Source organism: Lactuca virosa, chromosome 3 (assembly GCF_052849685.1).
Source record: "Lactuca virosa cultivar CGN04683 chromosome 3, Lactuca_virosa_CGN04683_v6, whole genome shotgun sequence".
NCBI lineage: Eukaryota > Viridiplantae > Streptophyta > Magnoliopsida > Asterales > Asteraceae > Lactuca > Lactuca virosa.
Genome location: NC_136428.1, coordinates 352,684,524 through 352,972,881, shown reverse-complemented (window position 1 = coordinate 352,972,881; position 288,358 = coordinate 352,684,524). Strand labels below are relative to the sequence as shown.

The following is a 288,358-nucleotide window of genomic DNA, read 5'->3' as shown; positions in this document are numbered from 1 at the left end:
CTTCTGTGATGCATCCAATCAGGGCCTAGGTTGTATGCTCATGAAGCGAGGAAAGGTTATTGCCTATTCCTCGAGACAGCTGAAAATACACGAAGTCAATTATACAACTCACGATCTAGAGTTGGGAGCAGTGGTCTTTGCGTTAAAGATTTGGAGACATTATCTCTACGGAACCAAGTGCACTGTCTTTACCAACCATAAGAGCCTGCAACATATCTTCGATCAAAAAGAGTTGAACATGAGATAGCGGCGATGGGTAGAGCTACTCAGTGATTACGAGTGTGAAATACGCTACCATCCCGGCAAGGCCAATGTGGTAGCGGATGCCTCAGCTGAAAAGAGTATTCAGGTCATAGAGTAAAGGCACTGACAATGACCATCCATTCCCATCTATCCGCTCGAATCAGAGAGGCTCAGTTGGAAGCCTTAAAACCAGAAAACATGTCGGATGAAGCCTTGAGGGGAATGGAAAAGAACTTAGAGGTCAAGGGAGACGAAGTTTACTATTTCATGAACCGGATCTAGACCCCGAAGTATGTCGGTTACAGGGAGGTTGTCATGAACGAAGTTCACAAGACTAGATACTCCGTTCACCCAGGTTCAGATAAGATGTATCTGGATCTCAAACAACTATATTGGTGGCCGAACATGAAAGCAGAGATCGCTACCTTCGTGAGCAAGTGCCTGACTTGCGCCAAGGTGAAGGTGGAATATCAAAAGCCCTCAGGTCTACTCCAGCAACCAGAAATACCTTAGTGGAAGTGGGAAAGGATTACAATGGATATCATCACTAAGTTGCCCAAGTTTCCGAGTGGGCATGACGCCATATGGGTAATTGTCGATCGACTAACTAAATCCGCCCACTTCCTGCCAATCAAAGAAAACTTTAAAATGGAGAGACTGACACGAATCTACATTCGAGAGATAGTCCGCCTTCATGGTGTGCCTGTATCCATTATCTCCGATCGAGATAGCAGGTTTACCTCGAGATTTTGGCAGTCACTACAGAAGGCTCTTGGAACTAAGCTGGATATGAGCACAACTTACGATCCACAGACAGATGGGCAGAGTGAGAGAACCATTCAAACATTGGAAGATATGTTGAGATCCTGCGTCATCGACTTTTGCATGTCGTGGGACACTCATTTTCCCTTGGTCGAATTTTCCTACAACAACAGCTACCATACCAGCATCAAGGTTGCGCCGTTCGAATCCCTCTATGGCCGTAAGTGCAGATCCCCTCTGTGTTGGGCTGAGGTGGGTGACACATAGTTAGTCAAAGGTCAAGTCCCTGATAGCACTCTCACAGGCTCAGAGATCATCTGAGAGACTACTGAAAAGATCGTACAAATCCGAGAACGACTAAAGGCTTCAGCAGATAGACAAAAGAGTTACACCGATAAGAGACGAAAACCCTTGGAGTTCCAGGTTGGTGACCATGTTCTTTTGAAGGTCTCACCCTGGAAAGGCATGATACGCTTTGGAAAGCATGGAAAACTGAATACAAGATACATAGGACCATTCGATATCCTCGCCAGGATCGGTCCCGTAGCATACAAACTTCGTTTACCCCAAGAACTTAGCAACGTACATCCCGTCTTCCACGTGTCGAACCTAAAGAAGTGTCTGTCCGATGAGACACTTGTGATAGCCCTCGATGAGATAAAACTAGACGAGAGCTTACACTTCGTGGAAGAACCCCTAGAAATCATGGATCCGGAAGTCAAAGGAACGAAACAAAGTTGTATCCCGATAGTGAAGGTTTGCTGGAATACCAAGCGGGGACCTGAATTCACTTGGGAGTGCGAAGATTCAATGAAACAGAAGTACCCTCATCTATTTCCGAGTCCATGATTTGTATTCAGTGTTTGAATTTCGGGACGAAGTTCCCTCTAACGGGGGGATGATGTGACAACCCGAATCTTTTTCCATTTCCATTAACCGATTTCCGTTAATAAAATTTGTATTTTATTAAGTTTCCGTTAAATTTCTTGGTTTAGAAAATCATCTAGTTTTATATAATTAAATTTATATACGATTCAGAACCAAAAATCGCGCAAAAAACCTGAATCTTCTTGAAAAATCAAATGGTTTTCGGCCTGACTGAGTTTACGGCCGTACACTCGTTTACGGCCAACGTTGGGTGGACCCCACCAACGACCACGAAAACCCCTACAAATACAAGACCCTACCCCTCATATACACTTTTGTGGCCGAACACTCTCTCCTTCTCTCTCTAAACTCTTGACCCTACACCCCTAAAACACCCTTATTCTTCCGGAAAACATCAAGAATCACCATCGGGAGTTGCTTTGGAGCAGCTAGAACACGTTTTTCATCGATTCCAGCACCCTTGTTCTTGAGTGTACGGCCATACACCCTTCAAGTCTGCAAATCTTCATTGACCGTACACCAGTTCACGACCGTACACACTTCAAACCTTCAAAGCCCGTAAACCCTTCAAGAGGCAGTTCACGACCGTAAACCCCATTCACGGCCGTACACACATCCTAAGTGGTGCATTATACTGAAAACCCACTTTCCTCGATTCAATCAAGCCCCGGTAACATTCCTTAACCGAAAGCAAGTGTTTTTCTAATAGTTTATCTAACGAAATCGCTAATTTAGATACATATATGTATTTAATTGTTATTAGGATTCCGTTAAGTGCCACACTACAACTCGAGGGTCTTCATTTCTGTCTGTTGGATTGACGCTTGTACACAGCTAACAGTGAGTTCATACCCCTACGCTTTTAAGATTTTTAATGTTTTCAGGGGGGAATACAAGCCAAACACAAATGATTTTAACAAGTTAAAACTTATGCAATTGATACAGTCAAACGATTTCCATGTTTTACAAAATATTTAAATATTTTATCCCTTTTGTACTATGTTGAGCATAAGGGACACTTTTTGGAAACATAATTGCATAACTTTCAGAACGATTTACAAACCAAGTACATAACATTTTAAGCAAACTATAATGGGTATAGTTTGGGGAATTCAATACACAACTTTTACCGATTCAGACTACATACATGAGTAGACATATAAACTATGACAGATTTATTTTGATATACATTACTACAAGAGTACAACATTTAATAATTATTTAAGTATAATTATTACTTTATACAAACGGATTCAAATAGAAGAGAACAATACAGAATTACACGTAAACTAGATTATACAGAATTGTGAGACTCTACTTAAAATTTGTACCCTTTGGTGTACTGAATTAAATCGTATCATAGTATAACCAGAGTCTCCTAGAAGGAGAGTGTGAGATATGTGAATAGACCTATTCAGGACGGACAATCCCACACCTGCACTTCTAGCTACAGTTATGCAGGCATGCCTGGGGAGACAAATGTCATTTAACCCACACTTAAAGAACGTCGTAAAGGTCACTAGGTCATATCAAGCATTTGTTCACGGGATTTCATTCTTCATTAGTTTTATTTTAAGTAATGAAACTACTATACATACTAGCGTTAGTCAGGGTTTTCAAACAAGAACATACTATATAAAGGTTTTTGTACCAGAATACACACATATTACGATTGGTAGTAAGCAGGCATATAAACTAATGTTTTTCCTACACTACAACAGGATACAGCAACAAATATTCAAAGTTAATTCTATAATTAGTTAGTTTAGGCCTCAGGGCTACGTATGGAGAATATTCAATAGACTGTGGAATGTGTGGTTTCCGCCTCATTTCATGTTCGTTGTTTGGTTGTGGGCTTAGGGCAGATCCACATAATCAACTGTCTGTTCGATATTGGTTTATACGTGGCTACGATAAACTAAGTGGTTATTGTCACACCCCGCTAAAGCGGAAACACGAGGCGTGGCAGTATAAAGGGTTTCATAGCAAAAGATAAAAGACAACACCAACCATAGTATTAAAAATCATTACAAATTTACAATGGGTTTGAACAACTTTTAAAAGAAATTACAATGAAAATTGGAATACAACACATGCGAATGCTCCTAACAATGATGTGTCCCTAAGTGCCACTTACTCGATGATTCCTAAAAAAGCATGTAAAACGAGCGTCAACTATAAAAATAGTTGGTGAGTACTCACAGATAAACAAAATAATATTGGTTTCATGAATTGAAATCAAAGTTTTGATAAAAGTTTCCAATAATAAAAGTATATTTTTAAAATGAGTAAATAAGTTTGTAAAAAAAACAAAGTTCTTTGTCATCATGAGAGATAAAGTATGTTGCCCAAATAAGATGCAACATTCATATCCTCATGGAAGATAAAGTTCGTTACTCAAACGAGTAAACAAGTTTCATTGCTAAAATGAGCAATCAATTTCGTTGCTACAAGAAGCAAACAATTTCATTGCTAAAACATGTATATAAGTTTTCAGTAATAAAAGTTTGTTGTTGTAATGAGAAACAAAGTTCATTGCTATAATTAATAAACAAGTTTATTGCTATAATTAATAAACAAGTTTATTGCTATAACAAGTAATGAGTTTGTATGTGTATGAGCAAACAATAAGTTCCCAACCAAGCCTATGACTGAAGCCCTATCAAGATCTATTCTTATCGTTCCATAGATTATATGGTATCATGCACTCCAGCAATCGGGCGAGTAAGGAGTTGTCAATTCCTAATAGCGCTATCCATAATGACCATTGGCTCAAAGAGTTAATGGTTAGAGATAAGGGAAGGGCCTTAATACGATAAGTTCTCATGTTCCGTGTTGCATAGACATACATAGAGAGATATAGCAATAAAATAGCAATCATGTTTGATACAAATCAATTTAAATACAACATTCAAATAATAGTTTTTCGGGACATGCTTTTCCACCCAAAAACATAAAAACCGAAAATGGGGGAGTGCGTGAATACTCACAATGCATTGAGATGATGCAAATGGTGCCTTGACTACGCTCCACTCGTACCACTATCGATTCCTACAACGATGTTACACACTAATGAGTCTCTAATTGAAATCTAATACTAGTATACTTACTACTATAATAGAATTATGCCAATAATGTGTCAAAATTTAATATTGATAAGTTACAAACATTTTTCTGTGGAAATTAAGTTTCAAAGAATCAATTGTTATATAACAATTTAAGTGCAAAATTTTCATTATTGAAATGTTAATATTTAACATTTTAGAGGTGTTCCAATGATTAAATATTCAAAACTAAATCAATTTAGTTCTAAACTTTCCCAAACTTTGCATTTCAGTTTTAATTGAAGTCAAAGACCTTAAGATAAAGTTTTTTGAATTTTTGATTTGTGTAACTATTTTTTCACCATTTAATTCCATGAATAATCATAAAACCATGGAAAAATAGCAAATTATCATGAAAAATTCTTATAATTTTTGTGTAACTATTTACAGTGTACATAATCTAGGAAAAATATTAATATGTGTTTTCAAAAAGTTTAACACAATTTTTCTAATTTTTGTGTATTTATTCTATAAAAATAGAAATAAATAGATAACAGTTTCAAAAATTCAACCAACTTTTTTTTACAAGTGTTATTACACATACTTAATCTGGGAAAAATATAAAAATGGGTTTCTAAACTTTTTAAAAAAAATTTATGATTTTTGTGCATTTATTCTAATAAAAATTGAGATAAATAGAAAACAGTTTCCAAAAATTACCCAACATTTTTGTAACACTTTTATTATACATGTAGAAGCTGTGAAAAATATAAAAGATATTTTTCAATTAGTCTTTCTATTTTTCTTTGTTTTATCCTCTTAAATAATCATTAATTAGAGAATAATTATTAAACAGTTAAAGTAAATTACCAAAATTTTTGTAAAGTTCATTTACAGTGATTATAATCTGGGAAAAATCTCAAAGGTGGTTTTTATCTATTGGAATGCGATTTTGTGTATTTAAGTGTATTTAATATTAGAAAATAGGAGAAAAATACTATACAGAAGATACAAATCATCACAATTTTTATGTAGCCTCCTATTGTACTACAAGGTGTTCTGGTAAATTTTTATGAATTTTGGAGTAGCAGAACTATTTTTTCTATTTTTAGGCCATTATAAATACAAAAATAGGGGGAAAATAGGAATTCATTATGAAAACGTCTGAAAATATTTTTCTGAGTCTTACACCTCTTGTAGAAGCTGCGAAAATTGTTAGATATCATTTTCATATTCTATAAAGTGGTTTTATGATTTATTGGGACTAAACAAAAAGAAAATTCAAAACCACACTAAACAGTAACAAAAATCGATGAAACTAAATGAGGGATCATTATTTAGCGTAGGGGTCATCCACGAATTTAACTAGTATTTATAGACCCCAGAAAGTATTTTATATGATTTATTGCCCTATTTTCTTGCATTAATTATAATAATTCGAGAAAAACGAATTATTTTCTGAAAATTTACAGATCATCTTATATTGTTGGTTGGATTCTGGGAAAAATATCATTTGAATAGAAAAGAAGTTTTAGGTATTTATTTGGGAATAAATCTTTTATGAACATATTTGAAAGCTTTTAACAACAAACTTTGATCATCAAGCATCTATGCTTAAATATCATCACATGCATGCTGTTTTGAAGACCATTCATGAGTTTGAAATGTTCAAAAATCATTTTTGAAAGAAAACTTAGAGTGCATGTGGTGATTTTCCACCAAAACTTGTAGAAAAATGCATTTTCATGTTCTTGACTTAGGTTTAGGTCCTTGGATTTCACCATTTACAACATGCATGTTGTTTTTGGGTGAAATCCTACCACCATCATCATCAAAACTGTAGTGAATGAACATGCACACATATTTTCTAAGAGAAAGGTGTAGAAGAAGAAGGAAATGCAAGAAAAACCTTGAAAACATGGAGGAAAATGAAAGGAAATCGTGTTCTACCTTAATGAACACCACTAGATGATGAAGATTTTGTGTTTGAGGTGTGTTCTTGGACTTGTTTTCTGTAAATTTTCATGGTTCCTAGAGAGAGGAAGGGAGAATAGAGAGAAAATAAAGTGAGGGAGTGTGAGAGAGAAAGTGAAGTATGGAGAAATAGAGTGTGGAGGGGAATTGATTGAGTGTTTTGGGAAGAGGAAAGAGAAGAGAGAGAGAGATGAATCCGACTTTTGAATGGAGAGAGGGTCTCCCTCTTTTAAATTTTATAAAATATAACTTTATTTTATAAAAATATCAAGTTTTTATAAAATATGTGCCTTATCCTAATTTTCCTTCACAAAACCTTGATTTTTGGCTTAGAAAATAAGGTTAAATACTAATGACTTAAATTTTATTTCTCCTTGGTTATATTTTACTAAATTGAGTTATTTTAAATTGATATTATATAGTCCATACCAAATTTTATGGATTTTTAGGTGTTAAAGTTTATAAATTTGAGTTTTTAGGGTTTTTAGGGTCTTGAGATTTAATAAATATTTGGATATCAAAATAAATTGAATTATCTGAGATTTCAAATTATAATAGAGTTTCAAACTCTTTTCTAGTTAAAAATAATGTTTGTAATTTATTTTTATCAATTTATTGGCATTCTATGTAGTGGTTCCGAGATCCAAACAGAAATTGAGGAATCAAGTATACTAGTCATAGTTTTCAACTTTAACTTAAGTTCCTACGAGACTCGGACCTAATTTCTACTACTAGGTCAAGTGCATGATGTGTTTATATGATTAATGAAAAGGTGTTTGAGTCAAAGAGTGACCCGAATATGGATATTCACTATAGTTAAGTAGATGTGGAATTCACATATCAATGTGAGATCTAAGTACACTATCCATTGATTCTAATTGTTTCTAGTTTCTAGTAGGTTATAACTTAACTTCTAGTTACTAAGTCTAGTATGTGTAGTGCCTATATGTGCAACTAAGTTTAGTCAAATCTAGAACCGACTCGAATTTTGACGGTTGTCATAATTATAGATGGAACTGATATTATCACACTTTTACTAAAGAAAATATTGGATTTTCTTGGAAACATACGAACATTTTTACAGATTCATCAACAGGTTTTCAATACAAAAACATCGCTTATGAACTCACCAGCTTTATGCTGGTACTCTTTCAAAACTGCTTGTATTTTCAGGAAATCAGTAAACAGGTACCTCCTGGAGTTTTGAGAAGACGAAGCGTATAGAGTCATGTCTTTTACTTTTGTTATACTTTTGATGTATAAGAACGAGAATCAAACAAATGTAAATACCTTTTCATGTATGTATTCAATGTAATGGTTGTGTTTACTATGATTACTATGATGCAATTGTTGTGATACTACATATGATGTCATCGACCCCCGAACGTTTCCGCCGTTCCGGTTTGGGGGTGTGACAGAAAACATTTTTTCTATTCCACATTTGATGAGTGTGTTATAAACCTATATAAGACTATGCCACTCAAGGCTCAATCTTGGAGTGTGACTCTAAGACTTGATTTTTGAACGAAGTATGTCTCATCTTCTTGATTTCACCATCTCAACAATTCACGATTCCTCTTCTTAGCCATACAAGTGCACTAAGATGTCCTTAGAGGATTAATTGTGATATGGTTCCATAATCACTAAGATGATCATAAAACATGATACTAAAGTACTCTCCTTTCCATTCAGATTGGAGAAACTCTTATCTTTCTGCCTAATTGATTCTTCTTATTCGTTCTGCCATACAATGAAACTTTTTCAATGATTCAAAATTACACTTAATCTTGTAAGCATAACCATATTTACTACAATTTTAGTAAATCATAACGAATAGTCTTATCGTTCTTTGTGGTGGACTTGACTAGTGTACAACATTGTGTACCAGATCTCTTAGTCCTTTACTTGACTCACATCTATATGTGAACAAGGAATTAGTCTTAGTTTCCCAAATATGAAGGTTCTCATTCATCATACAATACAAGTCGCATGATTCCAATTTGTTTATCAAATTGAAACTTGGATGATGAGAATCTTTCCTTATTTGGTAAATTGTGACAATACCACAAACGATGTCCATTTTTAATATTGCTAACAATATATAAACACCAATTTTCACAAATGTCATTGCAAGGATAAATAGAAAATAAGACAAATTTAAAATTTTTCTTTATTTATAAAATACAGAAAACGTTGTTCTTACAATGTAATTACAAATGAAAACTATGTTACTAAATATTCCTAAGCAATATATCATAACTTCTAAGCAGCAGCTCAAAAATCTAATCATCGAACCATGCGATCGAAATCCATCTCTTCGCGACCAGACTCAGCTCACTCTTCCTTTAAGCTTCCTTTCTTTTCTTCGATCCTATAAAACATCAAAATGCAATCTCATCACATCATGTATTAAGAATATACAAATAGGAACTTAGTAGAGTTAGATAGTAGATTTACTTGAAGTAGAGTCATACATTTTGACTTTACCATCCTTGCAATCCTTCAGGTAAATAGGGCAGCTTCGCAACCAATGCCCCTTTTCTTGGCAATAGAAACAAACAGATTCTTTCGGAATGGTACATAGGACAATCTCAGACTTAGTCTTTCTCTTTACCATTTGGTCAAATGGTTTGACCTTGGCCAATCCCTTTCCATTGGGAAGAGAAGACTTTTCCGGACTTCCAATGTTGTCATTGTTAATGTCCATGGAAGTTTGGGAAGTAGATCTTCTAATCAGTTTTGCTTTACCAGTGCGCCAAATCGTTTCTGATTCAGTAGCAATTAGCAAAAAGGTAAGAACGATAAGGGTCGTGTCGAGGTCTGTCATATAGTAATCTTTTATGAACTTACTATATAACTTAGGAAGTGATTGAAGAACCAAGTAACCAGCCAACTTCCTCTAGACAATGACTCCTAACATTCCCAGCTTGTCAATATGCAACTTCATCTCCAAGACGTGAGCACATACAGACTTTCCATCTTCGTGTTTGCTTGCCAATAGGGCTTGAGTGACCTTGAACTTTTCAAGTCTTCGAACACGTGGGTCGGGGAGAACATTTGGAGGAGGTGGAGGAAGTGAAGTATGATTTCCATTTCCAAAACGTGGAACATCAACTTCATGAGGAAGGCTTTTTTCAAGAGATTCGGGAAGACCATAGTTGTCAGAACTAGACATCTCTAAAAGGGAGAAATTCAAGTTAGTTGATTGAATCCTTAATGTAGTACCCAAATGAAATATTAAGGCTAGGACCCTTCATAATAATTCACAATTCGGAAGAGGGATGTCGTAATCCAATTGCAAATTATTTGAAGGTAGGTGAATGACGACTTACCAATTCCACCACGAAAACGAAATTTAAACGAATTAGGTTTTTAAATGAAACTCCTAGATCTTTTGAGAATCATTGAAATTTTCAATGGCATGTTTAATCTCGATTATGCCCTTCAAGTTTGTAACTAGGATACCGAGGATCACAAACAAGGTGTGAATAACCATGAAAATTAGCTTGGTACTCTCAAAGACATCTATCACCTAATCAATGTGCCGGTTAACCACACACGATCCATTGATCTATGATAATCTCCGAGCTACCTATTGCCATCCTACATTAGTCCTAGATTAGTGTGCCGATTAACCACACACGCTCTACTAACGACCAATAAGGTGCAATGTGTAATTTCATGGGTTAGCATCAAATTCACATTTTACCTAAAGTAACTAAGATTGGGAATTTGTGAGACATTTAGTTACTTAAAATATTCATTATACTTTTAATGAGAATGTCCTCTCCTACTCGTTTGGCTAACGACCCTCCACTAGTCAAGAGTGTGGTGGGTAAGAGTGTATACCCAATGGCGGTCATTTTACAGGCTGCTTCGTTAAACACCCCTTATAGACTATCTTCGTGAATGAGACCTACTAATGGTAAGACTGACTTTTTACTTATACATATAATATATTAGACATTTAATTTTATATAGTATAAGGGTGTATTTTACACTTTTAAAATACTAGGTGGTTTAATCTATTAATAAATTAGACTTTTAATTTCATTAAGTTTAAACCATATTATTATTATGGATTTATTAATTTTCTCTTTTAATTAAACACTTAATTAATTTCATAAAATCCATAAGGGTGTAATTTGAACTATTCAAAATATCAAGGTTCTAAATTTAATATTTCAAAATTAAAGTTAGTTAATTAAAATTTGAAGTTACAAAGACCAAGAGGTGCACTTTTAAAAACATTCAACTACTAGACTTCTAGAATTTAATGAGACTTTTCAAATTCCAAAACTTGATGGCAAGTTTTGAAACTCTTCAAAACCCTTTGAATTCCATAACTTAAAGAGTTAATGTTGAATGAATGAGACTTTTCAAATTCCATAACTTGAGGGCAAGTTATGAAACTCTTTAAAAACATTTAGATCAAATTTAACTAATAAAATTATCATATAATTTTATCTTTTACAATTTGACCTAATACTATTTCAGATAGCAAGACAATTCAAATCAAACAATACAAATAATCAACTTATCATATAATCAAATAATTATCTCAAAATTTTTGACAACTGTCTTTTAATTTGGATGAGGCAAATCATTACCTTATGAGAAAATTCGAATTTTAACAGTCAAAACAGTTTGTGGTAATGATCCTAATCCAAAACTTGGGCAAAAACTTGAAAATATGCAAACAGACCAATCACCACGTCGTCATAACGTTGACCATGTCGTGGTCATCAGGCAGATTCCAAAAAAATGATTTCCTTGTTGTGAACAATTACCAATGCATCAATATAACAAAAAACAACCTTGATCTGATACCACTAATGAGTTTTATGTACTCTAACATTCCAATGGTGCACATAAAACCCTAATTCTTTGGATCTAAGTTTTCTCTAATTATACATGCAATCTTCATTTTCCAAAGCGTGAAGCCTAACTAGCATGCAACTTTGATATATGGATCATAAAAACTAGTTAGATGATTACCACTTGTAGTAGCTTGTAGAACTTGGCCTTATAAAAGCTTAGCACCCCAAGTGTGATGCCTCAAACAAGTCACAAACACCACAAACAATTACAGAAATATGAGAGAGGTTTAGGAGACACCAAAATCGGCTAGCTTCTTCTAGGAATACTAGTTGACCATTTTTGCATACTAGGGGTTAATTTTATAGTGTGGAATTCCTAAGGATTTCAACTTGTAACCATAATTCATTCACTTGGGCCATAAATCCAATAATCCATATGATAGGCCCTTTAGAATTACTCTTCATGGACTTTCACATAGATTTAGTCCATTCCTAATCAACATGGATCATTCGCCCAAACTATAAGTATTACTGATTTAGCTAATCAGCCCCTGTTAATTTAATCAGTCTCTTTTGATCACTATATTAATTTCAAATTAATTCTTGATAAATACCAATTAAATAATATGATTTCTCAATTAATATATTATTCTTATACTATATTAATAAATCACAAATAACCTCTTTCTCAAATATCCATCCTATCAAATTGTTCTAGTGAAGGCAACCCGAAATAGACCACGCTACTATCGGGTCAAGTACATACTAATTATAGTTATGGGCTTAGACACCTAATCTGACACCTTTGTAGCTTAGGATTCATAGTCACCACCATGATGCAAGAAACTTTTGTTGCATCATTGTAGTGCATCCTATACTCTGCTTGTTTTTCAGGGGTAGCTCCAGTTTCATCAATCTTGAGAAGTTCCTATTCAAGCACATATTCTTTGTCCTCAGACAGAAGAGCCATTTTGACGTTTCACATCCAATCATTATAATTGGTGCCATCAAAAGTAACCGTCGAGAAGATGTGCAATAGTGAGAAGTTGTTGTTGTTAGAGGAGGAGGAACCAGAAGCATCAGTTGGAGTAGACATCTATAAAAGAAAGATAGTTTTAGTTAGATAAGAATAATCATTAATATAACACCCAAAATGAAATATCAAAGCTAGGATCCAACTAAATAATTCACAACATAGAAAATGGATGTTGTAATCAAATTGCAAAGTATATAAAGGTCGGTAAATGACGATTTACCAATTTCACCACGAAAAACGAAATTTGAAGGAATTAGGTTTATATAATGAAATTCCTAGATCTTTTGAGATTCATTGAACTATTCAGTGTCATGTTTAATCTCGATGATGCTCTTCCATTTGTGACTGGGATACAGAGGATCACAAATAAGATGTGAATAACCATGTAAATTAGCTTGACACTATCGATGTCATTTATCATCTCCTCTTAATATGTCGGTTAACCACACACACTCCATTAATCAATGATAATTTAAGAGACACCCATTTCCACTCTTTATTAGTCCCTATTAGCGTGTCGGTTAACCACACACGCTCCACTAACGACCAATAAACTGCAATGTGCAATTTCATGGGTTAGCATACAATTTCACATTTTTCCTAAAGTAACTAAGATTGAGAATTTTATAAAAATAAGTTTAGTTACTTTATAATTCAATATACTTATTAATGAGGATTTAGTTTTTCCTATTAATCTCGTTCGGCTAACGACCCTCCATAAATCAAGGAAGCGGTAGGTAAGAGTGGACACCCATTCAATAGCCATTTTATAGGCAATTTCCTTATACACCCTTATAGATCGGCTTTGTGAATGAGCCGTACTAGCGGTTTGACTTACTCGATCTTTTATATATATATATATATATATATATATATATATATATATATATATATATATATATATATATATATATATATATATATATATATAGCGATATTAAACCATTAATGTTAGTATATTATAAGGGTGTATTTTTTAAAACTTTAAAAAAAATACTAGGTTAAATTTTAAATTTAAAAAAAATTAATAAATTAATTAGTTTTTAATTTTAAAATTTAAGCCAATCATGAATTCAAGATAAGGATATCAAATTACTGATTAAGATCTCCAATTTTAAACAATTAAAATGTTATTAAGGTAACTATCATAATCAATCCATGAGATAATTAATAAAACTGAATTTTTAGGATATGACAGTTCAACATGCCGGGATGAACAATCACCACGCCGTGTTGGGTCGATTTCGTAGGTCAACATGCCATGTTCGATGAACACCACGACATGTTTGATGAACCGAATGAAGATTTTTTTTTCTTCTCCTTGTTCAAGTTCAACAATTGTATCAAATCAATAGAAAACTAACTCTATGCTCTAATACCACTGATGGGTTTTGAGCATAAAAGATAATCCTATGTGTGCATGCAACCCTAAATAATTTGATCTACATTTTCTCTAATTGAACATACAACTTGAACAACAAAACATAAAACCTAGCTTGCTTTTATAATTTCGAATTTCACAATTTAGGGTTAGATTAATCATACCTTGATCACTAAATATCAATTGCAATCCAAATCCTTTGTTGTTGAAAACCTTGAAAGCAAGCGTCATAATTGTCACGCCTATGGTTGCTCACACCCAACACTTAAATAATTTGATCTACGTTTTCTCTAATTCAACATACAACTTGAACAACATAACATAAAACCCTAGCTTGCTTTTATAATTTGATCACGCCTCTACTGGCTGACACCCAACACTAGCAAGGAGGAATGATCAAGAAGGAGGAGAAGACTTGAAATTTTCGGCTGGAACTCTTTTAGAACAAGTGGCCAAAAATCATAGGGTATCAGCCTTATTAATAGTGCCGTCAGAAAACCCTAGATAAGCCCAAATTCAAGATTATCTTAAATCTGGAAATTATACACTTTCCTGATTATCCATTAAATACTATTCTACAAACCCTAAGGGATATGAAAACTGTCCATAGCCTATGAAGGGTTCTAGACTGCCTCTTGCTCAACTATCGAACAATTACAATTCAGTCCCTACACTTTTAATTAATTCATTTAATCCCAATATTAATTCAAGTTAGTTTCTAATTAAATATTAACTAAATATTACTATTTTTGATTAATATATTATTCTCATAATATATTAACAAATAGCTTTTTTCAATTTATTAATCAAATTAATATATTAACCTCCTTCTCCAAAATCATCTTGTCTAGTTGCTAGTCTTGAGGGCAACCCAAAAAGACTATGCTATGATTAATACAAGTACATAACAACTATAGTTATTGTAACATCCCAAAATTCAAGACAAAAAATTTCATTTTTAATTAAGTTATTATATAAACCATTAGTATAAAAACATTTATAATATTAACTCATGTCAAAACGAATGTGTTAATAATCAAACATGTCACCATAAAACAATATCAGAGTATAATCCCAAAGATCTCATGTGCGGAAAACATAGTGTGATGCGTTACGACCAAGCCAGCTCCTTTCCTTTGAAATGTAATACCTGAAACCAAAACTATAAACCGTAAGCACGAAGCTTAGTGTGTTTGTCACACCCCCAAACCAGAACGGCGGAAACGTTCGGGGGCGGAGGACTTCATGTAAGTATAACAACACATGAAATATAGTAATCAAAGTACAAACAACCATTGCATTAATAAGTATAAGTTTTACATAAGTGTTTAAACAATATATATTCAAACACCAAAGTAGATACAGTAGAAGACAAGAGTCGCAGTACGGTACTAGGTAGTCTTCTCAAAAGCTTCGGGAGTGTACCTGTCTACTGGATTGCTGAGAATACAAGTTATTTTGAAAGAGTAGATCATCATTTAAGCTGGTGAGTTCATAAATATTTTAGTTCTATAAAGTATACTCTAGGTTTTTTTGGAAAAGTTCGCTGGTTCCCCCAGGAAATCCTATATTTCCTGATGTGATTAAATGATAACCTTAATAGTTCCCTCTACAATTAGTTACTTTATACTAGTTATATATAACCTAATATCGAATGGACAGTTAAATGGGTGTATCTGCCCTAAGCCCACAACCAAACAAGGAACAGGAAGTAAGGCGGAAGTCACACATTTCACTGTCAATCGGATATTACTTATATATAACTCTGATGTAAAAACTAAGGAATTATAGAATTAACCACTAAAGGTCCTTTATGTTATACTAGTTTAAAGAGAGAGTGAATGAATAAGTTTCATCTGATAAGTACTTTTAAATCCCCATAAAACCGTTTCTAAATAGTAGTTTTAAATCCCCATAAAACCGTTCCATTTGTAAAAGTAGTTTAATCCCATAAACCGTTTCATTTGTAAAAGTATTCTTAGTTATATCTGTTCTACAGTATAAGATTGGTATTAATCCTAGAAAATATTATATTATCCAAAACCAAAAGTACAAGTACAAGTATATTTGCCATACTTGATTTCATGATACGTAGTTTTTACTATAAGTAAAAACTAACGGAAGGTATATTTGGTCAGTAGGATGTAATTATCTTTTATTACTGTTTTAAGAGAAGTATATTACTAACTAATTTACTCGTTGTTTTATCCATGTGAGTTTTATTAACCATATTAATATGACTGATGTGCCTGATGCGACGTTCTTCAGGCGTCGAAAACGGTATGACATTTGTCACCCTAGGCCTGCCGGCCAAACTGTAGCGAACAGCAAAGGTGCGGGATTGTCAGTCCCGTATAGATCTATACACAAATTCACGCTCTCCCTCTAGGAGATTCTGGTTAATAAGTCAGGACTTAAGGTGGTACTTAGATAAGTACACCATGAAGAGTCTCACAAATTTATTGTTTCAACGAGATTACGATGTATTATTACCCCGTGATTGCTAACCCTGGTACGTTGTATTGTACACTTGTTAATGCAAACCCGGTATGATGTATTATTACCCTGTGATTGCTAACCCTGGTACGTTGTATTGTACCCTTGTTAATGCAAACCCGGTATGATGTATTATTACCACGTGATTGCTAACCCTGGTACGTTGTATTGTACCCTATTAATGCAAACCCGGTATGATGTATTACTACCCCGTGATTTCTAACCCTGGTACGTTGTATTGTACCCTTGTTAATGCAAACCCGATATGATGTATTATTACTTCTTTAATATATTATCCATATACTAAAAGTATTATACACATCCTGGTATAGATAAATGATATGTTAGTAATTTCCTTGGAATAAAAAGTATACAATCGTGAATCATACTTGTATATTTAGTTTTGAATCATAAATTATACCTATTATAATTTATATGTTCTATCTGATTAGCATGATTTCTCATGGATGAACACCTTTGGTCAGCGTGATACAAAGGTAATGATACCGAATGAAGTAACCTTTTATATTCATATATGTATAATATATACATATAATTAAGAAGGAAACGACCTTCGGACAAATAACACCACCTTAATTCCACATCCAAACAAGGAAAAGGAAATAAGATAATTCATTAGTCCTAAGCCTTGCAAATCTTATTTATATATTTATGCATATGTAAACATGATTTTGGCAATTATAAGTTTAAAGAGTTATAAGAATATTTAAAAGCATAAGAAGAACTTTTATGCAATTGATATCACATGAATTATTAACACAATATGATTGTGTTGAACTTGTATCCCCCCCCCCCCTTATAAAGCATTTAAAACCATTTAAAAAGGTATATTATAGGGGTATGAAGTCACTTGATAAGTGGTGATTTGGGCAGCGTTTCGTTTCTATAAATGATCTTTCTCGAAGAAACCGTGATTTTTTGATTAAAAATCGGGCTTTATGCGGGCAGCACTTCGACTGGAAAGAGGTTAGCTTCTCGAGAATTCCAGGGCTTCGGGGCTTCCTTCGGGTTTTTGATACGATATTGGGGCTTCGGGGGGTTATAAGGAAGTTTACGGGGGTGAAATATGTGAAAAAGGGTGAAATTTGGGTGAAATGGGTGAAAAATCTGAGTAGTCTCGCAGGCTATTTATAGGCCGAAGCCTCGGATCCGAAGCAAGGGGAAGGAGACGTGTGTCTCGGACAGGTGGCGAGGGGGTGGCTTCGGTTCGGACACTTGGCATGGCGCATCGGATCAGGAGTGGCCGAGCCTTCGGTCTAATCAGAAGAGGACACGGGTCCGAGCTCGGTGGCTTCTCCGTGCGAAGGGTGTCGGATGCGCAGTGGACCGCAACTTTGGTGCAATCAGAAAGTGCCACGAACAACTTCAGTCCAATCAGCAAGTGACACGCATCGGACACGGGGAAGCCTCGCATGCGAGGTGACGTGGCCGAAGGGTGACCATGCGATTTTTCCCGGTTTTCAACATTTTTCGATTTTCGTGCCAAAAATTTGCAAAATTCATAACTTTCGCATATGAGCTCCGTTTTCGACGTTCTTTATATGCACACGTAGGTAAAATTATACTCTACGACTTTCGTTTAGACTTCGTCCGCTAATTTTGAATTTATTTTTAATATTATTATTTTTAACAGACCGGGACAGGAAATCCGTTAAAAATTCATAACTTCTTCATCCGATGTCCGTTTTCGTCTGTCTTTTTACTGTTGTACTACTTTTGACGAGACCTTCGATTCTTGTTTAAGTTGTGTCGGCTAAATATCGATCGATTTTTATTTTAAATTTTTAGTTGTCTACTGCTAAACCGAAACTTAGAAAAATCATAACTTCCTTATACGAAGTCAGATTTTTACGTTCTTTTTATGAAAGTTCTCGGTTTAACATATTATACAACTTTCATATACATTGTTAAGGCTAAAAAGCCTTTTATTGAAAATTCAGATTTTACACTGAACAGTGTTTTGCCGGTTTTGTGGCGGATCTTCGATTGGTTATAACTTCTTTGTTATAACTCGGATTTCAGTGTTCTTTATATTTTTGGAAACCTTGTTACAATCTCTACCACTTTGTTCATCCCAATTATGATTATTGATCAATTTATTTTTAACCTAAATTTGACTGGTGTTACAGAGTTCCCCCATCATACCACAAACCATACAACATATATACTGTCGGACAATTCTGGGGTGCCCGACCTACCCTGCCAGGCAATTCTGGGGTGCTTGACCTACCCATGTCAAGCCGTTCTGGGTTGCTTGACTTACCCAGGTCAAGCCATTCTGGGGTGCTTGACTTACCCATCGGTTTAGCTCAACCGACTACCGGGGACTATTTCACCCCCTACCACTACCACATAATAACATAACATAGCATACTGTCAGGCATATCTGGGGTGCCCGACCTACCCTTCGGTCCTTACGACCGTAATACGGGGACTATTCCCCCCTACTACCTACTATCACATCATGCTATCACATAAAACATATCAGGTAGTAGCAAACCTAGATAATTATCATAAAGACAATCATCTATCAAACAGCTCCTACTAGTGGGCTGGCATTGTGGCCTGAGACCCACTTCTACTAGAAGGTAACTCACCTCTTACTGTCGAAGTCCATTGCAGGAAATCCTTTGTTGTTGTCCTGGCAACTTCCTAGGCTATCAATACCAAACATCACCCAATTAGCAATTGGGTTCCCATCCCTGATCCATAGTCCAATTCTTGGGGTAAAATGACAATTTTACCCCTGGCCCAACAAGACCCTTAACCAAGGCCCAAAATTCTACAAATCCATAAGAGCCCACTAATGGCCAAATTTCCAAATTGGGCCCCAACCCTCACAGGGGACTATCCTCTATCATCCATTATGTACTTCATAACCCTCTAAGGGTCAACCATGGTCAAACTCAACATTCTGGTCAAAGTCAACATCTTGGTTGACTCAAATCGCCGAGTGGGTCCATCAACTCGTCGAGTTACCGGGTTTATAAAACCCTGGGGTCTCGATCATACTCGTCGAGTTCTCCCATGAACTCATCGAGTTCCCCTTTAACCAGATTCGAGACATTTCACTAATAACTCACCGAGTCCCTCCTTGAACTCATCGAGTTCCTCAATCTTCATAGTTCAAAACCATGGCCAACTCGTTGCGTCATTACCTAGACCTAACAAGTTTACTCAGTAACAGAAAAGGGTGGGGGACCATGACCCAAGTCGCCGAGTTGTATGAACAACTCGTCGAGTCTCCCATGGTCTATATCCATTAAGTCGCTTTCTGTTGGGCTCAATGCATCCAATCCATAGATCTTGTCCCCTATAGTCGATATATCACGTAAAGTTACTAACTTTACGTCCATGTTGGGTCATTAAGCTGAAAAGGCCCTCAAAAGTGATTCACAAGTTGCATGGGACTCCCATGGCTATAAAGTTGGCGCCTTGATGCCATGGAATCCCTCAAAGGCTCTGGATCTGAAGTCATAACTCTATAATGCAATCAAATCCAGAGTATGACTTCAAAATGGCCCAAATGTGACAATATGCAAGCCCTAAAGAAGATCTAAGTGATAGGAAGCCAAGGTATAAGCTTTATACCTTAATCAAGCTGGAAATAGAACCCAAGCTCTAGGTCTACTACCTTCTTCTTGAGTCTCCAAGCCTTTCCTTCCTTCTCCAAGCTTCAAATCACAAAAATGGCACACAATAGCTCAAGAACACTCAAAAGTCGATTAAGGTTTCGTGAATAGGGTTTGGAGGTGATGGAGGCTGTAAATCAGGCTAGATAAAGTGTTTAAATAGGGTGCAAACCCTAATAATTAGGGTTTCATCCTGGCAGCCCTACTCGTCGAGTCAGGCTCCCGACTCGTGGAGTAGGAGACTTAAACCCCGCGCCTCCTTTAGTCTCTACTCGACGAGTTGGAGCTACCAACTCATCGAGTTGCCTGATAAAAATGAGTGAATTATAACTTTATCTAAATTTCAGGAACCGGGTGTTACAAATCTCCCCCACTTATCTTAGACTTTGTCCTCGAAGTCAGCTACGGCGAACAATTTCTGATAATGCTCTCGCTTCCAGACCCCGGATCCCATTCCTACCCAGACTCCCTCCGATGCTCCCATTATACCTTTCCCGAAGGTATTTCCTTTCCACGTAGAATCTTCACCTTCCCTTCTACAACGGTCACTAGTATCCGTACGTAGTTCAGGCACTGTATGGCCTGAATATCACTCGGCGATACAACCTCCTTCTCATCCAATGTGCTTCCTTTCACAACGGCAATACAAGGAAAACGTTGTGAACCTTGATGTGTTCCTCCGGGAGACCTAACCCATGTGCCACCTTGCTAACCCTGGCAATAATCCTGATGATTCAAGGTATCGGGGGCACAACTTCCTATTTTCCTGCAATGAATCCTTTTTGTGCTGACATGATCATGCGTCCTTCAGCTCCCGCAACCACATACATAAACAACCAACTATCAAGCATCAACATCCATACCTGGCCCAATCATCCTTGGCTGGAATACCAGGCATGCTTATCCCTAAGATGGAATACCCTCGTATCACTAACATGTTTGGCCCAATCAACCCTCGGGCAGGAATACCAAACATGTCAGGTCCAATCAATCGTAGGGTCCGGTCATCCTCACGATGGAATACCCTAGATTGGAATAACATTATGTACATAACTCGGTTATAAATCCATAACTTGAGATCTAAATACCTACCTGTACCTTTCACCCGAAACCTTCTGAATCATCACAGTCCACTTCTACCTGTTGAAACCTGAAAACTACCATAACCTGGCTTCTCGACAGCTCACCCTTGCTGAAACAATTTTCGGTCAATCTTTCAACTGATATCCAAAACTATCATACCCATTTCCACTCTGATCACTCATCTGCCTCACCCGATCTTCCAGAACTATCCCTAGAGTAATTCTTCAACTCGGTGGAGAATGACTTCTCAATCTCTCAAGTAGAACCAATCCTACTTTTCTTGAAATCCGAACCCTAAGGTCTTAGTGGTCTGGCTCTCGGTCAGACCCCTCGGACCGAACTGTCACCCATCACGCTGCTGCCAAAAAGGGAAGAAGTCACTGTCCATAAACGGGTTCAGATCACTTACGCCCGATGGAAAGGATCAGGTCATCCTTCGAGTAGAAGATTCATCCCTGCAAGTTTAGACTCATACGAGAGCTGCGCAATAGAGTCAAATCAACTACTCTAAGATTATTTAATCCCACGACGAGTGACTTATCACTTCCCAGTCAGTTAATCCGTACGTACTCACAATCTAAAACTCCAATGCTGTCTGATACACTGGAACTGCCCGAAGCTCTAGTCTGCTTAAAACACTGAACTACATCCAGGCTGCTTTCCAAACCCCACCGATACCTTCCTGGTCTCAACTCGTCTGTCAATCATCCGAAATACCAGATTCCTACCTGGTCACTGGACCAAAGGCTCCCATACAACTGCTCTTCGCGACTTCCGGTCGAATTTGTCATTGGCCATCCGTCATCTTGCCACTATGGCTCGAATGACCTCCTAATCCAACCGATCGAATTCACATGCCGAATCCCAATGTCATCAATTCCAAGACTGAAATGATTGCTACCTAACTAAGAAGTAGCCTTATATCATAGCCTAACCTTAGGCGATTCATTGCTTCCTTGATCTCATAACTGTAGTGGCGTTCCTACAGTCTTATCACCGGCTCAACCAAGTCTAATCCCTCTGGGGAAATCCATAAACCAATCTCTGGATTTGCCACACTCTCGTTGCTGCACCCGAACTGGTGAGTACTATTGTTCCTTCCGCATCCTAACAACGCGCTCGTGCTATCTACTAATCTAGTGAATGCTACGGCTACACCCGTAGACTTACTACACTCTAGAACTATCTGCCAACCTTTTGAATGCTACAGCTATACCCGCAGACTTACAACACTCTAGCACTATCTACCAACCTCGTGAATGCTACGGCTACACCTGTAAACTTACAATACTTTCCGTACCGGTCGAACACGCACTCGACCTAACACTTAGCTGAACTTGAGTCCTAGCTGGACCCCTAACCTGGCTCCCAAAGCCTGCTGTCCGTTGCCAAGGAAAAGCGTGACCCAAATGTTGGAACGTTTTCTGAACTCTCAACTCACCCAATCCTCAATCAAGACGGCCACTCGACCGCCTTCCTCTCTGACGGGAATGCGAAACTCATCCTAGTCTCACATGTATTTCTCCTCTTGAATACCTGATCGATTCTCCCCCACTTAGATCCGACTAAGTCTTCCCGCCACGTGAGAATTGAAGGATTCCCAATCCTTCTTGCTTTCAAATAATTCTCTGATGACAAATTGTGCTTACCAATGATAGCGATCAATTATCAGTTAAACCCTATGGTTGCCTATCCTCTGAAACCTTCTTGAAGAGTACTCTTGAAATCAGGTCCAGTCCGACACTTCAATCCACCTCCTATACTGACAACTTGAGGCCTTAATCTTCACCCTGGCTGACGAGTCCTCATTCCTACTTCCAATTCCGCAGCACCACTGAACTCTATGTGACATCCCCTAATTTCTCGGCCAGAAAAGAACGATTTAATTTATGCTTTTTAAAATAAAATCAGAGAAATCATTTTTAAAAGATGTTGCAGAATTGGTCCCTAAAACAAAACATGATAAAAGTTTATCAAAACCTTTCTTTAAGAAATATATAATTTCCTTTTATATCAAAACCTCGGGATGTCATGTTCCGATACAGATCAAAAGCATAAACAAGACATTATAAGCCTTACAACAGTTATTTACAACTACTGGCATATCATCCAAAAAATTCTCGACTATGCTCGGGGTCCACTACCTGTAACAATAAAAAGTTGAGTGGGTCATGCTTGGGAGCATGGTGAGCATATAGGGTTTTTAACCCACAATAATAATAAACTTATTAAGTTCACCACTCAACAATAACCCTGATTACCCATTCCCGTTATCCTCACTTTATGTCCCTAAACACCTATCACAAGGGACCTAGCCTAAGGAATATTATCGGGAGGGACACTACTGCTAAGGGGACTCCTCAGCCATACATGTCCTAAAGGCAACCATGAGGGGGATGGAGTACGCCAATAAACATTTAGTTTATCAACACCTAGAAGTTGCGAACCTGCTAGTGTGCCACTGGACTGTCTAGAAAGGTCTGTGGTCGTCATCTATACTCCGCTAGATGACAATAACAACAACAACAACAACATCGAGGCCTCTCACCATTTTAACACACATCGACTATTTCGTCTACCCATGTTCTACCCAACATATTTGTAGATAAAATACATATACAGTTTAAAACTTGTATAAAACATCTGTTCAACAGTCACTTCAAATAAACACTTAATATAATTACACATAGCACGTATTTTATCGAAAATACTTCATATTTAGGTGTAAGATGAAATTGACTAGACACTCACATGATTTGATGATAATCGGGCAGCAATTCGTTTCCTAAAACGATCGTTTCTAATAAAACCGAGAGTTTTATTGAGAAACCGGGCTCTGTAAGGGTCAGGCTTCGAAACCGAAAAGATAAATTTCTCGGGCTTCTCGGGCACTTCGTGGCGTATTCCGGGGGTTATAATTGATACCGGGGCTTTGGGGAATATTAAAGTGAAAGAAATATGAAAAAAGGGGTGAAAATAGACAATTTCTTAGAAGTATCCGAGAAGGCTCGCAGCTTTCTATTTATAAGAGGAGGCTGCTGATCGGACGGTTGGAAAGAACCCACGCGGCAGCAGATCCGAAGGGGGCAGATGGCTCGCACGTGGGTTGCGCATGTGAGGGCCTCGCTGGCAGCTTCTAAGTGGACCGAGGTCTAGTCCGAGATAGGGGGTTCGTGGGGCCTGGTGCGAAGGTCGGATGCATCATTAGAAGGCACGCGTCGCACACCCATTGGACCGCGGCTTCGGATGCGAGAGCAGGTGACACGTCTTTGGATGACTCAGCGGATTTCAGACACGTGGCATGATTTGAGCGAGGGTGAGGTGGTCGACGTCCACGTATGCGAATTTTCTCGGCTTTGACATTTTTTCTCGATTTTCGCGCCAAAACTTCTAAAATCCATAACTTTCGCATACGAGCTCCGTTTTTGACGTTCTTTATATGAACGCGTAGGTAAAATTACGTTATACAACTTTCGTTTAGACTTCGTCGGCTACTTTTGACTTTAATTTTTATATTATTATTTTTAACAGACCGAGACAGGAAATCCGTTAAAAATTCATAACTTCTTCATCCGACGTCCGTTTTCTTCTGTCTTTTTACCGTTGTGCTACTATTGACGAGACCTTTGATTCTCGTTTAGGTCGTGTCGGCTAAAAATCACTCGATCTAAAATTCAAGTTTTTTGCTGTCTACTGCTAAGCTGATACTCTCGGTTTAACAAGCAGTACGACTTTCGTTTAGATCACTAAGGCTAAAAAGTAGTTTATCAAAAACTCACTTTTTACGATATTCGACAATGTGTCGGTAATCCTTGTCACGGCCACTACAAGTTTCTTAATAGATATCAGATTTATCTAATATTTATTTTTGACGCTTATTTTTATTCTTAATTAATTAAATCCTAATAATTAAGCATAAAACACATAATTTTCACATAATTCCTTTTCATTTCTTCAACATGAGTTACAAAGGTTAACCTAGACTATAACATCAATATTAATGCCTAGCCTAGAAACACGGGCATTACAATTCTCTCCCCCTTAGGATGATTCCATCCCCGGAATCACACATCAACAAACAACTGCGGGTAGCGACTCATCATGTCACTCTCCGTTTCCCAGGTGAGATTTGGCCCATTCGTATGTTTCCAGCGCACAAGCACTAAATCGAAAATCTTGCGTCGCAACTTCTTAGTCTTACGGTCAACGATTGCCTCCGGTTCTTCAATCAACCTCTTGTTTTCATCCAAACTTAATTCAGAAATGGGAATTATGTCGGGCACATCTCCCGTGAACTTTCTCAAATAACACACATGAAAGGTGTTATGAATACCCTCTAGTTCTTCCCGTAATTCTAGCTTGTAAGCTTGATTCCCGATCCTTTGAAGAACTTTAAATGGTCCAATAAACCTTGGAATCAGTTTTCCTCTCTTGCCAAATCTTATAAGTCCCTTCCACGGCGAGACTTTAAGTAAAACCGAATCTCCAACTTCGAAGGATATTGGTTGTCTTTTCTTGTCAGCGTAACTCTTTTGTCGATCTTGAGCAACTAACATCCTTTCTCTAATTACTTTCAACTTTTCAGCAGTCTGATGGACTATTTCAGGTCCCATAAACTGCTTTTCCCCAGCTTCCAGCCAACATGATGGCGTTCGACACTTTTCTCCATACAAAGCGTGATAAGGTGCCATCTTGATGCTTGAGTGGAAACTATTATTATAGGAAAATTCTACTAGAGGTAAGTGTTCATCCCAGTTACCTTGGAATTCTAGGGTACATGCTCTCAGCATATCCTCCAATGTTTGAATTGTTCGTTCGCTTTGACCATCAGTTTGCGGATGGTAAGCTGTACTCAAACACAACTTGGTACCCAATTCCTCTTGTAGACTCCTCCAAAACCTTGAGGTAAAACGGATGTCACGATCGGATACAATCGTTAACGGAGCACCGTGAAGCATCACAATTTCCTTCACATAAGAATTCACAAGTTTATCCATAAACCATTTCTCGTTGGCTGCTATGAAATGCGCACTCTTAGTGAAGCGATCAATGACCACCCAAATCATGTCGTGACCGTTCTCTATTCTGGGCAGTTTAGTCACAAAATCCATGGTGATGTCTTCCCATTTACGCATGGGTACAGGTAAAGGTTCTAAACTCCCATACGGTTTCTGATGTTGTGCCTTAACCCTAGCACAAGTTACACACTCGGCCACATACTTAGCAACATCGAGCTTCATCGTCGGCCACCAGTAATAGGGTTTTAGATTCCTATACATTTTCGTACTTCCGGGATGAATCGAGTACATGGTCTTGTGAGCTTCTTCCATCAGAACATCTCTTACTCCTCCCGTCTTAGGTACCCAAATCCTATCTTGGAATACATTCAACCCTTGGTTGTTTGTAACGAATACTAACGTTTTGCCCAAACGTTCTTCCTTTCGGTCAAAAGCTTCCTCTTGAGCTTTCTTTATACTTTCCACAATTTTAGAGACAACTTCAATTGTCAACGCTCTTGGCCTTTTCTTTTCAAGATTTACCTTCCGACTGGGAGCATCAGCAACAACATTTGCTTTACCAGGGTGGTAAAGTATCTCACATTCGTAGTCCTTGAGTAACTCCAGCCAGCGCCGTTGCCTCATGTTCAATTCCTTCTGATTAAAGAGATATTGAAGACTCTTATGATCAGTGAAAAGTTTACATTTAGTACCATAAAGATAGTGCCTCCATATCTTTAAGGCGAATACTACCGCTGCCAACTCCAGATAATGAGTGGGGTAGTTCTTTTCATGCTCCTTCAATTGCCTTGATGCATACGCTATCACTTTATCCCTTTGGGTCAAAACACAACCTAACCCAACTCCAGAGGCATCACTATAAACTGCAAAGTCATCAACTCCTTCAGGTAACGAAAGAATCGGTGCTTCACACAATCTCTTTTTTAATTTCTCAAAGGCTTCCTTATGCTTCTCATTCCAAGTATAAGTAGCTCCTTTGTGGGTCAAAGCTGTTAATGGAATAGCGATCGAAGAAAAGCCTTGGATAAATCTTCGATAATATCCGGCTAATCCTAAAAAGCTTAGAATCTCCATAGGACTTTTTGGTTGTTCCCACTTCATCACAACTTCAATCTTTGCTGGGTCAACCATTATTCCTTCTTGGTTAACCACATGACCTAAAAATTGGACTTCTTGAATCCAAAATTCACATTTGGAGAACTTTGCATATAGCTTCTCCTTTTTCAGAACTTCTAGCACTTCCCGTAGATGCTTTTCATGATCCTGCTTGCTTTTCGTATAAATCAAGATATCGTCTATGAATACTATCACGGATTTATCAAGGTATGGTTTACAAACCCTGTTCATCAAATCCATGAAAGCTGCTGGGGCATTGGTTAGTCCGAACGACATAACCAAAAATTCATAGTGTCCATATCTTGTTTTGAACGCAGTCTTTTCGATATCCTGCTCTCTCACCTTTAGTTGATGGCACCCTGACCTAAGGTCGATCTTCGAGAAATAGCTCGAACCTTGCAACTGGTCGAACAGGTCATCGATCCTCGGCAACGGGTACTTGTTCTTTATTGTCGCTTTATTCAGCTCTCTGTAATCGATGCACATTCTCATGCTCCCGTCTTTCTTCTTTACAAATAACACAAGCGCTCCCCAGGGTGATGAACTAGGTCGAATGAAACCTTTCTCCAATAACTCCTGAAGTTGTGTCATAAGTTCTTTCATCTCTGTTGATGCTAATCGATACGGTGCTTTTGCTATCGGCGTCGTTCCTGGTACCAAGTCGATACGAAATTCCACTTGTCGATCAGGGGGCAATCCGAGAAGATCTTCGGGAAAGACTTCCGGATAATCACACACCACCGGTATATTCTGTACCTCCTTCTTTTCCTTCTTAGCATCGATCACGAATGCTAGATATGATGTACATTCCTTGGCCAAACACTTTCTGGCTTTCATTAGGGAAATGATTCCAGAGTTTACTCTGCGTTTGTCTCCATACACCATAAACGACTCTTTCCCTGGCGGGTTTACTTTTACTATCTTCTTCCTACATAATATTTATCACTGGCACTAAGCCAATCCATTCCTAAAACTATGTCGAATCCATTTAAATCGATAGGCAATAATTCCTCGTGGAACTTATTCCCATCCAAGTCAATGAAGATGTTTTTCATACGATGGCTAACAGGTACAAACTTGCCACTAGCAATCTCGACTATTATAGCATTAACTAGTCTATCTACAGGCAAAGCTAGTTTTCTTCCAAATTCATGCGAAATAAAGGAGTAATTGGCTCCAGAATCAAACAAAATATTCCCTTCTTCATGGCACCTGAAGCGACATCGGCTTCTTCTTTCGCAGCTTCGAGTGTCATCTGAAAGGGTCTCGCCTTCGGCTTTGGTGGAAGATTGGGTTTTGCTTGCTTCCTTCTTCTTTGGGCAATCCTTCAAAATATTCCCTTCTTCATGGCACCCAAAACAGACATTCTTATCGAAGGTGCATTCGTTGGCATAATGCCCTGGCTTTCCACATTTGTAACAAGTGAGTTCCACGCTGCATTTCCCACCATGTTTCTTCTTGAACCTGTCACACCACTTGGCTTCGGCTCCTCCTCCGAATTTTCTCGAACCGGTCTTCGAGAACTTGTTCTTCTTATTGGAACCTAAAGTTCCTTCAAACTTTCTCTTTTCGCCAACTTCAACCTTGCTGGCGGTTCTCCCCTTAATCATATCTTCAACAGACTTGGCAGCCCAGATAGCTGCCTCCAAAGTAAGTGCCTGATGTACTAGCACCGCATACTCCCATGGAAGTCCCTTTCCGTATCTGTCAATTTTTGCCAGCTCATATGGGACAATACGCAAGGCAAACTCCATTTTGTCTGTGAAGTTATTCGTATATTCGTCAACGGTCATACTTCCTTTCTTCAACGTCAGAAATTGGTTTTCTAACTCAAGCACATTTTGGGCCGAGCAGTACTTGCGCTTGAAGTGCACCAAGAACTCTGCCCAGGTCAGTTGCAGTGGCTCATTAGGGCTTAGGGTTTTCCCCAGAGTGTTCCACCAACGAGCAGCACTACGCCTGAACTGACGTACTGCAAATGTGGTTTGTAACTTGCCTTGGCAACCACAAGTCATGAAAGCCAATTCCATTTCCGAGATTCAATCCATTACTCCGATGGGATCTTCTTTTCTAGTGAAGGTCGATAGCTTGCAAGTCATAAAGTCTTTATACTTGCACCCATTTCTCTCCACTCTATCTTCGTGGTTATTTCTCCCAACCACAAGCGGTTCACTATGACCAACTGATCTACTGTTGTTTCCTTCTTCAGATCGATCGTCATTCAAGTCACGTTGTTCAACAGGAACTGAAGGTTCATCCCTGTTGTTCAGCAACATTTGCCTCAATTCCTCCCTCTGTTCATCCATCATGGTCTGAATCACAGCTCGTACTCCAGCCATGGTGATGGGTTGGGGTGCAGCTCCTACTATAGGCACCTGTTCCACCACTTGAGATTGAGGTTGTTGGTTTCTGTTTGAATTTCCCGCTCCACTTCTAGTTCTTGCCATTATAATCTATATACCGAATAAGGCGAATTTAGGTCTTTATCCTTGATAGATATTTCAATTCCCTTATCACTCCGAAACGTTTACATGTTAGTTCTAATCTCGTAATCATACGCTTAGAATCCTACACACATAAGGTTTCCAGATCTGGTCGGTAACAGACCATAGATCCGAACAAATAATGACATATATGGCAAACATATAGCATTTAGCACATAAAAACATTTTAGGCATCTTTCCTAAAATAAACTAGTGCTCGTGTCTAAAATATGGTAGACACTCATCTCACAATCATAACTTAGCATTCTAAGTTTAAGTCTATAAATCCTACAATTTCTTAGTTCGCTTAAACTAATGCTCTGATACCAACTGTGACATCCCCTAATTTCTCAGCCAGAAAATACCGATTTAATTTATGCTTTTTAAAATAAAATCAGAGAAATCCTTTTTAAAAGGTGTTGCGGAATTGGTCCCAAAACAAAACATGATAAAAGTTTATCAAAACCTTTCTTTAAGAAATATATAATTTCCTTTTATATCAAAACCTCGGGATGTCATGTTCCAGTACAGATCAAAAGCATAAACAAGACATTATAAGCCTTACAACAGTTATTTACAAGTACTGACCTATAATCCAAAAATCTCTCATCATCCTCCGACTATGCTCGGGGTCCACTACCTGTAATAATAAAAAGCTGAGTGGGTCAGGCTTGGGAGCCTAGTGAGCATATAGGGTTTTCAACCCACAATAATAATAAACTTATTAAGTTCACCAATCAACAAGAACCCTGATTACCCATTCCCGTTATCCTCACTTTACGTCCCTAAAAACCTATCACAAAGGACCTAGCCTAAGGAATATCATCGGGATGGACACTACTGCTAAGGAGACTCCTCAGCCGTACATGTCCTAAAGGCAACCATGAGGGGGATGGAGTACGCCAATGAACATTTAGTTCATCAACACCTACAAGTTGCGAACCTGCTAGTGTGCCACTGGACTGTCTAGAAAGGTCTGTGGTCGTCATCTATACTCCGCTAGACGACTACAACAACAACAACAACAACATCGACGCCTCTCACCATTTTAACACACATCGACTATTTCGTCTACCCATGTTCTACCCAACATATTTGTAGATAAAATACATATACCGTTTAAAACATGTATAAAACATCTGTTCAACAGTCACTTCAAATAAACACTTAATATAATTACACATAGCACGTATTTTTATAGAAAATACTTCATATCTAGGTGTAAGATGAAAGTGACTACACATTCACATGATTTGATGATAATCGGGTAGCAATTCGTTTCCTAAAACGATCGTTTATAATAAAACCGAGAGTTTTATTGAGAAACCGGGCTCTGCAAGGGTCGGGTTTCAAAACCGAAAAGATAAATTTCTCGGGCTTCTCGGGCACTTCGTGGCGTATTTCGGGGGTTATAATTGATACCGGGGCTTTGGGGAATATTAAAATTAAAGAAATATGAAAAAGGGGTGAAAATGGATAATTTCTTAAAAGTATCCAAGAAGGCTCGCAGCCTTCTATTTATAGGAGGAGGCTCATGATCGGACGGTTGGAAAGAAGCCACGGGGCAACAGATCCGAAGGGGCAGATGGCTCGCACGTGGGTTGCGCATGCGAGGGCCTCGCTGGCAGCTTCTAAGTGGATCGAGGTCTAGTCCGAGATAGGGGGTTCGTGGCGCCTGGTGCAAAGGTCAGATGCATCATCAGAAGGCACGCGTCGGTCACCCATTGGACCGCGGCTTCGAATACGAGGGCAGGCGACACGTCATCGGATGACTCAGCGGATTTGGGACACGTGGCATGATTTGAGTGAGGGTGAGGTGGCCGAAGTCCACGTATGCGAATTTTCTCGGTTTTGACATTTTTTCTCAATTTTCGCGCCAAAACTTCTAAACTACATAACTTTCGCATACGAGCTCCGTTTTTGACGTTCTTTATATGCACGCGTAGGTAAAATTACGCTCTACAACTTTCTTTTAGACTTCGTCGGCTAATTTTGACTTTAATTTTTATATTATTATTTTTAACAGACCGGGACAAGAAATCCGTTAAAAATTCATAACTTCTTCATCCGACGTCCGCTTTCGTCTGTATTTTTACCGTTGTGCTACTATTGACGAGACCTTCGATTCTCGTTTAGGTCGTGTCGGCTAAAAATCACTCGATCTAAAATTCGAGTTTTGCTGTCTACTACTAACCTGAAACTTCGAAAAATCATAACTTTCTCATACGAAGTCAGATTTGGGCGTTCTTTTTATACATACTCTCGGTTTAACGAGCACTACGAATCTCGTTTAGATCACTAAGGCTAAAAAGTAGTTTATCAAAAACTCACTTTTTACGACATTCGGCACTGTGCCGGTTTTGTCGTGAAACTTCGACACGTCATAACTTCTTCGTTATAACTCGGATTTCGGCATTCTTTATATATCCGTAATCCTTGTCATGACCACTACAACTTTCTTAATAGATATCGGCTTTATCTAATATTTATTTTTGACGCTAATTTTTATTCTTAATTAATTAAATCCTAATAATTAAGCATAAAACACATAATTTTCACATAATTCCTTTTCATTTGTTCAAAATGAGTTACAAAGGTTAACCTAGACTGTCACATCAATATTAATTCCTAGCCTAGAAACACGGTCATTACACTCTAACCAAACACGACCCATGCAAAAACTACAATTCCCCTTAAATATTCAATGGTCAAACAACCCATGCGACTACGCTTGCATCCTCCTGCTACCACTCCTCTCCTATCGTCGACCGTTCTTGAACTCAGAAGTTCTCCATAGGCTACCGCTGGTCTTACCGAAACAGATGACGAAATCCCTAACTTCCATTGGTACGGGTGGACTAGCTTGATGAAGTTAAACACAAGCCTTCCACATAATACTCCTGGCCGATTTCTACTACGCACCTAGAGAACACTGAACATCTCGGCCAACAAGGAAATGTCCTTTTACTAACTACTTAGTAATTCACAGTACGCAATTGGCATATGACAATATTTGATAATCTAGCCCCCACAGAAGCAAAGAAGTAAACCGAGGGCACAATCACTCGTGCTGCTACAATATTCCAAGCCAAAGAAAAATTCCCACAACAATGTGTAGATAAAACTGAAAAGAGGCAAAGCTACATACCCGTAATCATCGTCTGCTGGAGTCCTGACTCCTCCTGTCTGACACTGCAGGGCCTGACTCCTAGCTGTTGGAGTTGTTGCCTTCCTCCTCGGACAGTCGGCCTTCTTGTGGCCCATCTGCTTGCAGTGAAAAGATAATGGGTTTGCCTCCTAAGAACAATCTCTGCTGACATGACTAATCTCACCACACTTGTAGCAGCCTAAACCCCTGGCACGACAAGCTCCCTTGTGCACTTTCCCGCACGTGCTGCACTGACTCTGGTCCTGCTGGCTTTCCACCCGATGGTCAGAAGTCTTGGGTTTCTTCCTGGGACCCTCTACTGTATGCACCTGACACGACCCTCTCTTCCCGATGTGCTCCCAACCGATCTCGCATCCTCAGACTCGGGAAGTCATATCCTTCAGGGTCTGACACCCTGTCATGCTTAGTAGCTCACTTGCCAACGGCTGCACTGCAACAGCTGGAACATCCACTGCCCCAAACCGGGTCACAAACTCCTCCTCGAAGCTTCTCATATTCTCCAATACTTTCACCGATTCAATTATGGATCATGTACTTTCAGTAGTACGGGCCCAATACTACCTTCCACACCTATCCATACTTTCCTCAGCAATACTCCTAGATCCTCCAAGTCACTTCCTCACCACTAACCCACTTAAACATATCCTAGGCTTTCCTAGGTTCCCGAACCCACCCAGTCCTCAGCTGCTGAAAGATTCCCAGTAATATCAACTAGCCACCTCATGAATATAGCCACACGCGACAGAGATCAGGTAATCCTTCAATTAACATACTCGATCCTAGAACCGTTAGACTCAGACGAGAGTTGCGCAATAGGCCAAGCCCATCACTCTAAGATCATCTAGTATGTGTCACATGTGACTTAGCATGTTCACTTAGTAGCTAGCTCACATTACTAAGAGTCCCACAAAGCACAAAGCAAGCAACATTCACAAAATGGAAAATCTAACCAACACATTCCAATCAAATCATTTTATCCTCTTTTCAGAAATCTATACTGGCATGAGATTCTAAGGATCATACAATCAGGCATAACCTAAACAGGCTATCCTATCTCTGACTGATCAATACTAGCATGCAGGTCTACAAGCACATACAATAGGCATATAAGGCATCCTTCATAATCATATCATATCAAAACCTAACACGTATGGGTATCTTGGGGAAAACTTAGTTGAGCTCGGCTGATTGCATGCATCACACACCTTGTTTTTTTCAAAGTTCTTTTATCTTTTCAAATTCTTTTCGAAATTCTTTCTATAAAATGAATTTATTTTGAAAACTATCATACCAAGTCCTCAGTTTGAGTCCAGACACACCCGAGAGTGTGCCTGAATCCCTCAAACCAAGGCTCTGATACCAACTTGTAACATCCCAAAATTCAAGACCAAAAGTTTCATTTTTAATTAAGTTATTATATAAACCATTAGTATAAAAACATTCATAATATTAACTCATGTCAAAACGAGTGTGTCAATAATCAAACATGTCACCATAAAACTATATCAGAGTATAATCCCAAAGATCTCATGTGCGGAAAACATAGTGTGATGCGCTGCGACCAAGCCGGCTCCTTTACTTTTAAACGTAATACTTGAAACCAAAACTATAAACCGTAAGCACGAAGCTTAGTGAGTTCCCCCATCATACCACATACCATACAACATACATACTGTCGGACAATTCAGGGTGCCCGACCTACCCTGCCATGCAATTCTGGGGTGCCTGACCTACCCATGTCAATCCGTTCTGGGGTGCTTGACTTACCCAGGTCAAGCCATTTTGGAGTGCTTGACTTGCCCATCGGTGTATATCAACCGACTATCGGGGACTATTTCACCCCCTACCACTACCACATAATAACATAACATAACATATTGTCAGGCATATCTGGGGTGCCCGACTTACCCTTCGGTCCTTACGACCGTAATATGGGGACTATTCCCCCTACTACCTACTATCACATAACATCACATCATGCTAGCACATAAAACATATCATGTAGTAGCAAACCTAGATAATTATCACAAAGACAATCATCTATCAAACAACTCTTACTAGTGGGATGGCATTGTGGCCTTAGACCCACTTCTACTGGAAGGTAACTCACCTCGCACTACCGAAGTCCATTGCAGGAAATCCTTAGCTGCTGTCCTGGCAACTGTGACATCCCCATTTTAACGGCCAGAAAAGACCGGTTTTGTTTATGCTGTATAAAAGTCAGAGTACCTCTTTTAATAAAAATGTTGCGGAATTTGTTCGCAGAAAAACATGATAAATGTGTTATCAAAGCATTTCTAAAGAAATGTATTTTAGTCCTTTTAAAACTTTGGAATGTCATCGTCAATACAAAAAAAATAAGCATAAACAGAACTTACATTCATTTACACTAGTGATCTACATCCCTTTTAAATCTCTCAGTGTAAAGTAGCTTCATATTGACACCTGTTATACAAATAAGCTTGAGTGGGTCAGGTTGGGAAACCTGGTGAGTACATGGGGTTTTCAACCCACAATAATATAATTATTATGTTTAAACATCAAACAATCAACCCAATTACCCATCCCCGTTATCTTCTTTATTTCTGAAGGATCTGCCCTAAGAATCATCTATCATTCACTGATTTGTTCCTAAGGAATAGGCACGAAGTCAATCGTTGCCAATGACACAACTGTCAATGTTATCTACTAAGCACAGCTGCCAATATTATCATTTGGGCATAGTTGCCAGAATTGTGACATTCTCTATTAGGAACAGCTGTCGATATTGTCCTTTGGGCGCAACTGCCAGTGTTTTGATGTTCTCTATTAGGCGCACCTAACGATATTATCCTTAGATTGTAGCTGCTAGGATGTTTAGAATAGATAAAAAACATCTACAGGTTGTGGCGCAGCTACCAATGCTCATCTATAGGGTACTAGGTCCATTGCTGCCAATGTTCACCTATAGGGCACTATGTCCATACTGCCAATGTTCCTCTATATCAGCTTTCAAATCTCATCATTCATCTACCCATGTTTTACCCAACATATTCTCTAGATATAAAATACATAAACAGTTTAAATCATTTAAAACATGTATAAAATCGTTCATCCAACATAGATATCAAGTATACAGATAATATGCACACGTAGCACATAATTTATATAAAATACTTCATATCTATGTGTAAGATGAAAGTAACTATGAACTCACTAGTTAAAGTGATGATTCCAAACTCAGGCAGCGCTTCGCTTTTAACGATTCTATTTTCCTTCGACGAAACCTAGCGTTATTATCACTAAAATTTAGTCTAATATTTTTTGCCACTAATTATTAGTCTAGATTCGTCATTAACTCAGAGTCTACTTCATGTTCTATCAAGTAAGGATCAGCCAGGCAGGACAGTTGGGAGGCAGGACCATTTCGGCATATAGCTTTTCTGAAATCCAACAACCAAAACCAACGTGACCATTCTAGACACCTCTCCCGTAAGTAGTTCAATCAGTATAACGACTTTGAATCACTAATAAATTTTATTTATAGGTTCATAATAACGATATTATAAGCTATATTTAAAGTAGGGTAGCATAACTTACTTAGCTAGGAGTCGGGCTCTGCAGGGGCAGAACTTCGTCGCTGAATCTTTCTAAGAAAGATTCTTGCAGCGCTTCAGCGCTCACCTTACTATACTAAAAATTACAGAAAGAGAAGTCGAATCACGAGGGACCGAAATGCACGGGGGATATGAAGAGAAAGTCTCTTGAATCAAGAGAATGGTGCAAGAAATATGAGAACGAGAGGCTCTTATTTATAGTGATTGTATTTTCAAAAACTACCCTCCATAGTTACTTAATGACCTTATAGTTATATAAATGACTAAACACCCCTTTATAATACTATTTTAAATAGATTTAATGATATTTGTACTAAATTAATGTCGAAAGTACTCAACACTAGTCTTATAACAACCGCGTCGTCGATACCTTTCTAACGATATATATATATATATATATATATATATATATATATATATATATATATATATATATATATATATATATATATATATATATATATATATACACGTATATATGATTTACACTTTATTTTAATACGTAAATGTGTTATTAAAAATTATAAATCATTCATACGAACTCCGTTTTTGGCGTTCTTTATATCCACGTGTAGCTATCGACGACATCTACAACTTTCGTTTAGACTCCGTCGGCTAATTTTTAATTTATATTTTTTTTCCATTTTATTTATAAAATTAAATGATTTTGCTAAAATCATAACTCTCTCGTACGGACTCCGTTTTTGGCATTCTTTTTCTCAAAATTCACGTTTTAAGGAGTACTACGATTTTCATTTTGGTCGAATTAGCTAAAAGTCAACCATTCTCTTCGTAGCTTTTTACGTCATACACTCGTTGTGCGCGGCTGACTTTTATATCTTATAAAAATCATATCTAATTCATACGGATTCGGATTTCGACGAAATTTATATTTTCGGGATCGGGACGACGTATACTTCCTATATATATATATATATTTATTGTCACACCCCGCTAAAGCGGAAACACAGGGTGTGGAAGATAAAGTTCGTTACTCAAACGAGTAAACAAGTTTCATTGCTAAAATGAGCAATCAATTTCGTTGCTACAAGGAGCAAACAATTTCATTGCTAAAACATGTATATAAGTTTTCAGTAATAACAGTTCGTTGTTGTAATGAGAAACAAAGTTCATTGCTATAATTAATAAACAAGTTTATTGCTATAACAAGTAATGAGTTTGTATGTGTATGAGCAAACAATGAGTCTCAACCAAACCTATGACTGAAGCCCTATCAAGATCTATGCTTATCGTTCCATAGATGAATATGGTATCATGCACTCCAGCAATAGGGCGAGTGAGGAGTTGTCAATTCCTAATAGCGCTATCCATAATGACCATTGGCTCAAAGAGTTAATGGTTAGAGATAAGGGAAGGGCCTTAGTACGATAAGTTCTCATGTTCCGTGTTGCATAGACATACATAGAGAGACATAGCAATAAAATAGCAATCATGTTTGATACAAATCAATTTAAATACAACATTCAAATAATAGTTTTTCGGGACATGCTTTTCCAGCCCAAAACATAAAAACTGAAAATAGGGGAGTGCGTGAATACTCACAATACATTTAGATGATGCAAATGGTGCCTTGAACTACGTTCCACGTGTACCACTACCGATTCCTACAATAATGGTATTCGCTAGCGAGTCTCTAATCGAAATCTAACACTAGTATACTTACTACTACAATAGAATTATGCCGATAATGTGTCAAAATTTAATATTGATAAGTTACAAACATTTTTCTGTGGAAATTAAGTTTCAAAGAATCAATTGTTATATAACAATTTAAGTGGAAAATTTCATTATTGAAATGTTAATATTTAACATTTTAGAGGTGTTCCAATGATTAAATATTCAAAACTAAATCAATTTAGTTCTAAACTTTCCCAAACTTTGCATTTAAGTTTTAATTGAAGTCAAAGACCTTAAGATAAATTTTCTTGAATTTTTGATTTGTCTGACTATTTTTCACGATTTTAGTTTCTTGAATAACCATAAAATCATGAAAAATACTAAACAGTTAATAAAAATTACCAAACTTCCGATTTTGGTTCTAAATGTACTAAAAGACTTCTAGATAAATTTTCATGGATTAAGAATATGCATAACCATTTTTCATATATTTAATTCTCTAAATATATAAAAATTCATGAAAAATAGAAATCGGTTAAGAAAATGCCCCAAACTTTTTACAGTATTGTTATTACACATACTTAACCTGGGAAAAATAGAAAAATAGATTTCTAAACTATTTATCCCAATTTTATGATTTTTGTGTATTTATTCTAATAAAAATTGAAATAAATAGAAAATAGTTTCCAAAATTGCCAAAAATTTTTGTAACGTTGTTATTAGTCATTATTAAGCTAGGAAAAATATAAAAATGAATTTCTAAACTGTTTATCCCAATTTTATGATTTTTGTGTATGTATTCTAATAAAAATTAGGTTTAAGTGTATTTAATCTTGGGAAAATAGAAGAAAAATAGTATACATAAGAGAAAAATCATCAAAATATTTATGTAGCATCCTAATGTACTACAAGGTGTTCTGGTAAATTTTCATAATTTTTGAATGAGTAAAACTATTTTTCCTGTTTTTAGTCCATTATAAATACAAAAATCGGAGAAAAATAGGGATACATTATGAAAAAATTCTGGAAATATTTTTCTAAGTCTTCCACAGAGAGTATAAGCTGCGAAAATTATTAGATACCATTTTTATATTCCCTAATATGGTTTTATGATTTATTAGAGCTAAACAAAAAGAAAATTCAAAACCATATTAAACAGTAACAAAAATCGATGAAACTTAATGGAAGATGTTTATTAACTCAAAGGATCATCCAAGAATTTTTTCAGAATTTATTTACTAGTTTAAGTATTTTATATGATTTAACACTCTATTTTCTTATTATTTTCATGTAAAAATAAAGAAAATATAAATTGAGCTGAAAATTTCTAGAACACATCTTCATACAATTTAATAACAATGAAAAATTGTTTTCTTATTTTTGATGTCGAAAAACATGCCTAAAGGCTCAATAAATTATAGAGAAAACTTGGTTCTTGTGATTGTGGTAAAGATTATTGATGTTACTTTGAGAATTTTTGCAACATGTTCCAAAGAATTTTAAATCAAGATCTTTTTGTACCTCTTAATATATGATGTTAAGAGTTCAAAATAATTTTGAATGATTTTTAGTGATGAATAAGTCATTTGAACATGCAACACAAAACAAATGTTCATAAGGAAAGTGCTGTTTGAGCAACAGTTTTGTAAAAATTGGTAAAAATCGAAATATTGGAATTTTCCAGTGAGGTCAGATGGGTTTGAAAGCTAACTCAAAATATTATATTTCAGAAAACGAATCACGAATTTTGGCTAAGAAATGAGTGAGATATGACAGTTTAAAATCAGGTAAAGAAATCTGGCAGATTGCATGCATGATGATTGGTTAGAAAAGTGGGTTTTCATCATTCCTTGAGTAAATCTTTTCAAGTATTTAAAATATATCATGATAAACTCATATTTTAGTCATGTTTCCAGAGATCAAAAGATTAAAACTTATCAAAATGTATACATGCATTTATGAACAAAATTTTGTTTCTCAAAAACTCTTAACTTGAGTTTGATGTTTTAATCCTTAAAATCGATTTTTGCACTAAGATCATGAACATGCAACCTTGTTTATCATACATGCATGGTGTTAAAACACATCCATCATGTTTTAAAAACCATTTTAACAAAAAGAAAACAAGTTTGAAGAAGATGAAGAAGGAGAAAGTGTAAGAAAAGAGCAAAAGTTGAAGGAAAAGTGGAGTAGAAATCGATTTTACCTTCAAGAATACCACAAGATGATGAAGATTTCGAGTTTGAGGAGTGTTCTTGGGTTTGTTTTCTGGAAAATTTCTTGGTTCTTAGAGGGAGTAAGAGAGAATGGAGTGGTGTTTAGAGAGAAAAAGTAGAGAGAAGGTAGAGAGAGTTTTCTAGAGAGAGAAAGAAGAGAGATGTGTGTGTGTTGGAGAATGAGAGTGTGAGAGAGATATGGGGATAGAGGGATCCGATTTTAGGGGAGGAGAGGCTCTCTCTCTCTTGTTTCTTTTATAAAAATTCAAATCTTTTATAAAAATATCCAATTTTTTATAAAATGTGCACCTTAACCTAGTTTTTATGCATAAAACTCTTGATTTTTGACTTATAAATCAAGGGTAAATGTTAATAACTAAATCTTTATTTTTCATTGAATTGTATTTCATAATAATTATTATGATAAGATAATATTATAAGGTTCATAATTGTTTTTATAGGATTTTTAAGGTTAAAGTTTATAAATATGAGTTTTTAAGGCTTTTAGGGCTTTGGAGTTTAATAAACTTTGAATATCAAAATAAATATAATATTTGTAATTTATTTTTATCGGTTTATTGGCATTCTATGTAGTGATTCCGAGATTCAAGCGAAATTGAGGAATCGAGTATACTAGTCCTAGTCTTCAACTTTGACTTAAGTTCCTACGAGACTCGGACCTAATTTATACCACTAGGTCAAGTGCATGATGTGTGTATATGATTCATAAAAAGGTGTTCGATTCAAAGAGCGACCTGAATATGGATAGTCACTACAGTTAAGTAGTTGTAGAATTCACATATCAATGTGAAATCTAAGTACACCATCCATTGTTTCTATCTGTTTCCAAGTTTCTACTAGGTTATAACTTAGCTTCTAATTACTAAGTCTAATATGTGTTGTGCCTATATGTGCAACTAATTCTAGTCAAATCTAGAACCGACTCGAATTTTGACGGTTGTCACAGTCTCCCCCGGTTGAAAGAATTTCGTCCCGAAATTCAATTTGTGACGAATTCTATTAGAACTAAACCGGATGCAATTGTATAATTGGGGAGGTGGTGACTTTGAGAACTCTTTGATTATTTTGGGTTAATTCTCCAAGGGAAGAGCCTAGTTCTTTATCTATAATCAAAGTAATGTTTCCTTAATTCGAGTTCTACAGTCTAGATTGCAAGAAATTAGGATTAGGGAAATCATGATCCGACCATGGCGACCTAGTTGAAAAGATTATCTAGTTAGATATTATCTGAATTAAGAGAGCGGTATAAGTTTCGATGATGCACCAACTGCACTGAGCGTTAAATCCGCATTGATCTTTAAGTTGCATTCTAAATTTGCACTAAGTGTAACTTCGCCGCTTAATAAAGAAGAGATTAGGAACAATTTGTTCACTTCCGGGTTGAATACTACATCTGGAAAAGCTATATTTTGAAATACGAAGGGGTAGCCCGAATGAAAATAAATGATCAAGGGTAAGTTCCTAAAGATACGTACTAAGGGTAGGCAACGAAGTTTTGGTACCTCTCTAATGTAAAGGCTTTTTAAGTGTCGTCTACAAAATAAGTTACGAAATGATTGAGGATCTCCGATGCTATAATTACTACTACGGTTACTCTTAAAATAATGGAACTATACTCGAAGAATATATATAATTAGAGAGTCATTGTTTCTAATGAAGGCGGTGAAAGCTTATGATATTTTCAATCACATTGTGTAGATAGCATTTTAAGTGTTTAGAAGTGATAGAAATCTCACTGTTATCAAAATGTGTGTTTAAAAATGATAATTAATCTCACTATTATCAAAATATGTAATAATTCCGAGATAATGAAAATACATGTGTGGCGATCAAACGAAGTAGTAAAATAATATAAAGATTAATTAAAGTTAAAAGTTTAAGTCGTCATTAAGGGATTTTTTATTTTTTTTAGAAATATTGACATTACGCTTTTTGTAAAATTGACTAATTGTCTAAGTCAAAACAAATACAAGTTTAAGAGGAGTCAGAATACTTATGAAAACAAGTTTGAGAGTTTTAGGAACTCACTGAAAATTGCAAAGTGAAATACTATTTTAAGAAAGGTGTAAAAATGTCAATCTTTGAAAATAGTGCATTCATAGTTTAGTGTTTCTACAAAACAATCATTTAGAGAATAGATAATTGTAAAATTCAAAACTTTTGATGTATTTAAAGAAAAGAAGAAACATAAGGATACATATCATTCACATATATTTTTCAGATATAGAAAAATTATAAGCATAAATGTATTCATCTTGTGTATTACTTATAAGGAAAAATACAATGAAGATTGCATTTTATATCAAGTTTTTGAATTTAGGACGAAAGAGTAAATGTAAATAAGGATCACTTGCTTATAGTAGATTTCAAAATAAAAACAAGATGTATATGGTAAAAGGCGTAATTGAATATATCAAAGTTGACTAAAATTAAAGTATGCCTCATGACTATACACGTATTAATCGCTCAAAACGAAAGGGTAGACTTCTAGTCTTTATGTATACGAACATGATACCACGAGAAGCAAAATAGACAGAAACAAAGTTAGACAATGTATTATGTTAATATTATGGTGTGCGAGATCTAAAATCAGAAGGAGAGCGAGAAATAAAGTTTGGGGGAAAGAAAAAGGAAGGTAGCAACGACAATGATTGTTATTGTTAAAATTATAAGAACAATACCTATAGGTAGATTTAAAACCACGTTGAGATATATTTCAAACTTCAATATTTGATGTATATTGATGACTAAATAGAAATGTAGAAGTTCTAAAGTGTTTTCTAAGTTTTGCTAAAAATCCACGAGTTATCTATTAAGTTAAACTCCATTTGTGAAAAAGAAGAAACACTAAAACTCGTAATTGAAAATTTGACAGTTTTGATCTTTTGACTGGGGTCCAACAATGGTTAAAACGGATAAGGTAAAGACTTAACATATTTAGATAAATAATTGTGCATTGTCAAAAGTACGTCACTGAAAGTTTAAAAGTAAACACTAAGTTTTGCAATGTTGTAAGTTTTATAAACACAAATTATAAAACTAATTTGAAATGAAATAAACAAATAAGGTGTGTTTTTAAATGTAGGAACCAGTGATGTCTTGTAAACACATTTGGATTAGAAAGTTGTAAAAATATCATGTTGGGTTTCAAGAAAACACATTTAAGTAAAGCATAATGCCTAAATGAGGAAGTGGTCAACCAAAACAAAAGTGGTTTGAAAGACCCAGTGAAGCTTTTACACGTAATATGAACTTCAATGTCATATGTTTAAGTTTTATAGCATAGAGTCTAAACACTTTTATAAAAGAAATTGTTTCTAAGTTTTTCGAAAACGTGTCAAAATGGTAAGCAAGGTTTTAAAATGGTTTATATGCCCTTAAAAGCACATCTATCCATTGAAATGGATTGAAATGAAATTGAAATAGCAATGTCAAAACAAATATTGGTTAAATTGAGTTTTGAAGAAAAGTGTTAAATTAAAGCAAGTTGTCAAAAGATTTTTAGCGAGAATATGACGTAAATTGTTAGGAAAGGTCTAGTAAGTTGTATAAAGTGGTTATAAAGTATTTTATCGATGATAAAATAAAACCGATGAAACGAAATAACTTTTTGATGGAAGATTAAGAAATAAGGAATAAGTATGTTAGTGTAGCCGATCGTACCTAAATACTAAGGTGAGTACAAGGCGAGTGCCGATGTCTTTTCCCCCAAGATAAAAGACAAGAAAAATTGTTTGAAAAACGTTTTATGGTGTCAATACAGTTTACGACCTTTTATAAAGGTCAAAGGGACATCCTATGTTAAGTTTTAAGCTCAAGGTGGAAACAACGTAGAGCTAAATCGTAGCGTAGTAATAAGGTCTCACGTATGCGTTAAACCTCCGTGTCTCCTCGTGAGTCGAATTGGGAATGCTCTCCAATGATATCCAAGTGGCTACTTAGAAACGACTCATCTACCTCCTTACGCGATGCTCTAATTTTCATCCGTGTCGGTATCAGAACGCTTTCCTAGTTGTAACTACAGTACGAAGACGATGAAGAGGTATTGAGGAATAATTGGTATAGGTTTCGACTTAAGATTATTACTTGTGTATATCTAGCTACTAATCTTACATCTAAAGTCAATAGCTACCGAGGAATACCCGTTCTTAGTACTATGTGCATTGCTCCTAGAGTGGCTAGTGATATAACCTAAGTGGTTAACCTAGCACTTGATAAGGGACAAGAATATTTCTAAATAAAGGCATTGTTATAAAAGTGCACTTAGTTTCTAAGTGTATCTAGATGAATGCCTATAATATGCAATGCCCGTACGCACACCGAAAAATTTTGTTTTTCAATAGTTTAAGTTGAAAATTGTTTTGAACATAATTCTACTCTAACTGTTTCCAGCCTCACATTAACTTTCCTTAATTAAGCATAGTTGGCCAGGCTATACTTAATTAAAGTCCAATAATGCGTACTCGAATTAGTTATACCAGTAGTATGTTCGATATTTTAAAAACGTTTAGAAATTTTTTGGCTATAGTTGTGGTTTTCCAAAGGAAAACCGGTATTCTCTATAACCTTCGGTTCTGATACCATTTTCTGTCACACCTCGCTAAAGCGGAAACACGGGGCGTGGCAGTACAAAGGGTTTCATCGCAAAAGTTAAAAGACAACACCAACCATAGTATTAAAAATCATTACAAATTCACAATGGGTTTGAACAACTTTTAAAAGAAATTACAATGTAAATTGAAATACAACACATGCGAATGCTCCTAAAAGTGAAGTGTCCCTAAGTGCCACTTAGTCGATGATTCCTGAAAAAGCATGTAAAACGAGCGTCAACTATAAAAATAGTTGGTGAGTACTCACAGATAAACAAATAATATTGGTTCCATGAATTGAAATCAAAGTTTTGATAAAATTTTCCAATAATAAAAGTATATTGTTAAGATGAGTGAATAAGTTTGTAAAAACAAAGTTCTTTGTCATCACGAGAGATAAGGTATGTTGCCCAAATAAGATGCAACATTCATATTCTCATGGAAGATAAAGTTCGTTACTCAAACGAGTAAACAAGTTTCATTGCTAAAATGAGCAATCAATTTCGTTGCTACAAGGAGCAAACAATTTCATTGCTAAAACATGTATATATGTTTTCAGTAATAACAGTTCGTTGTTGTAATGAGAAACAAAGTTCATTGCTATAATTAATAAACAAGTTTATTGCTATAACAAGTAACGAGTTTGTATGTGTATGAGCAAACAATGAGTCTCAACGAAACCTATGACTGAAGCCCTATCAAGATCTATGCTTATCGTTCCATAGATGAATATGGTATCATGCACTCCAGCAATAGGGCGAGTAAGGAGTTGTCATTTCCTTATAGAGCTATCCATAATGACCATTCGCTCAAAGAGTTAATGGTTAGAGATAAGGGAAGGGCCTTAGTACGATAAGTTCTCATGTTCCGTGTTGCATAGACATACATAGAGAGACATAGCAATAAAATAGCAATCATGTTTGATACAAATCAATTTAAATACAACATTCAAATAATAGTTTTTCGGGACATGCTTTTCCACCCCAAAACATAAAAACTGAAAATAGGGGAGTGCGTGAATACTCACAATACATTTAGATGATGCAAATGGTGCCTTGAACTACGTTCCACGTGTTCCACTACCGATTCCTACAATAATGGTATTCGCTAGTGAGTCTCTAATAGAAATCTAACACTAGTATACTTACTACTACAATAGAATTATGCCGATAATGTGTCAAAATTTAATATTGATAAGTTACAAACATTTTTCTGTGGAAATTAAGTTTCAAAGAATCAATTGTTATATAACAATTTAAGTGGAAAATTTCATTATTGAAATGTTAATATTTAACATTTTAGAGGTGTTCCAATGATTAAATATTCAAAACTAAATCAATTTAGTTCTAAACTTTCCCAAAGTTTGCATTTTAGTTTTAATTGAAGTCAAAGACCTTAAGATAAATTTTCTTGAATTTTTGATTTGTCTGATTATTTTTCACGATTTTAGTTTCTTGAATAACCATAAAATCATGAAAAATACTAAATAGTTAATAAAAATTACCAAACTTCAGATTTTGGTTCTAAATGTACTAAAAGACGTCGAGATAAATTTTCATGGATTATGAATATACATAACCATTTTTCACATATTTAATTCTCTAAATATATAAAAATTCATGAAAAATAGAAATCGGTTAAGAAAATGCCCCAAACTTTTTATAGTATTGTTATTACACATACTTAACCTGGGAAAAATAGAAAAATAGATTTCTAAACTATTTATCCCAATTTTATGATTTTTGTGTATTTATTCTAATAAAAATTGAAATAAATAGAAAATAGTTTCCAAAATTGCCCAAAATTTTTATAACGCTGTTATTAGTCATTATTAAGCTAGGAAAAATATAAAAATGAATTTCTAAACTGTTTATCCCAATTTTATGATTTTTGTGTATGTATTCTAATAAAAATTGGGTTTAAGTGTATTTAATCTTGGGAAAACAGAAGAAAAATAGTATACAGAAGAGAAAAATCATCAAAATTTTTATGTAGCATCCTAATGTACTACAAGGTGTTCTGGTAAATTTTCATAATTTTTGGATGAGTAAAACTATTTTTCCTGTTTTTAGTCCATTATAAATACAAAAATCGGAGAAAAATAGGGATACATTATGAAAAATTTCTGGAAATATTTTTCTAAGTCTTCCACAGAGAGTATAAGCTGCGAAAATTATTAGATACCATTTTTATATTCCGTAATATGGTTTTATGATTTATTAGAGCTAAACAAAAAGAAAATTCAAAACCATATTAAACAGTAACAAAAATCGATGAAACTTAATGGAAGATGTTTATGAACTTAAAGGATCATCCAAGAATTTTTCCAGAATTTATTTACTAGTTTAAGTATTTTATATGATTTAACACTCTATTTTCTTATTATTTTCTTGTAAAAATAAAGAAAATATAAATTGAGCTGAAAATTTCCAGAACACATCTTCATACAATTTAATAACAATGAAAAATTGTTTTCTTATTTTTGATGTCGAAAAACATGCCTAAAGGCTCAATAAATTATAGAGAAAACTTGGTTCTTGTGATTTTGGTAAAGATTATTGATGTTACTTTGAGAATTTTTGCAACATGTTCCAAAGAATTTTAAATCAAGATCTTTTTGTACCTCTTAATATATGATGTTAAGAGTTCAAAATAATTTTGAATGATTTTTAGTGATGAATAAGTCCTTTGAACATGCAACACAAAACAAATGTTCATAAGGAAAGTGCTGTTTGAGCAACAGTTTTGTAAAAATTGGTAAAAATCGAAATATTGGAATTTTCCAGTGAGGTCAGATGGGTTTGAAAGCTAACTCAAAATATTATATTTCAGAAAACGAATCACGAATTTTGGCTAAGAAATGAGTGAGATATGACAGTTTAAAGTCAGGTAAAGAAATCTGGCAGATTGCATGCATGATGATTGGTTAGAAAAGTGGGTTTTCATCATTTCCTTGAGTAAATCTTTTCAAGTATTTAAAATATATCATGATAAACTCATATTTTAGTCATGTTTCCAGAGATCAAAAGATTAAAACTTATCAAAATGTATACATGCATTTATGAACAAAATTTTGTTTCTCAAAAACTCTTAACTTGAGTTTGATGTTTTAATCCTTAAAATCGATTTTTGCACTAAGATCATGAACATGCAACCTTGTTTATCATACATGCATGGTGTTAAAACACATCCATCATGTTTTAAAAACCATTTTAACAAAAAGAAAACAAGTTTGAAGAAGATGAAGAAGGAGAAAGTGTAAGAAAAGAGCAAAAGTTGAAGGAAAAGTGGAGTAGAAATCGATTTTACCTTCAAGAATACCACAAGATGATGAAGATTTCGAGTTTGAGGAGTGTTCTTGGGTTTGTTTTCTGGAAAATTTCTTGCTTCTTAGAGGGAGTAAGAGAGAATGGAGTGGTGTTTGGAGAGAAAAAGTAGAGAGAAGGTAGAGAGAGTTTTCTAGAGAGAGAAAGAAGAGAGATGTGTGTGTGTTGGAGAATGAGAGTGTGAGAGAGATATGGGGAGAGAGGGATCCGATTTTAGGGGAGGAGAGGCTCTCTCTCTCTTGTTTCTTTTATAAAAATTCAAATCTTTTATAAAAATATCCAACTTTTTATAAAATGTGCAGCTTAACCTAGTTTTTATGCATAAAACTCTTGATTTTTGACTTATAAATCAAGGGTAAATGTTAATAACTAAATCTTTATTTTTCATTGAATTGTATTTCATAATAATTATTATGATAAGATAATATTATAAGGTTCATAATTGTTTTTATAGGATTTTTAAGGTTAAAGTTTATAAATATGAGTTTTTAGGGCTTTTAGGGCTTTGGAGTTTAATAAACTTTGAATATCAAAATAAATAGAATATTTGAGACTTTAAATTATCTTATAGTATTATAACTCTTTTATAGTTATAAATAATGTTTGTAATTTATTTTTATCGGTTTATTGGCATTCTATGTAGTGATTCCGAGATTCAAGCGAAATTGAGGAATCGAGTATACTAGTCCTAGTCTTCAACTTTGACTTAAGTTCCTACGAGACTCGGACCTAATTTATACCACTAGGTCAAGTGCATGATATGTGTATATGATTCATAAAAAGGTGTTCGATTCAAAGAGCGACCCGAATATGGATAGTCACTACAGTTAAGTAGTTGTAGAATTCACATATCAATGTGAAATCTAAGTACACCATCCATTGTTTCTATCTGTTTCCAAGTTTCTACTAGGTTATAACTTAGCTTCTAATTACTAAGTCTAATATGTGTTGTGCCTATATGTGCAACTAATTCTAGTCAAATCTAGAACCGAATCGAATTTTGACGGTTGTCACATTTATATATATATATATATATATATATATATATATATATATATATATATATATATATATATATATATATTTTGGCGCACTTATTTTTACGATTTCCGGAGGATTCAACTGATTTTTCCTATTTTATTATATTATAATAATCATGAAACATATAATATTCAAATAATTATTCTTTATTACGTCGAATAGGTTACAATTGTTAACCGTAACTATTACTTTGGTTAAGATTATTTATCCTAGATAATCTCTTATATAAAAAAAACATTTTTAACGCTTATTATCTTAATGACTAGCCCGAATCTGCGGAATCATCAAAAAACAGGGCTTGTATAATGACTCCATTCATTTCCTTTCCATCCTAGGTGGTAATCATAACTCTTATGTCCTTTCAAATGAGTATCTAACTTTAGGACTCCTTGACTACTGGCGGTGCGCAATCTTGCACCCGCTCTTTATCCTATGTTGGACTTTTAATCTTAACCTTCGAGTTACAAACTCAGTCCTTATTGGAAGCTCTTGTTCTTTCTTAAACAGACTTAAATTAAGATAAGTTCTTTACTTCGATTACCGTAACAGACCGATGGGACATGTTCTAATGAGATCTCGTCGTATGATGCAATGCTTAGACTCATGTCTTTTTAAGTCAATTTCCATGATGGAATATACCTTCCTTCAGGTTCTAATGTGAGATAATCGCATTCTAGCATGTAGCATTTCTATCTACAAGCTTCTTACTTTAACAACGATCGTGATACTTCTACTGGCCGCTTCGATTATATTTCCCTTCAATCTTCTGGCTTAAGTTGGATACTACATCGAACTTGGTTCTATGAACCACGTAACACACTCATCTTAGTCGGACTCGATTTGATATGACCACTATGGTCAAAATAACAATCATCTTCTTAGTCATTACCGAAACGATGGTTACGACATACTTGAACAAAACAGAATCAATTATTAGTGCCTTGCTAACCTTGTGACTTTCCCTGATCCAAGTACGAGTCACGTGCTTCCGGTAGTATAGGACTCTACTACCTTTCACACCTACTCATACTCGTCCCAAGTATTGTCTCGCAGTTCACCAAGTCATTATCACAAAAACAATTTTAACACATACAAATGTGTCCAAACAATCATATAATTTTCCCTAGACTCTACTAGGACTTCTTCCATGCATATCTTCAATCATTAATTCTGCTTCAACTCGGTTGGTGATGGAAATGTCAGATAATGGGATAACTTCATGGATTATACCAAAAATATTTATTTCTGCTAATCGAAAGTGTACTTCTCCCGTACTAGACGTATTATTTATTAGACGCGTTCTAAAGGCAATATATCACTCTTACGATATCTTTCGATAGGTACCATTCCGTATCGTAAGCCTTCTTATTTTTTCCATTTACTCAATTCACTATCAGTCTTCACCATGATGTTCTTCACACCAAAGCAGTCGTTTGGTGTATCGAGACGAGAATATAAATAGATGAGGTTTAGGCGTGTAATCCTCCTAATTACTTCGAAAAATTACATGCCAGTTCTAATATTGTAATGAAACGTTTAGAAATCTGAACACATAAAGTTTCCAGATCCGGTCCGCAACAGACCATAGATCCGGTCAAACGATAGCATCATAAAGCATCACAAATCATTTAGTACATAAAAGCAATTTAGGCATCTTCCCTAAATGAGCTAGTGCCCGTGTCTATTCAGGTGTACTTCCTACAATATATTACACACACTCCTCACGATCATCGCTTAGCATTCTAAGTTTAAGTCTACAATAAATCCTTATTCCAAGTTCGCTTAAACTAATGCTCTGATACCAACTGTGACATCCCCATTTTTACGGCCAGAAAAGACCAGTTTTGTTTATGCTTTATAAAAGTCAGAGTACCTCTTTTAATAAAAATGTTACGGAATTTGTTCCCAGAAAAACATGATAAATGTGTTATAAAATCATTTCCAAAGAAATGTATTTTAGTCCGTTTAAAACTTTGGGATGTCATTGTGAATACAGAAACATAAGCATAAACCGAACTTACATTCATTTACACTAGTGATCTACATCTCTTTTAAATCTCTCAGTGTAAAGTAGCTTCATATCGACACCTGTGATACAAATAAGATTGAGTGGGCCAGGTTGGGAAACCTGGTGAGTACATAGGGTTTTCAACCCACAATAATATAATTATTATGTTTAAACATCAAACAATTAATCCAATTACCCATCCCCGTTAACTTCTTTATTTCTTAAGGATCTACCCTAAGAATCATCTATCATTCACTCATTTATTCCTAAGGAATATGCACGAAGTCCATCGTTGCCAATGACATAACTGTCAATGTTATCTATTAAGCACAACTGCCAATATTATCATTTGGGCACAACTGCCAGAATTGTGACATTCTCTATTAGGCACAGCTGCCGATATTGTCCTTTGGGCGCAGCTGACACCGTTCTGATGTTCTCTATTAGGTGCAGCTGCCGATACTATCCTTAGAGCGCAGCTTCTAGGATGTTTATAGTAGATCAAAAACATCTACAGGTTGTGGCGCAGCTGCCAATGCCCATCTATAGGGTACTAGGTTCATTTCTGCCAATGTTCACCTATAGGGCACTATGTCCATACTACCAATGTTCCTCTATATCAGCTTTCATCCCTCATCATTCATCTACCCATGTTTTACCCAACATATTTTGTAGATATAAAATACATATACAGTTTAAATCATTTAAAACATGTATAAAATCGTTCATCCAACATAGATAGCAAGTATACAGATAATATGCACACATAGCACGTAATTTATATAAAATATTTCATATCTATGTGTAAGATGAAAGTAACTATGCACTCACTTGTTAAAGTGATGATTCCAAACTCGGGCAGCACTTTGCTTTTAATGATTCTATTTTCCTTTGACGAAACCTAGCGTTATTATCGCTAAAATTTAGTCTAATATTTATTGCAACTAATTATTAGTCTAGATTCATCATTAACTCAGAGTCTATTTCATGATCTATCAAGTAAGGATCAGCTAGGCAGGATAGTTGGGAGGCAGAACCATTTCGGCATATAGCTTTTCTGAAATCCAACAACCAAACCCAACATGAGTTGATGGACCATTCTAGATACCTCTCTCGTAAGTAGTTCAATCAGTATAACGATTTTGAATCACTGATAAATTCTGTTTATAGGTTCATAATAACGATATTATAAGCTATATTTAAAGTAGGGTAGCATAACTTACTTAGCTAGGAGTCGGGCTCTGTAGGGGCAGAACTTCGTCGCTGAATCTTTCTAAGAAAGATTCATGCAGCGCTTCAGCGCTCACCTTACTATACTAAAAACTACAGAAAGAGAAGTCGAATCACGAGAGACCGAAATGCTCGGGGGATAAGAAGAGAAAGGCTCTTGAATCAAGATAATGGTGCAAGAAATATCAAGAGATAAGAAGAGAAAAGCTCTTGAATCAAGAGCTAGAGGCTCTTCAAAAACTACCCTCCATAGTTACTTAATGACCTTATAGTTATATATATGACTAAACACCCCTTTATAATACTATTTTAAATAGATTTAATGATATTTGTACTAAATTAATGTCGAAAGTACTCAACACTAGTCTTATAACAACAGCGTCGTCGATACCTTTCTAACGATATATACATATGTATATATATGTATACGTATATATGATTTACACTTTATTTTAATACGTAAATGTGTTATTAAAAATTATAAATTGTTCATACGAACCCCGTTTTTGACGTTCTTTATATCCACGTGTAGCTATCGACGAGATCTACAACTTTCATTTAGACTCCGTCGGCTAATTTTGAATTTATATTTTTGTCCATTTTTTTTATAAAATTAAATGATTTTGCTAAAATCATAAATTTCTCGTACGAACTCCATTTTTGGCATTCTTTTTTCTCAAAATTCCTATTTTAAGGAGTACTATGATTTTCATTTTGGTCGCATTAGCTAAAAGTCAACCATTCTCTTCGAAACTTTTTACGTCATACATTCGTTGTGCGCGGCTGACTTTTATATCTTATAAAAATCATATCTAATTCATACGGATTCGGACTTCGACGAAATTTATATTTTCGGGATCGGGACGACGTATACTTCCTAAATATATAATAATATATATATGTTTTGGCGCAGTTATTTTTACGATTTACGGACGATTTGACTGATTTTTCCTGTTTTATTATATTATAATAATCATGAAACATATAATATTCAAATAATTATTCTTTATTATGTCGAATAGGTTACAATTGTTAACTGTAACTATTACTTTGGTTAAGATTATTTATCCTAGATAATCTTCTATATAAAAAAAAATCATTTTTAACGCTTATTATCTTAATTGACTACCCCGAATCTGCGGGTGTTACAGCAACTCCCTGGGCTATCAATACCCAACATCACCCAATTAGCAATTGGGTTCCCATCCATGATCCATAGTCCAATTCTTTGGTTAAAATGACCATTTTACCCTTGGCCCAACAAGACCCCTAACCAAGGCCCAAATTTCTACAAATCCATAAGAGCCCACTAATGGCCCACTAATGGCCCAATTTCCAAATTGGGCCCCAACCCTCACAGGGGATTATCCTCTAGCATCCATTATGTACTTCATAACCCTCTAAGGGTCAACCTTGGTCAAAGTCAACATTCTGGTCAAAGTCAACATCCTGATTGACTCAAATCACCGAGTTGGTCCATCAACTCGTCGAGTTACCGGGTTTATAAAACCATGGGGTCTCGATCCTACTCGTCGAGTTCTCCTATGAACTCGTCGAGTTCCCCTTTAAACAAAGTCGGGACATTTCACTCATAACTCGTCGAGTCCCTCCTTGAACTCGTCGAGTTCCTCATTCTTCATAGTTCAAAACCATGGCCAACTCACTAAGTCATCACCTAGACCCAACGAGTTTACTCAGTAACATAAAAAGGTTGAACTCGTCGAGTCCCCCATGGTCTATATCCATTAAGTCGCTTTTTGTTGGGCTCAATGCATCCAATCCATAGATCTGGTCCCCTATAGTCGATATATCACGTAAAGTTACTAACTTTACTTCCATGCTTGGGTCATTAAGCTCAAAAGGCCCTCAAAAGTGGTTCACAAGTTGCATGGGACTCCCATGGCCATAAAGTTGGCACCTTTATGCCATGGAATCCCTCAAAGGCTCTGGATCTGAGTTCATCACTCTCTAATGCAATCAAATCCCGAGTTTGACTTCAAAATGGCCCAAAAGTGACAATATGCAAGCCCTAAAGAAGATCTAAGTGATAGGAAGCCAAGGTATAAGCTTTATACCTTAATCAAGCTGGAAATACAACCTAAGCTCTGGGTCTACTGCCTTCTTCTTGAGTCTCCAAGCCTTTCCTTCCTTTTCCAAGCTTCAAATCACAAAAATGGCACAAAATAGCTCAAGAACAGTCAAAAGTCGATTAGGGTTTCGTGAATAGGGTTTGGAGGTGATGGAGGCTGTAAATGAGGCCAGATAAAGTGTTTAAATAGGGTGCAAACCCTAAAAATTAGGGTTTCATCCTGGCATCCCTACTCGTCGAGTCGGGCTCCCGACTCGTCGAGTAGGTGACTTAAGCCCCGCACCTCCTTTAGTCTCTACTCGACGAGTTGGAGCTACCAACTCGTCGAGTTGCCTGATAAAAATGGTTGACTTATAACTTTATCTACATTTCAGGAACCGGGTGTTACAGTTATGAGCTTACACCTAATCCAACATATTTAGCTAACCCTAAAATCTGGGAAAATCATTCCATTTGTAGCCATCATCTTTTGAGATTGTGTTCGATGACATGTCGTGGTACACCAACCATATATGATTCTAACCCTGCTAGACCATATATATGTGTTCATAATGACTAGAAAACTAATGTGACCAATCAACAGTCTCAAACCATGAATTTTTGCATCATCCAAGGTTTCTTTATGAGTATAAATAAATGAATATAAGGAATACATGCAAAATATTACTTACCTTCTGTGGAACTAAGGACCTTCTAGATATTGTATTGAAAGGAGAGAAATCAAATAATACCACCCTAAAACTCCACTAAAATGGTATGATCTTCTTCACAACTCCAAGAATGGAAATCCTCTCAAGAACTCTCTCTAGAAGTGTTTGGTGTTTACAAATAAGAAGTAAACCTAGATTTTAAGGTTAGGCATCAATATATACAACACAAGTTACAGACTAGACCCTCCAAGTATGAGGAAATGACACCATGACCCTTATATATACAACACAAGTTACAAACTAGACCCTCTAAGTATGAGGAAATCACACCATGAACCTTACAACTTTGGTCCCCATAAATTTACTCTAACAAGATAAAAGGGCAACTTAACGAAATACATAAAGGAATTAACATTGATGACAAGATCGGAAAAGTTAGGTCATTATGGGTGTGCCAAAAATCGTCGCAACCGACTAGCCATATTAACAAGGGATGAAGTTATTTTTCCATTTCAAAGTATTTGATCTCTGTACTTTGTAGAACTCAACTTACTAAATATATAGGGACTTGCTTTGAATCCCTATTCGACACTAGTATTGTACTTACTACCAACCTAAATGTAAATATATATAACGTTAATATTTCATTCGATATGGGTGAGCATTGGGCCGATAGTTCTCCCAACACCGTTTTGAGGTTCTTTAGCGTTATTTTTTTCATCTTCTGTCCAAGCGAAGTCTTTTATGTCCATTACATTTTTAACTGTTCTATAGAATGGTAGTATTTTCTCAGTTCACTTTGCAAAAAAATCTTCCTAACACCGCTAAGTTGTCGTTTAGTGCTTGCACGTCTTTAGCTGTTCTAGGCGATCACAATTACATTATTTAGTATATATTCTTAAGATTTTACTTTATTCCTTCTTTTGTTATCATATGCCCCCCAAATTTTCCTTCCTCTGCACCGAAGAAGCATTTCTCGGGATTTAACTTCATCTGCACTTGTCTTAGATTCTTGAATGTTTCTGTAATGTCACATAAATAAATAATTGTCATTCTTGCTTTTGATGACCATGTCGTCTACATATACTTCGATGTTTCTGCTAATATGAGATGTGAAGACTTTGTCTGCTAACCTTTGGTACATTACTCCAACATTTTTGTGATCAAATGGCATTTTTGTATTCCAAAATGTACCCTTACCTGTGTGATAGGATGTCTTTTCTTCGTCTCCTTTGTTCATGTGGATTTGATGATAACCTCCAGTGTACGCCCTGTGTACTCGCATTAGGTCAGCTCGGATGAGTTGACTCGGTTGGGTTGACTCGGCCTGGGTTGACTCGGTTGACTTAGTGGGTTTCACCCGTTGACTTCAACTCTGAATTTGACCAAGTTTGACCGTGACGATAATTTGGATATTTTGGGATTTTAATGGAATTGGTCATTGGTGGGATTACGTGTCGGTTAGAGAGCTAAGATTCGGACTTGGGACCTCATCAGCTTCTGTTTAGTTTGTGAGGTGAGTTTCCTCACTGTAATTTCAGGTCTAAGGCACCAAGGTCGGCCCATTGGATTGTTATTCAGGTTTATTGCATTTTGTATGTCGTACTGATCTGTTAGATCTTTATCCTTTCATATAGGATAATGTTATACATAGTGATCAATATGATATGTTTGATTGTCTTTTGAATGGTTGTATATATTTATCTGATATGTGTATGTCGACTTGTTACGTGTGGCTGGGTTGAGGATGACTAGAATAGACTGAAGGCCAAGAGACCAAGGGCGTCCTGGATAGAATGTAGGCCTACAAGGGGGTCTCGTTAAGCCGAAGTCCACGAGAACAGTCCAGATAGCTTGTAGGCCCGGTGAGGCAGTCCTGTCATGCTGAAGGTTATGTGAACGGTCCAGATAGTCTGTAGGCCTACGAGGCGGTCCAGTCGTGTTGAAGGCTCCGTATGCATGTTGTTATTCTATATGTTATTGTGTATGTGTTGGTACCTTAGGGGAACTCACTAAGCGTTGGATTACAATTTTAGGTTATGCTTCAGGTACTTCGGATGGCCGCGGAAATGCCAAGGGTGATCGTACACATCCTCATGTTTTGATTTGTGATTTTGGGAGACACTGATATTGAACTTGTTTTGAAAACTATTTTTGTAAACAATTTTTGAAAGCGTTGGTTATAATAGTTGATATTTATCATGATTTTTATGAGTGTTATAAGTTGGTATCAGAGCCTTGGTTTGAGCGAATTGGAGGAGCACTCGTGTGAATCCAGTTTCAATCTAACGAAAAAAATTTTAAAACTGATCTTCAAATAGTTTTCCAAATAATCAAAGAGGATGCAATGTCTACGATCAGTTGGAGCTAGTAAGTAGACCCGAAATTACAACATTGTTATTTGATATTGTGATGTGTTAGAACAACATCACAGTTATATATAACTAAGATTTTGCAGCCTGAGAATATTTGGGTTGGCCTTATTTCCTGTTCTTTGTTTCATGAAGGGCTTAGGGTAGGATCATATATTTGACTATCTATAGGGCCCAGTGTTATGTATGATTAGCATACACGAGTGCTGCAGGGTTGATGGAAGCTTCATGGACGAGTTGTGTGGGGTCATTCGGCCAGTCCTGTGATGTTTAGACTTCCTATAGTGAGTGAGCATTAATTGTATGAGTCTTCTAGTGTGTATTGTTAGGGTTGTTCTGATGATCCTTGTGACAAATACGGGTAGGTGTGGAAAGTAGTATGGGCCCGTACTACTGAAAGCACAGGACCCGTATGCGTAACAAGGAAGTTAAAACCCCTAGGGCTTGTTGGGACTCAGTTCCCCTTATATGATATGTGTGTTATATGATATCTCCCTAGCTTATTTTCAGCATGGTGATGACGCAACGTTTCGAGGCATGATCCGAATCAAAATTAGGGACAGGTGGCCAGGGTGGGTCAGTTGTGTCTAAGGACATGATTAAGGAGATCCTTCGGGAGGAGGTTATTGCTCACTTTTGAGCACAGTTACCAGAGATGTTTGGGTCTATTAAGACCGTCATGGTGGAGTATTTTTATGAGCGTTATGCTACTTTGTCTGAGGTTGTTATTGCTGCAGCCACCGTAGTTGTTGTTGGGTTTTCAGCACTATAAAACTCATATGGTGCACATGCAACCCTAAATGCTTTGGATCTATGTTTTCTTTAATTATACATGCATTTTGAATTTTTCCAAAGCATTCACCCTAACTAGCATACAATTATCAAATGAAAAATACAACTAGTTAGATGACTTACCTCTTAGAAGGGCTTGTAGCTCTTAACCTTTGAAAGCTTGAGCACCCCAGGTGTGATCCCTCTAATGGTTGACAAACACCAATATGCAAGAGGAGGCTTGAGAGAATAAGTTACTTAGCACAAAATCAGTATCAATCTTTAAGAATGACGGTGTCACCGATTTTGGTCATGAGGGTTTCCTTTTATAGTGTAACAAATGCTAGGGTTACACCTTGTAAACCCTAATGACCTTTCATATTACTTAGGCTCCATGGGTTAACATCCATAGACTATCCATGTTGGTTTAGCCCACCCAAATAACCATGGATCATTGGGCCATACTATAGAATCATTGAATTACATAATCAATCCCCATATATTTAATTAGTATCTTTTGACCACAAAATTAATTCCAAATTAATTCTTGATCAATAGGAATTAAATAAGATGATTTCATATTAATATATTATACTTGTAATATATTAGTAAATCATAAATAACCTTATTCTCAAAAGTCCATCCTATCAAATTGCACTCGTGAAGGCAACCCAAAAGGACCATGCTACAATCGGGTCAAGTACATCCCAGTTATAGTTATGGGCTTAGACACCATATCCAATAGTCTCCCACTTGGATAAGTCTAATAACTATAACTGCCAATGCAACTTCAGGATCCGACTTAGCAATCGTAAGCTTTCAAAAGCCGTTGTCGAACTCTGACCTAGTCAGTGACGCGTCCTTCAGATAAGGGATTATATATTCCTCTGTTCTAAAGATATATATGCGGACAAATACATGGAACATAGTCATACTTATTGTCCTGCAATTTGTTTCCCGATTTCCGATATGTTTGACATGGAACATAATTGAATATATCAATTTAGTTCTGACCGGGCCTGACACATAAGTCTAAAAAAATCATCGAGGGGCCCAAATATCGCTTTTAATCCTCTTAGGATAAAAGGAACAGATAAACTTCGACATTATATGCTTGTACTAACTACTTGTTAAATCATGCACAACGATACTTTTATAACATCAAGTTACTGATGCGTTTTCGTATCACCAATGCACAACCAACTCGTAGTCAACAACTCATAGATCTTGGTTTGAAGACTATATGATATTATCATCTCACAATCACTCATGATAAATTTCATGAAGTGATTCAGGTGAGTGCAGGTTGATCCAATGCTCAAATCTTATTTCACAAGCACTCATGAATGGTGTAGCAAACTTTTTTTTATGTCTAACACCTTGGACAATCTTACAAGCCAACTCATGACAATCTAACTTCATAACTACTTCCAAAGTATGATCGAGTGTGGATGGTTTGAATAATCTTAGTATTCGGGAAGTCAAAACATGCAAAGTGAAACACAAGAATAATACTAATCCTATATGGCCCCAAAACTTTTGAGTGTAAGTAAAACACCATTTATTTAATCACCATATTGATTACACATTATTCATTGTAAATTGTTTCGATTTATCAACTAATACTTGAATTAAAAAAATAGTTATCCCATGCTCCAAGCATGCACACTATGTTTACCTATGGTCCTTACTTTATGAAATAGATCAATTGTAAACATTTCCAATGATACTCATTTCACAATTCCAAATACTTACCGTAAGTGTAAGAATACCAAGTTCTTGCCACTTACTGTAATTTGTTAGATTGTAAACTTATATGCAGTAATCCTTTTGTAATGACTATGTACACGGGTCACAGAGACTTTGTCAATTACAAAACTTTACATTGGAGACTGTTACAAGACAATTCCATAAATCTGAAGTCTCATATTCAAAGCACACTCCTTTGAACATCCATCTTGCATAAAAGTTTCAAACTTTCTCATAGATTCTTGATATCCAACTCCCATTATGGAAACATTTCCATATTTGCCATATGACAACTCATTGTGAATAGAATCCTGTCTATTCATAATAATGTCAATATGGTCCATTCATTACTATACTTCCAACTATCCATAAGCAACCAATATTTGGCGAACCTTGGATTGTTCTTAGCAGTTGTTTAATAACTTTAGTCATATCCAGTTCAAGTCCTTTTTCCCTCTTAATGCCCTAGGCACTTGGAAAATTAGAACACATGAATATTATAGCATATGCAATTGATCCTATACTTGAAGCATATGGGATACGATTCATAATGTGTTACATAAAGACTTGATACTTCACCAGTTTTTTGCTATAATATTTCCATATATAGAATTTCCAATGTTGAAGCATTTCAACATGTTATTCATATAAATCCTTGACTAAATTTGATTAAAATCTCAATCTAAACTTTTAAAATTGAAATGAAGTATATGTGACAACCCGGAATTTCTTTTCTGTACAACCATTCACTTCAATAGAAGACAGAACAGTTTCTACTAACTTTTGAACTGTGTAGAGTCAGTTTGAGTGTTCTAAAGCCTAGTACTTCAGGAGATAACAGGAGAGAGGATGCCCTAGGGTTTATTGTGCAACAATAAAGTCCCAAAACTCCAATAGTTTGAGGTTTACGGCCTAAACATGGAGTTTACGGCCGTAAACCCCAAGGGTATAAATATGGCACTTAGCCATTTTTAGCACTTTTTCACATTTTCAAGATCCAAAACTCAAATCCTCTCAAGTATCATCCGATTTTCCTTCTTGATCTTCAACTTTGTAAGTGTTTCTTACCCTAATAAGTTGATATCTTACTTAATCTAGTGATCTTACATGATTCCATCCGTGAAATCATTCCATATGTGTAGATCTTCAAGTTTCACCAAGAACACAGACTAGTGTTCTTGGACTTTTAGCACCTTTTCAAGATTCTACATAGTAAGTACTCTTACCCTAGTGTGTTATAAGACTTGTTACACTTCCTAATCATCTAGAAAACATAAGGAAACACAAGATCAAAGGTGTTTACGGTCCAAGATGTTCTTGGACCGTAAACCCTAAAGAAGGAGCCAAAATGTTCCCTAGTCCCTTACCAAGCCATGGATACTAGTCTAGAACATATGCTTAAAGTGCTTAGGACCTTAAACATCAAAAAGACTATAAATCATTTGGGTTTACGACCGTAAACCCAAGCAGAAATGGTCCAAGGACCGTAAACTCCACAAAGGGGTGAAATGGTGCCCTAATCACTTCCTAAGGCTTAAACATGAAGTAGGAATGCTTCTTATGACCTTTAAAGCTTCAAAACACAAAATGGTAAAAGTACCATGAGTTTACGGACGTAAACTCATGGGTTTACGACCGTAAACTTAGTGAGAGTTGGTCCCCAAAACCGTAAACTCCAAAAGAGTTTACCCTTGGACCCCAAACTCAATAGCCAAGTCCTACAACCCTTAGATGCAATCCTTAGTACTGATAACACTTAAATCAAGTGTTTTACATGTCTTAGGATGTCTTAACTTGGTTAATTAGTTACTAAATGACTAATTGGATACATATATGTGTGATTATATGTTAACTAGGATCCTTGTGTGTGTTCAAGTCTTCACTTGACACTTAGCATCCTAAACTATCCGTTCATCCAAACCACTCACTATAGGTGAGTTCATACCCCTTAATCAACCTTTTAAATGATTTTAAATGCTTTTATGGGGGGGATACAAGTTGAACTATTATAGTTATTATATCAATCACATGTGATTAATAACTGCCAAACAAGTGGATTTCTTACTTTTCAAACTGTGTTATCAAACTGTTTTACTTCAAGCTGTTTTACAAACTCTTTTACATATCAAATACTTTTATTAAACCCTTTTAAAATTATATTCTATTAAATGTGTACTTATATAGATATAGTTATATAAGTAGGATTGAAAGGACTTAGGACTGATAGCTCACCTTACTTCCTGTTCCTTGTTTGGTTGTGGACTTAGGGCATTCAGGTTATTTGTCCGAAGGTTGTTTGAATCCTAGTTATATATTATGTATATGTATATAGGTATAAAAGTTACTCCTTTCATTCAGTTCAATACCTTTGGGTAGCAAAGGTATGCACACATGTTCATACATTCAAACAACTTTACTAGTAAGCTATAATAGGTATAGTTTAGGGATATACTAATACTATTACTAGAACAGTGAAACATACAAAGAGTCAATTCATACATGAGTCAATACTATACAGAGAGAACATAACATATAGATAGAAAATACTATGATGAGAAACAAACAATACTATACAGAGAGAACATACATACATGCTAGACAGGGAGAGAACACACAATATAGCTAGCACATACATATACTAGAACATTACTACAGTTATGTGAGCCACGTAACGGGGCATGGCACTACCTGTCATGACCGTTTTGTATCCAGAATCTCCTTAAGTGGGGAGCGTATGGGTTTGTATATAGATCTATACTGTATTGACTATCCTACACCTCGCTGCTCGCTACAGTGGGACTTGCAAGTCTACGGGTGCCAAACGTCATTTCTTCCGACATCTTACATTGTCGCGTTCTATAGTCGGTAGCAGGGTACAGGCCGATCACATGGTACTTTAAATAACAATTAGTTTAAGGTAGTTAGTACAGCAGTAGTTACTTAATACAACACTACAATACTATTTCATTTTCCCATTACATTCACTTTGTGATCTTCACACAATAAACAATAATGTAAAAACTATATTTTTGGTTAATGATAGTCAGATTTGGGAAAATACACACTCTTACAAGAGACACACACAGATACTAGATGCCTTGGTAGATGGCTACTTTTTGTAGGAAACGTAGGGTTTTGTAGGGGAGTTCAAACAATTATAAACTTTTACAACTTATATAATTACAGTCTTACAAACACTTTCATACAAATACAGACACTAATATACTTATGATCTCACCAGCCTCAAAGCTGATACTCTCTTTCAAAATAACTTGTATCCTCAGGTCGCCAATAGACAGCTACCGGAGCCAGGTTTTGAGAAGGTGGAGCTCGTTTGAGACTCATCTTTTATTTTGATTCATATTTTTGGTGTCTATATAACTTAACAGAACACACTTGTATGAAATTATATTATTAATGCAATGGATGATGTTGTTGCTTGTTTACTACTATGCATTGTTGTGATACTGTACATGACATCCTCCACCCCCGAACGATTCCGCCGTTCCGATTTTGGGGTGTGACAGATTGGTATCAGAGCATTGTTTATAGTGAATCGAGTGTATCAACCCATAAAAGATATACGAACTTTAAACAAAGCGGGATTAAACTACTCTGATAAAGAGTTTATACTTTTAAATAATAAAATATTTAACTAAGTATACATACCTGCATTCATACTAAAATCAATGTCACTAGGACAGAACAAAAGTATTACGATTATTGGGCAGCACAAGTAGACTTAGAGACATATGGTCAACCCTGGGAAGATATAACCTGATCAACTATATTATCCAAGGAGTGATTAGCATGTGCCTAAGTGTGGTTGTGAGGTTGCAACAAGTCTAAAAACTTACCAACACTACTACAACGAGAACAGTAGAACATAACATAAACTTAAAATACTATAGGAGTATTTTGTGTTAGTATTAATTACTTATCTGAGAACTAAAGGTCTTTATTAGTATGTCAATAGTTGCTGAGTGGATACACTAAGGTTATATGTATCTAGGATATCATAGACTTAGAATCTGTGATCTTTGCTTTACTTCCTGTTCCTTGTTTGGTTGTGGGCTTAGAGTTAGGGTTACTTATTCGAAGGTCTATCCTGTCTTGGTTACATATGACTGTTATGCACTACGCAAATGTTAAATTAACTGATAAAGATCATCTTATAATTATCTAATTAGTTCGTATATTTAGTTATTTCTTTATCCCTTTTCTCGCGTAGATATCATGGCTAGATTCCATATCCCCGGAGACCCGTACTATCCCAACCACGGCAATGCTGGATGGCTGGGAGAAGAGCCAGAAGATGATCACCCAATCCCTTTGGATGATCACGAAGCTGAAGGTTTTTTTGATGGTTCTGACTCGGAGCCAGAAGTTAACAACCTACCCCCAGCTGCTCAAGACCCAAACCCGAACCCTCGTCCAACATTTCAAGGACGCACACCTCTGTGGGCCACAAACTTGAATAGATGGAGTCAGGAACAGGGTCAACCCATTCCCTACAATGGAGACATAAGCTTCTACAACCTCACCGAGGGAGGTTCAGCTGACTGGGTCCTACCGATCATGGTTCGTAGGATTTCTCGGAACACGGAACAAGGTCGAGCGACTATCGACCGAGTCATAGAGATTGACGCCAACTCCGGCACTAACACGGTCCGCATTCGCCAACTAGAGTCTGCTCATGAAAGGCCTCAGGTCCGCAATGCAGTTCTGCAGAGGGAACTTGCTGAAACCCGAGCTGAAGTCAGGGAACTTCGAGCTCAGCAAGTAAGATCTGATAGGCGCATGAGGGACATAGAACGCCTTCTGTCGGATTCAAGGACTCACTCTAGTAGCTCTCATCACCAATAGAGTCTCCTCGACTTCTCTTTTGGATATAACTTAGTTTATGTAAAAATCTAGTCTAATTTCTTATCTTCGTAAATCATAGACCTGTTAGGTCTTGATTATGTTGTAGTTCTGTCAAAATTTTCCCATCTTGGTTGATGTAAGACCTACTTCTAGGTCATTTTTCCCGAACTTGTTACATCTGTAATACCAGAATTATTGACAAATATCTAATCTTATGGAAATTAATATCCAAATGCTATCATCTGTTAGTACTAGATCTACATTCAATCGTGCTATTAAATTGTGCTGTTGGGCTATGGAGAGTTAGTCCATGAGTCATTCTCATCAATTTTCCTATTAAATTCTTATCAATGTCTTCATCTTTCTAAACTTATAGTTAAAAGATGCCTCCACGTCGATCAACGAGACGCGATCCTCCATCAACTGCAACACCACCTGCTCCTCAAATCGATACGGCAGCATTAAATGCTGTTGTAGCTGCAGCTGTGGCTACAGCCATGGCTCAATATCATTCATCTGGTTGCACTGGAGGAGGAACCCCTGTTCAATCTACCCATGGTGAAGCTCCTATGCGCTTGAGAGAGTGCTCCTATAAGGACTTCACTAACTGCAAGCCCAAGTCCTTTAGAGGGACTGGCGGAGTCATTGCCCTTTCGCAATGGTTCGAGAAAACCGAATCGGTTTTCGAAATCTGCTCCTGTCCAGAGGGGAGCAAGGTCAAGTTCGCTGCTTGCACCTTTGAGGATAAAGCCCTAACATGGTGGAATAGCCATGTCAAGTCACTATCTCTAATAGTGGCTAATGCTATGGGTTGGGAAGCTCTGAGAGAGCTGATGATCGAAGAGTACTGCCCGAGGGGCGAGATCCAAAAACTGGAGGAGGAACTGTGGAGCCTAACCATGAAGGGCTCCGACATAGTCTCCTACACCGCCAGGTTCTGCGAGCTGGTGGCCCTCTGTCCCAACATGGTTCATACAGAGGGGAAGAAGATAGAGAGATTCATATGGGGGCTGGTACCTCCATTCCAGGGAAATGTTTTGGCTTCAAACCCCACTACATTCGATAGTGCCAAGCGATTGGCACAGCGGCTTATAGACCATGGGGTTCGTACCCCGGCCGCAACAACAACCCTGACCATCTCGGAACCTTCCAAAACCACTGATTCCAAGCGGAAGTTCTGGGATGACAAGAAGAGGAAGAAGGCTGCCAAAAAGCAGCAGGTCGTGGCAGTTCATGCTGCGATAGCACCTGCCGCTGCTGCTCCGGTAAAGCACTACGCTGGAAGTTTGCCTAAGTGCAACAAATGAAACTTCCACCACATCGGTGCCTGCCGGGAAATGCAGTGTTTGAACTGCAAGAGGAAGGGGCACACTGCCCGTTTCTACAAAGCTCCGGCGAGGCCAATCAACCAAGTCCCCGGCGCAGGAGTGGGCCAAGCTTGCTACAATTGTGGCGAGGTGGGCCACTATAAGAGGGACTGTCCAAAGGCAGGGAATACCGGTAGAGTGGGAAGAGTTCTGGCCATAGGCCACGAGGAAGCGGTTGCCGACCCCACTGTGGTCACTGGTACGTTTCTCCTTGATAACTCTTATGCATGCATACTGTTTGATAGTGGAGTGGAGAGGAGTTTCGTGAACCAAAAATTTGCTCATTTACTTAAGCAAAAATCACGAGCAGTTAAAGAACCGTTCACTGTAGAAATGGCTACTGGAAAGATAGAGAGCACTAACAGTATATTCATGGGGTGTACCCTAACACTAGATAGCCATTCTTTTTCGATTGACCTCATGCTAGTCTCAATTAAAAGTTTCGACGTCATTATCGGCATGGATTGGTTGAGTCTTCATCGTGCCGACATCATGTGTTATGAAAAGGCTCTTCGCCTTAATCTGCCGTCTGGCAAAACTCTAGTAGTTTATGGCGACAAACCTGACACGAACTTTCATATCATCTCGAGCATTCAAGCTTAGAAATTCTTGCGAAAGGAATGTGGCGCATTCCTTGCTCATGTGGTCGATGTGAGCCAAGAAACAAACGACATTCAGAGCATTCCAGTAATACGCGACTTTCCCGACATCTTTCCAGAAGAACTCCCAGGATTACCTCCGCAACGTCAAGTCGAGTTCAGAATCGACTTAGTTCTAGGGGCTACCCCAGTAGCCAAATCGCCCTACCGCCTAGCACCTGCAGAGATGCAAGAACTGTCCTGTCAACTTAACGAACTGCTCATCAAGGGCTTTATAAGACCAAGCTTCTCACCCTGGGAGCTCCAGTCTTGTTCATCAACAAGAAAGACGGATTGTTTCGTATGTGCATCGACTACAGGGAGCTCAACAAACTGACCGTCAAAAATCGTTACCCTCTGCCTCGTATTGACGATTTATTTGACCAACTTCAAGGGGCGAACTTCTTTTCAAAAATCGACTTAAGATCCAGATATCACCAACTACGAGTACTAGGGGAGGATGTTCCGAAAACAGCCTTCCGAACTCGTTATGGGCACTACGAATTCGTAGTGATGCCGCTCGGATTAACAAACGCACCCGCTGTATTCATGGATTTAATGAATAGGGTGTGTCGACCTTACTTGGATCAGTTCGTCATCGTCTTCATCGATAACATACTCATCTACTCTCGTAGCAATGAGGAACATAATCAACATCTTCGACAGGTCTTAGAAACGCTGCGTTCGGAGAAGCTCTATGCGAAGTTCTCGAAATGCGAATTTTGGATCCGAAGAGTCGAATTCTTAGGGCACGTGGTTAGCGAATAGGGAATACACGTGGACCCTTCCAAAATCAAAGCCATTGAGAGCTGGTCAGCACCGAAGACGCCTACAGAAATTCATCAATTTCTAGGCCTCGCTGGCTATTATCGCAGGTTCATTCAGAACTTCTCCCGCATTGCGAAACCTCTTACAACACTGACCCAGAAAGGCGTGGCCTTTTACTGGGATGAGAAGCAGGAGAGAGCGTTCCAAAAGCTCAAACGAGCCTCGTGCACCACACCAATACTATCCCTCCCCGAAAGGATAGAAGACTTCGTTGTCTATTGCGATGCGTCAAATCAAGGGCTCGGCTGTGTTCTGATGCAACGAGGTAAGGTCATCGCCTATGCCTCGAGACAACTAAAGACACACGAGGTCAACTACACTACCCACGATCTTGAGCTAGGAGCAGTTGTGTTTACTCTGAAGATCTGGAGACACTACTTGTACGGTATAAAAGCACTATCTTTACAGACCACAAAAGCCTACAACATATATTCGACCAGAAAGAGCTCAACATGAGACAACGACGGTGGGTCGAGCTACTCAGTGACTACGAATGTGAAATTCGTTATCATCCGGGTAAAGCCAACGTAGTAGCTGACGCCCTAAGTCGGAAAGAATATTCTGGTCATAGAGTCAAATCTTTGACTATGACTATCCATTCACACTTGTCCACACAAATTAAGGAGGCTCAGCTCGACGCTTTGAAACCTGAAAATATGCCGGGTGAATCCCTGAGAGGGATGGATAAGAACTTGGAGGTTAAGGGTGGCGGAGCTTATTATCTCATGGATCGGATCTGGACCCCGAAACTCGGTGGTTTCAGAGACTTGGTCATGACCGAGGCACACAACACTCGTTATTCCGTCCACCCAGGTTCAAATAAGATGTATCTGGATCTTAAAAACCTATACTGGTGGCCTAACATGAAAGCAGATATTGCTACCTTCGTGAGTAAATGCCTTACTTGCGCCAAGGTCAAGGTCGAATACCAAAAACCGTCAACATTACTCCAGCAACCGGAGATACCTGAATGGAAGTGGGAGCGGATCACTATGGACTTCATAACCAAGTTGCCCAAGACAACGGGTGCACTTGATACCATATGGGTCATCGTCGACAGATTGACCTAGTCCGCACACTTCCTGCCTATCAAAGAAACAGACAAGATGGAGAAGCTTACAAGAACTTACATACGGGATATTGTATGACTGAACAGTGTTCCCATATCCATTATCTCGGACAGAGATAGTAGATTCACTTCGAGGTTCTGGCAGTCGCTACAAAGTTCCCTAGGAACTAGGCTGGACATAAGTACATCCTACCATCCACAAATCGACGGACAAAGTGAGAGAACTATCCAAACCTTGGAAGATATGTTGCGAGCCTGTGTGATCGACTTTGGGAAAGCATGGGATACTCATTTACCCCTTGTCGAATTTTCCAACAACAACAGCTATCACACGAGCATAAAGGCTGCTCCATTCGAGGCCCTCTATAGCCAAAAGTACAGATCCCCTCTGTGCTGGGCTGAGGTGGGTGATACCCAGTTAGCTAAAGGACGAGTTCCTGAAAGCACTCTCATAGGTCCAGAGATCATTCGGGAAAGGACAGAGAAGATCGTTCAGATTCGTGAACGATTGAAAGCCTCTAGAGACCGACAGAAAAGCTACGCTGATAAACGAAGGAAACCGTTGGAATTCCAGGTGGGCGACCGTGTTCTATTGAAGGTGTCACCCTAGAAGGGCTTAATACGCTTTGGAAAGCGTGGAAAGCTAAATCCAAGATACATAGGGCCTTTCGAGATTCTCGCTAGGATCGGCCCTGTAGCTTACAAACTTAACTTACCCCGCGAACTCAGTAACGTACATTCCACTTTCCACGTCTCGAACTTGAAAAAGTGTTTGTCCGACGAGACTCTTGTAATCTCACTCGACGAGATCGAGATCAACGAGAGCCTCAACTTCGTGGAAGAACCCGTAGAGATCATGGACCGGGAGGTTAAGCAAACGAAACAAAGTCGTATCCCGATAGTGAAGGTTCGCTGGAACGCCAAGCGGGGACCTGGATTCACTTAGGAACGGGAGGATCAGATGAAACTGAAATATCCTCGTCTTTTTACTTAGTTATTTGTAACTACTTATTTGCTTAAACTCTAATTTCGGGATGAAATTCCTTCTAAGGGGGGATGATGTGACAACCCGAAATTTCTTTTCTGTACAACCATTCACTTCAATAGAAGACATAACAGTTTCTGCTAACTTTTGAGCTGTGTAGAGTCAGTTTGAGTGTTCTAAAGCCTAGTACTTCAGGAGATAACAGGAGAGATGATGACCTAGGGTTTATTATGCAACAATAAAGTCCCAAAACTCCAAGAGTTTGGAGTTTACGGCCTAAACATGGAGTTTACGGACGTAAACCCCAAGGGTATAAATATGGCACGTAGCCATTTTTAGCACTTTTTCACATTTTCAAGATCCAAAACTCAAATCCTCTCAAGTATCATCCAATTTTACTTCTTGATCTTCAACTTTGTAAGTGTTTCTTACCCTAATAAGTTGATATCTTACTTAATCTAGTGATCTTACATGATTCCATCCGTGAAATCATTCCATATGTGTAGATCTTCAAGTTTCACCAAGAACGCCAAGAACACACACTAGTGTTCTTGGACTTTTAGCACCTTTTCAAGCTTCTACATAGTACGTACTCTTACCCTAGTGTGTTATAAGACTTGTTACACTTCCTAATCATCTAGAAAACATAAGGAAACACAAGATCAAAGGTGTTTACGGTCCAAGATGTTCTTGGACCGTAAACCCTAAAGAAGGGGCAAAAGTGTGCCCTAGTCCCTTACCAAGCCATGGATACTAGTCTAGAACATATGCTTAAAGTGCCTAGGACCTTAAACATCAAAAAGACCATAAACCACTTGGGTTTACGGCCTTAAACCCAAGCAGAAATGGTCCAAGGACCGTAAACTCCACAAAGGGGTGAAATGGTGCCCTAATCACTTCCTAAGGCTTAAACATGAAGTAGGAATGCTTCTTATGACCTTTAAAGCTTCAAAACACAAAATGGTAAAAGTACCATGAGTTTACGGCTGTAAACTCAGGGGTTTACGACCGTAAACTCAATGAGATTTGGTCCCCAAAACCGTAAACTCCAAAAGAGTTTACCCTTGGACCCCAAACTCAATAGCCAAGTCCTACAACCCTTAGATGTAATCCTTAGTACTTATAACACTTAAATCAAGTGTTTTACATGTCTTAGGATGTCTTAACTTGGTTAATTAGTTACTAAATGACTAATTGGATACATATATGTGTGATTATATGTTAACTAGGATCCTTGTGTGTGTTCAAGTCTTCACTTGACACTTAGCATCCTAAACTATCCGTTCATCCAAACCACTCACTACAGGTGAGTTCATACCCCTTAATCAACCTTTTAAATGATTTTAAATGCTTTTATGGGGGGATACAAGTTGAACTATTATAGTTATTATGTCAATCACATGTGATTAATAACTGCCAAACAAGTGGATTTCTTACTTTTCAAACTGTGTTATCAAACTGTTTTACTTCAAGCTGTTTTACAAACTCTTTTACATATCATATACTTTTATTAAACCCTTTTAAACTTATATTCTATTAAATGTGTACTTATATAGATATAGTTATATAAGTAGGATTGAAAGGACTTAGGACTGATAGCTCACCTTACTTCCTGTTCCTTGTTTGGTTGTGGACTTAGGGTATTCAGGTTATTTGTCCGAAGGTCGTTTGAATCCTAGTTATATATTATGTATATGTATATAGGTATAAAAGTTCCTCCTTTTATTCAGTTCAATACCTTTGGGTAGCAAAGGTATGCACACATGTTCATACATTCAAACAACTTTACTAGTAAGCTATAATAGGTATAGTTTAGGGATATACTACTACTATTACTAGAACAGTGAAACATACAAAGAGTCAATTCATACATGAGTCAATACTATACAGAGAGAACATAACATATAGATAGAAAATACTATGATGAGAAACAAACAATACTATACAGAGAGAACATACATACATGCTAGACAGGGAGAGAACACACAATACAGCTAGCACATACATATACTAGAACATTACTACAGTTATGTGAGCCACGTAACGGGGCATGGCACTACCTGTCATGACCGTTTTGTATCCATAATCTCCTTAAGTGGGGAGCATATGAGTTTGTGTATAGATCTATACTGGATTGACTATCCTACACCTCGCTGCTCGCTACAGTAGGACTTGCAAGTCTACGGGTGCCAAACGTCATTTCTTCCGACATCTTACATTGTCGCGTTCTATAGTCGGTAGCAGGCTACAGGCCGATCACATGGTACTTTAAATAACAATTAGTTTAAGGTAGTTAGTACAGCAGTAGTTACTTAATACAACACTACAGTACTATTTCATTTTCCCATTACATTCACTTTGTGATCTTCACACAATAAACAATAATGTAAAAACTATATTTTTGGTTAATGATAGTCAGATTTGGGAAAATACACACTCTTACAAGAGACACACACAGATACTAGATGCCTTGGTAGATGGCTACTTTTTGTAGGAAACGTAGGGTTTTGTAGGGGAGTTCAAACAATTATAAACTTTTACAACTTATATAATTACAGTCTTACAAACACTTTCATACAAATACAGACACTAATATACTTATGATCTCACCAGCCTCAAAGCTGATACTCTCTTTCAAAATAACTTGTATCCTCAGGTCGCCAGTAGACAGCTACCGGAGCCAGGTTTTGAGAAGGTGGAGCTCGTTTGAGAATCATCTTTTATTTTGATTCATATTTTTGGTGTCTATATAACTTAACAGAACACACTTGTATGAAATTATATTATTAATGCAATGGATGATGTTGTTGCTTGTTTACTACTATGCATTGTTGTGATACTATACATGACGTCCTCCACCCCCGAACGATTCCGCTGTTCCGGTTTTGGGGTGTGACAGTATAAGTTCCTCTCCCTTAATTATAGAAAAACAACTTTTCAACCCTGCAACTTTGCGAATTGAAAACTTTGTTTTCTATAATTAACATTGTTAACTTGTAACATTTACCATAATAATCATGTTCCCACTAACATGATAATTATATCCTTACTAGCATAACACTTATGCTCCCACTAGCTTTGACATGTACCCAGAAATTAGCTGGACTTCTAAAAATCAATACTTCTTGACTTTCTTACCAAAGTTCAGATTTCTGATACTTGGTGCTTTGATAAGTCTTTACCAGACTTCTCAAGCTTATATACCTATCGGATTAAATAGCACAAGTGTATGTTTGAACCTTTTAGAACTTAAATTAATAAGTCTTGAATGTTCAAACTATTTGCCATATCTCACAATTCGAACTATGAAGATGGATGTCGTAATCATAAACAAATTTGAGAATGCAACTATCACAACTGCTAACTCTAATCCTTTAAAATCTAATTAGTGAAAGCGTTTCTTCACAATCATTTTCATGAATTGGAGAGAAACCTTATGACACTTAGATTTAATGGTGTATGTGTTCCTATCCACATAAATCTATCATTCCCAAGCACTATCCCAAGATAAGGTTTATGACAGATCCAAACTCATATGGATTGAACTTGTTCAATCTTAATTTCTTGCCATCTGGTAGCACAAGGGCCTACCATTGCTTCCAAGTTGTTATGCAAATAATTGAGAACTCATAGAACTCACATGCATAGTCAACTTCAACTGGAATGGTCATATAAACAAGAGTATGTCAACACGATAGGTTATAAACCTCAAGTCGTGTGCTAGCGATTAACAATAGGTTTACTCTTCATTAGTCCTTGAAACTTTCAAGATCATTAAGGCTGCCACTGACCTCTTGACATATAAGATTCTCTAGTCAAGAAACATTCCTCGACAAACAAATATTCAAGAGTTAGTGTGGATTCTTACCAAGACAAACACTTCAAACAATTGGTCTTTAGTTGGTCTTTGTCTTATCCAAGACATCACAACTTACCAATTTCAAATGTACAAGAGTAAGAAACATTTTCCTCTACATTTGATGAGTGTTATAAACCTTTCTTAAGATATGTCACTCAAGTTACAATCTTGTAGTATGACTCTAAGATTTGATTTTGGAACGAAGTATGACTCATCTTCTTGATTTAACCATTTCAACAATTCACGACTCCTCTTCTTAGCCATACAAATGCACTTAGATATCCTTAAAAGATCAATTGTGATATGGTTTTTCATAATCGTCAAGATGATCATAAAACATGATACTAAAGTACTCTCCCTATCTTTTCAGATTGGAGAAACTTTTATCTTTCTGCCTAATTTGATTCTTCTTATTGAATCTTTTTAAATGATTCATAATTATACTTAAACTTGTAAGCATAACCATATTTACTAAACTTTAGTAAATCATGACAAATAGTCTTATCGTTCTTTGTAGTGGACCTGACCAGCGCACAACCAAGTGCACCAGCTCTCCTAGTCCTTCACTTGACTCATATATACATTTGAACAAGGAATTAGTCTTAATTTCCCGAAGATAAAAATTCTCATTCAACATATAATACAAGTTGCATGATTCCAAATTTCTATCCAACTGAAACTTGGGTGATGAGAATCTTTCCTTATTTGGTAAATCTTGACACTACCACAAACGAAAGAATCAAATCCATATTGCTAACAAATAGAAACATGCAAACATCAATTTTCACAAATGCCATTGCAAGGAGATATAATATAAAATAAACTCAAAATTTTATATATAAAATGCGGAAAAAAAATTCCTTACAATGCAAGTGCAAATGAAAACTATGTTATTACAAATTTCTAAGCAATCTATCATAACTCCTAAGCAGCAGCTCAAAATTCTGATCATCGAACTATGCGATCAAAATCCATCTTTTCACGATCAGAATCAGCTTGCTCTTCCTTTAAGCTTCCTTTCGTTTCTTCGATCCTGCAAAACATCAAAATGTAATTACATTACATCATGTATTAAGAATCTCCAAATATGAATTTAATAGAGTTAGATAGTGGACTTACCTGAAGTAGAGTCAAACTTTCTCATTCTACCTTCTCTTCAATCTTTCAGGTAGTCGGGTTAGCTTCGCTTCCAATATCCCCTCAAATTGCAGTAGAAACAAATGGCTTCTTTTGCATTGGCACATGAGACAATCCCAGAACCGGCCTTTCTCTTATGATCAAATCTTTTGACCACGGCCAATTCCTTTCCTTTAGGACAAGGAATCATTTACGGACTATCGATGTCATTGCCTATGTTCATGGTAGCTTAGAAAGTAGATCTTCCAATCATGTTTGCTTGACCATTGCACCAAATCATTGTTGATTCAACATCAATTATCAAATAGGCAAGATCAACAAGGGTCATGTCGTGATCTTGATGGGTTTTGAGCACTACATCAATCCTATGGTGTACATGCAAACCATAAAGCTTTGGATCTAGTTTGTCTAATGAACATGCAATAATCATCCAAATCTCATAAACCCTAATTCTAGCATACAATAATCGAAATTGACAAACGAATAGAGTTTAGATCTTACCTTGATTGTTATATAGCAATAACAATCTTAATCCTTATTATAATTGACTTCTGAAAGCCTAGTGCCTCAAATGTTGCACCTCTAATGGAGTCACAAACACCATAGGCAACAAGATAAATTTAGAAGAAGGAGGAAGAGCCACAAAAACTTTCTAGGGTTCTCTCAAAGAGTTGGTCACGTTTTTGGGGCTTAGGGGTTCCTTATATATGTAGGCTATTAGGGTTATCAAACAAGGAAACCATAATTTAACTGCTTAGGCTCTAAGCAGCCCATGGACTCCCTCCTTAGAGGCCTTGGATGAATTCTAAGGGGTTTCCCCATAGATTTCGTCCGCTCCAACTTCTATGAAGTCCATTAGCCCATTTATGCAACTATCTTATAATTACAACATCAGTCCCCCAAGTTTAATTAATCTCTTTTAGCCACAAAATTAATTCTTATTAATTCTTGACTAATATTAACTAAACAATATGATTTCTCTTTTAATATATTATTCATATAATATATTAATAAATCATAATTAATCCTCTTTCTCCTTAATTCATCCTATCAGTTACTATGGTGAAGGCAACCCAAAAGGACCATGCTCACAATCGGGTCAAGTACCTACCAGAATACTTATGGGCCTAGACACCTAATCCAACAGTCTCCCACTTGGATAAGTCTAATAACTATTCTACGTATGACTTCAGAACCTGATCAGCAATCGTAGCTTTCAAAAGCCGCTGTCAACTCTGATTTTATCAGTAGCGCGTCCTTTAGATAAGGGATCATATATTCCTCCATTCTAGATATTGTATAGACCGAGAAATGGATTATAATCATTCTCTCTGTCTATGTGATGTTTCCCGATTTCCGATTTATGACGACTGACAACAGACTACAATTGAACACATCAACTTAGTCCCGACTTGGCCAAGCGCTTAGGGTGTCATCACTAAATCATCGTGGGGCCCACAAATATTTCTTTTATCCCACTTTGGGTAAAAAGGAACGGATAAACTTTGACTCAATGCTCGCTTGTACCTACTCATCAAATCACACACAACAATATGTTTTATAACACCAAGTTACTGGTGCATTTACATATTATCAATGTGCAACCGACTTGCAAAATACAACTCACACATCTCGGTTTCAATAATATAAGATATTATCGTCTCACTAATCACCCGTGATAAAATCCATGAAGTGATTCAAGTGAGCGTGGGTTTAATCCAATGCTCAAATCTTATTCATAAGCACTCATGAACGTTGCCGAAAACTGTTTCTATGTCTAATACACTTTAGACAATCTAAAAACAAATTCATGACAATCTTCTTTCATACCTACTTCCAAAGTATGAGCGACTATGGAACGTTCGAATAATCTTATTATTCGGGAAGTCAAAACATGCAAAGTGAAACACAAGAATAATCGAATCCAATATGGCCCCAAACTTTTGAGTATAAATAAAACACCTTTTATTTAGTCACCATATTGATTACACATTATTCATTGTATAATATTTCGGGTAATCAACTAATTACTTGAATTACAACAACAGTTGTCCCATGCTCCAAGCATGCACACTATGGTTACTTATGGTCCATACTTTGTGAAATAGATCACTTAAACACATTTCCAATGATACTCATTTCACAACTCCTAATCCTTAACATTAGTGTAAGAATACAAGATTCTTGTCACTATTAGAATATGTTAGATTCTAACATTTTATGCAATGATCCTTTTGTAATCTTATAGCACCAAAGTCACCAAGACTTTGCCAATGAAATTACAAAGTACTCTATTGGAGATTGCTACAAGGCAATTCCATAGATATGAAGTATCACATTCAAAGTACATTCATTTGAACATCCTTCTTGCATAAAAGTTTCTAATCTAGACATAAATTCTTAACGTCCAACTCCCAATATGGAAACATTTCCATATTTGCCAAATGACAACTTATTGTGAATAGAGTTTTATCTATTCATAATAATGTCGATATGGTCCATTCATTACTATACTTCCAATTGCTCACAAGCGACCAATCCTTAGCGAACCTTAGATTGTCGTTGACAGTTGTTTAATTATTTTAGTCAATCCGGTTCTAGTCCCTTTTCCCTATTAATGCCCTAGGCATTTGGAAAATTTAGAACGGTTGAATATTACAACATATGCAATCGATCCTATTCCTGAAGCGTATGGGACACGATTCATAATGGAAAAACGTGATACTTTACCAGTTTCTTGCTATAATATTGCCATATATAGAATTCCTTTATGTTGAATCTTTTCAACATAACATCCATATATGTCCTTCGACTAAATTCAATTAAAATTTCTCGATCTAAGCTTTTAGATTTTGAAACGAAGTATAATATTTTGTGCCTTAATTATAGCAAAACAACTTTTCAACCCCTACAACTTTGCAAAGTGAACCTTTTGTTTTTTATAATTAATATTGCTAACTTGCAACACTTAAAATAATAATCATGCTCCCACTAACATGATGATTATATATTATGCCAGCATAACATTTATGCTTCCAGTAGCTTTGACACGTATTTAGAAAACATTTGGACTTCTAGAAATCAATATGTATTGATTTCCTTAGTTTATATGTCTAATCCTTAGATAACTCACATGTGTGTCTAAACAATTCTAGAACTTATAGCAATAACCCTCGAATGTTCAAACTAATTGCCAAATATCACAATTCGAACTATAAAGAGGGATGCCGTAATCATAATCGAATTTGAGAATGCAATTTACACAATTGCTATCTCCTTAAAATCTTCCTAGTGAAAGCGTTTCCTCACAATCATTTTCATGAAGCGGAGAGAAACCTTATGATACTTCGATTTTACGACGTATGTGTTCCTATCCATGTGAATTCGTCATAACCATAATCATAAGACAATGTTTGTGACATATCCAAACTCTGATGGACAAAACTTGTTTAATCTTCATTTCTTGCCATCAAGGGTCCTACCATTGCTTCCAAGTTATTTAGCAGCTCACCCCTACATATCAATATACTTTCCATTGATCAAGGTGCTTTGCCTTATGTAATCTATTGAGAACTCATAGAACTTGTAACATCCTGTTTAAAATAGAATAATTAATGATGAACCCGGAACCCCGAGAAGTAAATTTTAATATTTTTATTTTATTTTATTATAGCCCAAAATCAAATAATAATTATAAAGGTGTTGGTTTCGGGAAGCCAAATGACAATAATTGAATCTCCGGGGGTTAAAGTGTAATTTCGGGATTTATTTTGAAAAGAATTTCAGAAGTCAGGGTGTGCTTGGTAAAATATGGACTTGTTATGAAAGGATTTTGGATGGCTGGGGTTAAAAGGGTAAAATATGGGCTGACTTTAAAAGAAAAGGTGAAGGGAGGGACCATTTGTGACATTATGGCAATATGTTTCATTGTCGGGTATATATAAAGCTAACGAAACCCTAACCCTAACTAACCCTCTACAGTCGTCACCCTCCTTATACCTCTCATTCCCCAGCCGCCACCACCATGTGAGAGTCCCTCAACAGTCGTTGCATCATCCGAAGCCGGTCACCACCTTTTGCCGTTCGCTGCCCGCTGTCGAGGCCACAAACCACCGGAGGAGCACCGGAATATCCAGCGCTATCGCTCCAGGCCGCCAATGAGGATGTGAACCACAGAGATCGACGAACCCTGCTGCTGCCACTGAGCGGTCGACGTGCATTGGTCTTCCCCACCTCCTTCTGCCGATGTACGGTCGCCATATTCTTCACTCCGGGCGGCTGTTGCGGCTGGCGTCATCCGCTGACTGCCTTGCGCCACCAAGATAGTGGCTGAGATCAGGATGCTCTTCAGTGCGGAGCTCTCGGCGAGTAGATTTTCGTGTGGACGTGTGTGCTTGGAAAAGACTCAAGGAACTCGCCACCACCGGCAGGTGGGGGCTGTCGTCGCAACCGCTCCTCTTGACGCCTTTCCGTGTCGCTGCGGCCACCAGGTGGGTGGCTGGAGTTGTTTTATGAGCAGATAGGGTGTGTGTGTTTTGGGTTTAGCCGGAAAACATAAAGAAAGGCTACCACCACCGTGAGGTGGTGGCTGCCACCATTTGTCACCGTCGGCCACCACTAGGGTGGCTGTGTGTGTGTGTAATTTTATTGTTGTATGTGTAGCTTAGTGTGTGTTATTGATATTGCATTGTAAACTGTAACAAAATGGAATAATGAAAAGAAAAACCCCAAACCACCACCGTAGGGCGGTGGTTGCCGCCTCCTGCCGCCACCGGCCGCCGTGTCGGGTGGCGGTGTGCCTTGTTTGGTTTGTGACTCGTTAGGATGTTTGGACAAGGGACTACTAAACCCTAATAGGCTTAATAATATTCTAGTGGGCCTTATAGGCCCAATAAAGCCCTAATTGACCTAAAAGCCCGCCCATTTGATAAATGGGCTAGTGTATGGGTTGGAAACCCTAATTAGGGTTTGGAAAACCCTAATGCCAATAAAACCCAAATTTGGGGAAATAACCGGGACACACGGGAATTATTTAATAACTTGAAATATTAAATAATAATCATTGGCAAACCAACTTAAGGCAATAATGGACTTAATGGATTAAGTCCTTAAAGAGTTAAGTAAGAAACACTTAACCCTAATCATCATTTCATGTGGAAACCCTAATTTTGGGATTATGGGCTTGGACTTATCGGGACCCACATTTGGGTCATTGGGATGGAATTGTGTATTAAGCCTAATCACACCATATAACTTATTTAGTAAAGTGAGGGACTTAATGGATTAAGTCCTTAATGGGTTAAGTGAGAAACACTTAACCCTAATTGTCATTTTATAGGAAACCCTAATTTCACTTGGGCTTTGTATTGGGCCTTTCCTTTGGGCTTTGGTAATTGGATTATTAATGGGCCATCCAAGAATAATCATATGGACTAGAATATGTTGATGGGCTTAGGGTAAGGCCCACATGAGGGTGTGGGCCCAATTTGGAAAATTGGGCCATATGTTGGACTTTGGCCATTACTTGATTATTGAGACTTTAGTGTGTGAATTAGACTTTGGGCTTGGAACCCAATTATTAATTGGGTGTTGTTTGATGTTGACAGTTTGGGAATCTGTCAACCAGCAGCTGGAGTTTTATCGGCGAGACTTCAGCAGTGCCAGGTGAGTTCTCCTCACTATATCAACAGGGTCTACGGCACCAAGGCCGGCCCTTTATGATTTACTTCCTGGTTTAGGAAGGTTGCTATGTTAGATTACATCTTGGTCTAGGATGGTTGCTATGCTAGTTTTCATCCTGGTTTAGGATGGTTGTTATGTTATTGCTATGCTAGATTTCATCCTGGTTTAGGATGGTTGCTATGTTAGATTTCATCCTGGTTTACTATGTTGTTATGCTAGAGATGGTTAGATCTGCATGTTTACTTGTTTATATGTATGTGCACATGTTTATTGGTTTGGGGAAAGGGTTAAGGCAGGTCCTGCTGTATGCAGTAGGCCAAGACACCCTGGGCGGACCGGGTAGATTGCAGGCCCGGGCCAGGCAAATCTAGTCAGGCCGAAGGCCCAACGAGCGGTCCGGATAGGCTGAAGGCCCCGAGGAGGGCGGTCCGGACGTGCCGAGGGCTCGGAGAGCGGTCCAGATAGACTGAGGACCGGGATTCGGTTCAGTCAGACTGATGGCTCACTATGGATGCTTTATTGTTTGCTTATATGTTTATATGATATGGTTATATCTGTATGGCGTGGGTATTTTGGGGGTAACTCACTAAGCCTTCGACCTTACATTTATCGATTATTGTTTCAGGTATTCTGATGATCGCGGGAAGGCGAAGGCGTGATCGTGCACCTCCTTACATTTTCATGATTGATTCTGGGGATACTCTGATGTTTAAATTATTTTGAAAGTAAACTGTAATAACTTAATAGTTTTAAATGTTTTAAAAAGTTTTAAATTGGCTTAAATTTTTGGGTGTTACAATTTGGTATCAGAGCCTTGGTTTGACTGAATTGGAGGAAACACCCATGTGTCTCCAGTCTCAAACTGAGGACAAGGTTATGAAACGGATTTTCTTAAAATGTTTTAAAAAATAATAAAAAGAGGATGCAAGTGTATGATCAGCCTGAGCTCACGGATAGACCCCAAAATACCTTACGGATTATTTGAGTTATGAGATATGATTAGAACAGCATGCTAGTACTACGCTAGGGATCTTCAGGAATTGTAAGATAGAGTTGTCTGATTACATGATGCCTGCTAGCCTAGGGTTTCCTTTATATGAGATTGACACCCTTAGTGTAGTTGCTTAGTGTATGCATCGCGGTTATATATAATTAAGATCTTATAGCCTGAGAATGTTTGATTTGATTTGGCCTTATGTTCTGTTCTTGTTTGATTGGGAGCTTAGGGTACGATTGGATATTCGAAAGTCTATAGGGTCCAACGTTATGTATGGCTAGCATACACTAGTGTTGCATGGTTAGTGGAAGTTTCATTGATGGGTGGGTTGTGAGAGGCTGGGAGGCCAGTTATGATATATTCAAGATTACTCTAGGAGTGAGGATTGAGCGCTCGCTATGTTTATGTATATTGTTAGGGTGTTGTGGTGATACTTGTGACAAATATGGGTAGGTGTGGAAGGTAGTAGCGGCCCATACAACTGAAAGCACAGGACCCATATGCGTAGCAAGGAAGTCACAACCCCTGGGGTTTAGTTGGGAGTTTGTTCCCGATTATTATACGGACTATACGAGATCTTTCTGGTGTATTATCAGAATGATGGTTATGAGACGTTTTGAGACTGGATTCAGATCAGGATCGGGAGCTGGCAGCCAGCATAGGACAGTATTGTCAGAGGATCGTGTCGGTGAGATCATCCGGGAGGAGGTCATCGAGATTTATCCGGGGTCAGATTTCGGAGATGTTTGGGTCTAACAAGACCGCCATGGTTGAGTACTTTGATGAGCGTTATGCAACCATTGCTGAGACGGCTGTCGCACCAGCTTTAATAGCTGTAACGACGGCAGGGGGAGGAGCTGGTCGAGCTTTTCAGTACCGGGACTTGTTACCGGGATATATTCTGATGAGAAGAGGGCTACAATTATCTGGGATCTGGAAGATGATTTGTACTCGTTATATTTCTGCGGGTTGAGCGGGAGAGGATAACACCTTAGTTTCTATATTTGAGGCTCGGGGGTTTTGCTCGAGGCCGAAATGTGAATCGTGGGGACTCCGGAAAGGAGTAATGATTATGTTCAGTTGGAGTTATGAAGCTGGAATTAGAATGGTTAATTGATAGGATTGGAATGTTGTTTTCTAGGGCAAGGAATGTGCCCTTTCAGTTTACGAGCTCGAAGGATTGAGCAGGCTTGTAACCCCAGGATCAGGTTGTATTCTAGCTCGGGGTCAGTTGGTCGCCGGAATTGGCGACAGTAGTTCAGCGCTGGTAAGTGCGGGTGGGTCGATGTGGCATAAGTATTTTGGAGGTCCAGTTTGCCTTGGTCCTCTTGTATCGGGCGGTAAGGATTGATTGTACCATCTGTTTCACTTTTGGGATGGTAGACTATGTATTGGGAGTGGTTGTAGCCTGGTTTAGGGCAAAGGTTGTTTCAGCTACTGCAGTTCAGTTGTGGATGATTGAGCTGGTGAGTGAGTCAGGGTGCGAGGCCCTGAATGATATGAGTTCTTGAGTCGAGAGCGGGGGATTTCTTGGAACACTTTGGGAAGAAGGGTATTATGTGGGAGGTCTGTGGACAGGGTCCCACACGATGGTTATTCAGCATTGTCAGGATTCAGTAGTTTAGTAACCGTGATTGGTTGGTGGAGGAAAACGCCAAGGGAAGTAGCTCATCGCTGAGATGTTAGTTGGAGCATCTATCTTTTGGACTTCAAGATTTGAGTGTGGGATCATGCAAGTATTAGGGATTGTCGGTTTCACTGGGTTTCATGAAGTGTTCATCTAGTTATTAGAAGCATGTGATCATTTGGGGTTGGCTAGTAAAGGAGTACTAGTTGGAAAGGTCTGGTTGTCATCCGATTGATCGTTGGAAGTAAGAAGGATTGGGAAGTCTCAAATTTCCATGTACTGGGAAAAACTTAGTTGAATCTAAGTGGGGGAGAGACTTTTTATAAAGTTCCCCAACTGTGAGTTCTGGTTGCGCGAGGTGCAATCTCTTGCGCACCTTGTCAACCAGAAGGGTATTCTGGTCGATCCGACCAAGATAGAGGCCTTGATGCAGCGGGCGATTCCGAGGTCTCCGACCGAGATTCGAAGTTTCCTGGGTCTAGCGGGTTATTATCGGAGATTTATATGGGACTTCTCCGCGATCGCGGTTCCTTTGATCCGACTGACCAGGAAGTCGGTGGCCTTTCGCTGGGAGCCTGAGCAGCAGGCAACCTTCGAGACTCTCAGACAACAGGTTTCGGGAACCAAGTTAGAGCTTCAGTTAGGACTCGAGTTCAGTTGTGTGTTAGGTCGAGTGCGTGCTCGACCGGTATGGGAAGTGTTGTAAGACTGCGGGGGTAGCCGTATAAATCACTAGTGGTCAGTTAGCATGGGAAGTGTTGTAAGACTGTGGGGGTAGCCGTAGCATTCACTAGCGATCAGATAGCGCTAGCGTGTTGTAAGTCTGCGGGTGTAGCCGTAGCATTCACAAGGTTAGAAGATACTGCCTGAGTGGTGTAAGTCTGTAAGTGTAGCCGCAGCCTTCACTTGGTTAGTAGATAGCTTGAGTGCGTTGTTAGGACGCGGAATGAAGAGTAGTACCCACCAGTTTGGGTGTAGCGGTACGGATATGGAAATCCATGGATTGGATTTCAGAATTTCCCAGATGGATTAGATCTGGTTGAATTAGTGATAAGACTGTAGGAACGCCACTACATTTATGAGATCAAGGAAGCAGTGGATTGCTCAAGGTTGCTCGTGATGTAAGGCCACCATTGGTCATGTAGCGGTGCAGACACGTGGATCCGATCGGTTGGATCAGAAAGTTGTTAGAGTCGCAGTGGCATGATAAATAGTGGCAATTAGTTCCAGGGAAGGATTTCGTTCGGAAGTCGTGTGAGGAAACTATGTGGGAGTCCTTTAGCTCCGCGACCGGGCCGGAACCCGGTATTTGGGATGAATGTTACTTGGATGTGGCGAATCAGAGAATTTTGGATGAGACGCAAGGATTGGTCCTTGGATGTCAGGTTATGGGTTAGACCCGAGTTATGTATATAGTGGTATTCCAATCTAGGGTATACCATCATGAGGATGATCGGACCCTACGATTGAGTGGACCGGACGTGTTTGGTATTCCAACCCAAGGGTTGATTGGACCAAACATGCGTGTGATATGAGGGTATTCCATCCTAGGGATGACTGGACCCGTCGTAGGCATGCCTGGTATTCCAACCCGAGGTTCATTGGGCCAGGTATGAGTATTTGTGCTTATGAGCCGGTTATTATATGTATGTGGTTCGGGAACTAAAGGATCATAGTTAGCAGTGTGGGATTTGTGATTCTGTTTTCTAGTGGGAACCTCATGTTATCATAAATTGAGTAGCCAGTTGGGAGTTAAGTGCAATGCATTCGACAATGATCCAGGGTGGGTAGTCTGTCAGGGAGCCAGACTATCTCGAGACTTTAGATTACAGATTGAGTAAATGTGATCATATTGCAAGGGATTCGTTTATTTTCAGGTTTTAGAACCCTGCGAGGGTTGGTTACGGTTACCTTGGAAAGGCTAGGCTTATGCTCGGGATTGCAGTTCAAATTGTTTGGCATGTAAGGAATGATAAGAAACGATTTCGAGGACGAAATGAAATTTAAGTGGGGGAGAATTGTAACATCCTATTTAAAATAGAATAATTAATGATGAACTCAGAACCCCGAGAAGTAAATTTTAATATTTTAATATTATATTATTATAGCTCAAAATCAAATAATAATTATAAAGGTGTTGGTTTCGGGAAGCCAAATGACAAGAATTGAATCTCCGGGGGTTAAAGTGTAATTTCAGGATTTATTTTGAAAAGAATTTCAGAAGTCAGGGTGTGCTTGGTAAAATATGGACTTATTATGAAAGGATTTTGGATGGCTGGGGTTAAAAGGGTAAAATATGGGCTGACTTTGAAAGAAAAGGTGAAGGGAGGGACCATTTGTGACATTATGGCAATATGTTTCATTGTCGGGTATATATAAAGCTAACGAAACCCTAACCCTAACTAACCCTCTACAACCGTCACCCTCCTTATACCTCCCATCCCCCAGCCGCCACCACCATGTGAGAGTCCCTCAACAGTCGTTGCATCATCCGAAGCCGGTCACCACCTTTTGCCGTTCGATGCCCGCTGTCGAGGCCACAAACCACCGGAGGAGCGCCGGAATATCCAGCGCTATCGCTCCAGGCCGCCAATGAGGCTGTGAACCACGGAGATCGACGAACCCTGTTTCTGCCACTGAACGGTCGATGTGCGGTGGTCTTCCCTGTCACACCCCAAAACCTAGAATGGCGGAATACGTTCTGGGGTGGAGGACATCATGTACAGTATCATAACAATGCATAATAGTAAAGACAAGCAACAACATCCATTGCATTAAGATAATAATTGTAATACAAACGTGTTCTGTACAGTTTTAGGACACCAAAAGTATAATCAAAATAAAAGATGAGTCTTGTATGTGCTCCATCTTCTCAAAAACTTCATCTGTACTTGTCTACTGATGAGCTGAGAATACAAGTTACTTTGAAAGCGAGTATCAGCATAAAGCTGCTGAGTTCATAAGTATTTAGTGTCATTGCTTGTATAAAAATGTTTACAACCATGTAATATAATAGTTGATATCAATGTTTGAAAATAGTATGCTCCCTAGAAAATCCTATATTTTCCAGTAAAAGTAGTCTTCTACCAAGACCCGGTTGGTTGCATGTTTGATCCTTTGAAAATGTAAAAGTTTTCCCAGTGAAACTATCAGTATGAAAATATAGTTTTAGACTTCATTCATATAAAGTAATTGGGAAAATAATGCTTTACCCCAGCAGTGTCACTGCAGGCTTAATGTAATGAAAATGCAGACTCTAGGTAGTATTAAATGTACAATACACCTCGGGAATCCGTTTTGCCTTTAACTCTTAAAGTGTTAATTAAAGGTCTGAATGTGAACTCGTATGTAACCATGCTGATTGATGATCGAATAACTGATGACCCTCCGAGTCATATGTAGTGATGTGACATTTTGTCACCCCTTGGCCTTTCGGCTGGGACTGTAGCTAGCAGTCGGGGTGTGGGAGTGTCTGTGCCGTATCGATCTATACACACAATGCCCGCTCTCCCTCCAGGAGACTCTGGTTACACGGTGATACCACTGTGAAGTGTCGTATCGAGAAGTAGTATGTCACATTCTAATTATAGTATATTCTCTTGTATATTGTATAATGTATTTTCTTGTATATTGTATAATGTATTTTCTTGTATATTGTATAGAGTGTTCCTCTTGTATAGTATATAGTATTCTCTTTGTATAGTATTTAGCATGTATTGACTCATAACTGTACTGACTCTGGTAGGTGTCACGGTAATAGTAGTAATGAGTAGTAATCCTTAACTATACCTATTATAGTTAAATAGTAATCTTGGTTGCATGCCTTTGTTACACAAAGGTACCAAACTGAAGTGAAGACTTTTATATCCAACACAAATATATATGATATATGACTAAGAATTCATTGATAGTCGGACAAATAACAGAATACCCTAAGTCCACAACCAAACGAGGAACGGGAAATAAGGTGAGCTATCAATCCTAAGTCCTTCAAGTCTTACTTATATAAATATATTAGTATAGATATGGTTTTGAAGATAAAACAAGTTTAAAAGAGTTTGAAAACAGCTTTAGCATTTAAAGAATTTGAGAAAATGTTTGAAACACTTGAAAACCCAAACTTTGATGGAAATCTGAAAGTAGTAACCACTCATGTAGTCTGTTCTAGTTATTAATCACATGCGATTGATACAATAACTCTAACAGTTCAACTTGCATTCCCCCCATAAAAGCATTTAAAATCATTTAAAAGGTTGATTAAGGGGTATGAACTCACCTGTAGTGAGTGGAGTGGATGGAAGTGCCGGGTAGGATGCTAGGTGTCAAGTGAGAAATTGAACACACACACGGATCCTATGTAACATGTAGTGATACATAAATGTATCTAATTAGTTATTTAATCACTAATTAAGTAAGTAAAAACACACTAAATCAATGAAAACACTTTGTTTCAAGTGCTAGGAGTGCTAAGGGTTGCATCTAAGGACAGTATGGCCTCACATTGGAGTTCACTCCTCATTTGGTAGTCCTTATGTGTGTTTACGGTTTCTGGACCATTCCCCCCCCCCCATGACTTTACGGCCGTAAACTCATGGAAATGGTGCATTTGTGTGTTTCAAGGTCCTATATCTCACAAGGAGAGGTTCTAAGTTCGAAACAAAGGCTTAGGAAGTGGTTAGGGCACAAAAGGACCCCTCATTGGAGTTTACGGTCCTTGGACCATCCTTGAGAGTTTACGGTCGTAAACACTTGCGTTTACGGTCGTAAGCCCATGAGTTTACGGCTGTAAACTCATGTATGCCTCAACCTTTTCGTGTTTTGGTGTTTCTAGCTCATGCATGCAAGTTTCTAGCCCTTTATCCAAGCATTTGAAGGTGTTAGGGGCATCAAAACACCATTTGTGGGTGTTTACGGTTTTGGGAGATCCCCAAACCGTAAACACATATCTTCTTGGGGATTTTGATGATTTTCCAAACGATAAACAAGTATACTAAGTAAGTAACTAGATAGGGAGGGTACACTTACTTATATAAAGCTTCTAAGAGTGATTAGAGCCCAAAAACACTAGTGTGTGTTCTTGGTGTTCTTGGTGTTTTGAAGAACACTTGAAGATCTAAGTAAAAATCAAGAATCCATGGATGAAATGATGTATAAACACTAGATTAAGTGTTGTATGAACGAATCTAGGAAGGAAACACTTACATTTTGGCGTATTTGAAGAAATGAATTTATGATACTTGAGAGAAAAAGCTTGGTGTTCTTGAGGTGGGAAGTGGAGAATGAGGAAAAGGTGTGTAAACTCATGCTATATGCATGAGTTCTTGGGAAAATGGTGTTTACGGCCCAAACACCTCTTGTTTGGCCGTAAACACCTAGCTAAGGTGTTGATTGTTTTTGTTTGCTACACATCACTAATAACGTCACTTCCTTTTATTTAATCGTTTGACGAAAAATAAAATAAAACACCCAAACGGACTTAAATCCGGCCAAAAATGTACTCAAATGTTTTTGAATACTATATGAAGTGTTTAACTGTAGAGATTATACAAATAAAAATTTCGGGTTGTCACATCATCCCCCCGTTAGAGGGATCCCGAAATTAGAGTTCAGGCAAATAAGTTATTACAAAATAACTAAGTAAAAAGATGAGGATATTTAAGTCTCATTTGATCCTCGCGCTCCCATGTAAATTCCGGTCCTCGATTGGCGTTCCAGCGAACCTTGACGATTGGGATGCGGCTTTGTTTCGTTAGTTTGACCTCGCGGTCTATGATCTCTACCGGTTCTTCCATGAAGTTGAGGCTCTCGTTGATCTCGATATCGTCGAGTGGGATTACAAGAGTCTCGTCGGATAGGCACTTTTTCAAGTTTGAGACGTGGAAGGTAGGATGTACGTTACTAAGCTCGCGGGGTAGATTGAGTTTGTAAGCTACGGGGCCGATTCTAGCGAGAATCTCGAAAGGTCCTACGTATCTTGGATTCAGCTTTCCATGCTTTCCGAAGCGTATCAAGCCTTTCCAGGGTGAGACTTTCAAAAGGACTCGGTCTCCCACCTGGAATTCCAAGGGTTTCCTTCGTCTGTCTGCGTAGCTTTTCTGTCGGTCTCTAGAGGCTTTCAATCGTTCACAAATCTGAACAATCTTCTCTGTCGTTTCCCGAATGATCTCCGGACCCGTGAGAGTGCTGTCAGGAACTCGTCCTTTAGCTAACTGGGTGTCACCCACCTCAGCCCAGCACAGAGGGGATCTGCACTTCCGGCCGTAGAGGGCTTCAAATGGAGCAGCTTTGATGCTCGTGTGATAACTGTTGTTGTAGGAAAATTCGACAAGGGGTAAGTGGGTATCCCATGCCTTACCAAAGTCAATCACACAGGCTCGCAGCATATCTTCCAGAGTTTGGATGGTTCTCTCACTTTGTCTGTCGGTCTGTGGATGGTAGGCTGTACTCATGTCCAGTCTCGTTCCTAAAGAGCTTTGTAATGACTGCCAGAACCTCGAAGTGAATATGCTATCTCTATCGGAGATAATAGATATAGGGACACAATGCAGTCGTACGATCTCTCTAATGTATGTTCTTGTCAGCTTCTCCATTTTGTCGGTTTCTTTGATGGGTAGGAAGTGCGCGAACTTGGTCAATCTGTCGATGATGACCCATATGGTATCAAGTCCATCCGCTGTCTTGGGTAACTTGGTTATGAAGTCCATAGTGATCCGCTCCCACTTCCACTCAGGTATCTCCGGTTGTTGGAGTAGGCCTGATGGTTTCTGGTATTCGACCTTGACCTTCGCGCAATTAAGGCATTTACTTACGAAGGTAGCAATTTCTTCTTTCATGTTAGGCCACCAGTATGACTTCTTGAGATCCAGATACATCTTATCTGAACCTAGGTGGACGGAATATCGAGTATTGTGTGCTTCCTTCATGACCAAATCTCTGAAGCCACCGTGCTTCGGTGTCCAGATCCGGTCCATGAGATATAAGGCTCCGTCACCCTTCGCTTCCAGGTTCTTATCCATTCCTCGCAGGGATTCTCCCGCTACATTTTCAGGTTTCAAAGCTTCGAGCTGAGCCTCCTTAATTTGTGCGGATAGATGCGAATGGATAGTCATTGTTAGTGACTTTACTCTTCGGCCAGAATATTCTTTCCGACTTAGGGCGTCTGCTACTACATTGGCTTTATCCGGATGATAACGAATTTCGCATTCGTAGTCATTGAGTAGCTCGACCCACCGTTGTTGTCTCATGTTGACCTCTTTCTGGTTGAAAATGATGGGTTTTGAGCATTCTAACACTTCCTAAGTGTACATGCAACCCTAATAACCTTGGATCTATGTTTGTCTAATAATCATGCAAAGTTGAATTCCAAGGTTATATTCCTATCTAGCATACATGGGGAACATTTTTAACTTGAATGAAAGATAGAATAACTTACCTTGTTGTTGATTATGATCCTTGAACCTTGTGAGCCTAGCACCCCAAGTGTGATGCCTCAAATGCTTCACACAACACCAAATGCAAAGGAGTAAACTTTGAGAGAATCTTACACTTGCAAAATCGGCTCTAGCCCTCTTGTTTCTTAGTGTCCCCATTTTGGTGGAGAACATGTTGCTTATATAGTGTGTCACATCTAGGGTTACACCATGTAAACCCTAATGTGGCATGACTCTTCATTTCCATGACCCATGGGTTTGTAACTCCCATGGAGCCTCCATGGAGCATTCAATGGGTTTGACCCAACTTGATTATCCATGGAGCCTTTTAGCCCACTATACAAGTTATGGATGATTTACATGATCAACCCATATATTTAATTAGTCATCTTTTCATCACTTAATTAATCCTAGATTAATTCTTGATCAATACTAATTAAATAATACTATTAATATATTAGAACTTATAATAAATTAATAAACCACAAGTGTTATTTTTCTCATCTAGTCTATCCAAATGCATGATGCCATGCAACCCAAATGGACCATGCCGGGTCGGGTCAAGTACATACCAGAAATAGTTATGGACTTATACACCTTATCCAACAGTCTCCCACTTGGATAAGTCTAATAACTATAACTGCAATACTTCAGGAACCGATCGGCAATCGTAGCTCTTTCAAGGTCTCTCAGAACTGAGAAGATGATGATACGCCATTTAAGATAAGTGATCATATAATCCTCTGTTCTAGATATCAGCCGGACAAATACATGGAACAATGTCTTACTTATTGTCCAGCAGTTTGTTTCCCGATTTCCGATTTGTTTGACAAAGAACTTAATTGAACACATCAACTTAGTTCTGACCGGGCCCGGTACATAGGTCAAAACAAAATCATCGAGGGGCCCAGATATCATCTTCTAATCCAAGAAGGAATAGATAAACTTCGACTCATATGTTTTTTCTACCACTCATTGAATTATACACAAAAGCACATTTTATAACATCGAGTTACCAATGTGTTAACGTACAATCAATGCATAACCAACTCATAAGTAACAAATCATATCTCTAGGTTTGAAGACTTATATGATATTACCGTCTCACGATCACTCGAGATAAATTCCATGAAGTGATTCCAGTGAGCGTGGGTTGAGTCCAATGCTCAGAACTTATGAGCACTCATGAGTGTTGTAGCCATGTCCAACAACTTAGACCTCTGCAACCAATCATGACAGTCTTGATTCATACCTACTTCCGACATATGACCGACTGTGGAGGTTCGAATAATATGATATACCAAACATAATTATTCTGGAAGTCAAAACATGCAAAAGAAATATAGTAAACGATCGAAAAGAGATAGCAACACTTTACTCATAAATAAAACACCTTTTATTCATCATCTAATGTCAATTACACTTTACAAATTTCAAGGTTATCTAACTACTAAATCTAATATCATCCTCTAGCCCTATGCTCCGAGCATGCTGGAGATGCTTAACCCGAGTCAGTCCCTTCGTGAGGGGATCTGCTGGATTCTCATCCGATGATACCCTCTTTGCCACGAGTAGTCCTTCTATTCGATGTCTGATGAAATGGTATTTTCTGTCGATGTGTCTGGATCTCCTGTGATCCCTTGGTTCCTTGGCTAAGGCAACTGCACTTTCACTATCACAGAAAATTTCCATTGGCTCTTTAATAGCTGGTACAACTCCAAGGTCTCCAAGGAAGTTCTTCAGCCATATCGCCTCCTTTGCTGCCTCGCTAGCTGCTATATACTCTGATTCGCAAGTTGAATCAGCCACTGTCTCTTGCTTGGAACTCTTCCAAGAAATTGCTCCTCCATTTAAGGTAAAGACCCAGCCTGACTGAGAGCGGAAATTATCCCTATCAGTCTGAAAGCTAGCATCACTATACCCTACAACTCTCAAGTCTTCAGTCCCACCGAGGGTAAGGACCCAGTCCTTAGTCCTCCGTAGGTACTTGAGGATATTCTTTACCGCAGTCCAGTGTGCCTTGCCAGGGTTCCCCTGATACATGCTAACCATGCTCAAAGAAAAGGCTACATCAGGTCGAGTACACGTCATAGCATACATGATCGATCCTACAGCCGAAGCATAAGGTATTCGACTCATTTCTGCTATCTCAGCCTCGGTACTTGGGCTTTGTGTCTTACTCAATCTGGCGTTACTCTGGATGGGTAACTCTCCTTTCTTGGAGTCCTGCATGCCGAATCTCTTCAGCACCTTATCCAAGTAGGTACTCTGACTAAGTCCAATTAGTCTTTTACTCCGGTCTCTCAAGATCCTTATCCCTATAATATAGGCAGCTTCTCCTAGGTCCTTCATAGAGAAACACTTCCCAAGCCAGGACTTAACTTTCTGCAGAGTTGGGATGTCATTTCCTATGAGTAGTATGTCATCCACATACAATACCAAAAAGCTAACTATACTCCCACTAGCCTTGACATATACACAAGATTCATCTTCACTCCTAGAAAAGCCAAATTCTTTGACTTTCTCATCAAAGCAAAGATTCCATCTGCGAGGTGCTTGCTTTAACCCATAAATGGATTTCTCAAGCTTACACACTTTATTAGGGTACTCTGTATTGACAAAACCCTCTGGCGGACTCATGTAAACATCCTCAGCCAACTTTCCATTAAGGAAAGTGGTTTTGACATCCATTTGCCATATTTCATAGTCATGAAATGCAGCTATGGCTAACAGAACCCTAATAGACTTAATCTTGGCCACTGGAGAAAAGGTCTCATCATAATCAACTCCCGGAGTTTGTGAGAAACCCTTTGCAACCAGTCGTGCCTTATAAGTGTGTACATTACCATCCATGTCAGACTTCTTCTTGAAGATCCATTTGCACCCTACAGTCTTACGACCTGGTACATTCTCAACCAAGTTCCAAACTTGATTGTCATACATGGACTGTATCTCGCTGTCCATTGCCTCTTTCCACTTGGCTGACTCTAGGCCTGCCATGGCTTCCGCGTAACTGTTAGGTTCATCCAGACCTATCAGTGTCTCATCACTGATAAGTGTATCACCTTCCGCAGTAATATGGAATCCATAGTAATGCTCAGGTGCATTCCTAACCCTTGTGGAACGCCTCAGAGGTACAGACTTGTCAATTGGCTCAACAGGAGTTTCCTCCTCAAGTTGAGTGCTAGGGTTTGAAGTTCCTTCACCACTTGACTCTTGAATTTCTTCAAGGTCAACTTGCCTCCCACTGTCTCCTTGGCTTATGAACTCTCTCTCTCGAAAGAAAGCCCTCCTAGCTACAAAGACCACATTCTCACTTGGTCTGTAGAAGAGGTAACCAAAGGATTTATGTGGGTAGCCGATGAAAATACACCTCTCACTTCGAGGTTCGAGCTTATCATGAGTCTCGCGTCTCACGAAAGCCTCGCAACCCCAAATCTTAATGTGGTCTAGTTTGGGTACTTTACCAGTCCACATCTCATGAGGAGTTTTGGCAACTTTCTTTGTGGGAACTAGATTAAGGATATGGGCGGTAGTCTCTAAGGCCTACCCCCAAAATGAGATTGGTAGCGAAGCTCGACTCATCATGGAACGAACCATATCCAACAAGGTTCGATTACGCCTCTCAGATACACCATTCAACTGCGGTGTCCTGGGAGGTGTCAATTGTGAGACAATCCCACATTCCCTAAGATGGTCGAGGAACTCTGAACTAAGATACTCACCACCTCGATCGGATCGAAGCATCTTAATGTTCCTGCCCAATTGATTCTCGACTTCCTGTTTAAACTCTTTAAACCTCTCAAAAGTCGTTGACTTATGCTTGATTAAGTAGACATATCCATATCTACTGTAATCATCAGTAAAAGTCAAATAATAACGATTAGCATCCCTTGTGGCATGTTTGAAGGGCCCACACACATCCGTGTGTATAAGATCCAACAAACCTTCACCCCTCTCACAAGAGCCTGTGAAGGGTGACTTTGTCATTTTTCCAAGTAGGCATGATTCGCAACTATCATCTGACTTTAGGTCAAATGACTCCAATACTCCATCCTTTTGGAGTTGGCCTATGCGTTTCTTGCTTATATGTCCAAGACGACAATGCCATAATGATGCTTTATCCAAGTTATTATCATTAACATAATCAATACACAATACATTATTTCCTAAGTTATCAACCACAGATACAGTTTCATACACACCATCACAAGGTAATGCTTTAAAATAAAGAACATTATTAAAGAAAGCATTAATCGAACCAACTTCATTATCAAATGAAAAGGTGAAACCTTGTTTATACAATGCATGAAAGGAAATAATATTTCTTGCCATTTCTGGCGAATAACAACATTTATTCAAATATAAACTAAACCCACTACTTAGCGATAAAGTATAAACTCCAATCTTGGTGACAGGTAAAGCTTTCCTATTCCCCATGATTAAGTTTATTCTTCCATGCTCCACATGCTCACTTCTTCTTAGTCCCTACAAATCAGAACAGATATGAATACCACAACCGGTATCAAGGACCCAAGAGTTAGAATGGGGTGAGTTATTAGATAAGATAGTGTAAATACCTGCATGGTTGGGTTTAACTTTCCCATCCTTCACATCTTGCTGGTACTTTGGGCAATTCCGCTTCCAATGTGACTTTTCATGGCAATAGAAGCATTCAGCCTCTTTAGGGTCAGAAGAAGGAGTGACAAAACCTTTCTTGGTTCCACTTGAAGAAGAGCCATCAAGGGTCCTAGCCTTGGTACCCTTCGAAGAGCTCTTCCTCTTCTTCCCTCTACCTTTCCCGATTGCCAAAACCGGGGCGGAGTTTGGAGTAGGAGTGTTAACAACCGACTTACCCTTAAGACCTGTTTCTGCGGTCTTGAGGAGTCCCCGAAGTTTGCTGAGTGTGACCTCTTCCTTATTCATGTGATATGTCATGCGGAATTGATCATAGCACGGTGTTAAGGAGTGCAAAATGATATCTATTGTAAGCTCCTCAGGGAAGTTCACATTAAGCTTCAGCAACCGATCCACATACCTTTGCATTTTCTACATGTGGCTCGTGACGGATTCCCCGTCCTTCATCATGGTTGTTATGATATAGCATATGATTTCATACCTCTCTTGTCATGCACTTTGATGGTATCTTTCCATCAGATCTTGGTGTATTTCAAAAGGGTAGAAGTCCTCATAGGACTTTTGGAGTTCCGCTGTCATGGTGGCCAACATGATGCATGCCACTTTTGTAGCATCCCTTTCATGTGCCCGGAAGTCAGCGATCTCCTGGGGAGTTGCAGTGGTCTCATCAATCTCCTTAAGCTCCTTTTCAAGGACATATTCTTTGTCCTCGTAGCGGGTAATCATCCTTATGTTTCTGATCCATTCATTGAAGTTGGATCCATCAAAAGTGACTTTCCCACACAAGTTCATAAGGGTAAAGGAGCCATTAGGATTAGAGCCAGAAGCAGCATTGTTTGAAGACATCTGAAAGAAGAGAACAAGATTAACTTAGATATTAAGAGAGTCCTTAATAAAACACCCAAATGTAATATTAAGGCTAGAATCCAATCACAATATATTATAACTTAGAAGAGGTATGTCGTAATCCAAGCTATAACATATTTGAAAGGTAGGTGAATGACGATTCACCAATTTCCACCATGAAAAACGAAATATAGATATTAGGTTTTTAATTGGTTCTTAGAAATTCCTAGATTCTTTTGAGATTCAATGAACTTTTCAAAGGCATGTTTCAATCTCGAGTGTGCCCTCCAAGTTTTGTGACTGGGATACCAAGGATCAAAATACGAGGTGTGAAGTAACCATGCAAATCACTTGGTACACTCAATGTTTATTACTCAATCGATGTGCCGGTTAACCACACGAGCTCCACCGACCTATAATAAACTTTAAGTCACCCTTTACCTACCTTGTTAAGTCCAAGTTAGTGTGCCGGTTAACCACACGAGCTCCACTAACGACTTAAACAAAGTGTAAAGTGTAATTTCATGGATTAGCACCTTATTCATATTTTCCTAAAGTAACTAAGATTGGGAATTTAATAAAAGCATTTAGTTACTTTATAATATTCATCATACTTTTAATGAGAATTTATAAGTCCTTGTCCTACCCGTTCGGCTAACGACCCTCCACCGATCAAGGAAGCGGTGGGTGAGAGTGGACACCCATTAAGTTGCCATTTTATAGGCAACAACCTTATACCCCCCTTATAGACCGGCTTCGTGAATGAGGCGTACTAGCGGTAAGACGACTTGATCTTATACATATATATATTATTAACTTATAATATAAAGTATAAGGGTTGAATTTTAACTTTGAAAATTCTAAGGGTTGGAACTAAAGGTTTAATCAAGACTTTACATGTTCCAAAACTTGAGGGCAAGTAATGTAAACTTCCAAAACCTTTCATTTCTTATAACTTATGAATTAATTGAGTAATAAAAATGAAGACTCTTCATTTTTATAACTCTTGTGTTCTTTTAATGGCTTTAATAAAACTGAGACTTTTGGTTTTCCATAACTTGAGGACAAGTTATGGACTCCATTAAAACACATTATGATCATGAATTAAACTACCATAAAGGTTACAAACAATTCCTATGATCATCTAATCTTCATAAGTTCAAGAACATGAATATGAACACTTTCAAGAATAAAAAATTACACTTAAAAAAACTTGTAATTTAATAATTGCCATTGTAAATGGATTAGCATAAACATTACACCATCTAAAACAAGCTTTAAAACATCAAAACAGTTTAGGGTAATGTTTCTAGTCCATTTCCAGCAACAAATGTGCAAACTTTCATACGAGCAGAAAACAGAAAAATGATTTTTTTTCAAGCTGTTTGCACACAAAAAAAAACAACAAACAAACCTAGTCTCTGATACCACTGATGGGTTTTGAGCATTCTAACACTTCCAAAGTGTACATGCAACCCTAATAACCTTGGATCTATGTTTGACTAATAATCATGCAAAGTTGAATTCCAAGGTTATATTCCTATCTAGCATACATGGGGAACATTTTTAACTTGGATGAAAGATAGAATAACTTACCTTGTTGTTGATTATGATCCTTGAAACCTTGTGAGCCTAGCACCCCAAGTGTGATGCCTCAAATGCTTCACACAACACCAAATGCAAAGGAGTAAACTTTGAGAGAATCTTACACTTACAAAATCGGCTCTAGCCCTCTTGTTTCTTAGTGTCCCCATTTTGGTGGAGAACATGTTGCTTATATAGTGTCTCACATCTAGGGTTACACCATGTAAACCCTAATGTGGCATGACTCTTCATTTCTATGACCCATGGGTTTGTAACTCCCATGGAGCCTCCATGGAGCATTCAATGGGTTTAACCCAACTTGATTATCCATGGAGCCTTTTAGCCCACTATACAAGTTATGGATGATTTACATGATCAACCCATATATTTAATTAGTCATCTTTTCATCACTTAATTAATCCTAGATTAATTCTTGATCAATACTAATTAAATAATACTATTCATATATTAGAACTTATAATATATTAATAGACCACAAGTGTTATTTCTCTCATTTAGTCTATCCAAATGCATGATGCCATGAAACACAAATGGACCATGTCGGGTCGGGTCAAGTACATACTAGAAATAGTTATGGACTTATACACCTTATCCAACAGAAAATGTGTTGGAGGCTTTTGTGGTCTGTATATATGGTGCTCTTCGTACCATACAGATAGTGTCTCCAGACTTTTAGGGCGAACACAACCGCTCCTAATTCGAGTTCGTGTGTGGTGTAGTTGACCTCGTGTGTCTTCAGCTGTCTTGAGGCGTAGGCGATGACCTTACCTCGTTGCATCAGAACACAGCCGAGCCCTTGGTTGGATGCATCGTCGTATACCACGAAGTCTTCTGTCCCTTCGGGGAGGGACAGTATCGGTGCGGTGCATAAGGCTCGCTTCAGGGTTTGGAATGCCTTCTCTTGCTTCTCTTCCCAGTCAAAGGCCACGCCTTTCTTGGTCAATGTCGTAAGAGGTTTCGCGATTCGAGAGAAGTTTTGAAAGAACCTGCGGTAGTAGCCAGCAAGGCCTAGAAATTGACGAATTTTTGTAGGCGTCTTTGGTGCTGACCAGTTCTCAATAGCCTTAATTTTGGATGGGTCCCCGTGGATTCCTTCTTCGCTCACCACATGTCCTAAGAATTCGACTCTTCGGATCCAAAATTCGCACTTAGAGAACTTCGCGTATAGCTTCTCCGATCGTAAGGTTTCCAGGACTTGTCATAGATGATTGTTATGCTCTTCCTTACTTCGAGAGTAGATAAGTATGTCATCAATGAAAATGATGACGAACTGATCTAAGTAAGGACAACATACCCTATTCATTAAGTCCATGAATACTGCGGGTGCATTGGTTAGTCCGAACGGCATCACCACGAACTCGTAGTGTCCGTAACGAGTTCGGAAGGCTGTTTTTGGAACATCTTCCTCAAGCACTCGTAACTGGTGATACCCGGACCTCAGGTCAATCTTGGAAAAGTAACTCGCCCCTTGCAGTTGGTCAAATAAATCGTCTATGCGAGGAAGAGGATAACGATTTTTGACCGTCAGTTTGTTGAGTTCCCTGTAATCGATGCACATACGGAACGATCCGTCTTTCTTCTTCACGAACAAGACCGGTGCTCTCCAGGGTGAGAAGCTTGGTCTTATAAAGCCCTTGCTGAGCAGTTCGTTAAGTTGACAGGATAGTTCTTGCATCTCAGCAGGTGCTAGACGATAGGGCGATTTGGCTACGAGGGTCGTTCCTAGGATTAAGTCGATTCGGAACTCGACTTGACGTTGCGGGGGTAATCCTGGAAGTTCTTCCGGAAAGACGTCGGGAAAATCGCGTACTACGGGGAGGTCTTTTAGGTCCTTTGTTTTCTGGCTCGTACCCACAACGTGCGCCAAGAATGCACGATATTCCTTACGTAAGTACTTCTGGGCTTGAATACTTGAGATGATACGAAGGCTTGAACTGGGTTTGTCTCCGTAGATCAAGAAGGGTTCGTTATTCGGTAGATTCAGGCGGACTGCTTTTTCGAAGCACAGAATGTCGGCACGATAAAGACACAGCCAGTCCATGCCTACGATGACGTCGAAGCTCTTGATTGCTACTGGTATGAGGTCGATAGGAAATGAATGATTATCTAGCGTGAGGGTACAACCTATGTAGATCTCGTTAGAACTCTCTGCCTTTCCATTAACCATTTCTACGACGAAGGTTTCTTTTAGTGGTTGCGGTGATTATTTAAGTAAGTGTTTAAAGTTTTGGTTTACGAATCTCCTCTCTGCCTCACTATCGAATAAGATACAAGCATAAGAGTTATCGAGAAGCAACGTACCCGTGACTACTGTGGGGTCTGCTACTGCTTCATTGTGGCCAATAGCAAGTAGTCTGCCTGTTCCTCCCGCGTTCCCAGCCTTTGGACAGTTTCTTTTGAAATGTCCTACCTCGCCATAGCCGTAGCAGGCCTGGCTTACTCCTGAACTAGGGACCTGGGAAATGGGTTTGGGTGGTGTTCGGCAAAACCGGGCGGTATGGCCCTTCCGGTCATAGTTAGTGCAATGCATTTCCCGGCAGGGGTTGTTGTGATGGAAAGAGCACTTGGTGCACTTGGGTAGACTCCCTGCATATGTTTTGGCTAGTACAGGGGCAGCAGGAGTAGTGGCAGCATGGACAGCCACCGTTTGTTGGTTCTTTGAAGAGGATTGGGCTGATTTACCCTTCTTTCGGTCCCACCTCTTCCATTTGTTGTCGGATTCTTGGTTGGTGCAGTGGCAACCGTTGTGGTTGCTGATGGAGTGTAAGGAACTTCATGATCAATCAACCTTTGGGCCAATTCCTTGGCACTGTCAAAGGTCGTAGGGTGTGATGCTAGAACGTTCCCTCGATACGGGGGCACTAAACCCCAAATGTATCTTTCAATTTTCTTGCCTTCGGTAGGGACCATGTTAGGACACAGAGTCACCAGGTCGCAGAACCTGGCTGTATAAGCCACTATGTCGGTCCCCTTCATCTTGAGGCCCCACAGTTCCTCTTCCAGCTTCTGAATTTCGCCCCTCGGGCAGTACTCCCTCGTCAACAGGTCCATTAGTGTATCCCAGCCCATGGCGTTGGCTATTACCAAAGAGGGTGATTTGACATGGCCATTCCACCACGTCAAGGCCCTTTCGGTGAAAGTGCAAGCTGTGAACTTTATCTTGCTCTCTTCGGGGCACGAGCACATCTCGAAGATGGCTTCAATTCTTTCGATCCATTAGGACAGTGCAATGATCCCTCCGGTCCCATTGAAGAATGTTGGTTTGCAGTTCATGAAATCCTTATAGGTACACCCCTGTGTACGTGGGTGGATTTCACCATGTCTAGAGTTGGTGCCCATCCCAGCTCCACTTGCGTCACCAGAATTTATTGGGGCCATAGCTGCGGTCACAGCTGCCTGGAACATCACCGCATCAAACTGTTGCGGAGGAGGTGGTGGTGGTGGAGTTTGACTTGCAGGCGTGTTTCTGGTCGGACGCTTGCGAGGAGGCATCTTTTACTGAAAATTTGCAAAGATGATGACAATAGTGAGAAACAATTGTAAGCATGATGGGAGTGTCTCATGGACTAAATTGCCATAGTCCAACTATCAGATAGAACGATACTAATAGATTAGAGAAACACAAGAGTACAGACTTTCTCATAGATTAGATAACTGCCAATGTTACTGGTATTACTGATGTAAAATGAGTTCAGAAAGGTTGACCTAACAGTAGGTCTTACATCAAACCATAAGGGAAAATGTTGGCAGCTTAGAAGTCTAGTTAGAGTACTTTCAAAGTTAGGAAAGTTTAGAGACAAGTGCTCTATAGAGCATAGAAAATATAGGCTATTCCTTAATCAAAAGAGAAAGATGAGTTAACATCTTCTACCGGCGACGGGTATCCCTTGGGCGAACCCTAAGATCAGCCAGTTGGCGTATAACTTCCTGAAGATGTCACTCATGCGCCCTCTGACGCACTCAGAGTTCCATGAATTCAGCTCCGGATGCAGCTAGCTGTTGCTGCAGAGCCTCATTGGTCCTCCTAGTCCTATCCATAGCTTCTTCGAGTTGGCGGATACTGACAGTGTTAAGGTTAGAGTTTGCGTCAACTTCAACTACTCGCTCGATGGCTGCATGACCTTGCTCGATGTTCCTAGCAATCCTTCGGACCATGATGGGCAGGACTCGGTCAGCTGATCCCCCCTCGCTTATATTGTAAAAGCTTCGGTCTCCATTGAAAGGTAAAGGCTGACCCTGCTCATCACTCCATCGATTCAAGGTTGTTGCCCACATGGGAGTGGGACCTTGAAATACCAGACCGGGGTTGGGGTTTGGAGCTACTGGGGGTAGGTTGTTGAGTTATGGTTCAGAGTCGGAGCTATCCGAAAAGCCTTCTGCATGGTGATCATCCAAAGGGATCGGGTGATCATCTTCTGGCTCCTCATCAAGCCATCCTCCAATGTCTTGGTTTGGATAGTACGGATCGCCAGGAAGGTGGAAGCCAGCCATGCTATCTACGCGAGAATAGGGGAAAGAATATTTAATAGACGTACTAATCTCAGATACTTATAAGATGATCGTTATTAGTTAGACCAATACTTGCATAGTGCATACCAATTACATGCGACCTAAACAGGATAGACCTTCGAATAAGTGACCCTAACTCTAAATCCACAACCAAACAAGGAACAGGAAGTAAAGCAAAGATCACATATTCTAAGTCTATAGCGCCTTAGTCACATGTAACCGTAGAGTATCCACTTAGCAATTATTGCTCTACTTGTAACGACCTTTTTAGTTCTCACATATGTAATTTATAGTAATGCAGAATAATCCTATAGTATTCTTGTTCTAATGTTCTTGTAGTAGTGTTGGTAAGTTTCTAGACTTGTTGCAACACCACAACCACCCTTAGGCACATACTAGTCACTCCTAGGAAAATGTAGTTGATCGCGCTACATCCACCCAGACTTGACTATATGTCCCTAAGCCTAATTGTGTTGTTTAACAATCTTAATACTTTTGTTCTGTTCTAGTATGATACTGACCCTTTGTATGAATGGATGTATATATATACTTAGTTAAATATCTTATTATTTAAAAGTATATATTCTTGGTCAGAGTGTTTAATCCCGTTGTGTTTATAGTTCGTATATCTTTTATGGGTTGATATACTTGATTCACTATAAATAATGCTCTGATACCAATCTGTCACACCCCAAAACAATGCATAATAGTAAAGACAAGCAACAACCATGTAGTATAATAGTTGGTATCAATGTTTGAAAATAGTATGCTCCCTAGAAAATCCTATATTTTCTAGTAAAAGTAGTCTTCTACCAAGACCCGGTTCGTTGCATGTTTGATCCTTTGAAAATGTAAAAGTTTTCCCAGTGAAACTATCAGTATTAAAATATAGTTTTAGACTTCATTCATATAAAGTAATTGGGAAAATAATGCTTTACCCCAACAGTGTCACTGCCGACTTAATGTAATGAAAATGCACACTCCAGGTAGTATTAAATGTACAATACACCTCGCGGAATCCGTTTTGCCTTTAATTCTTAAAGTGTTAATTAAAGGTCTGAATGTGAACTCGTATGTAACCATGCTGATTGACGATCGAATAACTGATGACCCTCCGAGTCATATATAGTGATGTAACATTTTGTCACCCCTTGGCCTTTCGGCTGGGACTGTAGCTAGCAGTCGGGATGTGGGAGTGTCTGTCCCGTATAGATCTATACACACAATGCCCGCTCTCCCTCCAGGAGACTCTGGTTACACGGTGATACCACTGTGAAGTGTCGTATCGAGAAGTAGTATGTCACATTCTAATTATACTATATTCACTTGTATATTGTATAATGTATTTTCTTGTATATTGTATAATGCATTTTCTTGTATATTGTATAGAGTGTTCCTCTTGTATAGTATATATAGTATTCTCTTTGTATAGTATTTAGCATGTATTGACTCATAACTATACTGACTCTGGTAGGTGTCACGGTAATAGTAGTAATGAGTAGTAATCCTTAACTATACCTATTATAGTTAAATAGTAATCTTGGTTGCATGCCTTTGTTACACAAAGGTACCGAACTGAAGTGAAGACTTTTATATCCAACACAAATATATATCATATATGACTAAGAATTCAATAACAGTCGGACAAATAACAGAATACCCTAAGTCCACAACCAAACGAGGAACAGGAAATAAGGTGAGCTATCAGTCCTAAGTCCTTCAAGTCTTACTTATATAAATATATTAGTATAGATATGGTTTTGAAGATAAAACAAGTTTAAAAGAGTTTGAAAACAGCTTTAGCATTTAAATAATTTGATAAAAGGTTTGAAACACTTGAAAACCCAAAGTTTGATGGAAATCTGAAAGTAGTAACCAATCATGTAGTCTGTTCTAGTTATTAATCACACGCGATTAATACAATAACTCTAACAGTTCAACTTGTATTCCCCCCCCCCCATAAAAGCATTTAAAATTATTTAAAAGGTTGATTTAGGGGTATGAACTCACCTGTAGTGAGTGGAGTGGATGGAAGTGCTGGGTAGGATGCTAGGTGTCAAGTGAGGACTTGAACACACACACGGATCCTATGTAACATGTAGTGATACATAAATGTATCTAATTAGTTATTTAATCACTAATTAAGTAAGTAAAAACACACTAAATCAATGAAAACACTTTGTTTCAAGTGCTAGGAGTGCTAAGGGTTGCATCTAAGGAGAGTATCGCCTCACATTGGAGTTCACTCCTCATTTGGTAGTCCTTATGTGTGTTTACGGTTTCTGGACCATTCCCCCCCCCCCATGAGTTTACGGCCGTAAACTCATGGAAATGGTGCATTTGTGTGTTTCAAGGTCCTATATCTCACAAGGAGAGGTTCTAAGTTCGAAACAAAGGCTTAGGAAGTGGTTAGGGCACAAAAGGACCCCTCATTGGAGTTTATGGTCCTTGGACCATCCTTGAGAGTTTACGGTCGTAAACACTTGGGTTTACGGTCGTAAGCCAATCACTTTACGGCCGTAAACTCATGTATGCCTCAACCTTTTCGTGTTTTGGTGTTTCTAGCTCATGCATGCAAGTTTCTAGCCCTTTATCCAAGCATTTGAAGGTGTTAGGGGCATCAAAACACCATTTGTGGGTGTTTACGGTTTTGGGAGATCCCCAAACCGTAAACACATATCTTCTTGGGGATTTTGATGATTTTCCAAAGGATAAACAAGTATACTAAGTAAGTAACTAGATAGGGAGGGTACACTTACTTCTATGAAGCTTGTAAGAGTGATTAGAGCCCAAAAACACTAGTGTGTGTTCTTGGTGTTCTTGGTGTTTTGAAGAACACTTGAAGATCTAAGTAAAAATCAAGAATCCATGGATGAAATGATGTATAAACACTAGATTAAGTGTTGTATGAACGAATCTAGGAAGGAAACACTTACATTTTGGCGGATTTGAAGAAATGAATTTATGATACTTGAGAGAAAAAGCTTGGTGTTCTTGAGGTGGGAAGTGGAGAATGAGGAAAAGGTGTGTAAACTCATGCTATATGCATGAGTTCTTGGGAAAATGGTGTTTACGGCCCAAACACCTCTTGTTTGGCCATAAACACCTAGCTAAGGTGTTGATTGTTTTTGTTTGCTACACATCACTAATAACGTCACTTCCTTTTATTTAATCGTTTGACGAAAAATAAAATAAAACACCCAAACGGACTTAAATCCGGCCAAAAATGTACTGAAATGTTTTTGAATATTATATGAAGTGTTTAACTGTAGAGATAATACAAATAAAAATTTCGGGTTGTCACTTTCCCCACCTCCTTCTGTCGCTGCACGGTCGCCATATTCTTCACTCCGGGCGGCTGTTGCGGCTGGCGTCGTCCGCTGACTGCCTTGCGCCACCACCATAGTGGCTGAGATCAGGATGCTCTTTAGTTCGGAGCTCTCGGCGAGTACGTGTTCGTGTAGACGTGTGTGCTTGGAAAAGACTCAAGGAACTCGCCACCACCGGCAGGTGGTGGATGTCGTCGCAACCGCTCCTATTGCCGCCTTTCCGTGTCGTTGTCGCCACTAGGTGGGTGGCTGGATTTGTTTTATGAGCATATAGGGTGTGTGTGTTTTGGGTTTGACCGGAAAACATAAAGAAAGGCTACCACCACCATGTGCCACCGTCGGCCACCACTAGGGTGGCTGTGTGTGTAATTTTATTGTTGTATGTGTAGCTTAGTGTGTGTTATTAAGATTGCATTGTAAACTGTAACAAAATGGAATAATGAAAAGAAAAACCCCAAACCACCACCGTAGGGTGATGGTTGCCGCCTCTTGCCGCCACCAGACGCCGTGTCGGGTGGCGGTGTGCCTTGTTTGGTTTGTGACTCGTTAGGATGTTTTGACAAGGGACTACTAAACCCTAATGGGCTTAATGATATTCTAGTGGGCCTTATAGGCCCAATAAAGCCCTAATTGACCTAAAAGCCCGCCCATTTGATAAATTGGCTAGTTTATGGGTTGGAAACCCTAATTAGGGTTTGGAAAACCCTAATGCCAATAAAACCCAAATTTGGGGAATTAACCGGGACACACGGGAATTATTTAATAACTTGAAATATTGAATAATAATCATTGGCAAACCAACTTAAGGCAATAATGGACTTAATGGATTAAGTCCTTAAAGGGTTAAGTAAGAAACACTTAACCCTAATCATCATTTCATGTGGAAACCCTAATTTTGGGATTATGGGCTTGGACTTATCGGGACCCACATTTGGGTCATTGGGATGGAATTGTGTATTAAGCCCAATCACACCATATGACTTCTTTAGTAAAGTGAGGGACTTAATGGATTAAGTCCTTAATGGGTTAAGTGAGAAACACTTAACCCTAATTGTCACTTTATAGGAAACCCTAATTTCACTTGGGCTTTGTCTTGGGTCTTTCCTTTGGGATTTGTTAATTGGATTATTAATGGGCCATCCAAGAATAATCATATGGACTAGAATATTTTGATGGGCTTAGGGTAAGGCCCATATGAGGGTGTGGGCCCAATTTGGAAAATTGGGCCATATGTTGGACTTTGGCCATTACTTGACTATTGAGACTTTAGTGTGTGAGTTAGACTTTGGGCTTGGAACCCAATTATTAATTGGGTGTTGTTTGATGTTGACAGTTCGGGAATCTGTCAACCAGCAGCTGGAGTTTTATCGGCGGGACTTGAGCAGTGTCAGGTGAGTTCTCCTCACTATATCAACAGGGTCTTCGGCACCAAGGCCGGCCCTTTATGATTTACTTCCTGGTTTAGGAAGGTTGCCATGTTATATTACATCCTGGTTTAGGATGGTTGCTATGCTAGATTTCATCCTGGTTTACGATGGTTGCTATGTTATTGATATGCTAGATTTCATCCTGGTTTACGATGGTTGCTATGTTAGATTTCATCCTGGTTTAGGATGGTTGCTATGCTAGAGATCGGTTAGATCGGTATCCTGGTTATAGGATGGTTGATATAGTATTGATCGGTTAGATCTGCATGTTTACTTGTTTATATGTATGTGCACATGTTTGTTGGTTTGGGGAAAGGGTTGAGGTAGGTCCTGTTGTGTGCAGTAGTCCAAGACACCCTGGGCGGACCGGGTAGACTGCAGGCCCGGGCCGGGCAAATCTAGTCAGGCCGAATGCCTAGCGAGCGGTCCGGATAGGCTGAAGGCCCTGAGGAGGGCGGTCCAGACATGCCGAGGGCTCAAAGAGCGGTCCAGATAGACTGAGGACCGGGATTCGGTCCAGTCATACTGATGGCTCACTATGCATGCTTTATTGTTTGCTTATATGTTTATATGATATGGTTATAGCTGTATGGCGTGGGTATTTTGGGGGTAACTCACTAAGCCTAAGAGCTTACATTTATCGATTATTGTTTCAGGTATTCTGATGATCGCGGGAAGGCGAAGGCGTGATCGTGCACCTCCTTACATTTTCACGATTGATTATGGGGATACTCTGATGTTTAAATTATTTTGAAAGTAAACTATAATAACTTAATAGTTTTAAATGGTTTAAAAAGTTTTAAATTGGCTTAAATTTTTGGGTGTTACAGAACTCATATGCATAGTTAAGTTAACCGGAATGGCACAAAAACAAGAATATGTCAACACGATAGGTTACAAACCTCAAGTCGTGTGCTAGTGATTAACAATAGGTTTACTCTTGATTAGTTCTTGAAACATTTCAAGATCTTTAAGACTCCCACTAACCTCTTGACATATAAGATTCTCTTGTCAAGAAACATTTCTTGACAAACAAATATTCAAGAGTTAGTGCGGATTCTTATCAACCCAAAGCACTACATACAATTGGTCTTAGTTGGTCTTTTGTCTTATCCAAGACATCACAACTTACCAATTTCAAACGTGCAAGAGTAAGAAAAACATTTTCTACTCTACATTTGATGAGTGTGTTAAAATTTCTTAAGATATGTCACTCAAGTCACAATCTTGGAGTATGACTCTAAGACTTGATTTTGGAACGATGTATGATTCACCTAATGATTTAACCATTTCAACAATTTCCGATTCCTCTTCATACTAGTGCACTAAGATTTACTTAGAGGATCAATTGTGATATGGTTTCATAATCAATGAGACGATCATAAAACATGATACTAAAGTACTCTCCCATTTTTTCATATTGGAGAAACTTTTATCTTTCTGCCTAATTGATTCTTCTTATTCGTTCTGCAAAACATTGAAACCTTTCCAATGTTTCAGAATTACACTTAATCTTATAAGCATAACCATATTCACTAAACCTTTAGTAAAACATGACGAATAGCTTTCATTCTTGTTTGTGGTGGACCCGATTAGCACACAACATTGTGTACTAGACCCTTTAGTCCTTCACTTGACCCACATACTTATGTGAACAAGGAATTAATCTTAATTTTCTAAGTACTACGATTTACATACATCACACAATACAAGTTGTATGATTCCAAGTTTCTGTCCAATTGAAACTTGGGTGATGGGAATCTTTCCTTACTTAGAAAATTACGACACTACCATAAATAACATAACTAAGAATCACATCCACTTAATATTGCTTATAATGGAAACATACAAGCATCAATTTTCACAAAAGACATTGCAAGGAGATATAAATAAGACAAAACTCAAAATTTATTTTATTTATAAAAAGGTGCGGAAAACTTATCCTTACAACGAAAATTCAAATGAAAACTATGCTATTTCATATTCCTAAGCAATCTATCATAACTCTAAGCAGCTTAAAAATCCAATCCTCGAATCATGCGATCAAAATCCATTTCTTCGTGATCAGACTCAACTCAATTTTTCTTTAAGCTTCCTCTCTTTTCTTCGATCCTACAAAACATGAAAATGCAATCTTATCACATCATGTATTAAGAATCAAAAAATAGAAACATAATAGAGTTAGATAGTGGATTTTACCCGAAGCAGAGTCATACAGCTTGACTCTCCCATCTTCGCGATCCTTCAGATAATTGCGGCACCTTCCTAACCAATGCCCCTTTTCTTGGCAATAGAAACAAGTGGACCTCTTCAGGATAGCACACGGGACAATCTCAGACTTAGCCTTTCTCTTGTGTAGAGAAAAATTTTCTGGACTTCCAATGTTTCCATCAATGTCCATAGAAGTTTGGGAGGTTGACTTACCAGACACATTTGCTAGACCAGTGCGCCAAATCATTGTTGATTCAGCAGCAATAAGCAAATAAGTTAACTCAATGAGGGTCACGTCGTGATCCATCATATAGTACTCTCTTACGAACTCACTATATGATTCGAGAAGTGATTGAAGAACCCAGTCAACAGCCAACTTCCCTGGGAAAACAACACCCATCATTTTCAACTTGTCAATGTGTGACTTCAGCTCTAAGACGTGTGCACACACAGACTTCCCATTTTCATGTCTTTTCCCAATAGGGCTTGAGTTATCTTGAGCTTTTCAAGCCTTCGAACTTGTGGGTCAGGGAGAACTATTAGAGGAGGTGGAGGTAGTGAAGCATGATTCTCATTTCCATGATCCAATCGTGGTACATCATCTTCAAGTGGAAAACTTTTTCCAACGGATTCAAGAAGACCATAGTTGTTAGACTTTGACATCTACAAAACGGGAGAAATTCAAGTTAGTTGATTGAGTCCTTAATAAAACACTCAAATGAGATAATAAGGCTATGATCCAACACAATATTCTACAAATTGGAAGAGGGATGCTGTAATCCAATTTGCAAAACATTTGAAGGTAGGTAGATGACGATTTACCAATTTCCACCATGAAAAACGAAAATTGAAAATTAAGTTTTAAATGAATTGAAACTCATAGATCTTTTGAGATTCATTGAACTTTTCAATTGCATGTTTAAATCTCGAGTGTTCCCTTCGTTTGCGACTGGGATGCCGAGGATCACAAACAAGTTGTGGATAACCATGCAAATATACATGGTGCCCCCAATGTTACAGTCACCTAATCGACGTGCCGGTTAACCACACACGCTCCATCGATCTATGACAAACATCGAGTCACTCTTTGCCACCTTTTCTTAGAGCCCAATTAGTGTTTCCGTTAACCAGACACGCTCCACTAACGTCTTAGCAAGGGTACAAAGTGTAATTTCATGGAATAGCACCAACTCCACATTTTTCCTAAAGTAACTAAGATTTGGGAATTTATAAAAGTGTTTAGTTACTTCGTATTTCATTATACTTATAATGGAAAGTTGTGTCCTATCCTACCCGTTCGGCTAACGACCCTCCAGTAGTCAAGAGTACGGTGGGTAAGAGTGGATACCCATTCAATCGTCATTTTATAGGTAATTTCCTTAAACACCCCTTATAGACCAGCTTCGTGAATGAGGCCTACTAACGGTAAGACTGCCTCTTTACTCATACATATATAATATTAGACTTTTAATTTTATATAGTATAAGGGTGTATTTTATACTTTTAAAATATTATGTGGTTTAATTCAATAAATTATACTATTAATTTAATTAAATATAAACCATTACGATATGGATTTATTAACTCTCTTTTAATTATACACTTTAATTAATTTAATAAAACCATAAGGGTGTAATATGAACCTTTCAAAGTACTAGGGTTTTAGAATTTAAAATTTTCAAAATTAAACTTTTAATCAAAAATTTAAATTCCAAAACTTGAGGGCAAGTTTTGAACTTTTCAAAAACATTTGGGTTTAGAATTTAAATATTTCAAAATTAACTTTTAATTAAAATTTAAATTCCAAAACTTGAGAACAAGCTTTGAAACTTTTCAAAACTATCTAGAGCAAATTACAAATAATTCAATTAATCAAATAATTTGTGATTATCTAAATATGACCTAATTCAATTATTTGCAAGATAATTCATCAAATAATTCAAATAAATCAAATTTATCACATAAGGCAATGATTATCTAATTAATTTGACAATAATCTTCTATTTTGGTAAGGATAATCATATAATATCAATAAAAATCGGATTTTATCAATAAAAAGCGTTTTTGGTAATTATCCACAGCCAAAACAGGTCAAAATCCCGCAAAATCAGCAATCAGACCTACTGACTCGTCGAGTCAGGGATGGACTCGTCGAGTTCCCAGTGAACTCGGCGAGTTCACCTATGAACTCGGCAACTTCAGGCTCCAAAATGCAGATTTTCGCAATTTTCAGCTTGAACGATTATGTAAAGCATCAAATACATCAAACAAACAGCATAGGATCTGATACCACTGATGGGTTTTGAGCACTACATCAATCCTATGGTGTACACGCAAACCCTAAAGCTTTGGATGTAGTTTATCTAATGAACATTCAATAATCATCCAAAGCTCATAAACCCTAATTCTAGCATACAATAATCGAAATTGACAAAATAATAGAGTTTAGATCTTACCTTGATTGTTATATAGCAATAACAATCTTAATCCTTCTTGTAATTGACTTCTGAGAGCCTAGTGCCTCAAATGTTGCACCTCTAATGGAGTCACAAAAACTATAAGCAACAAGATGAATTTAGAAGAAGGAGGAAGAGCCACAAAAACGTTCTAGGGTTCTCTCAAAGAGTTGGTCACGTTTTTGGGGCTTAGGGATCCTTATATAGGTAGGCTATTAGGGTTATCAAACAAGGAGACCCTAATTTGACTGCTTAGGCTTTAAGCAGCCCATGAACTCCCTCCTTAGAGGCCTTGGACGAATTCTAATGGGTTTCCCCATAGATTTTGTCCACTCCAACTTCTATGGAGTGTATTAGACCATTTATGCAACTATCTTATAATTAAACATCAGTCCCCCAAGTTTAATTAATCTGTTTTAGCCACAACATTAATTCTTATTAATTCTTGACTAATATTAATTAAACAATATGATTTCTCTTTTAATATAGTATTCATATAATATATTAATAAATCATAATTAATCCTTTTTCTCCTTAATTCATCCTATCAGTTACTATGGTGAAGGCAACCCAAAAGGACCATGCTCACAATCGGGTCAAGTACCTACCAGAATAGTTATGGGCTTAGACACCTAATCCAACAGATCTGTCACATAGTAGTCTTTAACGAACTCACTATATGACTTGGGAAGTGACTGAAGAACCAAGTCAATAGCCAACTCCCTCGGGAACACGACACTCATGATTCCCAGCCTGTCAATATTTAGCTTCATGTCCAAGACATGAACACATATAGACTTTCCATCTTCATGTTTGCTTTCCAATAGGGCTTGGGTGACTTTTTCAAGCCTTTGAATTTGTGGGTCGGGGAGAGTTATTGGAGGAGGTGGAGGAAGTGAAGTATGATTTCTAGTTCCACTAACACACGACAAAGGGATTAATCTTTCACCTTGATCGCCATGTGGGATATCATTCATTAAGAAATCTTTTTCCAAGAGGATAAGGATGACCATAGTTGTCTGAACTAGACATATACAAGGGCGAAATTCAAGTTAGTTGATTTCGGTCCTTAATATGACACCCAAATGAAATATTAAGGCTAGGACCCAACACAATATTTTACAATTGCAAAGAGGGATGCCGTAATCCAATTGTAAAATATTTGAAGGTAGGTAAATGACGATTTACCAATTTCAACCATGAAAAACGAAACTGATTATTAAGTTTTAATTGGATTGAATTCCTAGATCCTTTAAGCTTCATTGAACTTTTAAATGTCATGTTTAAATCTCGATTATGCCCTTCCAGTTTGTGACTGGGATGCCAAGGATCACAAACAAGGTGTGAATAACCATGCAAATTAGCTTGGTACACCCAATATTACAAATCACCTAATCAATGTGTCGGTCAACCACACACACTCCATTGATCTATGATTAACATCAAGCTACCATTTTCCACGCACTGTCAGTCCAAGATTAGTCTGTCGGTTAACCATACACACTCCACTAACGACTTAACAAGGTGCAAAGTGCAATTTCATGGAATAGCACCACATTTACATTTTTCCTAAGTAACTAAGATTAGGAATTTATAAGTGTTTAGTTACTTAGTATTTTCATTATACTGTTAATGAGAATTAATGTCCTATCCTACCCGTTCGGCTAACGACCCTCCATCAGTCAAGGAAGCGGTGGGTGAGAGTGGACAGGGTGTAAACTGCTATTTTATAGGCAGTAACCTTATACCCCCCCCCCCCCCCTTATAGTCTGGCTTCGAGAATGAGGCGTACTAACGGTAAGACCGACTTGTCTTATATATATATATATATATATATATATATATATATATATATATATATATATATATATATATATATATATATATATATATATATATATATATATATATATATATATATTAAACTTATTATATTAAAAAGTATGAGGGTTGAATTTTAACTTTTAAAACTATAGGGTTGGAATTAAAGTTTCATTAGTGAGACTTTACAAATTCCAAAACATGAGGGCAAGTTTTGAAACTTGTCAAAACTCTTCAATTTTATAACTTATGAGTTTAATGTTTGTTTTATGAAAAGACTCTTGACTTTACATAACTTGAGGACAAGTTATGGAGTTCGTTAAATTATTTATGATAAGACTTTTCATGTTCCATAATTTGAGTACAAGTTATGTAACCCATTAAAGAACATTTAGATCAATTCTAACAATGAAAATTATCATATAATTTTTTTTAATCATGATCTAAACTAACTCATAAGGAAAAATAGTTTCAAATCAAATGATACAAGTAATTGGCTTAACATATAAACTAACAACTATCATAAGAATTTTTACAACTATCTTTTGATGACTCTTGGAATTCATAACTTATGCGTTTAATGTTACTTTAATGGATGAGACTTTTCATTTTCCATAACTTGAGGACAAGTTACGGAGGTCATTAAAATTCATTTAGATCAATTTTCAACAACTAAAATTATCATATAATTCAAGATTGATCTAGCTAAACTCATAAACAAGATAATACCAAGTCAATAATTTACTAGCAACTTTGTTTATCACATAAAACAACAATTTCCTCAAAACTTTGACAATTATCTTGTGGTTGGATGAGTACAAGCACTAGCACATCAGAAGAATGGAAAAAAATATTTTTAATGATCCAAAACAGTTTGTGGTAGTGTTCCCAATCCAATCCAGGCCAAGAAACCCGAAATTCTGCAAACAGAGCCTTCAACTAGTCGAGTGCATGAACTGAGTCGTCGAGTTGCTCTGTTACTGAGTGGACTCGTCGAGTCAGTTGATGGACGTGGAGAGTTCACCAGTCAGAGTGCAGTGAAACGTTTTTTCCAGCTTAGAAAATTAAGCAAGCATCAAATATAACAAAAAACAATCCTAGGCTTTGATACCACTGTTGGGTTTTGAGCACTATAACACTCCTATGGTAAACATTGTAACACCCCAAATTCAGAAGACCTAGAAAGGAAAGGAAACCTCAAAAATCATAAGGCGACTCGTCGAGTAGGTGGGATGAATCGAATAGTAGGAGCGTGATTCGGGGCGCGGGTTAAGTGACCTACTCGACGAGATGGGAGATCAACTCGGCGAGTTGGTCAGGATTTGGGGAAACCCTAAATTTGGCACATGGTACCCTATTTAAGCATCTTATTCTCCTCATCTTGGTTCCACTCCCAGCTCCCATTGTCCAGAGCTTACCCCACGAAACCCTAGAGCATTTTGTGAGTGTGTGAGCCATTCTTGAGTGTTTTATGTCTCCTTTGAGACTTGAGGAAGAAGAAGGAGCTTGAAGGTTCAAGAAGAAGTTTGTAGATCCATCAACACCATCTCATTTCCACACTTTCTGGTAATCAAGTCTTCATCTTGACTTATAGTTTCTTAGATCTCTTTATGACCATTTTATGAGAGTTTTGGTGCATGGAGCTTGATCTTTTGGACAAGGACGTCCCAAGCAAAGATCCTTTCAGATCTGGAGTCTCTAAGAGTGGTTAAGGCATAACGGTGCAAGCTTTATGCCATTAGAAACCCCCATGCAAGCTTTAAGGAGTGGTTATGGTCTTTTAAGCCTCAAAAGGCCATGCATGGAAGAAAAGGTAGAGACTTTTTGTGTTCTTCTGGTGTATAAGGCCAAGATCTATATTGTTATGCTTTATATTGGAGTAATGAGGGTTTTTGGACATAGAGTTATGTCTTAAGGAGCAAAGGTTTCATCTAAACCCCTTAAGAAGGATTAGGAGTGGGAAAAAGTTGGAAACTTTACCCTCATGAGGCCATTTCCAGCATGTAGACGAGTTTGGGGTTTGGATTTGAAGTGTAAGGACTTAATCTGTTAAGATGGCCCAAACAGTCTGGGGACTCGGCGAGTCCAAGGGGGACTTGACGAGTCGAAGTGAGTTGTCATGTTTATGTTCATGTTAGAACTCGGCGAGTCTGAGGTCTGACTCGGCGAGTTGATTCGATAAACTGCGACCTTGAGTAGCCAGGGAACTCGTCGAGCCAGGGGTTGCCTCGACGAGTCGGTTCGTGAATTCAGGATTCTGAGTTCTTGAACTCGACGATTTGATGGAGTAACTCGACGATTTGAGTCAACCCAGAGAGTTGACTTTGACCATTGACTTTGAATTTGACCAAGGTTGACCTAGCTGGACCTTGGAGGGTATTATTGGTCTAAGTGTTATTTTGGCATTGATAGCTCGAGGAGCCGAAGGATCAGCAGTTCGGGGAATTGCCAGTTAGCAGCCAGAGGAGTATCAGCAGGACTTCGGCAGTGCAAGGTGAGTCTCCACACTGTGTGTATGGGTCTAAGGCCATAATGCCGACCCATTTAGTTTACGCAGAGTAGGAAGACTTGGGGGTTAGCCCTAGGCATTGTATGTTAGTATGTTATTCCAGACCAAGGTCCGATGTCGGGCGGTGCCCGAGGAATGCTTGCATGTTAGATTATACTTGTTGTCTATGTGATACTTTTATGTGCCTGGTAAGGAGGTGAGTGTGGGCGAGGTCCCGTATCTCACCACTAGCTGAGTATCGATGGGGTTCCATTTCTTAATATTAGCAGAGTAGGGGCGAGGCCCGTGATAGGAGAGGAGTGGGTGTGGGTGAGGGCGGGGGCCCATATCTCACTAACAGCAGGAGTGTGGACGGCGTTCCATGACTCCCCAGTATCAGGACAAGGGTGGGGCCCAAGTTGGGCGAGGCCTTATAACAGGATTACTGTAGTTTGTTTTATGTTTTAGCATGTTATGTGATTGTGTGTGTATATCGGGCGGGGCGGAGAGACAGGCGAGGCCTAAGAGAACAGATATGCATACCGAGCGGGGCTCGATGCCAGGCGGGTCCTGATGCCGGGCGGGACCCGATGCTGGAGCAAGTCCGATGTCGGGAAAGTCCTGATGCAGTGGGCTAGGCCCAATATGTGGTTATGTTTATGGTATGTGGTATGTTGGGGAAATCACTAAGCTTCATGCTTACGGTTTTCAGTTTTGGTTTCAGGTACTTCCGGTAGCGGAGGGAAAAGCTCGGGTTGACTGCGTTGCACACACCAAGAAGTTTTAGCTTGGGATGTTTACTCTGATAAAATGAACATTTTTTGGAAATGATACTTTGATTTGATTTAACGAATTATGTTCATGATTTGATAATTATGGTTTGATGAATGATTTTAAAATGAAATTTTTGGTCTTGATTTTTAGGATGTTACACACATGCAACCCTAAATGATTTGGATCTATGTTTTCTCCAATTATACATGTATTTTGAATTTTTCCAAAGCATTCACCCTAACTAGCATACAATTATCAAAAGAACAATACAACTAGTTAGATGACTTACCTCTTAGAAGGACTTGTAGTTATTGACCTTTGAATGCTTGAGCACCCCAAGTGTGATGCCTCTAATGGTTCACAAACACCAATATGCAAGAGGAGGCTTTAGAGAATAAGTTACTTAGCACAAAATCATTATCAAACTCTAAGAATGATGGTGTCACCGATTTTGTTCATGAAGGGTTCCTTTTATTGTGTAGCAAATGCTAGGGTTACACCTTGTAAACCCTAATGACCTTTCATATTACTTAGGCTCCATGGGTTAACCTCCATGGACTATCCATGTCGGTGTAGCCCACCCAAATAACCATGGATCGTTGGCCCACACTATAGACTCATTGACTTACATAATCAATCTCCATATATTTAATTAATGTCTTGTGACCACAAAATTAATTCCAAATTAATTCTTGATAAATACTAATTAAATAATATGATTCCATATTGATATATTATACTTTTAATATATTAATAAATCATAAATAACCTTATTCTCAAAAGTCCATCCTATCAAATTGCACTGGTGAAGGTAACCCAAAAAGACCATGCTACAATCGGGTCAAGTACATCCCAGTTATAGTTATGGGCTTAGACACCAAATCCAACAGTTGTTGCCACAGTGGGGATTGTGTTGGGAGATCCTTTCAGTATTGGCGCTTCGACAACACGATGCCGCCATACTTTGATGAAGTTTAGGACCCGATCATATCCATGAGGTGGTTGTTTGATATGGAGGGGTGTTTCTTCACGTGCTCTTGCCCAGCTGACCAGAAGGTTAAGTGCGCTTTGAACCTTCTACTGTCTAGAGTGAAGGATTTGTGGAGACTTGTTACAAGCTCGTATGCTTCTGAGCAGAGAGTTGTTGTGACGTGGGAGCAGTTCTCAGAGATGTTTCGTTCTAGATATGTGCCGCTGGTGCAACATGATAGGTTGGTCCAGGAGTACTTGGATTTGAGACAGGGGACGGAGTTAGTGACGAAGAACACCAAGATGTTCACGGAGAGGGCTATGTTTTGTCCTGAGTTTGCTACTTCTGAGAAGGCGCAGATGACCCGTTACTTGAGCATGCTCAAGAAGGATATCAAGCAGTTTGTATCCACTCAACATTATGATTCTTTGTTGGAGTTGCAGGAGGCCTCCAGGCGGCCTGAGATTGATATGGAGCTCCAGACAAAGGAGCAGAGACCGGCCCCGGCACAGTCGCAGCCTGTGCTGAAACGGATCAAGGCCGCTGATACTAGATATGGAAGTTAGAGGGGCCGCACATGCGGGAAGTGCAACAAGTTTCATGAGGGGACCTATCGATCAAGTAGTGGATGATACAAATGTGGCAAGGAGGGGCCCTATGCAAGGGATTATTGTTAGCCAGCCCCAGTTCCAAGTTCAAGGATTTGCTATCACTGTGACCAGGTTGGCCAAGTGAAGGTCAACTGTCCATTGCTCGCCACCAAGCTGGCGTAGGCCCGACATTAGCTACTTTGAGGATCACCAATGGGCGTCAGGGGAGGGTGGAACCCCCGAGGGCTCGAGGTCGTGCTTTCCAGCTCACTGTCGAGGAGGCCAGAGAAGCTCCAGATGTTGTGACGGGTATGTTTCTATTTATTATCTTGTTGATTATGTTTTTTGTTATGCTTATATATATATATATATATATATATATATATATATATATATATATCCTGATAGGTACGTTCCTAGTGAACTCTTTGCCTGCTCTTGTGTTGTTTGACTCGGGTGCGAGTCGGTCTTTTGTATCTCGATAAATCAGTAGGGAGTTTGATATGCCTATAATGGAGTTAGAGTGTCTGTTGCGAGTTTCCGTCGCCAACAAACATGGCGTTTCTACATCTGCATTTTATTAGGGTTGTGTATTGGATAGTATGTGTGATAGTGGCTATAGACTGGCTGATAAGTTTCGGGGTGCCTTATCCTATAGATCTGATACATATCCCCATGGGGTATGTATGTGTGATAGTGGCTATAGACTGGCTGATAAGTTTCGTGTCATGATGGATTGTGAGGGCCAGCGGGTGGTACTTCAAACCTCAAGTGGTGGAGACCTGGTTATATATGGGGATGGCACTAGGATTGGTTAAGGATTTTGTTCGGCAGCCAAGGCTCATCAGTATGTTCAGCATGGGTGTGCAGATTATTTGTCTTATGCGGTTGACACTCGAGTTGGGGATCAGATTTTAGTTTCAAAGGTTCCAGTGGTCAGGGAGTTTTCTTATGTATTTTCGGAGGAGTTACCCGGTGTGCCTCCCGAGAGGCAGGTCGAGTTCAGTATTGACCTTGTGCTAGGTGAGGCTCCGATTGCCAAGTCGTCGTACCGCTTGGCACTGCATGAGATGCAGGAGTTGTCAAATAAGCTACAGGAGCTGCTAGGAAAGTAGTTCATCAGACCGAATAGTTCACCGTGGTGAGCGCCGATACTATTCGTCAAGAAGAAGGATGGTTACAAGATGTGCATTGATTATCGGGAGTTGAAAAAGTTAACAGTGAAGAATCGGTATCTACTTCCGCGGATTGATGACCCTCTTTGATCAGTTGCAGGGAGCATCTTTGTTCTCCAAGATAGATATGAGGTCTGGATATCATCAGGTGAGAGTGAGAGAGGATGACATGGAGAAGATTTCGTTCCGGAATCGTTATGGGCATTATGAGTTCATGGTGATGCCATTTGGGCTCACCAATGTGCCTGTTGTGTTTATGGATTTGATTAATCAGGTATGCAGACCAATCCTCGATAGGTCCGTCATTGTGTTTATTGATGATATATTGGTGTATTCCAAGACTAGAGAGCCGCATGAGGAGCACCTTCGAGAGCTTTTGGGGGTTTTAAGGTGAGAATGGCTTTATGCCAAGTTCTCGAAGTGTGAGTTTTGGTTATGAGAGGTCCAGTTGCTGGGGCATCTTGTTAACCAGAATGAGATATTGGTCGACCCGGCCAAGATTGAGGCCGTGATGCAGTGGGAGGTTCCGAAATCTCCCACAGAGATCAGGAGTTTCTTGGGTTTGGCAGGGTACTATCAGAGATTCAATCAGGATTTCTCCAAGATTGTGGTACCCTTCACTCGTCTGATGAGGAAGGGGGTGCATTTTTCGATGGGGCCCTGAGCAGTAGTAGACATTTGAGACTCTTCGGCAGAGTTTATGCGAGGCCCCGATGTTGACCCTCTCGGAGGAAATCGAGGATTTCATATTATTCTGTGATGCATCCATCACTAGTTTAGGGGTAGTCCTCATGTAGAAAGGACAAATGATTGCTTATGCTTCGCGTCAACTGAAGCCACATGAGTCTCGATATCCCACGCATGATCTGGAGTTGGGGCTGTGGTGTTCGCCCTCTAGATTTAGAGGAACTATCTATATGGGGTATGTTGTACTGTCTACATAGATCACAAGAGTTTGAGATATCTGATGGACCAGCCGAATCTGAACATGAGGCAACGCAGGTGGCTGGACGTGGTCAAGGATTATGACTGCGAGATCCTTTACCATCCGGGTAAAGCTAATGTGGTGGCGGATGCTTTGAGCCGCAAGTCAGTTGGATTTTCTATCGGGGAGATGTGTATGAGGATATCAGTTGATTCTCCACTTTTCGACTTTATCAAGGAGGCTCAGGTCGAGGGATTTGAGAAGGAGAACTGGAAGCAGGAGAGGATCCAGGGAGAGACTGACAAATTTGTGACAGATAGTAGTGGGTTATTGACCCGGTGTGCTCGGGTCTGGGTTCCGGTTTCTAGTGGGGTCAGGCATATTATGTTAGAGGAGGCTAATAAGTCTCGCTTCTCCATACACTTGGGGGCCACCAAGATGTATCAGGATTTGAGATTGAGCTACTGGTGGCCGTGTATGAAGAGGGAGATCGACTAGTATGTTGAGAGGTGCATGACCTGCAGGATGGTCAAGGCTAAGCATCAAAGGACGCATGGAACGTTGCACCCTCTGGAGGTTCCCATGTTGAAATGGGAGCAGATCACGATGGATTTTATCACCAAGTTGCCAAATACGGAAAAGGGTTTTGATGCTATATGGGTCATTGCGGATCGACTGACCAAGAGTGCCCACTTTCTAGCTATCCAGGAGAGTTCTTCGGCCGAAAATTTGGCCGATGTTTATGTCCGAGAGATTGTTGCTCGCCATGGGGTTCCGGTGTCTATTGTTTCTGACCGATATGTTCGGTTCACTTCCCGTTTCTCGTAGAAATTCCACAAGGAATTGGGCTCGAGGTTGCATTTCAGCACTGCTTATCATTCGCTAACCGACGTCCAAAGTGAGAGGACGCTACAAACCCTTGAGGATATGTTGCGGCCCTGTGTTATCGATTTTGGTGGGAGTTGGGATTCCTACCTACCCCTTGCGGAGTTCTCCTACAAAAATAGTTATCACTCCAGCATTGGTGCTTCGCCTTTTGAGCTCTTTTGTGGTCGGAGATTTCATACCCCGGTTTGTTTGTGGGAGGTTGGTCACAAGGTTATGGGAAGGACCGAAGTAGTCCGTCAGAACACGACGTTTATTTAGCAGATCAGGCAAAGACTGCAGACCGCTCAGAGTCGACAGAAGAGTTATGCTGACCGGCACCGATCTGAGTTGGAGTTTCAGTTCGGTGATATGGTATTACTGAAGGTCTCACCTTGGAAATGTGTGATATGCTTTAGGAAGAGGGGGAAGTTGGATCCCCGGTATATTGGGCTTTTTCGATTGATTGACAGGATTGGCAAGGTTGCTTCCAAACTGGATCTACCTGAGGAGCTCAGTCATATTCATAGCACTTTCCATGTTTCACAGCTGTGAAAATGCATATTGGATGATAAGGAAGTAGTATCCTTGGATGATATTCAGGTCAATGAGATCCATGAGCATTGTCCAGAGTTATTCGCCGCAACAGACTTCGAGAACAAAGTCTAGTTCAAGTGGAGGAGAATACTAACATCCATATGGTGAGTTACTTCTAATTTTAACCCTATAATTTATTTATGTTGAATTGTAGTCCCTAGGTGGAAGAAAGTTTCCATTGGAAGCCCTAGTGGCATTTTTGTAATTTGAGAAGAATGGGAGTATGCCATGCGAACGTGCGTACGTTGGGTGTACATCAGCGTACGAGGGGCGTACTTGCCAGGTTTCGAAAGCCTAAATTTTATGGTTAAACTCATATATAATCATCCTTATAACCTCATTTTCCCTCACCTCACCAGCCTCCATTCCCCTTGAGACGTCTTGCAACCCTAGTTCACCATTGAGAAGCCATTTGTAGTCTAAAATGGAGTATTTGTGTGTTTAGAAGAAAAAGGAGGAAGCCCAGATCATCTTTGGAGAATGACACACTTTGTATCTGTGAATTACCCTTCTTTGGATAGCCTTCTAAGGTAAAAAGCTTGCATCTTTGTCTTTCAATCAAGTAGATCAAGAAATGGGTTTTTTAGTGTTACTTTTTTGTCCCAAAGGTCTTATCTTGATCATGGCATGTTCTTGAACATTTTGAGTTGTCCTTTCAGACCCTAGGAGGGGTCCTAAGTCATAAAATTTAAGTCCCACTGGTTAGTTTTGCTCCATGCATCTTGTAAAAGGTCTTAATGGATTAATACCTTGAGTTAGGCTCTTACTGGGCATGTAAAGTCATAAAGTTGGAAACTTTATGACTCTAGAGGGTATTTTTTCCATGGACCTGAAGTTTGATCGAAAGAGCATAAGCAATTAAGCTCTTAACGGGGTTTTGGATCTTATGAGGGTACGCCCCGCGTACTCGGAGTACTCCCCGCCTACCAAGTCAACCACCTCGATGGTGGTCAGCTGTGAGGGTTGGAGTACGTTTAGCGTACCTCCGGTATACGCCCCGCGTACTCGCACTGGGTCAGCCCGGATGAGTTGACTCGGTTGACTTGGTGGGTTTGAGAAGTTGACTTTGACTTTGACTTTGACCAAGTTTGACCTTGAGGTTATCTTGGGATTTTAATGAATTAGTAGTTGGTGGGATTAGGTGCCGATTAGAGAGCTGAGATTCGGAGTCGGGACCTCATCAGCTTCTGTTCAGTTTGTGAGGTGAGTTTCCTCATTGTACTTTTGGGTCCAAGGCACCAAGGCTGGCTCATTGGATTCTTATCCTAGTTTATGGCATTTTGGTATGTTGTTGTGATCTGTTAGATCAGTATCTTGGTATATAGGATAATGCTATGCTTAGTGATCTTTAAGATCTGTTTGATTGTCTTTTGACTAGTTGTATATATGTTTATCTTATATGTGTATATCGACATGTTATACGTGGTTGGGTTGAGTCGGACCGGCATAGACCGAAGGCCAAGAGACCCAGGGCGGAGCAGATAGACTGTAGGCCTGCGAGGCTGTCCAGTCAGGCCGAAGGCCCGGACAACGACCCAGAGATGCTGAAGGCCTAGTGAGGCGGTCCAGTCATGCTGAAGGTTCTGTGAGTGGTCCATATAGTCTGTAGGCCTGTGAGGCGGTCCAGTCATACTGAAGGGTCTGTATGCATGTTGCTATTGTATATGTTATTGTTTGTGTGTTGGTACCTTGGGGGAACTCACTAAACATTGGCCTATAGTTTGGGTTATGTTTTAGGTACTTATAATGACCGCGGAAAGGCAAAGACGTGACCGTACACATCCTCATGTTTTGATTTGTGATTTTGGGAGACTCTGATATTGAACATGTTTTGAAAACTATGTTTGTAAACAATTTATGAAATTGGTTCGTTTTAGAAGTTCAAATTTATCATGATTTTTATGAGTGTTATAGTGTCCACCTAGCAATTTAATTTTCTCGTCTATTTCCGATAAAGGGTATTATTCTTTTGGGCATTCTTTGTTTAGGTCGGTAAAATCAATGTATATCCTTCATTACTTATTACTTTATTTTCCATATGATTCTGTTAGCTATCCATGAACGAAATAAGGATTCTCAAACTTTTCCTACCTTTACTAGATTGTCTACTTCATAATTTATTGTTTTGTTCCTTTCCCCGGACTGGCATCTCTTCTCCTGTCGGATTGCTTTTCCTGCCACTTTGTCTTTGAGATTATGTTCGATGACATGTCGTGGTACTACAACCATATATGTTGGTTTCAGGAGAATATGACCACATATTCTTTTAGTAGGTTAAGAAAGATCTCCCGGAGTGGGATCGGTAATGCATAACCTATCATAATTCCATGTCCACATTAGTTGTCATTGAGTGTTATGCTTTCTGGCTCGCTTTCGTTGTTCTGTGGATTTTCTTGTTTTGAGGTACTTGTTTCTGAAGGGTTTTGAGCATTTTAACACTCCTATGGTGTATATGCAACCCTAGAAACCTTGGATCTATGTTTTATCTATGATACATGCAAAATTGATTTTCCAAGGTTCATAACCTATGTAGCATACATGGGGAACTTTTCAATATAAAAGTTAGTAGGAAATACATACCTTGTAGTAGTTTGGATTCCTTGAAAACCTTGTGAGCCTAGCACCTCAAGTGTGATGCCTCAAATGTCTCACACAACACCAAATGCACTTGGAATAACTTAGAGAGAAATGAAGAACACTTAGAAATCGGCTAGCCCTCACTTGTATACTTAGTGGCCGATTTTGGTGAATAACATGTAGCTTATATAGTGTGTTCCAATTAGGGTTACACCATGTAAACCCTAATTGTCATCACTTTTCATTTCCATGACCCATGGGTTCTATAACCACCATGGCGCATCCTATGGGTTTTAGCCCAACTTGATAATCCATGAAGCATTAGCCTACTATATAAGTATGGATGATTTACACAATCAACCCATATATTTAATTAGTCTCCTTTTGATCACTTAATTAATTCCAAATTAACTCTTGATCAATACTAATTAAATAATATTATTAATATATTAGAAATTATAATATATTAATAAACCGTAAGTGTTATTTCTTTCATTTTAGTCTATCCAAATGCATGATGCCATGCAACCCAAATGGACCATGCTAATCGGGTCAAGTACATTCCAGAAATAGTTATGAACTTAGACACCTAATCCAATAGTCTCCCACTTGGATAAGTCTAATAACTATAACTGCAAGAATGACTTCAGGAACCAATCAGCAATCATGGCTCTTTCAAGATCTCGCGGAATTGAGATGACGATGATACACCATTTAAGATAAGTGATCATATAATCCTCTGTTTTAGATATCAGCTAGACAAATACATGGAACAATGTCTTATTTATTGTCCAGCAGTTTGTTTCCCGATTTCCGATTTGTTTGACATAGAACTTAATTGAACACATCAACTTAGTTCTGACTGGGCCCGGTACATGGGTCAACACAAAATCATGGAGGGGCCCAGAGATCGCTTCTAATCCAAGAAGGAATAGATAAAATTCGACTCATATGCTTGTTCTACTACTTGTTGAATCATACACAAAGGCACATTTTATAACATCGAGTTACCAATGCGTTTTCGTACAATCAATGCATAACCAACTTATAGGAAACAAGTCATATCAGCGAGCGTGGGTTGAATCCATGACGTGATACCAGCGAGCGTGGGTTGAATCCAATACTCAGAACTTATGAGCACTCATGAGTGTTGTACCAACACTTTACTATGTCCAGTACCTTGGACATCTACAAGCCAACCCATGACAGTCTTGATTCATATCTACTTCCAACATATGACCGACTGTGGAGAATTTGAATAATATGAAATACAACAACATAATTATTCTGGAAGTCAAAACATGCAAAATGAAACGATAGTAAACGATTGACAAAAGATAGCAACACTTTACCCATAAATAAACACAACTTTTATTCATCATCAAATGTCAATTACAGTTTACACATTTCAAAGCTATCTAACTACTAAAACTAATATCATCCTTCAGCTCTATGCGCCTCGCATGCTGGAGATTACAGCTTAACCCTGCCTAGTCCCTTCGTGAGGGGATCTGTCGGGTTCTCATCCGATGATACCCTCTTTTCCACGAGGAGTCCTTCTATTCGATGTATGATGAAATGGTATTTCCTGTCGATGTTTATGGATCTCCCGTGATCCCTTGGTTCCTTGGCTAAGGCAACTGCACTTTCACTATCACATAAAATCTCCATAGGCTCCTTTATACCTGGTACAACCCCAAGGTCTCCAATGAAGTTCTTTAGCCATATATCCTCCTTTACTGCCTCGCTTGCCGCTATATACTCTAATTCACAAGTTGAATCAGCCACTGTCTCCTGCTTGGAACTTTTCCAAGAAATTGCTCCTTCGTTTAAGGTAAAGAGCCAGTCTGACGGAGAGCGTAAATTATCCCTATCAGTCTGGAAGCTAGCATCACTATAACCCAATACTCTCAAGTCATCACTCCCACCAAGGGTAAGGACCCAGTCCTTAGTCCTCCGTAGGTACCTGAGAATATTCTTTACCGCAGTCCAGTGAGCCTTGCCAGGGTTCCCCTGATATCTGCTGACCATGCTCAGTGCAAAGGCCACATCAGGACGAGTACAAGTCATAGAATACATGATCGAGCCTACAGCGGAAGCATAAGGTACTCGACTCATTTCTGCTATCTCAGCCTCTGTACTCGGGCTCTGAGTCTTACTCAGTCTGGCGTTACTCTGGATCGGTAACTCTCCTTTCTTCGAATCTGCATGCTGAATCTATTCAGCACCTTGTCCAAGTAGGTATTCTGACTAAGTCCAATTAGTCTTTTACTCTTGTCTCTCAAAATCATTATCCCTAGGATATAGGCAGCTTCACCAAGGTCCTTCATAGAGAAACACTTCCCAAGCCAGGACTTTACTTCCTGCAGAGTTGGGATGTCATTTCCTATGAGTAGTATGTCATCCACATACAGTACCAAAAAACTGACTATACTCCCACTAGCCTTGACATATACACAGGATTCATCTTCACTCCTCGAAAAGCCAAACTCTTTGACTTTCTCATCGAAACAAAGATTCCATCTACGAGGTGCTTGTTTTAATCCATAGATAGATTTCTCAAGCTTACACACTCTACTAGGGTACTCTGCACTGACAAAACCCTCTGGCTGACTCATGTAAACATCCTCAGCCAACTTTCCATTAAGGAAAGTGGTTTTGACATCCATTTGCCATATTTCATAGTCATGAAATGCAGCAATGGCTAGCATAACCCTAATAGACTTAATCTTGGCTACTGGTGAAAAGGTCTCAACATAATCAACTCCCGGAGTTTGAGAAAAGCCCTTTGCAACCAGTCGCGCCTTATAAGTGTGTACATTACCATCCATGTCGGTCTTCTTCTTGAAGATCCATTTGCACCCAACTGTCTTACGACCTGGTACATTGTCAACCAAGTTTCAAACTTGATTTTCATACATGAATTGTATCTCGCTGTCCATAGCCTCTTTCCATTTAGCAGCCTCAGGGCCTGCCATGGCTTCCGTGTAGTTGTTAGGTTCATCCAGACTCATCAGTGTCTTATCACTGATAAGTGTATCACCTTCCGCAGTAATATGAAAACCATAGTAATTCTCAGGTGCATTCCTAACTCTTATGGAACGCCTCAGAGGTACAGACTCTTCTGTCGGATCAACAGGAGTTTCCTCCTCAGGTTGATTTCTAGGGTTTGAAGTTCCTTCACCACTTGACTCTTGAATATCTTCAAGGTCAATTTGTCTTCCACTGTTTCCTTGGCTTATGAATTCTTTCTCTCGAAAGACTCCTCTCCTTGCTACAAAGACCACATTATCATTGGGTCTATAGAAGAGGTAACCAAAGGATCTCTGTGGGTAGCGTATGAAAATACACCTCTCACTTCGAGGTTCGAGCTTATCGTGAGACTCACGCCTTACAAAATCCTTGCAACGCCAAATCTTGATGTGGTCCAGATTGGGAACTTTTCCGGTCCACATCTCATGAGGTGTTTTGGCAACCTTCTTTGTAGGAACTAGATTAAGGATATGGGCGGCAGTCTCTAAGGCATACCCCCAAAATGAGATTAGTAGCGAAGCTTGACTCATCATGGAACGAACCATATCCAACAAGGTTCGATTGCGCCTCTCAGCCACACCATTCAACTGCGGTGTCCTGGGAGGTGTCAATTGTGAGACAATCCCACATTCCTTAAGATAGTCAAGGAACTCTGTACTAAGATACTCACCACCTCGGTCGGATCGAAGCATCTTAATGTTCCTGCCCAACTGATTCTCCACTTCCTGTTTGAACTCTTTGAATCTCTCAAAGGTCTTTGGCTTATGTTTGATTAAGTAGACATATCCATATCTACTAAAATCATCAGTAAAAGTCACATAGAAGCGGTTAGCATCTCTTGTGGCGGTTCTGAAGGGTCCACACACATCAGTATGTATGAGGTCCAACAAACCCTCACCCCTAGCACAAGTACTAGTGAAGGGTGACTTTGCCATTTTCCCAAGTCAACAAGATTCACAACTATCATCTGAGTTTAGGTCAAATGACTCCAAGACTCCATCCTTTTGGAGTTGGCATATGCGTTTCTTGCTTACATGTCCAAGACGACAATGCCATAATGATGCTTTATCAAACTAGTAGAAGAATCGATACACAATACATTATTTCCTATGTTATCTACAACCGACACAGTTTCATATACACCATCACAAGGTAATGCTTTAAAATAAAGAACATTATTAAAGAAAGCATTAATACCACCACTATCATTATCAAATGAAAAGGTAAAACGTTGTTTGTACAAACTATGAAAGGAAATAATATTTCTTGCCATTTCAGGCAAATAACAACATTTATTCAAATCTAATGTTTACCCACTACTTAGCAACAAAGAATAAACTCCATTCTTGGTGACAGGTGTAACTTTCCTATTTCTCATGATCAAGTTTATCTTCCCATGCTCCACATTCTCACTTCTTCTTAGTCCCTGCAAATCACAACATATGTGAATACCACAACCTGTATCAAGGACCTAAGAATTAGAATAGGGTGAGTTCTTAGACAATATAGTGTAAATACCTGCATGGTTGGGTTTTACTTTCCCATCCTTAACATCTTGCTGGTACTTTGGGCAGTTTCGCTTCCAGTGCGACTTTTCGTGGCAATAGAAGCATTCAACCTCTTTAGGGTTAGCAGAAGGAGTGACGAAACCTTTCTTGGTTCCACTTGAAGAGGAGCCATCAAGAGACTTTCCCTTGGTACCCTTCGAAGGGCTCTTCCTCTTCTTTACTTTGCCTTGCCCAATTGCCAAGACAGGGGTCGTGGTAGGAGTAGGATTAGTAACAACCGACTTAACTTTAAGACCACTTTCCGCTGTCTTCAAAAGTCCTTGAAGTTTGCTAAGTGTAACTTCCTCCTTGTTCATGTGGTATGTCATGCGGAATTGATCATAACACGAAGGTAGGGAGTGCAAAATGATATCAATTGCCAACTCCTCTAGGAAGTTCACATTCAGTTTCAGCAAACGGTCCACATACCTTTGTATTTTCTGCATGTGGCCCGTGATGGGTTCACCATCCTTCATCCTGGTTGTTATCATGGAGGAGATGATCTCATATCGCTCTTGACGAGCACTCTGATGGTAGTGGTCCATCAAATCCTGGTGCATCTCAAAAGGATAGTAGTCCTCATAGGACTTTTGGAGCTCGGCTGTCATACTGGCCAACATGATGCATGCCACTTTGGTAGCATCTCTTTCATGGGCCTGATATTCAGCGATCTCCTCAGGAGTAGCAGATGGCTCGAGTTCTTTAAGCTCCTTGTCGAGTACATATTCCTTGTCCTCATACCGAGTGACCATCCTGATGACTCTCCCACAAAGGTTCATGAGAGAGAGGGAGTCAGTAGGGTATAAGCCAGAAGCAGCATTGTTGGAAGACATATGAAAAGAAGAAAGACAAGTTTAGATTAGATATAAAGATAATCCTTAATAAAACACACAAATGTAATATTAAGGCTAGGACCCAACACAATATTTTATAACTTAGAAGAGGGATGACGTAATCCAAGCTATAAAATATTTGAAGGTAGGTGAATGACGATTCACCAATTTCCACCATGAAAAACGAAATGAATTATTAGGTTTTAATTGATTTTTGAAACTCCTAGATTCTTTTAGATTCATTGAACTTTTCAATTCGAGTGTGCTCTTCAGGTTTTGTGACTAGGATGCCGAGGATCACAAAACAAGGTGTGAAGTAACCATGCAAATTACTTGGGATCCTTAATCTTTACCCCTCAATCGATGTGCCGGTTAACCACACGCGCTCCATCGATTCTATGATAAATATTAAGTTACCATTTGCCTACATTGTTAAGTCCAGGTTAGTGTGTCGGTTAACCACATACGCTCCACTAACGACTTAATCAAAGTGCAATGTGTAATTTCATGGGTTAGCACCTTATTCACATTTTCTAAAGTAACTAAGATTGGGAATTTATAAAAACATTGAGTTACTTTATTTTTCATCATACTTTTAATGAAGATTTATAAGTCCTTGTCCTACCCGTTCGGCTAACGACCCTACACCAGTCAAGGAAGCGCTGGGTGAGAGTGGAGACCCATTAAGCTGCCATTTTATAGGCAACAACCTTATACCCCCTTTATAGACCGGCTTCGTGAATGAGGCCTACTAACTGTAATACGACTTGTTCTTATATATATATATATATATATATATATATATATATATATATATATATATATATATATATATATATATATATTAACTTATAATATTATAAAGTATAAGGGTTGAATTTTAACTTTTAAAATTCTAGGGGTTGGAATTAAAGTTTGGTTGGAACTAAAGTTTTTAAAGTGACTTTACATGTTCCAAAACTTGAGGGTAAGTTTTGTAACTTTCTCAACTTTTCATCTTTGATAACTTATGAGTTAATGGATTATTAAAATGAGAGACTTTTCATTTTATGTAACCTATGTGTTTAATAATGGACTTTAAAAGAGTGACTTTTGGTAATCCATAACTTGACGACAAATTATGGATTCCATTAAAACACATAATGATCAAGAATTAAACTACCAAGCAAGTTACAAATAATTCCTATGATCTTCTAAACTCATAAGTTCATGAATGTTCATATAAACAATTTCAAGAATCATAAATAAACCATATAAAACTTGAAAATTTGATAATAGCTATTGAAAATGGATTAGCATAACCATTACACCATCTAAAACAAGTTTTATAACACCAAAATAGTTTAGGGTAATGTTTCTAGTCCATTTCCAGCAGCAAAACTCGAAAATCTGCACTCAGGGGCTCCTACTCGTCGAGTGCAAGAACCTACTCGACGAGTAGGATGAGTTTACTCATGGACTCGTCGAGTCCCCCCATGGACTCGGCGAGTTCATGCTGCAGAGTGCAGAAAAAATGAGTTTTTTCACAATTTTGCATCAAGTATCAAACAAACAAGTCTAGGCTCCGATACCATTGTAGGGTTTTGAGCATTCTAACACTCCTATGGTGTACATGCAACCCTAGAAACCTTGGGTCTATGTTTTATCTATGATACATGCAAAATTGATTTTCCAAGGTTCATAACCTATCTAGCATACATGGGGAACTTTTCAATATAAAAGTTAGTAGGAAATACATACCTTGTAGTAGTTTGGATTCCTTGAAAACCTTGTGAACCTAGCACCTCAAGTGTGATGCCTCAAATGTCTCACACAATACCAAATGCACTTGGAATAACTTAGAGAGAGAAATAAAGAACACTTAGAAATCGGCTAGCCCTCACTTGTATACTTAGTGGCCGATTTTAGTGAATAACATGTAGCTTATATAGTGTGTTACAATTAGGGTTACACCATGTAAACCCTAATTGTCATGACTTTTCATTTCCATCACCCATGGGTTCTATAACCATCATGGAGCATCCATGGAGCATCATGTGGGTTTTAGCCCAACTTGATAATCCATGAAGCATTGGCCCACTATAAAAGTATGGATGATTTACACAATCAACCCATATATTTAATTAGTCTCATTTTGATCACTTAATTAATTCCAAATTAATTCTTGATTAAATAATATTATTAATATATTAGAACTTATAATATATTAATAAACCTTAAGTGTTATTTCTCTCATTTTAGTCTATCCAAATGCATGATGCCATGCAACCCAAATGGACCATGCTAATCGGGTCAAGTACATTCCAGAAATAGTTATGAACTTAGACACCTAATCCAACAGTTTCTATCAGTAAGGCTAGTGATGGTATTACTAACAGCTCATTATGCATTGTTCCATAGCCTAAAAGTTTCTTGAACCTAACCAGCCAATGTATGGTGGAAACGGCTACAAATAACATGTCAATGGTCTCTTTGTTATTACCCTAGTGTGAATGAATTGTGGTTGTGTGCGGTTGTCGGTAGGAGGGTTTTTTTATGGTCTTTCGAGTATTTTTCATTTTGTTATATGTGTTGTTTCCTCTAAGGGCCCCTATTTCATGGCTTGGCTGGATTGCTTAGAAAGGTGATATTACGGACGGCGCCAACGATGCTACGTCTCTTTCGTGATCGTTAATTATGGCTTGTGGCATGCATAACTAGTGCAGATAAACAAGAAACGTTAGGAACTATACCGAGGTTACCCATCGGTATTGCTCTCTGATGTTTAAGCTATCTATCAATTGCATTCTCATGTAATAAGGATTAACGATCTTCTTGGCAAAGAGTGAGTCTCAAGCTCTCTCTTTGACGATGTCTTGCTTTTATAGACCCATGTAGAAGAGCTGGAATGGGCCTTTAACTAGGTCTCTTGCAAGATCCGGGTAAAACAAGTTCTATGTTCGTGCTCGTAATGATTTGTTTACTGCACGTGTATATACCTTTCTTATTTTTTGGGATATGTTTGCTCAGGGTTATTAGCTAATGTGTATTGCTATAAGCTTGTGTATAATTTTCTAACCGGAAAAGTGATGCTTTGGATTGTTGCATCTAGTTATCCGGGTCGGTAATTTTAATATTCTTGACCCAGGTACACCATTAGAAATGATATTTGGCTACGCCTTAAAAAAATAAGGTTTTTATTTATTTTCTTACTAGTTACGACTTCAAAAACATCAAATAGAAAACCGTTCTTGTTTTTCTAAAAACATAAATCATTTTTTGGGATGTTTTTATTTGGGTTCCTTGATAATGTTAAGTCTTTGATCTAAATAGATTTAGAAAGAAAAATGATATTTGAAAAAATAGTTTTGCATTTGGTATGTACATAGTAACACAAAAAATTTAGTCAATTTGGTCATTTGGTTGAAAATTATGTGAAAAATATCATATTTTTCGAAGTAATTTTGTTTGTTATTAGCTTGTTGCTATTTATTTAAGAAATTTGACTATTCAAATAAAAGGTTTTTTTTAATAATTTGCTTACGACTTCAAAACGTCAGATAGAAAACTTTTATTTTTTTTCTAAAAACATAAAATCATTTTTTTGGGAAGTTTTTATTAGCTTGATTTCCTAATGGAACTGATTGTTTTCAATATCTCAAAAAAAACAATATTTTATATTATGGGTTGTTTTTTAATGAACTATTTCTAATTGTAAGATGTTGACTTTAAAGTTAGGTGTTCATCTCTTCACAATCATTGCAACTCATTGGTGAAAACAAAACCACCAACATTTAATTTTGTTGTATTAATGGTTATTCAAAGTTTTTCTATAATAGGTAAAACCATATTAAACCATGTCTTAAGATTACATTATATTTCATTTTGTTAATCATATAACACATCATATATAGCCATCTTTTGAATAAAAAATTAAAAAAATTGCATGTTATTTAATTTTATTAATCGTATATCAAACAAAATTTAGTAATTTATTAATGAAAGAAAATATTAAACATTATATGCTATTTAGTTTTCTTAATCATAAATCAAATCAAATGGAGTACTTTTTAAAGTAAAGAAGTTAAGAAATAAAAAAATAGAAAAATATTGAGGATAAATAGGCATCGTTGGCCAATTACTCCACTCTTGTGCCTTGGGATATCTTCATATCATTTCAACTCCAATAGAGAGAAAGAGAATGGGGAGAGCACCTTGTTGTGAGAAGATGGGATTGAAGAAAGGCCCATGGAGTCATGATGAAGACCAAATCCTCATTTCATACATACAACAACATGGTCATCCTAACTGGCGTGCTCTTCCGAAACATGCCGGTAAATATATCTTTTTATAACCCCATATGCATTACTTCTTGATCTTTTTCATAGAATTATTCATTTAGTTTCTCTAGTGAAGATTTTTCGGTTTGACAGTATACTGCCAGGTTCGGGAAAAGCACTTAATATGAGTACGTTAATGTTAATATTTCTCATAGAAACTGTCATACTATCTAGCTAGTATATGAGGATTTGAAGAACGTATAGAGTTGTTCAAATCCTCATTAACGATTTAGCTCCTTTCACATGCAAGAAAACTAATTTGACATATAGATGAAAACGAAAGAGAAAATCACAGTGTCAATCGTTCTCAGAAAAGATGCTGAGTTCATGAATATGACATGATACAACGATTGTGTTCTCTTTGCACATGAAAACATATTGAGTTGTTATGTTTTTCGTTGGTTGATTTAGCATTGAAATTTAGTTCATAAGTTTTAAAATCAAAGTGGGTTAGTGTTCACATTTTCGGTTTTAATTTGTTTTCATATTGTTGTTTTTTTTTTTTTTTCAGGTTTGTTAAGATGTGGAAAGAGTTGTAGACTTCGTTGGACCAATTATTTACGACCCGATATTAAGAGAGGAAACTTTAGTAGAGAAGAGGAAGACACCATCATTCATCTACATGAAATGCTTGGAAATAGGTACAACGGAGTCTTTCAATCTTAGTATCTTTAGTAAACAGTTATCACTTTTTTACCGTAAAAGACATCAAGCATGATGATAATACATTCATATAACATTTTGACTTATGGAGTCCGACTTAGATTTTGGTTTTCATTTATCTTGAAGCGTGATATTTGTGTATATTAATAATTTTTAAAAACATATTTGCTAATCAAATGTATTCAAGTGACTCAAGTCTATTCCTTTCATATGAAAAATACATTTTACGTTTATCATTTTAATCATATAAACCCAATAACGTCATGTACCAGAATTTTAAATAACAAACTTTAGATCCGCAGACATGATGATGACACAGTGAAAATAGTTTTTTGGATGGGCAATAAATTATTCAAATTGGCCATTGGCTACCACGAATCGCAATCCCGGTTTTCATGCTTCATTATTTAATTAGTTTCAGAATAAATAACTACACAACATGTATACTTTTAATTTCAAACCAACATATATGTACATGTGCCCAAGCATAAAATACGATTTTTTAACACATATTTCAAGAATGAGAGTATAAATAAAGAATAAGAAAAAGACAAAACGATTGGTACTTTTTATTTTGCACGTATTAGTCATTACTAAATATATAATTTTGAATACAAATTTGTGATGAAGCTTGGTTTTCTGTGATTTTTCCTTGATTTTATAGATGGTCTGTAATCGCAACGAATTTACCTGGCCGAACTGACAACGAAATAAAAAATGTTTGGCATACTTATTTGAAGAAAAGACTTGAAAGTCATGAGACAACCAGCCATGCCCCAAAAAGACATAACACCAAGTCCAAACGTGATTCAAGCAATCCAAATCCAGAAGAATCTATTGTTTCACAATGTCATGCCCAACCACAACAAAACTCCCATGACGAGGAACAACTAATCTATGTTCAACCATCGTGTAGCGAGTCTTCATCTGAAACAGAAACAACGACCAATTCATTTGATGTAGCTAAACATGAGGAAATCAAGCACGAGACATTTCTTGATGATAGTTTCTGGTCGGAAACATTATCTGGTGAGGGTGACGACATCATGGAATCTAATCCAACGACAAACATATCAAGTGTTGAGTTTTCATCGTCTCCACTCAAAATTATAGAGAATGAAGACATAAGACATCCATATGCTGATTGTCACATGGGTAGCATAGACCTATGGTACGACATTTTCACACGCATTGAGGAATTACCCGAGTTACCTGAGTTTTAGTTTAGATATCCATTTGTATTCTTGTTATGACCAAAATTAAGCACAAATGTTGTATCTTTGATATTCTCATAACGTAATATAAGTAAGAAATACATTTATGATAGAAAAATTGGCTCCTAACTTTTTTCTAATATATTACATAAATAATATGAATTTGAAATCTCATCATTACATAAGATGTTGAGTTTTCTTTGACCAATGGAGACAAAGTTGAATTGAATTCTTACGTAGTGGCAATTTTTAATGTTTTTTAATGTGACGTAGTATGTAAAAATCATTATAATTTAATTTGTATATTATATAAATAAAAACAATCTATAATGAATATTCTTCATTTGATTTTGGTAATTGTTTTAGAATATTAATGACATTGTTTATTTAAGATTCGACGTAAAAACTATATTTATATTATATTTAACTTTGAGGTGGAATTATATAAGAATGTATTTAGAAAATAAGGAAAATCCTAGAAAAAACCTAACTTATTAAACTTCAATACTCGAAAATAAAAACATTACGTTGTTTTTATATACGATAATTGAGAAATTATTATTTCTATGAAATGATAAAATATAAAAAAGAACAAAAAATGAACAAAACTATTTATACTCATAAAATATGAATATATATGTTATATATACAAATTAAATGCAGAGCCGTTCAAAACATATTTTGGACCCGATGCAAAAGGGAAAACAAAGTTCTTAAAATAAATAAATTTCATCAAGTTTTTATAGTAACTCAATAATTCAAAAAAAATTACTTTTACTAACTTCTATATATATATATATATATATATATATATATATATATATATATATATATATATATATATATATATATATATATATATATATATACTAGGTTTAAACCCGTTGATAAAAAAACTCTTAACCATAATAGGATATCATAATGGGTAATCAAATATTTGCAAAATTTTATTAATTACAACCATTGAAGTTTTGTCGGTAAGTACATTGTTATTTTTGGAAATTAACCATTTTAGTTAGCATTAAAAATGGTTTTCAAAATGGTTATTATTGCTATTTAAAATGGGAATTTACCACCATTGTACATTGTTGTAAAAGATAACATAATACCAACATTTTTTGCATTCAAAATCATAACCCTTTTACAAAGCCATCCAAAAGTAACACAAAAAAAAAACAACAAAAAAAATTAAGTAAGTGACGGTTGAGAAGCTCCTTCATGTCAACAATATGTGATAGTGATGCATTTGGTAAAACAAAATAAGTATCTAAAGATCATACACAATTTCAATAAATAGTACTTTAAAATACAAATATACCATCTTCAAGTTAAAACAAATCCACAATTCTTTACCATTGAAATTCCTTGAGCCAAATGCCATACAACATAAAGAAAATATAGAAACACACATTTAATCTGCAAAAAAATAAAACAAACTTATCAGGTTTTTCTAATGCACACATGTAGATCTAACATTATACATTAAAGGAATATACAATTCACAATTGGTTGGGAGACATAAAAGCCAAAAGCTAAATATGTCTACAAATTAATAAAATAATCATTAAAAGGGTCAATGGTGAGTTATTTTTCAAAAAGAAACATAACTAAAACTGTTTACCAAGATATCGTAGACGGACCTGAAAAGCATATTTGCAAGAACCACTACATGGTTAAAAAATTAAAACATTGATGCTCTTAGTAAAGTTAATAAAAATATACAAAAATCATGACATCTACAAAAAAATCATATGAGTCGCAAAAAGCCATGGTGAAATAATATCCATGGGCCTAATTCATCTCGTGCGCCCAATCACCTAAAGCATAATATAGAAAAATAACAATTCCAACGGTTGAAAAATGACTGTTTAGACAGTTATTTTTCCTATATCCACAGGTAATCAAAAGAGCATAATACAATCAACCTTACTAAAACAAGCAACATAAAAAATGATCAGGAATTCAAAAATATTATCAACAATATAGGAAAGGGTACTATTGAATTATGTTATACAATAGTCAAATTTAGTAGCAAAATCAATCTCGAACATAAATAACGTGACAGAACCCCATTTGTTGCATTTATCAATACATTTTATTAAACACGTACATCCTCCTCTTGAAGCTGAAACTCATATAAAACAGTAGGTTGAGAACTGTGAAACATTTTGAATAAAATCTCAATATAAATCCCTAAAATAAAAAATGCATAAGACTATGCACAACTACAATATTGTAACACTCGGATTCAAGTATTTTACCTTTTAGTCCTTGGGATAATGATTTTATTGCAAAAGAGGTCCCCTCGTATGTTGGGCGTACGTCTATGTACGCTTAGCGTACCTGGGCATGCGGAGTCGGGACAATGAGCCACGTACGCGGGCCGTACAAAGCCAATTGCTAAAACCCTAATTTTAGGGCATGACCCCTATTTAACCCCACTTATGACCTTTGCACCCTCACTCTTATCAGCCTCCACTGCCTTTGAACATCCCTAAAACCCTAGTTACTATTAAGAGTGATAAAAGCCAGAAGCTAAATATGTCTACAAATTAATAAAATAATCATTAAAAGGGTCAATGGTGACTTATTTTTCAAAAAGAAACATAACTAAAACTGTTTACCAAGATATCGTAGACGGACCTGAAAAGCAGATTTGCAAGAACTACTACATGGTTAAAAAATTAAAACATTGATGCTCTTAGTAAAGTTAATAAAAATATACAAAAATCATGACATTTACAAAAAAATCATATGAGTCGCAAAAAGCCATGGTGAAATAATATCCATGGGCCTAATTCATCTCGTGCGCCCAATCACCTAAAGCATAATATAGAAAAATAACAATTCCAAGGGTTGAAAAATGACTGTTTAGACAGTTATTTTTCCTATATCCACAGGTAATCAAAAGAGCATAATACAATCAACCTTACTAAAACAAGCAACATAAAAAATGATCAGGAATTCAAAAATATTATCAACAATATAGGAAAGGGTACTATTGAATTACGTTATACAATAGTCAAATTTAGTAGCAAAATCAATCTCGAACATAAATAACGTGACAGAACCCCATTTGTTGCATTTATCAATACATTTTATTAAACACGTACATCCTCCTCTTGAAGCTGAAACTCATATAAAACAGTAGGTTGAGAACTGTGAAACATTTTGAATAAAATCTCAATATAAATCCCTAAAATAAAAAATGCATAAGACTATGCACAACTACAATATTGTAACACTCGGATTCAGGTATGTTACCTTTTAGTCCTTGGGATAATGATTTTATTGCAAAAGAGGTCCCCTCGTATGTTGGGCGTACGTCTATGTACGCTTAGCGTACCTGGGCATGCGGAGTCGGGACAATGAGCCACGTACGCGGGCCGTACAAAGCCAATTGCTAAAACCCTAATTTTAGGGCATGAGCCCTATTTAACCCCACTTATGACCTGTGCACCCTCACTCTTATCAGGCTCCACTGCCTTTGAACATCCCTAAAACCCTAGTTACCATTAAGAGTGATATTTGAGCTTGAAAGTGACTTTAGTGGCCTTTTTGGTGTGTTTGCAAGAAGAAGAAGGTGGTGAGCAAGCCTTGGACGTGGTTGAGCTTCAAGATCCTGAATTTACTTCATCTTAGGAGGCTTTTTGGAGGTAAAAAGCTCATACCTTATTGATCCTTTTGATAGTTATAGTTAGGGTTTGTTCATAAGCTCATTTTTGGTCCATGGATTCTCCTTTGTGAGTTTGGGCAACTCCAGAAGCTAGAAATGCTAGATCTTAGTCCCTTTAGCATGTTAGAAGCATAAAAATGTTATCTTGGTGGTGGATATGAAGCCATGCATGAATCTTGGTCCTTTAAGTGAGCTTTTATGAACAAAAATGGATGTTGGACTCCCATGATACATGTTAAGTCATAAAGTTGCCAACTTTATGACCTAGGAACCTCTTAATGATCAAGATCTGGTAGTGAGCTTAAGTGACTGCATGGTTTAAGAACTCAATGGTTGAAGGTGTTGAGCATCGCTGTACGTTGAGCGTACCAAGGTGTATGCATCACGTATTGCTTGGCCGGCAAGTACGCTGAGTGTACTGGGATTATGTCGTGTGTACGCTCCTAGTGAGCTTTTGGACTTGTGATGGGCTTTTCGGTCATTTGGGACCTATTTGGTTTTAGGCCTTGATCTGTTTAGAGTAGGTGGCCCTTTGAATTTACTAATGGGCCTTAAGTGGCGTAGTTGGGCCTTTTGGGCCTTGGGGTCCGTTATTGCATTTGGGCTAGGAATAGTTAGGCCCATTAAGGGGAAAAACCATTTGAGCCCTTATTTTAGGAGTTTCGACTGAGGGCTTAGGCCCATGATTTAGGCCGTGACCAATTCTGATTAAGGCTAATTATTTGTGTAGTGTGGGATCTTCCTATTTAGCAGTCGAGCCTCTTGTTGTTTCCAGCAGACTGAGGTGAGTTTTTTCACTATATCAATGGGTTGAAGGCACCAACGCCGGCCCATTATTTGTTTATAGGATACAAATTACTTGTGTGTTATGTGTATCAAAGACCAGGGTTTGGCCCCTGGAACCTGTATGAAAGACCATGATATGGCCCCTAGCAGTTGCATGAAAGACCAGGATCTTTCCCCTGGAAATTGTATGGAAGACCGGGATTTGGCCATCGGCACGATTTATATATAAGACTATGGTTTGGCCCATAGCAGTAATTTGTATGTTAGTATGTGGTACTTTGTGGAAAAATTACTAAGTGTTTTCTTACAGATTTTGTTTATGGTTTCAGGTACCTCGGGTACTAAGGGGAAGGGCCCGACGTGATGGCACAACATTCTCTCCCGTTATTTCTGCATTTTGATATTGTATTGTGATGATGTGATTTTTATACATTATGATGGTTTTGGAACAATTTTATACTTGTAGTACTGGTTTTTTTAAAATGAAAAATTTTATCATGTTTTGGGGTTGTTACAAGTATTATTATCATTAATCTATGCAGTAAAAAATGAACTAACATCGCTCTATGTTCCAATTTCTAAAACTAAGCCTTTATCATGCTTTTTATGGTTTAGTTGCTACTTAGAAATGTATTTGATTGCATCCTTTTTGGCTCCTATAATCCTTTACATCGATGGATATTTCTAACGAGAAAACCCAAATTATTCAACATTATATTACGGGTTTTTTGGTTTTGAGGAAAATCGTCTTATAAAGAACATAACAGAGGGGGTTGCCATTATTTTAAAGCAATCTAGTGACTGCAACCTAACAACAATCAACGCCCCACCAACCAAAAATCATTAGAAATGATGAACTGGAAATATATAAACCTTATAAACATACCTTTGAGAAGCGTTATGTATGTGGGGTTTGGAAATTAACAAGGGAAGCTGGGAATCAAATCACATGTACCTGGGATTATGTTTCTTCATCATTGCCTTTTCTCCTCCACAACTACAAAGTAGAAATATAAGAATACAAATCTAAACAAAATCTTAAAAAAAAAACCCTCGAAATTAGACCTTATAGCTATTATCTTCTTCATCATCGCCTTGAGGTCTGATGGTATGTACAAGTCGTACATCAAAAGAGTTGAAAAATAATTGAAAGAGAGGATAAAGATAACGATTTGGGGGAATGAGAAGCACAAATCAGATGTAATTTGTTCAGCGATGGTGGAAGCGATTATGATGGATTATATCATGATTTGCTGATTTCTTGGGATACCATTTTTGAAATTCTAAATCCAGCCGTGTTATCCTATATGTTAGGAAGGAGATCGTATAATTATAGTGTCGATTGCAAGGGCAAAGCCAGAATTTCACATTGATGTTTTGAGCGGGAAAATTCAATAGGAGGGTGCTTATTTATTGCCACGTGGCAACTGGGTACTCGTTTATTAGGATAGAAGATATATATATATATATATATATATATATATATATATATATATATATATATATATATATATATATATATATATATATATATATATATATATATGATAAAGTCCATAAAAATTTTGGACCCATTTAAAAGATTAAATGGAATGATAGCCCCTATCGCCCATCCGACGGGCCTGATTAAATAGGCACTTTGAGTAATTATTTAGTTGTCATGTAACTAGTTAGTTTGAAAAAGCAAAAGACACTCCAAACCCTTGACTTTTTGAAGCTAAAACCTTAAGTACCATGTATGGTGCTTACTTTTCATGTGGTCTTACTTCTTACATCTCATTCATGTCATAAGAGGCCATGAGTGACAACTCGATATTTCGAATCAATGTGATGACCTAAAAGCCAAAAATTGTAATCTATTTTGATATATTGGAAATAGCATCAAAAATAAAATGTTCAAAAGTCTCAGTTGGGTTACATAAAATGATTGATATCACGACAAGGTTTACAGAAATATAAAGAACACTCAAATCTGAGTTATAACGAAGAAGTTATGACCAATCAAAGATTCGTGTCAAAACCGGTAAAACACTGTTAAACGTAAAAAGTGAAATTTGAATAAAGTACTTTTTAGCCTTAAGTATCTAAACGAAAGTCGTAGTTAATAAGAAACCATGAGCGTACATAAAAATAACGTCCAAATCTGACTTCGTACGAAGAAGTTATGATTTTTCTAAGTTTCGGGATAGCAGGAGACAGCTAAAAACTCGAAACAGTGATCGAGTGATTTTTAGCCGACGCAATCTAAACGAGAATTGAAGATCTCGACAATAGTAGTGCAACGATAAAAAATCTGACGAAAACGGACGCCGGATGAAGAAGTTACGGATTTTTAACGGACTTTTCCAGTCCTGGCCTGTTAAAAATATATAATTAAAAATAAATTCAAAATTTGTTGACGAAGTCTAAATGAAAGTTGTAGAGTATATTCTCACCTACGCGTGGATATAAAGAACGTCAAAAACGGAGCTCGTATGCGAAAGTTACGGATTTTCAAAGATTTGGGCACACACTTCGAGGCTTATCCGAAGGAGTACGCCCCGCGTACGCAGACGAAGGGCCTCGGATCGACCACGTCGCCCCTATGCCCTCTACCGCCATCCCATCCGAAGACCGGCGACCGATGACGTCATCGCTGACGTACGCCCCGAGTACGAGGGTACGCCCAGCGTACAAGCTGCGGACGCGTTACGCCCCGCGTAACTTCGGAGTACGCCCAGCGTACGAGGCTACCTCCACCCCTATAAATAAGATGCGAGGCTTCCGTTTTTAAGTTACAAATTCACCACTTTCTCTCCCACTTTTTCACTCTCGAGCCTCCCGAAACTATCCCTGTAACATCCCGAAACTGAGATACATCTCTTAAACGCTTAAGTTGGACGCAAATGAGTACGCTGTGCGTACTGAAGAGTACGCTGCGCGTACTGATGCGCTTAAGTTGGACGCGAACTCGCCTAGGTACGCTGGGCGTACCCAGGGTTACGCTGGGCGTAGCCGGCCAAGATGCAAAACCCTAATGTGACTTGAGGACTATAAAAGGAATGATATGGACTTAGCCTCATCCACCATTTCACATAGAAAGAAACCCTAAGAGAGCAACTCCATCGTTCAAAGCTTGTGTGTGTGTTTTTGAGCTAAAAACTGTATTGGGGTGGTAGTGGAGAAGAAGAGGAAGTTCTTGTGGAGGCTAGAAGTTGGAGTACAAGCTTGGATCTGAGTACTACAGAGGGTAGAGCTTCACTTGGAGGTAAAAAGCTCAAAGCTTTCCTTACCATTTTTGTTTTGTGTTTAATGGACCAAATTTTAGGGTTTTTGGTCCCAAGGTGGAGACTTTATGAGCAAAGGGTCTCCATATGCTTAGATCTGCCCTATTCCAGTGTATTAGGAGTTGAAGGTTCATAAAAATCCAATCTTGGACATGAATATTAAGTCATACATGAGATTAGGGCTTAATGGGAAAAGAGGATATATGTTTGAAGTGATTGGTGACCTTTACAGCCATGCAAGGGCTTAAAGGTTCCGACTTTATGACTTAAGGGGCAGTAGGGAGCTTAGATCTGAGTTATGAGCCTAGGTCTTAATCTATTCAGACCAAAAATAAAGAAAGTATGAAACTGGGACTTACGCTGGGCGTAATCCCAGTACGCGCCGCGTAGGGGGTCGCGTTCCCCGATTCTGGATGTCATGGAGTACGCCCCACCGTACAGATCTGGTACGCACAGCGTACCTCTCCGCAGTTGACTTTCGTTGACTTTTAGGGTTGGTCAACACTTGGACTTTTGGACCATTAGAGGGGTAAAATGGTCTTTTAGCCTTCTGAGAGAACATAGGAAGGGACTAGCCTAGCCTTGAGAGCCGTTATTGATTTGATATGATTGCTTATGTGTTTAAACGGGGCTAGGTCATTGTTACGAGATTCAGGGATATCGAGCACGTGAGTTACTAGACAGCATACAAGGTGAGTCTTCTCACTATATTGTACCTGGAAGGGTACCTATGTGTGACCGGAAGGTCTTATATGCTATGAGATGTATGAGCTGTATGTTGTTATGTGATATGTATGTGTTATGTATGTTATGTATGATAAGGACCGAAAGGTTAAGATGATATGGACCGGAAGGTCAAGAGGTTACGGACCGGAAGGTCGATACGGGTAGGACCGGAAGGTCTACCGGGATTCGGGACGGAAGTCCCCTAAGACATTTGGATCGGAAGATCCCACAGAGATATGGCCTGGAAAGGCGTATGTGTTGTATGTGGTATTTTGGGGAACTCACTAAGCATTTATGTTTACCGTGTTATGTGATATGTGTTTCAGGTACCATCGAGGATCGCGGGAAGGCGCCGGCATGATCTGTACACACTGATGAAGATTTATGTACAATCAAGGAAACCAAAAAAAACCTCCAACGAAGTAGTCACGTAAGGAGCACCAAATTTTCTATAACTTTGCTTAAGTACTGCCAACAACGTTTCCAGGAATACTACTCGCACAGAAAGTCAAGTTCACCAACAAAGACCCCAAAAATTTATGCGATTGATCTAATACTATCAAATGTATACATAAGAGTAGTACGTAATTAAGATTCTACAGGCTTAGAATTGATGATTCCACTTTGACTCCTTTTCCTTGTCTGGATGTGGGCTTAGAGATGAATCATTTATTCGACTGCCTTTTTAATCTTAACTATATACGACTCGTATACACGGAACTGTATTAGATGAATCAGGCATAATCCATGCAATGATTTTCATAACTATGTTACCCAAGCCAACAGTTGGTTATGATACCATTTGAGGTGAATGTCGATAGATTGACCAAATCCACACTTCGTACCAATAAAAGAAACCGACAAGATGGAGAAACTAACAAGAACTTATCTCAAAGAGATTTTTTTAGACTGCACGGTGTACCAATATCTATTATCTCAGTCCGAGATAGCAGATTCACCCCCCTCGTTTCTTGCAATCTTTACGAAAATCTCTAGGAACTAGGCTAGACATGAGTACCGCCTACCACCCACAAACCAACGGCCAGAGCGAGAGAACCATTCAAACCTTAGAAGATATGCTAAGAGCTTGCGTGATCGATGTTGTTAAGGCTTGGGAAACTAAATCCAAGACATATCAGACCATTCGAGATCCTTTCTAGCATCGGCCCAGTAGCATTCAAGCTTCGATTACCGCAGGAACTAAATAACGTACATCCTACCTTTCATGTGTCAAACTTAAAGAAGTGCTTATCCGATGAGACCCTCATTTTCCCTCTGGACGAAATCGAAATCAATGAGAGTCTCCACTTCGTAGAAGAACCGGTAGAAATAATGGATAGGGAAATAAAAAAAACAAAACAACGTCGCATACCCATTGTGAAGGTTCGCTGGAATGCAAAGCGAGGACCTGAATACACCTGGGAGCGCGAAGATCAGATGAACAAAAATAACATCATCTTTTCCCTAGTCCATAAATACTTTTCTTATACTAAAATTTCGGGACGAAATTCCCTCTAACGGGGGGATGATGTGACAACCTGATATTTCGAATCAATGTGATGACCAAAAAGCCAAAAATTGTAATTTATTTTGATATATTGGAAATAGCGTCAAAAATAAAATGTTCAAAAGTCTCAGTTGGGTTACATAAAATAATTGATATCATGACAAGGTTTACAGAAATATAAAGAACACTCAAATCTGAGTTATAACGAAGAAGTTATGACCAATCAAAGATTCGTGTCAAAACCGGTAAAACACTGTTAAACGTAAAAAGTGAAATTTCAATAAAGTACTTTTTAGCCTTAAGTATCTAAATGAAAGTCGTAGTTAATAACAAACCATGAGCGTACATAAAAAGAACGTCCAAATCTGACTTCGTATGAAGAAGTTATGATTTTTCTAAGTTTCGGGATAGCAGCAGACAGCTAAAAACTCGAAACAGTGATCGAGTGATTTTTAGCCGACGCAATGTAAACGAGAATTGAAGATCTCGACAATAGTAGTGCAACGGTAAAAAGTCTGACGAAAACGGACGTCGGATGAAGAAGTTATGGATTTTTAACGGACTTTTCCAGTCCCAGCCTGTTAAAAATATATAATTAAAAATAAAGTCCAAATTTGCCGACAAAGTCTAAATAAAAGTTGTAGAGTATATTCTTACCTACGCGTGCATATAAAGAACGTCAAAAACGGAGTTCGTATGCGAAAATTACGGATTTTCAAAGATTTGGGCACACACTTCGAGGCTTATCCGAAGGAGTACGCCCCGCGTACGAGGGTATGCCCAACGTACACAGACGAAGGGCCTCGGATCTACCACGTCGCCCCTATACCCTCTACCCTCCATCCCATCCGAAGACCGGCTACCGATGACGTCATCGCTAACGTACGCCCCACATACGAGGGTACGCCCAGCGTACGAGCTGCGGACGCGTTAGGCCCCGCGTAACTTCGGAGTACGCCCAGCGTACGAGGCTGCCTCCACCCCTATAAATAAGATGCGAGGCTTCCGTTTTTAATTCGAAAATTCACCACGTTCTCTCCCACTTTTTCACTCTCGAGCCTCCCGAAACTACCCCGAAGCCCCAGTAACACCCCTAGCACACGACGCAAGTCCCGATGCCCGAAGTTCCCGAGAAAAACAGTCTTTCCAGTCGAAGTACTGCCCGCATGAAGCCCGATTTTCACTAGAAACCCGCTGTTTCGTCAAGAACAATCCTTCCTAGAAATGAAACGCTGCCCGATTCACCACTTATCAAGTGAGTTCATACCCCTACATTTTCACGTCTTTTGTATGTTTTAGGGGGGGAAATACAAGTGAAACACAAGAAAAACTTACGTTGAAATACATATAAATTCAAATGTTTTACCTACATCTTGTGTATAAATGTTAAATACATAAAATAACGTAACTACTAAAGTTGAAGATTACTTTGCATGCAAGGTTGGTAATACACCAAGGTTTTTCATCCTAACGGAACACCATTTTTTAAAAACTATAATAGGTATAGTTACGAGATATTCATGATATTTTTACATACTATAAACAAAAGAGGAAATACTTATTTTCAAAAGGAAAATGGACTTTACATACGTAAACATGTTGATACCAAGTCTTGTGAGATATCTGAATTCATCGAACCGTTCAGTTCGCAGATTAAGTCCTGTTTTATAAGCCATAATCTATTGTAGGGAGAGCGTGATATTTGTGTATAGATCTATATCGGACTGACAATGCCGCACCTAAACTATTAGCTACAGTTAGACCGGCAGGTCTGGGGTGACAAACGTCATATTATTCCAACGCCTGACGAACGTTGTTACAGGCAGTCTGGGTCAATAGCACGGTTATAAAAAGTCACATGGGGTATTAATACATCTCGGTTTACGGGGCTGTTAGAATCCTTAGTGATTATATATACTTATATAAATCTACTTATACTAACTCAAGTATGGAAAACACTTATGCATTCAGTCTTTGGAACCTTTTCAAACTACCACACATATATGGAAAATATTGGATTTTCTAGGAACAAACTCGGTTATTTTACACCAAAAAAAGGATTCTATTCTTAAAAAAACGCTTATGAACTCACCAACTTAATTGTTGACACTTTTTCAAAACTACTTGTATTTCTTATGGATTCAGTAATACAGGTAGATCATCAGCTTTTGGAGAAGGGACGCTAAGTCGTCAGTCTAAAAACTTATTAACTCATCATATTGTAATTTATTTTGAGACATGAATTGTATTCAACAATGTAACTTTTAAATTATATTTATGATGGTTGTGTTTACCTTCTTTACAAATATTCAACTGTTATGATACTAAGTGAAGTCATCCACCCCCCAATGTTTCCGCCATTCTGGTTTGGGGGTGTGACACCATGCTTTGACTTGTAAGATGGTATGGTCACTTAGGACTTGTATCTTAGTATATAAAGGAGTGTATGTATGAAAATCTACATTTCTCTTCTCTTTTAGGGTTCCAACTCCGAGAATTCGAAGCCTCCCCCTCTCTTTCTTCTTGCATGGTGTAGTGAAGAAATATGTGATTAAGTTTCTTCTCCTTTTAAGGTTTATTTGGTATAAACGTTTAAGGCTTAAGGACGCGCGGTAGCATTCGTGGTGGTGCTTTAGGATTCGAATGTACTGCATCCAAGATCAGAATGAGCTTGTCGACGGACCATTATCGTCCCATTCTTGAGTGAGCTGGACCGCAACCATCTTATCCACAGAACTAGCTAGAGGCTATCACTATAAGCTTCAACCTTCCCTCTCTTACTTAGATGGAGGAGAAAATAAGAAAGACTTTCAACGTGGCTTTTCTTTATTTCTTTTCTTAAATAATAAATTTCTAGTTAGACTTTGTTTCCTGCAACCAAGCTTTTCCTTTCCAAAATCGAGAACTCCTAACAGCAATCGTTCTCTTATTCTATTATAACAACTTAATATAAGTGAAGACTAGCATGTTTTAGTAGTTGATCATTGCTTGGTGATTACCTCTAGAGAGCTTCTCCTTCAGAGCTTGTTGTCATCTTCACCAACTTCCAATCTCCCATGAGAATCAAAGACTACAAAGGTTGTAATCTTTTCTTTTCTATGCCTAATTTAATATTTCCATGATTGCAAAATGATCATTGGTGGGTTAAAATGGTTTTAAGTTTATTTAAATTTTAATGCTTTTGTTGCTAAACTCATAGCTTATTTTCGACTATTTTTAAATAAAAGACAACAATTTGTATCAAAACCATTTTTGCAAGCTTGGTTAGACTATTAGATTATTTGGTATAATCTTTGTATTTGAAAAACATGGATCGTTTTCTTTTTGTAATAAAATACATACATATTTTCTATGACAATTTTAAAATGTTTATAATTATTATTGACGCGGTGCAGACTATACTTATCTAGTTTTAAATTTATATCCTAACAACTTATCTACTATTGCACCTATAGGCAGTGTACCTAGTCGGATTATAGTACAATAAAGTAAGTTGGGGTCGAACATAGGGACTGGATTTAATTAACTAAGATAATTACTAAAAATTAACCTAAAACAAGCAAAAGTTAAAAATAGTTTTTTCTATCTGAGTTTACAAGTTCAGACAAACTTAAACAATTACCTAGTAGTTTTAATCAATATTCTAAAACCACTTCCGTTTAGGTCGAATCCACTTCTCCTCTATGGTTAACTACTAATGATGGATTATTAAAGTTGGTCACCAATTATTTTGTAATTAGCAATTCAAGTCAAAATTTACTAATTTTTTCACCAATTCATGAACTATCTTGTATGGTCAAACATAAGAAAAACAGAGAATTAGTTATTAATTATAGATGTGTTATGTAAGATTTATCTAAGAAAACATAATTATGGTCATAATTTAAGTTCTCTAGCACAACTAAATTTGTTACTTTTATCACTTATCTAAGATTTGGTCGATCCTAGCTCTAGGAATTTAATAGTCACTAAACTACTAGGTAACAAGTTCATGTAATTTAATGGTCACCAAGCTACACAAAACCTGAATTCAAGCAATCAAAGTCAAAAATATTAACATGCTAGGTAATGATAATCAAACACAAGCACATAACCAACTATTAAAATCCACAAATTAGATAACTAAACCGTAGAGTTAAACTATAATCTAGCTAAGCAAAAGCAACTAAATTCAGCTACTCATGGCTGAAAACATAAACACAATCTCAATAGAAATCGACATAATTAAAGTAAACCAAACCAATGTGATGATGTGTTCTTTAATCTCTAAATCTCCAAGTAATGCTCCTTCAAAAGGATGTTTTGTGCACTTTCTGGACCCTAAAATCGGTTTCTCAGAATACCTCTCCTCCAGAAACTCTCCAAAGCCTTGTCAAATCGTAAGAGCGAAGGATAGTTTATTGTTTTGGAAAATTCGTGATTCGCAACGTGAATAAGGGTTCCACGTTGTGACTTTGATACAAATCTTTATCAGGCAAGAATTTTGACTTCCCGTGTACTTATCTTCTAGAATACACACTCAACGTCGTGATGTTGATGGCCACGTCGTGACTTAAGTTTTTCGCTGGAATTTTCTTCTTTTAAGCTTCCATCCTCCAAAGTTCCAGTTCTTGTCAATTTCGGTCCCTATTCTTCAAGAGTGTTACTTTTCCCTGCATAATACAATTTAGTTCATTAAGTACCATATATCTTTGGAAATAACCAAAATATTAATTAAAATGTATTAAAATATTGCCTAAAAATGTGTATAAATATGGCAATATCAAAATACCCCACACTTATATTTTGCTTGCCCTCAAGCAAAACTATTTTATTTTAAGTCAAACTCTCATCACCAATATCACATAATACAATCCATTTTGAATAAGCCTTTATACGAAGACCTCAATGCGCATATTTGTGTCTCAGGTTCCTAATAACTTCCTCAATCCTAAATACTCACAATCCTTATGAACCTTAACCCCTTAGTTTATACGACACTCATTTATGCAATCCTTCGAATCCAACCTCATTAATATTTCTTAACCTCAAGGTATTTTTGGTTACGCTACCAGGTATCACATATCAGGCCAACCTATCAATGGCTAATCAGAACTAGCCTACAAGTCTACAAGCTCATACAATAGTCATATAAGGCATCTCTCCTAGCATTATATCATGCAAAAAATGAGCAGATCCTTCACCCTAACTAACATGCGATTCACTGATTCATAAATCAAATCATGCCAAATAACATGTATGGGTATTTTGGGAGAAACTTACTTGAACTCGGCTGATTGTATGCAACACACCCTTTCTTATTTTAAAAAAACTCTTAAAAATATATATTTGTTTTTGAAAAACTTACCAAATCCTCAGTTTGAGTTCAGACACACCCGAAAGTATGTCTGAATCCCTTAAACCAAGGCTCTGATACGAACTTGTAACGTCCCAAATCAGAGATTTGTCAAAACATCATCAAATCAGAGTAAATTACAGAATGCAGAAACATGTGGTGTGTGCTCTGCAATCATCCCGGGCTCTTCTATTTGAAAATATGAAGTACCTGAAACATAAACTGAAAACCGTAAGCACAAAGCTTAGTGAGTTCCCCAACATACCGCATACCATACATAATAGCACATATAAACACATAATAGGCCCCGCCATTTATCGGCCCCCGCCCAACATCGGACCCCGTCCGGCATCAAGCCCCGCTCCGTAAACAGATTCGTCAGTCATCAGGCCCCGCATGGCATTGGGCCCCGCCCGGTATAAACATATAAACATATAAACATACAACAGATTCCATAATCACATAGATAAATAGCATACAAAATAGCCTTCAGGCCCCGCCCTGTTGGATTTGGTGTCTAAGCCCATAACTATAACTGGTATGTACTTGACCCGATTGTAGCATGGTCCCTTTTTGGGTTGCCTTCACCAGTGCAACTTGATAGGAATGATTTTTGAGAATAAGGTTATTTGTGATTTATTAAGATATTACAAGTATAATATATTAATATTATTTAATTAGTATTGATCAAGAATTAATTTGGAATTAATTTTGTGATCAAAAGAGACTAATTAAATATACGGGGATTGATTATGTATATAAATGATTCTTGTAATGTGGGCTAATGATCCATGACTATATGGTTGGGCTAAATCAATAAGATAATCCATGGATAGTCCATGGAGGTTAACCCATGGAGCACAAGAATGTGAAAAGTTATGGAGCATTAGGGTTTACAAGGTGTAACCCTAGTGTTTGCCACATTATAAATAGTGCCCCCATAAGCCAAAATCGGGTACACACTCTTTGGAGTCAAAAATCGTATTCTCTTAAAACCCCCTCTTGCATTTTGGTGTTTGTGAACCAATAGAGGCATCACACTTGAGGTGCTCAAGCTTTCAAAGGTCAAGAACTCTACCTTACTCAAGAGGTAAGCATCCAAACTAAGTTTTATATTATATAGCTTCAATTGTATGTTAGTTAGGGAGAATGCTTTGGAAAAAGAAAATGCATGTATAATTAGAGAAAACATAGATCCAAAGCATTTAGGGTTGCATGTGCACCATATGAGTGTTATAGTGCTCAAAACCCAACACTCCCGACATCGGGTCATACCCGATAATCATAAATCACATACGAATAACTAACATACAATACACTCATCAGGCCTTGCCTGACATCGAGCCCCGCCCAGTAAACATAAAACACATAACACATGCAAGAGTCATGTATACAACAATCATATTAAGCATAAAAAAATCATGGGCCGACATTGGTGCCTTCGACCTCAAGAATCCCTGCATTATCAATCACAAGATAACCATCCATCAATAATCGAATCCGAATCATACTAAGTGTCCAAACTAGGGTAAATGACCTTTTTACCGTCTTCATAACTTGGACCAAATCCAAGGCCTAATAAAACAATCCAAAAGCCCAAATTCCAAATGAACACCCAATGCCCAAAATAACCCATGGTCAACCCTGGTCAAGCTTTTGGTCAAATTCAAACTCAACAGTACATGTTGACCAAACACGCTGTGTTGACTTGCCAACACCCCTTTCTTCGCCATCATCTAAATAGTCGGGAGAATCTCATCTAATACGCCGTGTTGACTTGCAAACACGCCGTGTTTGCCTGAATTCCAACAGCTTAATGCAGTAACCTACCCTCTCCAATTCCAAGAGCTCTTAAGCTTAGATCCAGACCACAATGAGACTTAGAAGGGTAAAGTTTCCATCTTTTCCCATAGGGATTACCAAAAGGGTCCAAACCCAACCAAAAAGGCTTGATATAGCAAGAGCTTAACTAGTAAGCACTTAAACCTTGAAGACATAGCCCCAAAATATAGATCTGACTTACTTGAGCTGGAAACCACGTAAAGTTTCCAACTTTACCTTGATGCATGTCTAAATGAAGCTCTTAAGGTTGAAAGGGACTTAATAATTGACTTAATGCATGCATGACACCAAAAATCTCATAAAGCTTGCACCTTTATACTCAAAAGGACCAAAACAAACTCAGATCTAGAATAATTAGCCCTTAAAACGACTTCAATCGCTCATCCACCCAAAAGGGACCAAAAGCATAATAAAGAAAAATATGAGGAGATCTAAACATCTATAAGTCAAGGTTCAAAATTGATACCTTAAAAAGCTTGCCCAAAAGAAGATGATTCTGGATCCAAAGCCAATCCACCAAGTAAGACAACTTCAAGATCTCCTCTTCCTTCACAAAGGCCAAAAATGAGCACCAAGAACTTCTTACTAGCTCAAGAACACCACCAAGAGACTTAGGGATCGATTTTAGGGTTTTAGTGTCAATGGAGGCAGGTAAGGAGACCAACCCTTGGGGCTTAAGGAGATTATATATGGTGCACCATCCGAAAAATTGGGGTTTCCTTCCCAGCTTCCAACATGTCGTGTTTAGATACCAACACGCCGTGTTGACCTTAATGATAACCGTGTTTTCCTTAACTAGACACGCTGTGTTGGTTCCTCCAACACGTCGTGTCCAGTCCTTAAAATGGGATTCATTCCTTACAATTTCTCCTCAAGATTCCGGGTGTTACATAGTAGTGGCGAGATCGAGTTTTGGATGCATGTGGAAAACTTGAACACTTTGATTACTTGATTGGAACTTGGAACTTCTGACACTCGTAATTGTGTCGGCAAAATTTGAATCAGAAACTTGCATCTTCAAAAAGTGTGGTGCATAAGATCTTCAAAGCATAAAATCTAAATGTGGGAAAGCATACACCACATTGTAAGGCCGAAAGAGTAGAACAAAAATGTCATTTTTATTGTTCACGACGTGGTGATGGATTTCACGTCGTGGCGTCGATGTAAATTGTACTCTGAATCGTGATGGCATCAAAGTCACGACGTGGGAACAAAGGTCACGTCGTGAAAACTGGGAGTTCCAGAAAACAGTTTTGCAAGACTTCTTCCATACAAGTGATGTTAATTTGACCTTCTTAATGGATTAAGACTCTTCTCAAAACTCAACAGTTCTAGACTCTCTCTTCCTCTAATCTATTTTCTTTCATAAAATTGACCCCACGCTTATTAAAAATTATGGGCTTGGACTCATAACTCCAAATCACACGGCTTTTCTCATATGCTCTTATCTCTACTCTCTCGTTTTTCTCTCATGACATTCTACTAAATCTGCAACAAAACAAACAATTTGTGGAATGTAGAAAAACAACCATAACATAATTTAGTTACAAGTTTTTAAACATACCAAATAAAAACTCAAAAACAAAACAAACCAAAATAAACTAAGAAAATAAAAACTACTCAAATAAAATGATAGAATCAATAATAATAGTCGTCCTCTCGTGCTCCACTTGTCCCGGCTTCATCTCCTTGCCTCGTCCATAGCTCCTCCCATATCAGAATATATGGGTAATAAGGCGGTATGGTAGGCGGTCGGTCAAAATTAAGGTGTGTAAATAAAATTTTGATTGCTTAATTATGATAATTAACAACCCCCAATTGGAATGCAAGGGCCTGTTTCTATGTCAGGTCGGTTGTCAGTTCTTCAAAACTGATTGTGGCAAAGAATTCAACAGATAATTCCGGATAAACGGGCTCTTGAATAGAAAATAAATTGCGCCACCCGTTGCATTGGAAAGTGAAACCTTCTCCTACAAATAACTTTATCCAATATCGTTCCACTTCCGTTACCATACCAACCCCACGTAGCCATGACCAATCGACCAATCGTGCCAATATAAACTCCTGATCATACAACCATCCCAGCTTGTTTGCATATTTAGTGAGCATTGTTTGCGAAACATTTTGAGGGAGCGATATAACAGATGTATACTTGGAACATCAATGTGGTTTTGTTCTTCCGAAATTGCATGCCTTAATCCCATCGTACCTGACAATTGAACCGCAAGAGAAACCAACATAACCACCAAACAGTTAAGCAATTAAGAAGAAAAAAAGGAAGCTTAGTATCTAGTTTTCACATCGTGTTCACGAAGACCACGTCGTGAAGTCGGTTCAAGATCAAACTGTTCATCAGTCATGTTCAGAGTCATTTAAACTCAAATCCAAGTTTAGGGTTTGTTTAAAACTTGATTTGTAACGCCCTGTTTCGAATCGTTCCCATTGCGGGGTGGTGATCAAGGATTGGGCTCTTATGGAAATTGGAGGTTTGTTTTGGAAATAGTAAGGCAGGTACAAGTTGATTAGAGTGTAGAGCTTCTTGTTACCTTTTCATGGATATAAGGATCGTCGTAATCGTAGTTATAACAAAGAAGTTATGGCCTTCGGAGAGCTTAAGGGTTTAAAAGGAAACCGTAGTCCGTGGGGCGTACCTAGGGAGTACGTGGGGCGTACTGATGCGAAGGGCATTACGTTGGGCGTAATGTGGTTTATGATGGGTTTTCAGCATTCTAACACTCTTATGGTGTACATGCAACCCTAGAAACCTTGGATCTATGTTTGACTAAGATACATGCAAATAATTATTTTTCCAAGGTTCTTATCCTAACTAGCATGGCATGGGGTACTTGAATCAAATAAAACTAGTAGAATTACTTACCTTGTAGTAGTATTTGATTGCTTGGAGTTTGAGAGCCTAGCACCAATAATATGGATGCCTCAAATGGAAGTCACAAATCACCACAAACTTGAAAACTTGAGAGAATAGTCACAAACTTCTTGAAATCGGCCCTCTTAGTTTACACACATCAACTAGTGCAATTTCAAGAACCAAAGCCTCCTTTATATAGTGTGGTGGATTAGGGTTACATCCATGTAAACCCTAATACCCATGTATTTTCATTTCCATGAGATCCATGGGTTAAAGCTTCCTGGAGTATCCATGGACTTTCCATGCAAGCCTAGCCCATTCCAAATAAGCATTAGCCCACACTATATAAATACAAGAGCCCATATTTAATTAGTCATACTTTTGATCTCTAAATTAATTCTAAATTAATTATAGATCAACACTAATTAAATAATATGATTTTATATTAATATATTAGAACTTATAATATATTAATAAATCATAACTTATACTATTCTCAAAAGATTATCCGTAAATTGTTCGGGTGAAGTGCAACCCAAATGGACCATGCCGGGTCGGGTCAAGTACATACCAAATATAGTTATGGACTTAGACACTATCTCCAACATTCTCCCACTTGGATAAGTCTAATAACTATAGTTGCAAGTATGACTTCAGGAACCGATCAGCAATCGTAGCTCTTAAAACTCTGTTGAACTACGAAGCGCCATTTTAGATAAGTGATCATATAATCCTCTGTTCTAGATATCAGCCGGACAAATACATGGAATATGGTCTTGCTTATTGTCCAGCATTTGTTTCCCGATTTCTGATTTGATTGACATAGAACTTAACTGAACACATCAATTTAGTTCTGACCGGGCCCGGTACATAGGTCAAAACAAAATCATCGAGGGGCCCAGATATCGCTTCTAATCCTAGAAGGAACAGATAAACTTCGACTCATATGTTTGCTCTACTACTTGTTGAACTACACACAAAGGCACAGTTTATAACATCGAGTTACCAATGCGTTTTCATGCAATCAATGCATAACCAACTCATAGGCAACAAATCATATCTCTAGGTTTGAAGACTTATATGATATTACCATCTCACGATCACTCGAGATAAATTCCATGAAGTGATACAAGTGAGCGTGGGTTGAATCCAATACTCAGAACTTATGAGCACTCATGAGTGCTGTAGCCCCGCTTTGTCTAACATCTTAGACCTCTACAAGCCAACCCATGACAGTCTTGATTCATATCTACTTCCAACACATGACCGACTGTGGAGAGTTTGAATAATATGATATAAACCATAACATAATTATTCTGGAAGTCAAAACATGCAAAAAGAAATAATAGTAAACGATTGACAAGAGATAGCAACACTTTACTCATAAATAACAGCTTTTATTGATCATCAAATGTCAATTACATTTTACAAATTTCAAGATTATCTAACTACTAAAACTAATATCATCCTTCAGCCCTATGCTCCGAGCATGCTGGAGATGCTTAGCCCGAGTCAGTCCCTTCGTGAGGGGATCTGCTGGGTTCTCATCCGATGATACCCTCTTTGCCACGAGGATTCCTTCTTCTATTCGATGTCTGATGAAGTGATATTTTCTGTCAATGTGTCTGGATCTCCCATGATCTCTTGGTTCCTTGGCTGAGGCAACCGCACTATTGCTGTCACAGAAAATCTCCATTGGCTCCTTTATAGCTGGTACAACTCCAAGGTCTCCGATGAAGTTCTTTAGCCATATAGCCTCCTTTGCTGCCTCGCTTGCTGCTATATACTCTGATTCACAAGTGGAATCAGCCACTGTCTCCTGCTTGGAACTTTTCCAAGTAATTGCCCCTCCGTTTAGAGTAAAGACCCAGCCCGACTGAGAGCGGAAATTATCCCTGTCAGTCTGAAAGCTAGCATCACTGTACCCTACAACTCTCAAGTCCTCACTGCCACCGAGGGTAAGGACCCAGTCCTTAGTCCTCCGTAGGTACTTGAGAATATTCTTTACCGCAGTCCAGTGTGCCTTGCCAGGGTTCCCCTGATACCTGCTAACCATGCTCAAAGCAAAGGCTACATCAGGTCGAGTACACGTCATAGCATACATGATCGATCCTACAGCTGAAGCATAAGGTATTCGACTCATTTCTGCTATCTCAGCCTCAGTACTAGGGCTTTGTGTCTTACTCAATCTGGCGTTACTCTGGATGGGTAACTCTCCTTTCTTGGAGTTATGCATGTTGAACCTTTTCAACACTTTGTCCACATAGGTGCTTTGACTAAGTCCAATTAGTCTTTTACTCCTGTTTCTCAAAATCCTTATCCCTAGGATATTGGCAGCTTCTCCAAGGTCCTTCATAGCGAAACACTTCCCAAGCTAGGAATTTACTTCCTGCAGGGTTGGGATGTCATTTCGTATGAGTAGTATGTCATCCACATACAGTACCAAGAAGCTGACTATACTCCCACTAGCCTTGATATAGACACAAGATTCATCTGCACTCCTTGAAAAGCTAAATTCTATGACTTTCTCATCAAAGCAAAGATTCCATCTGCGAGGTGCCTGTTTTAACCCATAAATGGATTTCTCGAGCTTACACACTCTACTGGGGTACTCTGTACTGACAAAACCCTCTGGCTGAACCATGTAAACATCTTCAACCAACTTTCCATTAAGGAAAGCAGTTTTGACATCCATTTGCCATATTTCATAATCATGAAATGCAGCAATGGCTAACAGAACCCTAATAGACTTAATCTTGGCCACTGGTGAAAAGGTCTCATCATAATCAACTCCCGGAGTTTGAGAATAACCCTTTGCAACCAGTCGTGCCTTATAAGTGTGTACATTACCATCCATGTCGGTCTTCTTCTTGAAGATCCATTTGCACCCAACTATCTTACGATCAGGTACATTGTCAACCAAGTTCCAAACTTGATTGTCATACATGGACTGTATCTCGCTATCCATAGCCTCTTTCCATTTAGCAGCCTCAGGGCCTGCCATGGCTTCCGTGTAGCTGTTAGGCTCATCCAGATTTACCAGTGTGTTATCACTGATAAGTGTCTCACCTTCTGCAGTAATATGAAAACCATAATAATGCTCAGGTGCATTCCTAACTCTGGAGGAACGCCTCAGAGGTATAGATTCTTCAGTCGGCTCAACTTGAGTTTCCTCCTCAGGTTGAGGGCTAGGGTTTGAGGTTCCTTCACCGCTTGACTCTTGAATTTCCTCAAGGTCAATTTGCCTCCCACTGTCTCCTTGGCTCATGAATTATCTCTCTCGAAAGAATCCTCTTCTTGCTACAAAGACCATATTATCACTGGGTCTGTAGAAGATGTAACCAAAGGATTTTTGTGGGTAGCCGATGAAATTACACCTTTCGCTTCGGGGTTCTAGCTTATCGTGAGTCTCGCGTCTCACGAAAGCCTCGCAACCCCAAATCTTGATGTGGTCTAGATTGGGAACTTTTCCAGTCCACACCTCGTGAGGTGTTTTGGCAACCTTCTTTGTAGGGACTAGATTAAGGATATGGGCGGCAGTCTCTAAGGCATACCCCCAATATGAGATTGGTAGTGAAGCTCGACTCATCATGGAACGAACCATGTCCAACAAGGTCCGATTACGCCTCTCAGCTACACCATTCAACTGTGGTGTCCTAGGAGGTGTCAATTGTGAGACAATCCCACATTCCTTAAGATAGTCAAGGAACTCAGTACTAAGATACTCACCACTACGATCGGATCGAAGCATCTTAATGTTCCTGCCTAACTGATTCTCCACTTCTTGCTTAAACTCTTTGAATTTCTCAAAGGTTTCTGACTTATGCTTGATTAGGTAGACATATCCATATCTACTAAAATCATCAGTAAAAGTCACATAGAACCGATTAGCATCTCTTGTGGCAGTTCTGAAGGGTCCACACACATCCGTGTGTATGAGGTCCAACAAACCTTCACCCCTAGCACAAGTGCCAGTAAAAGGTGACTTTGTCATTTTACCAAGCAAACAAGATTTACAACTATCATCTGACTTTAGGTCAAATGACTCCAAGACTCCATCCTTTTGGAGTTGGCCTATGCGTTTCTTGCTTACATGTCCAAGACGACAATGCCATAAGGATGCTTTATCTAAGCTAGTGGAAGAGTTAATACATAATACATTATTTCCTAGATTATCTACAACATATACAGTTTCATACACGCCATCACAAGGTAATGCTTTAAAATAAAGAACATTATTAAAGAAAGCATCAATACTACCATTATTATTATCAAAATAAAAGGTAAAACCTTGTTTATACAATGCATGAAAGGAAATAACATTTCTTGCCATTTCTGGCGAATAATAACATTTATTCAAATCTAATGTAAACCCACTATTTAGCACTAAGGAATAAACTCCTATCTTGGTGACAGGTGAAGCTTTCCTGTTTCCCATGATCAAGTTTATCTTTCCCTGCTCCACATTCTCACTTCTTTTTAGTCCCTGCAAATCACAAGATATGTGAATACCACAACCTGTATCAAGGACCCAAGACTTAGAATGAGGTGAGTTATTAGACAATATAATGTATATACCTGCATGGTTGGGTTTTACTTTCCCATCCTTCAAATCTTGTTGGTACTTTGGGCAGTTTCGCTTCCAGTGCGACTTTTCATGGCAATAGAAGCATTCAGCCTCATTAGGGTTAGCAGAAGGAGTGACAAAACCTTTCTTGGTTTTGCTTGAAGAGGAGCCTTCAAGGGTCTTACCCTTGGTACCCTTAGAAGGGTTCTTTCTCTTCTTCCCTTTGCCATGCCTGATTGCCAAGACATTGGCCGCAGTTGGAGTAGGAGTAGGAGTAGTAACAACCGACTTACCCTTTAGACCACTTTCGGCGGTCTTTAAGAGTCCTTGAAGTTTGCTGAGGGTGACTTCTTCCTTGTTCATGTGATATGTCATGCGGAATTGATCACAACACGATGGCAAGGAGTGCAAAATGATGTCTATTGCTAACTCCTCAGGGAAGTTCACATTCAGCTTCAGTAAACGGTCCACATACCTTCGCATTTTCTGCATGTGGCCCGTGATGGGTTCACCATCCTTCATTCGGGTTACTATCATGGAGGAGATTATTTAATATCGCTCTTGACGACCACTTTGATGGTAGCGGTCCATCAAGTCCTGGTGCATCTCAAAAGGATAATAGTCCTCATAGGACTTTTGGAGCTCGGATGTCATGGTGGCCATCATGATGCATGCCACTTTTGTAGCATCTCTTTTATGTACCTCATATTCAGCAAGCTCTTCAGGAGTAGCAGTTGGCTCGGGTACCTTCAGCTCCTTGTCGAGAACATATTCTTTGTTCTCATACCGAGTGACCATCCTGATGTTTCTGATCCAATCTGTAAAGTTGGACCCATCAAAGATGACTCTCCCACAAAGATTCATGAGAGAGAAGGAGCTAGTAGGGTTTGAGCCATAAGCATTGTTATTGGAAGACATGTGAAGAGAAGAGGGAATAGATTAGATTAGATATAGAGATAGTCCTTAACAAAACACCCAAATGTAATATTAAGGCTAGGACCCAACACAATATTTTATAACTTAGAAGAGGGATGCCGTAATCTAAGCTATAAGATATTTGAAGGTAGGTGAATGACGATTCACCAATTTCCACCATGAAAAATGAAATATTTAATTAGGTTTTAATTGGTTTAGAAACTCCTAGCTTCTTTGAGATTCATTGAACTTTCTTCAATGGCATGTTTCAATCTAGAGTGTGCCCTTCAAGTTTTGTGACTGGGATGCCGAGGATCACAAAACAAGGTGTGAAGTAACCATGCAAATTACTTGGTACCCTTAATGTATTACCCCTCAATCGATGTGCCGGTTAACCACATACGTTCCATCGATACTATGATAAACATTAAGTCACCCTTTACCTACCTTGTTAAGTTCAAGTTAGTGTGCCGGTTAACCACACACGCTCCACTAACGACATAAACAAAGTGTAAAGTGTAATTTCATGGATTAGCACCTTATTCACATTTTCCTAAAATAACTAAGATTGGGAATTCAATAAAGTTTAGTTACTTTAGTATTATCATTATACTTTTAATGAGAATTTATAAGTCCTTGTCCTACCCGTTCGACTAACGACCCTCCACCGATCAAGGAAGCGGTGGGTGAGAGTGGACATCCATTAAGTTGCCATTTTATAGGCAACAACCTTATACCCCCCTTATAGACCGATTTTGTGAATGAGACGTACTAGCGGTAAGACGACTTGATCTTATACATATATAAATATTATTAAACTTATAATATTATAAAGTATAAGGGTTGAATTTTAACTTTTAAAATTCTAGGGGTTGGAACTAAAGTTTTTATATGACTTTACATGTTCCAAAACTTGAGGGCAAGTTTTGTAAACTTTCAAAACTTTTCATTTCTCATAACTTATGAGTTAATGGTTATTAAAAATGAAGACTCTTCATTTTTTTTGTAACCTATGTGTTCTTTTAATGGTTATTTATAAATGTGACTTTTGGTTATCCATAACTTAAGAACTAGTTATGGACTCCATTAAAACACATAAAGATCAAGAATTAATCTAATCAATTATTAGCACATAATTTCTATGATCTTCTAAACTCATATGTTTATGAATGTTCATATCAAAAATTTCAAGAATCGTATGTACATATACAAAAAAACTTGAAATTTTGATACGAGCTTTTGAACAAAACTTCGATTTTCAAGTTTTTTTTTTGCATCAAGTATCAAATAAACAAACCAGACTCTGATACCACTGATGGGTTTTCAGCATTCTAACACTCCTATGGTGTACATGCAACCCTAGAAACCTTGGATCTATGTTTGACTAAGATACATCCAAATAATTATTTTTCCAAGGTTCTTATCCTAACTAGCATGCAATGGGGTACTTGAATCAAATAAAACTAGTAGAATTACTTACCTTGTAGTAGTAGTTGATTGCTTGGAGTTTGAGATCCTAGCACCAATAATGTGGATGCCTCAAATGGAAGTCACAAATCACCACAAACTTGGAAACTTGAGAAAATAGTCACAAACTTCTTGAAATCGGCCCTCTTAGTTTACACACATCAACTAGTGCAATTTCAAGAACCAAAGCCTCCTTTATATAGTGTGGTGGATTAGGGTTACATCCATGTAAACCCTAATACCCATGTCTTTTCATTTCCATGAGATCCATGGGTTAAAGCTCCATGGAGTATCCATGGACTTTCCATGCAAGCCTAGCCCATTCCAAATAAGCATTAGCCCACACTATATAAATACAAGAGCCCATATTTAATTAGTCATACTTTTGATCTCTAAATTAATTCTAAATTAATTATAGATCAACACTAATTAAATAATATGATTTTATATTAATATATTAGAACTTATAATATATTAATAAATCATAACTTATACTATTCTCAAAAGATTACCCGTAAATTGTTCGGGTGAAGTGTAACCCAAATGGACCATGCCGGGTCGGGTCAAGTACATACCAAATATAGTTATGGACTTAGACACTATCTCCAACAGTTTACGCTTAACGTACTACGAGGGTTTGGTCGGGGGTGCGAGACCTCGTACGCTGGGCGTACGAGGGGTAAAGTGAAAACCCTAATTTGGATGTTGTACCCTATATAATCTCATTAAGTCTTTAGGGATGGACTCTTTACCAGCCTCCAAGTCCCCAAAACCCTATAGTTCATCCCTTAGCCTCCATGGTGGTGTTTTTGAGCTCATTATGTGCATCTTGGAGTTTTTTGGTCATTTCCAAGAAGGTGGAGTTTCGTGCAAGGTTGTGGATCAAGGAAGAGCTTGTGGATCTTGATTATGTGCTTCATTTCCAGCTTGTTTGAGGTAAAAAGCTAGGATATTATTCATTGTTGGCTTAGATCTATTATATATGAGTTTTGTCTTTTTTTTTGTTTCCAATAATGAGATCTAGTGGTTTGGTACCACTCTAGGAGCTATGAGTTGCCACTCTTGGTGTTTCTGAGGTTCTAGATGCATAAAGTTGTCTCCTTTAGGGTTTGGAATCCCCCATTCATGCGATGGTGTCCATTTGGTGAATGTATAATGCTCTATTTTGATGTTTGGTTCTTTTGGGGCATGCAAAGTCATCAAGTCAACGACTTTATGGTTCTAGGCGTTCTTTAAGAAATAGATATGTGGTTTAGACTCCTGGTCTTGAGCATTAAGAGCTTAATGGAGTTTTTGGCTTAATGGATGAGTACGTTGGGCGTACACGTCTGTACGTGTAACTTACAAGCCAAATAGCAAGTAAGCTTAGCATACAGCTGAGTGCGCCCCGCGTACTCAGTCATGTGGGTTTTTGCTTTTGGGCTTCGTGGTTGGTCTTCCTTTTTGGGCTTAGGTGTTTGAGTTGTTAATGGGCCATCTAAGTACATGTGTTTTGGACTAGCAAATTGGTTGGGCTTTAGGGTAAGGCCAATGTAAGGAATTTGGGCCCAATTTGGAAAATTGGGCCATAATTAGGCCTTGGTTGATTATTTGGATTTGGGCCTTTCAGATTGTGAATTTGGGCCTTAGTATTGGACCAATCTAGGATAGGGGTAAAATGGTCTTTTTACCCCAAGTATGGATTTATGGTTATGGATTGGAACCCAATTGTAATTGGTTGTTGTTTTAATATTGACAGTTCGGGGATCTGTCAGCCAGCTGCCAGGGATCGTCTGTGTGATTCGGCAGTGCGAGGTAAGTCTCCTCACTAGGTTTAGCGGGTCGAAGGCACCAATGTCGACCCATGTTTTATATGTTAGGATGCTAGATGTCTGCGCGACTCTTGCATGTATTGTATGATGGCATGTTTACCTGGCAAGGCCCGATACCAAGCGGGGCCTGATGAGTATATTGAATGCTAGTTATAAGTATCTGTTTTTTATGCTTACCGGGCGAGGCCCAATGATGGGCCGGGCTCGATGACTATATGATATGCTATAGTCTTTGTGATTATTGCATGTGATGGTAAGGTTATATGTTTATATGATTATATGGTTATATGATTATGTGTGTATCGGGCGGGGCCTGGTGATTGACATATCTGTAATCCGAGCGGGGCCCGAGGCCGAGTAGGACTCGAGACCGGGCGGGGGCCTAGTATGTGATTTATGTATGTGTGGTATGTGGTATCTTGGGGAACTCACTAAGCTTTGTGCTTACGGTTTTCAGTTTATGTTGCAAGTACTTCGGTTTTTCGATGGAAGAGGTTGGGATGATTACAGAGCACACACCACATGTTTCCGCATTTTGTGAATTACTCTTATTTAGTTTTCGCTAAATCTTGATTACCTTGGTTTTATGGAGATGAGTTGTATTAACGATCTATTAATCTAAAAACGAAAATTTTATGTCATTATTTTTGGGACGTTTCACGATTCTAAGTACTTTCAAGTAACATGCAGCATCTAAATCGCATAAGATTGAACAAAATTCGACAATTAGGCTTCAATTAACGATCTATTAACCGGTCCCCCCTGATTTTGTAGCTCATGTCGTGAGGGTCAAACCTCAAGTCGTGAGTTTTAAAATGTTTGAAAAAATCATTGGACAAAATTATTTTGCCACGTCGTGGGCCTAATCCCACGTCGTGTTATTGAGGTTTTTTTTTTTACCAAAAATTACATTTTTCTAAAAAAAAACAAATTCAACCACTCCTACAATTTAACCCCACACTTGATTTTTTTACTATTTTTTTAAAAAATTAAGATGACTATGATTATATTTACCCCTAAAACGCAAAGAGAAATGAAAAAAATTAAAAATGCAAAAACTAAAAGAAAAACGAAAAGAAAAATACAAACCAAGCTCGGGTTGCCTCCGGAGAAGCGCTTCTTTTGATGGAGTCATGAGCCCGACTCCGTGCCGCCCTACGTTTTATTGTTTGGAGTTTCAATCACCATTTGCACCTTCTGTTCCCTACGCCTTTTATTGTACGATTACACCCTTTTTAAGTAGGCCTTCTTAGAATTCTCCTTTTTCATTTTAGAATCGCCTTCCTCGAGCTTTCGTTTCACCCATTTATTCTTCATAACAAGTTTAGGTTCTCCTTTTTATTTTTGTACCTCCTTAGGTTCAAAATAAACCTTGTCCAAAGTTGGTTGTCTGAAGTCTTGTGTAATTTCCTCTTCTTCATCACTTGACAACAAACTATCTTCACTTTCCTCACTAACTAGAGACTTTGGAGTTCTGAAAGCAAAGACCTCAAAGAACTTTGGAATTGAAGCTCTAGGCTTAGTACGCTTGACTTGATGTATTATTTGAATTTATTCTTCCATCAATTTTCCAACTCCTCAAGATCGTTTACTTCATCCATAAAGAATACTTCATTTTGATCATATTCTCTCTTGAATCAGTCTTCCACTCCAAAAGTCATTTCATCATCTCCCAATTGTAAGTTAAGCTTTAACTCAGGAATATCAACTAAGGGTCATGCGATATTAAGCAAAGGTCGTCCAAGGATAATTGGGACATCTTTATCCTCCTTCATATCTAGCACGACAAAATCAATTGGAAAAATAAATTTTCCAATTTTTACCAAAATGTCCTCAACTATGCCTCGAGGTGAGTCACTGAACGATTGCCATATGAATCGTCATTCTAGTTGCCTTCAAATCTAAAAGGTTGAGCTTTTGATAAAACGAATAGGGGATCTGTAACATCCATAAAATTCATGAAAATTTTAAACTTTTAAATTCAAACCACAAACCATCATTGTTTTACAAAATAGTTTTCAAACATATTTATTATCAGAGTTTTCCCAAAATCATAAAATAAACACGAGGAGGTGCACGATCACACCTTTTCCTTCCCGTAATCATCTGAGGTACCTGAAACATAACCCAAAATTGTAAGCCCAAAGCTTAGTGAGATCCCCCCCAAAATACCAACACACAGCAAATATACAATAACAACATGCAATGGGTCCACAGCTAAAAGACTGGATTACCCCTAAGCCCACAACATAAGTCTGGCTTGCCCTCGTAGCCCACAACTTATGTTTGGCTTGCTCCCCGACCAGATCAGTCCTCAGACTGAATACCACCAAGCCCTCAGTACAAGTCTGGCATCCCCTACTCAGCCCTCAGCTCGTATCTAGAATGCTCATGAGCCCTCAGTATGAGTCTAGCATGCCCTACCAGGCCCTCAGCTCATATCCAGATTGCTCCAGGGTCTGTTGGCTACCGCACGGAGCAGTACAAACTCAACCCAACCCACATAAGATGTCGACATATAATGGATAAATATATAATCAGATAATCATACAGACAATATCACAGGTAGTCCTACTGACCTACCAGACTAGCATATCAAAACTACCATGCATATCAATTCTATACTCGGTATATCAATGAATATCAGGTTATCAAACCAATGGGCCGGCCTTGGTTCCTTCGACCTCTAATTATAGTGAGAAAACTCACCTCACAGCTGGACAGAACTGATGAGGTCCGACTCTGAATTCTTAGCTCTCTACACAACACCTATGTCCACTAAGTGACCAATTCCATCAAAATCCCAAAATACCCAAAATTCCCTCAAAGTTAAACTTGGTCAAACTCAAAGCAACTGGTCAAACCCACTAAACCAACTGAGTCAACTCAACAAGGGTTGACTCATGCGAGTATACGGGGCGTAACCCAGAAGTACGCTTAGTGTACGCGAAGCCTCGCATTGATGAGCTGACGAGGTGGTTGACCAAGTATGCGGGGAGCACTCCCACCTACGCGGGGCATACTCTTATAAACCCTTCCAACTTTATGACTTTAGACATCCAAATAATCCTTAACACAAGGTCTTAATCCATTAAGACCCTTTATAAGATGCATGAGGCAATTCTATCCATTAGGACCTTAATTTTATGACTAAGGACCCCTCTTTGGGTCTTAAAGGACAACTTAAAACATCCAGAACATGCCATGCTCAAGATGGAACTTTTGGGACCAAAAAGTAACATAAAAACACCCAAAAATGAGATCTAGCAAACAAGCCATCAAAGTATGAACTTTATACCTTGAGATGATGGAGAAAAGAGCAAAACTTCCAGATCCAAGCCTTTCTTCAACCTTCCAAGCTTCTTGATGCAACTTCTTCTTCCTTTAACACACCAAAAACACACTCTTGAGCTGAAAACACACACTAAGGGGCTAGGGTTTTTCAAAAACGTCTCAAAGGATGTGGAGGCTGAAAAGGTGGAGAGAAATGAGCCATAAAGATGCTTAAATACGAACCAAACCCTAAAATTTAGGGTTTCCTCCTGACATGAGTACGCCTAGCATACATAAGTGTACGCCCAGTGTACTAGGGCACGCCCTAGTATGCTCAGAGTACCCCTCATGTACGCTTAGCTTACTCCTCCTGACCAAAATTACAATATTTCCACTAGGGCTTCAAGGCACATTCTCTTGGACTTAGGGACGAAAATGTCATATGATAAAATTATAGGGATGAATTTGGAAATACCTGAACACCCGGATGTTAAAGTTCTCCCCCACTTGAACTAGACTTCGCCCTCGAAGTCTGCCGCGGTGAACAAATCTAGATAATGCTCCCACATCTTAGCCTTCAGCTCTTAGGTCCACTCGAAGCCCCTCCGGTGTTGCTATTGTACCTTTACCAAAAGGTACTTCCTGTTGGATTAGGTGTCTAAGCCCATAACTATAATTGGTATGTACTTTACCCGAGAGTAGCATGGTCCAGTTGGGTTGCATATCACCACGACAATTTGATAGGATGGACTTTTGAGAAGAGGTTATTTATGATTTATTAATATATTATAGGTTCTAATATATTAATATGAAATCATATGGTTTAATTAGTATTGATCAAGAATTCATTTGGAATTAATTTAGTGATCAAAAGAGACTTATTAAATTAATGGGGACTAATTGTGTAAATTAGTTATATATATATATATATATATATATATATATATATATATATATATATATATATATATATATATATATATATGTTTTGGGCTTATGATATATGATGGACTAAGTTTATGGATGGATCCATAAAGAGTTAGCCCACTTGAATCATGGATCATGGATAATAAGCCCAGGAGTATGGATTAGGGTATACCCATGACTCTTGGATTCCTAACATATATATAGAGCACTCCATAGCTAAAATCGATACCCTAATGTTCTAAGAGTTCATGGAGACGATTTCTAGTGCATAAACTCTCTCAAAAGTCATCCTTTGTCTAAGGTGTGTTGTGAACCATTTGAGGTGTAACATTTGGGGTACTAAGTTCTTAAAGGCCAAATACAACAAGTTCTACAAGCTACACAAAGAGGTAAACTCCTAACTAGTAAATAATGTTGTTTATGTCAATTGCATGCTAGTTTTAGGCTTAATGCTTTGGAAACAATATTGCATGTATATTTAGAGAAAACATAGATCCAAAGCATTTAGGGTTGTATGTGCACCATAGGATGTTATAATATACAAAAACTCAATAGTGGTATCAGAGCCATGGGTTGTTTTCTGTTATATTGATGCAAATGTTTGATTTTCAAAGTTGAAAGAAAAAAAAAACATGAAGTTTGTCAAATTTTAAGATAATTACTTGATTTTATGAAAAACTAATTATTTGTAAAATTTGAGTCATTTTACTATAAGAGTTGAATTAGGTCAATTTATTAAAAGATAGAATGATATGATTATTTTATTTGTTTTAAAAGTTTGATCTAAATGTTTTTAAGGAGTTAAAAATTTTGTCATAAAATTATTGGAACTCAAAAGTCTTTTTTAAAAGTTATGATCTTAAGAGTTTTGAAACTTCCATAAGTTATGGATGAGAAAAGTCTTATTCATTAACTCTTTAAGTTATGAATTCCAAGAGTCTTCAAAGGTTACAAAATTTGTTATAAATGGCTTTGAAGAGTTTCATAACTTGCTCTCAAGTTATGGAACTTGGAATGTCTCTTTTATGGAATTCTAAAAGTTTTCAAGAGTTACAAAACTTGCCCTCAAGTTTTGGAATTTGAAAAACTTTTTTTATGAGACATTGAATTCTAAAACTAAAGTTATTTGAAACGTTTTCAAAAGTGTAACTCATGGGTTCATAACTTAATAATAAATTAAATAGTTTTAATTTTGTTTTAGCACCTTGATGTTTTGAATAATTGATATTACATCTTTATGGACTTTATTAATAGTTAATTAAAGTGTTTAATTAAAAGAGAATTAATAATTCCATAATGTCATGGTTTAAGTTTAATTAAATTAAGAGTATAGTTTAATTAATAGATTAAACCACTGAGTATTTTAAAAGTTTAAAATACACCCTTATACTATTATAATATTAAAAGTTTAATATATTATATGTATAAGTAAAAAGTCGGTCTTACCGTTACTAGACCACATTCACGAAGCTGGTCTATTAGTGGGGTATAAGGTTACTGCCTATAAAATGGCGGTTTAATGGGTGTCCACTCTCACCCACCGCTTACTTGATTGGTAGAGGGTCGTTAGCCAAACGTGTAGGATACGACATTAATTATCATTAAAAGTATAATGAAAATACCAAATAAATAAACACTTATAAATTCCCAATCTTAGTTACTTAGGAAAAATGTGAATTTGGTGCAAACCCATGAAATTGCACTTTGCACCTTGTTAAGTCGTTAGTGGAGCGTGTGTAGTTAACTGGCACAGTAATATGGGACTGACTATGTATGGCAAAGGGTAGCTTGATGTTTGTCATAGATCAATGGAGCGTGTGTGGTTAACCGACACATTAATTAGGTGATAAATGACATCGAGAGTACCAAGCTAATTTGCATGGTTATTCACACCTTGTTTGTGATCCTTGGTATCCCAGTCAAAAACTAGAAGGGCATAATCGAGGTTAAACATGCTATCAAAAAGTTCAATGAATCTCAGAGAATCTAGGAATTTCAATTCATTTAAAACTTAATATTCAATTTCGTTATTCATGGTGGAAATTGGTAAATCGTCATTTACCTACCTTCAAATAGTTTACAATTGGATTACGGCATGCCTCTTCCGAATTGTAAAATATTGTGTTGGGTCCTAGCCTTAATATTTCATTTGGGGTTTATATTAAGGACTTAAATCAACTAACTTGAATTTCTCCCAAATAGATGTCTAGTTCTGACAAATATGGTCTTCGATCCTTATTCTTTTGGAAAAAGCTTTCCTAATAAAGATGATATCCCACATGGTGATCAAGGTGAAAGATTAATGCCTTTGTCGTGCATTAGTGGGACTGGAAATCATACTTCACTTCCTCCACCTCCTCCAATTATTCTCCCTAACCCACATGTTCAAAGACTTGAAAAGTTCAAGGTCATTCAAGCCCTATTGGCAAGCAAACACAAAGATGTAAATTATGTATGGGCTTACATCTTGAAGATGAAGTTACATATTGACAGGCTGGGTGAAAGACCCCTTCTCTAAACTTAATATTATTACTCAAAACATGCTACATGCATATTCATAAACTTATTTTACATAAATTGTCTTATTACAAAAGAGTGGATACAAACCGACTAACGAAGCTTCTACAAAGTTTTATGTATATTACATAACTTCCGAGGAATATACACACTAAATACAAAAGCTATAATATTATCTATTATACATCTTCTAACAGTACGTAACTATACTGGATGTTTATCACCTGCAATAATTAAACACTAAGAGGGATAAACGCGGACGCTTAGTGAGTTCAATAACAGTTACAATATAACCTTATGCCATATATATATAGGTAAGTTCAATTGAGAAAATAAAAAAGGTTGAGAATGGGGGAATCGTTCTCAGCCACTCATTTATTTTTTCCGCAAAAGCCTTTGTTGTACCAGCGGAAATGGATAAGGAATACACATGTGTTTCCAACAAAACATGCTTCCTTAAACTATATACAAAAACATAGTTTTTTTTTGTTTTTTTAATTTTTAAGAAGCTATTTATATAGAAAAATGATTTTAAATATACCAAAATTCATGATTTTTTATTCTCTACAAATAGACATCCATATTGATACACTTTTAAGATAAAATAATTTTTTTTTTATATTTTCAGCTATCGTTATTCATAAGTGAATAAAAACTCATCAGATTTTTGCTACAGTACATCCGTTATTCACTTATGAATAAAAATATATAATTAATTTTTTTTACAGTTTAAGTATCATCTATACTACTTATTCATATATGAATAACAAATTAACTGTAACAAAAATCTGATAAATATTTTATTCATATATGAATATAAAATATGACGACAACTAATACACGTTTTATTCATATATAAATATAATATATGATGAAAGATGATGTAAAAAATATATTTTAAGTAAGAAAACTTTATTGCGTGTCATATTCATATATAAACGATACTTAAACTATAAAAAAAGTTACGCATACGTTTTATTCATAAGTGAATAACGAATATACTGTAATAAAAATCTGATAGATTTTTTTATTCACTTATGAATAACGAGAGCTGAAACTCTAAAAAAAATAAATTTTTTATTTTATCTTAAAAGTATATCAATATGGATGTCTATTTATAGAGAATAAAAAATTATAAATTTTGATATATTTAAAATAATTTTTCGATAATAATGACTTTCTAAAAATAAAAAAAAAACGAAAAAAAGTATGTTTTTGTGTATATTAAGGTAATAATTAGCATAGTTTAAGGAAACATGTTTGGTTAGAAAACACATGTTTATCCGTTATCCATTTCCGACGGTACGCCTAAGTGTTTTGCAGCAAAATAAATGTGTGGCTGAGAATGATTCCCTCATTCTCAACCTTTTTTTTTTATCAATTGAACTCTCCTATATATATATATATATATATATATATATATATATATATATATATATATATATATATATATATATATATATATATATATATATAACGCCCGGGTTTCGGGGCTAAGCATTTTTAGACGATGTAATAGTCTAGGTCAACTATTGTAACTCTTTTGATGTAATAAAAATGAAATATTTGAGTATTTTGTGAATTTATGTGCTTATTATTTAATTATAAATGTATAATTAATAAAGAATAAAAATAAGCGTCAAAATTAAAATATGAGATAAGCCCGATATCTTTACATAAAGTTGTAGTGGTCAAAACAAGGATTCCGGAGATATAAAGAACGCCGAAATCCGAGTTATAACGAATAAGTTATGACCCGACGAAGTTTCACGATGGAACCGGCAAGATACCGGGAAGCGTGAATAGTGAATTTACGATAAAGCGAGTTTTTAGCCGACACGACCTAAACGAGAATCGAAGAGCTCGTTAAATGTGGCGTAACAATAAAAGACAGACGAAAACGGACGTCGGATGAAGAATTTATGCATTTTTAACGGACCAATCATGTCCCGGCCTGTTAAAAATATAACTTTTAAAATAAATTCAAAATTACCCAACGGAGTCTAAACGAAAGTTGTAGATTACGTTCCCGCCTTCGCGTGGATATAAATAACGTCAAAAACGGAGCTCGTATGCGAGAGTTATGATTTTTCTAATTCGGGAGGCCGATACGCGATATTGGGTGACGTGGCACCACCAGAAATTGGACATGTGGCACCACCAGAAATTGGACACATGGCACCACCAGAAATTGGACATGTGACACCACCAGAATTTGGACAAGTGGCACCACCAGAAGGCCACCACATGCCCCAACTCACTATAAATAGAAGTGACGGGTTCTCTCATTTCTTACACCTTTCCTCTTCCACTTTCTCTCTCTAAACTCTCTCTCTAAGCTCCCTTGAGCCCCTAAAGTCTAGGTAAACCCCCTAGCACCCGAAGGAAGTCCCGAGGCTCCCGGAGTCCCGAGAAAAGAACCTTTCGGCTCGGAAATGCTGCTCCAGCGAAGTCCAGTTTTGAGAAAAAACCCGCTGTAAGTAAGGTACGCCTACGAAATTTTTAATATAACTTTTAAATAATTATAGTAATGTTATTAGGTTAAAACTAAACGCTTGTATAATAATAACCCGCTGTAAGTAAGGCTATTATTATTTATATATTGGGTGTTATTTAACGCTTGTATAATAATAATAATAGCCAGACTATTAATTAGTCGCGGTTAACGTTAAAACTAAACGCTAGTGATATTAATACTAGGTTTTGATCAAGGAAAATTTGTTTTAAGATAACGGAGTACTGTTCGAGTACCGAGTCACTACCTAATCAGGTGAGTGCATAGTTACTTTCATCTTACACATAGATATGAAGTATTTTATATTAATTACGTGCTATGTGGGCATATTATTTGAATACTTGCTGCCTATGCTGATGAAAGATTTTTATACATGTTTTAAATAATTTAAACTGTATATGTATTTTATATCTACAAAAATGTTGGGGTAAAACATCGGTAGATGTAATAAGACGATGTGTGAACAAAATGATGAGAGGCCTCGATGTCGTTGTTGTTGATTCTGTCATCTAGCGGAGTATGGATGACGACCACAGACTCTTCTAGACAGTCCGGTGGAACGCTAGCAGGCTCGCAACCTGTAGGTGTTTGTGAACGATGTGTTCACCGGTGTACTCCATCCCCCTCATGGTTGCCTTTAGGCCATTTATTGCTAAGGAAACCCCTTGGCAGTAGTGTCTATCCCGATATTGATCCTTAGTCTAGGTCCCTTATGATAGGTGTTTTAGGGACGTAATGTGAGGATAACGGGAACGGGTAATCGGGTTATTGTTGATTGATGAAATTAATAAACTTATTTATTGTGGGTTGAAAACCCTATGTGCTCACCAGGCTCCCAAGCCTGACCCACTCAGTTTCTTGTATTACAGGTAGTGGCGCACGAGCATAGATATGATGTTTGGGATGAGAGATTATGAATAAATGTAGTAAGGCTATATTGTACTGTTTATGCTTTTGATCTGTATCGAACATGACATCCCGATGTTTTTAATGAAATACATTTCTACGGAAATGCTTTGATAAGTCTTTATCATAATTTTATTTTGGGAACAAATTCCGCAACACTTTTATTTAAAATGTTACTCTGATTTTTAAACAAAGCATAAACAAAATCGGTCTTTTCTGGCCGTGAAGATGGGGATGTCACAGTTGGTATCAGAGCATTAGTTTAAGCGAACTAGGAATTTGTAGGATTTCTAGACTTAAACTTAGAATGCTAAGCAATGATTGTGAGGTGTGAGCACTAGCTTATTTTAGGAATTGTGCCTAAAATGCTTTTATGTGCTAAATGATTTATGCCTTATGTGCTGTTATTTGTTCGGATCTATGGTCTGTTGCCGACCGGATCTGGAAACCTTATGTGTTTAGGATTCTAAACGTACAACTACGATATTAGAACTAACATGTAAACGTTCCGGAGAGATAAGGATGATTTAAACGTCTATCCTGAATAAAGATCTAAATTGACCTTATTCGGTGTATAGATCAAAATGGCAAGAACCCGCAGTGGAGCTGGAAACGCAAACGAAAACAGGAATCGACCACCTGTAATTGAGCAAATACCTGTTGTAGCTGCAGCACCTGAGCCAGTAACGATGGCTGGTGTACAATTGATGATTCAGGCGATGTTGGATAATCAGATGGAAGAAACTAGACGTCTGCTTCGACAAAATCGTGAAGAACTTACAATCCAAGTTGAAGAGCCCGAAGTGAATGGAGGGCCATCGGAAGGTGGAAACTTCAGTGATACCATTGGTCAAGACAACCCACAAATTGTTAGACAAGGCAATCGTAATGGAGGAAATGATGGAAGAGGATGTAAATACAAGGATTTTATGGCGTCTAAGCCACCGTGTCTATCCGGAAGCCCGACGCCGGTGCAAATTATGGATTGGATCTCCGAAATGGAGACAATGTTTGAAAGTTGCGAATGCAGCAACAGGCAGAAGACCGCTCTTGAGATCCCGTTGTTGAAATCTGGTGTGTTGAGTTCTTGGAAGCTGTTAGCTGATTCTATGCCCAAGGGAGAAGCGAGTAAAATGTCTTGGGAAGATTTTGTGGAACAACTGAAACTGCAATACTGCTCAGAGCAGGACCTACTGGAAATCAATAACGAGTTCAGAATTTGAAGAAGGGAAAGATGAGCGTTGCTGAATACGCTGCAAGTTTCATACAGAAAATGAAGCTTATCCCATACCTAGTTCCAACAGAACTCTCAAAGGTCAATAAGTTTGCCCTTGGACTACCAGCGGACTATGGTCCAATGGTTAAGCAAGCAACCACGTTGAAAGCCGCCATCTGGGCTGCCAGAAATGTTGAGACCTAGATCAGGGAGAAAGGTCTGGAAAGGTCAGAGGTTGGTGAGAAGAGGAAGTTTGACGGACCCTCGGGGTCCAGCAAAAAGGGTAAATTCTCAAAGTCTAGTTCGAAAGGAGGTGGAGGAGGCGAAGTGAAGTGGTGTGACAAGTGCAAGAAGAAGCACTCTGGGAAGTGCGACGGAGGGGTAACTTGTTTCAAATGTGGGAAGCCTGGGCACTATGCCAATGAATGCACATTCACTAAGAAGGTCTGTTATGAGTGCAACGAGGAGGGGCACATTTCGAGGGACTGCCCGAAGAAGAAGGAAGCAGGAAGACCCAACATTCCACCAAAGCCGAAGGCTAGAGCCTTCCAGATGACACTGGAAGCTGCTAAGGAAGAAGCTGATGTCGCTTCAGGTACCTTTCTCGTAAACAAATTGCCTGCCCAAATTTTATTTGATTCTGGAGCCAACTACTCCTTTATTTCGCATGAATTTGGTAGAAAGCTAGCTTTGCCTGTCGATAGACTAGATAATGCATTATTAGTCGAAGTTGCTAGTGGCAAGTTTGTACCTGTTAGCCATCGTATGAAAAACATCTTAATTGATTTGAATGGGAATAAGTTTCATGAGGAATTATTGCCTATCGAACTTAACGGTTTCGACATCGTGTTGGGAATGGATTGGCTTAGCACCAATGATGCGGAAATACTGTGCAAAAAGAAGATCGTAAAAGTAAACCCGCCTGGGAAAGAGTCGTTTATGGTGTATGGGGACAAACGCAGGGTAAATTCTGGAATCATTTCTCTAATGAAAGCCAGAAAATGTTTGACCAAGGGATGTACATCATATTTAGCATTCGTGATCGATGCTAAGAAGGAAAAGAAGGTGATACAGAGCATTCCTGTCGTGTGTTATTATCTGGAAGTATTTCCCGAAGATCTTCCCGGATTACCGCCTGATCGACAAGTAGAATTCCGTATTGACTTGTTACCAGGAACGACACCAATAGCAAAAGCACCTTACCGATTAGCACCGACGGAGATGAAGGAGCTGATGATGCAACTTCAGGAGTTATTGGACAAAGGTTTCATTAGACCTAGTTCATCACCCTGGGGAGCTCCGGTGTTATTCGTGAAAAAGAAAGATGGAAGTATGAGAATGTGTATTGATTACAGAGAGCTGAACAAGGCAACAATAAAGAATAGATATCCGTTGCCAAGGATTGATGACCTGTTCGATCAACTGCAAGGTTCAAGTTATTTCTCAAAGATCGATCTTAGGTCAGGATATCATCAACTGAAGGTGAGAGATCAGGATATTGAGAAGACTGCGTTCAGAACGAGATATGGACACTACGAGTTCTTGGTTATGTCGTTTGGACTAACTAATGCTCCAGCAGCATTCATGGATCTGGTGAACAGGGTTTGTAAACCATTCCTCGATAAATCCGTGATAGTGTTCATAGATGACATTCTCATCTACTCGAAAAGCCAAGAGGAGCATGGCCAGCATCTACGAGAAGTGTTGGAAGTCTTGAAGAAGGAGAAATTGTATGCAAAATTCGCCAAGTGTGAATTTTGGATCCGAGAAGTCCAATTCTTGGGTCATGTGGTTAACCAGGAGGGGATAATGGTCGATCCAGCAAAGATTGAAGCGGTAATGAAGTGGGAACAACCAAAAAGTCCCACGGAGATCCGAAGCTTTTTGGGATAAGCCGGATATTACCGAAGGTTTATCCAAGGATTTTCTTCAATCGCTAGTCCATTAACAGCGTTAACCCACAAAGGAACTACCTATGCTTGGAGTGATAAGCATAAAGAAGCATTCGAGAAGCTAAAGAAGAAACTATGCGAGGCACCGATACTTTCTCTACCCAATGGAGTTGAAGACTTTGCTGTTTATAGCGATGCATCTGGTATTGGGTTGGGTTGTGTTTTGACCCAAAGAGAAAAGGTGATCGCATATGCGTCTCGACAGTTGAAGGAACATGAAAAGAACTACCCGACTCATGACTTGGAGTTGGCGGCGGTAGTTTTCGCTCTAAAAATATGGAGGCATTACCTCTATGGTACGAAGTGCAAACTTTTCACCGACCATAAGAGTCTCCAATATCTCATTAATCAGAAAGAATTGAACATGAGACAACGACGCTGGCTAGAATTACTCAAGGACTATGACTGTGAGATACTTTACCACCCCGGTAAAGCAAACGTTGTCGCTGATGCTCTCAGTCGAAAAGTCAACCTTGAAAGAAAAATGCCAAGAGCGTTGAGAATAGAAGTTGTCTCGACCATTGTGGAAAGTATCAGGGAAGCTCAAGAAGAAGCTTCAGAGAAGAGCGACCGAAAAGAAGAACGTTTGGGAAAAACATTAGTGTTCGGTACAAACAGTCAAGGACTAAAGGTATTCCAAGATCGGATTTGGGTACCTAAGACTGGAGGAATAAGAGATCTTCTGATGGAAGAAGCTCACAAGACCATGTACTCGATTCATCCCGGTAGCACTAAAATGTATAGTGACCTAAAACCCTACTACTGGTGGCCGACGATGAAGCTCGACGTTGCGAAATATGTGGCCGAGTGTGTAACTTGTGCAAGAGTTAAGGCACAACATCAGAAACCATATGGGAGTTTAGAACCCTTACCTGTACCCATGGGTAAATGGGAAGACATCACCATGGATTTTGTGACTAAACTACCCAGGACGAAGAACGGTCACGACATGATTTGGGTGGTCGTGGATCGTTTCACAAAGAGTGCACACTTCATAGCTGCCAATGAAAGGTGGTCTATGGATAAGCTTGCAAATGCTTACGTGAAAGAAATTGTGAGACTTCACGGTGTTCCTCTAACAATTGTATCGGATCTTGATAGTCGTTTCACGTCAAGGTTTTGGAGAAGTCTACAAGAGGAATTGGGTACGAAGTTATGTCTGAGTACAGCTTACCATCCGCAGACTGATGGTCAGAGTGAAAGAACGATTCAAACGCTTGAAGATATGTTGAGAGCATGTACCCTCGAGTTCCAAGGTAACTGGGATGAGCACTTACCTTTGGTAGAATTTTCCTACAACAACAGTTTCCACTCGAGCATCAAGATGGCACCTTATCAAGCTTTGAACGGACAAAAGTGTCGTACGCCTTCTTGTTGGCTTGAGGCTGGAGAAAAGCAGTTTATGGGTCCCGAGATAATCCATGAGACTGCTGAGAAACTGAAGGTGATAAAGGAAAGGATGTTAGCAGCTCAGGATCGTCAGAAGAGCTATGCTGACAAGAAAAGACGACCGATGACCTTCGAAGTTGGGGATTCCGTTTTGCTTAAAGTCTCACCGTGGAAAGGACTTATACGATTCGGGAAACGAGGAAATCTGAGTCCAAGGTTTATTGGACCGTTCAAAGTTCTTCAGAAGATTGGGAACCAAGCTTACAAGCTGGAATTGCCCGAAGAACTCGATGGTATTCATAACACCTTCCATGTATGTTATCTGAGGAAATTCACGGGAGAAGTTCCCGACATAATTCCGATCTCGGAGTTAAGAATGGATGAGAATAAGAGGCTAATCGAAGAGCCCGAGGCAATTGTTGACCGTAAGATTAAGAAGTTACGACGCAAGATGGTCGACTTAGTGCTAGTCCGATGGAAACATCCGAATGGGCCGAATCTCACTTGGGAAACAGAGGATGACATGATGAGTCGCTATCCGCATCTGTTTGCTGACGCATGATTCCGGGACGGAATCATCCTAAGGGGGAGAGAATTGTAACGCCCGGGTTTCGGGGCTAAGCATTTTTAGACGATGTAATAGTCTAGGTCAACTATTGTAACTTCTTTGATGTAATAAAAATGAAATATTTGAGTATTTTGTGAATTTATGTGCTTATTATTTAATTATAAATGTATAATTAATAAAGAATAAAAATAAGCATCAAAATTAAAATATGAGATAAGCCCGATATCTTTACATAAAGTTGTAGTGGTCAAAACAAGGATTCCGGAGATATAAAGAACGCCGAAATCCGTGTTATAACGAATAAGTTATGACCCGACGAAGTTTCACGACGGAACCGACAAGATACCGGGAAGCGTGAATACTGAATTTACGATAAAGCGAGTTTTTAGCCGACACGACCTAAACGAGAATCGAAGAGCTCGTTAAATGTGGCGTAACAATAAAAGACAGACGAAAACGGACGTCGGATGAAGAATTTATGCATTTTTAACGGACCAATCCTGTCCCGGCCTGTTAAAAATATAACTTTTAAAATAAATTCAAAATTAGCCAACGGAGTCTAAACGAAAGTTGTAGATTACGTTCCCGCCTTCGCGTGGATATAAATAACGTCAAAAACGGAGCTCGTATGCGAGAGTTATGATTTTTCTAAGTCGGGAGGCCGATACGCGATATTGGGTGACGTGGCACCACCAGAAATTGGACATGTGGCACCACCAGAAATTGGACACATGGCACCACCAGAAATTGGACATGTGACACCACCAGAATTTGGACAAATGGCACCACCAGAAGGCCACCACATGCCCCAACTCACTATAAATAGAAGTGTCGGGTTCTCTCATTTCTTACACCTTTCCTCTTCCACTTTCTCTCTCTAAACTCTCTCTCTAAGCTCCCTTGAGCCCCTAAAGTCTAGGTAAACCCCCTAGCACCCGAAGGAAGTCCCGAGGCTCCCGAAGTCCAGTTTTGAGAAAAAACCCGCTGTAAGTAAGGTACGCCTACGAAATTTTTAATATAACTTTTAAATAATTATAGTAATGTTATTAGGTCCTTAAAATAATTATTTGGGCTATTATTATTTATATATTGGGTGTTATTTAACGCTTGTATAATAATAATAATAGCCAGACTATTATTTAGTCGCGGTTAACGTTAAAACTAAACGCTAGTGATATTAATACTAGGTTTTGATCAAGGAAAAATTGTTTTAAGATAACGGAGTGCTGTTCGAGTACCGAGTCACTACCTAATCAGGTGAGTGCATAGTTACTTTCATCTTACACATAGATATGAAGTATTTTATATTAATTACGTGCTATGTGGGCATATTATCTGAATACTTGCTGCCTATGCTGATGAAAGATTTTTATACATGTTTTAAATAATTTAAACTGTATATGTATTTTATATCTACAAAAATGTTGGGGTAAAACATCGGTAGATGTAATAAGACGATGTGTGAAAAAAATGATGAGAGGCCTCGATGTCGTTGTTGTTGATTCTGTCATGTAGCGGAGTATGGATGACGACCACAGACTCTTCTAGACAGTCCAGTGGAACGCTAGCAGGCTCGCAACCTGTAGGTGTTTGTGAACGATGTGTTCACCGGTGTACTCCATCCCCCTCATGGTTGCCTTTAGGACATTTATTGCTAAGGAAACCCCTTGGCAGTAGTGTCTATCCCGATATTGATCCTTAGTCTAGGTCCCTTATGATAGGTGTTTTAGGGACGTAATGTGAGGATAACGGGAACGGGTAATCGGGTTATTGTTGATTGATGAAATTAATAAACTTATTTATTGTGGGTTGAAAACCCTATGTGCTCACCAGGCTCCCAAGCCTGACCCACTCAGTTTCTTGTATTACAGGTAGTGGCGCACGAGCATAGATATGATGTTTGGGATGAGAGATTATGAATAAATGTAGTAAGGCTATATTGTACTGTTTATGCTTTTGATCTGTATCGAACATGACATCCCGATGTTTTTAATGAAATACATTTCTACGGAAATGCTTTGATAAGTCTTTATCATAATTTTATTTTGGGAACAAATTCCGCAACACTTTTATTTAAAATGTTACTCTGATTTTTAAACAAAGCATAAACAAAATCGGTCTTTTCTGGCCGTGAAGATGGGGATGTCACAATATATATATATATATATATATATATATATATATATATATATATATATATATATATATATATATATATATATAACGTCCGTAGATCAGGGCTAGTCAATTAAGAGACGATAAGCATCAAAAATGACTTTTTGATGGAAGATTATTTAGAAGGATTAATCTTAACTAAGTTGTAGTATATGTTACAAGGATTCTGTACATATATAGAGCGTCGGAATCCGAGTTATAACGAAGAAGTTATGACCTATCGAAGTTTCGCGACAAAACCGGCACGGTGCCGAAGGTCGTAAAAATTGAGTTTTTGATAAAATACTTTTTAGTCTTAGTGATGTAAACGAAAATCGTAGTGTTCGTTAAACCGATAGTATGTATAAAAAGAACGCCCAAATCTGACTTCGTATGAGGAAGTTATGATTTTTCGAAGTTTCAGCTTAGCAGTAGACAGCTAAAAACTCGAATTTTAGATCGAGTGATTTTTAGCCGACACGACCTAAACGAGAATCGAAGGTCTCATCAATAGTAGCTTAACGGTAAAAAGACAGACGAAAACGGACGTCGGATGAAGAAGTGATGAAATTTTAACGGATTTCCTGTCCCGGTCTGTTAAAAATAATAATATAAAAATTAATTTCAAAATTAGCCGACGAAGTCTAAACGAAAGTTGTAGAGCGTAATTCTATGTACGCGTGAATATAAAGAACGTCGAAAACGGAGCTCGTATGCGAAAGTTATGGATTTTAGAAGTTTTGGCGCGAAAATCGAGAAAAATTGCCAAAACCGAGAAATTTCGCATACGTGGACGTTGGCCACGTCACCCTCGCTGCATGTGTGCCACGTGTCCGAACTGCTGAATCACTGGAGGCCAGCTGGCGAGGCGTGTCGCACCTTCCTCGCACCGAAGGCTCGGCCAATCAGAAGCTGCCCCGCGTCTCCTCCGTGTCCGAGCTAGGTGAGTCATCCGAAGCAGGTGAGTCATCCAGAGCTGGACCAATCAGAAGACAACACCTGTCCAAGCCTCGCACAGCCTTAAGCCTCCGAACCTCGCAGCTGCGACGCGTGTCTTCTTCTCGTTGCTTCGGGTCCGAACCTCGGCCCTATAAATAGAGGGGTTGCGAGATCTTCCGGCTACTTTTGGAAATTAGCCATTTTTACCCCTTTTTCAATATTTTTAGTATCTCGACATCCCCCGAAGCCCCGGTATCGATTATAACACCCGAAACACGTCCCAAAATGCCCAAAGGCCCGAAAATTTTTATCTTTTCGGTTTCGAAGCCCGACCCTCGCAGAGCCCGGTATCTGAATAAAACTCTCGGTTTTATTAGAAACGATCGTTTTAGAAAACGAATTGTTGCCCGATTTTCATTAAATCAGGTGAGTGTGTAGTCACTTTCATCTTACACACAGATATGAAGTATTTTATATAAAATACGTGCTATGTGTATATATGTTGTTTATTTATTTGAAATGGACGTTGAATGGATGTTTTATACATGTTTAAAATAATTTAAAATGTATATATATTTTATCTTCAAATATGTTGGGTAAAACATGGGTAGATAAAGGATGAGGGATAAAAGTACAGTATAGATGTACGTTGGTAGCTATGAATTTAGTACAATATAGATGTACGTTGGTAGCTATGGATTTAGTACGTTGGCGACTATGAGACGTAGTGCCTATTGTATAAACCCTGACGACTATGAGACATAGTGCCTATTGTATAAACCATGGCGACTATGAGACGTAGTGCCTATTGTATAAACCCTGGCGATTATGAGACGTAGTGCTTATTGTATAAACCCTGGCGACTATGAGACGTAGTGCTTGTTGTATAAACCCTGGCGACTATGAGACGTAGTGCCTATTGTATAAACCCTGACGATGATGTGACTTCGTGCCTATTTGACATAAATTGCTGAGGGAAAGCAATGTTGTCACCCCGATGTTTGTCTTATTTGACATAAATTGCAGAGGAAAGCAATGTTGTCACCCTATTGGTTGTTTTGTTTGACATAAATTGCTGAGGAGAGCAATGTTGTCACCTTATTGGTTGTCTTATTTGAAATAAATTGTTGAGGGAAAGCAATGTTGTCACCCCGATGTTTGTCTTGTTTGACATAAATTGCTGAGGAAAGAAATGTTGTCACCTTATTGGTTGTTTTATGTTAGGATGTCTTGTTTGACATAAATTGCTGAGGAAAGCAATGTTGTCACCCCATTGGTTGTCTTGTTCGACATAAATTGCTGAGGAACCCCCGAAGCAATGTTGTCACCCCCTAATGAAAATCCTTAGGCTAGGTCCCTTGTGATAGTTGTTTTAGGGACGTAAAGTGAGAATAATGGGAATGAGTAATTAGGGTTATTTTTGGTTGATGAAATTAATAAATTTATTGTTGATTGAGAACTTAATAAGTTTATTATTTATTGTCGGTTGAAAACCCTATATGCTCACCAGGCTTCCAAGCCTAACCCACTCAGCTTTTTATATTACAGGTAGTGGACCCCGAACATAGTCGGTTGATGATGAGTGAATTATGGATTATAGGCCAGTAGTTATAAATAACTGTTGTAAGGCATATAATGTCTTGTTTATGCTTTTGATCTGTATCGGAACATGACATCCCGAGGTTTTGATATAAAAGGAAATTATATATTTCTTAAAGAAATGTTTTGGTAAACTTTTATCATGTTTTGTTTTGGGGACCAATTCCGCAACATCTTTTAAAAGGATTTCTCTGATTTTATTTTAAAAAGCATAAACGAAATCGGTCTTTTCTAGCCGTGAAATTGGGGATGTCACAATATATATATATATATATATATATATATATATATATATATATATATACATATATATATATATATATATATATATATATATATATATATATATATATATATATATATATATATATATATATATATATATATATATATATATATGACAGAAGCGAAGGGGGACAAAAAGAACAAAAAAGGCAGATGAGTATCATATGACATGCTTTCCATATCAACGAATAATCTGATTCAAACATTTACAATCAATGAAATACGACAATTTCAACATGATATACATCAATAAGACTTTAGCCCAAGTGGCATAGAAAATAAACGATTTCTGAATTAACATTTTGCTAGCAATTTACAGGCTTTCAGCCCTACCTAGCCTTCTGCCAATGCCAAAGTGATGCTTAATCATTCACTTCATGGTCAAAGGCTACATACCAATACCCAAGTGATGCTTAGTCATTCACTTCGTGGTTAAAGGTATAACTCATTATCATAATAACACGGGAAAGCACATTGCACATATAACACATAACATACAATTGTCCCTATATTGAACTCACCGTAAAATAACCGAATGATAAGATGATAATTTTGGGCAGCACTTCGCCTCTAAAAATAACATTCTTTGATGAAACCTGGGATTTCAGTTGAAAACCGGGCCTTGCGTGGGCAGAGTTTCAACTTGAAAAGATTATTTCCTCGGGTCTTCGATGCGTCGGGACTTGCTTCGGGTGTTAGGGATGTTTCCTAGGCTTCGGGGGGTGTTAGGGTAACTTGAAAGGAAGTAGAAGGTAAAAGAGAGTGAAAGTTGTAACGAAAATTCGGACAACCTCGCTTTCTATTTATAGTACCCGATGGCTCGCATTACGCTGGGCGTAATTCTCCGGTACACGGGGCGTACTGCCTCGCAAACCTCTTCACCGAGCGTAACTTTGTACGTTGGGCGTACGAAGTGGATCAACTCGAACACATCAAGGCTACGACACATGGCACTCATGCGAAGGAGTAGGGAGGGTGACGGACTCCGGAGCACTTACACGAGTTCGATGGGCGTACTCCTTCGGACCAGCCTCGAATTTTGTGCCATAAACTTGAAAAATTTGTATCTTTCGCATACGGGCTCCATTTTTGACGTTCTTTATATGCACGCGTAGGTGAAATTATTCTCTACAACTTTCGTTTAGATTCCGTCGGATATTTTTGAATTCATTTTTAATATTGTATTTTTAACGGACCTCGATAGGAAAAGTCCGTTAAAAATTCATAACTTCTTCATCCGACGTCCGTTTTCGTCTGTCTTTTTACTGTTGTACTACTATTGACGAGATCTTCGATTGTCGTTTAGGTTCTATCGGCTAAAAATCACTCGATATTTATTTCGAGTTTCGGGCTGTGTACTGCTATGCCGAATCTTACAAAAATAATAACTTCCTCGTATGAAGTTAGATTTGGACGTTCTTTTTATGAAAGTTCTCGATTTAACGAATACTACGACTTTCATTTAGATCACTTAAGCAAAAAAGTAGTTTATCGTAAACTCAGTTTTTACGTCATATGGCGTCGTGCCGGTTTTGTCGCGAAACTTCAATAAGTCAAAACTTGTTCGTTATAACTCGGATTTCTATGAGGTTTTCGCCTAAACATTTCTAACGAGATAATTTACAACTTTCAGTAACATTATTTTTACTTATTTCCAACTTAAGTTTTACATTTTCGTTAACTTCAATATTTGAGTATTGATTGGAATCTCATAAGACTTCCAATACTTCTCGAATGATTCTAAACATAGTTTTACTTCAAGTCTCATAAAACTATCTTCTTAGAACTAAATGCTCAAAACCATATTCTATTTAATAATATTCATTTTTAAACTAACAAAACACAATAACTGAACGTGTATGTTACAAATACATCCTCCTTTTGAGGATTTCGTCCCCGAAATCACAATGATTTAAACAAATGGGGATATTTTGTTCTTATCTCATTCTTATTTTTCCAAGTATAATTTGGGCCTCGTTGGTGTTTCCACTTGACAAGCACCAACTCTACTTCTTCATTATATAATTCAGTCGTTCTTTCGTTTACGATCTCTTTAGGCTCTTCTACATATCTTAATTTCTTATCCAGTTTCACCTCGGATAACGGGACCGTTTCATCATATATGCTTAAAGATTTACACATATAACTCACTTGAAACACATCATGAATACCTGCCAAATCTTCCTGCAATTCCAAGCAGTATGCTTGCTTACCAATTCTCTGGATGATTTTTAAAGGTCCAACAAATCTAGGACTCAATTTTCCTTTCTTCCCAAAACGCATAATGCCATTTTATGGGGATACCTTTAGCATTACAAAATCACCCAACTGGAATTTTATGGGTCGTATTCTCTTTTCTGCATAAGACTTCTTTCGATCCTGGGCCGCTTTCATTTTTTCTCATATAATTTGAATCTTACCAGTGGTGTCTTGAATCATTTCAGGACCACCAAGGACTTTCTGTCTTACATCATGTCAACATAATGGAGTATGACATTTACGCCCATATAGTGCTTCATATGCCTTCAGCATATCTTTAGCGGCACATCATGTCTCGCAATAGTTTCATCCAAGTATACTTGTGCGTATTTCTCCATTGGAGCTGTTTCACGTATGGCAAGAAAATATGCACTCTTAGTCGGTCGACAATTACCCAAATGCTATCATTCTGTCTAGCAGTCTTTGGCAATTAGAGCAGCACTAGACATAAAGTCAGTTCAGAATTCTATTTGCCTAATCGGGGAAAGTCCAGGCAACTTATCGGGGAAAACATCAGGATATTCATTAACAACGGGAATATCATTTACATTTTTCGTCCCCTCTTTTGAGATATCAACTGTATAGGCTAGATAAGTAGAATACCCTTTCGATATAAGTTTACGAGTTTTTAGGAAAGAGATTATTTTTAAGATTTTAAGTCTTTGTTAACTGAAGACATAAAATAGAATCCTTCCCTTCTATAGGGATGCGTACCATCTTTTCATAACACAAGGGTTCTGTGCGGTTCTTTGACAACCAATTCATGCCGAGAATAATTTCAAAGTTGGGCAAGGAGATATGAATCAGGTTAGCAAGAAAACTACAACCTTCAATTTCTATGACACAATCTCTATAGATTTTATCAGCAACTAATGATACACTTCCCGTGTTATCTACATGAAATGATTGGGCGAATGTATAACAAACAATTTGAAAAGAACACGCAATTTCATGAGACACAAAAGAATCTGAGGCATCAGAATCAAATAAGATGTGAGCAGATCTAGATGTGACGAGAAATGAACCAGTCACAACTTTCGGGTTCTCGTGTGCTTCCTCTATGGTAATCTGAAATGTACGACCTTTAACTAAACGATTGTCAAACTCTTCTAACTTCTTAATTGATGGCAGTGCTCAAACCTACACTTGCTCTTCATTCTCTATTGGAATTTCGATCCTTATCTCCGAGTTAAAAACTCAATTCTTGTTGCAGACTCTTGCTCCTTTTTAAATTCGATTTATAGACTCAACCCAAGATAAGGTCTTTACTTTTGCTACAACAACAATTCGAATGGTCATCTTCTAATGACCTTTGATTTCATAAGGCAAAAGACACACAACGAATCATACTCTTATTAGTCAAACACTATCATAGACGAAACCTTCTTTCATGTTCTAATGTGATATAATATCTTCATAACTAGTAGCATTTCTAGCTAATAGTTGTTTAATTCTTTAATGAAGGTTGTTATACTTTTATCGACTACCTCGACCATCTCCTTCTTCAATCTTCCGACTGAAGTTTCGTCACTACACAAGACATGGTTCTCTGAACCAATCAATTTACCTTGCATATCTATATTAGTCGGACTCGATTCTTTACGACCACTAAGGTCTGAACGAAAATCATTTTATTAGTCATCACCGAAACGAAGGTAATGACATACTCGAACAAAAACGGAATCGATTACTAGTTTCTTGGTAACCTCATGACTTTCCCTGATCCAAGTATGAGTCCTATGCTTCCATTAGCATAGGCCTCTACTACTATTCACACCTACTCATACTCGTCCCAAGTATTGTCTCGTAGTTCCCAAGTCATCATTCAAAAGTTTTCACAAAGCAACTTTTTACACTTGAGTGTGTTCAAACAAGTACACATAACAATTTCTCCTAGACTCAACTAGGGATTTCACGTTTCTAACAAACATATTTTCGATTTCTTAAATTCACCTTCTAGAATTCTTTTTATGCATAAGTTTGATCTAGCATATCCTAATATTTTTCCTAGGTTGACAGGAATTTCACTTCCAAATTCTTCATATAAATTCTTTCTTGGGTAGTTTCTACTCTACAAGACACACTATACCAGAATTTACTCTAGTAGTGTGGAGAGAAACGGTCTCTAACTATCTGCATCATCTTCTAACTCACGCAAGTCACCATGCACCTTTATTCATTTCATTATCCTTTCATGACATCGTTATTCCTTTATATGAGAAAATTTTCTTCTCATGGGTGTATCTTTTAAGTCTACTTCATAGGAATCTATCCTAGGAAGTCTACATTTTAACTGCATCTCAGCATGTTTGTCACACTCCCAAACCAGAACGGCGGAAACGTTCAGGGGCGGAGGACGTCATGTAATGTATCATATCAATGCATAATTGTAAACATGCAACAAGATCATCCATTGCATTAATAATATAATTTAATCCAAGTGTGTTCTGTATATAGTTTGAAAGACACTAAAAAATATGAATCAAAATAAAAGACGAGTCTTGAACACGCTCCGTCTTCTCAAAACCTGGTCCAGTGTACCTATCTACTGGTGACCTGAGTATACAAGTTATTTTGAAAGAGTAGATCAACATTAAAGCTGGTGAGTTCATAAGTATTGTAGTGTCAAATGTTTGTATAAGTTTGAAGAAAATGTTTGTAAGTGTTTGATGTAAAGTTTGTATACTTCCTAGAAAATCCTATATTTTCTACTAAAATGGAGAGTAGTCTTCTACCAAGACCCGACTGTTCTGTATGTTTGTTCTTTTGTAAAAGTGAGTGTTTTCCCAAGTATGTGACTATTAATACCAGAAAATAGTTTATATTACCTTTTATGTGAAAAGATCACTATGCGAAAATGACAGTGTACAGTAATGTCGTAGAAATTAACTACTGATGCACTAACTACCTTAAAACCAATTTGTTTAATTAAGGTCAAAAGGTGATGTGGTTATAACCATACTGATTGACTAGTGTTTAACACGATGACCTGTTGGCGTCGAAACTAATGTGACATTTGTCACCCCTTGTTCTGCCGGCCAAACTGTAGCGAACAGTCGGGATGCGCGATTGTCAGTCCCGTATAGATCTATACACACAATGCCCGATCTCCCTCCAGGAGAATCTGGTTACAAAACGCGACCTAACAAGGATATTGCTAAGCCGTGAAGTACTGGTTTCACATTAAAGTTATCTTGTTCTTATAAACGGATGCATGTTCCTTTCTGTTCTTGTTATTGTATGTCGATTTCTGTTCTAGTTATTGTATATTTGAACTGACTCATTTATTAATTGATTCATGTATGAACCGACTCTTGTAAGTTTCATTGTTCTAGAACTAGTAAGTAGTAATCCTCTAAACTATACCTATTATAATTAACTAGTAGTGTTGATTTAGTGACTGAGTATGTTTGTACACTTTTGCTAACCAAAAGTGTTGAACTAATGTAAGAACTTTTATATCTATACACATATACTTAATATATAACTAAGATTCAAACGACCCTTGGACAAACAACCGGATACCCTAAGTCCACAACCAAAGAACGAACAGAAAATAAAGTGAGTTATCAGTCCTAAGCCCTTTCAACGTTACTTATATAACTATATCTATATAGACATGATTTTGACAATATATATATATATATATATATATATATATATATATATATATATATATATATATATATATATATATAAGTTTAGAAAGAGTTTAGCATATAAAAGGGTTTTAACCATTTAAATGGTTATAGATGACTTGATGTCATCTTATAAATTGTTTTGAAATAATTTGTTTGATAACACATTTTGAAGTATAAGAGATCCACTTGTTTTGATAGTTATAAATCACATGTGATTGATTCGATAACTATAATGTTTTGTACTTGTATTCCCCCCCATAAAAGCATTTAAAATCCTTTAAAATATACGTTAGGGGTATGAACTCACTTGGTAGAATAGACGATTTGATGAAAACGATACTTTGCTCGGGCAACACTTCGACCGGAAAGACGTCGATTGCTTAGAAATCTCGGGAACTTTGGGACTTCAGGCTTCCGTCAGGGCTTCGACACGTAACCGAGGCGTCGGGGTAGTCTCGGGATGCTTAATACATAGTAAAAGTAGAAAGGGAAGTAGAGTTGAGCAGCCTAAACCCGATACCTTCGGTTTCTATTTATAAGGAGTGATTTTGGAGGTCATGTCGTGAGCATAGAGTGGCTCACGTCGTGAGGTCGATCCTATCCATTTGCTGACTCAACTTTTGACAGCTCGACGTTGGACCCTATCCATCCCTGGCTCACGTCGTGAGGTTCAAGCTCACGTCGTGAGTCCTCTGACGGGGTGGGAATTCGTGTCCCGAACTTTGGAAATTCATATCTCTTGCATACGAGTTCCGATTTCGACGTTCATTATATCCACGCGTAGGTGATATTATGCTCTACAACTTTTGTTTAGACTCCGTCGGCTAATTTTGAGTTTTCTTTTTAATATTATATTTTTAACAGGCCGGGACTGGAAACGTCCGTTAAAAATTCATAAGTTCTTTATCCGACGTCCGTTTTCGTCTGTCTTTTTACCATTGAACTACTATTGTCGAGGTCTTCGATTCTCATTTAGGTTGTGTCGGCTAAAAGTCGCTCGATCTCTATTTCGAGTTTTTAGCTGTCTACTTCTATATCTGAAACTTAGAAAAATCATAACTTCCTCATACGAAGTTAGATTTGGATACCTAAGGCTAAAAAGCATACGAAGTTATACATTTATGGTTTAATGATATCTACGACTTTCATTTAGATACCTAAGGCTAAAAAGCATATTATTGAAATTTCGCGTTTTCTGCTTAACAGTGTTTTACCGGTTTTGTTGCGGATCTTTGGTTGGTCATAACTTCTTCGTTATAACCCGGATTTTAGTGTTCTTTATATTTCTTAAAACCTTGTTATGATATCTATCACTTTATATATCCCAATTAAGATTTTTAAACATTTCATTTTTGACGCTATTCTTATTATTTCAAAAATAGGTTACAATACTTGACTTTAGATCGTTACATTGACTTGAAAAAAGTATCTATGAACTAGGGAAGAGATGCGGGTACTTCTGTTGCATCTGATCTTCTCGCTCCCAAGTGAATTCAGGTCCCCGCTTGGCATTCCAGCGAACCTTCACTATTGGTATGCAACTTTGATTTGTTCGTTTTATTTCCTTATCCATGATTTCAACGGGTTCTTCCACAAAGTTGAGGTTGTCGTTGATCTCGATCTCGTCGAGTGGGATTACAAGAGTCTTGTCGGACACACTTTTTCAAGTTCGAAATATGGAAATTAGGGTGTACCTTACTAAGTTCGTGAGGTAGTTCAAGTTTGTAAGCTAAAGGGCCGATTCTAGCGATAATTTTGAAAGGTCCTACGTATCTTGGATTTATCTTTCCACGCTTTCTGAAGCGTGTTAAGCCCTTCCAGGGTGAGACCTTCAAAAGAACTCGATCACCAACCTGGAATTCCAAAGGTTTCCTTCTCTTGCATGCGTAGCTTTTCTGTCGGTCTCTAGAGGCTTTCAATCGTTCACGAATTTGAACGATCTTCTCTGTCGTTTCCCGTATGATCTCCGGACCAGTGAGAGTGCTATCAGGAACTCGTCCTTTAGCTAACTGTGTGTCACCGACCTCAGCCCAGGACAGAGGGGATCTGCACTTCCGGCCATATAGGGCTTCAAATGGAGCAGCCTTTATGCTCGTGTGATAACTATTATTGTAGGAGAATTCGACAAGGGGTAGATGAATATCCCATGCCTTTCCAAAGTCAATCACACAGGCTCGCAACATATCCTCCAAGGTTTGAATAGTCCTCTCACTTTGTCCGTCGGTTTGCGGATGGTAGGCTGTACTCATGTCCAGCCTAGTTCCTAGGGAACTTTGTAGCGACTGCCAAAACCTTGAAGTGAATCTACTATCTCTATCCGAGATAATGGATATGGGAACACCATGCAGTCGTACGATCTCCCTAATGTAGGTTCTCATTAGTTTCTCCATCTTGTCAGTTTCTTTGATAGGCAGGAAGTGTGCGGACTTGGTTAACCTGTCTACGATCACCCATATGGTATCGAGACCACCCGTTGTCTTGGGCAACTTGGTTATGAAGTCCATTGTGATATGCTCCCACTTCCATTCAGGTATCTCCGGTTGTTGTAGTAAACCTGATGGTTTCTGGTATTCGATCTTAACCTTGGCGCAAGTAAGGCACTTACTCACGAAGGTAGCAATATCTGCATTCATGTTAGGCCACCAATATAACTTTTTAAGATCCAGATACATCTTATCTAAACCTGGGTGGACGGACTATTGAGTGGTGTACGCTTCTGTCATGACCAAGTCTCTGAAACCACCGTGCCTCGATGTCCAGATCCGATCCATGAGATATAAGGCTCCACCACCCTTGACTTCCAAGTTCTTATCCATCCCTTTTAGGGATTCACCCACCACATTTTCAGGTTTCAAGGCTTCAAGTTGGGCCTCCTTAATTTGTGTGGACAAGTGTGATGGATAGTCACAGTCAAAGAATTGACTCTATGACCAGAGTATTCTTTCCGACTTAGGGCGTCAGCTACTACGTTGGCTTTACCGGTATGATAACGAGTTTCGCATTCGTAGTCATTGAGTAGCTGAAATCACCATCGTTGTCTCATATTGAGCTCCTTCTGGTCGAATATATGTTGAAGGCTCTTGTGGTCTGTAAAGATAGTGCTCTTCGTACCATACAGGTAGTGTCTCCAGATCTTCAGAGCAAATACCACTGCTCCTAACTCAAGATCATGTATGGTGTAGTTGACTTCATGTGTCTTTAACTGCCTTGAGGCATAGGCGATGACCTTACCTCGTTGCATAAGGACACAACCGAGTCCTTGGTTGGATGCATCGCAGTAAACCACGAAGTCTTCTATCCCTTCTGGGAGGGATAGTATCGGTGCGCTGCATAAGGCTCGCTTCAGCGTTTGGAACGCCTTCTCTTGTTTCTCTTCCCAGTCAAAGGCCACGCCTTTCTGGGTCAGTGTAGTAAGCGGTTTCGCGATCCTAGAGAAGTTCTAAATGAACCTGCGGTAGTAGCCAGCGAGGCCTAGAAATTGATGAATTTCTGTAGGAGTCTTCGGTGCTGACCAGTTCTCAATGGCCTTTATTTTGGAAGGGTCCACATGAATTCCCTCTTCACTAACAACGTGACCCAAAAATTCGAATCTTTGAATCCAAAACTCGCATTTAGAGAACTTCGCGTAGAGCTTCTCTGATCGTAATGTTTCCAATATCTGACGTAGATGCTTACTATGCTCTTCCTTACTACGAGAGTTGATAAGTATGTCATCAATGAACACAATGACAAACTGATCCAAGTAAGGACGGCATACCCTATTCATTAAGTCCATGAATACTGCGGGCGCATTGGCTAATCTGAATGGCATCACAACAAACTCGTAGTGTCCATAACGAGTTCGGAAGGCTGTCTTCGGAACATCTTCCTCTAGCACTCGTAACTGGTGATACCCGGATCTCATATCAATCTTCAAAAAGTAATTTACCCCTTGCAGTTGGTCAAATAAGTCGTCTATGCGAGGTAGAGGGTAACGATTCTTGACGGTAAGCTTGTTTAGTTCTCTGTAGTCGATGCACATACAGAACGATCCGTCTTTCTTCTTCACGAACAAGACCGGTGCTCCCTAGGGTGAGAAGCTTGGTCTAATAAATCCCTTGCTGAGCAGTTCGTTAAGTTGACCAGATAGTTCTTGCATCTCAGCTGGTGCTAGACGATAGGGCGATTTGGCTACCGGGTTAGCCCCTGGAACTAAGTCGATTCTGAACTCGACTTGACGCTATGGTGGTAATCCTGGTAGTTCTTCTGGAAAGATGTCGGGAAAGTCACGTACTTCTGGTATGTCCTTTATGTATTTAGTCTCTTGGCTTGTATCAACAACATGAGCAAGGAATGCATAACATTCCTTTCGTAAGTACTTCTGGGCTTGTATACTCGAGATGATATGAAGGTTCTTGTCGGGCTTGTCGCCATAGATAACTAGAGTTTCGTTAGACGGTAGATTAAGGCGAACAACCTTCTCATAGCACATGATGTCGGCACGATGAAGACTCAACCAATCCATGCCGATAATGACGTCGAAACTTTTAATTGAGACCCGCATGAGGTCGATTGGAAATGAATGGCTATTTAGAGTTAGAGTACATCCTATGTATATACTGCTAGTGCTCTCAGTCTTTCCGTTAGCCATTTCTACAGTGAACGGTTTTTTAAGTGTACGTGGTTTTTGTTTAAGTAAGTCAGCAAATTTATGGCCCACGAAACTCCTCTCCGCTCCACTATCAAACAGTATGTATGCAAAAGAGTTATCGAGGAGAAACGTACCATTGACCACTGTGGGGTCGGCAACCGCTTCCTCGTGGCCTATAGCCAAAACTCTTGCCACTCCTCCAGCGTTCCCTGCCTTCAGGTAGTTTCTCTTGTAGTGACACACCTCGCCACATCCGTAGCAAGCCTGACCCACACCAACGCCGAGGAATTGGGTGATTGGTCTTGCCGGAGCCTTGCAGAAACGGGCAGTGTGACCTTTCCTGTTGCAGTTAGTGCACTGCATTTCCCGGCAGGGTCCGTTGTGGTGGAAGCTACACTTGCTGCACTTGGGCAAGCTCCCAAAATACTGCTTCATCGGCGCAGTAGCAGTAGGTGTTATCGTAGCATGAACGGCCATGACATACTGCTTTTTGGCAGATTTTTGCGCCAGAACTTCCGCTTGTTGTCAGCGGCGTTGGAGGGTTCTGGAATGGGTAGGGTTGTTGTTGTCGTTGGGGTGCGGACTCCATGATCGATGAGCCGCTGTGCCAGTCGTTTGGCACTGTCGAAGTTAGTGGGGTTTGAAGCTAAGACATTCCCATGAAAATAGAGGCACCAACCCCCAGATATACCTCTCGACTTTCGTTATCTCAGTAGGGACCATTCCCGGACATAGTGCCACCAGATCGCTGAACCTGGCAGTGTAGGAAACTATGTCGGAGCCCTTCATGGTTAGGCTCCAGAGTTCCCGTTCAAGCTTCTGAACCTTGCCCCTCGGACAGTACTCTTCAATCATGAGCTCCTTCAGAGATTGCCAGCCCATAACATTTGCCACTATTAGAGTTAGTGACTTGACATGGCTATTCCACCATGTCAGGGTTCTGTCCGCGAAGGTGCAGGCAGCAAATTTAGCTTTGCTTCATTCCGGACAGGAACAAATCTTAAAGACCGATTCTGTTTTCTCGAACCATTGCGAGAGGGCAATGATTCCGCCAGTCCCGTTGAAGGATTTGGGCTTTCAGTTGAAGAAGTCCTTATACGAGTACTCTCTAAGGCGCACTGGAGCATCACCTTGAGTGGAATGCACTATTGTTCCACTCCCGCTAGTACCACTAGCACTAAATTGGGCTAAGGCTGCCGAAACAATCGCAACCACTGCAACTTGGATAGCTGCTGGATTGTATTGTGGAGGAGGTGGTGGTTGAGTTGGAGTTGTCGGGAGGATTGGATCTCGTTGATCGACGTGGAGGCATATTTCAACTGAAAGTTTACAAAGATGAAGATATTGGTAAGAATTCAATTGAGAGTACAATGAGAGTGGTCCATGGACTAAGTCGCCATAGCCCAATAAAATAGATGAGAGTATGATTGTGATGAAGCTCAAACAATAGAAGTATAAAAGTAATTGGATAAAGATTCCCCATGAGAGTAGATGTTTGTCAATAATATTGGAATTAGTGATGTAAAAACTTTGGGAAAAATGACCTAGGAATAGGTCTTACATCAAACCAAAACAAGAAAATTTTGACAGCAGATAGACCTAACTGACTGAAAGTTCAAGGTCCTAACATAAGCATGAAATTAATACTAGAGTCTATACATAGACCTAATTTATCCAAAAGAGAGAGTAGAATAAGCTCTACTCGCGAGGGGAGTTGTTCTGGTTGGTACTTGATTCAGCCCTGGCTTCAGCCAGCTGTTGTTCTGTTTCCCAAACTTGTCTCTGTAGTGCCACCTGGTTCTGACGAACATCCCTAACTTCAGATCGACAGGCATTCAACTCTACTTGTAGGGCGTCAGTACGAAACCTTTCAAAGTCCAGATCATCGGTTAGATGACGAAGACGTACTGTGTTGACTCCGGAGTTAGCCCGGATCTCCATGACTTGGTCGAAGTTCGCTCTTCCCTGCTCAGCATTGCGAGCTACTCGACGAACCACAATAGGAAGGACTCTGTCTGCTAAGCCTCCCTCATTTAGGTTATAGAAGCTTCGATATCCATTGTAGGGAGGTGCTTGTCCCTGCTCGTGGCTCTACCTGCCTAAGTTCACCGCCCACAGAGGCGTCGGGCCTTGAAAAGCCGGACGAGGGTTAGGATTTTGAGCTACTTGGGGTGGATCATAGACCTCTGGCTCGGAGTAAGAATTCTCCGGGAAGTTTTCTGCGGATTTATCATCCAATGGAATTGCATGATTCTCTTCTGGCTCTGCATTGAGCCATCCATCATTTCCTTGGTTAGGAAAGTACGGGTCGCCGGGGAGACTAAAATCCATCCATGTTATCTATGCGAGAACAGGGGTAAAAGAAATAATTAATAGACGTACTACTTAAGATAGTTATAGGATGATCCTTACCAGTTACTTTAATACTTGTGTAGTGCATACCAGTCATATGTAACCAAAATAGGATAGACCTTCGAATAGGTGATCCTAACTCTAAGTCCACAACCAAACAAGGAACAGGAAATAAAGCAAAGATCACAGATTCTAAGTCTATGATACCCTAGTCATATATAACCTTAGCGTATCCACTCTGCAACTATTGACTTGCTGATAAAGACCTTTTAGTTCTCAAATAAGTAATTATAGTAACACAAAAGACTCCTATAGTATTTTATGTTTTATGTTTTGTTCTAAAGTTTTCATTGTAATAGTGTTGGTAAGTTTTTAGACTTGCTGCAACACCACAACCATTCCTAGGCACATGCTAATCACTTCTCGGAAAGATATAGTTGATCAGGCTATATCACTCCCAGATCTTATTATATGTCCCCAAGCCTGTTTGTGCTGTCCACCAACCGCAATACTTTTATTCTGTCCTAGTGACACTGATTTTAGTATAAATGCAGATATGTATACATCGGTTAAATATTTTATTATTTAAAAGTATAAACTCTTGGTCAGAGTATTTTAATCCCAATGTGTTTATTGTTTGTATATCTTTTATGGGTTGATATACTCAATTCACTATAAACAGAGCTCTGATACCAATCTGTCACACCCCCAAACCAGAACGGCGGAAACGTTCAGGTGCGGAGGACGTCATGTACAATATCATATCAATGCATAATAGTAAACAAGTAACAACATCATCCATTGCATTAATAATATAAATTAAATACAAGTGTGTTCTGTATATAGTTTGAAAGACACTCAAAAATATGAATCAAAATAAAAGACGAGGCTTGAACACACTCCGTCTTCTCAAAACATGGTCCAGTATACCTGTCTACTGGTGACCTGAGAATACAAGTTATTTTGAAAGAGTAGATCAGCATTAAAGCTGGTGAGTTCATAAGTATTTTAGTGTCAAATGTTTGTATAAGTTTGAAGAAAATGTTTGTAAGTGTTTGATGTAAAGTTTGTATACTTCCTAGAAAATCCTATATTTTCTACTAAAATGGAGAGTAGTATTCTACCAAGATTCGACTGTTCTGTATGTTTGTTCTTTGGTAAAAGGGAGTGTTTTCCCAAGTATGTGACTATTAATACCAGAAAATAGTTTATATTACCTTTTATGTGAGAAGATCACTATATGAATGTAATGGGAAAATGACAGTTTACAGTAATGTTTTACAAATTAACTACTGATGCACTAACTACCTTAAAGCCAATTTGTTTAATTAAGGTCAAAATGTGATGTGGTTATAACCATACTAATTGACTAGTGTATAACACGACGACCTGTGGGCGTCAAAACTAATGTGACATTTGTCACCCCTTGGCCTGTCGGCCAAAATGTAGCGAACAGTCGGGATGTGGGATTGTCAGTCCCGTATAGATCTATACACACAATGCTCGCTCTCCCTCCAGGAGACTCTGGTTACAAAACGCGACCTAACAAGGATATTGCTAAGCCGTGAAGTAGTGGTTTCACATTAAAGTTATCTTGTTCTTGTAAACGGATGTATGTTGCTTTCCGTTCTTGTTATTGTATGTTTATTTCTGTTCTAGTTATTGTATGTTTGAGCTGACTCATGTATGAATTGATTCATGTATGAACTGACTCTTGTAAGTTTCATTGTTCTAGAACTAGTAAGTAGTAATCCTCTAAACTATACCTATTATAGTTTACTAGTAGTGTTGATTGAGTGACTGAGTATGTTTGTACACTTTTGCTAACCAAAAGTGTTGAACTGATGTAAGAACTTTTATATCTATACACATATACTTAATATATAACTAAGATTCAAACGACCCTCGGACAAACAACCGAATACTCTAAGTCCACAACCAAACAAGGAATAGGAAATAAAGTGAGTTATCAGTCCTAAGCCCTTTCAACCTTACTTATATAACTATATCTATATAGACATGATTTTGACAATATATATAAGTTTAAAAAGAGTTTATCTTATAAAAGGGTTTTAACCATTTAAATGGTTATAGATGAGTTGATGTCAGTTTATAAATTGTTTTGAAATAGTTTGTTTGATAACACAGTTTGAAGTATAAGAGGTCCACTTGTTTTGATAGTTATAAATCACGTGTGATTGATTGAATAACTATAATGTTTTCTACTTGTATTCCCCCCCCCCATAAAAGCATTTAAAATTCTTTAAAAGATACATTAGGGGTATGAACTCACTTGGTAGAAGAGACAATTTGATGCAAACGATACTTTGCTCGGACAGCACTTCGACCGAAAAGACGTCGATTTCTCAGAAATCTCAGGAACTTCGGGACTTTGGGCTTCCGTCATGGCTTCGTCACATAACTGGGGCATCGGGGTAGTCTCGGGATGCTTAATATAGAGTAAAAGTAGAAAGGGAAGTAGAGTTGAGCAGCCTAAACCCAAGACCTTCGGTTTCTATTTATAGGGAGTGATTTTGGAGCTCACGTCGTGAGAATAGAGTGGCTCACGTCGTGAGGTCGATCCTATCCATCTGCTGACTCGAGTTCTGACAGCCCAACGTTGGACCCTATCCATCCCTGGCTCACGTCGTGAGATTCAGGCTCACGTCGTGAGTCCTCTGACAGGGTGGGAATTCGTGTCCCAAACTTCGTAAATTCATATCTCTTGCATAAGAGTTCCAATTTCGAAGTACTTTATATCCACGCGTAGGTGATATTATGCTCTACAACTTTCGTTTAGACTCCGTCGACTAATTTTGACTTGTCTTTTTAATATTATATTTTTAACAGGCCGGGACTAGAAACGTCCGTTAAAAATTCATAACTTCTTTATTTGACGTCCGTTTTCGTCTGCCTTTTTACCATTGAACTACTATTGTCGAGGTCTTCGATTCTCGTTTAGGTTGTGTCGGCCAAAAGTCGCTCGATCTCTATTTCGAGTTTTTAGTTGTCTATTGCTATATCTGAAACTTAGAAAATCATAACTTCCTCATACGAAGTTAGATTTTGACGTTCTTTTTATATACGTTTACGGTTTAATGATATCTACGACTTTCATTTAGATACCTAAGGCTAAAAAGCATTTTATTGAAATTTCGCTTTTTCTGCTTAATAGTGTTTTACCAGTTTTGTTGCGGATCTTTGGTTGGTCATAACTTCTTTGTTATAACCCGGATTTTAGTGTTCTTTATATTTCTGAAAACCTTGTTATGATATCTATCACTTTATATATCCCAATTAAGATTTTTGAACATTTCTTTTTTGACGCTATTCTTATTATTTCAAAAATAGGTTACAATACTTGACTTTAGATCGTTACATTGACTTGAAAATATCGGGTTGTTACAATGTTCTACTAGCTTCGATTTGGTTCCCTGTCATTCCTAACAACAACATCTCTTCTCATACATTACTAATCAAGTCATTCAGCCTAATTAAATGACTCACTTCACCATCCTAATCAAGTATGTTAAAGTCGGCTTAACACACTATGGAACATTCATAAGAATATGATAAAAGTCAATGGTCACTAGGTATTATTAAATATTAGGTCTGATCATCTTGTATAGGGTTACATATCAGCTCTTACCATACCACTCGAACTACATACTACATTACAATGTTAGGCAATGTCTTGGTCTATTGAGTCGGAAAACTTTGTTAGCCTTTCCTTTGATCTTCATTGAATTCTTCTAAATCTTGTACAACATCAATTTCGATATTGTCAAAGTATTTATCACCATCTTCAGTTCTTCTAACTCTGTAAGCAATCACTGCTTCAATCTCGTCAGCGGTGGAACAACTTCATGGATTACATCAAAACATTCATCCCGTACGATTGTACTTTGAACACTCAACGTTCCTCCAACGGTGTTATTATTTCATCAAACATAATTTGAATGTACAAAACCACTTTATAGGTATTAATACACTATTTACGGTATTACTTGATAGATATTATTTTACGATATCCTTTGACTGTTTATCGATGTCAACTATCGTACCATCGCGTAAACTAATGCTCTAAAATTTTTGAAGTAGCTTAGTACTTTAAAATATTAAGGTTTATCATTATCCAATACTCCACTTATTTCTTTCCTATGGTTTGTATCCATATACTCCTAATGAATCTGTTCATATATTGAACTTCCGATGGTTTAAGTCTAAATACCAATCCATGGTATTTAGTTGACTTAAACTACAACTCTGATACCATGACTGAAAAACCCCTTCTCTAAACTTAACATTATTACTCAAAACATGCTACATGCATATTCATAAACTTATTTTACATAAATGGTCTTATTACAAAAGACTGGATACAAACCGACTAACGAAGTTTTTACAAAGTTTTATGTATATTACATAACATCCCAGGAATTTATACACTAAATACAAAAGCTATAATATTATCTATTCTACATCTTCTAACAGTACGTAACTATACTGGATGTTTATCACCTACAATAATTAAACACTGAGAGAGATAAGCGGTGACGCTTAGTGAGTTCAATAACAGTTACAATATAACGTTATGCCATATATATATATATATATATATATATATATATATATTTATATATATATATATATATATATATATATATATATATATATATATATATATATATATATATATCAATATGACAGAAGCAAAGGGGGACAAAGAACAACAAAGGCAGATGAGTATCATATGACATGCTTTCCATATCAACGAATAATCTGATTCAAAGATTTACAATCAATGAAATACGACAATTTCAACATGATATACATGTTGGATATAGTGTCTAAGTCCATAACTATATTTGGTATGTACTTGACCCGACCCGGCATGGTCCATTTGGGTTGCATGGCATTGCAAGACTTGGATAGACAAAATGAGAGAAACGACACTTATGGTTATTAATATATTATAAGTTCTAATATATTAATAATATTATTATTTAATTAGTGTTGATCAAGAATTAATTTAGAATTAATTTGGTGATCAATATGAGACTAATTAAATAGATAGGGTTGATTATGTCAATCATCTATTCTTTTATAGTGGGCTATTGATCCATGGTTTATGGAGTTGGGCAAGAACCCATTCAGAGCTCCATGGATAGTCCATGGGGGTTACAAACCCATGGATCATTAGAAATGAAGAGTCATGACAATTAAGGGCATTCATGTGTAAACCATAATTGTGACAACACTATAAACGGGACCCTATGGCTAGCAAAATCGGACACTAGTTGATTCTAAGAGGGCATAACCGATTTTGAGTGATAGTGACATTCTCTCAAGTCATTCCAAGTCTTGTGTTTTTGTGTGAAGCATTTGAGGCACAACATTTGGGGTGCTAGGCTCACAAAGTCATCAAGGAATTCAAGCAACAACAAAGGTATGTACTTCTACTAGTTTTATATTACATGTTCCCCATGCCATGCTAGTTAGGAAGTAAACCTTGGAAAAATCAAATTTGCATGTGTATTAGAGAAAACATAGATCCAAGGTTTATAGGGTTGCATGTACACCATAGGAGTGTTAGAATGCTCAAAACCCATCAGTGGTATCAGAGCCTAGGCTTGTTTTCTTGATACTTGATGCAAACTTGTTGAAAAAGCTCAAAAATCTGTCATCTGTAGCATAAAGTCGCCGAGTCCATGGGGGGAGTCGACGAGTCCATATGAAAATTCATCCTACTCGTCGAGTAGGTTCTTGCAAACTGTTTTGGACTTGTAATGGGATAGAATCATTACCCCAAACTGTTTTGGACTTGTAAAATCTGTTTTTCAAGTTTTGTTGCTGGAAATGGGATAAAATCATTACCCCAAACTGTTTTGCACTTGTAAAATCTGTTTTTCAATGTGGTAATGATTATGTGAATCCATTTCAAATGACTATTATCAAATTTCAAGTCTTATATGTGTTAATATGATTTCTTGAAATTGTTTGATATGAATATTTGTTTTTATGAATTTTAGAAGATCATAGGAACTATTTGTAACTTGCATGATTGATTAATTCATGATCTTAATGCTTAATTATGGAGTCCATAACTTGTCCTCAAGTTATGGATAACCAAAATTCACTCCTTTAAAATTATCATTAAAGAATAAGAGGTTTCATAAAATGAAGAGTCTTCATTTTTATGAACCATTAAACTCATAAGTTACAAATTGAAGAGTCTTGAAATAGTTTCAAAACTTGCCCTCAAGTTTTGGAATTTGTAAAGTCTTACACTCTAATACTTTAATTCCAAAATTAAACCTTCGAATTTTAAGAGTTTAAAATTCAAACCTTATACTTTTATAATATTAAGAGTTTAATTATTATATATATGTATAAGAATAAGCCAGTCTTACCATTAGTAGGCCTCATTCACGAAGCCGGTCTATAAGGGGGGTATAAGGTTACTGCCTATAAAATGGCGGTTTAATGGGTGTCCACTCTCACCCACCGCTTCCTTGACTGGTGGAGGGTCGTTAGCCGAAAAAGGTAGGATAGGAACTCAATCCTCATTAAAAGTATAATGAAATTATAACGTAACTATACATTATTAATTCCCAATCTTAGTTGCTTTAGGAAAATGTGAAATAGGTGCTAACCCTTGAAATTACACTTTGTACCTTACCAAGTCGTTAGTGGAGCGTGTGTGGTTAACCGACACACTAATAAGGACTAGTAAGAGTGGCAAAGGGTAACTTGACTTTATTATAGATCGGTGGAGCATGTGTGGTTAACCGACATATCGATTACATAATATAGTTAAGGGTACCAAGTCAATTTGCATGGTTATTCACACCTTGTTTGTGATCCTCGGCATCCCAGTCACAAACTTGAGAGGGCACAATCGAGATTCAAACATGCCATTGAAAAGTTCAATGTATCTCAAAAGATCTAGGAGTTTCAAATCCAATTAAAACTTAATAATTTATTTCGTTTATAATGGTGGAAATTGGTAAATCGTCATTTACCTACCTTCAAATATTTCATAGCTTGGATTACGGCATCCCTCTTCCAAGTTATGAAATAGTTTGTGGGGTCCTAGCCTTAATATTTCATTTGGGTGACTTATTAATGATTCTTCATCTAATTAAACTTGTCCTTCTTTCTTTTAGATGTCTTCCAACACTACTACTGGCTCAAACCCTACATGCTCCTTTTCCCTCATGAACTTGTGTGGGAAAGTCACTTTTGATGGGTCTAACTTCAATGAATGTATTAGAAACATTAGGATGATTACCCGCTATGAGCACAAGGAATGTGTCCTTGATAAGAAGCTTAAGGTTATCAATGAGTCCACTGCTACTCCTGAGGAGGTTGCAGAGTACACAACACATGAGAGGGATGCTACTAAAGTATCCTGCATCATGTTGGCCACCATGACTCCCGAACTCCAGAAATCCTATGAAGATTTCTAACCCTATGAGATGCACCTGGATATGATGGATAGGTACCATCAGAGCGCGCGTCAAGAGAGGTATGAAATCATCTCCGCCATGATGACGGCCAGGATGAAGGATGGTGAACCCATCACCGGTCACTTGTAGAAAATGCAAAGGTTCGTGGACCGGTTGCTGAAGCTGAATGTGGACTTCCCTGAGGACTTGGCGATTGATATCATTCTCCATTCCTTACCTCCAAGTTATGATCAGTTTCGTATGACTTATCATATGAACAAGGAGGAAGTTACACTTAGCAAACTTGAAGGACTTTTAAGGACCACTGAAAGTGGCCTTAAAGGTAAATCGGCTGTTACTTCTTCTCCTACTCCTACAACAGCTCCTGTTCTGACAATTGGGCAGGGAAAGGGGAAGAAGAGGAAAACCCCTTCGAAGGGTACCAAGGGAAAGTTTCTTGATGGTTCCTCTTCAAGTGGGACAAAGAAAGGTCCCATAACTCCTTCCTTAAACCCTAAGGAAGCAATGTGCTTCTATTGTCAGGAAAGGGGGCACTAGAAACGAAGCTGCCCCAAGTACCTGCAAGATGTAAAGGATGGGAAAGTTAAACCAACCCAAGCATGTATTTATACAATATTGTCTAATAACTCATCTAATGCTAATTCTTGGGTGCTTGATACAGGTTGTGGTATTCACATTTGTACTGATTTGCAGGGCCTAAGAAGAAGTGAGCAAGTGGAGCACGGGAAGATAAACTTAGTCATGGGCAACAGGAAAGAATCACCTGTTACCAAGATAGGAGTTTATTCTTTATTGCTAAATAATGGGTTAATGTTAGATTTGAATAAATGTTGTTACTTGTCAGAAATGGCGAGAAATATTATTTCCTTTCATGGCTTGTACAAACAAGAGTTTACATTTTCGTTTGATAATAATAATGGTGCTATTAATGTTTATCACGATGATGTATTTTACGTTAAAGCATTACCTTGTGATGGTGTATATGAAGCTGCAAATGTTGTAGACAATCTAGGGAATAATGTTTTGTATATTGATTCTTCAAATAGCTTAGATAAAGCATCTTTTTGGCATTGTCGTCTTGGACATGCCAGCAAGAAGCGCATAGGCCAACTCCAAAAGGCTGGAGTCTTGGAATCATTTGACCTAAAGTCAGATGATAGTTGCGAGTCTTGCTTACTTGGAAAAATGACAAAGTCACCCTTCACTGGCACTTGTGAGAGGGGTGAAGGTTTGTTGGACCTCATACATACAGATGTGTGTGGACCCTTCAAAACTACCACAAGCGATATAGATATATCTACTTAATCAAGCATAAGTCAGAAACCTTTGAAAAGTTCAAAGAGTTTAAACAAGAAGTTGAGAATCAATTGGGCAGGAACATCAAGATGCTCCGATCCGATCGGGGAGGAGAGTATCTTTGCATTGAGTTCCTTGACACCTCCTAGAACACCATAACTGAATGGTGTGGCTGAGAGGCGCAATCGAACCTTGTTGGATATGGTTCGTTCCATGATGAGTCGAGCTTCGTTACCAATCTCATTCTGGGGGTATGTGTAACAACCCGACATTTCAGGTCAATGTATTGACTAAAAGTCAAGTGTGGTAATCCCTTTTTGATATATTTGAAATAACATCAAAAATGTAATGTTAGAAAGTCTCACTTTGAGTGTACTAAGTGGTAGATATCTTAACAAGGTTTCCAAAAACATAAAGAACATTAAAATCCGAGTTATAACGAAGGAGTTATGACCAATCGAAGATCCGCAACAAAACCGACAAAACACTATTAAGCGTAAAATACAAACTTCCGATAAAATACTTTTTAGCCTTAGGTATCTAAATGAAAGTCGTAGATATCATTAAACCGTAAACATACATAAAAGAACGCCCAAATCTGACTTCGTATGAGGAAGTTATGATTTTTCAAAGTTTCGGACAAAGCAGTAGACAACTAAAAACTCGAATTAGAGATCGAGCGACTTTCTGCCAACATGACCTAAACGAGAATCGAAGATCTCATCAATAGTATTGACACGGAAAAAGTCTGACGAAAACGGACATCGAATGAAGAAGTTATGGATTTTTAACGGACTTTTCCTGTCCCGGCCTGTTAAAAATGTAATATTAAAAGTAAAGTCAAAATTAGCCAACAAAGTCTAAACCAGAGTTGTAGAGCATAATCTCACCTACGCGTGCATATAAAGAACGTCAAAATCGGAGCTCGTATGCGAGAGATATGAATTTATGAAGTTCGAGACATGAAAATCGAACCAGAATCTCCCGTCTGAAGAACATGACAAGTGTGTATAGATCTATACGGGACTAATGATCCCGCGCCATGACTGCTAGCTACAGTCCCCGGGGTGACAAGTGTCATCTCATTTCGACGCCTGAAGAACGTCGCTACAGGCAAATTATGATAGTACGGTTATGAAAGCTCACTGCATAGACAATTATTATGGTATTACGTTTTAATGGGAAAAGTAACAGATACAGTTCTTTTCACATTCAAATACAAATCTTCTTATAGTTTTGTTTTATAATAAGACTATACATCATCTTTTGAGCATGTCATATTTGCTTACAGGTTACGGTCTTGGACATTTGAGACTACATTTCACTCTTAGGAAAATATAGGATTTTCCTGGTTCAAATACATTCATTTTGTACAATAACGATTTACAACATCATTCTTTTGAGCATGTCATATTTGCTTACAGGTTACGGTCTTGGACATTTGAGACTGCATTTCACTCTTAGGAAAATATAGGATTTTCCTGTTTCAAATACATACAGTTTATACAACGATCTTTCATACTCATTTCATACATTTGTTAGAAAATATCAGATTTTCTGGAAAACATACACGAACTTTCGAATGGCATACATTTTATCAAAACACTACTTATGAACTCACCAACTTTGTTGTTGACACTTTTTCTTTGAAATAACTTGTATTCTCAGGAAAACACTAAATCAGGTAGCAACTACTTTTGAAGACTAACGCGCTGGCGTTAGTAACATATTTTTGATCACCATATTGTATTTGATATTTAAACATGTAACACATACAATCATGTAAACTTTTCAAATATATTTATATTATGGTGGTGTGTACTTTCTTTACTATTCAATTGTTATGATACTGTACATGACGTCCTCCGCCCCCGAACATTTCCGCTGTTCTGGTTTGGGGGTGTGACAGTATGCCTTAGAGACTGCCGCCCATATCCTCAATCTAGTCCCTACTAAAAAGGTTGCCAAAACACCTCACGAGATGTGGACTGGGAAAGTTCCCAATTAAACCACGTCAAGATTTGGGGCTGTGAAGCTTTCGTGAGGCGTGAGACCCATGACAAGCTTCAACATCGAAGTGAGAGGTGTATTTTCATCGGCTACCCATAGAGATCCTTTGGTTACCTCTTCTACAGACCCAGTGATAATGTGGTCTTTGTAGCAAGGAGAGGAGTCTTTCGTGTGAGAGAATTTATAAGCCAAGGGGACAGTGGGAGGCAAATTGACCTTGAAGAACTTCAAGAGTCAAGTGGTGAAGGATCCTCAAATTCTTTCGGAACACACCTGATTTTGTACATCCAAGGCGTTCCACAAGAGTTAGGAACACACCTGATTTTTATTATGGTTATCATATCACTACTGAAGGTGATACATTTATCAGTGATAGTACACTAATAGATTTGGATGAACCTAATAATTATAAGGAAGCCATGGCATGCCTTGAGTCTGCAAAATGGAAGGGGGCTATGGACAGCGAGATTCAGTCCATGTATGACAATCAAGTTTGGAACTTGGTTGACAATGTACCAGGTCGTAAGACAGTTGGGTGCAAGTGGATCTTCAAGAAGAAGACCGACATGGATGGGAAGGTCACACTTACAAAGCGCGACTGGTAGCGAAGGGCTTTACTCAAACTCCAGGAGTTGACTATGATGAGACCTTCTCACCAGTAGCGAAGATTAAGTCTATTAGGGTGTTGTTGGCCATAGTTGCATTTCATGATTATGAAATATGGCAAATGGATGTCAAAACCGCTTTACTTAATGGAAAGTTGGCTGAGGATGTTTACATGGCTCAGCCAGAGGGTTTTGTCGATGAAAAATATCCTAATAGAGTGTGTAAGCTTGAGAAATCCATTTATGGATTAAAGCAAGCATCTCGCAGATGGAATCTTTGCTTTGATGAGGAAGTTAAAGAGTTTGGCTTTTCGAGGAGCGAGGATGAGTTAGCTTTTTGGTGTTGTATGTGGATGACATACTACTCATAGGAAATGACATCCCAACCTTGCAGGAGGTTAAGTCCTGGCTTAGGAAGTGTTTCACTATGAAGGACCTTGGAGAAGCTGCCTACATCCTAGGGATAAGGATATTGAGAGACAGGAGCAAGAGACTAATTGGACTTAGTCAAAGTACCTACTTGGATAAGGTTCTGAAGAGGTCCAGCATGCAAGAATCCAAGAAAGGGGAATTACCTATCCATAGTAATGTCAAGTTGAGTAAGACTCAGAGTCCGAGTACAGAGGCTGAGATAGCAGAGATGAGTCATATACCATATGCTTCCACTGTGGGCTCTATCATTTATGATATGACTTGTACTCGCCCTGATGTGGCCTTTGCTTTGAGCATGGTCAGTAGATATCAATGGAACCCTAGCAAGGCTCACTGGACTGCGGTAAAGAACATTCTCAAGTATCTGCGGAGGACTAAGGACTGGGTCCTTACCCTCGGTGGCAGTGATGACTTGAGAGTGGAAGGATATAGCGATGCTAGCTTTCAGACTGATAGGAGACAGTAGCTGATTCTACTTGTGAATCAGATTACATAGCAGCGAGTGAAGCAGCAAAGGAGACGATATGGCTAAAAAACTTCATCGGAGACCTTGGAGTTATACCAGCTATAAAGGAGCCAATGGAAATTTTCTGTGACAGCGAAAGTGCGGTTGCTTTAGCTAAGGAACCAAGAGATCACGGAAGATCTAGGAACATTGACAGGAAATACCATTTCATCAGACATCGAATAGAAGAAGGACTCCTCGTGGCAAAGAGGGTATCATCGGATGAGAACCCAGCAGATCCCCTCACGAAGGGACTGAGTAGGGTTAAGCATCTACATCATGCGAGGCGCATAGGGCTGAAGGATGATATTAGTTTTAATAATTAGATAGTTTTCTGAAACTTGTAAAATGTAATTGACATTTTGATGATTAAATAAAAGTTGTTATTTATTTATGAGTAAAGTGTTACTATCTTATGTTAATCGTTTACTATGGTTTCAATTTTGCATGTTTTGACTTCCTGAATAATTATGTTATTATTCGAACTCTCCACAGTCAGTCATACTTTGGAAGTAGGTATTGATTTAAGACTGTCATGAATTTGGCTTGTATGATTTGTCTAATGTGCATTAGACATAGCAATGGTTGCTGCAACATTCATGAGTACTCATAAGGGCTGAGTATTGGATTCAACCCACGCTCACTTGCATCACTTCATGGAATTTATCTCGAGCGATCGTGAGACGGTAATATCATATAAATCTTCAAACCTAGAGATATGAGTTGTTGACTATGAGTTGGTTATCCATTGATTGTACGAAAAGGCATTGGTAACTCGATGTTATAAAACATGCTTTTGTGCATAATTCAACAAGTAGTCAGTACAAGCATATGAGTCGAAGTTTATCTGTTCCTTCTAGAAATAGAAGCGATATCTGGGCCCCTCGATGATTTGGTTTTGACTTATGTACCGGGACCGGTCAGAACCTAATTGATGTGTTCAATTTAGTTCTATGTCGAAACAAATCAGAGATCAAGAAACAAATGCTGGACAATAAGTAAGACCATGTTCCATGTGTTTGTCCGGCTGATATCTTGAGAGTAGAGGATTATATGATCACTTATCTTAAATGGCGTATCATTATCATCTCAGTTCCGAGAGACTTTGAAAGAGCTACGATTGCTAGTCGGGTTCTGAAGTCATATCTGCAAATATAGTTATTAGACTTATCCAAGTGGGAGACTGTTGGATATAGTGTCTAAGTCCATAACTATATTTGGTATGTACTTGACCCGACCCGACATGGTCCATTTGGTTTGCATGGCATTGCAAGAATTGGATAGACAAAATGAGAGAAATGACACTTATGGTTATTAATATATTATAAGTTCTAATATATTAATAATATTATTATTTAATTAGTGTTGATAAAGAATTAATTTAGAATTAATTTGGTGATCAATATGAGACTAATTAAATAGATAGGGTTGATTATGTCAATCATCTATTCTTTTATAGTGGGCTATTGATCCATGGTTTATGGAGTTGGGCAAGAACCCATTCAGAGCTCCATGGATAGTCCATGGGGGTTACAAACCCATGGATCATTAGAAATGAGGAGTCATGACAATTAAGGGCATTCATGTGTAAACCATAATTGTGACAACACTATAAAAAGGACCCTATGGCTAGCAAAATCGGACACTAGTTGATTCTAAGAGGGCATAACCGATTTTGAGTGATAGTGACATTCTCTCAAGTCATTCCAAGTCCTGTGGTGTTGTGTGAAGCATTTGAGGCACAACATTTGGGGTGCTAGGCTCACAAAGTCATCAAGGAATTCAAGCAACAACAAAGGTATGTACTTCTACTAGTTTTATATTACATGTTCCCCATGCCATGCTAGTTAGGAAGTAAACCTTGGAAAAATCAAATTTGCATGTGTATTAAAGAAAACATAGATCCAAGGTTTATAGGGTTGCATGTACACCATAGGAGTGTTAGAATGCTCAAAACCCATCAATACATCAATAAGACTTTAGCCCAAGTGGCATAGAAAATAAACGATTTCTGGATTAACATTATTTTCTCGGGGATTTTAGTTGAAACCGGGGATTTTAGTTGAAAATCGGGCCTTGCGCGGGCAGAGTTTCAACTTGAAAATATTATTTTCTCGGGACTTCGGTGCGTCGGGACTTGCTTCGGGTGTTAGGGATATTTCCTAGGCTTTGGGGGGTGTTAGGGTAACTTGAAAGGAAGTAGAAGGTAAAAGAGAATGAAAGTTGTAACAAAAATTCGGAGAACCTCTCTTTCTATTTATAGTACCCGAGGGCTCGCATTACGCTGGGCGTAATTCTACGGTACGCGGGGCGTACTGCCTCGGAAACCTCTTTGCTGGGCATACGAAGTGGACCAGCTCGGACGCGTCAAGGCTACGACACGTGGCACTCATGCGAAGGAGTAGGGAGGGTGACGGACTCCGGAGCACTTACACGAGTACGTTGGGCGTACTTCGGTACACTGGGCATAATCCTTTGGACCAGCCTCGAATTTTGTCCCATAAACTTCAAAAATTCATATCTTTCGCATACGGGCTCCATTTTTGACGTTCTTTATATGCACGTACAGGTGAAATTATGCTCTACAACTTTCGTTTAGATTCCGTTGGCTAATTTTGAATTCATTTTTAATATTATATTTTTAACGGGCCTGGACAGGAAAAGTCCATTAAAAATTCATAACTTCTTCATCCGACGTCCGTTTTCGTCTGTCTTCTTACCGTTGTACTACTATTGACGAGATATTCTACTATTGACGAGATATTCGATTCTCGTTTAGGTTGTGTCGAATAAAAATCACTTGATCTTTATTCGAGTTTCGGCATGTGTACTGCTATGCCGAATCTTAGAAAAATGATAACTTCCTCATATGAAGTTAAATTTGGACGTTCTTTTTATGAAAGTTCTCAATTTAACAAATACTATGACATTCATTTAGATCACTTAAGCTAAAAAGTAGTTTATCGTAAACTCACTTTTTACGTCATATGGCGTCGTGCCGGTTTTGTCGCGAAAGTTCAATAAGTCATAACTTCTTCGTTATAACTCTAATTTCGATGAGGTTTTCACCTAAACATTTCAAACGAGATAATTTACAACTTTCATTAACATTATTTTTATTTATTTCCAAATTCAATTTTACATTTTCGTTAACTTCAATATTTGACTTTTGATTGGAATCTCATAAGACTTCCAATACTTCTCGAATGATTCTAAACATAGTTTTATATCAAGTCTCATAAAACTATCTTGTTAGAACTCAATGCTCAAAACCATATTCTATTTAATAATATTCATTTTTAAACAAACAAAAGACAATAACTGAACATGTATGTTACACTGGGAGAGTTAGGTGTCGAGGTCTCGAGGAAGTTGGCTGTTGACTGGGTTCTTCAATCACTTCCTGGGTCATATAGCGAGTTCATTAAGGACTACTATATGACAGACCACGACATGACCCTTATTGATCTTACCTATTTTCTTATTGCTGCTGAATCAGAAATGATTTGGCACACTGATAAAGCAAAGTTGATTGGAAGATCTACTTCCCAAATTTCCATGGATAACCGTGACAATCTAGAAATGATTTCTTCTCCTAGGAGAGAGAAATTGGCTAAAGTCAAAAAGTTTGAACTTAAGAGAAAGGCCGATTCTGGGATTGTCTCATGTGCCGATGCGAAATAAACCATTTGTTTCTACTGCCATTTAGAGGGACATTGGTTGCGAAGCTGCCATATATACCTGAAAGATCCAAGGATGGTAAAGTCAAAATATATGACTCTACTTCATATAAGTCTACTGTCTAACTCTATTAAATTCATATTTGGAGATTCTTAATACATGATGTAATGTAATTACATTTTGATGTTTTGAAGGATCGAATAAAAGAAAGGAAGCTTAAAGGAAGAGTAAGTTGATTCTGATCGCGAAGAGATGGATTTCGATCGCATGGCTCGATGATCAGAAATTTGTGCTGCTGCTTAAGAGTTATGATAGACTGCTTAGGAATACATAACAACCTATTTTTCGTTTGTATTTTGTCACACCCCGAAACCGAAGGCGGAAACGTTCCGGGGCGTAGCGACGTCATGCGTAGTATCACAACAGTTGTATCATAGTAAGCATAGTAAACACAATCCAAACATTGAATACATACATGAAAAGATTTACATTGTCTTAATACAAAGATTATACTTATTAATATATAGAAAAAGTAAAAGACGTGAATCCAATACGCTCCGTCTTCTCAAAAAGTTGGCAGGAGTACCTGTCTATTGACGCCCTGAGAATACAAGCAGTTTTAAAATATCAGCATAAAGCTGGTGAGTTCATAAGCTGTTAATTCTGGTAAAAGACATGTTTCTTTGATTCTTTGAAAAGTTGTGTTCCCAAGAAAATCCCATATTTCCTTATGAAAGAGGTTTTGATTATCCATTAGTTACACATAAAACAGACTATTTATGAAAGATTTGGTTATCCCATAAAATCCCATATTTTCTTAAAGGTTGAAAGTTGGTTATCTATACGCGAGTATTTATCATACTTGGACGACAGTTTTCTTTTCGAAGCTCTGGTTACACCCAGAGGAGTATATTAGAAGCTCTGGTCACACCTAGAGGATTATATTCGAAGCTCTGGTTACACCCAGAGGATTATATTAGAAGAGTAAATTTCCGCTACCTAAGTTGTAAGTGCCATAATCGTACTAAGAGTGGATAAGGCACGTAAATGGGCCAGTATCATTTATGACTTTGTCACCCCTAAACCAAAGGGTTCCACTGTAGCTAGCAGCGAGGATGTGGGATAGTCAGTCCCATATAGATCTATACACAATAGTCACGCTCTCCCTCCAAGAGATTATGGTTATAAGTCGTAGCCCTCCACTCACGAATCCGCAGGAGTGTTACCGAGGACATGTCTCAAACTTAGCCTAACGAATTTACAAGTGATAATACAAAAATCCTTTTATGATTTGCATGAATCCTTTATGAAATAATACATATTATGATAAGGTTCATGAGTGCCTTGCTTTAGATTTGAAAACTATTACTACGAGTTGATTTCTTAATCGATTTGTAAAACAGTTTTCTGATTTAAAAGAATGCTGAACATGAAATCATTTTATACAAAAAGAGGTAAATCGAGCACAAGTTTCCTTGTACTTTTGCTTGTATTCCCCCCATGAAAACATGAAAAACTCGGAAAAGTATAGGGGTATGAACTCACCTGTTGTGGGTGATTCGGATGGACGGATGGTATAGGATGCTATGTGTCAAGTGAGGACTTGAACACACACTCGGATCCTATTGAACATGCAATGATACATTTACGTATCTACTTAGTCATTTAATAACTAATTAAGAGAGTTAGGACACCCTAATACATGAAAACACTTTGCTACAAGTGCTAAGAGTACTAAGGGTTGTATATAAAGAGTGTATGACCTCACTATGAAGTTTACACTTCAAATGGTGGCCCTTAGGGGTGTTTAAGGATTCTGGACCACTTCCCCCATGAGTATACGGCCGTAAACTCATGGAAGTGGTGCCATTGGGTGTTCAAAGTTCCTAAACCACTCAATGAATTAAGCTAGACTCGAATCAAGGGCTTAGGAAGTGACTAGGGCTCCAAAGGGACCCTTGGTGGAGTTTGCGGTCGTAAACACATGAGTTTACGGCCGTAAACTCATGTTTGCCCATCCAATTCGTGTTTTGGTGTTTCTAGGTTAAGCATGCAAGGTTCTAGTCATTTATACAAGCCATAGGGGGTGTTAGGGGCACGATATGGCCCCTTTATAGAGTTTACGGCCAAAGGACCATTTCCTTAAGGGTTTACGGCCGTAAACTCTATGAGAACATGGTTTCTTTGATGTTTAAGGTCCCTAGTTCAATGGTGGTTGGTTCTAGGCTAAGTTCTGGGTATAAGGAAGGAAGAAAGGGCATTATTGCACCCTTAAAGGGAGTTTACGACCCAAGAACATGCCTTGGCCGTAAACTCTCATTCATCCATGGATTCTTGTGGTTTCTAAGCCCTAAACATGTTAAACCTAGTATACAACGAGTTAGAACAAGAGTACTTACGATCTAGGAGCTCAAATGGTCGATTTTGGCCAAGAACACTAGTGTGTGTTCTTGGTGTTTCTTGAGGATCTAAGCAAACATAATTTCCATGGATGAAATCAGTGGATGAAGCTAGGTTTATGGATGTATCAACAAAATAACGGAAGAAACACTTACATTTTGGAAGATCGGGACGAAAATCGGGATGATACTTGAGAGAAAACTCAAGTGTTCTTGAGTAGGGAATGAAATAATGAAGGAAAGTTGAAGAGATTGGGTCTTATAGGGGAGTTTACGGCCCACCTTGAGTTTACGGCCGTAAACTCAAGTGTTGTGGCCGTGAACTCCTTTTTGATGGTGTTTAACCCGATTTGATGTTCCGTGGTTCTAGCAGGTACTTCCTAATACTTATACCTCAAGTGTACTAGGCTCCGAACACTCAAACAGACTCTAAATTGTGCTAACCGATAGCAGGAGTGAGTCTAACACTGAGTTGAGTTGGCTGACTGGGATTTCAAAGCAATGGAAAATTTTGGGTTGTCACATCTTGACTGTGGAGTTAAAACAATTGAAAGTTTCGGGTTGTCACATATTTGCATTGTAAGGACAAGTTTTCCGCACTTTTATGAATAAAGAAAAAATTTTGACTTTTATTTTTAAGTCTCCTTACAATGACATTTGTGAACATTGTTGTTTATATGTTTCCATTGATAGTAATATTGGAAAATGGATTTGATTCTTTCGTTTGTGGTAGAGTCAAAATTTACCAAATACGAAAAGATTCTCATCACCCAAGTTTCAATTGGGTAGAAACTCGAAATCATGCAACTTGTATTGTGTGATGAATGAGAACCTTCATCTTTGGGAAATTAAGACTAATTCCTTGTTCACATGTATATGTGACTCAAGTGAAGGTCTAGGCGATCGGGTACACTCGGTTGTGTGCTGGTCAGGTCCACTACAAAGAGCGATAAGACTATTCGTCATGATTTACTAATGTTTAGTAAATATGGTTATGCTTTCAAGATTAAGTATAATTCTGAATCGTTGAACAAGTTTCAATGTGTAGCATAATGAATAAGAAGAATCAAATTATGCAGAAAGATAAAAGTTTCTCCAATCTGAAAGGATGGGAGAGTACCTTAGTATCGTGTTTTATGATCATCTTAATGATTATGAAAAACCATATCACAATTGATCCTCTAAGGACACCTTAGTACACTTGTATGGCTAAGAAAAGGAATCGTGAATTGTTGAAAAGGTTAAATCAAAAGGTGAATCATACTTCGTTCCAAGAACAAGTCTTAGAGTCATACTCCAAGATTGTAACTTGAGTGACATAATCTTAAGAAAGGTTTATAACACTCGTCAAATGTAGAGTAAAATGTTTCTTACTCTTGTACATTTGAAATTGGTAAGTTGTGATGTTTTGGATAAGACAAAGACTAACTAAGACCAATTGTGTGAAGTGTTTGTCTTGATAAGAAACCGCACTAACTCTTGAATATTTGTTTGTCAAGTACTGTTTCTTGACAAAGAGAATCATATATGTTAAGATGTTAGTGGGAGTCTTAATGATCTTGAATAGTTTCAAGAAATAATTAAGAGTAAACCTATTGTTAATCACTCGCACACGACTCAAGGTTAGTAACCTATCGTGTTGACATATTCTCGTTTTTGTGCCTATTCCAGTTGAAGTTGAATATGCATGTGAGTTCTATGAGTTCTCAATTGTTTTCATAACAACCTGGAAGCAATGGTAGGCCTTTGTGCTGCCAAGTGGCAAGAAATTTAGATTGAACAAGTTCGGTCCATATGAGTTTGGATTTGTCACTGACCTTGTCTTGTGATTATGGTTATGACAGATTCACATGGATATGAACACATACACCATAAAAATCTAAGTGTCATAAGGTTTCTCTCCAATTCATGAAGATGATTGTTAGGAAACTCTTTCACTAAGAAGATTTTAAGAGTTAGTAATTGTGATATTTGCATTCTCAAATTTGATTATGATTACGACATCCCTCTTAATAGTTCGAATTGTGAGAAATGGAAAAGGTCTAAACATTGGAGACTTATTGCTGTAAGTTATAAAATTGTTTAGACACAAATGTGAGCTATCTACGGAAAGGTGTATGAGTTGGAAAAACATAGATAAAGTATTATCGAAGCATCTCGTACCAGAAATCTGAACTTTGGTAAGGAAGTCAATAAGTATTGATTTATAGAAGTCCAATTGATTTCTGGGTACATGTCAAAGCTAGTGGGAGCTAGTAAGATAATAATTATTATGCTAGTGGGATCATAATTATTATGGTAAGTGTTGCAAGCTAGAAATGTTAATAATAGAAAACAAAAAGTTTCAATTCACAAAGTTGCAGGGTTTGAAAAGTTTTTTTGCTATAATTAAGGGAGAAGAATTCATACTTCATTTCAAATTTAGAAGTTTAGATTGAGATTTTAATAAAATTTAGTCAAAAACATATATGGATGTTATGTTGAAATGATTCAACATAAGGAAATTCTATATGTGGAAATATTATAGCAAGAGACTGGTCACGTCTTTATGTAAGACATTATGTATCGTATCCCATATGCTTTGGGTATATGATCGATCGCTTATGCTATAATATTAATCTGTTGTAATTTTACAAATGCATAGGGCATTAAGAGGGAAAAAGGGACTAGAACAAGATATGACTAAAGTGGTTAAGAAATTGTTGAGGGCAATCTGAGGTTTACCAAAGATTGGTTGCTCATGGACAGTTGGAAGTATAGTGAAAATTTTGGAAGGACCATATTGACATATTTTGAAAAGAGGTGACTCTTGTTCAGAACTGATAGTCAAAATGGGAATATGGAAATGTTTCCATAAGTGGAAGTTATTCTTTAAATCTGTGTAATATTAGAAAATTTAATGCAAGGATGATGTTCAAAGGAATGTACTTTAAATGTTAGACTTCGTTTCCATGGAATTGCTCTCCATTGGAATACTTTGTAATGTTTGTTGCCAAGTCTCTGTGACTTTTGTGCATAGTCATTACAAGAGGATCATTGCATATAAGTTTAAATTCTAACAGATCATAGCGAATGGCAAGAATTTGGTATTGTTACATTTACGATAAGGATTTAGAATTATGAAATGAGTGTCATTGAATGGCTTTCAATTGATCTATTTCACAAAGAAATGACCATAGGAAAACATAGTGTGCATGCTTGGAGCATGGAACAACTATTGTTTTAATTCAAGTATTAAGTTGATTATTCGAAACATTATACAATGAATAATGAGTAATCAATATGGCGATTAGATAAAAGGTGTTTTATCTAGGCCATATAGGACTAGTATTATTCTTGTGTTTCACTTTTCATGTTTTGACTTCCCGAATAACTAGGTTATTCAAACCATCCACGGTCGATCATACTTTGGAAGTAGGTATTGAGGCAAGACTATCATGAATGGGTATGTAGGATTGTCTAAGGTGTTAGACATAGCACAAGTTTGCTGCAGTATTCATGAATACTCCTGTAATAAGATTTGAGTATTGGATTCAACCCACGCTCATTTGTATCACTTCACGGATTTTATCACCAGTGATCATGAGACGATAATATCTTATGTTCTTGAAACCAAGAGATGTGAGTTGTAATTTACAAGTCCGTTGCACATTAACATATGTAAACGCACCAGTAACTAGGTGTTATAAAACATATCGTTGTGTGTGATTTGATGAGTAAGTACAAGCGAGCATTTGAGTTGAAGTTTATCCATTACTTTTACCCTTAGAGGGATAAAAGCGATATCTGTGGGCCTCTCGATGATTTAGTGATGACACCTAAGCGCTTGGCCAAACGTGGACTGATTTGATTTGTTCAATTAGTCGGTCGTCACAAATCGGAAATCGGGAAACAACAGATGGACAGAGAGAATGATTATAATCCATGTCTCAGTCCATATGATATCTTGAAGAATGGAGGAATATTTGACCCCTTATCTAATGGACGCATCATTGACTAGGTCAGAGTTCGACAACGACTTTTAAGAGCTATTGCTAGTCGGGATTTTGGAGTCGTGCTTCCAATAATAGTTATTAGACATATCCAACTGGGAGACTGTTGGATTAGGTGTCTAAGCCCATAACTATTATTATTATGTACTTGACCCGAGAGTAGCATGGTCCATTTGGGTTGCATGACACCACGTCAATATGATAGGATGGACTTTTGAGAATACGTTATTTATGATTTATTAATATATTATAAGTTATAATATATTAATATGAAATCATATGGTTTAATTAGTATTGATCAAGAATTAATTTGGAATTAATTTAGTGATCAAAAGAGACTAATTAAATTAATGGGGACTAATTGTGTAAATTAGTTATATATATGTTTTGGGCTTATGATACATGATCTAAGTTTATGGATGAATCCATAAAGAGTTAGCCCAATTGAATCATGTATCATGGATAATAAGCCCAAGAGTATAGATTAGGGTTTACCCATGACTCTTGGATTCCTAACATATATATAGAGCACCCCATAGCTAAAATCAATACCCTAATGTTCTAAGAGTTCATGGAGATGATTTCTAGTGCATAAACTCTCTCAAAAGTCATCCTTTGTCTAAGGTGTGTTGTGAACCATTTGAGGTGCAACATTTGGGGCACTAAGTTCTTAAAGGCCAAATACAACAAGTTCTACAAGCTACATAAAGAGGTAAACTCCTAACTAGTATTTTATGTTGTTTATGGCAATTTCATGCTAGTTGTAGGCTTAATGCTTTGAAAACAATATTGCATGTATAATTAGAGAAAACATAGAGCCAAAGCATTTAGGGTTGTATGTGCACCATAAGATGTTGTAGTATACAAAAACCCAACACTTCCTTGCTATGCAAAACTTTTACCTTCCTTTCCAGGATAGCTACTGGCCTCTCAACATAGTTCAAGCGCTCATCAACCTAAATATCATCAAAGGAAATAGCCGCATCCTCATCCAATACGCACTTTCGCAGCTGCGAAACACAGAAAGTGTTGTGAATCTCCCTGAACTCCTCGGGTAAGTCCAAGCTGTAAGCAACCTTGCCCACCCTAGAAATCACCCGAAAAGGCATAAGAAACCGGGGACCTAATTTCCCCCTCTTCCTAAAGCATATCACACCTTTCCAAGGTGAGACCTTCAGTAATACCATATTGCCGACCTGAAACTCCAACTCCGATTAGTGCCGACCGACATAGCTCTTTTCCCGACTCTGAGCGGTCTGCAGTCTCTTCTGGATCTGCTGAATAAGCTCTATGGTCTAAAGGAAAATCTCATTCCGCCCCATAACTGTCACACCCCAAACTGGAACGGGGACCGCCACGCCATGGCGGACTCCATGGTCAATGAGTGTCTGGGCCAGGCGTTTGGCGCCATCGAAGGTAGTTGGATTAGAAGAGAGTACATCCCCCTGAGTCGGGGTAGTTACACCCCAGATGTACCTTTCTATCTTCTTACTCTCCGGGGTAACCATCCCGGGGCACAGTGCTGCTAGGTCGCTAAACCTGTCAGTGTAGGTCACTATGTCTGAGCCGACCATGGTATGCTCCCATAGCTCTTGTTCCAGCTTTTGAACTTCGCCTCTTGGGCAATATTCTTCCAACATCATCTCTTTTAGGTTCTTCCAACCAATAGAATTTTCTACTGATAGGGTCAGTGACTTAACATGGCCATTCCACCATGTCAGGGCTCTGTCGGAGAAGGTGCAGGCAACAAACTTCGCTTTGCGCCCTTCTGGGCACAAATAGATTTCGAAGACCGAATCTGTTTTCTTGAACCATCGCATCAGAGCAATGACTCCCCCGTTTCCATTAAAGGATTTGGGTTTGCAGTTCATGAAGTCCTTATATGAACACTCCCTTGGGTGTCGATGAGTAACTCTGGGTTAGTTAGGTGGGTACCGCTACTAGATCCACTGTTACTCCTTGGGTGTCGATGAGTAACTCTTAGTGTATTTGGTTCCGACTTCCATAGGGTTCTGAAAAACAATTCATACTGAGAGTCTATCAAAAATAAACTTTATGAATCAGAAGTGGCTATCCTGGAATGAATATCTGTGAATTGAATAACTGTTACCAGTTGCCCGAAAAAGAAATATTCCTAACACATAATGTGAGGAGTGTATTCGCTAGCTCACTAAGTCATTTATGGGTATTATTTATTAGTATGACACATAAGACGTTTTGGTTTCCTCAGCTGATTCCTCCATGGAAAAACTCCTCATGAACCTCTTCTTGTTCCTCCTTAACTCCTTTGATGACTGCTATGATGGAGTGGTTACATCTATCTGGCTTTGTCGTGCGAGAATGGAAGTGTCTAAAGAATCTATGAGAATAAGTGAAACATTATGGGGTGATCCTTACCAGGTCCTCCTATAATTGCATAGTGTATACAAGTTGTATGTAATTTAAGATTAAATAGACCTTCGAATAAGTGATCCCACTCTAAAACCACAACCAAACAAGGAACAGGAAGTAGAGCATAGATCACAAATTCTAAGTCTATAAAATCTCAATTATATAACCTACCCGTAAGGATCTTTTAAATTCTCACATAAGTTATTTATAGTGCCTAAAATTCTCCTATAGTATTTTAATGTAATGAACTTGGTATGTTTTAAACTTGTTGTTGTCTTATAGTATCAACAAATACTCCCATAGTATTTTAACTTTATGTTTTGATCTAGAAATCCCTTGAATAGAGTTAGGTAAGTTTTAAGACTGTTGCAACACCACATCACTCCCAAACACATGTTGGTCATATCTCAAATGAATATAGTTGATCAGGCTATATTGATCCCATATATGATGACATAACTGTCCAGGTTTGACCGCAGTGTCAAACCTTTAAACACTTTTGTTTTGTTCTTCCTGTGATACTTGTTCTAGTATGTATATATGTATGCAGGTAAGTATACTTTTATAAGAATATTGTTATATTTTAAAAATATACTTTTAGTCAGAGCACTTCGGCCCCATTGTATTTATAGTTGTATATATTTTATAGGTTGATATACTTAGTTCACTATAAACAATGCTCTGATACCAATCTGTCACACCCCCAAACCGGAACGGCGGAAACGTTCGGGGGCGGAGGACGTCATATGTAGTATCACAACACATGCATCATAGTAATCAAAGTAACAAACAACCATTGCATTAATATTAAAGTGTTTACATTGTATTAGATTCACAAAAGAATGACTCCAAAGTAAATAACAAAACAAGACATGAAGCTACTATGCTCCATCTTCTGAATCCTAGTCCGCGTACCTGTCTACTAGTTTCCTGAGAATACAAGCTATTTTAGAAGAGTAGATCAACATTTAAGCTGGTGAGTTCATAAGTATTTTAGTTATGAAAAGTAAACTGTAAGTTCTTTTAGAAAAGTTTGCCTGTTCCTCCAGAAAATCCTATATTTTCTGATGTGATGAATGATAAGTAAAAATCACTCTATAACTCCTTCTATGAGTACTAAATGGATACAAGTTATATACAAATTAGAGTAAACAAACAATAGATTGGGTGAATCTTCCCTAAGCCCACAACCAAACAAGGAACAGGAAGTAAGGCGGAAAGCACACATCCCATTGTTTGTTAGATCTTCATTTTATATAACCCTGGCGTATTCATTTGGTACTTACGGAGTTAAATATAATAGTCCTTTATATTTGATGAAAGCATTCTTTAAGAAAATCATATATTCCCTTTAGTAAAAATGGTAACCACAATAGTTCCTTCTATAATATAATCTAATATCGAACGGACAGTTGATTGTGTGAATCTGTGTAACAACCTGTTCTGAAAATGTTTGTTTATGGATTTCAGAGGCGAAGGCTGGGGGCGTTTTGGTCATTGATGGGTCTCGAGTTTTTATTCGACAGGTTTTAGGCCGGGGTGTGTCGCTAGAAGCGTAGGGTTTCTCGCCATCTTTTTGTGGATATAAAGTTCGTCGGAAACGGACTCTGGATGAAGGAGTTATGCACTTTGAAGTTGTTGACATTAATGGTCCCCTAATGGAAAAAGTTGGCAAGAAGGACCATGCATGCAAAGTGGAAGGCACATGGGTATGCCCAGCGTAAGTTGGGTTACGCCCATCGTATTAAAGGGAAATTGTCGCGAGTGCCTTTGGCGTACGCCCAGCGTACAGGATGTACGCCCAACATACGTACAGAATCCAGAAACACTAAATTTAGGGTGTACCACTATATAAGGAACATTATACCCTCAAGGTTCAGCCTCCATTCCACCCTAAAGAGCTGATACGAAACCCTAAACCCTCTTGAGTGTTCTTGGAACTTGTAAGACAATTTTTGAGTGCATTTTAGTGTTCTTGAAGAGGAGTGATCATCTTGGAGTCTCATTTATCAATGAAGAGCTTCTAGATCCAAGTTCTCTAACTCATTTACAAACCCCAGAAGGTATAAAGCTTCCAACTTTCCTCATAGAAGCTTAGATCTAGGTTTATGGAGCTTTGGACCTTTTTAGGTCCAAAGAATGGACCTTTATGGTGCCACTTCGTTTTTGAGGTTGGGGTTGCCACCCTCAGAGCTAAGAGTGTCCCATAAGAAGTAAAGTTTCAATCTTGATAGTCCAAATGAGTTCATACATGATATCTAGCCCTTGTTATGGAAGTATGTTGTCACCTTTTGAGTTTGGGCTTATTTAGTGGGTTGCAAGTCACCAAGTTAGTGACTTTATGGATTAAGACGTGGAAAAGGATCGGGATCTGAGTTGCTAGCCTCTGGAGTGGAGTATTAATCACTTAATGGGAAAGTGTCTTAACAGGGGGTGTACGCTCAACGTACATTCTGGTACGCCCAACCTACACTTCATTAGGCCAGTACGCTTAGCGTACATAGGAGTACGCCCCGCGTACTCTGTCAGTTTGGGATTTGCATTTTGGGCCTCGGTTTGGGGCATACTTTGGGTTCTTGGGCCTTAATGGGCCATCAGTAGTCAGATAATATTGGCCAAGGAAATGTTTGGGCTTAGAGTAAGGCCCATTAGAGGGATTGGGCCCAGTTTAGCAAATTGGGCCATTAGTGGGTCACAAGTGGGCTTAGGAAGCTTACCTAGTATTGGGCCTTAGATATGGACCAAGATGGACTAGGGGTAGAATGGTCATTTTACCCTAAGAAGGATTATTGCATTGGACTAAGTGATGTTTGGTATTGGTAGTTCGGGAAGCCGAAGGGTCAGCAGTTCGGGAAATATCCAGTCAGCAGCCAGGGGAGTATCAGCAGGTTCAGCAGCGCGAGGTGAGTCTCCTCATTGTGTGAATGGGTCTACGGCCACAATTCTGGCCCATGTAGTTTATGAGTAGGAAGACCCGGGGGTTAGCCCTAGGCATCGTATGCTAGTATGTTATTCCGGGCCAAGGTCCGATGCCGGGCGAGAGCCTGAGGAATGTTTGCATGTTAGATTTGAAGGGTTTTGAGCATTTGTCACACCCCAAAACCGGAACGGCGGAATCGTTCAGGGGTGGAGGACGTCATGTATAGTATAACAAGAATGAATAGTAGTAAACAAGCAACAACATCATCCATTGCATTAATAATATAATTTAATACAAGTGTGTTCTGTGAAGTGTAATAGACACTATAAATGTAAATCAAAATAAAAGATGAGTCTTGAACGAGATCCATCTTCTCAAAATATGGCACCGGTACCTGTCTACTGGTGACCTGAGAATACAAGTTATTTTGTTAAAGCTGGTGAGATCATAAGTATTTTAGTGTCATTGTTTGTAAGAAAGTGTTTGTAAGTATGTGAGTTGTAAGTTTGTAAATGTTTGTAAGTGTTTGAATCTCCTAGAAAACTCTATGTTTTCTACTAAATGTAGCCTTCTACCAAGGCATCAAATCTTTGTAAAATGTTTCTTGTAAGAGTATGTATTTTCCCAAATCTGACTATCATTAACCAAAAATATAGTTTTACATTACTGCTCATTGTGTGAAGATCACAAAGTGAATGAAATGGGGAAATGAAATAGTACTGTAGTGTTATATTAAGTAACTACTGTTGTACTAACTACCTTAAACCAACTGTTATTTAGAGTACCATGTGATTTGCCTGTACCATACTACCGACTAGAAACACGACGATGTAAGACGTCGGAAGGAATGACGTTTGGCACACGTAGACTTGCAAGTCCCACTGTAGCGAGCAGCAAGGTGTAGGATAGTCAATCCAGTATAGATCTATACACAAACTCAACGCTCTCCACTTAAGGAGATTCTGGATACAAAACGAGCCATGACAGGTGATGCCAGGCCCCGTTACGTGGCTCACATAACTGTAGTTGTGTTCTTGTATATGTATTGTGTGTACTAGTTGTATTGTATGTTCTCTCTCTGTCTAGTATGTATGTATGTTCTCTCTGTTTCTCATAATAGTATGTTCTCTTGTATAATGTATAGTATGTACTAGCTATATTGTATGTTCTCTCTCTGTCTAGTATGTGTGACAACCCGAGATTTCTATTATGTACAACCATTCACTTCAATAGAAGTCAGGATAGTTTCTGCTAACTTTTGAGCTGTGTAGAGTCAGTTTGAGTGTTCTAAAGCCTAGTACTTCAGGAGATAACAGGAGAGAGGATGCCCTAGGGTTTATTATGCAACAATAAAGTCCCAAAATTCCAAGAGTTTGGAGTTTACGGCCTAAACAAGGTGTTTACGGCCGTAAACCCCAAGGGTATAAATATGGCACTTAGCCATTTTATTCACTTTTTCACATTTTCAAGATCCAAAACTCAAATCCTCTCAAGTATCATCCGATTTTCCTTCTTGATCTTCAACTTTGTAAGTGTTTCTTACCCTAATAAGTTGATATCTTACTTAATCTAGTGATCTTACATGATTCCATCCGTGAAATCATTCCAAATGTGTAGATCTTCAAGTTTCACCAAGAACACCAAGAACACACACTAGTGTTCTTGGACTTCTAGCACCTTTTCAAGCTTCTACATAGTAAGTACTCTTACCCTAGTGTGTTATAAGACTTGCTACACTTCTTAATCATCTAGAAAACATAAGGAAACACAAGATCAAAGGTGTTTACGGTCCAAGATGTTCTTGGACCGTAAACCCTAATGAAGGGGCCAAAGTGTGCCCTAGTCCCTTACCAAGCCTTGGATACTAGTCTAGATACCATCCTTGATGTGCTTAGGACTTAAAACATCAAAAAGTCCATAAAACCATTTGGGTTTACGGCTGTAAACCCAAGGAGAAATGGTCCATGGACCGTAAACTCCACAAAGGAGTGAAATGGTGCCCTAATCACTTCCTAAGGCTTAAACATGAAGTAGGAATGCTTCTTATGACCTTTAAAGCTTCAAAACACAAAATGGTAAAAGTACCATGAGTTTACGACCGTAAACTCATGGGTTTACGACCGTAAACTGAATGAGAGTTGGTCCCAAAACCGTAAACTTATAAAGAGTTTACCCTTGGACCCCAAACTCAATGGCTAAGTCCTACAACCCTTAGATGTAATCCTTAGTACTTATCACACTTAAATCAAGTGTTTTACATGTCTTATGATGTCTTAACTTGGTTAATTAGTTACTAAATGACTAATTGGATACATATATGTGTGATTATATGTTAACTAGGATCCTTGTGTGTGTTCAAGTCTTCACTTGACACTTAGCATCCTATAACAATCCGTTCATCCAAACCACTCACTACAGGTGAGTTCATACCCCTTAATTAATCTTTTAAATGTTTTTAAATGCTTTTATGGGGGGGGATACAAGTTGAACTATTATAGTTATTATATCAATCACGTGTGATTAATAACTACCAAACAAGTGGATTTCTTACTTTTCAAACAGTGTTATCAAACTGTTTTACATCAAACTATTTTACTTCAAACTGTTTTACATCAAACTGTTTTACTTTAAACTGTTTTACATCAAACTGTTTTACATCAAACTGTTTTACTTCAAACTGTTTTACAAACTCTTTTAACATATATTCTGTGTATCTATATAGATATAGTTATATAAGTAGGATTGAAAGGACTTAGGACTGATAGCTCACCTTACTTCCTGTTCCTTGTTTGGTTGTGGACTTAGGGTATTCAGGTTATTTGTCCGAAGGTCGTTTGAATCCTAGTTATATATTATGTATATGTATATGGATATAAAAGTTCCTTCTTTCATTCAGTTCAATACCTCTGGGTAGCAAAGGTATACACACATGTTCATACATTCAAACAACATTACTAGTAAACTATAATAGGTATAGTTTAGGGAGATACTAATACTATTGCTAGAACAGTGAAACATACAATGAGTCAGTTCATACATGAGTCAATAACATACAGATAAAGAATACTATGATGAGAAACAAACAAAAGAATACTATGATGAGAAACAAAGAATAGAATACTATGATGAGAAATAAACAATACCATACAGAGAGAAAATACACACATGCTAGACAGGGAGAGAACACACAATACAGCTAGCACATACATATACTAGAACATTACTACAGTTATGTGAGCCACATAACGGGGCATGACACTACCTGTCATGACCGTTTTGTATCTACAATCTCCTTAAGTGGGGAGCGTATGAGTTTGTGTATAGATCTATACTGGGTTGACTATCCTACACCTCGCTGCTTGCTACAGTGGGACTTGCAAGTCTACAGGTGCCAAATGTCATTTCTTCCGACGTCTTACATCGTCGCGTTCTATAGTCGGTAGCAGGATACAGGTCGATCACATGGTACTTTAAATAACAATTGGTTTAAGGTAGTTAGTACAACAGTAGTTACTTAATACAACACTACAGTACTATTTCATTTTCCCATTAAATTACTTTGTGATCTTCACACAATAAACAATAATGTAAAAAAAAAACTATATTTTTTGTTAATGATAGTCAGATTTGGGAAAATACACACTCTTACAAGAGACACACACAGATACTAGATGCCTTGGTAGAAGGCTACTTTTAGTAGGAAACATAGGGTTTTCTAGGAGACTTCAAACTTTTACAAACATTTTCAAAATTATACATTACAGACTTACAAACACTTTCATACAAATACATACACTAATATACTTATGAACTCACTAGCTTTAAAGCTGATAAACTCTTTCAAAATAACTTGTATTCTCAGGTCACCAGTAGACAGGTATCGGTGCCAGGTTTTGAGAAGATGGAGCTCGTTCAAGACTCATCTTTTATTTTGATGTATATTTTTGGTGTCTATATAACTTGACAGAACACACTTGTATGAAATTATATTATTAATGCAATGGATGATGTTGTTGCTTGTTTACTACTTTGCATTGTTGTGATACTGAACATGACGTCCTCCACCCCCGAACGTTTCCGCCGTTCCGGTTTTGGGGTGTGACAGATTGGTATCAGAGCACTGTTTATAGTGAATCGAGTGTAACAACCCATAAAAGATATACGAACTATAAACAAAGCGGGATTAAACTACTCTGATAAAGAGTTTATACTTTTAAATAATAAAATATTTAACTAAGTATACATACCTGCATTCATACTAAAATCAGTGTCACTAGGACAGAACAAAAGTATTACGATTGTTGGGCAACACAAGTGGACTTAGAGACATATGGTCAACCCTGGGAAGATATAGCATGATCAACTATATTATCCGAGGAGTGATTAGCATGTGCCTAAGTGTGGTTGTGAGGTTGCAACAAGTCTAAAAACTTACCAACACTACTACAACGAGAACAGTAGAACATAACATAAATTTAAAAATACTATAGGAGTATTTTGTGTTACTATAATTACTTATCTGAGAACTAAAGGTCTTTATTAGTATGTCAATAGTTGCTGAGTGGATACGCTAAGGTTATATGTACTAGGATGTCATAGACTTAGAATCTGTGATCTTTTCTCTACTTCCTGTTCCTTGTTTGGTTGTGGGCTTAGAGTTAGGGTCACTTATTCGAAGGTCTATCCTGTCTTGGTTACATATGACTGGTATGCACTACACAAATGTTGAAGCAACTGATAAAGATCATCTTATAATTATCTAGTTAGTTCGTCTATTAATTATTTCTTTATCCCTTTTCTCGCGTAGATATAATGGCTGGATTCCATCTTCCCGGAGACCCGTACTATCCCAACCACGACAATGCAGGATGGCTTGGAGAAGAGCCAGAAGATGATCACCCAATCCCATTATATGATCATGAAGCTGAAGGCTTTTCTGATGATTCTGACTCAGAGCCAGAAGTCAACAACCTACCCCCAGCTGCTGAAGACCCAAACCTGAACCCTCGTCCAACATTTCAAGGACCCACACCTCTGTGCGCCACAAACTTGAACAGATGGAGTCAGGAACAGGGTCAACCCATTCCCTACAATGGAGACAAAAGCTTCTACAACCTCACCGAGGGAGGTTCAGCTGACAGGGTCCTACCTATCATGGTTCGTAGGATTTCTCGGAACACTGAGCAAGGTCGAGCGACTATCGACCGAGTCATAGAGATTGACGCCAACTCTGGCGTTAACACAGTCCGCATTCGCCCGCTAGAGTCTGCTCATGAAAGGACTCAGGTCTGCAATGCAGCTCTGCAGAGGGAACTTGCTAAAACCCAAGCTGAAGTCAGAGAACTTCGAGCTCAGCAAGCAAGATCTGAAAGGCGTATGAGGTACATAAAACGTCTTCTGTCGGAGTCAAGAACTCACTCTAGTAGTTCTCGTCGCCGATAGAGTCTCAGCTACTTCTCTTTTGGATATAACCTAGTTAGTGTAAAAACTCTAGTCTAATTTCCTATCTTTGTAAATCTTAGACATGTTAGGTCTTGATTAGGTCGTAGTTCTGTCAAAATTTTCCCATCTTGGCTAATGTAAGGCCTACTTCTAGGCCATTTTTTTTCCCAAAATCATTACATCTGTAATTCCAGTATTGTTGACAGATATCTAATCTCATGGAAATTATATCCAAATGCTTTCATCTGCAATCAATCATACTATTCAATTGTGCTGTTGGGCTATGGAGAATTAGTCCATGAATCATTCTCATCAATTTTCCTATTAAATTCTTATCAATATCTTCATCTTTCTAAACTTACAGTTAAAACATGCCTCCACGTCGATCAACGAGACGCGATCCTCCTGCACCAACACCACCTGCTCCTCAAATCGATACGGCAGCTCTAAATGCTGTTGTAGCTTGAGAGAGTGCTCCTACAAGGACTTCACTAACTGCAAGCCCAAGTCCTTTAGAGGGACTGGCAGACTCATTTCCCTCTCGCCATGGTTCGAGAAAACTGAATCGGTTTTCGAAATCTGCTCCTGTCCAGAGGGGAGCAAGGTTAAGTTTGCTGCTTGCACCTTTGAGGACAAAACCCTGACATGGTGGAATAGCCATGTCAAGTCACTATCTCTTGTGGTGGCTAATGCTATGGGCTGGGAAACTTTGAAAGACCTCATGATTGAGGAGTACTACCCGAGGGGCGAGATCCAAAAACTAGGGGAAGAACTGTGGTGCCTAACCATGAAGGGGTCCAACATAGTCTCCTACACCGCCAGGTTCTGTGAACTGGTGGCCCTCTGTCCCAACATGGTTCATACATAGGGGAAGAAGATAGAGAGATTCATATGGGGGCTGGTGCCTCCATTCCAAGAAAATGTTTTGGTTTCAAACCCCACTACATTCGATAGTGCCAAGAGATTGGCACAGCGCCTTATAGACCATGGGGTTCGTACCCCGGCCGCAACAACAACCCTGGCCATCTCAGAACCCGCCAGAATCGCTGATTCCAAGCGGAAGTTCTGGGATGACAAAAAGAAGAAGAAGGCTGCCAAAAAGCAGCATATCGTGGCAGTTCATAGTGCGATAGTACCTGCCACTGCTGCTGTAGAGCCGTACGCTGGAAGTTTGCCTAAGTGCAACAAGTGCAACTTCCACCACACAGGAGCCTGCCGGGAAATGCAATGTTCGAACTGCAAGAGGAAGGGGCACACTGCCCGTTTCTGCAAAGCTCCGGCGAGGCCAATCCCCCAAGTCCCCGGCGCTGGTGTGGGCCAAACTTGCTACGGTTGTGGCGAGGTGGGCCACTACAAAAGGAACTTCCCAAAGGCAGGGAATGCCGGTGGAGTGGGAAGAGTTCTGGCCATAGGCCACGAGGAAGCGGTTGCCGACCCCACAGTGGTCACGGGTACGTTTCTCCTCGATAACTCTTATGCGTGCATACTGTTTGATAGTGGAGCGGAGAGGAGCTTCGTGAACCGAAAATTTGCTCATTTACTTAAGCAAAAATCACGAGCACTTAAAGAACCGTTCACTGTAGAAATGGCTAATGGAAAGACGGAGAGCACTAGCAGTATGTTCATAGGGTGTACCCTAACACTAGATAGCCATTCATTTTCGATCGACCTCATGCCAGTCTCAATTAGAAGTTTCGACGTCATTATCGGCATGGATATCGGCATGGATTGGTTGAGTCTTCATCGTGCCGACATCATGTGTTATGCAAAGGTTGTACGCCTTAATCTATCGTCTGGCGAAACTCTAGTAGTATATGGCGACAAACCCGGCACGAACCTTCGTATCATCTCGAGCATTCAAGCTCAGAAATTCTTGCGAAAGGAATGTCGCGCATTCCTTGCTCTTGTGGTCGATGTGAGCCAAGAAACGAAAAACATTCAGAACATTCCGGTAGTACGCGACTTTCCCGACATCTTTCCAGAAGAACTCCCAGGATTACCTCATCAACGTCAAGTCGAGTTCAGAATCGACTTAGTTCCAGGGGCTACCCCCGTATCCAAATCGCCCTATCGTCTAGCACCTGCAGAGATGCAAGAACTATCCAGTCAACTTAACGAACTGCTCAGCAAGGGCTTTATAAGACCAAGCTTCTCACCCTGGGGAGCTCCAGTCTTGTTCGTCAAGAAGAAAGACGGATCGTTTCGTATGTGCAACGACTACAGGAAGCTCAACAAACTGACCGTCAAAAATCGTTACCCTCTGCCTCGTATTGACGATTTATTTGACCAACTTCAAGGGGCGAACTTCTTTGCAAAAATCGAATTAAGATCCAGATATCACCAGCTACGAGTGCTAGGGGAGGATGTTCCGAAGACAGCCTTCCAAACTCGTTATGGGCACTACGAATTCGTAGTGATGCCGTTCGGTTTAACAAACGCGCCCCCAGTATTCATGGATTTAATGAATAGGGTGTGTCGTCCTTACTTGGATCAGTTCGTCATCGTCTTCATCGATGACATACTTATCTACTCTCGTAGTAAGGAGGAGCATAGTCAGTATCTTCGTCAGGTCTTAGAAACACTGCGTTCGGAGAAGCTCTATGCAAAGTTCTCGAAATGCGAATTTTGGATCCGAAGAATCGAATTCTTTGGGCACGTGGTTAGCGAAGAGGGAATACACGTGGACCCTTCCAAAATCAAAGCCATTGAGACCTGGTCAGCACCGAAGACGCCTACAGAAATTCGTCAATTTCTAGGCCTCACTGGCTACTATCGCAGATTCATTCAGAACTACTCCCGCATCGCGAAACCTCTTACAACACTGACCCAGCAGGGTGTGGCCTTTGACTGGGAAGAGAAGCAGGAGAGAGCGTTCCGAACGCTCAAGCGAGCCTTATGCACTGCACCAATACTATCCCTCCCCAAAGGGATAGAAGACTTCGTTGTCTATTGCGATGCGTCTAATCAAGGGCTCGGATGTGTTCTGATGCAGCGAGGTAAGGTCATCGCCTACGCCTCGAGACAGCTGAAGACACATGAGGTCAACTACACCACTCACGATCTTGAGCTAGGAGCAATTATGTTTGCTCTGGAGATCTGGAGACACTACCTGTATGGTACAAAAAGCACTATCTTTACAGACTACAAAAGCCTACAACATATATTTGACTAGAAGGAGCTCAACATGAGACAACGAAGGTGGGTCGAGCTACTCAGTGATTACGAACGCGAAATTCGTTATCATCCGGGTAAAGCCAACGTAGTAGCTGACGCCCTAAGTCGGAAAGAATATTCTGGTCGTAGAGTCAAATCTTTGACTATGACAATCCATTCACATCTGTTCACTCAAATTAAGGAAGCTCAGCTTGATGCTTTGAAACCTGAAAATGTGGCGGGTGAATCCCTGAGAGGGATGGATAAGAACTTGGAGGTTAAGGGTGGCGGAGCTTATTATCTGCATTTTAGGATGTTTTTCTGACTTGTTTTGGAACACCCTGGCAATAAGGAAGATTTCTTCCGGATTCATACAAGGAAAGTCTGCCTGGGTGCGGATGTAGTCATGCTCCCTTCTGGTGAGGGTATACTTGATGTAGTCAACCTTCATAAATTTCCTGACTTTGTAGTCCTTGACTGCGGATGGTCTGACGTTAGACCATATGTTTTCAATGGAGGAGGCATGTTTAGCGTGAAAAAGACTAAGTCTCTCCAACTCCATTGGCAGTCTCTTGTGATCTGGAAGTTTTTGGTCAAACTGCTCAAATACAGTGAAGTACTTGGCATTTGGAGAAATTGGTATATCCCAGTATCCATCAGTAGGGGGTTCAGCATAAGTGAGCTGCGGTCTGTAATCTTCGTCTAGGAGCCTGCGGTGAGGATTAATCCAAGAATTGATCAAGGACTCATCCATCATGGTGTCAAACCCGCATTCTCTCCAAATTAACTCTGCCAGCTTGGCTGTTTTTCAATCATGCTTCCTTTGAGCGGTGGCAGGGGAGTCTGTGGTGCTTGGAGAAGACATGTTTTCAGCCAAGTTCTTGAAGTGCGGAGGAGTCTCTGGCTTTTTGGGAGTATCTTTTGGAGGTGAAGTGTGAGGAGATGGAGTATGTTGAGATGGTTGCGGTGGTGTGGGGATTTTTTCAGTGATGATAAGGGGACTCTGATGAATAGAAGTATCAGAGTGATGGACTTCTTGTTCTTCATCACTTCCCCCTCTTGAGGGATGCAACCCCGGTGCTTCCTCAAGCCATTGCTTAAGTCCATCCACCTTGTTGAAGACGTCTTGGAACTGAGCTTTGAGAGCTTCTGCCAATTGTTGGTTGTTTGGAGTGGAGGAGCTGAAGAGTAACTTGTGGATTTCTTTGGTGAGCTGGAGGATCTCAGGGCCATGAAAGTTGGAGGAAAGAGATTTCTGCAGTCTGTTGATGGTTGCATGAAGAACAGAGATAGTGGACTCATAAGCAGTATGACTCTCATCTATCAATTTTAGAGATTGAGAAGCTTGATCCGCGATGGCCGCTTGAAGATTCGTTTTGATTGCGGTCACCTCAATGATGAGGCATCTTGCTGCAGCCATGAAGTCCTTGTGGTCAGCCTTACGGTTATTGTCAAGGGACCGGATCCCCATCTCTACTTTGAGAGATATTCGTTCAGCAGCCATGCGTTCCCTTGTTTCCAGACACTCTATTCTTTCAATCAGTGACTGCGGTCCTGGAGTGTCTTCCGGTTGCGGTTGAGTAGGCTGGACCGCAGCCAAGATCTGATCGATTTTGGCTTGAAGGCTCATGAACTCCTTCCGGGTGACAACATTATTCTTCTTTTTCTTCGTCTCTTTAGGCTTGGAAGTCGAATGTTGAGAACCGCTGGACTCCTCTTCTTCAAACATCATGAGGTCATCATCAGAAGGGCTTGGCTTGTTTACCTCTTGGATGTCTTCATCATCAAGACCGATGGTGGGAGCTGAACTGAGTTCGATTGCAGGTTCTTCGTCTTGTGATGGATTGACTGTAGGAGTGGGAGATGGAATGGGAGTTGGAGTAGGAGGAACTTTGGAGGTACCTGCGGCTGCTCCTGAAGCTTGAGCTTTTAAAATTGTTTCAGCCATCTGATCCATCCAGTTCTAAACTTTTTGAATGGTAGCTATGATACTGGCATTGCTGATGGCATTTGCCCAATACCTAGCCACGGACTGGATCTCCTGTTCTTTCTGTTGTTGCTGCTTCATTTGTTGTTCCTTGCGGGCTTGGAAAGCCCTTTGGAACGCAGCATACTTTTTCTTGTCTGACTCAGTTACCGGATTGTACTGTAACCAAGAGTCATTGGATGCATCACCGTCAAATCCTTCAAAGCGCACCGAAGTGTCCTTCGGGTCCACGGATCCTTGCACATTTGTGCTCACCGTACCTAAACCACCTGTAATGATGAAAGCAGAGTAGGATTTCCTGAGCTTCCTCGGTCTTCTTGACCCGTGGTCAAGTGTGGCCTCTGCTCAGTTCTGGCATGGGCGAAAGAAGTGCCCTGCGGGTGGGAAGGTGTTTGTAGTGTTTTGGTGACAGAAAGAAGGATGGAGCGCAACTCCTCTGGTGAAAAGAAATACAGTCGGGAAGCCATGGAGACCTTAGGGCGTGAACCAGTGTCATCCTCTTGGGAGTGCACTCAGGGGGAGTCTCCACGTAGTTGAGAATCAGACTCACTTTCTGAGTCTGACTGGAAAATGATGGTGGTGTTGAATGGGTGTGCGCGCACCCCAAGGACTAACGGAGCCTGTTGAGAGGCTTCAACATCGGTCCGGTCACGCATATGGATAGTGGTATCGGTTGTTTTCCTTTTCTTGAGGATAGAAATCGGATGCCTATCCTCATCTAAATCACTGCTAGATATGGTTGGAGCAGGTTTTGTTTTACGTTTCTTGGTGGGTGCGGTTCGTTTAGGAGCATCCTTCTTGGGTGTTCTTTGTTTCTTGGTTGCCAACTGCTTTCTTCTTTGAGAAAGATTGTATAGTGTAGTGGAAGAGGGGACTGCGGTACCCTCAGGGATAATGGCTGCGGATGGAAGAGGCGGGGTAGGAGGGTATGGGGCAATACCCTCCGTAGCCTCAATGTGGTCCGAGACATCAGCAGTCTCAAGACCAAGAGAAGAAAAGATATGAGTATGGAGTCTGCGGATCGGTCCAAATATCGTTTGATCAGAAGAAGGGTTGTACCTTTTAAGATCCTTAGTGACGAAAAAGTTGATGTCACTACCCATGTCTATTCCAGCATCAACATGTAAGTCTGAGATGCAAAGTGACTAGAACCGTGCAAATGTGAGCTTGGTTGGGTTCTCCCTTGGGTGCTCTTTGGAAATGTATTGGAGGAAGTCGTCCCAAAGGATTTGTCCATAGTTTACGTCGTGGCCTGTGTAGATGCTCCATACCAATTCAAGTAGCTTCAGTCCCATGTTGTCGATGCCTCCGGTTCTGCCGGATAGGCAGCAGATGACAAAGTGACACACAAACTGCCATACCGCAGGCAGCTGATTCTTTTTGAACTTACCAATCCCTCGAATTGGTTTCTGAAACCCCATCTGGTAGAGTGCGGATGTAACGTCTGCCATTGAAGGTGAGAAAATCTTGATAGAAGGGTGAACCAGAAGATTAATGGCATTTAAGAACTTTTCTTTGGACAAGATGACCAAAGAATCGTTCATGAGATTGAGGTGAACTTCTTGGGGGTTTTCCATTGGGAGATATGCAGAGAACGCACATTTGAATAAAGTAGAAACTGGAACAACGTCTGTAAATGCATCGAATGGACCAAACAGAGGGTGGTTCTTGAAAAACTTGATCATAAGCTTGATGGGAGCATTATATGAAGGATGATCTTCAAATATTGCTCTGAAATTACTTGAAGCGATTGTTGGAGAGTCGGAACCTGTTGGATTTACAGAACCTGAAGCCTTGGATTGCTTCTTTGATGCACCTGATTTCACCATTGTTGAAGATTTGAGAGAAGAAAACAGAGTTCTTGAAAATTTTGAAGGTTTTGAAGGATTTGGGAGAAAGAATCGATATTCAGAAAACGTAAAGTATTGTTGGGGAAGAAGATGGGATTATAAAGGGGGGTGAAAAAATGTTTAACCCTAGGTAAATGGTAAGGATAGGGTAAAACGTCGATTGGGGTTTTGGGGGGAATCTATGAATTTTGGATTAAATCTCAGCCACACATAATTAAAACGGGTTTGAAGAGATTTTGGGAGATTTCCAAAAGGGGTTTTGCATTTAATGTAAAGTCAGACGCATGTCAATACGTCAGGTGATCGTGGGGGTGATGGGAGAGGAAGTTGTAACGGATGGGACGTATTAGGGAGAGGAAAGGACAAATTAAGGATGAGTTTATTGAAAAACGTTCTTTTTGTCATCATCCCTAAAATAGGTCTGATACAAGGATTATTCAGAAAGAGAATGTGACAGTTTCTAAAGAGAATGTTTTTTGTCTTTAATGTTTAACTTAATGAAGGATCATTAAATAGCACACAAAGATTCAAGAGTTGATAAAACAGTTAAGAAATTATCACGATGATCGCGGATGGAAAATTCATTGCAGTTGGAAACGTCATCGCGAATGGAGATTTCATTGCGGTTGAGAAACGTCATCGCGGATGAACAAGGAAAGACTGCAGTGAGAAACTGAGAGGAAAACACTTGCACAAAGATTAGTAATAACAGACCATAAAGACCCATGAGAGATACGTATGATATATGGTTGCGGTACCTAGACTGCGGTCCCAAAACCATCTATCACATGTAATTCTCAGTTAGAACCGCAACGGAGACCAAGGATGGTCTGCGGTAGCTAACAATTCAAAAAGAATTGCGGGTCTGGATTCATCATTCCTAACATTTGCAGGAAGGTGTTAAGCTTTGTTGAATCGAGCGCTTTTGTGAACACATCAGCAATCTCTTCATGAGAAAGGAAAAAGATGAGTTCAATATTACCTTTTAAGATGTGGTCTTTGATGAAATGATACCGTAGTTCAATGTGCTTAGTCTTGGAGTGCTGAATTGGATTGTGAGAAACAGAAATAGCACTTTCAGAGTCACAATAGATCGGTATCCGCAACATTCTATACCCGTAGTCCATTAGTTGAGTTTTCATCCAAAGGACTTGAGAGCAACAGCTGGTTGCAGCCACATACTCGGCTTCTGCAGTTGATAGAGAGACACAAATTTATTTTCTTGAGGACCAGCTGACTACTCTTTCACCCAAGAATTGACATCCTCCTGAAGTGCTTTTTCGATCGAGCTTGCATCCGGCATGATCCGCATCTGTGAAAGCTTGCAGGCTGAAGTCATTGCCTGTGGGGTACCATAGACCAAGAGATTTGCTTCCCTTCAGGTATCGTAGTATCTGTTTGGCTGCGGTCATATGTGAGACTTTTGGGTCAGCCTGATACCTTGCACATAAACCAGTTGCAAAGACAATGTCTGTCCTGCTTGCGGTGAACTACATCAAAGAGCCGATGATGCCTCTATAAGTCTTGTGATCTATAGATTCGCCTGAGGGATCAACAGAGATCTTATAACCGAAGGCCATGGGGACCTTAGCAGATGAACAGTTGTCCATAGAATATTTCTTCAATAGTTCAGTGGTGTATTTTTCTTGATGAATGAATATGCCTTGCGATACTTGTTTCACTTGAAGACCTAGAAAGAAATTAATCTCTCTATTCATGCTCATTTTGAACTTGTTGGTCATGAGCTTAGCAAATTCATCCACCATGCCTTGATCAGTCGAACCGAAGATGATATCATCCACATATATCTGTACCATCATGAGGTGGTCGCCATTTGCTTTTCTGAATAGTGTGGGATCAATCACTCCTCTCTTGTACCCGGATGAGACAAGGAATTCAGAAAGAGTCTCATACCATGCTCTTGGGGCTTGCTTCAGACCATAGACTGCCTTTTCAAGCTTGTAGCAGTGGTCTGGGAATTCAACATTTTCAAAGCCTGGAGGTTGCTGAAGATAAACCTCTTCTTTTAGTTCCCCATTGAGAAAGGCACTCTTAACGTCCATTTGGTGTACCTGGACGTTTTTGTGGGCTGCGTATGCTAGAAAGATCCGGATAGCTTCCATGCATGCTACCGGAGCGTACGTTTCATCGAAGTCAATGCCTTCAAGTGGACTATACCCCTTTGCAACTAGCCTTGCCTTGTTTCTGACTACCGCACCAGATTCATCCAACTTATTTTTGAACACCCATCTAGTGCCAACAATGGAGTGACCACGTGGCTTCGGAACGAGCTGCCAAACTTTATTTCTTTGAAATTCTTCAAGCTCTTCTTGCATTGCGGCTATCCAGTCAGGTTCAAGCAATGCTTCTTTGATCGTTCTGGGTTCTACCGAGGACATAAATGCCGCATAGTGGCAGTGATCAGATAGGTCCTTGGAAGATCGAGTCTGGATGCCTGCGAATGGGTTCCCAATGATTTGACCTGGTGGGTGGTCTTTCGTCCATACATGAAGACGTGGCAGCAGATGATCAGCAGCTGCGGTAGAGGGAATATCTTGAATGTCAGAGGAATGTGCGGTTGGAGATGGCAGTTCCCCCTGGACTTGAGAACATCCTGCTGAGTCATCTTGATCTATTGGAACAGAATTTTCTTGAGCAGTTGGGAGAGGTTCCCCCTGGGTTGCAGATGGGAGTTCCTCTGGAACCTGAGAAGGTTCCCCCTGGACTGCGGATGGGAGAGTGACAATCCTTGGATCAGTTCTAGTGTCGATATTTTCTATGAGTTCATCATCCGAATCTGAAGATACATTTGATGGTAATGCTTCTCTGCGGACAGGAATTTGAACAGCATCAAGTACTGGAACCTCGACGGTTGCGGCTAGATCCGGAGTAGAACTTTTCCCCTCAACCGGAGAGGTGGAAGTATTAAGAGAGGCTACTTCAGATAGAGATGGTCCTGAAACATCAGCATGTTGTTGTTGAGATGCGGGTGACACAAGAACTTCGGATAGTTTCGCCATTTCAACAGGAACGAAAAGAGCGTCATAATTGACTTCAAATAGATTTAAGGGACCTGAAGAGGCAGGAATGTCACTTTCCATGATTGCGGTGGTTTCAGTGGATGGAGGGGCGTCGCGGATGTGAGAATCATCAAATATCACATCGAAGCTTTCAATGATCAGCCTTGTACGCCTGATGAGCACTCGATAAGCAACATTGTTAGTGGAGTAACCAAGGAATATGCCTTCGTCGGACTTCGGTGCAAACTTGTTGAGCTGATCTCTGTTGTTGATCACGAAGCATCTACGCCCAAAAATATGAAAGAAGCGAACATTGGGCTTGCGGTTGTTAAGGCCCTCATATGGTGTTTTATTGAGGCGTTTGCACACGATACTTCGGTTTTGGACAAAGCATGCGGTTGTTACTGCTTCAGCCCAGAAGTAGAGAGGAAGTTGGGCGAAGTTAAGCATGGATCTGGCTGCTTCTACCAGTGTGCGGTTCCTTCTTTCTACTACACCATTTTGTTGCGGTGTGTAGGGTGCTGAGAAGTTGTGAGAAATGCCTTTGGACACCAAGAAACTATTAAGAAGATGATTAGTGAAATCGGTTCCATTATCACTGTGGATGCGTCTAACTGGAAGCTTGATCTGAAGTTCGATTTCTTTGATGAAGTTGATGAAGATCTGCGGTGTCTCTGATTTGAGTCTGAGGAAGAAGACTCATGTGAAGCGTGTATAGTCATCAACAATAACCAGTATATACTTCTTGTGGTGGAGGCTGGCTACGGTTGATGGACCGCAGAGATCAATGTGCAATAGCTCCAGTGGTTCAGAAATAGAAGAGTCCCTTATCAGAGGGTGACTTGCTTTAGACTGCTTACCACATTCACAAGCCGGACAGAGAGTATCGTTGCTAAATTTGAGAATAGGGAGACCGCGGACTAGTTCTCCAGTGACTAAGTTGTTGATGTACCGGAAGTTGAGATGAGCTAGCTTACGGTGCCATAGCCAGCTGACTTCGGATACAGCTTTGGACAACAAACACAACTGCGGTCTACCAATGATTAGAGAAACATCCAAAGGGTACATAGTACCTTCGGATCGAGATTTGATCAGGCAAGTGTTTCTATCACTCGTCATTACGTAGCAAAACTGATCATCAAATTCAACACGATGTGCTACTTTACATAGTTGGCCAACACTGATGAGATTGTGTTTAAGGCTTTCTACATAAGCAACCTTCTGAATGGAAAAGTTCCCCGTAGTGAGAACACCGTAACCTCGGATGACACCGTTTGCATTGCTACCAAACGTGACATTTCCACCATTACATATAGGCCTGAAATCCTGAAGGTACTCTAACCTTCCGGTCATGTGCAAGGAGTAGGCACTGTCAATTAACCACTCTTCTTCTTGTTCCTCCTTGCACAAAGCCTGAGAATTACACGGTTAGTTTAGGCATCCAAACAAGTTTGGAGCCTGGGACAATTGATGTGTTTCTGAGTGATGCATGGTCCGAGGTTGCAGGGACAGGTCTCTTGTCAACTTTTGAGCCTAGTCCTGGGTGTTTGAGTAGATTTGGAGTGTTGTGATTTTTGAAAAAAATACGAGGTTTCTGACTCTGACTCGATTTGACATGAGATAAAACCTTTTGACAACTACACTGACATTTACAAAAGGAGATTTTGTCTTTTGATCTAACACTGTGATTGGTTAGCGGTTTTAAGGATGTTTTGGATATGTTACCGGTCCGAGATGGGTAATTCCTGACACGAGTGTTTTTGGGTTTTGAAAAAGTCTGTTTATGAAAGGTTTTAGCACGTGTAGATTTCTGAATTCTTTTTGATGGATTTGGTAAGATACCCTTCCATTTGAAATTTTGACGTGACTTTAAAAGTGTTGGAGTGGGTAAAATACCTTTCCATTTAGGATCATTTGAGGAATAGACGTGAAAAACATAGTTTCGAAAAGACTGAACACCCTTTTGGGTTGTGTCAGAAGGAGTAGGAATGACTTTTGAAACTGGACTTTCCTTGTTGTTTGTTTTCTTGAAAGAAGAGTTTTTTGAAATCTAGTGAGAGAAAACAAATTTTTCAGGACTTTTGGATTTAGGAAATCTGACTTGCTTCTTGTTTTTTGACAAAGTTTGTCTATTAGTACCACGAGATCTGATTTCTTCTTTAAAAGCCTTTTTTGCCAAAGATTTTGGTGAACCGCAGTCATTGTTGTTCAACTGCGGTTTCCTGGAATTCTTAGAATGATTTCGAAAATGCGGACTTGAGTCATCAGAACTTGAGGATTCAGGAATTTGGGAACATTGACCTACTTCAAAATTTTCTATAGGTAGTTCATGAAATATTGGTTGAAGAGTTACAGTTCCTTGAACTGATGACTGCGGTAGGGATGACTTGACTACCGCTGAGTAAGTCTTAGATGGGACTTCGGTGGGACATTTGTGGGACATTTGACTACAGTGAGAGACACTGCGGTCTGAGGACAGAGATGGAAAGTCTTTTGAGACTTCGGGGCCCTCAACAACAATCTCTTCATCAACTACAGATGAAGTTTGAGAATTTGGATAGATGGTGCCACAAATAGGAATTTGATCACATGTGTGACCCGAAACCTCCGGCACAATTTCCTTAATGACACAATTATTGCTTAAATTGTGCAGTCTACCGAAGTGAGTTTTAATATCTTCGGGAAAAGTCTTGTCATTGACAGGGAAATGAAATTCTCGGTCTGGAAGGACATACAGTCTGTCTTTGTTGAACCGGGGTGAGGAATCCATTGAGGTAGGATATCCATTTGACCAACCCCAATTGTATGTATTGTCCACAGTTCCATTTTTTACCAAATTTTCAATAGCTTCACTTTCATTAAACAATTTTTCAATTAAGAGATTTAAGCGTACAATTTCTCTCTGAGCTAAATCTCTCCGGTTCAAAGCTATCTCTAATTGGGTTTCACTTAACATTCTTGCATCCTTTTCTAACTCTAGGTCCTTCTCTAACATAGCCATCTCAAGTCTTTTGTTATCCAGTCGTCCTCTCACGTGGAACATCTCTTGGGACGCAATATTCTTCTCATCTAAGGCTTTATTATAGTTTGTAAGGACGGCATCACAAGTGTCATTAAGATCATCTATATAAGGCTGACATTCATGCATGCTATAGTTTAGAGTTTGGATCATGAGTTTTACCTGTTCGACGATGCTTAGTGTTCCATCCTTTTCCATGTAGCAGTAGTTCTTGTTCAACATTGTAGACCCATCAGCATCCGTAGTGGCCAGCATGCAGATTTTCCCTTTTCCTTTGACACTGCCGATGGCCTCATCTTCGTCTCCGGATGACCAGACTTGATGATCTCTTTTGACATGGGCCACGTATGCCCTTGCCTTTTCAGCTTTTTCTTTGTCTTCCAACTCTTGAGCCATTCTAAGGTAGAATGCTCTGTCTTTCACTACATTGGCCTTACAATCTCGTGCAAAGTGATTCTCTTTGTTGCATTTGTGACAAATTACAACATCAGTATTGTCTTCTAAAGAAGTACCGGAGTCAGTGATTTGAGGAGACTGCGGTACCTCCTTGATGGGTTTTAGGCCATAAGAACATCCTATGTGCTCATACAAACCCTAATGCTTGGATCTAGGTTTCTCTATTGTACATGCAATTCATCCAAGACTTTAAACCCTAGATCTAGTATATGATAATCAATATAACATATGAATGAGGGTTTAGATCATACCTTGATTGTTATGTATCAATAACAATCTCAAATCCTTCTTGTAATGACTTTAGAAAACTTAGAGTCACAAGTGTCACTCCTCTAATGGCTCACAAACACCAAGAGCAAGAGGATGAAGAAGAGAAGAGAAGGAGGCTCTCAAAAACGTATGGAAACCCTAGAAGGAAGCTTGTCCACGTTTTTCAGGCATAAGGGCTCTATATATAGTGAGGCTATTAGGGTTATCTAACAAGGAAACCCTAATTTGGATGCTTAAGCCCTAAGCAACCCATGGACTCCTTTCCTTAAGGGCTTTGGACGATTTCTAATGGGTTTCCCCATAGAATTCGTCCAATCCTTAATATAAGGCAATCCATAGCCCAAATTGCAATTATCTTATAATTACAATTCCAGTCCCTTAAGTTTAATTAATCTCTTTTAGCCACAAAACTAATTACCAATTAATTCTTGACTAATATTAATTAAACAATATGATTTCTCCTTTAATATATTATTCTCATAATATATTAATAAATCATATTTAATCCTTTCTCTCCATAATTCATCCTATCAAGTTGCTTTGGTGAAGGCAACCCAAAAGGACCATGCACCATCGGGTCAAGTACATACCAAAATGGTTATGGACTTAGACACTAATCCAACAGTCTCCCACTTGGATAAGTCTAATAACTATTCTGCGTATGACTTCAGATCCTGATCTGCAATCGTAGCTTTCCAAAGCCGCTGTCAACTCTGATCCTATCAGAAGCGTGTCCTTTAGATAAGGGATCATATATTCCTCCATTCTAGATATCGTATAGACTGAGACATGGATTTAAATCATTCTCTCTGTCTATGTGTTGTTTCCCGATTTCCGATTTATGATGACTGACAACAGACTACAATTGAACACATCAAATTAGTCCCGGCTTGGCCAAGCACTTAGGTGCCATCACTAAATCATCGAGGGGCCCACAGATATCGCTTTCACCCTACTTTGGATAAAAGGAACGGATAAACTTTGATTCAATGCTTGCTTGCACTCACTCACCGAATCACACACAACAATATGTTTTATAACACCAAGTTACTGGTGCGTTTACATATTATCAATGTGTAACCGACTCGCAAGATACAACTCACACATCTCGGTTTCAAGAATATAAGATGTTATCGTCTCACCAATCACTCGTGATAAAATCCATGAAGTGATCCAAGTGAGCGTGGGTTTAATCCAATGCTCAAATCATATTCATAAGCACTCATGAACGTTGCAGCAAACATTTGCTTATGTCTAATACACTTTAGACAATCTACAAACCAATTCATGACAATCTTCATTCATACCTACTTCCAACATATGAACGACTGTGGACCATTCGAATAATTTGATTATTCTGAAATAATTTAATTATTCAGGAAGTCAAAACATGCAAAGTGAAACACAAGAATAATACTAATCCCATATGGCCCCAAACTCTGGGTATAAATAAAATATTTTATTTAATCACCATATTGATTACTCATTATTTGTTATTTCGGGTAATCAACTTCTTACTTGAATTATTACTACACTTGTCCCATGCTCTCAGCATGCACACAATGCTTACCTATGGTCCTTTCTTTGTGAAATAGATTAAATGAACACATTTCCAATCATATTCATTTCACAACTCCCAATCCTTATCACAAGTATAAGAATATCAAATTCTTGTTACTTATGCTAGATTCTAACATTTTATGTAATGATTCTTTCGTAAAGTCACAGTTCAAAATCATCAAGACTCGGCCAATCTCTATCAGAAACAATTCTATAGATATGATGTCTCTCACTCAAAGTACATTCCTTTGAACATCCTTCTTGCATAAAAGTTTCTAATCTAGACATAGATTGTTAATATCTAACTCCCAATATGGAAACATTTCCATATTTGGCATATGACAATTCATTCTTAATAGAATCTTATATATTCATAATAATGTCATCCAATACCATACTTCCAACTACTCAGAAGCGACAAATCCTCAGCGAGCTTTGGATCGCCCTTTGATAGTTGTTTAATTATTTTAGTCAAAACCGATTCTAGTCCTTTTTCCCTCTAAATGCGCTAGACATTTTGAAAATTTTAGAATGGTCAAATATTATAGCACTTGCAATCAATCCTATACCCGAAGCGTATGGAACACGATGCATAATGTCTTACATAAAGATATGATGCTTTATCCATCTTCTGCCATAATATTTTATGTGTCTCGTTCTTACAATTCGAACTATGAAGAGGGATGCCGTAATCATAATCGAAATTTAAGAACACACTATGTATCCTTTGACTAAATTTATTAAAATTTCTCAATCTAAGCTTTAGATTTTGAAACGAAGTACAATATTCTCTCCCTTAATTATAGCAAAACAACTTTTCAATCCTTACGACCTTGCAAAGTATAACTATTGTTTTCTATAATTAATATTGCTAACTTGCAATACTTGCCTTAATAATCATACAAGCACAACATTTATGCTCCCACAATCATGATGATTATTATCGTATGAGCATAACACTTATGCTCCCACTAGCTTTGACATGTTTTAGAAAACAACTGAACTTCTAGAAAACAATACTTATTGAATTTCTGAAGTTCATATTTCTAATACCTAATGCTTTGATAATCCTTTATCTAAGCTTCTTAATCTTATACACCTTTTCCTTAGATAGCTCATATGTGTGTCCAAACAATCCAGACTAATTGTCAAATCTCACAATCGAATTATGGAAAGGGATGTCGTAACTAGAATCGAATTCGAGAATACAAATTCACAATCACTATCTTCTTAAAATCTCTCTTAGTGAAAGCATTTCCTCATAGTCATTTTCATGAAGGAGGGAATCTTATGACACTTAGATTTTAATGGTGTATATGTTCCTATCCATGCGAATTTGTCATAACCAAAGTTTGCGACAAATCCAAACTCATATGGACTGAACTTTCTCAATCTTGATTTCTTGCCTTATGGTAACACGAGTGCCCACCATGTCTTCCAAATAGTTAAGCAGCTCACCCTTTCATATCAACGTACTTTTCATTGATCAAGGTGCTTGCCTTTTATGTGTTCAAATGAGAACTCATAGAACTCACATGCATAATTAACTTAATTGGAATGGCACAGAAACAAAATAATGTCAACACGATAGGTTGTAAACCTCAAGTCGTGTGCCAGTGATGATCGATAAGGTTTATTCTCGATTAGTTCTTGAAACTTTTCAAGACCATTAAGACTCCCACTGACTCCTTGGCATATAAGATTCTTTTGTCAATAAACATTTCTCGACAAACAAATATTCAAGAGTTAGTGTAGTTTTTATCAAGACAAAACACTTCACTAAATTGGCCCTAGTTGGTCTTTGTCTTATCCAAGACATCACAACTTTCCAATTGTGCAAGAATAAGAAAACCTTTTCAAATTTCACATTTGATGAATGTTATAAACCTTCTTAAGACTTATCACTCAATTCACAATCTTAACTCTAAGACTTGATGTTGGAACGAAGTATGATTGACTTCTTGATTTAACCATTTCTTCAATTCTTGATTCCTCTTCTCAGACATACAATTGCACTAAGACTCACTTAGAGGATCAATTGAGATATGGTTCTTAATCATTAAGACCTATCATAAAACATAATAAAAAAGGTACTCTCCCTTCTTCTTAGAATAGAGAAACTTTTATCTTTCTGCCTACTTGATTCTTCTTATTCGTTCTGCTATTTATTGAAACTCTTTCAATCAATTGAGAATTACACTTAATCTCATAAGTATAATCATATTTACTTAACATTAGTAAATCATGACGAATATCTTTGTTACTCTTGTGGTGGACTTGATCAACACACAACCTTGTGTACTCGATCCCCTAGTCCTTCACTTGACACTTTGTCAAATGAATTAGTCTAATTTCCAAATATGAAATTTCTCATTCATCATGCAACCAAGTTATATGATTCCAAGTTTCTGTCCAATTGAAACTTGGGCGATGAGAAACTTTCCCTATTTGATAAATTCTTGACCTTTCCACAAATAACATAATTAAGAATCAAATCCATTATTGCTAATAATAGAAACTTACATCAATTTTTCATACATGCCATTGCAAGGATAAATAAATAATATAAAATCAAAATTTATATCATTGCGGAAAAATTTGTCCTTACAATGCAATTCAACTGAAAAACTATGTTGTTAAATATTCCTAAGCAATCTATTCTAACTCCAAGTAGTAGCTTAAGATTCTAATCTTCAAGTAATGCGATCGAAATCCATTTCTTCACGATTAGATTCCGCTCACTTCTTCCCTTAAGATTCCTCTCTTTTCTTCGATCCTACAAGACATCGAAATGTAATCTTATCACATTATGTATTAAGAATCTAGAATAGGAACTTAAAAGAGTTAGTTAATGGATTTTACCTAAAGTAGAGCCATACGTTTTGACTCTCCCATCTCTTAGATCTCTTAGGTAAATAGGGCAGCTTCGTCTCCAATGCCCCTTCTCTTGGAAATAAAAGCAAATTGACTCTTTTGGAACAACACACGGAACTACTTCTGACTTTGCCTTTCTCTTATGATCAAACTTTTCGATCATGGCATGCCTTTCGTTGCCATTGTCTATATCCATAGAGGTCTGGAAGGCAGATCCACCAATCAACTTTGCTTTTCCAGTGCGCCAAATCATTGCTGATTCAGTAGCAATAAGCATATAGGTGAGATCGATGAGGGTTACGTCGTGGTTCATCATATAGTACTCTCTTACGAACTCACTATATGAGTCAGGAAGTGACTGAAGAACCCAGTCAACAGCCAGCTCCTCACAGACAACAGACCCCAACATTCTTAACTTATCAATGTGCGACTTCATCTCTAGGACGTGTGCACACACTGACTTTCCTTCTTCATGTTTACTTGCCAAAAGGGCTTGAGTGAGTTTGAACTTTTCAACCTTTTGAACTTGTGGGTTAGGGAGAACAATAGTAGGAGGTGGAGGAAGTGAAGCATGATCTCGTGTTCCTCGATCGAATGGTGGAATATCATCTTCATGTGAAAAGCTTGTTCCACGGAATTTGGGAAGACCATAGTTGTCATACTTTGACATCTTCAAAATGGGAGAAAATTCAAGTTAGTTGATTGATTGAGTCCTTAATAAATCACCCAAATGAGATATTAAGGCTAGGACCCAACACAATACTCTGCAACTTGGGAGTGGGATGCCGTAACCCAAATTGCAGAACATTTGAAGGTAAGTGAATGACGATTCACTAATTTCCACCATGAAAAAACGAAAAAGAAATTTAAGTTTTAAATCTATTGAAAATTCCTAGATCTTTTGAGATTCATTGAACATTTCAATGGCATGTTTAAATCTCGATATGCCCCTCGATTTGTGACTGGGATGCCGAGGATCACAAAACAGGGTGTGAATAACCATGCAAACTTACATGGTGCCCTCAAATGTTACAGTCACCTATTCGATGTGCCGGTTAACCACACACGCCCCACCGAACTATGACAAACAATGAGTCACCCTTTGCTACCTTTGCTTAGAACCATTTAGTGTGTCGGTTAACCACACACGCTCCACTAACGTCTTCGCAAGGGCACAAAGTGTAATTTCATGGAATTGCATCAATTCACTTTTGCCTAAAGTAACTAAGATTGGGAATTTTGTAAAAGCATTTAGTTACTTTTGTACTTCATTATACTTATAATGGAAGGTTTCTGTCCTATCCTACCCGTTCGGCTAACGACCCTCCACTAGTCAAGAGTGCGGTGGGTAAGAGTGGATACCCATTCAATCGCCATTTTATAGGCAATTTCCTTAAACACCCCTTATAGACCAGCTTCGTGAATGAGGCCTACTAACGGTAAGACTGACTGTTTACTCATACATATATAATACTAGACTTTTAATGTTATATATAGTATAGGGTGTATTTTATACTTTTAAAATACTTGGTGGTCAAATTTAATAATTACACTTTTAATTTAATTAAATTGTAAACCAAAACTTTTATGGATTTATTAAATCTCTCTTAATTATACACTTTAATTAATTAATAAAACCATAAGGGTGTGAATTGAACTTTTCAAAACAATACTAGGGTTTTAGAATTTAACATTCCTAAGTTAAACTTTTAATCAACCTTTAAATTCCAAAACTTGAGGGCAAGTTTTGAAACATTTCAAAACATTAGGGTTTAGAATTTAAATATTTCAAAATCAAACTTTTCAATCAAAATTTAAATTCCAAAACTTGAGGGCAAGTTTTGAAACCTTTTTCAAAACATTAGGGTTTCAACTATTTAAATTTCAAAACAAAACTTTTGAGTTCAAATTTAAACTATAAAACCTAAAGGGGAAAAATTGAAACTTTTCATAACACAAGGATCAAATAACAAATAATATAAATTAAACAATTTATTTTATCATTATCTATATTTGACCTAATTTTAATTTCTTGCAAAGTAAGTTACCCAATTAATACAAATAATCAAACTTTATCATATAAGGAAGTTATCATAATGTCGATATGGTCCATTCAATACCATACTTCCAACTACTCACAAGCGACCAATCCTCAGCGAACTTTGGATCGTCCTTTGATAGTTGTTTAATTATCTTAGTCAAAACCGATTCTTGTCCTTTTTCCCTCTTAATGCGCTAGACATTTGGAAAATTTTTAGAATGGTCAAATATTACAGCACTTGCAATCGATCCTTTACCTGAAGCGCTGTTTTGATATTGTGCGGACAATTTTTTTACGGAACTAATTGTCCAGCAGTTGGTCTCTCGATCTCAGATTCATTTGACATAGAACTTAATTGAACACATCAATTCAGTCCTGACCGGGCCCGGCACATAAGTCAAATCAAATCATCGAGCGGCCGTGATATCGCTTTTACCCTCTTAGGATAGAAGTAACAGATAAACTTCGACTTATATGCATTTACTTATCCACTAATCAACTATACACAACAATGCGTTTTATGACATCAATTTACTGATGCGGTTTCGCATTATCAATGCACAACCAATTAGTAAACAATAAACCATATATCTTGGTTTTAAGACCATATGATATTATCGTCTTGCGATCACTTTTCTCACGTTCCGTAAAGTGATTCCAGCAAGCGCAGGTTTATTCCAATGCTCAAAACTTGTTCATAAGCACTCATGAACGTTGTAGCAAACCTTTGCTATGTCTAATACCACTGATGGTATCAGAGCCTTGATTGGTATTGAATGGGTTTTGTACAAACAATCTTATGTGTGCATGCAACCCTAGAATTGGATCTATGTTTTCACTATTAGATACACAACATTATGAACACTTGAAGAACCCTAAAAGGCTTCTAGGAATTTCGAAATCCACAAGGAAAGATGAAATACATACCTCTTGTTGTTATATTGTAATAACAACTTAAATCTTGAATCTTCTTGTCTTTGAAAGCAAGTACCACAAGTGTAGTACCTCTAATGGCTCACAAACACCAAGAGCAAATGGAGAGGTAATAGAGAGAGGGAAGACGTATAGAATTTCGTCCCTAGGACCCCTTGGGAAGGCATGGACGAATTCATGAGCCTTAGGGGTCTTTATATAGGTGTAGAGATTAAGGTTTCAGTCCTTATCCTTATCTAGTTGCTTGCCCACCAAGTAACAATAAGATAAGACTTGAAATCCCTTATCCTTTATCCTTTGGACGATTTCAAGGATCCTTATCTCCTTGAATTCGTTCAACCCATATTTAGGATAACCATTACCATATTTTGTAACTATCACATAATTACAATTCAGCCCCTCTAGTTTAATTAATTACACTTGATCACAAAATTAATTCTTAATTAATTATTGACCGATATTAATTAAACAAATATGATTTCTCCTTTAATATATTATTCTTATAACATATTAATAAATCATAATAACCTTTTTCTCTATTATTTCTCCAGTCAAGTTGCTTTGGTGAAGGCAACCCAAAAGGACCATGCATAATCGGGTCAAGTACTTACCAAATATGGTTACAGGCTTAGACACTAATCCAACAGTCTCCCACTTGGATAAGTCTAGTAACTACAAATGTAAGTACAACTCGATTAGCAATCGTAGCTCTCAAAGACGCTGTCAAACTCTGATCTTATCAGTAACCTGTCCTTTAGATAAGGGATCATATATTCCTCCATTCTAGATATCGTATAGACGTGAGACATGGATTGAAATCATTCTCTCAGTCTATGTGTTGTTTCCCGATTTCCGATTTACGACGACTGACTAATTGAACAAATCAAATTAGCCCTAGTCCGGCCGAGCATTTACATTTGTCATCACTAAATCATCAAGGGGCCCACAAATATCGCTTTTATCCCACTTTGGATAAAAGGAACGGATAAACTTCGACTCAATGTTTGCTTGCACTCACTCACCAAATCACACACAACAATAAGTTTTATAACACCAAATTACTGGTGCGTTTACATATTATCAATGTGTAACCGATTCGCAAGATACAACTCACACATCTCGGTTTCAAGAATACAAGATATTATCGTCTCACCAATCGCTCGTGATAAAATCCATGAAGCGATCCAAGTGAGCGTGGGTTTAATCCAATGCTCAAAATCATATTCATAAGCACTCATGAACGTTGCAGCAAACCTTTGCTATGTCTAATACACTTTAGACAATCTACAAACCAATTCATGACAGTCTTCATTCATACCTACTTCCAACATATGAACGACTGCGGACCGTTTGAATAATTCGATTATTCTTAATAAACTCAATTATTCTGGAAGTCAAAACATGCAAAGAGAAACACAAGAATAATACTAATCCTATATGGTCTCAAACCTTTGAGTATAAATAAAACACCTTTTATTTATCACCAAATCGATTACTCATTATCCATTGTTTAATGTTTCAGATAATCAACTTTATAACTCGAATCATAACCATAATTGTCCCATGCTCAAAGCATGCACACTTTGGTTTCCTATGGTCCATACTTTGTGAAATAGATTAATTGAAACTTTTCAAATGCAACTCATTTCACAATCCCCAATCCTTATAATTAGTGTAAGAATACCAAATTCTTGCCACCTTTTAGAATATGTCAAATTCTAATATTTTATGCAATGATCCTCTTGTGAAGTCACAGCACAAAAATCACAAAGACTCGGCCAACGAAATCACAAGGTACTCTATCAAAATTGTTACAGAACAATTCTATAGATGTGATGTCTCTCACTCAAAGTACATTCCTTTGAACATCCTTTTGTATAAAATTTTCTAATCATGTAAATTCTTAATTTCCAACTCCCAATTATGGAAACATTTCCATATTTACCATACGATAACTCATTCTTAATAGAATCTTATCTATTCATAATAATGTCGATATGATCCATTCAATACCATACTTCCAACTACTCACAAGCGACCAATCCTCAGCGAACTTTTGGGTCGTCCTTTGATAGTTGTTTAATTATCTTAGTCAATACCAATTCTTGTCCTTTTCCCTTCTTAATGCGCTAGACATTTGGAAAATTTAAGAATGTTCAAATATTATAGCAATTGCAATCGATCCTTTACGCGAAGTGTATGGGACACGATGCATAATGTCTTACATAAAGATACGATACTCTATCAATCTTCTGCTATAATATTTTATGTGTCAAGTTCTTACAATTCGAACTATGAAGAGGGATACCGTAATCATAATCGAAGTTTAAGAAGACACTATGTATCCTTTGACTAAATTTATTAAAATTTCTCAATCTAAGCTTTAGATTTGAAATGAAGCACAATATTCTCTCCCTTAATTATAGCAAAACAACTTTTCAACCCTTACGACTTTGCAAATCATAACACTTGTTTTCTATAATTAATATTGCTAACTTGCAATACTTACCATAATAATCATGCTCCGACTTACATGATGATTATTTCTTTACCAGCATAACACTTATGCTCCCACTAGCTTCGACATGTATTCAGAAATCAGCTGAACTTCTAGAAAACAATTTCTTAAGATCATATTTCTAATACTAGATGCTTTGATAAGACTTTATCTAAGCTTCTCAAACTCATACACTTTTCCTTGGACAGCTCATATGTATATGTTTAAACGATTCTAGGACTCATATCAACAAGTCTAAAATGTTCAGACCCATTTGCCATTTCCCACAATTCGAACTATGAAGAGGTATGCCGTAATCATAGTTGAATTTGAGAAACCCAAATTACATAATGCTATCTTCAAAATCTCTCTTAGTGAAAGCATTTCCTCACAACCATTTTCATGAATGAGAGAAACCTTATGACACTTAGATTTTGTGGTGTATACATTCCCATCCATGTGAATTCGTCATAACCATAATTACAAGATAATGTTAGTGACAAATCGAAACTCTTATGGATAGAACTTGTTCTTCTTAATTTCTTGCAATCAAGGGTCCCACCATTACTTCCAAGTTATTGAGCAGCTCACCCCTTCATTTCAATGTACTTTCCATTGAACAAGGTATCTTGCCCCTATACAATGCATTGAGAACTCGTAGAACTCACATATACAGAAAACTCAATTGGAATGGCACAGAAAAAAAAAATAGTGTCAACACGATAGGTTGTAAACCTCAAGTCGTGTGCTAGTGATGATTGATAAGGTTTATTCTTGATTTGTTCTTGAAACCTTTCAAGACTATTAAGACTCCCACTGACTCCTTGACATATAAGATTCTCTTGTCAATAAACATTTCTCGACAAAGAAATATTCAAGAGTTAGTGTAGCTTTTATCAAGACAAAACACTTCACAAAATTGGTCCTAGTTGGTCTTTGGTCTTTGTCTTATCCAAGACATCACAACTTTCCATATTTGATGAATGTTATAAACCTTCTTAAGACTTGTCACTCAATGTCACAATCTTAACTCTAAGACTTGTTTTTGGAACGAAGTATGATTGACTTCTTGATTTAACCATTTCTTCAATTCTTGATTCCTCTTCTCAGACATACAATTGTACTAAGACTCATTTAGAGGATCAATTGAGATATGGTTCTTGATCATTAAGACCTATCATAAAACATAATAAAAGGTACTCTCCCTTCTTCTTAGAATAGAGAAACTTTTATCTTTCTGCCTACTTGATTCTTCTTATTCGTTCTACTATTGATTGAAACTTTTTTAATCAATTCAGAATTACACTTAATCTCATAAGCATAATCATATTTACTTCACCTTAGTAAATCATGACGAATTTCTTTGTTACTCTTGTGGTGGATTTGATCAACACACAACTTTGTGTACTCGATCTCCTAGTCCTACACTTGACACTTTGTCAAAGAATTTGTCTAAATTTCCAAATATGAAATTTCTCATTCATCATGCAATCAAGTTGTATGATTCCAAGTTTCTATCCAATTGAAACTTGGGCGATGAGAAACTTTCCCTATTTGGTAAATTCTTGACCTTTCCACAAATAATACAATTAAGAATCAAATCCATTTTGCTAATAATAGAAGTACACAAACATCAATTTTTCATATACGCCATTGTAAGGATAAACAAATAACCAAAATTTATTTTATTTATAAAAGCAGCGGAAAACATGTCCTTACAATGCAAAATTCGAATGAAAAACTATGTAATCAAATACTCCTAACAAATCTATCATAACTTCCTAAGCTCAAAATCTGATCTTTGAATCCATGCGATCGTAATCCATTTCTTCGTGATCAGACTCATCTTGCTCTTCCATCAAACTTCCTCTCTTTTCTCTAATTCTGCAAAACATGCAAATGTAATCTTATCACATTATGTATAAAGAATAGGAATTTAATGGAGTTAGATAGTGGATTTTATACCTGAAGTAGAGCCATACTTCTTGACTCTCTCATCTCTTAGACTCTTCAGGTCCTTTGGGTAGCTTCGTATCCATTGCCCCTTCTCTTGGCAGCAGAAACAGGTGGGTTCTTCTAGAATGTCCACAGAAGCATGGTTGGTTGAATTACCAGACAAATATGCTCCATTACTTCGCCAAATCATTTCTGATTCAGCAGCAATAAGCATGTAAGTTAAGTCAATGAGGGTCGTGTCAAGATTCATCATATGATACTCTCTTATGAACTTATCATATGATTCAAGGAGTGACTGAAGAACCCAGTCCACAACCACCTTATTGGGGAAAGACGCACCCAACATAATCAACCTATCGATGTGTGATTTCATCCCTAGGACGTGAGCACATACGGGTTTACCATCTTCATGTTCCATTGCCAATAGGGTTTCAGTGATCTTGAACCTTTCAAATCTTCGATCTTGTGGGTCGGGGAGAACAACGGGAGGAGGATGAGGGAGTTAAATCAAGCTAGTCCACATTGATCCTTCACTTTGGAACAAGCTTTTACTTTCAACAGGAACACATTTTCCTTGGGATTCGGGAAGACCACGGTTAGAGTCAGACATCTACAAAACGGGAGAAATTTCAAGTTTGTTGATTGAATCCTTAATGAAACACCCAAATGAGACATTAAGGCTAGGATTCAACAACATTATTTACACATTAGAAGAGGGATGTCGTAATCCAACATGCAAATAATTTGGAGGTAAGTGAATGACGATTCACTAATTCTTCACCATGAAAAAACATAAAGGCTTAAGTTTAAAAAGTATTAAGAATTCCTAGATTTCCTTTGAGATTCATTGAACTTTTCAATGGCATGTTTAAATCTCGATATGCCCCTCGATTTGTGACTAGGATGCCGAGGATCACAAAACAGGGTGTGAATAACCATGCAAACTTACATGGTGCCCCCAATGTTACAGTCACCTATTCGGTGTGCCGGTTAACCACACACGCTCCACCGAACTATGACAAACAATGAGTCATCCTTTGCTACCTTTGCTTAGAACCATTTAGTGTGCCGGTTAACCACACGCTCTCCACTAATGTCTTCGCAAGGGCACAAAGTGTAATTTCATGGGATTGCATCAATTCACTTTTACCTAAAGTAACTAAGATTGGGAATTTTGTAAAAACATTTAGTTACTTTATACTTCATTATACTTTTAATGGAAAGGGTTTGCCCTATCCTACCCGTTCGGCTAACGACCCTCCACCAATCAAGGAAGCGGTGGGTGAGAGTGGACACCCATTAAACGACCATTTTATAGGCCATAACCTTATACCCCCCTTATAGATCGGCTTTGTGAATGAGGCCTACTAACGGTAAGACTAGCATTTTAGTTATACATATATAATATTAGACTTTCAATGTTATATATATAGTATAAGGGTGTATTTTACACTTTTAAAATACTAGGTGGTTTAATTTTATAAATTTCACTTTTAATTTAATTAAATATAAACCCTATCATTATGGATTTATTAACTCTCTTTTAGTTATACACTTAACTAATTTAATAAAACCATAAGGGTGTAATATGAACTTTTCAAAATTAGGGTTTTAGAATTTAGACTTTTTCAAAATTAAACCTTTTAATCAAACAATTTAAATTCCAAAACTTGAGGGCAAGTTTTGAAACTTTTCAAAACAATTAGGTTTTAATTTCACTTTAAAATTTTCGAAATTTAATACTATTTAAATTAAAATTTTAAATATTAAAACTCTTGATTTAATAATTATCTTGAATTAAACTATTAATTTAAATTATTAAATCATAAGGGATTATCTACATCATGAAGGATAATTACCAATTAAACAATTAATTTATCCTAATCCTTTTAATCCCTCTAAAATTCGAAAATCATGGGATAGGATAATTCAAAATCTTTAATTACCATATATAACAATTAAAGGATAATTACAAGATATGGGATAATCCAAATCCCTAAAATTTAGGATCTTATCTTGGGGAGGAGGCCAATTTCGAAAATCAAGGGATTAAGACAAACCCTAGATTTCGAAATTTAAAGGTTTAAGGAAAGGGTTTAAAAATCTTATTCAAACTTCTGCAAATTAGGGTTTGCAAACCCTAATCTCGAAAATCCTAGCCTCCTATGGTTTATTGGCAATAAACCATAATATGTCAAGTTCATACAATTGAATAATACTAATTGAAAACAAGTTAACCAAAGGCTCTGATACCACTGATGGGTTTTGTACAAACAATCTTATGTGTGCATGCAACCCTAGAATTGGATCTATGTTTTCACTATTAGATACACAACATTATGAACACTTGAAGAACCCTAAAAGGCTTCTAGGAATTTCGAAATCCACAAGGAAAGATGAAATACATACCTCTTGTTGTTATATTGTAATAACAACTTAAATCTTGAATCTTCTTGTCTTTGAAAGCAAGTACCACAAGTGTAGTACCTCTAATGGCTCACAAACACCAAGAGCAAATGGAGAGGTAATAGAGAGAGGGAAGAGGTATAGAATTTCGTCCCTAGGACCCCTTGGGAAGGCATGGACGAATTCATGAGCCTTAGGGGTCTTTATATAGGTGTAGAGATTAAGGTTTCAGTCCTTATCCTTATCTAGTTGCTTGCCCACCAAGTAACAATAAGATAAGACTTGAAATCCCTTATCCTTTATCCTTTGGACGATTTCAAGGATCCTTATCTCCTTGAATTCGTTCAACCCATATTTAGGATAACCATTACCATATTTTGTAACTATCACATAATTACAATTCAGCCCTTCTAGTTTAATTAATTACACTTGATCACAAAATTAATTCTTAATTAATTATTGACCGATATTAATTAAACAAATATGATTTCTCCTTTAATATATTATTCTTATAACATATTAATAAATCATAATAACCTTTTTCTCTATTATTTCTCCAGTCAAGTTGCTTTGGTGAAGGCAACCCAAAAGGACCATGCACAATCGGGTCAAATACTTACCAAATATGGTTACAGGCTTAGACACTAATCCAACAGTACAGATAAGGCAAGTATCCATGAGTAAAACAGCAAGAAATCCCGAAAATAGCTCCATCTGACGCTCGAACTCGCCGAGTACCACAATGGACTCGCCGAGTTGAGGCCTACTCGCCGAGTACACTGTGGTACTCGCCGAGTTCATCAAGCAGGGAGCTCAAAAAACGTTTTTGCAACTTGAACAAACATACAAGGCATCAATACAATAGAAACCAATCAAGGCTCTGATACCACTGATGGGTTTTAGGCCATAAGAACATCCTATGTGCTCATACAAACCCTAATGCTTGGATCTAGGTTTCTCTATTGTACATGCAATTCATCCAAGACTTTAAACCCTAGATCTAGTATATGATAATCAATATAACATATGAATGAGGGTTTAGATCATACCTTGATTGTTATGTATCAATAACAATCTCAAATCCTTCTTGTAATGACTTTAGAAAGCTTAGAGTCACAAGTGTCACTCCTCTAATGGCTCACAAACACCAAGAGCAAGAGGATGAAGAAGAGAAGAGAAGGAGGCTCTAAAAAACGTATGGAAACCCTAGAAGGAAGCTTGTCCACGTTTTTGAGGCATAAGGGCTCTATATATAGTGCGGCTATTAGGGTTATCTAACAAGGAAACCCTAATTTGGATGCTTAAGCCCTAAGCAACCCATGGACTCCTTTCCTTAAGGGCTTTGGACGATTTCTAATGGGTTTCCCCATAGAATTCATCCACTCCTTAATATAAGGCAATCCATAGCCCAAATTGCAATTATCTTATAATTACAATTCCAGTCCCTTAAGTTTAATTAATCTCTTTTAGCCACAAAACTAATTACCAATTAATTCTTGACTAATATTAATTAAACAATATGATTTCTCCTTTAATATATTATTCTCATAATATATTAATAAATCATATTTAATCCTTTCTCTCCATAATTCATCCTATCAAGTTGTTGTGGTGAAGCCAACCCAAAAGGACCATGCACCATCGGGTCAAGTACATACCAAAATGGTTATGGACTTAGACACTAATCCAACACTCCTTTGGTTGAATATTCTGAGATTGCGGTGGTGGATGAGAACTTTTGGGAAATCGAGAGTGGTTATTCTGAGAACCGAAGTTAAGGTTGAATGGAGGTTTGTTGAACTGCTGATTCTTGAGGAAGGAAGGAGGTGGTAGACGGTTGAACTGTTGGCTAACCAGAGCAATAGCCTTCTGAAATTCTTCTTCATCATCATATTCAGAATCCGCTTCGTATTACTGCGGTGGAGTGTCATACGAGGAAGGGTAAGGTGACTACGGTGGAGCTTGTGCTATGAGAGCAACCTGTCCTCCGAAGTCAGCACAGTCTTTGAGTACGGTGGATTCTTGAGCTTGCAGCTCTCCATAGAGCTTGTAAAGTGACAAGGAGTGAATATTTCTATCGCCTTGGACTATCATCTTGGCCGTAGTCCAATGTCTGCCCAAACCATTAAGAAACTGAAGATTGATTTCATGGTTACTGCGGATGGTGCCCGCATTGGATAACTTGGTGACTATCAGGTTGAACCTTTTGAAGGAGTCTTCCAAACTTTCGCCAGTATGAGCTTTGAAGTTGTTGAACTCGTTGAGTGCGGTAGTAAGCTTCTTATCTTGTGCTTGTTGTGAGCCTTCGTACAGGTTCTTGAGAACATCCCAGATCTCTTTCGCTGATTTGCAGTTTATGATAATATCGAAGTTGTCAGGAGCAACTCCGCAGGAGATTTCATAAAAAGCAACAGCATCATTTTCCATTTTATCGAGATCATCCTTGGTGGGACGGCTCATGGCTGGTTGACCTCCTCCTAGCCTGGTTGCAGCGCCGTCAGTTTGGACTGGTGTAAGGACTGGAACATGTGGTACTTCTTCTACGGATCGCCATACATCTCTTCCCAGTCTTCTCAAGTACCTTTCCATTCTTTGTGACCAGTGATGATATTCATTTGCGACTAGTATTGGGGCTCGGTTAGACCCACCGACACTGTTGGAAACATTCAGAGATAACGATTGTGCTATTTGAAATTGTTTTTTTGTTTTGAAGAAATGAGCTTTAGTGGTATAGAAGGCTCTTTGAAAAATCAGAGTTCCGTTTTCAAAAAGCAACCACTTTGGCTCTGATACCAATTGTTGAGAGAAAAACTTGGAGACACACTTGAACAAAAGTTAGAACAAGTATAATGCAGAATAGTTAATCTCAAAGGATCTAAAAGCTCAACAATAATATAGTTAGAGAGTTAGAGAGTTAGTTGCAGAAATGTAAAGGAATGGAAATGACAGCAATTGTTATATCAAGAAGACACTTAAGCTGATTCATAACAAGGAATGCATTCACTCCAAGTTAATAAGGAAGATCAAGCTTAGTGATTAAGTCTTAAAGACTTGCTCCGAAGAGGGATTATGATCAGCAGAATTATGATAAGATTTAAGTAAGAAGAGATGAGTGAAGAAAGATAGAGAGATAACTTCAGAATGTGTATTCAGATAGAATGCATAAGTTATCGGGGATTAATACAAAGAGAGTAAGTCTCTATTTATAGAGACTTAGAAACTACACTAGATTACAACTCTATAAGCAGCCGTGCAAGGCATACTGGACAATAGAGTGTATTACATAAAAGACAAAAAAAGTAATCTAGCTAAGTTGACTGTGGTAGCTGACTCCGGTTGCTGATGCGGTTGCTGATGAACAAAATTGACTCCGGGTGCTGAACTGTTGCGGTAGAGAGACGGTTGCGGTAGCTGAGTTCAAGAGGGTCACTTTTATGATTCAACACTTAGGATGTCTTAACTTGGTTAATTAGTTACTAAATGACTAATTGGATACATATATGTGTGATTATATGTTAACTAGGATCCTTGTGTGTGTTCAAGTCTTCACTTGACACTTAGCATCCTATAACAATCCGTTCATCCAAACCACTCACTACAGGTGAGTTCATACCCCTTAATTAACCTTTTAAATGTTTTTAAATGCTTTTATGGGGGAGGGGGTACAAGTTGAACTATTATATTTATTATATCAATCACATGTGATTAATAACTACCAAACAAGTGGATTTCTTACTTTTCAAACTGTGTTATCAAACTGTTTTACATCAAACTGTTTTACTTCAAACTATTTTACATCAAACTGTTTTACTTCAAACTGTTTTACAAACTCTTTTTCATATCAAATACTTTTATTAAAATCTTTTAACTTATATTTTGTGTATCTATATAGATATAGTTATATAAGTAGGACTGAAAGGACTTAGGACTGATAGCTCACCTTACTTCCTGTTCCTTGTTTGGTTGTGGACTTAGGGTATTCAGGTTATTTGTCCGAAGGTCGTTTGAATCCTAGTTATATATTATGTATATGTATATGGATATAAAAGTTCCTTCTTTCATTCAGTTCAATACCTTTGGGTAGCAAAGGTATACACACATGTTCATGCATTCAAACAACATTACTAGTAAACTATAATAGGTATAGTTTAGGGAGATACTAATATTATTGCTAGAACAGTGAAACATACAATGAGTCAGTTCATACATGAGTCAATAACATACAGATAAAGAATACTATGACGAGAAACAAACAAAAGAATACTATGATGAGAAACAAACAATAGAATACTATGATGAGAAACAAACAATACCATACAGAGAGAACATACATACATGCTAGACAGGGAGAGAACACACAATACAGCTAGCACATACATATACTAGAGCATTACTACAGTTATGTGAGCCACGTAACGAGGCATGACACTACCTGTCATGACCGTTTTGTATCCAGAATCTCCTTAAGTGGGGAGCGTATGAGTTTGTGTATAGATCTATACTGGATTGACTATCCTACACCTCGCTGCTCGCTACAGTGGGACTTGCAAGTCTACGGGTGCCAAACGTCATTTCTTCCGACGTCTTACATCATCGCGTTCTATAGTCGGTAGCAGTAGTTACTTAATACAACACTACAGTACTATTTCATTTTCCCATTACATTACTTTGTGATCTTCACACAATAAACAATAATGTAAAAAAAACTATATTTTTGGTTAATGATAGTCAGATTTGGGAAAATACACACTCTTACAAGAGACACACACACAGATACTAGATGCCTTGGTATAAGGCTACTTTTAGTAGGAAACATAGGGTTTTCTAGGAGAGTTCAAACTTTTACAAACATTTTCAAACTTATACATTACAGACTTACAAACACTTTCATACAAATACAGACACTAATATACTTATGAACTCACCAGCTTTAAAGCTGATAAACTCTTTCAAAATAACTTGTATTCTCAGGTCACCAGTAGACAGGTACCGGTGCCAGGTTTTGAGAAGATGGAGCTCGTTCAAGACTCATCTTTTATTTTGATGTATATTTTTGGTGTCTATATAACTTGACAGAACACACTTGTATGAAATTATATAATTAATGCAATGGATGATGTTGTTGCTTGTTTACTACTTTGCATTGTTGTGATACTGAACATGACGTCCTCCACCCCCGAACGTTTCGGCCGTTCCGGTTTTGGGGTGTGACAGTATGTATGTATGTTCTCTCTGTTTCTCATAATAGTATGTGTTGACTTATGTATGAACTGACTCATTGTATGTTTCATTGTTCTAGTAATAGTATTGGTAACTTCCTAAACTATACCTATTATAGTTTACTAGAAATGTTGTTTATATGTATGAACATGTTTGTATACCTTTGCTACCCAAAGGTATTGAATTGTAAGAAGGAACTTTTATATCTATATACATATACATAATATATAACTAGGATTCAAACGACCTTCGTACAAACAACCGATACCCTAAGTCCACAACCAAACAAGGAACAGGAGGTAAGGTGAGCTATCAGTCCTAAGTCCTTTCAATCCTACTTATATAACTATATCTATATAGATACACATTTAACAAAATATAAGTTTAAAAGAGTTTAATAAAAGTATTTGACATGTAAAAGAGTTTAATAAAAGTATTTGACATGTAAAGAGTTTAATAAAAGTATTTGACTTGTAAAAGAGTTTAATAAAAGTATTTGACATGTAACAGAGTTTGTAAAACAGTTTGAAGTAGTTTGTTTGATAACACAGTTTGAAAAGTAATAAATCCACTTGTTTGGTAGTTATTAATCACATGTGATTGATATAATAACTATAATAGTTCAACTTGTATCCCCCCCCATAAAAGCATTTAAAATCATTTAAAAGGTTGCTAAAGGGGTATGAACTCACCTGTAGTGAGTGGTTTGGATGAAGGGATGGTATAGGATGCTAAGTGTCAAGTGAAGACTTGAGCACACACAAGGATCCTAGTTATCATATAATAACACATATATGTATCCAATAAGTCAATTAACAACTAATTATTCAAGTAAAGACACCCTAAAACATGGATAACACTTTGATTCAAGTGCTATGAGTACCAAAGGGTTGCATCTAATGGGAGTAGGGCCTCTCAAAGGAGTTTATGGCCCATATGGTAACAACTCATGACTTTACGGCCCATGGTCATTTCCCCATGAGTTTACGGCTGTAAACTCATGGTATTAAGTACCATTTTGTGTTTTGAGGTCTTATAAGTCATAAAGAAGTATCCTTACTTCAATTCTAAGCCTTAGGAAGCATTAGTGGCACTATGGCACCACTTTATAGAGTTTACGGCCTATGGTCATTTCTCCATGAGTTTACGGCCGTAAACTCTATGTGTTCTTGATCTTTTTGATGTTTAAGGTCCTAAACACTTCAAGGAAGTGATCTAGACTAGTATCCAAGGCTAAGGAAAGGACTAGGGCTCACTTTGCCCCATCTATTAGGGTTTACGGCTCAAGAACATGTCTTGGCCGTAAACACCTTTTGATCTTGTATTTTCTTTGTGTTTTCTAGTTGAATAAGAAGTAGAACTAGCCTTATAACACACTAGGGTAAGAATACTTACGATAAAGGAGCTTGAAAGGGAGTTCACGACCCAAGAACACTAGTGTGTGTTCTTGGTGTTCTTGGTGAAATGAAGAAGGCTTGAAGATCTAAACAAATGGAATGATTTCATGGATGAAATCATGTAAGATCACTAGATTAAGTAAGAGATCAACTAAACAAGGAAGAAAACACTTACTTTCTTGAAGATCTTTAAGAAGAATTGGATGATACTTGAGAGACAAATGGTTTCTAGACTTGAAAATGTGAAAAAGAGCTAAAAATGACTAAGTGTCACTTATATAGTCCTTAGGGTTTACGGCCCCAACACCATTTGGGCCATAAACTCCAAACTCTTGGAGTTTTGGAACTTAAATGTTGCACACTTTACCATAAAGTATCCTCTCTCCAGTTATCTCTTGTAGTACTAGGCTTTAGAACACTGAAACTGACTCCAAAAATCTTCAAAAGTTAGCAGAAATAGTTCTGACTTCTATTGAAGTGAATGGTTGTACAAGATAGAAATTTCGGGTTGTCACATCATCCCCCCGTTAGAAGGAATTTTGTCCCGAAATTAGAGTTTAAGCAAATAAGTAATTACAAATAACTAAGTAAAAAAAACGAGGATATTTCAGTTTCTTCTGATCCTCTCACTCGCAAGTGAATTCAGGTCCTCGCTTGGCGTTCCAGCAGAACTTCACTATCGGGATACGGCTTTGTTTCGTTTGCTTGACCTCCCGGTCCATGATCTCCACAGGTTCTTCCATGAAGTTGAGGCTCTCGTTGATCTCGATCTCGTCGAGTGGGACTACAAGAGTCTCGTCGGACAGGCACTTTTTCAAGTTCGAGACGAGTGGGACTACAAGAGTCTCGTCGAGTGGGACTACAAGAGTCTCGTCGGACAGGCACTACATATATATTAATTAATCTTGTAATAATATAATAGCATAAGGTTTAATTTTAAACTTGTAAAATTCTAAGGGTTTGAAATTTAAATTATTCAAATTAAACTTTTAATCACAAAATTCAAATTTCAAAACTTGAGGGCAAGTTTTGAACTTTTCAAAACATAAGGGATCAAATAACACATAATTTAAATTAAACAATTAATTTCATAATTATCTATATTTGATCTAAGTTTATTTAGTCATTAGATAATTACCAAATAATTTTAAATAATCCATATTTATCATATAAACAACCAATATTCAAAAGATTTGAAATTATCTATTGTTTTGGCAAGGATAATCATTTAATTAAGATAAAATTCGGATTTTAACTTAAAAAAACGATTTAGGCATTGTATCCAAGTCAAAACAGCAACTAAATCCCGAACTCGCCGAGTCAACTCTGAACTCGCCGAGTAGGGGCCAACTCGCCGAGTCCAGATACTGACTCGCCGAGTTGAGTCGGGCAGAGGCAAAAAACTCGATTTTCAGCAAGCAAAACAGTTAAGCATCACATACAATTGAAACCAATCAAGGCTCTGATACCACTGATGGGTTTTATGCATAAGAAACAATCCTATATGCTCATATAAACCCTAATGCTTGGATCTAGGTTTCTCTATTGTACATGCTTTGAATCCAAGTCTTGCAAACCCTAATCTAGCATACATATTATCAAAATAATAAACAACATCAGATCTAGATGTTTACCTCTTCAAATAGCTTGAATCTTCTTTGCTTGAGCTTAGAATCACAATTGTAATTCCTCTAATGGATCACAAACACCAAGTAGCAAGAAGGCAATAAGAGAGAGGAGGGAGGATGCTAGAAATAGGCCTAGGGTTTCTCTTGGAATAATGTCTAGCCGATTTCCATAGCCTATGGGTCATATTTATACTTGCAGGCTACTAGGGTTTCAGTCTAAACCCTAATGGACAGCTTAGCCACCAAGCAGCCCAAGGAACCTTCTGGAATAGGGCCTTGGACGAAATATGATGATCCTTTCAACATATTTTCGTTCCCCCTCTTGTCCATTAGGTTTCCTAGCCCAAAATCCAACTATCACACATTTGACAGTTTATACCCCTTTATTTAATTAATCTCTTTTAGTCACCAAATTAATTCCTAATTAATTTATGACTAATACTAATTAAATAAATATGATTTCTCCTTTAATATATTATTCTTATAATATACTAATAAACCATAATATCCTCTCTCTCATATCAAATTACCTTGTCAAGTTGCTTTGGTGAAGGCAACCCAGAAGGACCATGCACAACCGGGTCAAGTACATACCAAATATAGTTACGGGCTTAGACACTAATCCAACAGTCTCCCACTTGAATAAGTCTAGTAACTATATCTCACATACGTCTTTAGAATCCGATTAGCAATCGTAGCACTTATACGCTTCTGTCACTCTGATCAAAATCCTGTCCTTCAGATAAGGGATCATATAATCCTCTGTTCTAGATATCATGTAGACAATACTTATTGTCTAGCATTCTGTTTCTCGATCTCTGATTCGTTCGACATAGAATTCAGTTGAACACATCAACATTATCCTGACCGGGCCCAGCACATAAGTCAAACCAAATCATCGAGTGGCCAAGATATCGCTTTTAGCCTCTTAGAATAAAAGGAACAAATAAACTTCGACTTATATGCTCTTATTATCTACTAGCTAAGTTACACACAATAATACGTTTTATAACATCAAGTTACTGATGCATTTTCGTATTATCAATATATAATCAACTAGCAAACAACAACCATCTCTCTAGGTTTTAAGATTATATGATATTATCATCTTGCGATCACTTATGATAACATTCAAGAAGTGATACTAGCAAGTGCGGGTTTATTCCAATGCTCAAAACATATTTCATAAGCACTCATAAACTTTGCAGCAAACCTTTGCTATGTCTAAAACCTTTTAGACAATCTACAAACTAATTTATGACAATCTTCTTTCATATCTACTTCCAACATATGATCGATTGTGGACTGTTCCAATAATCTTATTATTCAGGAAGTCAAAACATGCAAAATTGAAACAATAGATAAATAATCAACATAGGATAGTAACTTTCTTATAAATAAAACACCTTTATTTAATCATCAAATGTTGAATATAAAATTATCTATTACAAGTTTCCTATCTATCTAATCTAAACTAATATCGTCCTTTAGCCTAATGCTCCTAGCGTGCTTCAAATGCTTGACCCTACTCAGTCCCTTCGTAAGGGGATCTGCTGAGTTATCTTCTGACGATACCCTCTTCACAACGAGGAGTCCCTCTTCTACCCGATGTCTAATAAAATGATATTTCCTGTCGATATGTCGAGATCTGCCATGATCCCTTGGTTCCTTGGTCAAGGCAACCGGTCCTTCATTATCACAGAAAATTTCCATGGGCTCCTTTATGGTTGGCACAACTCCAAGGTCTCCTATGAAGTTCTTTAACCATATAGCCTCCTTTGACGCTTCGCTTGCCGCAATGTACTCCGATTCGCACGTTGAATCAGCTACGGTCTCTTGTTTGGAACTCTTCCAAGTCACTACTCCTCCATTTAGGGTAAAGACCCAGCCCGACTGTGATCGGTAATTATCCTGATCTGTCTGGAAACTAGCGTCACTGTACCCTCGCACCCTTAAGTCATCACTCCCACCGAGGACTTAGAAACCATTCCTTGGTCCTTCGTAGGTACTTAAGAATATTCTTGACAGCAATCCAATGTGCTCTACCAGGGTTCCCTTGATATCTGCTGACCATGCTCAAAGCGAAGGCCACATCAGGGCGAGTACAGGTCATAGCGTACATAATCGAGCCAACTGCGGAAGCGTAAGGTACTCGGCTCATATCTGCTATCTCTGCCTCTGTACTTGGGCTCTGAGTCTTACTCAGTTTGGTATTGCATTGGATTGGTAACTCCCCTTTCTTGGAATTTTCCATACTAAAACGTTTTAGTACCTTTTCCAAGTATGTATCCTGACTGAGTCCTATCAGTCTCTTACTTCTGTCTCTCACTATCCTTATTCGCAGAATATATGCAGCTTCTCCGATGTCCTTCATAGCGAAACACTTCCCAAGCCAGGACTTTACCTCCTGCAAGGTTGGGATGTCGTTTCCTATGAGTAGTATGTCATCGACATACAATACGAGGAAGCTCACTATACTCCCACTGGTCTTGACATACACACATGACTCATCCTCGTTTCGCAGAAAACCAAACTCTTTGACTTTCTCGTCAAAACAAAGATTCCATCTGCGAGATGCTTGCTTTAATCCATAAATGGATTTCTCAAGCTTGCATACTCTATTTGGATGCTTCGCATCGACAAAACCCTCTGGCTGATTCATGTAAACATCCTCAGCCAACTTCCCATTTAGGAAAGCGGTTTTTACGTCCATCTGCCAGATTTCATAATCATGAAACGCAGCTATTGCGAGCATTACCCTAATAGACTTTATTTTGGCAACTGGCGAAAAGGTCTCATCATAGTCAACTCCAGGAGTTTGAGTAAAGCCCTTTGCGACCAATCGCGCTTTATAAGTGTGCACTTTCCCATCCATGTCTGTCTTCTTCTTGAAGATCCACTTGCACCCGACCGTCTTACGACCTGGTACATTATCAACCAAATTCCAAACTTGGTTGTCATACATGGACTGAATCTCACTGTCCATTGCCTCTTTCCATTTATCAGACTCTGGGCCTGCCATGGCTTCCTTGTAGCTATTAGGTTCGTCCAAATTTACTAGTGTACTATCACTAATAAATGTATCCCCGTCAGTAGTAATATGGAAACCAAAAAACTGGGGTGGAACAATAACTCTACTTGAACGTCTAAGAGGTAAGGACTGGTCAATTGGTTCAACCGGAGTTTCCTCCTCAGGTTGCATGCCAGTGTCAGAGGTTCCTTCATCTCCTGACTCTTGAAGCTCTTCAAGGTCAATCTGACTCCCACTGTCTCTTTGACTTATGATTTCTCTCTCTCTAAAAACCCCTCTCCTAGCAACAAAGACAACATTGTCACTTGGTCTATAGAAGAGATAGCCAAAAGACTTCTGTGGGTAGCCGATGAAATAACACTTCTCACTACGAGGTTCTAGCTTGTCATGAGGCTCTCGTCTTACGAAAGCTTCACAACCCCAAACCTTGATATGTGCTAACGAGGGAGCTTTCCCTGTCTACATCTCGTGAGGTGTCTTGGTAACCTTCTTGGTGGGAACTAAGTTAAGGATATGTGTCATACCCCAAAACCGAGAACGGCGGAATACGTTCTGGGGTGGAGGACGTCATGTACAGTATCATAACAATGCATAATAGTAAAGACAAGCAACAACATCCATTGCATTAATATAATAATTGTAATACAAGCGTGTTCTGTACAGTTTGTTAGACACCAAAAGTATAATCAAAATAAAGAGGAGTCTTGTATGTGCTCCATCTTCTCAAAAGTTTCATCTGCACCTGTCTACTGATGACCTGAGAATACAAGTTATTTTGAAAGCGAGTATCAGCATAAAGCTGGTGAGTTCCTGAGTATTTAGTGTCATTGCTTGTATAAAAATGATTACAACCATGTAGTATAATATTTGATCTCAATGTTGGAAAATAGTATGCTTGATCCTTTGAAAATGTAAAAGTTTTCCCAGAGAAACTATTAGTAGGAAAATATAGTTTTAGACTTCATTCATGTAAAGTAATTGGGAAAATAGTGTTTTACCCCAGCAGTATCACTGCCAGCTAATGAAATGAAAATGCAGACTCCAGGTAGTATTAAATGTACAATACACCTCGGGGAGTCTGTTTTGCCTTTAATTCTTAATGTATTAATTAAAGGTCGAAATGTGAACTTGTATGTAACCATGCTGATTGACGATCGAATCCCTGATGACCCTCCGAGTCATCTGTGGAAATGTGACATTTTGTCACCCCTGGGCCTAGTTGGCTCGGACTGTAGCTAGTAGTCGGGATGTGGGAGTGTCTGTCCCGTATAGATCTATACACATAATGCCCGCTCTCCCTCCAGGAGACTCTGGTTACACGGTGATAGCACAGTGAAGTGTCGTATCGAGAGATAGTATGTCACATTCTGTTGTAGTAGGTTCTCTTTGTATAATGTATAATGTACTTTCGGGTATAGTGTATAGAGTGTTCTCTTGTATAGTATATAATATTCTCTTTTTATAGTGTTAAACATGTATTCACTCATAACTATTCGGACTCTGGTAGGTACCATTGTAATAGTATACACGAGTAGTAATCCTTAACTATACCTATTATAGTTAAATAGTAAGGTTGGTTGCATGCCTTTGATACACAAAGGTATTAAACTGAAGTGAAGACTTTAATATTCACACGAATATATATAATATATAACTAAGAATTCAACGACAGTCGGACAGATAACAATATTCCCTAAGTCCACAATCAAACAAGAACAGGAAGTAAGGTGAGCTATCAGTCCTAAGTCCTTCAAGTCTTAATTATATAAATATATTGGTGTAGATATGGTTTGGGAACCGAAGGAGTTAAAAGAGTTTAGAAATATTTTTATAGCAATTTAACATGAAAATGAGTTTGATAAACACTTAAGGCAGTTTTGTTGGTAAAGCAGTTAAAAGTATAAAAATCCTTTTGGTTGCAAGTTATAAATCACACGTGATTGGTACTATAACTTATTTGATTCAACTTGTATTCCCCCCCATAAAAGCATTTAAAAACATTTAAAAGGTTAATTAAGGGGTATGAACTCACCTGCAATGAGTGAAGTGGATGGAAGTGTCGGGTAGGATGCTAGGTGTCAAGTGAGGACTTGAACACACACACGGATCCTATGTAACATGTAGTGATACATAAATGTATCTAATTATCTATTTAATCACTAATTAGGTAAGTAAAGACACTCTAATGCATGAAGACACTTTGTTTCAAGTGCAAGGAGTGCTAAAGGTTGCATCTAAGGAGTGTATGGCCTCACTATGGAGTTTACACTTCAATTGGTTACACTTAAGTGTGTTTACGGTTTCTGGACCATTGTCCCCATGAGTTTACGGCCGTAAACTCATGGTAATGGTGCCATTTGGGTGTTCAAAGGTCTTAAACTACTCAAGGGATTATGCTAGACTCGAATACATGGCTTAGGAAGTGATTGGGGCTAGAAATGGACACTTCTTGGAGTTTACGTCCTTGGACCACTCCCTGGGGAGTTTACGGTCGTAAACACATGGGTTTATGGCCGTAAACATGTGGCTATGCATGCAAGGTTCTAGTCACTTATACATGTTAGGTAAAATATGAAAGGTTGAAAACATGTGGCTATGCATGTGAAATAAAAGAATCAAATTCAAACTGAAAGTTGGAAAATAAGTGGTGCATTCAACATGTTCAAACTTGAAGTTGGTAGACTTTAAATTGGTTACAACTCTTTCTGTTTTCACATGGCAAATATTCACCTATATATATGCATGTATGTTTTGCATATTTGGTGTGCAAAAACTTGAGAGAACATCAAGTGTAGAGTGTCAAGCCAATTGTAATCTTGTGAGTTTTAATAAAATTCTCTAGTTGCAGCCCGTGGACGTAGGATTTGCACCGAATCCGAACCACGTAAAATCCTTGTGTTCTTCTTGCTTTATTTTCGTGAGTTTGTGTGTGTGTGATAGTGTGTTTCCGCTGCGTGTACCCGGTTCGGTTCCTAACAACTGGTGTGTGTGTGATTTGTATCTTGTTTGCCGTAATGGCTGAAGACAAGGTTGTAATCGAAAAGTTCAACGGTTCTGATTTTAGCTGGTGGAAAATGCAATTAGAAGCATTGCTATGTCAGAAAGACTTGGACATGGTTCTCAGAGACAAACCGGAGAAAATGGAAAAAGCTTTTGAAGATGCGTGGAACTCAAAGGACAAGAAAGCCAAGGTGGTTATTACATTGTCGTTGACGAAGAGCATTGCTTTCAACATCATGAATGAAACCACGGCGCGTGGTATGATGGAGGCTCTGTCAAATATGTATGAGAAACCATCGGCGGCTAACAAGGTGTTCTTGATGAAGGAGTTGTTCACTACAAGGATGAATGAGGAAGGCTCAGTTACGGTTCACATTAACAATCTAAATTCAATTCTGTCCAGATTATCATCTGTGGGAATTAAATTTGATAACGAGACTCAAGCATCACTGCTACTAGCTTCTCTACCTGATAGCTGGTCCGGAACAGTTACTGCTGTTACGAGTTCCGTGGGGACCAGTGGTATGACTTTTGAAGGGGTTAGGGATTTGGTTCTTGGCGAAGATATCAGACGCAAGAATCAAGGTGGATCTTCTTCTTCTGATTTATTAAATGTCGGAAGAGGTAGAGGGAATAGCAGGAGCAGTGGGAGTCGGGGGAAAAGTTCTTCTAGAACTTTGAAGAATGTGAAATGTTGGAACTGCCAAGAGGTGGGACATGTTAAGAGTCAATGTCCAAAGAAAGAATTAAACATTGCTGGTGCTGAGAGTGTGTCTGAGGATGATGCACTGATACTCAATATGGAAAGTTCTGTGGACTCTTGGGTCATGGATTCAGGGGCTTCGTTTCACGCCATGGACAACGGGGAAACGATGGTGAATCTAAAAAAATGAGATTTTGGAAAGGTACGGTTAGCAAATGACGAGATGCTTCAAGTAACGGGCATAGGAGATATTGATCTAGTTACTTCATTGGGAACTACATGGAGCCTGAAGAATGTCAGGGTTATTCCGGAGCTGAAGAAAAAATTGATTTATGTTGGTCAGCTGGATAAACAAGGACTAGAAGTAAGGTTTGGTGGTGGTAAATGGATGGTGGTCAATGGTAATTCGGTGATTGCTCAAGGTATGAAGCGTGGTTCATTGTATATGGTTGAGGTACCTGCTGAGGGAAGTATGACCATCCCGATTAAGCAAAACAAAATCTGGTTCGCTAAATCTACTGCTAAGAGAGTTCATTTTGCAAACATGAATTCTGGAGCCAAGGGGATGTTAGTTGAACGAGTCGGAAATTCTAAACCATTCAGGGGATTTTGTGACAGTGGGAGCACGGGGTGTGTTCCGGGTACAGTTACAAAGAGCCGTTGGGTTTTGAAGACTAAGACTGGAAAATTCTCTCTTGTTGGAAGTTTGCAAAGTTTGGAGAGTGTTAGTGGTCCTCGGTGTATCTCTGGATCTGGTGGAGTGTCCGAACCAGTTGAGACAGAGGATGAGTCGGTGGTGGGATTAGCCACGACTGAGTTGGAGCTAGTGGGAGCTTCAACTGGCCCTTCTAGTACTTGAAGATGAGGGGCGGCTGCAATTAGAGAAATGGGACTAAGTTTAGCTTGTTCTTAGGAACTGGAGGCTTGGAAGACTTGGTTGTTTTAAGATTACTGGAGTTGGATGACAGAGACGGACCATGTTGTTCAAACTTTCAAGTGGGAGATTGTTAGGTAAAATATGAAAGGTTGAAAACATGTGGCTATGCATGTGAAATAAAAGAATCAAATTCAAACTGAAAGTTGGAAAATAAGTGGTGCATTCAACATGTTCAAACTTGAAGTTGGTAGACTTTAAATTGGTTACAACTCTTTCTGTTTTCACATGGCAAACATTCACCTATATATATGCATGTATGTTTTGCATATTTGGTGTGCAAAAACTTGAGAGAACATCAAGTGTAGAGTGTCAAGCCAATTGTAATCTTGTGAGTTTTAATAAAATTCTCTAGTTGCAGCCCGTGGACGTAGGATTTGCACCGAATCCGAACCACGTAAAATCCTTGTGTTCTTCTTGCTTTATTTTCGTGAGTTTGTGTGTGTGTGATAGTGTGTTTCCGCTGCGTGTACCCGGTCCGGTTCCTAACAATACAAGCATAAGAAAGTGTTAAGGGCACTTAAACACATTTAGAAGGTGTTTACGGTCGTAAACACATGGGTTTATGGCCGTAAACCCATGTTTTTCCCTTATTTTCATGTTTTTGGGGTTCTTAGTTCATGCATGTAAGTCCTTAGTGCATTACTCAAGCATTGGAAGGAGTTTGGGGCTTCAAAACCCTCCTTTGGGGTATTTACGGTTCATGAATGTTCATGGACCGTAAACTCATGTTTACCCCCAGAGAGTCATGATCTTGGGGTTCTAAGTTTATGCATGCAAGTTTCTAAGCCATAGCTAAACACTAGAAGAGGTTTGGAAGGGTTTTGGGGCTTCAAAACCCCCTTTTGGGAGTTTACGGTTTTGGGAGGTGTTCCCAAACCGAAACACAAGTTTTTGGGTCCTTTGGAGAGTTTAACCCACAGATTTGCATGCATGTTAAGTTAAACAACAATCTAGGAAGGATTACTTACGATTTTGGAGCTTGAATGAGTGATTCTTGAGCAAAAATCCGATTTTTAGAGAGAGAGTGTAGAGAGAGAAAGTTCTAAGGTGGGAAAAGACTCAAATGGTGGCCACTCAACCTTTATATAGGCCTTGAGTTAGTGGCCAGGTGGGGACACACCCAATCCCGACATTAAACGGAGTTTAAGATTTTACCCGATTAAATGACCGTAACCCGACTTAGTCGTAAACTAGAAATTTTTCCAAAGGATTATCGAGGGTATTATTTGTGATTTTATTGATTTCCTACACGTAGGAAATTATGAAAATAACCCTAGATGAATTATTTAACTTAAAAGTTAATGGACAATTTTATTAATAAAATAAATTTTATTAACGGAAAGGGTTACAGTGACGTAATAAATTTCGGGTTGTCACATCATCCCCCCGTTGGAGGGAATTTCGTCCCGAAATTTAAGATACCAATCATGGATTTGGAAAGAGATGCGGATATTTCTGTTTCATCGAGTCTTCGCGCTCCCAAGTGAATTCGGGTCCCCGCTTGGCATTCCAGCGAACCTTCACTATCGGGATGCGGCTTTGTTTCGTTCGTTTGATTTCTCGATCCATGATTTCGATTGGTTCTTCCACAAAGTTCAGATTTTCGTTGATCTTGATCTCATCAAGAGGGATCACAAGGGTCTCATCGGAAAGACACTTTTTAATATTAGAGGCATGGAAGACAGGATGTATATTGCTAAGTTCATGAGGTAATCGGAGTTTGTAGGCTACGGGACCGATCCTAGCGAGGATCTCGAAGGGTCCTATGTATCTTGGATTCAGCTTTCCACGCTTTCCGAAGCGTATCAAGCCTTTCCAGGGTGAGACTTTCAAAAGGACCCGGTCTCCCACCTGGAATTCCAAAGGTTTCCTTCGTTTGTCTGCGTAGCTTTTCTATCGGTCTCTGGAGGCTTTCAATCGTTCACGGATATGAACGATCTTCTCCGTTGTTTCCCGAATGATCTCTGGACCTGTGAGAGTGCTTTCAGGAACTCGTCCTTTAGCTAACTGAGTGTCACCCACCTCAGCCTAGCATAGAGGGGACCTACACTTTCGGCCGTAGAGGGCTTCGAATGGAGCAGCTTTGATGCTCGTGTGATAACTGTTGTTGTAGGAAAATTCGACGAGGGGTAAGTGGGTATCCCAAGCCTTACCAAAGTCGATCACACAGACTCGCAGCATATCTTCCAGAGTTTGGATGGTTCTCTCACTTTGTCCGTCAGTCTGAGGATGGTAAGCTGTGCTCATATCCAGCTTAGTTCCAAGAGCCTTCTGTAGTCACTGCCAGAACCTCGAAGTGAACCTGCTATCTCGATCGGAAATAATGGACACAGGTACACCGTGCAGTCGGACTACCCCTTGGATGTAGATTCGCGTGAGTCTCTCCATTTTGAAGCTTTCTTTGATAGGAAGGAAGTAAGCGGATTTGGTTAGTCGGTCGACAATTACCCAAATGGTGTCGTACCCACTCGGAGATTTGGGTAATTTGGTAATGAAATCCATAGTAATCGTCTCCCACTTCCATTCAGGTATCTCTGGTTGTTGGAGTACACCGGAGGGTTTCTGATATTCGACCTTCACCTTGGCGCAAGTAAGACATTTACTTACGAAGGTAGCGATCTCCGCTTTCATGTTAGGCCACCAGTATAATTTCTTGAGATCCAGATACATCTTATCTGAACCTGGGTGAACGGAATATCTAGTGTTGTGCGCTTCCTTCATGACCAAATCTCTATTGCCACCGTGTTTCGGTGTCCAAATCCGGTCCATGAGATACAAGGCTCCGTTACCCTTGGCTACCAAATTCTTATCCATTCCTCGCAGGGATTCTTCCGCTACATTTTCAGGTTTCAAGGCTTCGAGCTGAGCCTCCTTAATTTGTGCGGATAGATACGAATGGATACTCATTGTCAATGACTTGACTCTTCGACCAGAATAATCTTTTCGACTTAGAGCGTCTGCTACTACGTTGGCTTTACCCGGATGATAACGAATTTCACATTCGTAGTCATTGAGTAGCTCGACCCACCGTCGTTGTCTCATGTTGAGTTCTTTCTGGTTGAAGATGTGTTGGAGGCTTTTGTGGTCGGTATAGATGATGCTCTTCGTACCATACAGATAGTGTCTCCAGATCTTTAGGGCGAACACAACCGCTCCTAGTTTGAGGTCGTGTGTGGTGTAGTTGACCTCTTGTGTCTTCAGCTGTCTTGAGGCGTAGGCGATGACTTTACCTCGTTGCATCAGAACACAGCCGAGCCCCTGATTGGATGCATCGCAATATACTACGAAGTCTTCTATCCCTTCGGGGAGGGACAGTATCGGTGCGGTGCACAAGGCTCGTTTTAGGGTTTGGAATGCCTTCTCTTGTTTCTCTACCCAGTCAAAGGCCACGCCTTTCTGGGTCCATGTCGTAAGAGGCTTCTCAATCCGAGAGAAATTTTGAATGAACCTTCGGTAGTAGCCAGCGAGGCCTAGAAATTGGCGAATTTATGTAGGCGTGTTCGGTGCTGACCAGTTCTCAATAGCTTTAATCTTGGATGGGTCCACGTGGATTCCTTCTTCGCTAACCACGTGTCCTAAGAATTCGACTCTTCGGATCCAAAATTCGCACTTAGAGAACTTTGCGTAAAGCTTCTCCGATCGTACGGTTTCCAGGACTTGTCGCAGATGATCGCTATGCTCTTCCTCACTTCTAGAGTAGTTAAGTGTGTCATCAATAAAGATGATGACGAACTGATCCAAGTAAGGACAGCATACTCAATTCATCAAGTCCATGAATACTGCGGGTGCATTGGTCAGTCCGAACGGCATTGCTACGAACTCGTAGTGTCCGTAACGAGTTCGGAAGGCTGGTTTCGGAACATCCTCCTCGATCACTCGTAACTGATGATACCCGGACCTTAGATCAATCTTGGAAAAGTAGCTCGCCCCTTGCAGTTGGTCAAATAAATCGTCTATACGAGGAAGAAGGTAACGATTCTTGACCGTCAGCTTGTTGAGTTCTCTGTAGTCGATGCACATGCGGAACGATCCATCTTTCTTCTTGACGAACAAGACTGGTGCTCCCCAGGGTGAGAAGCTTGGTCTTATAAAGCCCTTGCTGAGCTGTTCGTTAAGTTGACTGGACAGTTCTTGCATCTCAGCAGGCGTTAAACGGTAGGGCGCCTTGGCTACAGGGGTCGCTCCTGGGATTAAGTCGATTTGGAACTCGACTTGACGTTGTGGAGGTAAACCCGGTAGTTCTTCAGGGAAGACGTCGGGGAAATTGTGTACTACGGGATGATCCTTCAGGTCCTTCGTTTTCTGGTTCGTATCTACAACATGCGCCAGGAATGCACGATATTCCTTACGCAGGTACTTCTGGGCTTGAATGCTCGAGATGATACGAAGGCTTGTACTGGGTTTGTCTCCGTGGATCATCAAGGTTTCGTTGTTGGGTAGATTCAGACGGATGGCCTTGTCGAACCACAAGATATCGATACGATGGAGACTCAACCAGTCTATGCCTATGATGACATCGAAGCTTTTGATCGCTACTGGTATGAGGTCGATAGGAAACGAATGGTTATCTAGCGTGAGGGTACAACCTATGTAGATTTCGTTAGAACTTTCTGTCTTGCCGTTAGCCATTTCTACGACAAAGGTTTCTTTCAATGATTGCGGTGATTGTTTGAGTAAGTGCTTAAAGTTTTGATTTACGAAACTTCTTTCTGCCCCACTATCGAATAGAATACAAGCATAAGAGTTATCGAGAAGGAACGTACCCGTGACTACGGTGGGGTCTGCTACAGCCTCATTATGGCCAATAGCAAGTAGTCTACCCACTCCTCCCGCGTTTCCAGCCTTTGGACAGTTTCTTTTGAAATGTCCGACTTCGCCACAACCATAGCAGGCCTGGCTTGCTCCCGAACTAGGAAATTGGGAAATGGGTTTGGGAGGTGCTCTGCAAAACCGGACGGTATGGCCCTTCCGGTCGCAATTGGTGCAGTGCTTCTCACGGCAGGGGCCGTTATGATGGAAAAAGCACTTATCGCACTTGGGTAGATTCCCCGCATATGTTTTGGCGGGCACAGGGGTAGTAGGAGTAGTGGCAGCGTAGACAGCCACTGTTTGTTGGTTATTGGAAGAGGATTTGGCTGATTTTCCTTTCTTTCGATCCCACCGTTTTCTTTTGTTGTTGGAGGTGTGGGTTGGGGCAGAAGTGGTGGTTGTAGTAGCTGATGGAGTGGAGGGAACTTCATGATCAATCAACCTATGGGCCAATTCCTTGGCACTGTCAAAGGTCGCAGGTTGTGATGCTAGAACATTCCCTCGATATGGGGGTACTAATCCCCAGATGTATCGTTCGATTTTCTTGCTTTCGGTGGGCACCATGTTTGGGCACAGAGCCACCAAGTCGCAGAACCTGGCCGTATAGGCTACGATGTCGGAACCCTGCATTTTGAGGTTCTAGAGTTCCTCCTCAAGTTTCTGAATTTCGCCCCTCGGGCAGTACTTCCTCGTCATGAGGTCCTTCAGTGTGTCCCAACCCATGGCGTTGGCTGTGACCAGGGAGAGTGATTTGACATGGCCATTCCACCACGTCAAGGCCCTTTGGGTGAAGGTGAAAGCAGCAAATTTTATCTTGCTTCCTTCGGGGCATGAGCACATTTCGAAGATCGCTTCGGTTCTCTCAATCCATTGGGACAGTGCAAGGATCCCTCCGGTTCCATTGAAGTAAGTAGGTTTGCAGCTGATGAAATCCTTATAGGTGCACTCTCGTGCACGTGGGTGGATTTCACCATGGCTGGAGTTTGTGCCAGTTCCCGTTCCACTAACACCACCAGAGTTGATTTGCGCCAGCGCGGCTGTCACAGCTGCAGTCACAGCTACCTGAAACATCACCGGGTCGAACTGCGGTGGGGGAGGTGGTGGTGGTGTTTGATCCACAGGTGTGCGTCTGGTCGGACGCTTGCGAGGAGGCATCTTTTACTGAAAAATTTTAAAAGATGATGACAACAGTGAGAATCAACTGTAAGTATGATGAGAGTGTCTCATGGAATAAATCGCCATAGTCCAACAATTTGATAGATGCATATCAATAGAGTAAGAAAACACAAGAGCATGAACTTCCAAATAGATTAGACAACTGCCAATATTACTGGTATTACTGATGTAAAATGAGTTCAGGAAAAACGACCTAACAATTGCTCTTACATCAAACCATAAGGAGAATGTTGACAGTTTAGAGGGCTAGTTATAGTACTTTCAAAGTCGGGAATGTTTTACAGACAGGTGAGACGGAGGTATTGAAGGGGAAGGCTATTCTTCTTAGGAAGAGAGAGGATGAGTAGATAATCTTCTGCTGGCGACGGGCACCCCTCTCTGGGTTACCCTTGAATCAGCCATTGTATCTATGCGAGAATGGAGAGAAGATAGTTAGTAGACGTACTAATCCTAAGATACTTATAAGATGATCGTTATTAGTCGACCCAATACTTGCATAATGCATACCAATTACATGTAATCGAGACAGGATAGACCTTCGAATAAGTGACCCTAACTCTAAATCCACAACCAAACAAGGAACAGGAAGTAAAGCAAAGATCACAGATTCTAAGTCTATAGCGTCTTAGTCACATGTAAACGTGGTGTATCCACTTAGCAACTATTGCCCTACTAGTAACGACCCTTTTAGTTCTCACATATGTAGTTAATAGAATGCAGAATACTCCTATAGTATTCTTATTCAGATGTTCTTGTAGTAGTATTGGTAAGTTTTTAGACTTGTTGCAACACCACAACCACTCTTAGGCATAGGCTACTCACTCCTAGGTAAATGTAGTTGATCAGGCTACATCCTCCCAGATTTGACTATATGTCTCTAAGCCTAATTGTGCTGTTCAACAATCTTAATACTTTTGTTCTGTTCTAGTATGATACTGACCCTTAGTGTGAATGGATGTATATATATACTTAGTTAAATATTTCCTTATTTAATAGTATATATTCTTGCTCAGAGTGTTTTAATCCCGATGTGTTTATAGTTCGTATATCTTTTATGGGTTGGTATACTTGATTCACTATAAACAATGCTCTGATACCAATCTGTCACACCCCAAAACCGAGAACGGCGGAATACGTTCTGGGGTGGAGGACGTCATGTACAGTATCATAACAATGCATAATAGTAAAGACAAGCAACAACATCCATTGCATTAATATAATAATTGTAATACAAGCGTGTTCTGTACAATTTGTTAGACACCAAAAGTATAATCAAAATAAATAGGAGTCTTGTATGTGCTCCATCTTCTCAAAAGCTGCATCTGCACCTGTCTACTGATGACCTGAGAATACAAGTTATTTTGAAAGCGAGTATCAGCATAAAGTTGGTGAGTTCATGAGTATTTAGTGTCATTGCTTGTATAAAAATGATTACAACCATGTAGTATAATATTTGATCTCAATGTTGGAAAATAGTATGCTCCCTAGGAAAACCCTATGTTTTCCAGTAAAAGTGGTCTTCTACCAAGACCCGGTTGTATGTATGTTTGATCCTTTGAAAATGTAAAAGTTTTCCCAGAGAAACTATTAGTAGGAAAATATAGTTTTAGACTTCATTCATGTAAAGTAATTGGGAAAATAGTGTTTTACCCCAGCAGTATCACTGCCAGCTAATGAAATGAAAATACAGACTCCAGGTAGTATTAAATGTACAATACACCTCGGGGAGTCTGTTTTGCCTTTAATTCTTAATGTATTAATTAAAGGTCGAAATGTGAACTTGTGTGTAACCATGCTGATTGACGATCGAATCCCTGATGACCCTCCGAGTCATCTGTGGAAATGTGACATTTTGTCACCCCTGGCCTTAGTCGGCTCGGACTGTAGCTAGCAGTCGGGATGTGGGAGTGTCTGTCCCGTATAGATCTATACACATAATGCCCGCTCTCCCTCCAGGAGACTCTGGTTACATGGTGATAGCACAGTGAAGTGTCGTATCGAGAGATAGTATGTCACATTCTGTTGTAGTATGTTCTCTTTGTATAATGTATAATGTACTTTCGGGTATAGTGTATAGAGTGTTCTCTTGTATAGTATATAGTATTCTCTTTTTATAGTGTTAAACATGTATTGACTCATAACTATTCAGACTCTGGTAGGTACCATTTTAATAGTATACACGAGTAGTAATCCTTAACTATACCTATTATAGTTAAATAGTAAGGTTGGTTGCATGCCTTTGATACACAAAGGTATTGAACTGAAGTGAAGACTTTAATATTCACACGAATATATATAATATATAACTAAGAATTCAACGACAGTCGGACAGATAACAATACTCCCTAACTCCACAATCAAACAAGAACAGGAAGTAAGGTGAGCCATCAGTCCTAAGTCCTTCAAGTCTTATATAAATATATTGGTGTAGATATGGTTTGGGAACCGAAGGAGTTAAAAGAGTTTAGAAATATTTTTATAGCAATTTAACATGAAAATGAGTTTGATAAACTCTAAGGCAGTTTTATTGGTAAAGCAGTTAAAAGTATAAAAATCCTTTTGGTTGCAAGTTATAAATCACACGTGATTGGTACTATAACTTATTTGATTCAACTTGTATTCCCCCCATAAAAGCATTTAAAAACATTTAAAAGGTTAATTAAGGGGTATGAACTCACCTGCAATGAGTGAAGTGGATGGAAGTGTCGGGTAGGATGCTAGGTGTCAAGTGAGGACTTGAACACACACACGGATCCTATGTAACATGTAGTGATACATAAATGTATCTAATTAGCTATTTAATCACTAATTAGGTAAGTAAAGACACTCTAATGCATGAAGACACTTTGTTTCAAGTGCAAGGAGTGCTAAAGGTTGCATCCAAGGAGTGTATGGCCTCACTATGGAGTTTACACTTCAATTGGTTACACTTAAGTGTGTTTACGGTTTCTGGACCATTGTCCCCATGAGTTTACGGCCGTAAACTCATGGTAATGGTGCCAGTTGGGTGTTCAAAGGTCTTAAACTACTCAAGGAATTATGCTAGACTCGAATACATGGCTTAGGAAGTGATTGGGGCTAGAAATGGACACTTCTTGGAGTTTACGGTCCTTGGACCACTCCCTGGGGAGTTTACGGTCGTAAACACATGGGTTTACGGCCGTAAACCGATGTTTGTCCATTTCTCTTGTATTTTGGGGGTTCTAGGTTATGCATGCAAGGTTCTAGTCACTTATACAAGCATAGGAAAGTGTTAAGGGCACTTAAACACATTTAGAAGGTGTTTACGATCGTAAACACATGGGTTTATGGCCGTAAACCCATGTTTTTCCCTTCTTTTCATGTTTTTGGGGTTCTTAGTTCATGCATGTAAGTCCTTAGTGCATTACTCAAGCATTGGAAGGAGTTTGGGGCTTCAAAACCCTACTTTGGGGTGTTTACAGTTCATGAATGTTCATGGACCGTAAACTCATGTTTACCCCCAAAGAGTCATGATCTTGGGGTTCTAAGTTCATGCATGCAAGTTTCTAAGCCATAGCTAAACACTAGAAGAGATTTGGAAGGGTTTTGGGGCTTCAAAACCCCCTTTTGGGAGTTTACGGTTTTGGGAGGTGTTCCCAAACCGTAAACACAAATTTTTGGGTCCTTTGGAGAGTTTAACCCACAGATTCGCATGCATGTTAAGTTAAACAACAATCTAGGAAGGATTACTTACGATTTTGGAGTTGAATGAGTGATTCTTGAGCAAAAATCCGATTTTTAGAGAGAGAGTGTAGAGAGAGAAAGTTCTAAGGTGGGAAAAGACTCAAATGGTGGCCACTCAACCTTTATATAGGCCTTGAGTTAGTGGCCAGGTGGGGACACACCCAATCCCGACATTAAACGGAGTTTAAGATTTTACCCGATTAAATGACCGTAACCCGACTTAGTCGTAAACTAGAAATTTTTCCAAAGGATTATCGAGGGTATTATTTGTGATTTTATTGATTTCCTACACGTAGGAAATTATGACAATAACCCTAGATGAATTATTTAACTTAAAAGTTAATGGATAATTTTATTAATAAAATAAATTTTATTAACGGAAAGGGTTACAGTGACGGAATAAATTTCGGGTTGTCACAATATGGGCGGCCGTCTCTAAGGCATACCCCCAGAATGAGATTGGTAACGAAGCACGACTCATCATAGAGCGAACCATGTCCAACAAGGTTCGATTACGTCTCTCAGCCACACCATTCAATTGTGGCGTTCTAGGAGGCGTCAATTGTGAAACTATTCCACACTCTTTTAGATAGTCGTGAAACTCAAGACTTAGGTACTCTCCCCCTCGATCAGATCGAAGCATCTTGATTTTCCTGCCCAGCTGATTTTCCACTTCATTCTTAAACTCTTTGAATTTCTCAAAGGTTTCTGACTTTTGCTTAATCAAGTAGATATATCCATATCTGCTATAATCGTCTGTAAAAGTCACGTAGAAGCGACAAGCGTCCCTTGTGGTGGATCTAAAGGGTCCACACACATCTGTATGTATGAGATCCAATACACCCTCACCCCTTTCACATATGCCAGTAAAGGGTGACTTGGTCATCTTCCCAAGTAAACAAAACTCACACACGTCATCGTCCCTTAGGTCGAATGACTCCAAGACTCCATCCTTTTGGAGTTGGGCTATGCGTTTCTTGTTAACATGGCCAAGGCGACAATGCCACAAGCATCCTTTGTCCAAACTTGTGCACGAATCAATATTCAAAACATCATTTCCTAAATTACTAATAACTAACACAGATTCATAAATCCCATTACAAGGTAATGCATTGAAATAAAAGACACCATTCAAATAAGCATTAATAGAACCATTACTATTATCAAACGAATATCTGAAACCTTGTCTAAACAATCCATGAAAAGAAATGATGTTCCTTGCCATATCTGGCGAATAGCAACAATTATTTAAATCTAGTCCTAACCCATTACTCAACACTAAGGAATAAACTCCGATCTTGGTTACTGGTGAAGACTTCTTGTTTCCCATGATCAAGCTTATCCTTCCATGCTCCACTTCCCTACCTTTTCTTGGCCCCTGCAAATCAGAACAAATGTGGTAACCACATCCTGTATCAAGGACCCATGAAGTAGCAAGTGACGAGTTATTAGATTTAATTAAATACATACCTGCGAAGGTGGGCTTTATCTTCCCATCCTTGATATCCTGCAGATACTTGGGGCAACTTCGTTTCCAGTGGCCCTTCTGGTGGCAGTAGAAGCACTCTGCTTCCTTGGGGTTAGAAGAGGGTTTAATAGAACCTGCTTTGGTCCCACTAGAAGAGGAACCATCTTGGGTCTTACCCTTATGGTGGCTCTTGGAAGGAGCCTTCCTCTTCTTACCCTTTCCTTGGCTAATTGCCAACACAGGAGCAGCTACAGTAGAGGATGATGCAACAGATTTGTCCTTGAGGTTGCTCTCAGTTGTCCTCAGGAGCCCTTGGAGTTTACTCAGGGTGACCTCTTCCTTGTTCATGTGGTAGGTCATCCTGACTTGGTTGTAGCAGGAAGGCAAGGAGTGGAGGATGATTTCGATAGCCAAATCCTCATCAAACTTAACATTAAGTTTGTGAAGACGATCAACATACCTTTGCATTCTTTGCAAATGAGATGTTAGGGATTCTCCACTTCTCATCCTAGCGGTGATCATGTTGGTGATGATCTCATAGCGCTCTTGCCTCGCGCTCTGGTGGTACCTGTCTAGCAAATCTTGATGCATTTCATATGGATACATGTCCTCATAGGACTTTTGGAGTTCGAGGTTCATGGTGGCCAACATGATGCAATGAACTTTTGTTGCATCACGCTCGTGGGCCTCAAAGGCGGCCAGCTCTTCAGGAGTAGCTTCTTCTGGGTTAATCTTCTCTAGCTTCTCGTCGAGGACATATTCTTTGTCCTCGTAGCGAGTTATCATGCGAATGTATCTCATCCACTCGTTGAAGTTCGAGCCATCAAATGTCACCTTTTGACACAGGTTCATCAACGAGAACGACCCAGAAGTGTTGTTGTTTGCGTTTGCATTAGACATCTGAAATAGAACGGAACAAGGTTTGATTAGAAATGAATCCCCAATTAAACACCCAAATGAGAAATTAGGGCTAGGATCCAACAACATTATATACAACTTAGAAAAGGGATGCCGTAATCTAAAAGTAAATAATATTGAAGGTAAGTGAATGACGATTCACTAATTTTCACCATGCATAACGAAAAGAATTAAGTTTTAAATGTATTTGAAAATTCCTAGATTTCTTTTGAGATTCATTGAACATTTCAATGGCATGTTTAAATCTCGATATGCACTTCAGATTTGCGACTGGGATGCCGAGGATCGCAAATAAGTTTGTGAATAACCATGCGAATCAACATGTTGCACTCAATGTCTTCATCACCTAATCAATGTGCTGGTTAGCCACGCACGCTCCATTGATCTATGATAAAACCTCGAGCCACCCTTTGTCACCAATGTCAATCCCAAATTAGTGTGCCGGTTAACCACGCACGCTCCACTAACGTTTGACAGGGGTACAAAGTGGAATTCCATGGAGTAGCATCATTTTCACATTTTACCCTAAAGTAACTAAGATTGGGAATTTATAAAACAATGTAGTTACTTTAATATTTCCATTATACTTATAATGATGAATTAAATGCCCTATCCTATCCGTTCGGCTAACGACCCTCCACCAGTCAAGCAAGCGGTAGGTGTGAGTGTACACCCATTAAGCGCCATTTTATAGGCAGCAACCTTATACCCACCTTATAGACTGACTTCGTGAATGAGGCCTACTAGCGATAAGACTAGCTTATTCTTATACATATATATTAATTAATCCTGTAATAATATAATAGCATAACGTTGAATTTTAAACTTGTAAAATTTTAAGGGTTTGAAATTTAAATTATTCAAATTAAACTTTTAATCACAAAATTCAAATTTCAAAACTTGAGGGCAAGTTTTGAACTTTTCAAAACATAAGGGATCAAATAACACA

General features: G+C 38.4%; 1 protein-coding gene across 1 annotated transcript; it reads left to right on the top strand.

The window, feature by feature from the left end:
* The first annotated feature begins 134,307 nt into the window (after positions 1 to 134,307).
* On the top strand, positions 134,308 to 136,479 carry LOC145167569 (transcription factor MYB14-like). The gene is made up of 3 exons (XM_079086784.1): positions 134,308 to 134,478; positions 134,996 to 135,125; positions 135,812 to 136,479. Exons 1-3 carry the CDS (start codon positions 134,346 to 134,348, stop codon positions 136,368 to 136,370), a joined length of 822 nt encoding a protein of 273 aa, XP_078942910.1. The 5' UTR covers positions 134,308 to 134,345; the 3' UTR covers positions 136,371 to 136,479.
* Positions 136,480 to 288,358: the final 151,879 nt, after the last annotated feature.

Coding starts and splice junctions, on each gene's coding strand:
- LOC145167569 (XM_079086784.1), top strand. CDS start 134,346: ATGGGGAGAGCACCTTGTTGTGAGAAGATGGGATTGAAGAAAGGCCCA. Junction 134,479..134,995: donor TGCTCTTCCGAAACATGCCG/GTAAATATATCT, acceptor TTTTTTTTTCAG/GTTTGTTAAGATGTGGAAAG. Junction 135,126..135,811: donor CATGAAATGCTTGGAAATAG/GTACAACGGAGT, acceptor TTGATTTTATAG/ATGGTCTGTAATCGCAACGA.